Raw genomic sequence first — 288358 nt, 5'->3', positions numbered from 1 at the left:
TTTTGTAAGACTGATGCTCGCAACCTCTAAAATTAATTTTTAAAATCTGAAAAAAAATAGGGAAATATTATTTTACCCCCAAGGAACATAATGTCGAAAGAAGAACAAAAAAAATTTTTGTTTGGTACAGCCTAATGAACACAATTTTGTCCGTCGTTTTGTCTAACAACCACTTACCAGTTACCTGGACACACGTTTTGTACGTTTCTACTTTTCCAAACTAATCTCCGGATTAGTTAGAACGGTACCGGACACTAGTTTCGAGTACAGTGTAAACCGAAAAACCTTTTTCACACGGTTCGTCGAGCTTGATATGTATTTGGCGGTTAAACGTTTTAACAAAACTCGGCGATCGCATCGTGTGCACGTCGACGACGGTGTGTTTAATTATTCAATTATTAGATCCTTTCATATTGATAACGTGTGTGTGTGTGTGTGTGTGTAACAGCGGTGCCGTTGTGCTGCTTGCCCGTGGCCGTAATGTATTATTTTTTATTAAATAACGATTTTTATCGCTCGCCATAACGTGTGGCGAGAAGAGCTGGAGTGCCATACAGCTGCAGTGTTGGTATAATATTATTATGGTGGTTACGCGTTGTGGGTCCGACAGCGAAAAGAAAGTAACAAATCGTCTTGGCGATGATAATTTCGCCGCGGCCATCCGATTACGGCAGGTACGGTTTTTTTTTTTTCTTCTGTATTCGATTAATTCTTATGTAAAATGTTTACAATAACGTCGGGGCGACGACGGTGGTGTCGGTGTATAGCAATGATCGAACCCACCAGCTGTACGGCTGATGAATATGAATATCGTGCCGGCATTAAGAATTCAAGTCAAGTTCAGCCGGAATATCACAGAATAAAAACGATAATACTAGAAAATTATGGCGTAGGTACTTATAAATTTCCGTTGATAGTTTCTACTTAATAACAGCCTTGCGGGTACCGCCGAAATCGTTGTTGTTGTTGTTGTTCTTCTTCTTGTTCTTCCCACGCGATCAAGCCAAGTACATATTTTGGATCTCTGTCGTTTTCTGCGGTATATCTTGGTCTCCTAACCTAACCCGACCAATTATGGTAGCAAATTCACGAGTCTCAACTTTACCCGACAGAATTGCTTGTCGAACTTACCTGCTTGTATTACAGCATCAGGTATTAGAAACATTTGCGGTTATTGTGGTTTCCATATGAAATGGGCGTAACGCAACCTTTTTTGTCTGTTTTGAATTTCTTGTTAACGCCACCAAATCTAAGTCTTATTTGACCTAACCTCTCCCCAAAACAAACTTCATATGATCAGTACTTACATAATATCGATTGTTAGACAATATAGTATTTTGAAAAAAAAATGGAAAGACACCAGAAGTAGTGCAAGTGAGACACTGAGAGTGATTGACGGATGGAAGTCCAATACTGAGAAATTTGGAAAGCGACAATTATTCGCCAAAGACTTAAGTACGGTTTTTAAGAGTACCCAAAGAGAAACTGTAATTTTAAAGGAAAATATAGTTGGAAGGAAGGTAAGTGTAGGGAAACATATTTTAAGAGAGATTACTATAGAGGTGTTTAGGGGTGGATGTAACAAATAAAGATATACATATTAAATTGTGGTTAAAAAATAACAACCATAGAAATATATGGAGAGAGAGACAGAGAGAAATAGACTTATTATTTTATAGAATGTTTGCGTTTCTGGTAAGAAGAGAAAGAAAATAAGGGAAAAACCGAGTCAGGTATTTTAAGCTTGGATTTATTCTGTCGTTTTCTCTGTGCACAAACAATATCAGCAATTGATCCATTGATGAATTTAACTATTGTCCATAGTTTGTGATCAAACAATTTTTTCTATGGATGCTAAAGCCCATTTTTTTACGTTGTTATAAGAAAACTAATTATATGTTTTGAAGTGGAGGTAAGTATAAGGAATAAATGTATAAATGATAACTGAAATTACGTTTAGCTCAATTTAAGCTGGCCAACATCACACTTTGTATGACATAAGGTGAAGAGAAAAAGAAGAATTACAGCTAATTAGCAAACGGATTTTGGGTACACGTTTGTCTCTATTTTAGTTGTTGTTCAAAAGAGTGTTTATTTTAAACGATTCTCAACTAAACCTAATTAGCTGCAATTTTTTTGTGTCTATGTTGAACTGATTTTAAATTAAAATCCAGTAAGTAACTCAGGTCAAAAATGCAAGTACTAGTGGTTTAGGAGTTTAATTAAAAAAATTGTAATGTTTGTTAGTTTTTATGTGTTTTCAATTAAATCCGCCCAACTATGGCTGCTACAAAAGCATATTATAATATACTTATAAGGCGTTATCCGGACCTGAAATTTTAAGAACTATTTTGAGCTCCACTAGACTGAACAAGATTGTTATTGGCTTGTGGACAGACTGGTTCATGCCAATACAGCAGCAACGCTTGCTCGGCGACTGTATAAAATTGATTTTGCCTATTACAGTGACTATCTGCTGTCTCGGTGTCTGTATACTTACCGAATTAACCGTCTTTGGTCTGCAGTAGTGATTCTGCCGTTTACCTGTCTGTGTACATATTACTATTATTAATACTATTATCGTTGCCCTGCCATTAGTCCGGAACGCTTTGCCCAGCCGTTGGCCCGTGACTGTGCAACGAGAAATGGTTAACTAACCCCCACAGCACAGCATAATAAGTGCACGGGGACAAGGCAACTGCAGCCTTAGTAGAGTTAAGTGTAAGCGTAGTTACCCTGTTATTTAAATCGTCGCCGGCCAAAGAAATCGAAATAAATGTAGGAAAAACAACAATTTCGACATAGTTTTCCCACAGGTTTTTGAGAAAAAAAACCGAAATTACCAACTATCGTTATTAGTCGTTTCGTTAACTGTCGCTTTTTTTTTTTAAATGCTAGTTTTTTATATTTTATTTTGACAAACAATAAAAAAAAAAAAACAGATTTAAACGACTACGGAAACGGTTATCTTCGGACAATCGACAACCGTTCCGGTACATGACGTCTGTGTGTTTAAGCCTAGGTTATTAGGTATCTTCCGACTATAGGTATTTTTTTTTTTATTATTATTATTATAAAGCGTGAAGTATTAGAAAACGCGGGATGAAAATATTGATATTTCACGGCAATGAGCTCGCGGTTACTCGATTATTCCACTCCGTCTAACATTAACTGTCGTCTGTTTAATGGTTTCGAAACGTTTGTGTGTTACCGTTAACGAGTAAAGCCTAAATTGTTTGCATGTTTCCCCAAAATCCGGATTAAATTTGACTAGAATATTTGAATACGACCAGAATTTGCAGCAATATCACTCGAACAAAGAAATCACCAACTGACAGAACATTACCTCAAACGATATTTTTATTTTGTTTTTATTGATCTTAAAAATTAATTCAACTTTGGATGTAGAGGCCATTAGTTACTTTTTTTTTTATGAATCTACAAATTTTGTTTGCTTAACAATTAAAGTAAGTAATTATGTGTGCTTTTTTTGTGTCTATAACATCGTAAAAATTTCCGGTTTTAACATGGATAATATGTTTTTGGTTGAGAGGCCGTTCCATAATATGCGTCAGCCGTCATGTCACGAAATATATGCATAAATGATAAGAGATAAGAATTAGAAAGAGATACAATATAAGAGATTAGAGATGGTGATCAGGGTGGACAGAGATGGAGATGGGAATAGAAGGAGGAGAGGACGCAGGTGAGTAAAAGAGAGCGTGAAGGGAAAGTAAGGGAAGGAGAAGGCATCACAATCTATTGGAATGTATCATAATGATCGTGTTAAATAATGCTTAAGTGACGTAAGGCTAAAAACATATTAATGATTCTTTGTTTTTTCGTGAAGCTGAGAAATTATTTAGTTATTTTCATTTGTTATCAGTTAGAACTAGTTTGATTGCTTGATTTTTTGAGTTACTTGCTTGGTTGCAAGCAGTCAAGAAATTAAGTGACCAAATAACAAGCACTCGAGTAATCAGAAAATCAGTCAAGCAAACCTTCATGTGGTCAAATTGTTGGTTGATTACTTACTTGCTTTGTTGCAAGCAATCCAGTAAGAATCAATCGAGCAATTTGATTACTTCATTGCTAAATTCCTAGATTTAACTTGCTTAGTTGCTTACAAGCAGTCGAGAAATCAAGTAACTAAACAACCAAGTAACAAAGCATAAAAGCAGTCAATTAATCAAAAAAATCAATCAAGCAAACCATCAAGTAATCAAATTGATTGATTGACTACTTACTTGCTTTATTGTTAGCAATCCAGTAGCCGAAAAAATAAGTAGGTAACAATGCAACCAAGCAGTTAAGTAATTAAGAATCAATCAAGCAATTTGATTATTTGATTGCTGAATTCCTAGATTTGTTAAATTACTTGCTTAGTTGCTTGCGAACAATCAAGAAATCAAATAACAAAGCAACCAAGCAGTCAAGTAATCAAAAAATCCATGTCGAGTATTCGTTAGGAACAATGGACGAAACTGCGGGTAACATGTTGATTTAGGCGGTGTTAACCGAATCCTTGTCGAACACCAAATTGAGAATAGGAGCGATGATGACGTGGACCAATTCGTTGAACCTATGCCACGATTTCGAACCGAACAGACGGGGCAGTTCATTGCAAAGTTAAGCAATGGTTCGAAACTTCAATACGGTCCTTATGGCATCACGTGGTCACACGAAAGAGCGTAACTTTCATGGTTTTTCGGCTTGCCAACTAGACCGAAAATGCATTGAAAAGCTGTGGCGCCCATTGATCGACCATACGGGCCGTGACGATTAACTATTTTAATTGAATTTCCGTCCTCGGGACAGTCGATCCGCTTACCGTGTCAAAGTCACACAAGTTTTGCACGCATGTGATGAGCCATTGGACAAACCCACCGTGCTTCCGGGCAGCATTGGCGCATTGAGTTTGTATGCCGTCAAAATGTATTTGTGTGCAAATATTATGTCTACTTGTATAAAAATTGATCATATCGGCGGCGACTGTCGGTTTCGACACGGACCCGCGATAAGGGTATTGGGTTTTTTTTACAACAACACAATACAATCTATCTCGTAAAAAGAACCTTTCGGTTTCCGACAACTGATTTGTTATCTCTGCGCCGTCATCGGCTCCGTTTGGGTGTATCCAAAATCTAAACGTGCAACGAGAAAACGACCCGTGTCGGGTACAGGATGTCGGACGACAGACGATTCGTTATCGCCGCTGCAGTTGTGGTTTCCTTGTACACAGGATACACATCCGGAGACAGAACCCGCACAACTTAAACGTATCGCTTGCTAGAACAGGGCGCAGTGGGTAAAAATTGCCCAAGACATTTTAAACTGTAAAAAAATAATGTACATTTACACAAATCGCATACGTCAAAAACATAAAAATAGCAATTGAATACAAGCAAGTACATTCAAGAGACAGTTAATAACCTTTTTTTTTTTATTAGGTTTAGTCATAAAACTATCACAGTACGAATTACCATAAGGAGTAACGACAAAAATTAAAATATGGCTTTCCATATTCTTAGTAGGTAAAAATAACAAAATCCTCATATGCGATAAGGACATTTAGAGTATCATTTAACCGTCTATTTTTATCACAACAGCTAAGCACTATGACTAGAACAAAGATAAACCCTCGGCTGGCTTGTCAGAGAAGAAATGCCAAACGGAAGAGGAGGCTAACTAAAAAAGTTGAGGCCAATACGAGAAAAATTATTCTGGTGCTTGGAGTCAATTTCAAGATCTTTTAATATTGCCCATTTTCAATAACTTAACCATAAAATCACATAACATCCAATTTGTGATTTAGACAATTTTATGTTTGTTGACTATTATTATGGTGACCAAGCTTTAGATTACAAACGGCTATTGTATGTATGGACTTGAGTTCCTCGCTTTGTCCAACAGGTGTGCCGATTCCGGTGGTAAACAGAGAGGGGCATTAACGGTAAACTGTTCAACTGGCTGGACAGAAAGATTTTTTTTACAAACCATTACCCGGTTACTATACAAATTACAGGAATTACCGGACTAAAGAGAAAGACGGTTTATTATAAAATAAACGCGGTTCGAACGGGTCATTGCGTAAGTGGAATTCCATCGACATCAGACCATGTGGATTTACACAACGACAACAAAAAAAAAATTCTAGACTTATAACAGCTCTCTCATAGATTCTCGTCGGACAACTGAAGCAAATTGAAACTTCTTTACTTACCCAGAATTTACAACGTTACATAATCGGGATGTAAGTGTGTCAAGTGACTGTTTGGCCTCAACGGCGGGTTATGATCGCATTGCTCTGTGAATAGGCGTAGAAAATGCGTCACGTGGTGGGTTTTTTTTTTCACCACGTTTGCTTGAGTCACCAAAATATTATCTACATAACTGCAATCGAATTAGGTACGTTTATAGAAAACAGCACCGGTCGTACATAATTTGAATTTTTAGTTTAAGTCCTGGGTTCTGATTGTGCATGTCAAGATAATATATAAAAAAGTTACCAATTACTTATCTAGAATCTCTGATTTTGTGGTTACATTTGTGGTGAATCATTTCCTTTTTGGGCTATTTTAAAAACATATAATATTGTATTTTAACTTAAATATTAATTGTCATGTCAACTTAGTTCCACGTTAATGTGTGTTAGCCTTAGGGTGGAATTTTTTGTGTTGGCAATTTCTTGTTTGTATGAACTGTAGCCATTTTAGTGATGAACACTGTCTAAGGGAACAATATCTCTCATTTTTCGGTTTCAAAAAATTGTTTTTTTTTTTAATTATTATAGAGAGAGACTTCTTACAATTAGTCTGTAAAGACGTCGTGGATATCAAACTCTTAATACATTACCAAAAACAACGAACATTTGTTTGTTCAATAGAAAAAATTGTAAAGGAGATCTATGGGGGTAAAATTAGTTTTCTTTTTACAACTTAACTCGTACTTACTCATTAAATAAACACCAGACTGATCACTTTGGTTACTACTCGAACACTAATTGTCGCGTTCAGAAAATATATTGAGGAAATCTAATGACAGCGTTTTTCAAAATGACTGGTTCAATTCTAGTGTGAAGTTTTGTTTTTGCAACGTTTAAAATTTGTTTTATTCTTTTCGGATTACCAAACCAAATTTACAATTTTATGAATATTAATACACGCGGAGTATAATTAGAAAATAAAACATAGAAAATTCATAAAATAAAGTTTAATGACCATTGGAAAAAAAAAATAACGAAGTTGTTTATAAAAAAAAATTACACCTTATGGGAAAAAGTCTCACGTCTGGCAGAAGAGTACGTTTCGAAAACTAAGAATAAGACGGATTTTTCGAAATGGCTGATTCAAGTACACTTTTTCAGTCGCCCAAAATAGCTAACCAATGAAAGTATTTGTTCTATGACCAAGCATTGGCTCTTGGGGGTTTCACTATCCACGTGTTGGGATAGTAACGATTCTCAGCGCGTTGGCTATTATGTTACTGAACCGAACTGGACTGGAAATGTTGGAAATGTTGCCGGCTATTTTTTGCTTACCTGGTTCCCACACGGACGATGATCATTGTAATTGCACAGCAATGATAATAATTATTATCGGAGCCGGCATTCGGCGCCGGACCTATCGGCCGTAACGGCCGACAAATTTGCCGCACTCGGTCGCCCCGGAGAAAGGAAATCGAATGCAACTAATAATGTAAAATAATTCGAAGAAAAATGTAGGTGTACAACAAAAACAGCTAATTCTCGCTTACCTAAGCGACAAATTTATCATGTCCACGTGGTCAGCTTGGAAAACACTGTCAACCGAGCAAACAGCCCCCGGCCGAGGCGCTGAGAAAACCCCAAACCATGCGAACCCCGTCCAATGTCCATAGTGATGTTATTATAATATTATTATCATTACCGTATACTGTGTTCGCCGGACGTAGGTATAATACCACGGTTATATGGGATCCCATAAAACCGTTGTTTCACTGAACTTGTAACAATTATTACAATAGAAGCGCTTGGCTACCTACACAATGTACATCCTGTTCCCAAGGAGTTTCTCGCAAACTCCGTGAATTTCCAGTCGCCCGAAATGTATTGAAAATGTTTTTATTTGTTGCACCACACATGACTACTTAACCTCTCGGGACGTTGTATACATTTGAAAAATAAAAATGTTTTAAATTCAACAATTATATTTAATCATTTTTATTTTTACCAGGTACCTACCTAACTAACTGACTTATCCTATTCTGCCCAAACATATAGCTCCCGGTACTCCTGAGTGTCTATTGAAGAGATTTTTATCTTGGCTATTTTGTTTGTTCATTAGTGTTATCTATAGTTATTTGAAATCCTTCAAACAGATTACAACTAATAAAATATAATAGATAACGTTATCTTTTGTTTAATTGCATGACAATACTATCCTAAAAATAACAAACAACTGTGTTCAAAGAATAATTTTCACAATGAATACCAAATGAATGTGTAATGAATTGTTAAATTAAAGATATTTTTATTTACCACTTAGTTTAGTTAAAATAATTATTCGGATAATCCTTTACTCTGACCGTACAGCATTTGACTTTTGAAAATCGAATTTTCCCATTTTTCTTTTACACTTTGTATCCATCAAAAAAGGGTAGTACCCACTTAAAAAAAATCAAAATTTTGTTTAAAAATTTCACTTAATCATTAAGATATTAAAATCGAAATCGTGGTCTTATGTAAGAATGTATTGCATATTTTTGCAGGCAAAATATTTGTACCATTTTAACGTTTTTCAAGCTCTTATAAAGTTCTATCAAACCTTACCCAAAAAAACAAAAAAAAAACAATTAGTTGATTACAAAAAAAAATCCTTCTTATATATTTTTTTTCTATTTATTTATTAATTACAAACCAGTCATGTAATTAAACTAAGCAATTTAAATACCGTCCATTCCTGTCCACCGCCGTTCAGTTTTGAGGGTAATTCTGGGCATAGTTTTAAGACGAACGCCGCTTATGTTTTTCTAAAAAAAATAGTACACCGAGCCGATAAACTAAATAGGTTTTTTTAGTTGTCTGTCTATTTAACCTTGGATCGACATTCATGTCTTTACTGGCATAATATTATATAACCTGGCTTTTTCAAGACACCGTGATGGCTGCATAATAATGATATGCAATTGCTCAACGTCGCTCTCGCATACAACCGGATTCTGTAATTTGGAACCTAAAAAACAAAAACGATAAAATTTAAAACCAAAACGGGTCGCCGTGATTTTTTATGGCATTCTGGTTAAACCATAGTTATTGGTCATGTTTGAAATTTATTTGCTTTGTGGGCAATACTTTACAATATAACAGCACGGCCTAAGGCTTTAGCTACATTTTTTTTTAAATAAATTATACAATTTTGTATTTTTTTTACCAAACAAACGTTAAATTTCATAACAAAACACATATAAAAGGAAAGGGTCTACTTTCCCTGGGAGAAAGGGTTACTTATTTGCTTTTAGCTTTAAGATTTCCGGTCTATACATTTGTGGAGTATAATAAAAGAGTTGCATAACAAGTCAAACTCGACCTTATGTTTTATGTATTGGAAGTAATAACAGTTGAAAAAGAATCCATAGAGTTGCGATAGGGGAGTTGGGTTTAGGCTGGTTTTAATAAAATATGTCTCTCTTCCTCAATTTCTCTCCCTCGTGTTTCTTATATCTTAATTAAAACCCTTTGCAACCTCCCCTTTGGCTACCAGCGGCTCTTGACTATTCTACATTTGATATTTTTGTCTTCTCCTTAATTTCCATTTCTCACCTAGTCATCTAATTTATTCCGGACCACGTTTTCTTAAATTTAATGATATTTATAACATATTGTATTATGCATTTTGATTATATCATGAATTAAATTAATTTACTTGACATTCGCGGGTTTCTATTAGATTTCAAAGTTGTCTCGTCTTAAACATTAAGGAACCCGATTCTTGTGATTTGAATAAAATCGGCTATTCGGTGAACACAACGATTAAAACACTTCCCGGCACATTACAGCGTAAAATAAACAGTTATACTGTATTTAATCAATACAATTAATAACGGATAGAGATCAGCTGAAAACAAATTGAGAGAAATCAAACACAACACTCGGCGTTGATCTAATTTTATATCGTGAAATCGAAACGATTAGGTTATAATTGTTCACCGATCAACGAAGAAAACGGTTTCTGAAACATGCAAAACTTGTGGCAAAATACCTCACAACAAAGCAACCACTGTCAGATCTCAGAACCGAGCTGCAAATCTCAAACAACTCATTCGAAGCATTTAGGATACTATTACAAAACATTACATTAGGGCTGATCTTCTGTCTATTATAGTCAGACACGTGTGGACTCTTGAACCGATTCAATCATATTATACACCGACCTAGGAGTGTTAGGTCAAGGTGTAATTTCCTCCCTTTTTTCCCGGTTTTAACTGGTTGATACCTATAATGATTGTGATAGCACAGTGGCTTGGGAATGCGTGACTTGTTGAAAATTCAAAAAAACCGACAGCCGGTCAGGAAAAATGTAAACGTTTTCAGCTTTTCGTTGAACCTCGACTCTGACCGGACCGTGTCTATATATACCTACAGACCGGAACATACCTACACATCGTCGTTTCGGGGACGGAATGGATAGACATGAATATTATTATAATATTATATATTGTTTGTGTGTTGGCGTCGTACCGAGAGATTGCGTGGGCGCGTGCAAAACTTTCTACCGGTGGTCTACACAAGTCTGGGCAAAAGCAACAACAACGTCGGCGTAGCAGGAGAAAAACCAAATAACCAACTCAAGCCACAATAAATCGCCCAAGCCGAGTCGATCAGAGTAAGTAAACGGCTGATGCAAGTTTGGCAGCGTTAACCATAACGTCGTTTTGATTGAATCAAGACATTTTAAGGAATTGCCGGGCTTTTAATATCCCGGCATAGCCACCCGATGGGCGACGGTTAACAATGTTTCTCCATTTGAAATCGAGACTAGTTCTGGTGTTTCTCAAAGGGGTTCGTTCATTTTTGCCTCGACAATGACCTATTGTAAGATTACACTTACTAAATGCCGCCAGCCCGTTTATAATGTTATATTCAATACTTCAAAGCATAGGTTTCTTAAAAATTAGCAACAAGATTTTAATAATTTGCTCATATTATATTCTCAATAAAAAACCAAAGCTCAAAGTTATTGGGATTTCCAAGCCGGAATTGCACTGAATTCAGAAACCCTTTCTGCTTTAGCTCAAATTTTTAAGTACGACGGAGACTGTCCAGGAACTATTATCGATTAAATATAATATATTATTACGAATAACATGTTTTATGAGGACATTTTTTAGCATATTTTTCAATATCGACTTAAGAAAACTGAAAGTACTGTAAAAAATTAGGGAATAATGGTTTTTGTTTATTTTGTTTTGTTTATTACTTCAAAATTACTGTCCGATATTTATGACCATATAAAAGCAAGACGATTTTTTCTCAGTACTTAAAAAAAAATTAATTACAACTAAGAAAATGAGTGTGCGGTCAATCGGAACATACTTTGAACGGAACCAGCTAATTGCTTTTTAATAAACGCAGCCTGAAAAAAACACAGACATATTATAATCAGTTAAAGTGACATTAAACACTGTGATTCGTTAAGGCATTGAGGCTTATTTTATAATAAAATAATTGAAATTTTTGTAGTTTTTCTTTTTGATAAAAATTGTTGTCAATGTTATCTCACGATACTAAAAAAATGTCTCTAATATTTACCTATTTTAATACATTCAAGAGCGCTATCAACTTTTTAAACTTAAACGGCAAAGTATATGGTTTTTGATGACAATTTAAATTGTAAATAATTTGTTGCAACTTTTGTCTCGTCGTTGACCGGTTTTGAAGATGTTCATTTAAAATTTAGAATTTAGGATGGGAAAAAAAGTGGAGTGTAGACAATTGTTGTAATTATAAAAATGTATTTAAATAAAAACGTTAGCCTAAACAGGTTTTTTAAAAGTTGAAAGAGTATTGGCAAAAATTTGAATACTCACTAATATTGTAAAGTAACATAATCTCAAGTGTCTTCCAAAAAAAAGAAAAACTACAAAACTGCGATTATCTTAAGAGAAAGTGAGTGTCTTATCCTTAATGTATCGCCCCTGTATGCGCAATAAATAATTTTTATGTAAATACCATTTGACAACAGAAACAAGTTTATTTTGTATTTGTTGGAAATTTATCATGTCAAGTACAACTGTTTGACAATAGTTATCCAAAAAATAGTAAATTTCAAAATTAACTAAGGTTTTTTTCAAGTTCGAGTTTTCGGTTCTTGGAGAAAATATTAGGTCAAACAATGGGGAAAAATTAAAACATTTAAAAAAAAAAACAGTTGCAGTATGCATGCGTTTGGATAAACATTTAAATTTTAAATTAAACCGTTTCAAAAAAAACAAAACAAGTTTTTTAACCAAGTTACATGAAAGTTACTACACGTTTATCTGACTAATAACAGCTAGAGACCGTATTTTTATGTTTTTACCGACTTTATGCCGGCTAATATGAGTTGTTTTCTCAACATTTCATTGCTTCAATCAATATATTATACAAACTAAATTTTGCATTATAAAACACATGAATAAACGTTCTGATACGGCATTATTGAAATAGGTAAATTAATTTGTATTTAGAGTTTAAAATAAATGTTCTTTCATTTTATACTTATATTCATATTTACTTTATTTTCTTATTAAAAACCATTTTTGTTTGTCGTTAAATGTCGTCCAAATGAAAAGTAATCATGTTGTTACCGTAATAACATCTCTAAAAAAATAAACAAAATAGATAATAATTAGTTGATTATATTATTTTAGTCGTTCGAATATTTTTTTTATTGGTAATTTATTTAACCGAATTATTATTATTTTATTTCAATTGCTACGCGATACTACTTATTCGATTGGACTTGATTTGTTGTTCGTTATTTAATTTGTTTGATTTCGCCCAACTCTATAAATCAATACAACGGGTTAATTTAATTTTTAAACTCTCTTACAGTTTTCAACTACAATATATTTCAAATTCATACTGACGAAGGCGATATTGCATAAAAAAATCACAAGAATTTAATATGAGTAATAAAAAAATAGTTTTTAATTACCTACCTAAATATACAAGTTTTTTAAATAATTTTTTTTTATGGACTACTCGATTTGTAAATTAGATAACATACAATTGCAATTACATTGAAATAGTGTGATCTTTTTGTATTTTATTTATCATTATATTGTGAATTTCATTATTTATTAGTATACTTAAATTGTGTTATATTTATACTTATTATATTATTTAATTTAAATTAGTTACTAACTATTATATTTTAAACTGTAAATGCTAGTTAACAACGTTAACTAGCATTTACAACAATAACAACAATGTTATGTATTATTGTTATGACGTTATACGTATAAAACAATATATATATATATTTATTTTTAAATTTTTAATTAAGTTCAATACGTTACGTTTGCCAATTAAATATGTTTTTAATAACAACAATACGTTATAGCAAAAAGAAACAAAAATATCCAATACGTTATTACATGGATTTCACGTTGTACGTCGAGACGTACCCGTACATAAGTACGGATCAGTCGCGTTGGCGTGCGTGCACCAATGTGTAATTACATTAAGTACTCTGTACCATCTATATGTGTATAGGTACAACGTCGGTGTAGATAATAACGTTATATGTTATTACACGCGATTTATCTTTATCGTCGCGCGTTTATTCCACAGTGAAAGTGTTTGCGGAGAAAAAAAAAAAAAAAAAGGAAGGCGATCATCGCGTGTACAGAGTGTTTCGTAACCGCCCGGCGGCGGCGGCGGCGGCCGAAGAGTACCCGCGGAGGTAAGCGCCGCAGCCGCCGCGGCACTCAAGGCGGGCGGGGGCGGTGGGCGGCCGCGAGTACGGTTTTTCAATGCCGGTCCTTGTAGCCGGTGTGACCTTGCAAAAGAAAGCTGCGCGCCGTTCTTCGTTCTCTGTTCGTCGTAACAAACGAAAGTGGTTTTCACCTTTGTCGCTACGCGCGTGTGTGCGCGCCGCACGTTCTCTCTCTCTCTCTCTCTCTCTCTCTCCGCGCCCGGCTAAACCGACTCGGAAACGGACGCGCGGCCGGCCGCGCCGGGGACACCGGTCCCGCCGCCGGTAAACACCACCGTCATCATCGTCGACGGCCGGTAGTGGGAGATCCGCCGCAGCCGCAGCCGCGGCCCGTTGTTGTTATTCTTGCGGCGTTGTTGTTGTCGTGTTGTTGTTGTTCCGTCGACGGATTCCGTCCCCGAGAGAGTCCAGTCCGATCCGACCGCCCGCGCCGCGATGCTGGCCCGCAACAGTGCTTCGCCCGTCACCACCGCGACGCCGCCGTTGTCGCTTTGACGCCGCACACGATTATTGTAGTGTTTTAATTATTATTATTATTATCACTATTATTGTTCGACCCGGCCGAGGGTTGCTTGCTTACTTACCCGAAGGGTTTTACTTACTTACCGCGGCGAAGTTCAGGTGCGGACTCAGCGCTCGTCAAAACACACCCTCGTCCGACCATGCTGCCGACGTGCCGCCATCGACCCAGGTACATTAATATTGTAAAATAAAAATTGCCAAAAAAAACCTTAACTCCACCCTTACCCCCCCCCCCTCGAAAAAATGGAAAAAGTACCTACTAAAACAGTGAAAAACCACCCAAACCGTCCTCTCGAGACAACCCGTTTAAGAAAAACTAAGAATGTCGATGATTCGACAAACTGGAGGTACAACTACTTTTTTAGTATAAATTAATTGGCATTGATTTTCAACTAAAAAAAACAATTAAAACTACTTTAGCATGGTTTTTATTTAAATAGTTTTTTTTTTTAATTATTTTATTTGTGTGATTACACCAAATTACGAACAAGAGTTTAAAGTTAGGCGTTTTTAATATCAAAACTGTCTTTGTTGTGTTTTAATATATTTTTTTTACTATTGAGGATTAATAAGATAACGAAACATCACTTGATCAACCGATTGGAAATATATTACAGCTGCTTGTTTGACCGTCGGTAACCCAAGACTATTTTTAAGAATAAATAAAAAATTGGTAGAAAAGTTGTTTGACAAATAAAATGATGAATTTCAATAATTTGAATAGTTTTAATTTTAAAAGTCATATTTTGATACATTTTTTTAATATATATTTTATTTTAAGTACTGCGCGACAAAACGCGAATCCAAAAAATTTTGATTAGATTTTTTTGAAATTGATGGTTTCCCATCGGGTTAGGTTCTCGAGTATTTTGGCAACGGGTTTTTGCATCTCGTACACAACACTTAACCCGGCCAGCCGGTGTCGGTTCATATTGTTTTTCGCCCAGATATTCTATTCTATTATACATTATTATTCTATATTATTTCTGAGCATAATATAATATAATATAATAATAATATTACAGTTGTAAAAAAACGTTTCGACCGGACGTTTTTATGGCCCGTTCACGTTTTATTTCCTCGTTTCCTTATAAAAAGGCGCACGCGGCGGATTACTTTCTCTGGCCCGCCGAGGAAATAGAAAATCCGTCGCAGAACAACCCACACACACACACACACTGCAATCTCCAATTGTGAAAATTTAGAGTAAAAAAAAAAATTTACCACAGTTATAAAACAACCGAATCCTATCCGTTTTTCAGTGTCTTATTGGGTTAGGTCGGGATGGGCTGGAGATAAGGTAGCGTTCGGTTGTACTTGGCTTGCTCAATCGGTTGTGCCGTTCGACTTGATTGAAGGACTCTTACAAGTTCAAGTATTTCATCATCATTCCGTTGCTTACCGTTTTCTTGCGGGTCGTTTTTTATTGTGAATTTTTTTTTTTTACCGGTCTGATCACTGCGTGTGTGTGTTTTTTTTCCATAATCTTATTATGCGGATGGTAATTCCCCTGTTCGAAAGTAATTCGCCCGGAGAAAACCTACAATAGTACACACACACACACACACACACAATAGTAGTAGTAACAACAGCAGCGGCGGCGACAGGTAGCGGTTTCCTCTTTGGTTTTCATAATATAAAATCGTAACGGTTCGGATGGCAAAAAAAATTACTTACAGTTTTCCACCTGCTGCGTTGTCGTCGACAAAGTCTTAAAGAAACGCGCAGCGGCAACGTTAATTACTATGTATAATATATTATTTTTTTCAATAATACAAATCATATTACTATTATATTAAGTAGGTAACCGATTGGATCCAACAGCGCCTCGACGAGGAGTCTATTTTTTTTTTTCCTTTGAATAATACATCCGTTTTTCACTCAACCCTAATCTTGTTGGCAATATTCATTGAAACAACGACAAACGACATCGCAATCGGGTTGATTGTAACCGTTTAAAACAAGTTATTGCATAAACAAACCTTAATTTTTTAATGAGCGCGTTTCGACGGCAATATTCGGCTGTTATTTATTAGTGTCGAGAAAATGTCAATTAATAACATCACACGAGAGAAATCGCGCGCATCCGACCTCATCTTTCAGTGTCGAACACATAAAGGCGAAGAATTCACACCTGTGGACGACATGCGCTTGTGTTGTCTGTAGAAGAAATGCAGGAATAGGTTTTCGACAAATGAAAGCAATTAATCAATGTTTGCCGCTCTCCTCTAAGCGAGGCTAATGAGACTATATTATTATAACGTATTAGGTCGAATCCTGTTCCCCCCGGACGAACAGCATCGTCTTAATCTTGTTCGTTACCGCTAAAATTTTACTAACTTAAACTCAAAAAAAGAAATGAACTATGCAATATTATATTGGCCTCTGTTGGTTTTGCAGATGGTTGCCGGTGTTGGTGTTGATGTTGGCCATGTCGGTCCACGATTGTGCCGGGTCTGAGGAAGCGTCCAACGATACGACCACGACGACGACCACCACCACCACCACGGCGTCCACTACGACGACCGTCGCGTCCACCGCCATCGTGGCCATCACCGAAACCTCGTCGTCGGCCGCCGTGACGTTGTGGACGACGGACGCGGACTACGCGCTGTCGGCCGCCAACGAAACGTACGTCGGCAAACCGAGCAAGTTCGACGAGCACGTGGAAGACTGGCAGTACGTGGACAACCCGCTGTGGAACATGACGGCGGCCGAGTCGACGGCCGTCGCCGGCGGCAATTACACGTCCAGCGTGCTGTCGCCGCCACCGGTGCCCGCCACGTGCAAGAACTGCGGCGGCGCGTCCAAGACCCGGAACAAGCGCAACCACGACCGGCCGTCGTCCAAGTCCAAGTTCGCGGTACTCAAGGCGTACGCGGCCGGCGGTAAGTTGCACGCCTACCGGCTGAAGCGGTTCCGGCGGTCCACTTCCGTCGCGTTCCCGTCGCCGTCCGCCCGGGCGTACCACCAGGCCGACATGGCCGCCGCCGCCGCAGCTTACCGGCGCCGTCACCGGTACCGGTACTACGGGCAGCCCGACCCGTCGCAGTACCACATGGGTGTGACCGCGTGGGACCGGAACGCCGACTTCCGGCGCCGGTACTTGAGGTTTCCGCCCACGCACGACGCCCCGCCGCCCCCGCAACCGGCACCCTCGTACAACGGATGGGCGCCGTCCGGACCGCCGGTTATCGGGCCCGGCCCCCAGTCGCCGTACGCTTACCATCATCCCGTCGCTCCCGTGCCGGCCATGGGTCCTAGGAGTCCCAGGCTCGTGTTTCGGGATCCCGTGGACACCGGCACCCTGCAAGCGCCGTACGGCAACGGCGGCGGTGGACCCAACGGACTCCAAGACTTACTGGTATCGCCGGCCGACGACGGCATCAAAGGTAAGCGGACATTCTCATGGAAAAATAAGTAAAAACCCAATTTTCCCGCCTTTTTAATAAAAACCAAAAGAATACTAACATAGTGGAGTCAAATAAGAAGAGTTTACAAAAAAAAAGTCCAACGCGGTTTTTTTCTTTAAAAATATACGTTTTATTAAGTTTATGCATACTTCAAAAAAAGTCAATAGGGTAAGGTTTTTTATTAAAAAAAAAATTGGTTCTAAAGAAACACAAACCTCGGGTTATGATATGCATTTTCTGAAACTTTTTGCAATGCACTTTCGGTGTGGACGTTTAAATATTTACCCCAAAAAAATGTACGCTGCTTAAAACTCGAAAATATCCAACACATGTTTTGTTTTGAAATATTTATTGTATATTTTGCACAATAAATAGTCTTTCAGACCAAAATGTATCCGGTTAATTTTAAATGACGGCGGGAAAAAACTTGCAACGCGTTTCTTTGATAGTTAGATAATTTATTTTTTATTTCGGGTAATATCTTAGACCTGAGTGATTCTGCGACATGAAATGTATTGGTTCTTGACAAAAATTTCCATTGAACACAAATATTACATTAAAATCACAATGGGAATTCCTCGCAAAAAAAAAACAAAATTTAGAGTTTTTCTTCCAGCCGCCATTTTAAGTGTATTGTTGACAGTACACAATATTTAAAGACTACTTTTTGACTCCACTCAACGCGATTGCATTTGACTATTCGGTGAAACTCGTCCGAGTGCATTACCTAATAACATGATCAATTATATACATACTGGTACGTTTTACCGGTTTATCCCGTTGTTGGTCGGATTTCTTGGCGTTTATTTTTACAATTTTTTTTTTTTTATTACACAACAATTTAATAATAAAATGGTTGTTTACTTTTCAATTATTATTATTATTATTGTTGTTGTTTAATCGATAAACGAGTATTGTGAACCCAACACGTGGTGGATTGTACCATGATAATAATATATGTATTTTATACACAACAGTTGTATACAAGGTATGGGGAAAAAAAAATAAAAAAAGAATACCTAAATTGGCGCGCACGGTCGATTTCCCGTTTTCGCTTTCGCTTCTCCGTTTAGAAAAAAATATATATACATAAAAAACCGTTTATGCGCCACGATTGCCGGCGACGGTGCCCGACCAAAGCCGAGCATTCACGACCGCGGATATTGCTGTCCCGTTCGGACCGCGGTCGAGGATCTCTGCTGTTACACTTTAATAATAAAAAAAAATTAACACACAAAAACCATATAATATTCCTTATACATTAATATCGCAAGTAACACACGAGGCGCTCAGAAGCCAAATTGATTAACTCGATAAAATGAAAAAATGTCCTGGACGCATGCAGTTCAAGTTATTTGAAACAATGTATGTAAGTACAATTTTGCCAATGTACTTGGCGCACTCTAGCGGTGAAAAATTTAACAATGGAATTTTATTTATCATGGCCGCTGAAAATTGTACACTTTTGTAATCCAACCGTGTGCTATTATTGGCAATTTGAAAAAAAAATAATGGAGTTTATCGGTTTGGCATCTGAGCGCCTCACATCATAGTAGTAATCAACAAGGCGATCGACAGTGTGACCACAGTACAAAACAGATGAGTACATGCATTTTAAATTGCATAGGACAACATGATATGATAAACTGATATGGCAAAATAAGTTTTCCATCACACGGTACTGGAGAAATTTAATTTCTCCGTTGTGGTCACACTGCCGCTCGCCTTTTCGCTGGTGTCAGGTTCAGTCGTATGTTTGGTTTGTCATCAGCATAAACGCGGTTAAGTTCAAAAAAACCTAGTTGGTCTGGGATAAGTCTAATAAGTTATTACTGTTCTCATTTCGAGTCCGTCGATTTGAAGAGGCAAATTTTGTTTGTTTATGCGACCTCGAGTTTTAAAAAAAAAAAAAATGCGTTTTCGTTTATTGTACATCTGTCGTTGTTGTTAGTCATGTCCGGGCTTTGAGTTTAACCGTACCGGATAGCTTAGTTTAGATTAGGAAAACGGCTTAGAGGATCGAAGCGAAATGGTGTTTTGACTAAATCCAATAAAACGCAACAGACAATATCATGTTATTGTGCACTTTGGAGAGGTTTCGAATGAAAATAATATAGTTAAGTTAGGTTTAACAAAAGCTGATATTACTGTAGGTTAGTTTATGTTGGTTTCGGGGAGGTTAACTTACATCTGTTCAGGTGGTGTTAGGTTTGGTTAGGTTAGGTTTGGTCAGGTTTGGTTAGGTTTGGTTAAGTTTGGTTAGGTTTGGTTAGGTTAGGTTAGGTTTGGTTAGGTTTGGTTAGGTCTGGTTTGGTTTGGTTAGGTTAGGTTTGGTCAGGTTTGTTCAGGGTGGTAAGTGGTTTGACAAAACATCAAAGTCGGTCTTATCTCTGAGGTATATGGGCTCGTATTTTCAGTAGTTTTAATCCATTGACGTTTAAATATGAGATTACAAAACGGTCCAAAGACATAACAAAACTATCAGAATAATAGTTCAAATTTGTTCGCTGTATTAAAATAAAATATATATTTTTTTTTTTTCAAACAACAAAATGCTTTAAAATATGTCTTCGACATACTCCCTCGGGCCTCGTGTTATCCAATTCTGGTGAAAAGCAGTTTTAAAAGCTCAAAATTCTTCTTCTTGGCTTAGCTTATTGACATATATTTTTTCAGTTTCGATAACACCATCGACTTGACCGTCGACTTGACCACATCCGTTAACCGCCGACTGGTATTAACCGGACTCGGGGTAACTTTTCTTTAGAACTCACAACCTTAACTGTCAAACCGTTCGTCCGGCTCTTTTAAATTCAATTTCTTACACTCATATGGCGTTGTCTCCTCTTGTCACTGTATATTATGCACGTCTCTATGTATTGTGTTATTTCGTTGGAAATTCATGTAGACCGTTTGGCCGAGTTAAGTCATTGTGTCTGGCCGGTGCAACACGTATCGTTTAACGATCTCTCATTGTTGTCGTTATTATTGTTATTAGTGTTGTAGTCGGTGTAAATCTCTATTATCTCTCGGCCAGTGTTGATACACATCATCGCGGTGTAATTACACACGTGTGCGTTTGGGTACATCCACAAACGGGTTGGGGTGGTTTTCGAACCTCCCGTGTTGTGTTATAATATGTAAAAAAAAAAAAACCGGGCATTGGAAACAACGGCTGTGCTCCACTCGGGGTAACAGACCTTCGGGCGGCCAAAGGTTTTTTTTTTTTTTTTTGTTAAACAAAACAGAATAATAAAAAAAATAAACTCCCTCGTGTGTGATTAGGACGGCACGTAGACGGGATTTTTGACCCCAAACAGGTGAATGGGTAGTACAGTGACCTTGGAATTCCAAAAAACACTTAAAAAAATCCTTTTGTCAACGCGACGGTCGTCCCGCAGCGTGCACTCTATGATTACACACACACACACCTTTGGACCAAGAATAATAATAACAACAAGATTAGTAATATTGTTATGCTCCCCTCGTGTGTGTGTGTGTGTCGTGTACCACATGTGCACACAAAGGATAGGCCGGGAAGGGTCAGAAAGACCTGGACGACTTGGGAGACAAGGGAATCAGTGGTATTTGTCGTGTCACCGACCGTTGCTCGGCTGTCGTGCGAGACGCAGATAAATCACTCTGTCTTGGACTGTTTTCAAACCATTTCTCCAGACCGAAAAATGAGGCAATATTATATACTTAGGCCAGCAGAACGTCTAAGCGTTTTGTAATCGACTGACGTCACGGTTTTTCCACCAAAACAGAACTTTGACAAAAAAAAAAACAAAAATAAATACACACAACTCGAGTAGTCGACAAATTTGTAAATGTTTTATTTTTCATCATAAGATTTCCTGAAATATAATATGCAAGGCTGAGAACGTTTTGAGGGGCTAAGTCTTAAGTGGTTTCAATACTAAGCTGGGTTTTTTTTCTAGTTTAGAAGATACATATTTTTGATTAGATAATTTTTAACTTTAGGAGGTAATCATTTTACAATAATATTATTATTTTTTTATCACAAACGTAATGGCATCATAACCAATTTTACATATTTTTATTCGGAACCTTTTTTTTTTATATACGGAAAATAAACTTGACATTTTTTTGGTTTGTAAACTAATCAAAAAGTTTCAAAAAATAAATATGATAGCTAGAAACCGACTAATGAATATTTTTTTAATTAGTCATGTTAGCTAAATTTAGTAGTTATTTTGAAAAAAGTTAAAACTTGTCAGCACCTTTTTAAAACATCTATTTTATTTCAATTATGAGACCTCTTTAGTAATTGTATCCACTGTCCTTTTTTTTGTTGTGCCAAAAGGAATCCATCCTTATCTTGATTGGCAAAATAAGGTAAAGGTACAATTTTACTGTGAACGTTGCTTAGTTATTTAGACCATACAAAACGATGGTCATCTCCTACGCTGCCACTACTTCAGACTTATTAAGGTTTACAATAATGTGCACTTATTACCTACCCTCGCCGCCGTTGACTGACAAACACTAGTATAGTACACTAAATAAACTTACATTTAACAATAAAAAATTAAAAATTTTACACACGATAAAAAAAAAATTGTACACTGACATACGACTTGACCTCGAATTGGGAATGAGGGGATAGTAATAATAATAATTGTGGTTACCCTGCAAAGGTCCTGACCTAAAGACGGTCTTGGACGTCGTCTGTGGTTAGAAGTTAGGGGTAAAAAGCAAAATTAATAAATAATAAAAAAAATCAAGGGAGAATCTACCAGTGACAAACGAGCGTTTAATTATTATTAATGTTTACTACAAACAGTTGGGCAATTTTATTTTATTGTGTCCCTAATATAAACAGTTGGGTTACTTAATTCTTTTTGACTCATAACAGAAGTAAATCAATTTTTGTCCAAGCGAACCGCCCACCTGTTTGTGTAACCCGTCCAGTTGTTCTTGATCTCTTTTAAACGTCACACGAGACGTCAAGCCAGGTTAGGTGAAATTTGTTTGGGAAAACTCCAGTACGGTTTTGTTGTATTCTTTGTCCAAGATGGTCTTAATTAATACAAGATTGTCTTTATGACCCGATTACCCGATACTGAGCCCACCAGTCGATACACCGCGCAAAACAGTGTGGCCAACTTGATTTGATATCAGGTGTGGCATCTTAAGCGACGAAATGCGAATCGGTTTTAATCGGCCTAACACGGCTCTTTGAATGGTTTCCCTTGCCCCGGGGGGGGGGGGGGGTGTGAAACTTACTTAACTTAACCGAACTGAACTGATGATGATGATGATGATGATGCTGAACAGACGGTGTGTGAATGGTGTGTTCGCAGATGAATGGGCCGACTTGGACGGCACCGAAAGCAAACGCAACAAGTTGTGCCCTACAGGAAGCTGCGAGTTCTTGCTCAGTTGCTGGATGGCATCCGGGTACATAGAGACCACTTGCGGCGGCTTCCTGTACGTCTGTTGCGACCGGAATTCCGGCAAGACGAACGACAATTTCGCTATCAATGTTAACAGAGCGTCGCCGGTACCGGTCGACTACGGGCCAGTGACTAACGATCCCAGTAAGTCCCAAAAAAAAAAAACAAAAAAAAAAAAAATACCGTCCGTACGCACTCTGTCTAGCCGGAGAACGGGGCAGTGCGCAGAAACCAAAACGCGTTCCAGTCGTATGCGCCTGCGCAGACAGGAGCGACGCGTTTTGGCGTTGCACTGCGCAGCGTCGTTCTCTCGCCGGACGGAGCGCGTATAAACTATAATAAATATATTATATACATACACACACAAGTTTTACATTTAACCCACGCAATGTACCTCTCTCTACCGACGACTCGTCATTATAATAATATTTTCTCCTTGCAACAAAAATACTATATTATACTATTATCGTCCTATCGTCTAACGCTTTGTACACTCACCCCTCTGCGACAGTGTGGGTCATGCCGGTCGAATCCGTTAGATGATCCACACTGTATTAACAATAACACTATTATGTTAAAAATAATATAATCAATTTACATTACCTACATACTAACGGATGACTTCATAACACTATACGACTCTTGCATACCGTTTCGACCTTCTGTAATTTACTATACATATATACTCTTATACACTAAAAAAAAAAAAACTATATTAACCCACCAACGCTAATAATATATATATATATATATACATACTTACTAACCAAACTTCTCTTTGTTGTTATATTATTATCCGGTTGTTACCGACCGTCTAGTAACCGAGAGGTCTTCAATGCATGGAAGACTATATAATAATATAATATAATATCATTACTACAGTTGGACTAAATAAAAAAAGTACCGGTGTGACGGGTTTAAATTTTTATATGTTTTTGTCGCTTTCGAATGATGTAAAAGAAAAGAAATGTTTAAGTAAAAAAATAGCGCTTAAGGCGAAGGGGTAGGTTAGGTCAGGTCCGACTAGGTTAGGCCGGGTGAAATACATCAATAGTGGTAGACATAACCATATGTCAGGTTAGGTTTGGTTGGGTTAGGTTAGGGTTTCAACTAGTTTATAAAAAAATACCTCAACGTTTAGATTAAATTGTTATCGTTGATAATTATTGTTATTATTATTTAGTGTATTTTGTGCAAACAAAAAATAGAGCTCATAACATAAATGCCTTTCACTCTTAGAAATAAATAATAATAAAAAGCAATATACCCAAAGAACAAGAATATAATACTAACAGCCGGTGTTCGCTTCGTCGGTTTTATTACAACTATAATAAGATTATTATTATTATTTGTTTGCCAATTGCTCTTCCGTTTATGCCAATTATATAAATCATTGCCGGTTAACGAATCGTGGACAATTATTGTTTTCTTGAACACGCATTTGGCTCCAGTCTCTGGTACCGAGAAAACGGTTTTTCGAATAAGTTATGCCTTCATAATAATTTATTTATTCGTTTAGTTTTTATAGCGTTGTTTGTGTCTGGGTCCACCATCGATCCGGATCTCTGTCTCGGTCAGAGTTGAGAACAAATTTTCCATTGGATTTTAATACCGGCTGCGGTAATAAAACGTCTTAAAAGATTTCATACTTGTATATTTTATTAAATAATGCCCAACTCCGTTCACGGGACATTCTTGTCGGTAGACTTTTTCTCATTAAAAACGTTTTGATGTCTTTGAATATTACACACTGTCTCGGTGCAGCCCAAACTTTCTAACCCTGACCATACCATACCTTGCCGGTTTTTGGACGTTAATTTTTGCATGTTACAAAAATTGCTGTCAACAAATCAATGCATGAATATGATAATTCATAGCTGTTAGCCACAAATATCGGCTTCGAGGCGTTTTCGACGAAAGTGATTTGTCCGCTATTTCTTGTTCAGGCCGCCGCCAAACCTGTGGCGCCAGCTTTCAATATAATATATTTTTTTTACTTTTTATTAGTTGCACATTGTTCGACTACTCGGTTAAGACCGGTTGCCGATCAGATAATACCGATAATGATTTCCAACGTGTTTTTTTTTTTATTTAAACCAAACACATAAATATATACCGAATTCACCGGAAGTGTTGTAAATTAAGAGTTGAATTATTTTTTTACAAAATCTAACGCCTTGACAAATCGCACTTAACCTGACTGGTTACATTTTTGGATTAGTTTTCAACTCAACTGGTGTTTTCACATATTCCAAGTGGCTCCAAGTTATTATTTTCGGTGTCCGTCAGTGACAGGGAAAACACTCTGCGGTGATCGATTCCCGCTGACCGATGAGAGTGCAAAATTGAGAAGAAGTAACATAAATAAAATAATATAATACAATTTGACATCCATTGCGTAACGCGTTTCTGCACACTACTTTCGCCACATGTGTGTGTATCGATGCGAAAGAAAATGATCTTGACGGCATAAAAGAAGAGACGACCCGTATATGAATGGTTGCGGATCCGACGACGGTTACCGTTACGCGGTCCAGACGGTTAAAGGAAGGGGTTATAACCAATACAATACACACAGTGATCTATAAAATATCATTCGTTACAGCAGGAAACTGGAAACGTAGAAAAACGCGCTCTCCGGATAAATGTAATCTAAATCCCTATCGACTTAATCGAGAATTTAGCAAGACCAGCGATAATGTACGCGTGTGAAACGGGACTTACAACCCATAAAGATGAAAGAGAACCAAACATAATAGCTGACATTTGATACAAGAGACTATGTTGGCTTGGTCACATAAGAAGGGCCAAATAGGACCGATAGAAAGATGGATCGATAAAAGCAAGAAGGAACTAAGACAGTTAGAGATTGACCGTTTTAGTCAAGAAGCACAGGACATGTTCAAGGTGAAGAAATGGCAGTTTTCGAGAAAGATACTGTTATAGTATGACACACGTTTGGCCGGATGACTATGTTGCCAATCTCTGGACAAGTCTAATCAAACAGTTGTGGAAATTCCAGCCTCTCCGACATCTTTAAGGTGTGCATCACAGTCGCGTAGATGGCCAACAATTTTTGCTGCACAAGCCACAATAACAAAATATCGGTGTACATTTTCAAATTTCGTTACTTAAGTTTTGAATAACGTTTTCAAACGTTGGCCATTTAAGTGAAGTGACATACTCGATTTGGATATTATTTTTGTAACGAAACGCTATTTTTATATTATGTTTCTGAATTTCACAACGAACTGGATTAGTATTTAAGCTTTAAATGATTCATCAGGTTTACAAACAGCAAACTACTCGACAAGAGCCTAAACGGGTTTAGCGGTTGTAATAATTTTGCGTAAAAAGCTTGTTTTTTTTTAACGAGTCTAGGTGAAATTGTTTATTTGAGCGTTTTTATAGGATTTACATAGTTAGAGTTTGGTCGAGTTCATAATACGATGAAAGCAAAGGCTAAATTATAAGGACTTTTTGCTTAAATTAAATCATGTAATTAAATCATTTGCATTTGTGGCCTCGAGCAAATAAGCTAAATGAAAGAATAGTTTGCACCTTAAGCGCGGTCGACGATTCGAAAATGTTCATTGCTAATTTATTGTTGCCGGTTGATTTGCATACCTAACCCGACCTAAGCCGATTTCTAAATTATCTTAGATGGCGAGCTACTACACCATGATACGCCTATCACAATAGTATGTGTGTATAATATAATGTAGAACCAGAAGATAACGGGCACGGTTCGGGATGAGCCCTGCATAGTGTATTATCGTCGAAGATCTTTCGGAAACCGGTGTAGATGTATTTTTTTTTCGGCTGCGATGCGTTGGCTGAGAAGGTATTTTATTTATTTTTTCGGTTATTCTTGATGTACATAATATTATATCTGTTCACCGCCGGCGGTCTTCGACGAAGAATAGGATTCGCGTGCACGGTTTATTGCCGGACCGCGCGGGAGAGTCGTCTTCGAACCCGGAGAAAGTCGCCAATACGGTTTTGCCTACCTACCTGGTGTCGGTTAGTCATCGTCATCATCGTGTATAACAGTAATAATATATTACATTAATCTACACACGGCAGACATTGTGTTATCCAACGGTCTCATCTGGGACCGATCGATCGACCGCAGGATATCGGTTAGGAAGCATTCGGCCTTGTCTTTGTGTCCTTGGCAACCTTGAGTCCGCAACCAAATCTTATATTATCCGAGTCTCTCCCCAATTCTTGCCAATGACAATAATCGTTGTCTAAGAATTAATATAATAATAATAATATATTGAAATCGTCGAGCGTCTTACGTAACCCGTCGGTTCTTCAAAACCGATGATTCAACAATCGCCGCCTTCTATCCGGTTGCGTGTAATTTCTAGTGAAATTTCCCGAAAAAAAAAAATATATATAATTGTTATTATTATTTTTCGGCATCGGTGCCCGCCGTCGTTTTCGCCGAGTCAGTTGGTAATGCATTTCTTTAATGTGTTTCGTCCGGACATCTTATGTTGTCTCCTAACGTGTAAGAAAAAAACACAACCTACCCAAGCTAAAACACAGTAACCGACGTTTTGATAACGCGTTAAATCTGTTACAGTGCTACCAATAGTATGCTACAGTGGCACCTTATCCATAAAAGTAGCTGACTTTAGACTATCATTTTCCAAGTGTCGGTTACTGTGTGTTTTAGCTTTGCTCGGCTTCTAGGATCAATCAGAAACTATCTCCCGACTAACATGTATCTGAATATGTATTTAAAAAATGAAAATATCCTGTCAGACCGCCGCGCAACAAGTCTGGGCTCTGCTGTTAGTGCGGCGTTTAATCATGACATTGGTTTCGGTGCACTTGTATTTTTTTTTCTGAACAAATAGCTGTTATAAAACCCAAAATAGTTTTCTTATTTCGCCGTTTGTACATGTATATATATAAATAATACATCACACGTAGCTGTAATTTATGATTATCATCATAAAACCGTAGAGCACCTTAACAACCCATCATCGCGCACGTCTCAGAATTACGGATGCGATGCTGCAACGGATGTAGATTTAAACGATTCAAAGACTACCGTCGTAATCTTAAATATATATTTATTTATTCAATTCTAAATTATCACTGACGTCGCAATTGTAATTCTGAGACAAGTTATGTAAACACATTTTGTTGTGTTCCACGCTTTATATATTGCATTTCTTTTTTACCACGCTAATCGATCCTTGCAAACTTTGTCGACCATTTTTGGCCCGACAATTTTGCGTTTTTAACATTTGATAAATATATATATCAGATTTATTTGTGTACACATAGTATTGGAGTAGTTGAGTAATCGTTGTGTCCATGTTATTTAGGTTGTGGAGTGTCCGTGGTCAAGCAACAAGGAGCGCAAAGGAGAATTGTCGGTGGCGACGAAGCTGGATTCGGCAGTTTTCCTTGGCAGGTAAACGCCAAAGGTTTCTTTTATTCCTTATTTACTACACACATGTGTCTGGTCTGATTCATATCGAGCAAGTCTTAAGATCACAAATCGTACCTGTAAGGTACTTTTATTGGTGAAACAATTAAAAAAATTCTCCCCTTTTCAAATAAAAAAAAACCAACGTACAAATAACGTAGATATTTTCCAAATTTAAACTACGGAACGCTATTTTTGAAGAAAAAAAACCAACTTAATTTTTATTTTTTGTAGGATCAACACACGCTTTTAAACACAATAAAAATGTCTTTATAATTCCAAATTTTTACCTGTTGATATTTATTATTCTCAATTTAAAAAGCCAATGGAATACATATGCGTTACCATTGAAGTATTTAATTTGTGTAGGGCTCTAGAAAAATATCGAGATAGGCTAATATTTAGAAACTTTATATCGTTGTAAAATAATAGAAACAAAAATGTATTCAAAAATACAATAACTGTTTTAAATATTTTTTGAGTCGATAATCGCCCGATAGACTTTTTTCTTCTAGTTCTCTCTACATGACAAATAATTTCCAAAGCGTACTTCATTAGGTTTACATTTGAAAGAAATTCATTCTTTCCGCTTGAAAAATAGAGAAAACATAAATGTACACAATATACAACTTAAAATGAATTGAACGACTTGCAAATTTCAATAAGTTTTTCTCAGTTAAATTTAGCACTGTTTTTATAATATTGTACAATTGGTCGACCATTAAATTTCCTAAATACTTAAGACCTCGCCGACCCAATTTTGGTAGTCTTTTATTTGATTCCCTCGCGAAAATATCACTATTTGTATAACGACTCGTTAAAGACAGCGTGGGCCGTGCAAATCTGTCAACAATCAACTGTGGCACATGGCCGATGAAAAGAAATGCGAATTATATTTAGCAACGACTCCGCCTGCGGTTTACGGTTAAGCTTGTGACCTAATCCGGTCGTCTATAACCCGTTGACAACATAATAATGGCCGACGTTGGTTTTGAAATGGTATAATCGTCGGTGCGATTTGTATAATCTCCCAAAAAAATATTACAATATAAACAAAGTAGCTAACGGGATTATCCGTGGGTCACAGTCGGTGTTCCCAAAATTGGATAACTATAAACTATTATTGTTATTCCATTTCCGTCGCTGGGTTTTCCCCGTTTAGTTTCTCTACCGGCCACGACAAATCCAACAACGACATTGCTCGAATGCGATTTTCACTTGTCAATTTTCTTCTTATTTTTTTTTTTTTTTTTTGTCATCCTGGAGTACTAATTGATTTTATGCATTTACTAGGTATTTATTTGATATATATTTTTTTTTTTTTTTACAGGCTTACATTCGCATCGGTTCTAGTCGTTGCGGCGGTTCTTTGGTGAACAGATACCACGTGGTTACGGCCGGACATTGCGTGGCGAGGTAAACGTCGAAATTAAATCATATTTTTTATATAATATATTTTTAAACTTCAAAAAACAGAGTGGGGCGTTGTTCGGTTGATGCTGTATTTAAAATATGAATCTGTTTGAACACGATATTATTATATTGAGAAAAAACGCATTCCAACGAACCATCAATAATGTTAAATTAAAGTTGGCCCAGCTATGACTGACTGATTGTGAGATCTAACCCAGAAGAGAGGGTGTAATCGTCGAATACGAGTGATTTTCTTTCTTCAGATTCGATCCAATCCGCCTAATGAGATCTATAATTTTGGTGAAAATATATTCGAAAACAAATGCTCCAAAAATGCGAGAGGGGGATTTGTTCGGTATAGGTTTTTTTTAAGCTTACAAAGATGTAACACACATCTGTCAAGCAGTTTCGCCGAGAACTTTTAGGCTTAGGACAGTTTAGTTTGTTCCCTCCAGGGTCGTCAAACTGGCTCCAAGAATGTCCTTCGTCTTGTCTCTAATGCACTAAACCACTTCTGTCGTTTTCACTGTCTATTGAATCGTTACTGAACTGTCTAGTGAGTCAGTTGCTATGCGGTTTTCTTATGAAATTCATTGTTGACATTGACAGGGCGTCGGCACGACAAGTTCAAGTAACGCTGGGCGATTACGTTATCAACTCGGCCGTAGAACCACTGCCGGCTTACACGTTTGGCGTGAGGAAAATCAGCGTTCATCCGTTTTTCAAGTTCACACCGCAAGCCGACCGTTTCGACGTGGCCGTGCTCAAGTTGGACCGACCAGTGCAGTACATGCCCCACATAGCGCCCATATGCTTGCCGGACAAGGGAGAAGACTTCCTTGGCCAGTACGGATGGGCCGCCGGATGGGGCGCTCTACAAGCCGGTAAGTTTTCAATTGATTTCGATCATGATATAGACCAGTTTAAGAGTTGAATCAGAACGCAGGGACCTATTTGCACCGAGGCGTTTGGAGAGTACCGAGCAATGGAGGCAACCAGAGAACGGATTAAATGTGACGAGGATTTAAATAGACAATTTTCTGGCATCCAAATTCAATAGTTTTTAAAGTTCCACTACCGTTTTAGATCCAATTTTCGGGTGACCTCGCGCTACTACCGGTCAGCTACTGCCTCGATTGACTAAAAGGTCGTGGGTAAACAGCGCACCGCACCGTTATGATGTGTGGGATTTCGGTTATACATTTAGATTGTCACTTCCTCTTGGCCGTACACGGTGGTAAAAACCGTGTCGGCGATCGTCCCCGAAATCAATAAAAACCGCATTCAAAGCGCCATTGTCCGAACGATGACATGGAACTAACAGATATGATATTTTGTGAATGTGTGAATGCATGCAGTGAATGCCTCCCCGGTTATGACGTTTGAGTCGTTGAACTCGGTCTGCTGGGTTTTCGCGCACAGTCTAAGACTGGTCGTGTTCGGAGTTTGGCAAAGACGGAGTTGGTTTTCTCCGGTTTAAGTGCGGCCGTACACGTTTTGGGAAGAGAGAGAAAAACAAATGGCGAAAAAAACTACTCGGCAATAGGAAAGGTGCCGTGTAAACGTTTGGCCGAAGAGTCTATGGTAGACTCATTGCGGACGTCGCTAACCGTTAATTAAAATCACATGCTATCGAGAGCAATTGTGAAATCATCCGTTAAACTCCGGTACCGCATTATACATACATCTGTGACAGTTTCTACCCAGCAACATGGCTCAGCGTGTAAATACAATCACAGGCAGCGGTTTGTCTTGAATTGGCCAAATAGTAGTGAAATTTTGAGATTTTACTTGGAATTAACCTAATCCGCATAGACAGTTAGTGGTTAAAAGCTGAGCATGATGATATGAACTTAAATTAGAGTCTTTAAATTTCAGGAATTAGCGATTAGCAATATCGGATGAGACAAGTTAAAAGATATTATCTTAATTAAAATTACTACTAAAGGTAACTTGAGTCAATTAAAAAACTAAAAATGTATTTGGTCAGCTATTTAGTATGATTCAATTTGAATTCACACCATTCTTTTCATAGAATTATTAATAGAATATTAGGCAAGCGTTATACGAACTCTTAACTATTTCATTATTTTTCTCCCTTCTTTCATTAGACTCACACCAGCTCAATCTATTACCTCCCAAGCACCTAACCTAATAATTTTACTGTCTATGCCAATTATAGTCACTTCACACGCCAATCTCAGTATTCTCATTTAAATTAGTCCTTTCATTGCATCGATTACAGTTTTATTCAAATGACACTTTGTTATCTTTAAACGCCTGTTACATCGATCTACCTCAGCCGATCAAACTTTATTACACATCTCCTTCAAGGCATCTACTCTCTTGCGAATTCTCGATCAAATTGTAACAACAATAATTGCTAACACACCGTTTGTCCGTCCGGTCAGCTTTGTATCTGGAAACGGTCAAGAGTCGAGCCGTGTGATTTGTATAGAAATTATATACCATTACCGTCCTTCTTGTGGTTCTTGTTGTTTCGGACGATGCTTACAATAATGCCTCGACAAACGGACTTTCGAATTCAAACGATTCCCCGGCCAAGCACATCTGCACATTACAACAGTATTATCAAATTATAAGTAATGATAATATTCTATTCGAGGTCTGTAGTACACCTAATAACGTTGTTAAATTTAATGTTTATCATTATTAATACTCAACTGCGGCGGTAAAATTTTAAATTGTTTATAAAACGACGGCGTTTAATGGGCATTCGGTAGTAGACGAGCATCACGCGACCGCGGCAAGAAAGGAGGGAAGGAAAAAAAAAACAATAATAGTCGTACTTTCGATTTAATGTTTTTATTATATATATATATTTTTTATAATTTTCTAAAACGTTTAATCGTGATTCGGCGTGCCGCTAGTTTTCGCTTGCAACGGTACCGGCGATGACGTTGGAAGATTATAATAATAATATACATATATATGTATACATTCTAATATTATTATTATCTACTATAAAATTACACTAAATCTGCTGCCGTATACTTAATATTATAGTAATAAATTACCTGCGACCTACACGGTTTTCCCCGCGAATAACCGGTAGCACATGTGGAGAACCTGACTTCGAGCACCGTTATAATAGCTGTGCTGTTGCCCGAATGAGAAATATCAGGTTTTCAGAACAGATTTATCGTGTCGGTGTGTGTGTGTGTGTGTGTGTACTTAAGTCATACGTTGCTTAATCGAACGTTAATCAGCGATAATTTATGACATCATCCGCTCTTGGTTCGGATTAAGACGTGCCCCTAGAAGAGGAGCGAATGTGGGTTGTTGCGGCGGGATGTTGTCAATAATGTGTTACGCTAAATTTTTGTCGAGTACAGTTTTGTGTGTTTTCCCACATTTTTTGTTCGCAGGATCCAGGTTGAGGCCGAAGACCTTGCAAGCCGTCGACGTACCCATCATCGACAACAGACAGTGCGAACGGTGGCACAAGTCCAACGGCATAAACGTCATCATATACGACGAGATGATGTGCGCCGGTTACAGAGAAGGGTCCAAAGATTCGTGTCAAGTGAGTGCTACAATGTTGTTCACACCCTTACGGCGTTCAAATCCATGATTTCTTGGGAATTCCCGGGCATTCCCACTCCGTGTGACAGTTCTTACGGAGACATAAGGCTGTTAATGAGGCATCTCAATCCCGACTAGGACACCCGTTCCTGGGAAACGCACAGGAAATGCCTGTTCCGGGAATCTGCGTTCCAAACCGGATATCACTAAGAACTAATGATTTTCCAAAGAAACCAAAAAAAGTAAACACATCATTAGCCCTTTCATTTGGGATGGTGCGAAAAGTGACTAACTGTCATTTGTTTAGGCCCACTTTTGGATATTTCCTTTTTTTTCGAGGGAAAATTAAAAACCAACGGTGCTTTGTCTTTATTGTTCTTAATTTTTTAGGGGTTTTATGTTAGAAATAAAAGGAAAATTTCCAAAGTGTGTCACGTATTGTGTATGAAATATTCATTAACGTCGAAATATTATGTTTAAAACATCACAACGTACAAATCCGGTCTCTTGTTGTTAGCATAACGTTATATAGGTATTATAATATAGCATCGGCATAGGAAAACATAACATGAATACAAAATAGACCGACCAATAAAAACAATAGTAATATAAAAAAAGCATAAAAAAATAATAGGCTAAAAGACTATTTTTTTAAACAAATTTACGACACAGTACAAATTATTGTTTAGTATCTAAAAAGTAATTGAGTTAAAATTTAAATATTCTATTAACCCATTTCTATTATTTGAAAATAATTACACATTTTTTGCTCTACATAAAAATTACTTTTTCAAGATTGTTTTCAAATAAAGAAAACCTCGAATGTACAAGTTATAATAAACCATTTTTTGTTTACTTCGTGTAAAAAACTGGCAGTTATCTGATAATTTAGCTAAGTACAAACGTAGGGTGAATACAAATGTTATATTTTCTTAGACAATTGCACGTTAGGCGGCTTACAAAATTAATATTCGTTAAGTGCAACGGAAAAACACTTTTGGGAGGAGCTGAAAAAATTTAGGGCATTGTCATTTAAAACTTTTAGACTTTTATTGAGTTGGTTATTTTTTTTTGTAATTTTCATTAATTATTTACACCTATGTTTTTGGCAAAAAAATACTCTAACTAATATTTTTAATTTTCTGAAAATGATTAATAGTATTAATTTAGGAGAACGTTCCAATGGAATAATACCATTGTTGTGGGCACTGATAATAATATTTACTGGTGCGCTCCAGTCGAAACAGAATAGAACGTTTAAAGAACATTTATGTGTTATTTGAACGGAATGAGAAAGTTTACGGTTCGACAGCTATGACAAGTGCAGTGTGTAATAGATGTGAGATTAGGAAAGCACGAAAGGCCGTGCTTTAACCGGAGATGATCTTTTTTATTTTTTATTTTCGATTTAGAAATAAAAATATGTATGCCTAATACCATTATCGGATTTATTGTCTCCTATTCGCACGTTTCGTTTGCTGATAATTTGTTGCCGATCAAATTGCATATTATTATTATTATGTACCTACATCTCCTTGACCCTTTTTGCTGCGATAATAAATCCATAACACAAAACGACCAAAATTAAGTTTGTGCAACGCATTTAATCAGTTTCCGAACGGTGAAAGGAACCAGATAATAATAATAATAATAATACAGGATTTTCGTTAAAACCGAACTTGTATTGTTGAAAAAAATCGATTGTCGACATTTTTTTTTCAAAGAACTATGACGCGATTATCCAATTACCTGGATATGGACACTAACGAAATTACCTTTGTCTTGGTAGGTTTTTTTATTTTATTTATTAAAACACCATAGGTCACATTGCAAACTGTAGCTATTATTATTTTTTACTGTAATCAATTTTGGCACAGAAACTTATTATGATTTTTAAGGCTGTAATCATTCCAAATTGAACCTATATACCTGCACTTAAGGAACCGGACGGACATAAATCTAGCGTGCGCTTTCAAGAGGAACTACACTGTTATAACCCTTGTAAATTAGGAAAATTTCTGATTACTAGTAACCTAAAAATCTATATCTACATTGTATATGATTTCTGATTAAGTAACAATTGAAATTTCAACTTAACTTCAGCTTGTTCGTGTGCTTTAATAAACACTCAAGAGTCGAGTATAATTATTGTGTGTCACCAAAATGAGCATTTTTTCGTTTTATCGACATTCCAAAATAATTACTCCGTCAAGTACCTACTATTAAAATAACAGTGAAAATAAACAGTTTTAAATTATTTTCAACTTTGGAGAAACTATCACACTGGCGACGGCGTTATGCATTGGTGTGCACAATGGTCCTAACACTTAAGACACATTTTGTATTGTAATGTTGTAATTTGAATAGTTGTTCTTAGTTTTCACATTTAGTTCTCATGTCCGAAAACCGTCGATTTTATCATCGTAACAGTGCATTAGATAACAGATTGTTATATATGCATACACATATGCACCTATAAATAATAATATATAAAATATAAAAGTCATCATATTGTTATATAAAAAAACGTTATTGTAGTTTTTACTATTTTCCTATTTTTTTTTTTTTAAATTAGACTATGTATTATTTAAAACTGCATTGCCATTATTGCTGCCAAAAGATAAACATTTTCTCACTTTATGACATCTTTTTTTAGTCACACAAAGGCATTTTTTGCAGAATAATTATTATAACAAACAAATTATTCGTTTGTTTACATTTGTTCGTCATTAAAAGCTAACACAAAATCAAAATAAGATCTGTAGTTAAAATACGGGTGGATTTAGCCTAACCCAACATGGATGTATTTTAGTTCTATTCTAGTATCCATGACCAAAATTAAAAAACAATACCTTCTCTACGTTCCTCCTAAAGTCCATGTCAGAACCACTGCTTTAGTTTTTTCAGTTGGTCTAGGTAAGTGCTGTCCGGATTAGCTCCTCTCCACACCACTTGCCACGCCCGAGTCTAAGCGATTAACTGGGCTTTTTTTTCGACACAAGCCAATAACATATGTATTAACACGGTATGTGTGCAATTGTTGTGTACAGGGCGATTCTGGCGGACCTCTGATGTTGGAGAAGACCGGCCGTTGGTATCTGATCGGCATAGTGTCGGCAGGGTACTCTTGTGCGCAGCGCGGTCAACCCGGTATCTACCACAGGGTGGCCATGACCGTGGACTGGATATCCTACATCATCAACTCTCAATAGGGCACGACGACTGCTGCTGCAAGGAAATCGACAATTTACACACACACACAACATATTATACCATCTGAATAATATGCAAAATGCTAAAAGGTAGGCCTATAAAAAAAACGTCATCAAACGAGGTCGTAGGTAATATTATTATTATTATTATTTATTGTTAGTCACTCGGTCGCGTGTGTCGTAAACCATCGAGAAAACGACCAAGACGAACCGAAACGTTGAATTTGTTAAAAAAAATTTTTAAAAAACGTTTTATTAAATTATTATTATATATGTCGAGTATCGCCTCAAAAAAATGTTTCCTTCCCATTTCATCGTACCGTGCAATATAGTACTTTTAAAAAAATATGTACTTATATGTTCATAATATCCTGTATTGTATTGTACTTGCCTATGTGTGTATTTAAAAAAAAAAAATAAACAAATGTATGTGTATTTAATGGTGTGTATAAACGGCGGTTCGCGCGTAAATTCTACTTAAATTATTTTTTTATTTAATCTCAAAAAAATTACCGCGGCCGCCGCACCTCCCCGTGACGTTCCGTATATATATATATATATACTATAATATTATATTGTTACCGTGTAAAAACATGTATAGTACGAATATCTATTATTATTATTATACATAGTAATCATTATTATTATTATTATTATTTTTAATTGTATAAACTCACAATGTGGCTGTAATAAATAGCGTGTAATTACTATAAATAAATATAAATATATTTATATATTAGATCTATATTCATCGCAAAGAGTTTAATTATTTTGTGAGAAAACTATGTTCAGGGACGGCCACAGGCCAAGTTCTTCGACACTGACCTTTAAAAGTAAAAAAAAAAACAAAGTTAGTTGTCCTATTCGTTACAATCACAGGTTTTTTTAAAACTCTGCCAACGTTTCACGACTTGAGTTCATTTAAAAACTGACCTCATGTATATTTATAATAAACTAGATTGCTAAGTGTACATGTTGCCAGTAGATATAATGAAGTTACCATTTTCCGCCATCTTTATAACCTTATCACATGTTTATATCTGTTATCACTGTTTATAACAATTATTACAAGTTAAGTTGATAGCACAGAATCACTGATATATACATATACACACAAGAATCTCTCAAAAATGGCCGACGTCGACTCGAATTCATATCAATTTTTATCTTAATCATAAGTTATTACTAACAATAAGTATCAATTTAGTTTATTATATATATATATATATATATCTGTAAAACTGACTTATATTTTACGATAACGCAACCGAGATAAAATCGATTGAAAAGTACGATCCAATATTGCGTTGGTAACGATTTGTGATAACAAAATAATAACTACTGACCAGGTAAGTGATGTTGGTATCAGTGGTATATACCGGCATTTTGATGAGAACGGTCATCGATATTTATTTACAAATAATTTTTTTTTAATATCGTCACAATGCAGATTGTCAGTTTCTAATTATAAGTATGTAAAAGATTGATCTTCTCTTTCGTTTTGAGATTATTTCTACGGGCGACCTTGGTTTAAACAAATGTACCTACTCTCGCACGGACCACTAACCGTTTGAAATCGCCGTTCAGGCCGTTTGGAATATTATTGCCCGGGTAAGTGTACATCTAATTAAAACTAGCTGATATTGAAATAACGTTTTGTACGGCTATTATATATTTTGACGTGCGTTCGGTTTCACGGTGTGTCGTTTTCGTGAAATAATGAAAGGTCAAAAAATGAACAAAACCGCCGGAGAAGGTTCACGTTTCAGGAAAACGGACGAGATTTCTGATCATTAAAGAAAGTACGCCCACTTAATATTATTATACAGTCCGGTGGCGGCCGGCGTGAAAGGTGTTTTTACTATTATCATTACTATTAACTATTGCTTACTTACTTACTTACTTACGTCTTTATTGTTGCTGCTGCTGCTGCTGCTGTTATTACTATTATGTTTATTGTTTGTATATATATATATATATATGTATATATTATTGTTGTACGTGTTCAACGAACGCCGCCGGTTCGAATTACGTATAGGAAATGTGTATTTCAAGTGCGCCAACACAATTAAATCCGCCCGATTGTCTATCGACAGAGAACCATCGGTGAAAGTGAATCGTCGTTTTTCTTAGACGTTTCCCCCGCCCCGCCCCCTACAAAACGACGACGTGGTCGCATAATCCGTTTTGATTTTCTGCCAATTTAATTTTCACTATTTGATTTTCCCATCGTTTAGGAGCGGGTTGGTCGCGCCCACCCACCAATCTATATTGTGTATCTACTACAAAATTGCCAGCAAACATGTTTTCCTAATCTTAAAATTGAATTAAATTTATTTATATACGTTCCCGTATCAAGATATTTTACAAGCCCATAGCGCGCCCTGGAAAATACTAAAAAGATAAACAGCTATAAAGTTCATCTGCAACGGTAGTAGACCGTATGATAGATACACTATGGTTCAGCCCCGAGCTAAGCATTAACCGGTTAAAAAGTCAAGGGTGGATTTAGAAACGAAAAAAAGGCAAGGGGGGCTAGAAAAAATTCACTTCGAATACATACAAGCAACAGTCGTAGAGTTACAGTTACATAGTAAAAAGATAAAATATATATTTTTTTCTAATATCATTTATAGTGTAAATAATGTTGTATCCACTTTTTGGTAGCTTTATATTAAATACAGAGCTTTTTTCTGTTTCACCTTTTTAGTTATGACAAGGCATCAAGTATGACTCCAATAAGACATGCACAATAATCATTGTAAAGATAAACCTAATTGAAACATGCGAGTAAAGAGGAGAAAAGTAGCATAGAAAAAAACAATTAATTTTGATCCCTCAATAAAGGGTTGGTAATCTTTCCAGCTAAAGATTTTAACAAAGTATTTAAATTGCAATAATGATATAAAACAATTTGTTTTCTTCTTGTTTATCAAACTTGTCTCTGACTCTCTGCCTTTGACAAAATTACCTAATACTTCTACGACGCGACATTAGCCATTTTTTATTTTATTTAATCATTCTATTTCATCAAGTTAATCTAGAGCTATACATTCCGTTGAGAAATTCCACTCTGCGACATTAATCTCATGCACATTTCTCAAATCGAGTTCTATACTTCTATGTTGATAAATGTGTAAGCTCCTAATAAAATTTCCTACCATGCGTTGTATTTATGAATAATTATTATCCAGACATGTTTATTACTTATTAGGCATAAATTATTATTTAGACACGAACCGCGAGCGTAGGCAATACATATTAATAATTACCTTTTTTTTATTATTATTATTTCTCTATCTGTTAAATTTACTTCACGGATGCGCTTAATGCTTGCGTTACATCATCAATAAATTATTATTGTCTATAGACACACACACACACATATCATTCACGTTGGACACGTTATAAACACTTGCGCAATACAATAATATTATACCTACCTAATAATGATATGGAAGTTGATTTTTATATAAGCGTTACTGAACCCATGCCCAATTCGATACCAGCTTTCTTTACACTCGACCACAAATGCATTATCCGCTATGGAATAATATAATACTTGTTATTAGTAATACATCGTATGTTGTCCAAATCACGCTCGAACCGTATCGACCGATGTTTACTATAATTTATTATAATATTATTCATAATGCTCCAACGTGGTTATGAACGCGTTGAGCTCAACAAGTAAGTTCTCTGGTCAGTAGCTGACTAATAGATAAAATCGTTGATGGACCTATACAGTTAATATAATATAAAAAGAGACATGTGCTCCGTGGGTCTGTATTGATTCACAGCAATTTGCAGTGATATTTATGTGTTTCTTTTGTAGTAATAGAAGGTAAATTGCGATGATAATAATTGTCAAGATCGTTATTGTAAGTGAAAAATTGAAACTACGATGATCTTGAGAGAGCTCGAGAAAAATTCAATTTTATTTCCATTTCAAATAAAAACTAAATTATAGCGGCCATCGCATTATGGGCACGAGGAGAGAGTACGGAGAATCAGTAAAGGTGACAAAGGCAACAAACGTACTAAGAACGAAACAAGAAGATTGGTGGAGAAAGGCCTAAAAAGATATTATTAAAGATGAAGGCGGTATTGTGTGACTAGAGCGGTCGACTCAAAATCAATTTGTGCGTTGCTGAGTAAAAAGACAAAAGAAATCTATTTGAAGTATGACGTTGGCTAGTATTTTGTTTTCGTTATATGGGTTGTTTGAGTGTTTAAGCTTGATTTCAAGGTGGTTAATGTTTTGTGGTATTGACTTGTATTGAGCGTCGATAAGAGGGAAGATGTTGAAACGAGGGGAACCACGTTTTGGATTTTCTCGGTCAACGCAACAACTTGTACTTAATAACCTTAGAAAACTTTTAACAATAGCCAATAGGTATTAATAGCCGTATTGTTAAAGGAAGCCAATAGGTCGAGATGATGTGTATTGCGTTAACGGTTTACATAATAGTCGGAAAGTCGAAAAAAGCTGTTACTTTAGTCAGGTGGGCCTACAACGGTTATATAACGACACAATGTAATAATAATTATTTGGTAAAACGTTGCGCAAGTACACCATATTATTGTAAATACTTCCAAGCGCTTTTTTTCTTTCTTTAAAAAGCCCAACTTGTGTGTTAACACACATACGTTTTTTGCCCGGTTCACACGACCATAGAAGATATGTATTATATTCGCTACAACAATGTTATATTATATTATTACAGTGACCGCAATGCATAATAATGTTATGCTATTTCTGTGGATTCTGGACAATACAAATAAACACACATGCGGTATAGCATAACGCACAATATAGGTAATAACAACACAACAACGGCTACGGTATTGCTTTAAACGGTTCTCATCTAGATTTCAAAAATACAAAAATTCTCAAATTTATTTTCCCAGTCTAGTACATTATAGTATTAAAATGCTGAACAAATCAAATAAATATATATTATTAAAGTTAACGTTTTACAAGTTAATCGACCTGTTTTGTATTAAACTAGACGAGGGAAAAGAATTTCAATTAACCTTTTTCTAACGAAAGTGTTCAAGGATTTTTGACAAGTTTTTAAAAACATTTTCAATGTTTTTTAACATATTTTTTAAGTTACAAATTAAAGCTGAAATAAAATTGCAATTAACTGATGTTCATTTTTCTTTCGTTTAAAAACATCTCAATTTTCTATTGTTCTAAAAAAAATAAATAAATATTTATTAAATATTTTAACCAACAGCTGGCATGCGAATATTACCCATTTTTTTTTATTAGAAAAAATAGGCGATCTGTACATTACAATATTCGTACAATTAGCATATGTTATGGTTGATATATACAATTAGCAGAGTATCACTTGTTTGAAGAAACCACCCAGTGATGGAACTCCAAGGTTGGAACATTTTCTCCATGATCAACAAATTAACTTGCAATGTCCATTGTACACCAATGGCCGTTCTCACCAGCTAACATAGTATATAGCATGTTAATATTAACAATAATATTAACATCATAGGCTAAACTCTACTTATACCGGTATCAAATCAAACACATATGAGTAATTTTGTTGTTTAAATTTTATATAATAAATATTTCAGAAAATGTGACTGGACCATATGGTTTTTTATTTTGCTCCAAATTCACTAGATTTTTTTTAGCGATTTATAAGTTTTTTTCGGTTTTAATGGGCTGCAACTTCATAAAACCAATTTCTATCGCGAATTATGGAAATATTTTTGTCATTTGAACGGCCGATATCCAAGAGATAATGCGGCCTTGAAGTAATTTCGAATTTTGAAACGCGATTGTTGTTAATAATGTCTGTCAGCGTGATAAATCAATCACCTGGTGTTGTATTGTTATTGGCGGTTATAAAAAAATAATAATAAAAAACACTGAATATAGTATAAGACCGACCGATTGAACATAATTATATAATTAAATTTGTCGTTAGGACACACACATTGTTGTGTGGGGCTTAGTTGAAAAAAATTCTTTATGACACACGCGTTGGTCGTTACGGTACTTAGAACTGACTCATCTTTTACCATAATATATTTTACAATATTCAGCTGTGATTTATAAAGTCTGGTAGAAGCACCTAAAGCGTTCATTAAAAAAAAAATGTAAATCTTTCCATCGTAAACGATCACCGACGACCTTGTGGTGTTCTTGACTCGTTTGAGTCTTGCTCTTTGTCGCTCAGGTTTTCGAGGCTGGATAAGAAGACCGGTTAACGACCTAAATTGTTGATGAGCCGTTCAGATGTACCATTGGATGTGTCCATCCATTGCAGAGCTCTTTGTTCCTATATGTGCAATCTGTTTACAAGCATCTAAATTGCGATGCGAGCACTTCCCTGTTGGTCACCTGTGGTGAGATTTTCTCGACGGATAAGTATAGGTACTCGGCAAAAAAGAAAAATAATCACCGACTGCATCTAATTGGTCGGGTTGAATAGGACCTCGCTGGCTTCCTTGTATGATATCGAGTGGGCACGTTAGATAAGGTTACATATTATTATAGCAAATAAAATGAAATACTGGAATAGACTCGAGAGTGTAACTTTAATTACAGACATTCGTAATAACGCTGCCGCTTGTAAATGTCAAATAACTAATCGAATCAACAAAGCAGAACTTTATATGTTGTATGAAAATCAAACTACCATCTTTCCCTCGAAGAAATACGACCATGAATAATAATATGTCTTATGACCAGTTGATTTTCTGTCTCTTATCAAAATTTTTATTATCGTCCATCTCTTATCATATTATATTCTTATCAATAAGCTCTTATCAGTTATCCGAGAGTTGTCGATTTCTCCTTATCACTATTTTCACAATTATCCCCACCTCATTCACACTTATATCTTTTTTCTATATTTTCCTTCCTCTTTCTTTCTCCTCGTGTTAAAATTTCAAATCCAAACAAGATGGAAATTTGTTTTTAGATATTCAGATATAATAATTGGCTCTTCCCATTGCTAAGCGACCTAGACCAGACCCAGGGGCTCGGTAGCTTCTTCCACGGGTTTCAATAGCATCGGCAAGTACCTAAAACGATTTCGCTTGTGATACACACAAGGCTTGTGCTTTGGCACGGCTAAAATATTTATTTATGTACAATACAAGTTGCACCGTCATAGTCTCGACCAAGTACAGCGGCCAGACCATGAGATAAATGAAGGAATAACTTAACTCATCCGTTAATTGGTCGGTGTACAAAAGAAATCAGGCCATCGCCGACGTGGTGATAAGTAGTTTTGGAAAATAGTCTCATCGTAAAATCATCACTGCGCCTCGTTATTTTCATTGGACCAAAACTATACATTATGTAGGTACAACAGCTATATACAGTATAATATTATACTTCATATATTATATTTACACTACTACTGCTGTATTGCAGAACACGCATTTAAGCCCACGCAGGATAGAACCGAATAATATAACGCTTTCAGTTTTGTCACCTCTGTGGTAATATCCTCGGCTTAGCAAAGTCTAATCAAACGTTATGAAAAAATAATAAAAAATACAAGCTATATACATATATATATATATATATATATATAGGTGCCCTAATCATTGTTTTTTTTTTTGAAAACTTGCGATTCTAGTTATTGAGAAACGCGGTTACACGTCTTACATAAACGCAAAAGAAACTTGTGTGAAATTTATGTGTGTATTATAATATATTATTATTGCACCTTACTCGCGATAGCACTTATAAACAGCACTTATATAGTTTTATGTTGTCAGTTGTTCAATTATTCGTTTTTGGTGAACCGGTTTTTTTTGTTTTGTTAATAGTATTCAAACGGATAAATTTCCTAAGGTTATCCTAACAATATCTTAGTACACACGTGCTTATATAACTGATAATTAATTACAATTAATGTTTTTTTTTCTTATCTGTTAATCACAATCTGTGCTTTACTGTTCCGGCTGCGGTTGTTCTTCTTTGTTACAACAAAACAATGTATTATTCACACAACAATAATAATTGTAGTATGGCCTAATGACATTAATTGATTACCTACTTTTAAGTTTTTGTTATTATTATAACATTTTAAAGGCGAGTTGGCATTCAGAGTTTACTCTATACTGTAATTATTATTAGGGAAATTAAAATAAGTATAAGTACTTAAGTTACTTACCGACTTGGGCAAGTGAATCAGTTTAAATAACGATGCCAAGTTACTACTTACCGACTGGGAAAAAATTACTTATAATTTATAAATTTATTAATTATTTTAATAAATTTGTGACAAGCAATAAACAAACATAACCTTTTAAATAAATAAATTTATAACAACAAATTTAATTGTATTTAAAACAGTATTTCAACCACTGATTTTAGTTAATGAAGTATTATCAAAAAAAAATCTGAAAAACTTATTTATACATTTAAAGTGTGTCTAAAATGTATTTGTAAAAGCTTAAGTGGAAAAGTGGAATCATTGACAAGAAAAGGGAGAATATATTATTATTATTATCTGTAGTTCTTTTTCCATTATTTTAGATTATAATATATTTTACATTGCAAACAATAGGCGTTAAATACACTGAAAGCGCGCAGTTGCCATAGTAGTTGCCTATGTATAGCGCCTAGAGTTTCGAAGTGGTCGTTAATAATTTTTACTATATCATATGATAATATTATCATACATTTTAACAAATAATCGTTTCGAGTTATGAGCTCTTGAAACAAGTAATTTTTGTTACTCAAAACACTCAACACAAACACAGTTTGTAGATATTCAGCCGATTTCACCAACATTTGTTAAGGCGAAATCAGCTTGTGAAAAAGTTAATTGACATGTTAAAATGCCATAGTTCGAATTATACATTACTAATTGAGTTTTGATTTTAAAATTATATTATTATCACTTATCGGCTATCACATTTCGTGATAACCAATGATAACGTTAGAACCAAGGTAATCGCTTTGGTAACCCAACTAACATTTCGTTAATCAAACAAATATAATTTAAAAATAATAATGTTACAGTGAAACTTACTTGAATTAACCAGATGTTAAATTTATATGAATTGTCAACTAACATTATGTTAAGAGTGTATTTAATAACAATTGGCAAACCCGGATTATTATCCATTAAAAATACAAATGTCACGTTAAAATGTTTAAAAAATCTAAATAATGGGAATTTGTACGATTAATTTATTCATTCATCCTTCTAAACTATTTTATTTTCCTTTTTTTTTTTTGCTTGAGAACATTTTTGTTAACTTTACAATGTAATCAAGACAATCTATTCCTTTTGATACCAGTAAGTGGGATCTAATGTTTCCAAAGTCCCATCACTCTTGGCTATGTTAATTGTTATACAACATCAAACTACTAGTTGTTGCAGTTCTGGTCTTCTTTTTTCTCTAACACATTAAAAAAAGATACATATTTAATCTGCTTCCAAGTCAAGAGACACGTATGTTTACATTAAACTGTAAGTATATTTACTTAAAGTGCAATCATATATAGACAAACATTGAACAATTCTAGTTAAATTTTAACTAATAATACATCATAATATCTTAACAAAAAATAAAACACATTTCGATTTATACGAAACGTCAAAAAAGAAATTTATACTTAAAGCCACACGCCGTAACAATATACAATAAATTATATAATTTTACTTTGGAAAATATTCGCCTAACGACATTGCATGTACCACACAATAATAATTATTGTATACTAGAGCGTTATTTTCAGTCCGTGAGCCATCTAATATCGCCTGAAATTAAATTTCTTTTTTTCTCTTTGTACATCGACTGGCGTTATAAATAATCAGACATTTTTTTTTTTTTTTTTAATAATAATTTTTAGAGAAAAAAGACAATTCCTCTTCAAAATGTAAACGCTAATGTTTGATTCTCGAATTCATAGATAATATTATACTGTAAACGGGCCAACAGGATTATATAATGATATATATTCGGTATTAATCGGTTTGGGAAAGCGAAAATTGCAAATTTGAAACCGAACGATTTAATTTATAATAATTGGAATTTTTGAATGTATCTAGAAGATGGATCACTGTTGATGAATAGCGCGCTGCATGTATAATAATAATATACATAATACCGGCTGGTTCTTTTAACGCCCTACACTAGTTTGGTCTTAAAATAATTACAATTTTGTAGTGTTTCTTTTGATTGTACCTTGTTTGTTATTTGCTAGAGCTCTGATCAACTTTTGAAACTTAAACGGTAACATATATAATATAATGAATTGGATTTTTAAATTAAGAATAATTTACTGACAAAAATTGACTGGTCGATAACCAGTTTTGAATATTTATTTTTCAAAATGCTTTCAAAAAGAATAACTAAAAAATTGTAATTATTTTAAGAGTGTAAACTAGCGTAGGGCGTTAAAAGACCTAACCCGGTATTATATGCTATTATATCATATTGAATTAGTGTATATACATTATGAAACTATTTCCCAATGCACGTTCTAGGCACAATGCTGCAATGGCGTGATAACGATACTATTACATTAAAAATATATCAATACGAATAATAATTATTGAAGACTTATCAACGAGATCGGCGTATGTTAAAAAAAATTTTCAAAAACCGTTTTATTCGATTAATTGATAACACTCAATGTTGCCAACACGAAGACGTAATTTTTTTAGATAACATAAACCGATATCAAGTAATCCTGTTCAGTTATTTGCGTCTCCTGAACAATTTTTTTTTTTTATAACATACACCGAACTCGTTGACGAGTCTTCAACTATCCTATACAGTTGGTACACACTATCGTTATCACCATCGTGTTTAATAATAATAATAATAATAATAGTGTGTAATAGTCGGGGATAGGCGCGCCTTTTACTGGAACGACGACAGCCATTCAGTACACCCAGCTGACCCAGGTGTTGTTGAAACGAGCCGGGTTGGCTGCCACGTCGTACGGCACGTTGGTTTGCGGCACCAACTGTCTTCGGTATTCCTTAAGCTTTTCGTACAGGTCAATGCCGACCGTCAGGTATTTCCTGACCACGTTCCTCGTCTCGCAAGGGTCGTTTAGCAGGTCGAACAGACAGGCCTCGCCCTGCGGACACGGCGACGGGGCTCTGGGTCCGGCCGAGGGACCGCACCTGACCGTGGCTTCGTACCTGAGAGCCAACATGTCGGTGGGTTCGGGTTTGGGCAAAAACAGAGCGTCCGACACCCTAGACAGTGCTCTGGCCGTCACGCTTTCCACCACCCCCATCACGTCGTACTGTTTCTGCGACCTGACGGCGGCGAAGAAACCGTCCAGCGTACCGTTTAACGTCGAACCTAAGGGCACAAACCGAGGCAATAGTTTAGCAAAAAAAAAAAAAAAAAATGGAGAAGAAGAAGGACCTAACCTAGTAATTATATTCTCCGATCCATGGAAAAACATTGTTATCTCTTATCTCTTATCGCTTATCTATTATCAGTTACCAGTTATCCCTTATCATTTTCACATGGATATGTCTTATGGCTGGGGGTCATTTTGAAAATTTCTCCGTCACTTTTTGTGTCACAGTGCTGTCGTCATTATGGATTATGGAAGAGTATTAAGGATTATGGAGGTGAATTAATAGTGATAGTGGATAAGAGATAATAGATTAGGGATAAGATATTAGAGGTACTAGATTGCAAGACATATTGTCTGTGTAAAAAACCACCAAACTTCTGGTTATGATGACATTTTACGTCGAATTAAAATAGATTCATTAAAACTTAGAAGAAAAATTTATATTTTTATATAATCGTATTAATATTAATTTAGACCGTCCAGATCTTCTTACTAAAATTCATTTTAAAGTACACTCAGGTAATACTTGAATGAACGATACATTCTACGCAGAAAACCCTTGTAAAACGGTTATCAATTATTTTCCCGCCAATATTGCCCATGGGAAAACAGCTTGAATATTGATCTTTTTAATCTTAAAAATCGGAAGCAATTTAAATTAATCTTAAAAACAATTGAATTCTGAAAACTCATATCTTATGTTATTATTAATATTGATATTGTTATTAATTATTATCCTTATTATAATGTAGTTATATGTTTGTCAAAATACTATAATCTATCTTAAATCTGTTATTTATTATTTATATCATGTAAAATGAAGTTTTATCGCCGTAAATAAAGAATTATTATTTATCTCTTATCATTTGTGTCTTATACTTGTCACTTGTATCTAATCTTGTAATTTCTTATCAGCTGATTTTCTTATCAATAACCTATCATTTCCCCCTCCCCTCTCTGGATGGTTATTGGGGTGGGAGGCTATTTATTCTTAAAACAAGGTAAGTAAAAACTAGGATTATTAAAATGATGGAACAAATGTCTACCTAAATTGAAAAATTGTATAAATTTTTAACAGAACTAACTTCAATATTTGTAGTAACCAAGTCCCTTTTAAGTTTTAGCCCAATGCGCACAAGATCAACATTTAGAATGTCAGAAAGGTATCCTTATTTGTAGCCGCTTTAAACGGTCAGGAATCTTAATAGTTGTTGGATTTGCCACAAAATGATTTGCTTACCGATAACGAGCTTCCAGTTATCTTTTACTATGCCAGCGTACCGTAGCTTCTCGTCTATGTTTAACAAAACGTCCCTGCGTTGGGACGGTGTATTTAACGTTAGCGGCATCCATTGATCGACTCCGTCCAAGTCTTTTGGTAGAATTTCGGTATTGCCACCTTGGGAGTGAACAAAATGCATCTAATTATTTAAGTGTGTACCTAATAGTATGCATAATATGATTATGAAAAAATATGTCAAACCCGCTGCCGTGTACAATGTTGGCAGCCAATCGGTGATGTGCATGAGCTGTTGAGATACTCTAGGACTCCGTTGGAACTGTGGAGCCCAAACAATGGCGGCACTTTTGACGGCGCCTTGCCACAATGTGTTTTTGGTCTGAAAATACAAATGTCAACGTTGAAAATCTTTGCGAGCACTGGATGACTGTTCATAGACTGATTTCGGTTGAACTCACCCCTCTGTATGGGAAATTAGAACCCCAGTTTGGCGTTATGCCGGCATTTGCCGGGAAATTCCGGCCCGAATCGTCGAAAGAAGGCGCACCGTTGTCGGACATGAACACTATGATTGTGTTCTCCAACATCTTCTTATCATACAACGCTTGCACTACCCGTCCGACCGACTCATCCAACTTGGAAACCATCGCTAGACAACATAAACATTATTATTTCAGCACGGCAAATTAATCTAAAGGAAAAACGAATAACCCGATTGAAGTACGTGTAAACTTTTCGGGAACTCAACTGGAGAGATCATACGAAAAGAATTTAATATTTGGCTCGAGCATTCGAAAGGTAGTCGAGGAAAAGACAAGTACTAGAGATGAAACCGTAGCGCTTAAGAATTTCAAAATTAAGACTATTTAACAGAGATGGTAAAAGGAGACTTTTTAGCCGCCTAAGTCTTATGCATGAAGCCAAGAGATTTCAGAGGTTTGCAGGAAGTAGTCTGCAGATGCTTCCAAGGGCAACGTTTTGAAGTGAAACGGAAAAACCGATAGATTTACAAACGGATTGTGCATGGCAAGACCAAACATAGTTTCAAAGTAAATATTATGTGACAGTGACTTGTAAGTTCACAAGCAAGGTCGAAAAGACATGGTACCCGCATATGTCCTCCGGTTGGGGTCTGCAATGTGTTTGAACTTGTTGATTTCTGACTGTGGCGCTTCCAAGGGCTTGCCGTAGTTGCCCGTGTGCACGGCCACGTGCGCTAAGTACAAGAACAACGGCTTACTGGCCGGTTGTTCCTTGATCAATCGCACCGCCTCGTCCGTGAATACATCGGTAGCGTACTTGCCGACCAAGTCCCATGCCAAAGTGTCGTTTCTCCGCAAGTCGAACCCGCTGAATTCTCCATAGTCTTTGTACTGTTAAAAAAAAATATATAAGGAAAGGCATTACAATTTACTAAGAATGCACAATCGTTTTTCGTCTCGGTAGATCCGCGACGAAACAAGATAGTAGTCTACCTAACGCAATCATCTTCCTCCAAGCTATACTTAGTATGTCCCCCGTTTCTTGGTCCACTTGAAATTTTTCCCTTTTCTAATGAAAATAAAATTCACCCATTTCTTATTCGATATATCTTTATGGAGCTTTGCTCACACATGTTTCGCGGCATGTGAAGTCGTGAAGAAATATTTGAATTTAACATTAATGTAATATCGGTTGAAGTTAGCCTGTGACATAAACTTGGCCGTCAATTCAGTTAAGTTAGGTTTAAAGGCGTCGTCTGTTTGATTATTATTGAACTTCGACAGATGACAGCTGTTGAATTAAATTTAAATTAACCAGACGACTCGACTAAACTAAAAACAGAATCACTAGCCAAATATAAGCCACAGACCAACATCAAGTATGTTTAATAAACAATTTTGTTAATTAAATTTAACTCAAAAACATTGTCAAGGTTTAAGTATAACGAATTTTAAATTTAAAACAAGTAGGTAAATATATTATTTTTAAATACAAAGACGTTCTTTAAAAGTTATACTAACTATTTTTTTTTTTAATTTGTAATAATTTAGTGCCTTGATAAAGTTATTAGGAATAGTAATTAGTGTCTAATTTTAAAATATTTTCTATTGAGCATATATTATTTACATGTTACGATGACGGCTAATGAGGGGAAGTCATGCGGAAAACAGTTCCCCCTCATTGGTTCTGTATTTAAAAAAAAATAAAAAAATTTGTATATACATATTGTAAATTTTCCTTTTTTTCAAGCACAACAACTTGCTTACATAATATTCTAACTCATTCTGATCGACATACTCTAAAGTGTAATGCTCTGATTTCTCTCGTCTTCTCTACTAGGTATTGCGTTACTTCTAACTTACTAACCTAACGCCAATACCTTTCGGTACCATTATTGGTAATGTTTCGAGATAAAAGAAAGAAAACCAATATTGTATTACTCACTACATCTTGAAGTATGTAATCGTAGTAGCTAACGTATCCGGTGTAGTATCCCATGTGCGATTCGAATCCTCTGCGGGTCGGGGTGTAGGCCTTCCTGTAGTATCCCAAATGCCATTTCCCTACCGCCTTTGTCGAGTACCCCAAGCCTTTCAAGTAAGCCGGCAACAGTTTCTCCGTCAACGGCAGCCCGTTCGGTTCGGCTCCGTAGGTCGGCGGTCCTTGCATGCCTGTAATGCGACATCCGTCAAACATAATTATTATGCGTACAGCGTATAGTTTGACATTTATATGGAAATTATCGCTATAGAAAAAGGAAAAGAAAAAAAAAATGATACATTATGTCACGCGCTAGTTGGCGCTGACCACTCGGAGGAAAACGTACGGTCAATGTTACATGAATACTTTCCATCCGTACCTACATATCATATATTATACCTAATAATATTATAATGTATTGTAACATGACATTGTACGCAGACTCCTAATTTCATAACCGTTATGGATAATAACGCCAATACTTCTTGTTTGTGTTGGTACTGTGGTACAAACCAAGAAATTCTGTATACCGTTTTTCTGGCCTTTATCGACTCTAATCTTGTTGCTCGAACATTTTTAGAAAATCAAAGCTTTAGCGTTATGGAAAAATGTATTCCAGAATAATCGAAAGCAATTGTTTTCTTAACAATAGCCCCAAAATAGCAAAAACAATGGCCGTTATCAAAACAGACAACATTGGTCAGCGCGATAACTATGGAAACAATGCTAACAAAAACACATAATAATTTTTTTGTCGTTTTCTTACTAATTAGTTTGGTTTTGAACAATTTGTTTCCTATTCAATAGTTTGAATACGTTTATTACCGAGCTATAAGTAAGTGAGTTTAATATTGTATAAACACCACATTTTGTAGTGTGTTAACAGGCATTCGGACACATCCATTTTTCTTAGAACTTAAAGGGGGTTTAATATGAATAGTTATTTAACATTTACACCTCAATTTACAGTGTATCGGTGCTAGTAGTAGATTATTTTCTTTTTATCATTTCACATTATTTTTTTTTTATTAAAAATAACTGCGACCAGATATTGTATGAACAATGCCGCCAAAAAAGAAAAAAGCGCAAAAGCCTCCAAAAGCGCCAAGTACTATTGTTGAGATCAGTAAAGAGTCAGTAGATTCCTCCGCAACTGATAAAACCGAAAGTCGATTAATTAGCGGTAAGACTGTAACCAACGTACTATTTGTAAAATGCGACTAAAATTTTTTTAAAAAATTGTATAGAAGAATCGACGATTAAACCAAAAGAACATGGTTTAAAACTTATGACCATACCGACGAACGAGCAAGAGAAGTTTCAGTGTGTTGTGGGTAAACATGTATTTGTAGACACACCGTGGGCACAAATTTCCTATACAAAAATCATGGAAGACATAGAAACTCGACATCATAAATCATGTTTTTGGCCGTTTCGCAAAAGTCTTGAGGTAAGTCCGTTGTTAATAGGTCTGTAACACGTCACCAAAAACTGTTATTGCAAATACTTAAAATCAACGAAGTCAAATTTTTTAGATTCAAGTATTGAAACATAATATATTTTGCATTTTTAACGCTCTTCCAATGAAGCAAGCGGTCGCAATAGGTTGCTGACTAGTTTTGCTTATGCTTTTGCTTATGCCACATGTTTAGTTATTATTATTGTTAGACAGGGTGTTCAAATTTTAAAGTTGTTATTGATTTTTTTCAAAATTTGACTGTTGGATGTTAATAGATGTTATTTTATGCACATTTAAATTACATTATCAGATGTGTAACTTAATATCTGAACTATGAATTTAAAAAAAAAAAATCTCCAATTAAATTGAATTAAAAGCTTTAATTACCATTTGGAAATTGGTTTAAAAAAATAATATTTTTTGGAAACGCTAATGCCGCATTTCAATGCTTTAGTTACACAACGAAAGAACATCGGTTCGAATCTTTTCCCTGTGGCCTAATAGGATATGAACTCATAATAATTGCCATATATTAACCTGTCAGCCCAGTCAAGTGGAAGCTTGGCACTCTCAAAAAGCATGAAATTGTCAAATCTTGTCATTTTTGAGCGATAATATTACAAAAACTACTTGGCAGAAATTAAAAATTTTACCAACATATTTTTAAAAAATTAATAATCTAACAGAATATCTAAAAAAATATGGGGGTTCAAATATGCCGTTTAAATTTCAAAAGTTTATAATACGCGTTCGCAAAATACTTAAGGTAAGATTTTGGATTTAAGCCTTAAATGTGCATAAAAAATAACACCTATCAACATCCAATAGTCAAAATTTGAAGAAAAAATAATCAATAACGGCTCTAAAAATTGACCGTTTTCGATTTTTTTAAACACCCTGCATATAGCATATTCAAAACGACTACGTGCTGGTCGCTTACAAACCGTTTACCAATACCGACGAAGAATTTTTCATATGCACTACGGACAGTGCTAGAATAAACATAGAGGAGAACCAAGCGCTTATGAAACGCGAGATGACCGAGAAGGTAGAACGGTCCATGAATCGCACTCCGGGTACTTGGGTGTCACGCGGTAGCGAGCAGGAGATATCGGCCACCAAAATAATGCCAGATCGGCAAAAGGTATTTATAATAAAATAATTGAAAACGTTGGTGTAGGCGTGACTTTACAAACGTCGTATAGATTGTTAGTGGTGCGCTTAAATTGTTTGAAAATATAATCGGACAGAAGTTTTACAGATGAAATACTTGTGGAGGATTCCCGCTGACAGGCTTCAGTCAAAAGCCGAGTTCGAGGAATCAATTCCGAAGAAAATGTTCAACGAATACGTAAAAATAGAACCGAGGTCGAAAGACGAATTCAAAAGTGAAAAAATGTTAATGTCGCAAACTGGGATCCAAGTAATAACAGCTATTGTAATTCGCTTTACGACCGAGTTAATTATAATTTTAACATAGGCCGTGAACGCGACAGTCAGCAGAGAAATGCAAACGATACCTAGGATACAAGTTAGCAAGGGCTTTCAATCGGTGGCGGTGGAAGAGCCAATGTTTCAACCGAAGTGGCTGACCAAAAGCAATAAATACATCGAAGCGTTTTTCGCCAAATACGTTCCCTAGTACTTACTTACTCACCTAGTCAGAATGAAATGTTTATTAACCTAACACAGTTTTCCCTATGGTTCACCAGCCTCACGTCGGAGTTACACTACAACGAAGTGTACGATTTGTACCGGGACGACTACACAATGTTGCAAAACCAATCGAAAAAGTCCATCAAACAAAGGTCGGTCGTCCTGAACGCCCAGTTGGGATTCCGCAACACCACGCCGTTACGGTACGTGTCTTGTTTCTCGTGGCACCCCACCATACCAGGTACGGAACAACAGACGGTGTGTGCGATGGAAACCGCGGTAGATAGGGTGGCATAATAAAAAAAGGGCTTGTCGGTGTTTGCAGGTATTTACGCCATATGTTACACGAACAACAGTTACGTGTTGCAAAAGACCGTCAAGCTGAACGAACCCGACGAGAACGTGACCAATGTGCATGCGGACAAAGAAGAAAAGTACGGAGTGGTGTACAGCGATGACGAAAACGAGCAGTTCGCCAAGGAAGTCCAACCGGAGTCCATACTGACGGCGGACAATTACGACGGCAAGATAAAGATGTTGTTGAACAAAGAGTACATACAGGTAAGTACGGATGCGGAAAAATGTTCACCGTGTGCTGACGACCGTGTGTTTTCATCAATTGCTCACTCTAGCGCATGCGAACCATCCAGATAGTCGACTACGAGCGTCACGGCCATCAACCCGTCCACGACTCGTTGGCCGAAGTGCGGAAAATGTTCGTTTACGTTCCCTACAAGGATATACAGCCCGCTGTAGCCGAAGTACAAAAGCCGACTAGATACCACAGACGTACGACGTCCCGCGTGGACACGGTAAGTAGTCTGGATTTGTCGGAAAATCTCCATGACGAGATCGAAGAGAACGGAATGCTAGACGAAAACGCCAGTGACCTACCACCACGGACCGAAAGCAGCGGAAAATATCAGTTACTGGGCGAATCCATTAGAGGGCACGAGGGCGAATTCGAAATGGACGAATACGGGTTTCCGACCGACGACCGCCATCATCTTGAATTGTCACACAAACACATAGACACCGAAAAACATTCCACCACCACTGCCGAAGGCGTTACGCAAACTGTTGAAGACGAGCCGGAAGACAAAGACGAACCGGACGCACACGATTCGGACACGGATAGTTTTTTCCACATTTGGGGTGAAGACCAGGATTGGGTGTACGGAAACAATCTGAGGAATACGGTTAGGAAAATACATAGGTACCATAATAGCCTATACTGTGTGTATATTTTATTTCCTATTTAACTAGACGTGTAAGAGGACTTGCGTGTAATGCGTACATTTATAACTATATAGATAAACGTCGTTTCATAGGGATTTCAGTAAGAAATATGATCGCCGAGCCAAGGAAGACAAACTGTTTCAGATGCTGATGTCCGAACCAATGTATACGAAGAGGAAAGTCAAGTATGTAATATATGATTAACACGGCCGAATTGGGTAATTGCATTTTAATTATAATTACCGTTGATCAGAGCAGAAACATTGGAAGATGAAAGAAAACAATTGGCTAAAGACATGGCGCATGCAGGAGAAAATGTCGGTCGAATCAACCGAAAGCAGCCGGAATCGAAGAACAAAAAGAAGAAAAAGAAACCGTCGGCCAGACAAAAGCCAGTGTACAAAGCGATTATGAACGAAGAAGAATCGAGAACCATCCGAGAAGAAAGGCCGTTAGTGGAAGAACAAAACAATCCTGTGGTCATCTGGTCGATTGACAACAATGTCTTCCCCATGGTAATTTTCAACGATGCATTATTTTTCACCGCTAACCACCTCGTTTCTTAATTATAATATTTGATGATAATATATTATTATACAAGTTACGATTGGACTCTCCCGAAGAAGTGGCGTGTATCCAGTTCAACCCGAGAAACGGCAACACGGTAGTAGGTGGTCTGGTCAACGGACAGATATGCCTGTGGGACATAACTGGAAAATTAGAAGACAGGAATATGTACGATGCGGCCATGTCCGAAAAAGTCAAGATGCATCGCAAACATCTGGTAAGATTAAATTTTTATTCGATGCAAATTGTACAAATGTAATCGACATTCATTAGGAAGCTTACATGCATTGGTGTTTGGACGTGGAGTACAAATCTCGAGTCAGACCCACGGCGTTGAGTTCCATACTGGAATCGCACACATCAATAGTAACCACAATTCAATGGCTAAATCCCATGACCGAGGTTCGTTCTAGTCAATAGTTTTGTCCTAGTCCAATCTAAGTCTACACTTTTGTTCTAACTATTGTTTAAACGATCGTATTCGATACACGCAGATGACTGGATTGGGCAAACTCGGGATAACTCGCGATGGGTTGTCAGAGCAATTTTTAACGTCTTCCATGGACGGGACGTTAAAACTATGGGACTTGCATTCGAAACCAGTGTCGAAATCCAAACAGAAACCAATGAATATGCCTAAACCACGTTTCGGGTACCCCGAAAACTTAAATATACATAAATCACCATTGGCCATTTACAACAATCGTTTGGAACCAACGTACACGGTTTGAACTGAATCAATTTCCATAGACCTATTAGCTAATTTAATGAAGTTGTTTATAATGATAAGTTTTGTACCGATAAAGGTATAGCGTCTATAAATGTGTACACAACTTAAAAAACAGTTTTTTTGCCTGCAAAACGACTCAAGCTGTAAAATTTCAAATTTAGATTAGTAGTCAACAGAACATTTTTCAATCAGCACGTATCATAGAAGCCTATATTTGCAGTTACTTAAAAAACCTTTTTTTTAAACAAATTTGTATGAATGATATCGACCATCGATATGTGTTTTTAGATAAAGGTTATGGAGCCAGGGAAAAGTATTTACACGCCAATAACAACGTTTTCTTTTGAAATCCCATTGATGAAATACAATTACATAGCGGGCGATCAGCCACTTACAGTTGGAAAACGACAATATGAATTCGGTAACCGAAGAAAACAAAAAAGCTCAAGTTCAGTATATTCATCTAATTTAATAGATGTTTCGATTTGCTTGTAGAAGTTTCGCCATTATCAGAAGAACCAAATCAGCGTATAGTGGTCGGTAGTATGATGGGTCAAATAGGATTGATTACATGGAACGGTTATGACAATTACCACCGCGATCACAATCAAGAGGGTAAAGTATCAAAGTCGAAGACTCGACGCATTGCCGAGTTGGCGCTAAAATCTCTTCTTACTTATCTTAGTTGCAAAAACTATTTGGTGGCGGTATGTACACGACGGACCGATAAACTGCATAAAGCGGAATCCGTTTTTACCGAATATCCATCTGGTCTGTGGCGGCCATATTGTGTCCGTTTGGAGCTTGGACTATCATGTAAAATTTAAGCGTTAATATTTGTAATTTTCTCGTCGGGCAGTTAACGACGAAGGTGTTGTGTTTGAATTAGGAAGGTCCGTTGTGGTGGAATCGATTTCGAGAGTACACTACCGGCGGCATTTGGTCTAGCATTCAGGCGGGAGAATTTCGAATATGTTTCGAAACGGGAGTGGTAGAGTTTTGGGATTTTATGCTGCACGCCCACAAGGCGTTTTTCATATCGGAAGTCCTCAGCGACGGAGCCATCACCAGTAAGGCCGAATGGTGTTTTTTTATTTTAAATGGCATAACACATTTCCGGTTTAATTTTCATCAGCGCTGTCCGGCCCGTTCCCGAAAGTGCATTTCCTCGGTACCGAAAAGTTTAAAAGTTCCAAGGGAATAAGCGAACTCGTCGACTGGGAAAAATACGAGGTGATCTGCTTCTCCGATACCACGGGTGCGGTGCGGTTGTTCAGCATGGAAGCGTCCAAGTCGGACCCGGCCGATGTCGTAGAGGTCGGCCGTTTGTTTGACAAAGAAGCGGAAAGGAGAAGAGATCTGAACTCGTGGAACGAAAAGTACAAAGAAGAGTTCGGTTCGTTGGGAGAAAACAACGTCGAAGACTACGAATCCGTGGAAATTCCAATAGTCGATACCGTCGAAGTCAAACCCGAACCACTTACGCCGGAACAAATTAGGCGAAAGATCTGCGACGAAGCATTCAAGTATATAAATGAACGGGTTTATTATGGTTCGCGTTGATAGTTAATAATTTCGTGTATACTATACTAATAGTTGGTATATGGATCGGAGAGGTCCGCAAACCCGTTTGGGAAAAATGAAAGAACTTTTTATGGAACGCGAACGGCGTCACATGCTGGAGGCCATGATGATCAAGAAGCGCAGGAATAAGAAACAGCTGGAAGAGTTTATCGATCCGATTCTTAAGGAGGCGGAGAGAAAAAAAAACATAAAACACGAAATGGAACTGATGAGATTGGCGGCGGACAGGGCGTTCAGGGACATAGTAAACAAACTGTTGCCAACCGAAGAACCGCCCGTCGACTTTGTGAGTAAACCGCTTTCAAAATCCATCAGACAATTTCGCTTAGCTTTATACGAGGCTATTGTAATCACAGAGTTTCGACCACGATCTTAAAATAAACGAAAACTTGGAAAGAATCACTAAGACATTTGACGAATTTCGCGAACTCATAACGACGGAATACCAAAACGAAGAGAAAGCATTAGACGAGTACATCGAGTCCCATCCGTTCAGAATCGTACAAGAAGACTGGGCTCAGGTAATCGATAACGCCGAGGGGGAAATCAGAGACAACATAAACGACCCTTCACGCGCAAGGAACACAACCATTCGGTATGCAATAATTATTAACGAACAGTCGCCTGTTAAGCTTGCATGATGATGACTGACAGCGTGTAGAGATCCACAATTCGTGAGTCGTACGAATATTTAAAACGTTGTGATTTTGTGCTTTACCGACAGTGCGATGCGAAAACAATTTGCTGAGAAACACGTCGAAGAAGGTCAAGTCGTCAAAAGCAAACCGGACCGGAAAAGTCGGAGAGACAAACAAAAAGACGACCGGCGGTATAAGCAACGAGAGGCCAAAATCAAACAACTTAAAGCGATATACGCTAAGAACTTCCAATATTTGGAGTCGGTCAAATCTTTGGAATCGTCGCGCTTCTACGATGAGTACATAGAAGAAGGAGAAGCCGGTGAGTCATTTATTTTCCTCATTGTAACCCAAAGGTCTTATGACTAGTGTTACCAGCTGAAGTCGGTTGGCAATGTCAACATAGCTCGTCTTTGCGGGCTGACTTCAGCATCCATCTAGCTGTTTTATGTACATGTGGTAGGCATGCTTGAAAATGCAAAAGGGTAGTCGCAAGAGGAACACAGCAGGTTAACTTCTCGTTGCCTTGCAATTTATTTTAAGGGTTTCCTAGAGACAACGTGATGACTCCTGATTTAAAAAAAAAAAACCTAAACAGAATATCCTAGTAGGTCTTAGTAAGGAAATCTATTAGGTTGACGTGCTAGACTATTTGCTAATGAACTATGAGCCGAACGGGTTATGTGACTGTATTGTATAAATATACAATAACGAGGTAAATAAACGACTACCGGTGCGTATTCCAGGTGAAGGAGAAGGCGAAGGAGACGCTAATTACGCTGAATACACTTCGTTTATGAGCTCGGGCAGTTCTGTTTCAAGTCAAGATGATCTTGCGGTCATGGCAGATATACTAAGCGCAAACACCGAGTTGTCGTTTATGCACGAATTAGGCGAAGGCGTGTACGGCGAAATAGATGAGCACGGTGCCATTGAACAAGGAAGCGTAGAAGCAATGGACGAACAACACCAACGACCAGAAGCTCTGTCAGAGACCGTGTCCACGTTGAACTATGAAAACTTTAACGCTGAGGTCCTCGAAGAAGCAGAAGAATATAATAACAACCAATGACCGTGACCCAACGCCCAAGTCTCTGAATGTACCATGTTTGTATTTGGAACTTTACAGTATTAATAAGATAATATGTTTAGTTTGACGATAATTTTGAAAATCAGACCAATAGATCTTGATGGTTTATTGGATGATATTGATGGTTGTAATATAACTTTCCTTTTCATGGTTTTCAACAGTAATTTATGTGGAATTTTATATTATACCGAATTATTCAAACTAAATTTATTATTCTTTACTTTATCTGGACCTTGCATTTAACATTGTACAACACATAAAGGTTAAACTTTCCTATCTGAATTATTAATATTAAATTATACACTGTAAAAAATCATAAATTTTTGAAAAATGATCGCGTGATTATAATCAGAGTAGACTAAAATTGCATAAAAAAAATACTAAATCAAATCGAATAACGTACCAATTGAAGTAAAAAGACAACAACCTATTAGAATAATTTTAAGTAGAATTGAAAGTTAATAGCGATATTGTCAATTGAACAATAAATAAACGTATCAAAAATGTTTATGGTTAAAAAAAAATTATCATACTTAAATAAACTAATAACACAATTATTCGAAAAAACCTAGTGTTCTAACTAGTTTTCTATTTGAATAGCCATCATTTATTTTTCAATTGAATAATATTCTGTTTGATTGATTAAAATTATTCGAACAGTGGCCAATCGTACTTACTTAAAATTCTAAAAAAAAGAAGAAAATTGGCTTCGTAAAAATACTTATGGCGAGAAACATCCAAAGCTAAAATTGCCCAACCGAGTAGATTATTTAAACATATCAATTAATATCTAATTAAAATAGAAAAAATTATTAGTTTATGATTTCCCTTATTGTCTGTCGATTTGTGCCCGTTGGCCGTTATTTGATAGTATAAAACAAATTACTGATTGTTTCGGACTTCTTTTCTTTCGACCTATTTGGGATTGGGCGTTTTTTAGACTAGAAGAAGTCTGATACAACACGGTGTATCTGCCATCTGAGATGTCACCTATTCAGACCCGAAAATATTCGAGGAAAAATAAATTTGCATTACCTAATTTGATTGGATACTTTCCGGTCATCAGGGCAACCCGGGAAGGCGTACATACCGGCTGCGTGTACATGTTGTTCAGCGTGATACCGTGGTAGGCCAGTGCGTCAAGGTTGGGCGTTGGAATTTGGTCTGAACCGTGGAAGCTAAGATCGTTCCATCCCTGAAAAAGAAACAACACATTTCAGCAAGTGGAACACCTATTATATTTTTTCCCCCGCCTGTTCACAATTATTTACCAATAACACAATGATGGAACCCAACAAGCACAAGTGTCACAAGTTGCGTTTAACCCGTTTCAACTTTCTATTCGGAAGTGTGCAAGTGCCGCGTGACCGTGAAACTAACCGCTTGTTGTCCAACCGTCTTAATCGATTATTACAAGCAAAACGACGGTTATTATTATTTTTTTTTTTTTTAATATTAAATTACAATTATCGCCGTTGTAAAAAATTACAATAATTAACACTGTTGTTAATATTGCTGATATTGTTCGGTTCGGCTCGGTCGACTTTGCCGTAACCGAATCGACCGCAGTCCAAAATACAAACGCACTTGACCCAATGATGTACATCTCGTACAACCCGATTACCTGATTGCCATTTTGGTTTTTTTTTTAAGAGACTTAAACGGTCGTCGATTTGCCGTATGACAACTATATTGACTTGCACACCAGACTGGTGTATAATAAATATGATGACTACTACGGTCTGAACATGCCTAATGTATTGGTTAGGTGCCGTGCACAAAGAACGTTCAATTTAATATGTCGTCTACGTTATTTAACTAAGGAATATATTATTATTTGCGACAGACTGCGAAATCGTTATTAGCTAATACATCGAACGATAGACACTTTTTTGCGGTGAACAATGTCGTTAATAAGGTCGTTTGTAGCTATGTGAAACACTTGAGTATATTGTCGAACCCGCAACGGTGATCTTAAGTAATATCCGGAAGTCTAGTGTCGCAGGAATATAATGTCATAGTTCCTCAAAATGTTGACTTACCAAGAATAATTCATCGGCAGGTATACAGATTTACACAAACGATCTGAAACGATCTTGACATGATATTCCTACGGCTGTTCGTCGATCATTATGATTTTTAACAGTGGGATTTACGACATCGGTTCGTTTACTTTTTAAGAATTAAACACTAAATTGCTATTGCGGTCGGTGCGGTCGATGCGGTTCCAATTGCCAGCACTTGTCAACCATCCACGCCGTAAAGCCCAACAAAAACCAAGACGGCTGTATTCATTATAGCATACTGATTGGGTACTATTAAAAATGCAACGACTTAATCGAATTTCCTACGTTACTAATTATTATTATTACCGACAGGCAATAGTTCAATTCGGCACGTATTGATTTGTAATTCAAATTATATTGAAATTCTGTATTCCCTTTGCTTCTAACTTGATACAACTTTCAGTGCTACCATAAATTTCTACAGTGTGCCTAGATGGAGTACTTCTCACACTACTTCTCTCAATCTCTATTACAATAGCTATGCGACACAAATTCGTTGAGCTTTAAATCCAAGCATCCCATTCGCATAATAATAATTGGAACCAGGAATTGAAAATGTTTTTAAGCCAAAATGTACACTATACTTTGTTATAACTACAACAAAAATTCAAAATCAGTTAAGCTATTTGACTATTGTGCTGTCGATAGTAGTTTTTTGTTCAACGTAGTTGAATGTAAGTTTGTTCTTGTAGTTTGACTTGAAGACTTTTTCAAACCCTGATTCAGGTTAACTCAATTGGATTTCCATAGCAGACACAGGAAATCGTTGTCTATACAAATATGTTATGGTCCTCAATTGGCGGCTGCGTTGGAGATTGATTGATCGAAACGTATCTGCATTCTGTAACTGTATATTAATGTGATCTATTCGGTCCACTATGCCGGCAACCCCCAAAATCATTGTTAGGTATAAACAATAATATAATACTATGTATTGTATACACGGCGCGTTGATGTGTGAATGCAATTCGTTAAGTCAAATTAAATGTGTTGCGACACCCGAACGGGCGAACGGAGGAGAGGTATGAAAAAATTGGGTGTGTATATATACGTTATAAGTGCGTTAATATACTATATCAATTTTGTATTGTATAGATTTCATGCAATTTTTTTTTTTTATAACACACTCGACCCATAACGTTGCACGGAATTTACATGAAAATTTTACCGAATGACTTGTAAGATATTTTTGTCTGTTAAATCGTTAATATACGCAACAACAGTGATAACTTATTTACCATCGTCTGTTTAACGTGTAATAATATTATTATTGTCCGTCTGAATAATATCAATAATAGGTTATAATTCATCTGTACCTAATCAACAGCAAGAACCCAGCTGCTGTCTTGACGACCTTGACGGCTTGTACAATATCGTTAGCGTCAGATTATATTTTTGTTTGGTTTTCTTATTTTGTTTGCTCATTATATCATACATTTAAACTGTTTAACGACAGCCTTCACATTTAACGGCGGGGTTAGTTGGCAGAGTAAAATATGTGGACAAAAAAAAACCAATAGTATTGTTGTTGTATTTTCGGTCAATGGGCACAACTGACTCAAAAGTTGCTGCGCTTGTCAGTCTGTAACTTCACAATACCTGTCAAATGTATATATATATACTACCTCGTCCCAAGGGTACATCCGCAAAACTTACTGTAAGGTCGACACACCGCCAAGGAAACCTAACCAGCAACCAAGTCTGGTCGGATTCAAAAGGGTAGGTCTAGTTCTGGTATTGTGCTTTGTTCTAATATTGTCCGGCAACTGTTGTACGGTAACGGGCGTTTAATCAATCATCGCCATTGAACAGTCCAAGGACCACAAAATGTAATAAATTTTGTTGTATATATATTATTATTACATGTGTGGCCGTTGTTGTGTAATAGGTTCACGCGGAAAACGATAATTTTGAATAGGTAACTTTAAATTTGTAAATTTTACCTTCGATGCGGATCTAAATCAGAAGATAGGCATCGGAAAACGTACCTGAAAGGTGCTTTGTTTGGCTGAACAATTTTGAAATAACACTATTTCCCCTTTAAAATTAAAAAAAATAAACGCCTAAAATTATTCAACTTAAAATTACCCGCGCACTCTTTTCAAACTAGTCGAATTAGTTGCAATTTTTCATGGAACGTTATTTAGAGATAGTAAAAAACATAAAGTATTTATTAACTAAATATTATGTTATGTGTATATTACACATAATATGTAAAAATTATTACATAAAACTACAAAAAAAAAAAAAAGAATGTGATATAACACAATTTTAAATTTCTCGTAAATACAAATGTTTAAATACAATGCTTTATTACTATTGATATAGCCATTATTATTTTAAACTTAAATTTATTTTAAGTATAATTTCATTAAAAGGCTTTCATAATAAAGTGTTTTCATTTTTATACTTTCATTCGAAACTATAAAAAATTAACATTTTTTGTATAAGGGATGGAAAGTTTTCCTAAATTACACTTTCCTATGCCTAATTTTTGAATTTTAGTTCCGAAAATTAGACTGTGTGTAATTCTAGTGTGTCCCTCCTATAACATATTTAATTTTTTTTTTAAACCTATAATCAAATTTTTATACTATTTTAGAGTTTTATTAACTTTTTAAACGTAAATAGTAATGTATAAGGATACATCTAATGAGATACTGTAAAATAATATCAACTAAAATGTTTCTAAAATGAAAAACTACAAAATTGCAGTATTGTTTTAAGAGAAAATGTGTATGTTGAGTTAAATAAATATGTAGCTATATATATATATATCTAATATATATCTGTGGACATCATAATAATATATCTATGAAGCCATTTGTTAAACTAATATTCAACAAAAAATTCATTACCGCACTCAAATGGATATAATCATTTTTAATTATATGAATTCAAACAAACTATTTACTTAAACAAACGCCAAACATTACAGCTTTTATTACAATAAACAACAAGTGCTATTCGGCGTCATTCTAATAAAATTTATGTAAACTAAGTATGTGTATTTTAATTATTATTGACATTTTTGACGGATTTTGTTTATTTATTGCGTGGCCTAATAACTATTGTTGTAGCTTTGATGATGCGAACCAGAGATTTTACAATGATGTTATTTTTTTATACTCTTGTAGGTAAGATACTTTTAGAATCGATGAAATCATTTTAACAAACTTAAGATAATATCTAGATAACATAACTATTATAATATAATATAACTCTATACGAAGGTACTTTTCATCAAACTAATGAAATAGAATTTAGAGATAAATTTTTTTTTTGTTTACAGCTGGCCTGTTACCAAAAGTTGGCGAGGATGTGTAATTAAATAAATATACTAAATATTATGTTTTATAATATTCTGTTTGTGATAAAAATATATCATCGGCATATTATAACGTTGACATGTGACATTGAACAACACATACATTTTAAATTAGAACAAAACATTATTTTATTTATAAAGCAAATTATTTTTTAATAGCCCATTTTGTAGTATATTACATAAGACACAGTGTTAATTTTCTTTTACCAAGCTCATTATGGTTTTTTTTAATTTTGATTCTGTCATTAAGACATTAATGCCTTCTACGTTAATATTTTATCATAATTATATTTTAGAAATAAATAAAGAAATTAATTTTTCGTCCAATTCATAACTTGAAAAGTACAAATAATTTGGGTCAACTTTTTCTACACCAAAAACAATTTCACTATTATTCAATTCCAAAGTTTTTAGTGTAGAAAAAAGTTTACCCTAAATTCTATAATAGTGACTCGAGTCATTTAGCTTATGGTTTACATGTGGACCGTATTTGTTTGTTTGCAGTTGCAAGTAGGAAGCACGTATAATATGTTGTTCGCTTTTAAACAGACAGGTGTGTGTCTTACATGACGCGTTTGTTCATATGGTAAACGTTTGACTGTGTAAAATTTAACAAAAACAATTACAATAACAATTGAAAATGTTATTATTCGAACGAGTATAAATTGTATTAATGTCTGGGAAATCCGGGAATTCATTCGACGATGCAAATGACCGACCGAACAAAGTGGTATTGTGTTAATTAAATATAAAATAATAATATTGTAAAACGGTTTAACAGGACCCCCAAGGTCTTTTCGACAATCCACCTAAGGAAGTCATCAGGCAAGTTGGCGCAAGTCGTGACTAATGTTATATCATATCCGAAAACCCTTCATAGCTGTAAAAACAGATAGTTAAAAACGATTGTGTTTTATTTTTTACTACCTGTTTGATTTTAATTATAAACTAATTATCGCGGACAGCTAAATGAAACATTTAAATCTCGATAATATTACAAAACCAAAAAAAAAAATAAAACAATATCAGCGTGGTCAATCTCCTCGGGTGACCTTTATGAATAATAATGTATTAATTTCCAGCTGCCACGCTAGGGTTTTTAATAATCATACTTAATTTTAACACATATTGTTGCAGCTGCAATTTAATTGTATAATTAAAATATATATATATATATATATATGTATAAGCTGAGCTGATAAAATCGCGTTACGTCAACGGGAAATACAACGGAAATCGACTTAAGTAGGAAAACAAAATGCTTACATATTATACTTGACTAAACAATAAGTTTTTCAATTATTTATTACACCCGCGGACAGCTCGTCTTCTCGGCTGATGTACTTAACGTTAAATACTTAACAACAAACGGTATACTTAAATGTTTTTGATTTGCAACCGTTTCTACCATATCGAGATCAAGATAACGATCATTCGTCGTTGTGTTAATCATACAATAGCTCATTTCCTTATTGTACTTTGATTGTTAAGTAGCCAATGTCAGAATTGGGTTACTTAATAAAAATAAAAATAATTTAGACTTCACATTATTTACCTGGAAGTATTTAAAACGAACGTAGAAAAATGTTCTCAATAAAATGAAAACATTAAAATTGAAAAAGTATAATTACTGTAAAAATCATTTTCACAAGATTGCCTAAACGCCTGAGCCACTACCCTGTTGTTTAATCAAGTCCACCAACGGTTGTTTACCAAATTACTTTGAACAATAATAATTAGAAAATAACTTGAACATTAATTGTCTTGAGGCTGAATTCTAGGACATTCCCAAAAAAGTTAGGTAAATTGAAAAAGAATGTGTTTTGCATTGTTCAAAACTATTTTAAACAGGGCTGTTCTTACTTAATGAATAAATTACATATAAGACGAAATTTTCGTTTAAAACTTTTAAATTATACAACTAATACATTATGGGCGGGTGGGTGGGGTCAACTAAGTATAAACATTAAAGTGTCTTGCTAAAATTATGGGAAATTATTTTGCTACAAAAGAAATAAAATTCCAACTACTTAAATTATAAGCCGTATTTACCTATATAATATAAGAAATATGTGTTGTATTTATTTCAAAGCACATATTAAAAAAACTTATTTAGCCTTCACATTTTTTTTTTTACAAAGAAAAAACATTACTTCCAGTCGATAGACCATTAAGAATTATATACAGTATACACATGTAAGTAAAATAATAAAAAACCAGAAATATTATTTAATTCAGAATGACGTTGTAGCGATCAAGAAATGAATGATGAGACTAGTTTGACAAGATTTTTATGTTACAATAAAAACTTGATTATATTGGATATTTAAATGCGTGCAAATGCAGAATGCTAATTCGAAAAGAAATACAAGGAATGGTACATTGAAATTAAATATAACACAGTGTGATGAGCATAAGTACTAAAAAAAAAAAATCCCAAAAATTATGCACGGTTATTGGGTGAGCTTTTTTTTATATAGTTTACTCAATTTTTTTAAACCGTATTTTCGGGGAAAAAACGAAAAATCTATTTAAAATTCCATTTGATCGACTTCATATAGCTGTTTATATATCAATATTTAAATTAGATGCCAAATTGCAGAAAACGGCCGTTTATCTTTTAACCTTAATTTTTTTACGGTATACCCAATATATTAACCTATACTTTTTGGCTTGTTCGATCCATTTATTTTTTAAGCTAAATTTAATATATGATTTACTCGACAATTGTTTAAAAATAAAGATAATCACAATGAAGAGTTTAAAAAGGTACACACTTACTTTATTAGAACGTACATCCCATAATAGTATCAACTATACTATATATTTATGCAACTTATTAATATTACCTACCTAATTTGTTTAAATTCGTTCAAAATACATTTGTTATCCTTTTAATTGTTCACTAAACCCATTTTCATTAAAAACCGCTTTGAGTGTGATTATGTTGTGCCAATAATACTGAATACAATAAATGATTATCTATAATTTTATACCTATTATATTTTAATACACCCATTAGACAAGTCATGGTTTTAAATCACCGAAGAGTGTGATATTCTGTTTCGGCTATTGGCAACCTTGAGGTGACCGGGCTGCCTATTTTAAAACATCCATATATACTAAAAATAGTTGTTTTTAGGTTACCAAAGAGAAAAAAGATATTTATAACATTTATTTGAGGTAAAAAAAAAAGTCATTTCACGGTATTTCGATTCCTTGTAAAAATATAATATGAAAAAATGTTGACGATTTGGTAAATGTTGTTAAAATATTTAAAAAACAAATTATTTCTACGTGAAAAAATATGTTAGCTTCTTTTTTTCTTTCACTGATCAACGGGATCTCGCAAAAGCCTGTTATATATATATATACAAGTATACATAATGATAATACGCTTATTTTTTTTTTTTTTGAAAACATTTTTTTACACAAACTGAAGTGTCTCCAATTACCAAAACTACAAGAATTACAGGGTTTAGTAGCAAAGGCTGAAGAAGGTACTTGTATATTATTGTAAGGTGTATGTTTTACAACGGTATATTATTTTGTTTTCATTATCGATGAGCGAAAAGTAGTCAAAGTAAACGAGTGTAGCCAAATAACGGCTGAAAAAGTTTAATACTTTTTCTGGGGGTCTAAAAAAGGTGGACTTTTTAAACTTAAATGCAAACTTATACGCTCGATTTTCTTTTTAAATAAAGAATATTTTGCCGAAAATACAGAGCAATCTTTAGCAATAGATACAAACGGTGGCCTTAGTCGACAGTTGTTAAAGTATACTTATGATATGAGTTTTTTTTTTTTTTTTTTCGCGCTTCGGCTGACGATCACAAATATAAATTATGCGTCTTGGGACAAAATATATACTACAGGCAAATAGTGAAATGTAGTACGTAAATTTTTTTTTATTTAACTTACTAAAAGTTGTAACAGTAAATCATTGAAAAGCTCTCTTTATTGTAATTTAATACATAAAAAAAAAGGTAAAGGAAATATGTAAAAAAATTCAAAATTATGGAAAAACGCGATAAAATTAAATATCGTCATTAGCGGTTACAATTTATTAAATTTTTTAAATATAATTTGATTATCTCCAGAAAATATTTATGTCAACTGATTGTATAACGATATGAACACAGAACATTGTTGTGTCGCTTTAACAAGAATTAAATATATCTAGTACGGATACCTATTGACTTGGAATAATAGTTTCTGAAAAACCCTTAGAGATTAAACTATCCTTATCATCGTCATACTGGTTAAATTTGATTTGCCAATTTTCCATAACATTCTCACTCGCTACATTAATATAATATTAAGTTATAATTTAAATTTTATGATAACTAGTGCCGTCATTTGGGTAAAGGTGAAGTGGGCATAAATAGCCATTACCTAAGATGCTGGTGTCTGGCTGAGATTTAACTAAGTAGCTTAAAATTAAAACAACAAGCATCTGGTAGCAAAAATAATTGCAAAGTATTAAAATTAATCATTTGGGAGCAGGTTTAATCTTTAAATTGAATTTCCTCAAAAACATTATTCGTACTAATTGTATGCAATAATTATAGGCTAATTTTAAGTACATTATTGCGAGATTGATTATAGCTATAGTAAAGTTTTTAAACTATAAGACCTATTAGTTGAAAACATTTTTCATAATATTATGTGTCCATATCATATTGGACGAATAAAAAAATTCGGGATTACGTTTTTTTTTAATTGCCGGAAAACTGTTTTTCGCAGATGTTAAATGTTTAAAAAAAAATTATCAAATCATGCCAATATTTTAACTGATACTATTTAGAGTGGTCCCGGTAAGTTTTGAGTGCCCAAACATAAGTTTTAGTTTTTAATGACATTTTTTAAAAGTGATTTTATCACATTTAGTCAGTTTGGTCCAACTTAAGTCCCGACCCCAATTTTAACGGCTTTTCCCTTCTGAATATCCGTCGATAGCCATACTTAAGGTTAGGTTACTATTTGTTTTACAGACTATTACAGGCAGTAGTCGTACAATAACACAATATCTATGTGCGCGAATGGTATGTTAATAGTGTATCCGATTCGATAACATTTTCAAGTTTTGACGATTTGCTATAACTTTTGGATTTTCAAAGTGTAAAAAGTAACACTAATGTGCAAAAGAAAACAAAAAAAAAAAATTGGAAATTCAAACACTGACAATTTTATACATTGTTTTTGTCGTTAGATCGACGTTTTTTTCTGCCTAAAATGTATGAATATTTATCGATGGAAAAAAAATGTACTCAGACATTCTCATGTGTGCGCAAGTGCCGAAATTTTATGTTTTTTGAAAATATTTTCGATTTATTATAGCCTTAGCATTTTCAATATAAAATGTGCTATCAACCAAATCGCACATGGAAAAACCGAAATGTTGACAACCCCCACCCCCCTGCGAGAAAGGTTGACATATTTTTGTCGCATTTTTAATATTTAAGAACCGATAATTAGTCTGAAGATAGGTCTAACAAACAACATAAAACACCAGTGTAGTGTATGAATAGGACGTTTACCTTTTTTGTTTTTTAATTCTGTAATTCGATTTAAAGTTTTTTTTTTTTTTTGTAGATCAAAGTAGGGCAACGAATGATACAAACTTTGGTTATATATTTTATTAAATCACATAGTCATCTTAAGTACGGGGAGTCCAATCATAGTCATCGCGTTGACGATAAGGAATATTGTCAGTGGTATAGTGTCAAAATAATATTTATCGAAAAATATAAGAAAAACAGTAAACTCAACTCACACTTTGGTCATACAATTGCAAATACAGCTATACGTTTACAAAAACTTTTCTAACAATAAATTGAAATAATTTATAAATCGCATTGGCCTAAAAATGAAACCACCGATTTGTTGGAAATTTACCACGAACTTTTGGTGTCACCGCATTAATAAATATTTTAATATTGAGTAGAATACAAAGTAATGAGCGTTTTTAAAGTTGTTAGATCAATTTTATAACTTTGATGTGGAGCAGCAATGCTATTGGTTTTTGCAATGATGTGAGCTTTTTTTTTTTGTGTCTGTATACATTGTAACTTTTTAACACTGGACCAATTCTTTTGTGTGGCAACTCTATAAATCACAAAACGTATCTACTTGGTATTGAGTCGGATCGATTTGAAATTAAAGTTTCAACATTTGCTGGCTCTAATTTGTATTTATTAAATAAAACATCAGGGTATGGTATATTATTCTTGAAAACTAATTTGTCCAAAACATTATTGCATTTTTTTATATATTCTACGGCTGTTTTTTTTTTTTTTGGTTACATCGAGATGCAAAAGTCAAACTACGGAAGCATATGACATGTGTTTTGCGTATATTTGATTAAGCCAAGGTTAGACGATAAAAGGTGTAAACACCAACGGTAAAAAAAAACCATAGTAAACCTATGTAAAAAAATACTTCAAGTATTATAATATTTGCAAAACACCCATGATGCTCAACATATTTCATCTTAATTCTATTTAAAGTATTAATCACGTTTTCTCGAAAAATAAAATGCACATTAACCATTATAACAATATATTAAAACTCGTTTTCTTCATAGCAATAGTATATAAGTGATTCATGAATTAAATAAGCCGTTGTCCAATTATTAGAATAACGGTGCCCGTGGGGTAGGTAAAAGGTGTTAGGTGAAAAAAAATGTGCGCGATAACGGGGTTGAATATAATAATAAGGAGAGAATTGATTGTAAAACACGTTTTGTGTTTACTGTAAAAGTTATTCATATACTACACCACATTTTTACTTCAACTTTAAATTGCCAATCTTGAAATTTCATTGTTTCTAACAGAATTATTCGAATAACTTTTCGAAAATGTACACAACAGTAAACTATACCTATTATGAAAATATTATATTACCAAGTCATCGGCCAGTATGATGACAATGTTTGGCTTGGACAACTGCGGACGGCCGAACGGTAGCTGAGACGCCAACAGCACCACCAACGAGACCAACGCGTTCGCGGTCCGCACACTGTTCGGCGACGGACGTTCCATGGTGTTCGACACTGTGCACGACAACACTGTGCAATTGCAATGTTCGGTCTGGTCCGCGGTCGACGTTTGCCAGCGACGAACTGTGTACTGCCCGAAAAATCACGTGTAACCGTCGCCGCCGCCGCCGCCACACCGCTATATTGGCAAGTGTGGAAAACGGTTTTTATTATATTTTTTTTGTGCCCAACAGAGCTTCGGTCTTGTTCGGTTAGTACAGGTGTACTCGGGTAAGTACCGTTTTGCATATGAAAAAAAACAAACCGTAAATTTGGTAAACATGTTTTTTATTTGAACACCCTTCGATTTTACTGTTAACCGATATAATATAATATTATATACATACTCATCAAACGGAAAACTTCCCACACACACACACACACCAATACGTACATGTATTATAATACCACCGACACAATGCGCAATGATATTATTGTATTATCGTTGAAATCGTGATGGCTTCTCTCTATTTTTTTTTTTTATTGCTACCTAAAACAGCGCAAAAATATTTGTGTCGGTCACAAGTAAACGCGCGTTAAAAAAAGAACCAAAAAAAATAACCTAGTCATTTTTTCCGGCCCGCGGAAAAACATTGAATCGTGGATATTACGTTATCTCTTATCTCTTATCACTTATCATTTATATCGTACCTCTTATCTCTAATCTCAAAGTGTAACGCGACAATGGCGACACGAAATTTCTTCTATCCAGCCCACTAACATATTATTATCCATGTTAAAAAAGTCTAAGAGGTAGGCTGATGGAAAATTGTTATACTAAAAATGTTTATTGGTTAATTAGGTACCAGTTTGCACAAGTATTTTTAAAGTCACAATTGTTTAAAAGTTAGAATTGTGAAAAATTGAGATCACATTGAATAAGAACACTAGGGAAAAAAACTAAATTTCTTATTGAATTCTATGTGATATTGTGCGGTTCGCGATAAAATTATCACCCTGTATACATCAGTTGTGGTTAATGTATTAATACGTTTTTTTTTTTGTTAACTCTCTGTGTACTAATTTAGCCGGCCTTTCACTTGTTACCATATTATCCACGTAGCTTTTCTTTTAAAAATAAATCCTCATGATATTTTGTCTTTTTAAAATACCTGATCTGATAGAGTTTCGTGATTATGATCTGACATACATTTTTTGCAATGCCCACAGATAACAACTACGCCGACACCCGTCAAACGAGGTTAATTTGTCATATTATTTTGTTGGATTGAAAAGTATTACAGCATAAAATACTATTATTATAAAACAATGGTTAATAAACATTTTCAAAAAATCAGATATTCTTGGAAGACAATCCGGAAAAAACTCATTTATTTCCTAACGCGTGAGGCAACTAGAACTTTTTAACCGAAATTTACTGATAAGAAATAAAGGTTACGGGAAGCAATTCGGATATCCTTGGGAGGCAACTAGTAGTTTATGACTCTAAAAGTTTTAGATAACTATTTTTGAAGTTATTTAAGTTTCAAGTTTAAGGCAAGAGGAAAGTATTATTTTTATATGGACACACTTTCCCTCCTGTCCTAATTTTTAAACTCTTATAATTTTAAAAATAGTGGTTGAAAATTGGTTATCAACCAGTCAACATTTCTGGTAAAATATTTTTAATTTAAAAAGTTAATAAAATATATATACGTTACTATTTAAGTTTCAAAAGTTACTATTAAAAAAATTAATTTGGGAGGGGAATATAAAAATTAGAGGAAAATTGTAATAACATTACATAAAAATACTATGAAAAAAATTAAATTATTTATTAAGCCCAGTGATCAAAAAATCAACCTGTATATAATATATCCATACTGTTGCACTGAAACCCCCGTTATAGATGTCGCATAAAATATATACTCCTTTGGTAGGTAATCAAAAAATGAAAAAGATACACTTTAGTATTGGGTAACATTATTGGGAAAAAATTATGTAATTGGAAAACAAATTTAATAACATAATGTTATGACACAAAGACATACATAAAGGACATCGATATAAAACTAAAATATAATATTTTGGATTTGTATTTCAAAATAATTGTATAATGTTAACAATGGAAAAAAACAAAATAAAATACACTTGTAATGGATTTATAAATATTTTGAATATTTTTTATAAAAACTAAAAAAAGTGTAACAATACAACTTTCGAGCACAAAGCTTATTTTCTGTCAATTTCATTTGAATTAAAGTAAATTCGGTAATTAAAAAAAAAATAATCCTGTTTAATGGTTTGAGATAATTACTGCGATTAATCTATTTTTAGTAATATTATATCTTTATTTTTAAATTCTAAATGTAAATGTAGCTATTTGCATAAATAATCAATATATACTACAAAATGTTGACACTGATTACCAATAAGATTATACTTAAGAGTGTATTCGTGATTTTTTTTTTTAATATTGGACATAGGGAAAAGGGTAAGTTTTAAAGAAAAATTAAACTAAAATAATCAAATAACGATTGAATGTACATTGAAAAGTACAGAATCGCAGTTAAAAAAACGTACTTAGAGAGGCAGAACGGTGCAAATAGACTTACTTTAGTGTTTATAATAAGCATCCAAAGTTTTAGTAAAAATCGACATTTGAGTGATTGTTTTCTATACATTTTTGTAGTAATCAAAATATTTTATTTTGATAAAAATAAAATATTTTGAGGGGTTCCTCCCCCCTCCCCAAATAAAGTTGTGATAGTGAAAGATGGTTAAGTCGAGTTGAGTTGTGTTTGATTAGAATAGGTTAGGTTTTGGTTGCATTTATGTCATTATCGAAAATTCTTTAAGGAGTCTTAACCAAACCTAAATTTACCCAGTGAAGTTCTAACACTTAAAAACTGGTGGTATAACATTCATGTTAAATTCACCATTGTTTGCATAGTTTTAAACGCGTTTATAGACAGTAAAATAGACAGGGAGCAACTTATACTTAAATTTGATTTTTCGTCCATAGTTGAGCTACAATTATTATTTATTTAATTATACTTTTTAGTCTATAAATTAGCATGGTAACTAAAATTAACAATAGAAATAAAACTATGGAATTATATATTTTCTTCCAAACACAATCTTATTTCCATGTAAATGAATTAGTTTTAATAGTATTAATTAATTTTTGATTATTTTTTAGCCTTTTTGGAAACTAAAAGTATATTTTGAAACAACATTTTTTAGGAAGGACAATATTTTATATATTTTTTTTTTACTGTAGTAGTTGATGGGGCAAGCTGGTTTGATAGGTATTACAGATAATTGCCATAGAAAAGGGGCCATGTCGAATTTTTTAGACACGACCATGTTGACCAAGACATTACACTGAACGAGACATCATTCGATTTACTGTAACTGTGACTTCTAGGTATCTGTTGGTCGAACGAAAAACACAACATTGTTTATGTTTATGAAATAAATTACAATGCATTGTAATTTATTTCATATATATATATATATATATATATTACCTTAATTACCTTAGTTATTTTGCATAACAAACAGTAGCTTATTTATGTACAATAATTGACCGAGAAAGTAAATTATTATAAATTATAATAACCGAATGAAAAACAAATAAACTAATGTTTTACAAAAAAAAAAATTTGTAATAAACTGTAATGATTTTTTCTGATGTGTTTCTTCTTTATTGTTCACGGTTTATTTTCTTTTTAAAAAAGAGAAAATCATTTTCGATCCGAAGACGTTCGTTGCTGTGTTATTATTATACATAATAAAATATTGACAACCGTCATAACTCATAACCGTGTAAAAGAAAATGGTCGACATACTCCACAAGTACCTACTGCGAGTCGTGAAGACCAATAATAATTATTATACTACCTATGTAAAAAAAAATTTTCCATAACATATAATGACTATTATATTTTTGTTACGTTTTTTTTTTTTATGTAATTTATTTGTTTTCAGGTCATTTTTTCCACGTTGGCTCTCAAAAAATTATACCTATGGCTAGACCAAAGTTATACACGATTATATAAACCGTTTATGTTGGGGATTTATTTTTTTTTATTAATATCCGTTAAATATACTGTAAAAAACGTCACACGCTGTTCTACTGAAAAATAATGTAGGTAAATCAAAGTAGGTTTGTTCAAAACATTCATCTACCGAAGCCCTGTAGTATAAGACAAATGCAAATTGGGCACTTTAATATTTGTTGAGTAAGACAAAAACATTTTCATTGATTTCAAATTTTAATCATATGCATAGGTTAGGTTTAGGTTAGGTATTATACTCGTTAGTCAATAATCTATGTATAATGATTAGTTGAATTTGTTTGAATAGTTTGAACAGTATCCTAACCTAACCGTACATTTTAAATTTAGATAAACAAACCTGTATATTTATATATAAAGCTTATAGGTCTAAAATAAATAAACAAAATAATATGGCAGTCCTGTAAAATATGTGTCTATTGACTTTGACTCAACGGGAACTGTCAATAAACCAAAAACCCCGAGTCAAAACTATAGAAAATACATATTATTAAAATAATAATAATGTCAATGTATACACATGGTGTAATACTCGGTATTTTATTATATTAATAAAATACTGACATGACCTAATAATTTTGTTCTATGCTATAGCGTTTTTATGTTAAAATAAACAACATTGGCAAAAAAATTCAATTTTTTTTTTGTTTCAATGTATTGCTAATTTAAAAAAAATTAGAAAAAACTATACTAGATTACAACAATTAATTTAAACATTGATCTATGACGTGGTAGTTATACTTAAGGAATCGATACACTAGGATTTATTAAGGTGCATTGTGTAGGCAATTTTTTCACTAAAACTAGACATTAAGCTACCATTTTTAAACATATAAATGCACACAAATGAGGTATCCGTTTTGATATTAAATTTTTTTCTCAACCTTTATAGCACATACTATATAGGCCCTATCGACGGAATATTCATCAAAAGCTATGTTGACATCTTGAACATCCATTTGGAAAACTTAAGCGATACTAATTAAGTACGAATGTGTTTTCTCTTAATTATAAATTGTATTATTTACAACAGTATCGAGACAGATTATACTTTTAAAAATTGTTTATTTATTTTTATAATTTCAAAAGAATAAAATAACATAAACAACCAACATACCGCGATTGGTTAGATTTGTATTTATTTTGACAAAGTTTTGTTATACATATTTTTAGAAAACAATACAGCTAAATTTTTCTGTTAAATGTATATATTACAAATGAGTTAAAAGTTGTGCATTATTAGTCTTTTTTATTTAACTCAATGCAATTGTGTGTGTTTTGTTGAATCTGCAATGCACAACACTATTATTGTAATAATATTATATTACAGCTTACCCTAATTTTTATACATCAATTTAATTAAATTTATAAACAAATAAATTGGTTTTGACCGATTAAAAAGGGTCAAAAATAATTTAAAATAATATTTATCTCAAAATTAAAAAAAAAAAAATGAACACCTACACAATACAATTTTAACACGAATGATTTTTATTTAATGAAATAAATAAATAGATAGCTTGTTTCGGTCGTTAATTTGTTAAAAGAGTTGAAATTATTAGAGCCAGCAACAATTTAAATAAACAATCGCTGGCAACACATTATTTAACAAAGTTGCCAATTATTAAACGATTGTCTACCACACATATATTTTTAAGTATTATAATTTTTGTAGAAAAATTCAATTAAATATTGTTGTGGTTATTTGACCTATATTATAGTGAATTCAACATTTTAACACTCATATGATTGACGCCTTTGGCTTTTGCAATCTATTCTAAGTCATCATATTGTAACTTAAGCAAATAAAAAATATGCATAGGTGTATAATTTGTGAGTACTTTGTTGCAATTGTATTTCTTAAACCGAGCGAAGCCGGTTACACGGGCAGCTAGTATTTGTATATTATTAAGTACACACATTTTAGCATAACGTCAAGTGTTGGTGAAAAATTGCCTATACAATGCGCCTTAATAAATATTAGTTGTGGTAGTTAAGTATAACAGCTACCGCATGGATCAATATTTAAAAGAATTGTTGAAAATTAGTTTAGTTTTTTCTAGGTTCTTTTAAATCATCAATACATTGATAAATCAATGGAGTTTTTGGCTTTGATATAAACTTTACCATACAGTTATCTACTATATTTACGTTGAGCTTATTTTTATCTAATTAAAATATAGTGTAAAATATTATTTATTTCGAACTATCAGTCAAAATAAATAATTTTAATAATGGTTTTTTTTTTTTATATAACACATTTCCTTAATTTGATTGTATGTACCTACCTAGTAAATGAACATGTAGTTTGTACTTTATGCGTTTATGCCAGATTATTCTATGAAATTTTATTTTAGTTTAGTTTTTCATTCATACAAAACTGTGTCTTGTCATAGATATATAAAATAACAATGTTCTACTTATATAATAAATAGATATTACCTATGGGCAATATAGAGTTTTTATAGAGGGAAACAGCTGGAACCAAGAGGTTTTTTAAATGGTGTCTAGTTGTAGTGTAGTAATAACCAACGTAGAAAACCTAGCTGTACTGAATCCTAATTTCTACATATTATATTTGTATATTAACATAATATTTTATAAACTTATAAAACCCAAAAAATCAGATGGCTAAAATTAAATTGTTCTCTAAAAAATGCAAATAACAACCAACAATTTTAAAGATATGATAAACTTGTCGTGGCGTTAACACGAAATTCACAAAATATTTGAAAGTCGCATTTTAGTAAATCGAAAAAAACCGTTGCAATTCGCCTATTTTTTACGGTACTTATTTAAATTTTACAAGACTGTATATTTTATATTGTATTTTAGTCGTTTAATTATGAATTATTTAAGCGAATAAAAAATGTTTAATTATTATTTTACTCGAAATTGGTTAAGGAATAATAATAATTGGATGTTAATACATACCTTCTGTGTGCACTTGTCACTGGTTACGGCCTGTGGATATTACATAATATAGCCGGTGTATTATACATTTAAAGAAAAAAATTATATATATATATATATACAACTATTTTGTCTATACAATGGACAGCGTTATGATTTATGGCCGTGACATTTAGATTGAGCCCGTGTAGCTGTGTGTGTCAGTGTGTCGAGGAGCCGCGGTCGTGGTGGTATAGTGAAAACGACCGCGTTTTTGTTTCTCTTCCATGAGCACGTCTCGGCGTTATCACTTCGGTGCGGTGTTATCAATGTTTTGGTCTTGACAACGAGTTATTCCAGTTATTCCGATTGGCACACGACAGAACATTTATTTTGAATGACGACGGGAAATGAAATCGGTTTTTGCATTTAATTAACAATTACTGTACTCTTATAATTAGCCTTATCGAGATTTCCTCGCCGTTTTCCCGTTGCTCTCTGTACGTTTCAATTGCTTTTGTGCGCACGGTTGTTCTTTGATGTTGTTTGATGCGGACGAGTCGGATGACGCCGCAATAGCTGTTTCTTAGAGTTATTTTAAAATTATTGCACCTATGAGTTTTAACTTGATACCCGTCAATCGCGCATTTGTGTATTTTATATTGACCAGTATATTTTTCAGGTAAGTCGCAGTTTTTTGTCGCCTCCTATTATATAGTCTTATATATTTGTTGTACGTATCGACAATATTATCGTGATGGTTACGAGCAGAGTGTAAAAAAAATACAATCATATTAATATTTTGTCACAATCAAATAAAACCATATTATTCTATTCCATCATGATACAGTCGAAGCTAACATTTCAAGTACTCGCTTTCTGGTCTGTCAGACGATTCTTATTTTTGACATCAGTTCTTCACACTATCGCAATCAAGTTCATTAGGAAAAACATTCTTTAATAATTGTATAAATTATGTTTTGTTGGACTCGTACAAATTCATATGGATTTATTATCAATAAATGATTAGAGCATAATTTACTTACATTTAGTAAATGTGAAATGTATAGCTAATGTTGCATCATCCAAGTTAATTTGTTGTTGGTTAGCTAAGTGAAATTTTGAATAAACGCCTAATATGATTATGTTCTATTTAAATCTTATCTTTACTAATTAAAAAAACAAACAATTACACATTTTTTACTTGTCATATCTAATATAATTACTTAACAAGTATTTTGCTTCCTGTAATATTAGCTTCTTAATCGTTTCGTACATTTTTTTTGTGTAATAAATTAATATAAATAAAAATACTAATAATTTGTATTCTATTTGCTTATATAATTATATATTTATAATTTTATTTGTTTTAGACCATTAATATTAACAGAAAATGGAAGTCACGTAATTGAAGATTTCGATTTAGTAAACGAGAACAATGAGCCATCCATATTCCTACAAAAAGTAAATATTTTCATTTAAAAATAAATATTTCAAAAGTCAGCGGTAGAATGCGACTGTCCATTTGCGCTCAACAATTATATGGTGTTCGGATAAAAAGTTTTTAATCCAAATGAATTTTATTTTACCCCTAAACAAGGATTATTTTTATTTATTAAGTTAAAGGTGTTAAGTCCATAAATTGGGTAAATTGAATTAAGTACAGAGTACTTAATTTATAAAAAAAATTTTCTTTAGGGGTGAAGTGAAATAGTTGTATAATTTTGGACTTGAGATAGAGTTGTCAATTGTTCAAATGTATAGACCGGGAAATAAAAATTATATTCATTTTATCCTCCACTCGAATGTTTTTTTAACAGTAAATAATACTATAATCAGTATATATACTGAAATATAACAAAGTAAATTATGTAATAAAGTTTTTTTTTATTGTATTGTTTTACATTGAAATACTTTGGTGGTGTGTATAACAGCAATTTTTACACTGTATCGGAGTAAATGCAATAGGATAGCTCTATTATATAGATTTACTCCAATAAGAATAAGAATGTCAAATGTGCTCAGCCACCCATATAACAACATTGACAACACTATTGTATGCAGCATGTGCTAATAAATCCTTATATTTACATCATATAGTGAGCATAGTTATTATTTTCGACATTTATATGAAACGGTATTGTATACATTGAGTACATATTCTGTTTGGTTATACATGTATATTACAGTAGACTTCGATAACAATATTTTGTTACGTACAATAATTATTGAACATACTCAACACAACTCGGAACTCACTTTTAGAAACCGATACTTGTCCTTTCACCCGACCACTACAGAATTGATTCACTTAGAAGGGGGAGGTAACGTTACAAATTAGAATATCAAACAATATTTGTGTACGCAACATTTTTATACGTACGTGTAACTGATGTATCTACGTAAAACAATTTTTTTTTTTTAAAGAAAATATATATAAATATTAATAACTGTTAATGAGATGTGGTGCAGATAAAATTTTTTTTTTTTTTTCAGACTGCTGATTTCAGTAATGCGGGAAAAACGTACAACTACAAACGTAGATGGAAAAGTGTCCTACTCGTAGCAAACACTTGTACCAAAAATGTTTTCATGCCCGAATTCTTAACAAACGACAGCTTAAATGAAAGGTATATACTTTTATTTCACGTTGTGTTCGATGTATTATTTCGAGAATAATTTTTACTAAAACTTATTACAGATTATTATCAAATATAAGTGATAGTTTGACACATGATGTACCATTAAGTACGATATTTATGACCAAAGATAATATTAGTGCACATTATGACGAAAGTGACTTTGTTAAAACCGATGTGTTAGAACACCATGGCGGGGGAAATCAGTCGGAGAATGCGACCGGATCTGTTCGTAATGTTACCGTTAACGAAGATATACCGTCCTTTAGAGAATGGACGAAAAAACAGTTGGAAGAGGCCGAAAAGCAACCTGGTAAAATATCGATAAATGTTGAATGTGTAAGTGTAAATTATGATGGTATAATGCGTGTTTTAGCTGTTAACGAGACAAAATTTAAACGTGAGAATAAAATTTTGAAAAAAAACTATGCGTCTCCGGAGTGTGGCGCTAAAGTTGTTTCGACCAACCCAGAAGCCATGTACCCATATCTGTTGCTGACGTTGCCGACCGACGAGTACATGCTGAATTTGTGCAAAAGTACGACTTGGTTTGTAGTCGAACTTTGTGAAGCTATACAAGTGAAAAAAGTAAATAAATAATTTATTTTTGTTAAAAAAGAAAAAACTAATTCTAATTCATCGCTGATAAAACTGACTTATTAAGTTTTTCTGTTTTCATGTTTTACTCTTAGATTGAATTGGCAAATTTCGAGCTGTTTTCATCGACTCCAAAGGATTTTTCCGTTTATGTCGCAACTCGGCTGAACGCTCGCAACTGGACACCAATAGCACGGCTCGTTGCAGAAGACGTTCGTACGTTACAGGGTTTTCATTTAAACACGACCGACGACAATGCATTCACCAAGTATATTAAAGTCGAGATACATTCCCACTACGGGAAAGAACATTACTGTCCAATATCTGTGTTCAATGCTTACGGTTTATCAGAATTCGAGGTAAATTGTAATTACTTTTTTTCTTTAGTTCCATCTGTTATAAATTCTGTTTAAAATTATTGACTTTTTGTTTCGATTCCAGGCCTTAGAAAGAGCAGACGATCCAGGACTGGAAAGTCAAAATGCTGAAAGCGAAGATGTCGACGATCTAGACATAGAAGATGAAAACGTCGATTCCGATCAGCCGAATAAAAATACTACAAACAGCAAAAACACCTTGCTCGATAGCGCTAGAGTCGCCGTTATGTCGATCGTCAAAATAGCTACCAACGTGCTGGACATGAGGCAAAAACCTACGTGTGACGTTCCACCGTGCAGTTTCAACAAATCCACCGAAAACCCTACGGAGGAAATGCTACCGTCAAATTGTATAACTCCGGGTTATATCATGGTGTGCCACGGATGCGACGACGCTTTCTATAAAAAGTAACGTATTTTAATGTTATTAAATAAAATCAGAGTTGTGCAAACGTTTTTAATGGAGAATAACTGTGTAGTGAATAATGATAATGCCCTCTCTAATCTCTGATTGAAATTGTCTTAAGTATGTTCTTTGTTTTTTTTTTACAGAATGTTTGACACTATCAGCTGTGAAGCGGACCATTTGACCGAACTGTATCGTAATAAATATATACATGACACAATTATGAACAGCGGAGTTTGTACAGAATACGGACTCGACCTCTTGACGTTGAAAAACAAAGTGCGACAAAAAAATAAATCGTTTATAGGCAAACGAAGCGAAACGTTTTTACTGTCGATATTTCCACGGGTCAAAATTGCAGCGCTGTGCAACACGCTTGCAATTGTGCACAAAAAAATTGTATTGAACAAAGCCAAACGCGTTTACATTAGCGACAATCTAATTATCAACTTGCAAACCGCTGTGCCGGAATTGAATTCGCAAAACAACAGTAATAACAACTCGAATCAACAACAAACTGACGATTCGTCCGAAGTCACTACGCCTCTTGAAAGCAAGTCGTCAACACTGGATTTATCCAGTTTCATTGAACCTTTGGTGTCACAAATATTGCCCACTAAAACCTTGGCCAACACCGAAGAACCTGTGATATCATTAAGTCATCAAATGAAGGAAACGGCTAACGTTCATGTTGAAAATCTCACAGTCGATACGCCTTCTGATCCGGAACCCAACGCAACTAACGAATCGCCGATGCCGAGTTCGACGCAATGTAATACTCCTGCTAAAAAATTACGTAGAAACGACATGACGAAATAACATAATCATTTATTGTTTTTTTTTTTTTTTTTTTTTGTACATAGATCTGGCCAATTCCATCATCGACAAACCCATTATAGCCGAAGTACAAAATTCTCTCGAAGAAAACGCAACCAGTGAAGCAAAAGCCGCCAGCGAACAACCAGCCGACAACTTTGACAGTTTTTTCAAGGATTTCGAAGCTGAAGAAAGTGAAAGCGATAAGTGTAACCCGACAACGTCGGAGTCCTCCGTCCACTATACCACTGTACAACAGTCTTCGGTTCAGTCGCAAAACACCAAACAGTCGTTGTTCATTCGTTTGGCCAATCGCATTAAGGTGGTGTTCTAAAACTAACTAATCTCGATCGCATTGACGGTTTCTATTAAACAATTACTAATTTTGTTGCCCGAATAGGATTTGGAACGTAACATGTCGCTGAGCGGCGAGTACTTACAAGAGTTAAGCACGCGTTACAAAAAACAAGTTGACGACATGCAACGAACAATTTTAGAGTTGGCCGAGGAGAACCGACTGAAGAGGGAACAAGACTTTAAAATTTTTGGGGAAATGAAAATCCTCAGCGAACAAGTGGCCACTCTCCAGAGTACCTTGCATTGTTTGAAAGCGGAAACTGAAAATTTAAATATTGTAAATTTGTTTTCCATCTTTCCAGTTAACAAATAATTTATCCGTTACGGTTGCGATAACGCTTTGCGATCTCGTCATTTCAGGTGTCATTGTTTCTGTCGGAAAACCACCCATTCACGGTCATGGTGCTTTGCCTGATAGTCATCGTTTATACGACACTCAGAATGTTGGGTTACCTGGGAAAGCGAGGTAAAGAGCTTGAATGGGACAACTCGATAAAGGCTTCGAACACACGCAGGCAATCCACCAACGATATTCTGTCGAACATTAAAGAGAAACATAGACGGCCTAGTGAAGAAGCGTTGTTCTCTTCAGGTACATCTTTAATATACGTTTCAACAGTAGTACAGACAGTTTTTGCAATTTTTTTTTTTTTTTGTTCGCAGGGACAACTCATCAGGATTTATTAATTAGAAATAGTAACGGCGATAACGTGAAAACCGAACGTAAACGAAGGAGAAAACGTAAGGAACTAATTCTGAAATCAAAGTCAAACGCTATAAATTTGGAAGCCGGTGGCATGGACAACGGCGGTAACATTAAATTACAATCGACGGCAAGCCACAACAAATTGCCTAGAAGTGCCTCTTCTTCGGATCTCACTGTGTGCAATAGTAGCAGTCATGATTTCATGAAAACGGCATTGTCGGTACGGACGATCAGGATGTCGTCGAGCTCAATGCAAAGCGACAAAAGTTTTGCGGCGAACACCAATAAGAACACAACGGAAATAAAATCTAAGAGTATTAAACATTTTCTGAAAAGAATGTTTTAACTTAATATTAAAGTAAGTGGTGACTGAAGTGTTGGTTTAACTATTGTTAACTATTTTTAAATATTGTTATAATTATTGTTTTTTTTTTTTCGGTATTGTGGAACTAGTGTAAAAAGTATAATAAATAAAAATATAATAATATTGTCGTAATAAAAGTATTTTAACGCAAAAAACGTGGTTGGCCTAACCTACTGCTAACTGATTTGTTTTTTTTTTTTTTTTACTTTTTGCGTTGGTTAATTTGAATGTATTGTACAATGTTGTTCCAGAAGACTGTATCGGATTTCTAATTGTTTTACCAAGTTTAGACCTACTATGTTGTTCCTACTGACGGTTGTGTAAATGTATAATGGAAACGATAACAAGTGAAAATGTTTATAATTATTACTTGACGATAGCCGTATAAAATGATTAAAGTCAATTGAAATTATTTAAACTGGTAATATTATATACTGTATAATATAAAATATGTATCAATTGGCTATTGAGGATATTTCTATACGAATATTGTTCTTTTGTAATGATTTATTTTATTATAATCTCCTCTAATGATTGTTTGTTATAAAAAATACTAACGTTAACAATACTTTGATTAATTAATTAAACTATTTCTTTTCACCAAAGGCCATGTCACCTTCTCACTATGGTTGTAGCTAACTCGAGTGTTTGGTTATTTGTACGGTTGGTGTGTAGCATAACAACGCTTTGCCGGATAGACAACCTTAGATTTTTTACTTAAAACTTTACTTTCTAAAATGACAATTAAAAATGTGTGAATTAAACTCTATTAAGTGATGTAATATTGCCCGGGTTAAGTGAAACCAAAGTTGAAGGAAACGACACATAAATTAATTGGAAAATGAGGATTTTATACAGATTACACAGTTGTAGCTTTGATTTGAACATACATATTTTTAATTTATTTTAAAATCACTAATATTTTAATTTTTAATTTTTTTACAATTTCTTCTACAAACATTTACTCTTAATACTCTTACACTAAAACCATACAAACGATTTTTTGTAATAATAATAATCTAAAAACTAACACAATCTTACGACGGTTATAACAATAATAATGTTAATATTATGTCGGTATATGTTTTGTGAAATAATGTTATATATTTATACTTGTGATTGTATATGATTTGTTAAACCGCTAAAAATCTAATGTTTAAAAGAACAAAATATCTTCACTGATGGAGTAATGTGCATTTATTAATATAATAATATAAACTATAAGTACAGGTGATGATATTATGAGCATTAACCTACCGGTGAAAGAAAAAAAATAAAAGTCTAGAAGATTACAATATATTAACAAGACCGGCCAAGGCGGGGTACCTTGACGATACACAAGCGGATTATGGCACAGCGGCCTTTAGCCAGGTCCGTTTGAGAAATGAAATAAAAAAAGAATAGTAAGACTTAAAAATTACAAAAAAAAAAAAAAAATTACCTATCGTCTAAACGTGTAGTCGAAGATGAAAATGATTGAATGTGAATAACCAACAAATACAATGTTAACGCGGATTGTTTTGTTTTTTTTAGCCAATATGGTCAATAATGCGATTTGTGAATGATGAAATGGTATAGTTACTTTTTAACAAGATGGTGGTAAGTTCATAAAAGTTTTAATAAAAAGGAATAAAATAATAATAATTTTTTTTTTAAAGGCGCGTTATTTAAAATTACCTACCTACATGTACAATATTGTATTTTATTTAATGTAAGACCTACACAATAGCGTCGAATGTTTTGTAACAACAATAATAATGATATGATAATAATTATTATCGTTGTCACATTGAGCAACAAGTTGTAATTCGTTTACGACTAATTAGTCCTGCATTATCTAATATATAATAATTTTGTGTTTATTACATAACATAATGGAGCGAATTAGCGAAAGAATATAAAATAAAAAGGCCTAATTATCAATAAAACATTGGTAATATTATGATTAACGTGGCTCTACCTACCTACAAGTTCGACCGATCTAATAAATTAAACTAATAAAATAATAATTATATTTTTACAAAACGATATTATTATGCATGCCAGTAGTTTTAGACGATGATGATAATAATTATTTTGATTTTTTTTTTATCAACTTTTTTCCCGTTCGACCAGCCAAGTGAAATCATACATAATTGGTATGTGTGTACGTTAATATTATTATATACATTTTTATTTTCAATCTGTTGACATGCATTCGAATAAGCTCATCTTGGCGGTCGGTTACCGTTTTTTTTTTTTTTTTTGGCACATAGTCTAACAAAACATATTTTATTATTATTGTGTTTACATATTCTAATACATACATCAACATCATAATAATATCGTACATGAAAATACTGTCAAAAAAATATTTATATATATTATAATATATATAAATTATATATTATAATATTTATAGTAATACTAATATGTACATATGATTATTCTTAGGCGTATAAAATATATAATATTGGCTATTTAATATTTTGATTTCGTTAAAAAAAAAAAAAAAAATGAAAGAAGAAAAATGAAATGAAATTTACATTCGCATAAATTTTAAAGTTTACACGATGGCCATAAATATACAGTCCGCCTAATATAATAATATTATGTTATATTGTTGCGATAATATATTACATTAATTATTAAATGTCGGCTATCGTTTTTGACTTTGTCTTTTTTTCTTTCCTTTTTTTTTTTTTTGTTTTGTGTGTAATGCACGTATACAACATATAATATGTTTCGTTAAGGTTTAATATAATTGTCATGACTAAAATTGGGTCGCACGTAGGTAATAAATTATTACACTGGAGTCGTCGGGGCTGTCCGCGCTCAGATCAGAGATGTAATCAATCTAGCCTTGAAGTTCACTATCCGTTCGGTGGTCTGGGCCAATCGCTGAAAAATCACAAACAAAATTGCGATTAAATTATCGCGTTGGGAGATAAAGAAGGCGTTGGCACAGGCGGTAGACAGAGCAGGATGATTTCAGTAAAATCAGTCGTGCCACAGAATGCAGGAAGATTGAAGAAGATGTGACTAGAAGTGTGGTTTGATGGAGAAAATTTAAGGGGGAAATGTCTGTAGTCAGGCCAGCGCTGGTACATGCTGCAATTTGGTATTGGGGAGGGGTATTTAGCTAGATATGTGTGGAGTGACTAGGTTGAACAGAATAAGGAATATGTATAAGAGAGCAAGTTGAGCATTATGATTAGAGGTAGACCGAAGAAGTGGGTAGATGGGATAGAGAAAGAAAAGATTGTACGTGGACCGAGGAGTGAATACAAATAGTGACCATTGAAAGAGATTGGTGGGGAGAACGGATTCAGAGACGGTTACAGATGGAGACGATTTGAGGTAGGTGGTCGACTTGCTCGGGATAAGAGCAAGTAGAAATTGTCTTCTGAGGGATTCTACTCACCAGTATCAGGTCTTGGATCAGGTTGGCCACACCTCTGTTGGCAATGACGAATATTCTGGTCAACGGCCCGGGCACTCCGACGCTGTATCCGTCCTCTTTGGTAGTGGAGTCCGTGTGCAAGTCCTGACCGTCTTCCACCAAGGCGGCGTTGCTCGACTCGTCCCTGTCTTGAGTGGCTCCGCTACCGGCCACCAACTGTTTGTCAACACAGACACACACACACAAACCGATCATGGCGGGCACGAAATACACACAGTGATATTAAGTAGACAATAGATTAACGGTAATATGTATATTGTACGGTTGGCGAGTACCCAAAAAAACAGCCCTCGGTTTTAGGGTGGGGCCCCCCACACCCTGTTAAGAGACACAGAGCCAAGGCGATGAGTCCCCCCAGACAGTATAGAATATTCCAGATGCGAATCCGATGGGAAAAAACGGTCGTTGTTTTCTTTTATACAAATAGGGGGGAAATAAAAAAAGATAGTTTGATTTGAGATTACTCTTTAACTCGACTACTAAAAAGTTCCCCTGCTGTAAAGCTAAATGGAATATTGATAGCGTTAAAATAATACAGTAAACATGTTATTCGAATAATTTAAACTGATCCTGGTCAAAAAGATATTTTTAAAAAAAAATCATCATAATATTTTTCAATTTGGTATTAATTATATTCTTGGTAGTCTGGGTTTTAACTTAATCGTGGATTTTAATCTTTGGACTGACTTTATAATTACTGAATTGAACTTTTTTTTTTTATAAACTATATATTTATATATCTGTATTTGTTTAGATCCGCATCTAACCCTACACCATCTAAGTACTTGCATTTATTAGTTGAGAGCTGTTTTTGTGGTACACGTTGTGCATATCTAGTATATTTTATGAAATTGTCCTGTATGGTCAAATTTTTATGTCGTATAAGTTTCGATTGATGTTTACATTTTTTTGTTAACCAGAACAACAAAGTCATATTATATGTATATTCGGTATGATATAAAGCAAGTAATTAATGATATTAAAATAAAATTAAAAAAAATTGCCGTTAGAAGTTAAACATATTATACCAAAGGATAGAAGATCATAAAATATTATTTATTTTAATATTATTTTATAATGATAAAGTAAAAAAAAAAAATTGTGTTTCTGTTAGTTAAGTTGATGATAAATTATTATTGGTCTTACATAATAATATGTTGTTAATGTTTGTGTAAAATCACTATTTTTTTTCACGTTAAGCTAAATAGTTATTTTAGTGCATGTATCAGTTGCTGTGGGCATAGAACGTTTATTAATTTTTTTTTTATGGAACGTTATGGATTATATTTAAAAAATATTATGTTTCAAAAAAAAAAACCTTTAAGGTCGCAAAGGTTTGTGTGTTTTTTTTTTTTTACTTTTGTCAAAACTGTTTATGGTCGTTCGTCGAGTGCCGGTTTTTCAATAGGATAAGGGGGGGGGGTGGGTTATTTTTAAAAAATTATTTTTATACTGATTTTTTTTTCGAGGGACGTAAGAGATTAACTTAAGAAAAAAAAATTAATTAGATAAACAAAAAAAAACACCTTCGAACGATGACAATTTATGTCGAGAATTGCATCGAGCGTTGCATAACAAGAGTGGTTAGTGAAAGTGGAAGTATCACTTGACTTCCATCACACACACACACATATACTTATATATGTAATATTATATTTAATATGCTACAACTAGTTGATATATATTTTTCTTTCGAGAAATAATGGACGATTAATATTATTTAAAACAACATATTATTATTAGTAATAGTATAAGTACTACAAATATTATTATCATTATTATTTACTGAGCAAACAAAATGCTTATGCGGTTTTTTTTTTCATTTCAAAATATAATAATTATTATAATATTTTATACAATATCGCGTGTACGCCATTTATGTAATTAGCCAAGTGATTTAGAATCGGCCGACCGACTGTCGATGTATTATTATTATTATTATTATTATTTTTAACAATATCTAACGCATAACATTTTGTTTTGTCGTTCTCGGAGAGCGTACCATTTAACATTTATTGTTATAATTACAATTAAAAAACAAAAAAAAAAAACAAAACATTAAACAAAAAAAATGTTTGACTATATTGGAATGAATTTATTTACCAATGGATACTGAATCGGCTGTTTGAGTGTTAATGTGTTTGGGTCGGTGCCTGCGACCACTCTGTAGAAACCACCGGCAGCCCTAGCTGCTCTGTCCGCTCCCCTCTATTGAAAACCAAAAAATCTTTTTTGCCTCAAACCTTTCAATTGGTTTTTTTTTTGTGTTTTGTAAATTATTATTATTATTTTTTTTTTTATAAAATATTATTATCTTTATACGAGCAAAATACTTTGGTTTTAGTTTATACAATCCTCTGCTATACACCCGCACGATGCACAAACCACCAAACAATATAATATAGCTAACTATTCAGCAAAGGCACGCAGCCACACAGTTGACTTTATACAAAATATATAAAAAAAAAATATGTTCATCATAACTATTTATTTAGATACCAATTATTGGCCACCTAAGTGTAAGTGTAATGGGAAAGCGATTCGAAAAAGGCAACGCAGAGACATGTGTGTGTGTGTGTGTGTGTGTGTGTGATATGGGTTTTAATTAAATACATTGATTGGTAGAGAAATAGGTATTACTTTCCATATTGTCTCTGAATCATCAGCAGTTATCATCAGGTTTCCCATACCCACCTTAAACGTTTCTTTTATCTGCGATTTGGACTTTGATATAGACTACGGTAGTCAAATATGCGATAAACGAATTTCCAAAGCGATCATATGTAAGCGTTTTAAATCAATTATTTAGGTACAAGTGTATTTTTAAATATTTATCGTTACCCGTCAAATTGCATCACCCTCGGCGTTGCCCTTTCTGATCGCTTCATTCTGATACAATTATTGTGTCTACAACTAATATTAGGTACATCTGTTTTTCCCACTTGACAACATGACCGGCAAAATGAGCAATATTATAATGATGTGTGATTTCTACCAAGGTTTTGATGACGTTTTAATGATTGCAGTTTTAACAAAAAAAAAAATGATATGTATATAATATTACTACTATAAAAAAATTGTTATTTGGTCTACATGCAAACCTATAATAATAATAATATGTCCTATTGTTGGCGGTCCATAACCGTTTTGACCCGCCGACCGTGTAAATGGGTCAGCGATGCATTTTTTCCCCTTCGTCGTCTAATTATTGATATTGTACATATTATTATTATTATTATCATTATTAAATGCATTTTAAACGGACACTGCAATAGCTATTACAGCCCGCGCCTTTCACCATATTCCACCTGTACCACACGCCAAGTAGAAATATAATCTAATAAATGTACATAATATAGTAATAATAGTAATAACACCGGCAAGTACAACGTTAGCTGCACGGTTAACGAATATTAATATAAATGGTAAATGGTAGATATTATTTTATATTGGATTACGATTATTAGAACATTTCAAACGTATCCTTATTATTACCAAGACGTTTCGACATGACCCTCACGTCATCATGCTTAATGTGGAAAGTGCGGCAATTATGATATCATTATTATTATCATCGTGTACCCAATTTGGTGGGCACATAAAATAGCCAATATAATATTATAACATCGGCTAAGTATGGTATGATTGGTTTCACTAGGACAACACTGTATTGGGGTTTTTTCGATTTTCAAAAATAACTGGGAAAATCTTTCTGATAAGAGATAGACTAGTGATAAGAGCGATTATTGATGATAAGGTAAAAATTCCAAAAAATAGATTTAGAGCTACAAAAATTAAAATGAATCTGTACTCAACCGCTAAAACGGTGATAAATTCAATAAAATAACACATTTTTAACGGAAACTGTTTAAAAAAACATGACCCTAAATTACATTTTCCGACATTTATTAATCTAAACAAAAATTAAGGTTAAATAAAAAAGTTAAATCAAAATACAAAGATGGGCATCGACGGTGTAAAAATTAGTATTTTATACAAAAAAAAAAATGCTTGTGTTTATTTGTGATAAAGACATTTTTATAGTGTCACGATTATTAATTTTAGTTGTATTACATTGTTATGTTATTGTTGGTAAAAAAATTACAAATTCAAAAATATAAATTAGTACTTTGTAAACAATACAAATTTAGGGAATAAACGTTTAAGTGTTAATTTTTTTTTTCCAAATCAACTTAACTTAAACCGGTTAAAAGAAAGTAACTTTGTCCGGATTTGGCCGTATAATTGTTAGGTATTTGCTAATATTTTAATAATTTTTTTTCCCATTTCTAAATCAACGGTTCACGTTTTGGTTCACGACCGTAGATTAATCTTTTTTATACATTTTATATAATAATAATTATTATTATGATAATGTTATTTCGCTATTTTAAAGAGTTATGCACACGGTCTATCGATTAATGTTACTTATTTTTGAGCTGTTATTATTTTTATGGCGCGTCATCGTGAGTACTGCTTAAATACCGGCCGGTAATTTATAATATTATATTATTAACATGATGTATAGATACATACATACACATGCTGAACCATCCAGTGGATTTTATACCCGACCTGTGTGTTATTAGGTAGGTACCCATTATTTAATATTATGCAACGACAGAGAAAATAGCGTTACGCCGTAAGACGCATGTATGGTACATAATATGATCATAATGCTATTATTGTAACCAGACATCTAACACTGTTGCCTATTATCATCATTACCCAGGTGTATACCTATATTCGTCCCAATTATTATTAGGCGTTGTTGTGTTTGTTTTAAGTTTTTTTTTCAATTATTGGATGGTACCCACCTACCTACTTACCTAACTATCCTACTTCTGTACAATGGTGTGCGCGTTAAACGGTTCAGGAACCCCCAAAAAATTGATTTACAATAAATATCATTCTGTTCAAGTTAATTATTAGCATTGAACCAACAGCTAAAAAGGGACAGAGAATTAAAAAAAAAAATTATTTTATGATTAAGCCAGTTGTGATCGAAAATTAGCTTGAAATCGTTAAATTTTATCCATTTCTAACTTATTAACTTGTCCAGCCTTGAGAATACACACCTACTTATGTAATATAATGTGCACAGTAGCATTTATAACAACGTCCTATCTGATTATATTGTGTCAAAGTCCTTATTGTCTAGTGAAAGATGTGTCAGATAACAGGTGAGATGCCACCTCAGTAAGTGGTCGGCTGTGTGCTTTACAGCAGCAGTGTTTATACATTATGTACTACACCAGCTGTTGTTCTTAGTTTCATTCAAACCCAAAGAGCTGTTGGTCTATTGACAAAATCAAAATATCTTTCACGTTTTATAGCTGTTCTCTATGAACTCGTGTTGATAGAGCAAACGTTTGACGAAAGCAGTGCTGAGTCTACGCTTTTAAATGATAAAAATAATTTTGTACCTATTTATAAGCATAAAGGGATTTTCCATTGTATTTATTTTTGGTATATAAATGTAAAAATAACGAAATCGAAGATGGGAAAAATCAATTATCTGTATTAACGTTTATGGTGGCATTTTCTAGGTCTAGCTATAAACAGGTAAATTTGAAATTGTGTGAAAATTTGGCTTAAATAGTCAATATTTTTAGAATTTGTTTCCTTACTATTTCTGCCGGATTTAATGTACGGTAAAAATGTAATAACGATTGTTTCGGTATCAAAATAAAGTGAAAAACCCTGTTTAACTTTTTTTTTAATTTACTTAAAATTTTTAATTATGCCATTATGTCCAGCGTTGAATACAACTTCATGTTATGTGGTTTCACTGATGTGTCCTGGAACCCACCGTACTAGTTCCTGAATAATTAAAGTCTATTGGCACGTCTATACAAGACGTTATTTGAGAAACCAAAGGGAAATTCGACTCAAGAAACCCGTCTAGATTTATCGCTGTGTGTATATGACTTTGAACTAAATTAGTCGAATGTTTACCGGATTTTATTATCGGCTCTGAAGAACGCCCAGTGTGTTTTTTACACCATTCGTTTTTAATTGACTGTGCAACAAAATATGTGTTGACAAATCTGTCGCCACTCTCGACCGGCCTCGAGTGGAGTAAGTAGGTAATAAATAATAATAATAATTACTATTACTATAATTGAGTGATAGGTTTTTATTGCCGGGGTACTTAATACACAAGCGAAAGCCGTGTGCAAACAAAACATAATACGTTTACGAGGGTTTTATGTGCGAAATAAAAATTAAAAAAAAAAAAAATCACCTGACCGACTAATAGTGAATTCTAGTTTGGACGGGCTAAACCGAAAATAAAAATAATAGAACGTTATGCAACCGGACAGCTGAGTACACACGTATCGGGTAGGTAGATAGGTAGGTACCACTATTATAAGACAAGTATAATATGATATTATTATTAAAGTGGGACGGGCGAACCGAGAGCAAGTGCAAAAACCCCTTTTACCTTGTTGCCCGGCCACGTGCCACACTCATTGTATTTGTCGGAATCAACTGGTTGTCGAGTAAAAGTTGCCCCGACGTTACAATTATTATTGTGTTTTTTTTCTCTACAAATGCCAATTTTTTTTATATAATATATATATCGGCCGATATGTTCCCATTATTAATACCTATTGCCCGAGCACAGTATAGAGATAATCGAGGTGGGCGTAAGCCGTCGATTATGTCGGCCTCGTGCCGACTGCGGTGAATGTAGAGGTGTCTTGCAATTAGGTATACAATATACGGTATTATAAATGCCACGAGTTGCTTGCGACGGTTCAAAAAAGAAACCCCCGTGGAATAAGTTCACAATTTGTTTTATTTAGACATAGCCAAAATACGGTCAGAAAACTGACATCGACCAATCACTTGTGTAATGGAGTTGCCACGGTTTGTGGCAGCGAGAAATTTTAATATTTGGCTCCCCGCACAATGCGTGCAAATAATAATCGGCCAAGTTATAGTTGAAATATTATTTTTCTTTTAATTTCCCGTCCTGTATGTGCAACACTGAAAATATGAGTTTTGATTGTGTTTGCTGTATTTTTTGTCGGTTAAAGTTTAAAGCACATAACGGTAAAATCGAAACGAATGCCTATTTTTTAATTATAATTAAATTCTAAACAGTGCGCCGTGCCATGTCGATATTGTTGTTTGGATACATCTGACCTGTCGATCAGCGCATAATACCATATTGTACTTCATTCAATAGAGAATGTGTAACGCAATAATAATTATCTTTGATATGTACAAAACTTATCGGTGCGACGGGAGATAAAATAAAAAAGTGCGAGGGAGAGTGAAAGACAGAGACATAGATTATATGTAGGGCAAAACTCAATTGCACGTTTCGGTTTACATAAACAAATATAAAATAACTGGTGTAGGTAGGTAGGTAATATGTATGTGGACAAAACTTGTTTGGCAAAGTCAATACACGATAATTATCATCATTATTAGTATTACTCTGTTCTCTCTCTGATACGATTTCGTTTACGGTTGTGTGTTTTGTCGGTATGGTAGTTTTAATTTATACATATGTACAAATTATCGAGTGTTTCATAATAACATTGCAAACCGCGAGAAGGCCAAAATCAAAAGTCCGTGATCCAAAAAATTAAAAAATTGTAAAATAACAAAATGAGTTGGCAACACTGCCGGTTAAAGATTTGTTTTATAGCCCGGAAAGTGACACTTTTGGATCGACATGTTAGTTTCGATTTCAGCCCACTCGTATATTATTACATGTATATATATATATAGAGAGATAAAGTGTGTAGTAAGTATTGTGAGTTTATGGATTGCGAGCGACGAGTAGAGATAGGAGGTATATAGAGAAGGTGTAAGGTATTAATATAAACATTTTAACATTTTGGATTGTTTGTGGTTTTCAATTTTTGCATGATTTTAAACACTCACTCGGATTAAATCGAACAAGAAATTTCCGGATCCGCCGCCTCCCCCTCCTTTCAAGTTGAACAAGAACCGTTTGTTTCTTGGGTCTTCCTCGGTTTCCTTATCGTCCAGCGCCGAACCGTCGTCCGAGGAAACGTCTAAAACACACAACATCATCAATCCCGTATTATTCCCACAGGACCAACACAAGTCCCCGCGGACACACATCATAATATATATTTTTATATATATGTATCATAATATTATATTTATAATATAATAATACATCGTCAGAGTTCTTGGCGGTTTTTTGTAACCGTTTTTTTTTTTACAAAAAAAAAAAAGCGTTTTACAGCGTACAACATAGTAGTTGTGTACACAAGGTGAGCTTGGTTCACCCCACAAGCTCCATCGGGGATTTACACTGCAATCGGCTGAAAAATAATGGTTGCACGTGTTATGGAAAGTCGCAGACCTTCGATCCGAGTAGAAAGGTGAATTAATAGCGTGTAGTTAATTGAAGAGACAGATAAACGGGATAACGGGTAAGATACTTGATTCGTGAGGAACAAGGCACAGAAAAAGAAGAATGTAACAAAAACTGTCCACGACGGTAAAGCGTTTCTCCGAAGCATAAAAAAAGCGTGCGTTACTCACTATGATGGTAATATTATTACTTTTTTTTTTAATAATAATAATATTACAGATGTTAAGTGTCGCCACCTCGATAACGAATAAGCGCACAACGGCTGCGAATACGCTGACAAGATGAGTGATTTCTCATTTTAATATTACAACGGTAATTGGTTATTTTAATTTAAATCATATTAGGTTATTGAACAAACAGTTAATGGGAGAAAAAAATGACCGCCGGTACGTCTTGTCGATTAAGCACAGTAGATTAAAGAAAACCAGATAGTGCGCTCCACAGTAAAACAATAGAAATATTGAACACGCTATTTACAATAATAAACAATAAACTGATAAGAATTACTGGTAACAAGTAGTCGACGGTGGTAACATTTCAGACGCTCGATAAAACTACATTGATCACACTGTAGAACGGAAGGAATATTTTTTTCATATTTTGGTCACACTGACCCGCTGAGATTAATAATTAAGTTTGTTTACATATCTTTTAAAGTGCACTATCTGGTTTCATTCGATCCGCGGTTTAAGTATGGGACTATCCGTCCGACGTCTTATCATCAGCTGTTGGTTTGTAGCAAAAAAATGTTTTTTTTAAAAATGACTAATTTCGTCACGATCGCACTTAAGCGCACACAACACGTATTATTATTATATTATTCAATATAGGTACACGTCATATTGGTGTTTTCGGAACGAGGCTGTCGGCGCAAAAACGTAGACCTCCTATTAAGAAACGGACTGTCCTCGGATACAGTGAACCTGCACAGTTGCAATTATTCAACATATAAAATAGGTTCATGGAACTAAATAAAAAATAAAAAATACTTATAAAATTCGATCGTCGCTTGGACGTCTTGTTTATGCGAAGTACATACAGATTGCGCGCAGACAACCGACGGAATGGGTTTCGCCATCGGTCCAGGGAAAACCGGACTAAAGTAAGAAATATTAATATTTTTTTTCCATGAAAATAGTATTTTTAATAACACGCCATCATCATAATATATGGTGATCGTCGTTGTCCTTCGAAAGGAACCTAATAAACGTCTACTTTTTTCATTTTCTAAAAATATACAACAGCTAAGTTACACGTCTTATGTCATTAAAACTGTCTAAATTAAACGGTAATAATATTATGATTTTGTTTTACTGTTTCGATTGGCCACGACCACTCTTTTGCTAATAACCACCATAGTACCTAACCAACCGGCGGCTAATACTGATCATGTATTAGATCATCTATACCTACACATTATAGTACGGCCAGGGCATTTATTCCGCATAAATATTTTTCTGTATTATTTTTTTTGTATAACAGCGGCAGTGTAGAGGATAGACAAAGTGAAATCTGAGATAAGACAAACCGTTACCAAGCCGGCAGAGTGCATATTGTGGCACGTGTCTACTGTTTTATGGGCGTAACCCTTATTAGTGCTTTAGAGATTTGTGGTTTTTTTATAGTAAAAAAGAATGTGTTATATCTAAAAAGAAGAAGATGATATGTCGTGTACAATAATTTAACTTTATTTCATAGTATTATCGTTCACACACTCACACACACATACACACACACACATTTGACAATTAATAAATATTTAAAAAAAAAAATAAAGTAATAATAATAATAAAAAATTAAAATAAATTATTAAGATAACCGTTCACCTATATTATATTATAGTAGAGTTGTATAGATAAATAAATCGTATTACTATATTATGGTATAATATTATACATTTAAATGGTAAAAATGAAATAAATTAAAAAAATAGAACCTCATAAAATTTAGGTAATGAATGTGCAAGTGAGAAAATGACGTTATCGACGCTTAAAATAGTATATTATGACGTATACTAAGTTATATATTATTATTTGTTATCATGATTATTGTTATTTAATATTTTATACTTTGCCGTCATATTTTACCGGTATCCGATAGCGAAGCCGACCGCTGTTTTTTTGTCGCCTCTTCGGTGGAAGACACTTCCCTTGCCGTTCTCTTCTTCACCGCCGCCGAGTCGGTCGACAGTTGGTTATCCGTGTCCAATGGCTAAAAAATAATCGGCCGTAAATAAAAAAATAAAAATACAAAATACAAATATCAATAAAACACCGCATCAGTTATTATGAGATATTATTAATCAAGTCAAATACTACTGCAGCTTTCACAATTATTATTATTATTATTAATGTTATAGTCCTCCGAAGAGAACTACGGCCATGCTATCAATACAACATACATACAACACATTATTATATAATACAACATCTATAATAATCAACTGCATAAAATATAACGACAACCATGCGTTGTTAAACGGGATTAAACAAACAAAAAAATAAAGCGCCCTACGTATGTATTAGACAAAGACCCGTTAAAGACATTTCCAAAGACATTACAAAGCCAGATTGTTTGTACAGCGAACACTTGGAATCTCCTTGGTAATGGAAATATTATCGGGGTCTTTGATCAATACAGTGTAGGCACGTGCAATATCACAATAACATGGACCAATACACTCCCAACACACAGTCGCTTCTCGACTGACCGTTGAATTAAAAAAAAAAAAATACAACTATAATAACATATCGTTAACATTACGCTACATAATAATGATTATTGTTATCGTACATATTGTTATTATTATCATCACATCACATGCCATGGCATCTACAATGCCAAAAACAAAATTATAAACACAAGCGTTAGAAAAAAAAATAATAACAAAACAAACGGCCAACGAGGACGTTATTTTTTTTTACACCGGATTACCGACCTATATAGCACACACAAACATTCGCGTACATAATAATAATAATATTATATTATTATAAACGGTTTATTATTGCCAACAAAACGAACCGATTAGATTCAACAATGGAATCGATTATACACCTTGGAAGCGTGCCCGTTACAACGACACACAGTTATCACCACCATAGACACTGTACACTGTTAGGTTGGTATCTATGCGTCGTCATTTCGCGAGCGGCAAAATGGTAAAGTAAGCTACTACAAAACAATATTAGGTATATTATTATTATATCCGTGTATATATTTTCTATTACAAATAATTATTAACTATATACATAATGTCATAGCGCAGTTACAAAAACAGTTATTACACCTATGCCGGTTTCATAACCTCACAAACGATGCAACAAAAAATATATTATTATTATTATTATTGCGCGTAGGTACTTATTAATGTTTAAAATATTAGCATTATTATTAATATTTATGACAATAGTATTTTTTTTTTTGTACACGTTAAACGCTATAATAATAATATGCTCTCGCGTTATTAATAACCACTACAACAACGATATTAATCATACTGTAATCATCAACTGTACATACTAAGGCTACGAAAAAAAAAAATAATCATAGATTAAACCTTAACACTAAAAGCGTCTTAACACAAGCTCTATAGTTATTATATTTTCTATTATTACGGTATATGTTCAAACGACAAGCGGTTATACAATAACACTATAATATGATACCCAGTACAATTACACCAAACGACAGAGTTAAGGGGGAGGGGAGGGAGGGCAGATATACCAAATATGAGCACACAGAACGAAATATCATGGCGACAACTGTGTTAAACTAACGAAATAGATTCAATGAACGGTTGGTGTTCCACTAAAGTTTAAGAAAAGTAGTATTTATACTTCCAAGTCGATAGGTTAATTGATTTTGCGCCCATCCGAGATAAGATATCTCAGAAAAGTAGAAGAAACACTGCTAGGAAGAAAACTTGCAGTCTCTGCGTTGATCCTAAGATCGTTAAAAAAAAACACATTTTAAATGTTCAGAATGTTTGTTTGGACTTGGTAAAAACTGACGGTTTTGGTTGTGGAAGTCGGATAACCGTAGGAAAACAAAACCGTACTTTGAAATATAGCAGAAGAAGCACAACCTAAAGGATTGAGGACCATTGAGACCTTTTGACCGTTCGTGCATTTAATGAATTCTTAAAATTGCTTCGGGATATGAAATTTAACTTGCTCAAAGACATTTCGTTCTGTGCAATGCTGGTAACCAAACGATGCAACGACGGAGTTGACAAAAACGGACGCTTTGGTTGTGGACAAAGCGTAGTGCATCGTTTCGGTCGATTTGTAATAGTTATTTTCAAACAAACTAAACCACTTAACGAGTACCGCGAACACCGGTCATGCACAAACAAATCGGCAGGAAACCGATGTGAGGGTTAGGGAAACCGACGAGAGTGGTTCGGTAGCAATGGCATTCCCATGCATATTTTTGCGAGGCTTTTTAGCCGGTCGTTGGAGCTCATGCCGGACGATGTGGTCATGGATTTACCGTGCTTTGCTGCGTGGTGATGGGTGGCGAGAACGTGCTGGTCGCGACCTCGGAGGCTGCGGTGGTGGTGGCGATGACGGTTGCAGCTGAGGCGCTGCTGACTGCCGCCTCTGCGCCGACCGTGGACGATGATGGCGACGGCTGCTGTGGTAAGACGGTGGTGCTACCGCCAGCGTTGTCGGTTTCGGTCGCTTCTTCCTCTTCGTCGTCGGTCGACGGAGGGTACGTTGGCAAGGTAATGGATATTCTCCGACCACCGCTGTTGCCGCCAGAAGAGTCGCCACCGGTGCCCGTGGCTCCGCCGCCCGCCGCACCCGCTCCGCCTCCTCCGCCACCGCGGAGCACCAGCCGGCCGATCACCCGGAATAGGAGTCGCGTGATCTGTTGGATCTTTCTGTCGACTATCTAGAAAAACAGGTGACACCCCAAACACACGTACACTAAAGTTGTTTGTCTTCTACAAATCGCATGCACGTCGTACTTAAACTATGGCACGGATCAGTACTTAACGTATACAGCGTGCGCGCGCAGCTAGCACCAATATTGTGGGTCGCCAACACTCCACCGGAAGCCTAGCAACTTTTCGTGTACTCCTATGCATTACAGCGATTTCGTAAGACTAACTTCGCAAATCCTTTGGCTAAACAATTCGAGTCTGTCGAAAATTTGTGACATCAATTTCGCGACAGTGATAAGGGATTAGTCATAGGGGAATAGTGTTAAGAGACAACTGATAAGGGACAGTGACAAATGGAACGGAGGGTAAGCGATTGTAGATAGTGGAAGCGAAGGGATTGAGATGATGAGATTGTTGATAGAGCAAGGAGAAGGGAAGGAATGATACTGTAGATATACGTGAACCATCTTGTAGGTACCAAAAGACACCCAATGTTTTTCTCTCGAGAAAAAAGGTAAGAACTTTTGATCGCATATAAACCATTAGGTACGTCTCAACCGTCTCCAGATCTAGTCTTTTCTGACTGCTATTAGTAGAACATACAACGTGAACGGTACAATATCTTTCAAAAGGATCTAGGCAACAATTTATGGATTCTAAATGTCCATGGACACATTGATCAAAATGAAATACAAACGAAGTAAAACTATCCAAAACTAAAAGCGTCCAAATAAGAAATGTCCAAATATCTGCATAACTAATATCCAAGTAAACTGTATATATGTCAATAAAAAAGTTTTCCAATTGGCTTATACATATTACTACTAATGAAACTATTATAAAAATCAAGGTGCTATTGCAGCTGGATAACAGAACGTCAACACAAATTTGTCTTTTTTACCGGAAATCGAATCAGAACATATTTCAAGATAACTGTTGTATAAGAAATCAAATTGATATTCTAGATTCAAAACTTTCTCATCACGTCTGTCGTTTAAAAGAAAGAGAAATATGATAAGAAATGTATATTATATTCCTCAACTTATCGTGGCGCGCATACCAATTATTAAAATTACATTTCACAAAAAATCTTTTAGAAAGTACATTTTTGTTTTTTTAAACTTGGGTTTAATTTTGGACAAAGTCGAACAGATGTCGAGTAAGCCGAGTGAGATGGAGTGAAGAATGAAGTGAAATAAATTATTCTCGTCCCATTCAATTTGTCAAAGCTATGCAGTGTAGACTATAAACAGGTAAATTAGAGACCATCCATTATAAAATGTCATTAAAACTTATGTAAATTTAAGTTTATAAATATATTTAATCATTTATTCCAAACCGTATGAATCGCATTCGTCATAACCGCCTACTAAGATCAGTCTTGTCCAAGCAAACATATCAGTGACCCGCTTAGTACTTCCTGGCCGTGTCAGAGTTATTCAATCATTTTAAAATATCATTGCACGACCTATAAGCTACCTAATAAAAATACATTACCAAATATTTATGTACAAACAAAAGCATCTAATGATTGTACTTATGCGAATAAACGTGCAAGTGATTATAACGACAATAAGCACAATCGATTAAACTCGTGTCAACAAAAATGTTCATCTTGACGACCGAATATGCAATTACTGACTGAAACGCGCAATACTTGTTTGTCATTATTAGTGTAACTTTTTATTACCAAACGACAAAATGGAATGGGAAAAAAAACACCAAATGTATTGCCGTTTATTTTAAATTGATGTATAATTTCTCATAGAACAACCGTCATGTCCTTACTGTCTTTTAGGAATTTCTGTAAATCCTCTATTGTAATTTTGGTCGATAATCGTTTACCTTAACCAAAGTGCACGATAAGCTGACTTGCACTTGTTTGAAATGGCAACGAAATTATGGCTTATTTGACCAAAACGGCTGTTGGACGAACACATAACATAGCAATCGGTGGTTTATTATCAAACTAAACAATGCACTAAAGTAATATTAAATATATGACTTGTGAACTCCTACGCACGCAAAACTGGCATTTAGTCTATATTTTAAACTAGAATGATTATCGCTCTCTCCTTTCCTTTCCTTAAGTTTTACACTCATTATCTAATAGATACCATCAATCAAAACTGCAAAGTCAGCGTTTCCCATTAAATTTCTCCCGTACGCGATTCTACCCACATTTCGAGTGATGACGATTTCCAAACGCGTTCCGCATTTGTCACCGTTATCCGACCACATGCGCCGATTAGGCGTTTTGTCTAAGACAATACGTCTCGAAACAAAAAAGGTAAAACTTAAGTCGCCTACCGAAAAAACAAAAATACCCAAAGAACTTTTTTAATCGTAATTGGACGTTTCAAACGGCTCAAAGTGTAATAGTTAGCTGTAGGATAGCATTTTGCGTGTCACGTTATGCACTGCACACGCTTTCGCGCCATAAAAACTAATGGCGGACCACGTAACAGCCGTTGAGAGATATTTCCGATTGCCCAAGGAGTGCCAACCTGATGTACAAACTGGTCACACTGGGCTTTGTCGATTACGATCAATGACTACTGAGCAGCAGGGCTGGTCTATGAAGCGCAATGGCCGGCCGTCGTACAATGGTTTGTATTGTCGAGGCTCTAGTTTGTAAAGGCGTCTGCGTGGAAAAACGTTTGGAAACCGTTCGCGGTTGCACAACCTGCTGCTGGACATAACCTTTCAAAAATGATGTCCTTGCCGTTATATCGTTATTAATGGTTTTACAATGAGTGTCGGCTTTGCCCGGTCGTACAAGACCAATTATTGAACGTGTTAATGTCCCGGTGCCTGTCCGTGGTCATGACGCTTCAATTATTTATCTGCACTAATTGCTCAACTCGTTCGTGCCTTCCGCCGCCATTGTACCAGACGAAACCGAAAGTATATAATAACATCATTATTATTATGCACTCGACATAATATTATATTTTGCACATAACCTGACCGCCCGCGGCCCCCTTCTGACCTTGTCGGCCAATTACACCGGTTTGCTAGCTTCGCGGTAATCGCACGGAAGATAGGTAATTTACAATGCACGACAAATGCCATAAACGTGCAAATGTCGTTAAAATCATGCAAAACATTAATAACGACACACTGACCCGCTCGACGTTATGTAAAATATATTACAATTGTTGGGAGTTTTTTTTTACATTCGAACGCAGCTCACGAATACGACTTATCGCTATCGTGGACACTCTGCACTTTGGAGAACACAACTGTTGATAACCAACACAATGCGGATGAGTGGATAGTTTGATGAATACAACGGGGTAAGAGGTCTGATATCGGATAGGCTTGATACTGGCGGCCAAATTTGATTTACTCGGTTGAGTGAAACAAGGTCGAACGTATTTCAATGATGGATCGTTTCGAGATTGTGAGTAAACATCAATTTAGAAAAAAATAATATATCAACGACACGCGTGACCGATTAAAGCCCAAGTCTACGGATTAATATGTTCACATACGGAAATTGTAACGATGCGTCTGTAGACTACCCGACCGAACTAATGTGTTATTTTCGGTGTTATCACCAAAGCGATTGGTAAATATATTTGAAAAAATAGTGAATTTACATAATCGTTAACGCGTTCATTTCGTAACAGTTCCAAAAACTTTGTCGTACACACTATACTGGTTTTGGGATTTTAACGATACACTATTATATGATTCGAACACTATGTCCTCCAATGACGTTGGTTTACCCGAACTCTTGAATAACGATTTCAACGCGTGACGCACTCTTTAAGTGCGAATCCCGTTCAAGCTCGTCCGGGTCCGTCGTGGCGCCAGACTAATAAAATTAAGAAAAAGGAATCTGCGAAAAAAAAAACCTAACCGGGTCACGCGTTACTTCATTTCAAAAATGTGTGAAAACCGCCGACGATGATGGTGCGGTACACTAAGGTAATTATTACTAAAATAGGTAACCCGTGATTAACACAACATCCTCTTTGCAGAACGCAATTGCATCATCGCGTGCCGTATGAGCAACGGCTGATATTATATTACCCATACACGTATAGTAGTAGTAATAATGATATTATAACATCACAATATGTAACAGCGAAGAATTGCCCGCGTTTTGCAACAGTCACGGTCTGCCACTTTATTGTATCATCCGACCCAAAAATCGACGGCCGTTAAAGTCTCCAGACAATATTAATTATTCATTTGCACGTTATCGCGGCGTTTCGTGTAAGTATGATGTATTAAATAATATTATTATTATTGTTGTTGTTAAAAAAACCGACTCTTGACTAACTGGAAAATCACCAGTGTTTATATATTTCGTTTCTCTCCACGCGGTGAATTGGATTTGGCTATTAACTTGGTTGGTTAATTTAGGTATACAAAAAAAAAACGAGTGATCAAAGTGTTATACAACAGAACGGTGCGGGGCCCAACAGACTTTGGTCAAGTTTTGGCAATATCAACATGCAAATGAATACAAGATTATATTATGTAAGATAGTTTGACGACAAACATTGAAAAGCTATGAAGAGTTTTTTTTTATTGAAAACAAATATTTTTAAGTCATTTGCAAAAAACTATTGAAATTATGACACCGTTCAGTGTCCACCAATTTGTTTTAGTTTTATAATATACAATTTTCTATATAGATTAAATAGTCAGGCATTTTAAAAATAAGTAAAAAAGTATACAATATCTAAAAAAAATTACTGAATTAAATAAATGTATTTTTTCTAAAAAAAGAAAATGACGTAATTGTTGCATTTCAGTTACAATTTGCATAAAATATATTTTCTAAGCTTATCAAAAGCTTAAAATTAATAATACTAATGAATAGAAAATATCATCAATTGAAGTTTGTATTATAGTATAGTTTATAAGTTCTGAATTTCTGAAGTCTGCTGAAACGCTCAATATAAACCTACTACTTCTTTAATACGGTTATTCCAAGTGGACAATTTTTTAAATTTTTTGGGTAAATCATTCACACATTTTTTAGCTTTTTCTGCTAAAAAAGTATGAATGTACAAACCCCACCTGACCATATTGTACCAACTGTATGTGTAGTAAAAGCGAGCAAGTAAAAAAGACAGTTTACCAGATAAGTGAACGGTACCTATATAATTTATGCTTGTATTTTATACATTTTGTCGAATCTCGTTTTTCCTCAAAACGCATTGGCCGCATTAACACAATAAACAAACGTTAAACGCGTTATGGGCAATGTTTAATCGAATACTTCCAAAGAACTGTTACTTTCTAATTACGTCCTTCGCTCTCAAACCCGTGTATTTCGTTACAAACGCGTGGGCAGGTACAATAACATAATAACAACAATATTACTATTACTAATAATAGTAATAATGATGATAATGGTAGTGTTATTCGGACTATAAGAATATAATCCGAAATGTCCAACACAAATCGCGTTGGATTAATCTCCAACGTCTAAAGTCACATCAACTCGGGCAAAACCGTAACAAGAAACGCTTTTCGGTTGATCAGACACTTCCCACGCACACACTTGACACGACTGAACTAGGTATAATTAATGTTTTTTTTTTCTTTCTTTCTGCTTCTACTGCTGCTGCTGTTACTGCTGTTGCCGCCGCTGCTGTTGCTGCTGCAACGCGTGCCAGTTAAAAGCTTATAATATTGATATTACCTGAGACAGACCCGGGAATAGCTGCCTGAGGAACCCGATCGTTCTCTTGTCCCTGACGGTCTTGTGACTAGAATCATCTGCTTCAGCAGACAGGAAGGCGTTGGACTCCTGTTTTTGAAAATAAAAACAAATAAACAAACATATCGATAAATGAAAATTGAGTAATGCAATTTAGTGTTAGTACAACAATAGCCACAACTAACCGTGAGCATTTACCGACAAGTTCAGAACAGCTGGATTCTACCCAGAGACCAAAATTGTCGGTTAGGTTACTCATGACTAGTTTTTATAATTATTATACACATTATATTATAAAAAAAATTATTTTTACAAGGGAACACCGAGGGAAAGTAATTTAAGTAGCAGAACGATTGGGTATACATCAATATTGGCATGAACAACATCTAGATAAAATAAGATTTAGGGACGAAGAGGAAGGATAAAAAGTATAATAGTGAGATAAGCCGGACTAATACCAATACGGTACATTCAACGGGGTTGCAATGGATTGGTTATACTCTGAAGAAGATAAGGAACCTTATGATGGACGTTGGCAGTACTAGAATACGGACGCCACACTTTTTATCAATCTCAGTCACAGATGTATGTATAATAAACTAGATTGTTAACTAGTGATAAGAACTGAAATCGACGTCGGCCATTTTTGTGGGATTTATGTGTGTACAAAATAATATATATATATAAACATGTGATAAGGTTCTAATTCCCCCCGAAAAATGGTGACTTCAATTACCTCTATTGGCTGCATGTACACTTAGCAATCTAGTTTATTATATATATATATATATATATCTGTGATCACGGTTGTATAAAAAAAAAAGCTAAATTTTAACATTTTTTTTTCCATGAAAATGAACGTTTTCTTTCATGAAAATCGCTATCAACTCGATGATAATATGACCTAACCTCCTCGGGCCTGGTATGTGTAACGCCGCCTAGTCCATTTCTTAACGCGCTTACAAGACGGAGAAATAACATTTGGGGTGGTCGAGTCATAATGAACAATCGAATTCTCGGACAAGTGAAATCGATTCTCGCAACTCATGCGCGATTTTATGAAGTACAAATGCGATTAGCAATCTTGTTAAGTAAAAAATAACCGAACAAACCGCACGCTAATGAACACATAGAAAACGATATGTCATGTAAATGTTATAGCGCAGTCGGTGTAATCAATCACGCGGTCAACACAATCGCCTTCGGGGTACAAATATAATAGGTCCTGCGTTATTTTTGTATACAAAACACGGTGTTAAACTGACATTGGACGGTTGTAAGAAAAAATTAAAAAAAAAAAAACCTATTATGTTTGCCCTTAATGATTGATGTTACGACGGCAATAAAAACGTGCAAAAATCATAATTCGTAGTTCGTTAAAATTAGCACCGACAACGGTCGACGACTAAAATCATTAATCTTTGGTCGTTGCCATAAAAGATAATGTATTATTTGCCGTAAATTACTTTTATTAGTGTTCTCGAAAACGTTCTCATTGGACATCTTAATTAACCGGTCACTTAAGTGCTACTATATAACAAGAGGAGAGCCACCGCCAAAATCGATCCACGTTTGTCGACGCTAATTTAATAGTTCAACCGCCATTTTGATTTGTTGCCAACTTCCAAAGACGTTGTAAAACTGTGTTTTGTTTTTCTAATACTGTATTTAAAAGGCGGCAGGTTTTTGCTTGAAAAATGAGCGGTTAATCGTTTAACCGCCATTTTGATTGATTACAAAATTCCAAAGACGTTATAAAACAGTGTTTCATAAATTTTTGACAGAGGTATTGAAAAACAACTAACGAATTAAAACCCCCGAAAACACTAGTAGGAAATATAATTTTCATTTTGGTATGAAACACTGTAAATAATATTCGAATAATCACTTTTATCCTTTAGATTCCTGCTTCCTAGTTTTTAAAGACAAATGTCGTACACAAAAAGTAAGTACTGAGTAAATTAGATCAGAGAATAGATGAACATAGTATAGTAACATTTAAGGTATGACAACTTCTAATAACACCGCCAAAAGCGTTACGATTGTCACTTTTTCAAGTTTTCTAAACTTTAAGAAGGGTATTTAATATAGAATTTGTCCTTAACAACTTAACAACTCTAGCGTGAAATAGAGGCTGTAAGGTAAGTTAATGTTTTTTTTTTCACGTCCTCTAAACATTAAAATAGTTTTTTATTATTATTATATAAGCAAAGTGTACTGTCACTGAAATTCGGAAGTACTATGTGACATTTAAACATATGGTGTAATGTGTCAAGTCACACATAGTCAACTAACAGATAATCATTAGTGGTAATGAACGCCTTGATCAGTGTCGAACATGTCTTTAAAGGGTAATTAGCTAATTATACTTGTATAATATCGTTATACGTAATATTTAGATTGTAGATGTGTTTTATTTCTCGTTAAATTTATTTTTACCGTTAATTCGAACTAAACGATTTTTATATACAAAATATGCCTAGAAGAAAATCATAATTGAAATACCTACAAACTGTTGCCTTGATAATGATATAATATAACATGTATTACCTTTTCCATGTTTCATTTTTAATGTCTACTCATCGCTATAAATAAAATTTAGATACAACTTGACACTTTCAGGGACTAATAATTTACCTATTATAGAGTTAGATGGATTAGATGGACCTACGACGAACGAATATTAACTTTTAGAATAATAATAATTCTTAACCGTCAAAAAACAATAATTATACCGAAAAACTGCGGTCGTGCTAAAAAGGATTAGATTTTTTAATTTTACTTTCCTTGAACGGTGGATAAGGATATCCACTTATCAAATTTAGGCGAACGTCAAGGGCGTTTGCAATGTTAGCAATGGATTTCGCATTTAGCTAAATACTACGATGTAGTTGAAACATTGTATTTGCGCATATTTTTACTTAATAGCTAAATTAAAAAAATAACTAATTACGATATTTTCTATTGTTTAAAAGTTATGCGTACATTGGTATATGAATAAATAACATTTAGCATGTATTTTTAGAAGAACAGACAACGTTATTTTTTTTTCGATTTTAGCTAGCATTATTTTAATTGAAGAATACTATGTCTTGAGAAAATGCTGTAATCGTTTTTTGACGTGGATATGTCTAATGGCTGAATGGTCATTCTGAAAATTTGCCTATATAACTATATATTTTAGCTTCGACGAAATGCAGCGTTTTATAGTTACAGTGATTTAAGCTATTTGTCAACAATACTTGATGAACAATTATTTAAAAACACCAACTTCCAAAGTTTTTAAAAAACCACTAGTCATTCTCAATTATCACAACGATTTTCGGACAATAGTGTGATTTTTTGGTTTAGAGTATCAAAAAGCAATATTAGTCTTAACCTGGTTTTGAAAATGGTTGGATAGGTTCTGCGGCGTTTAATATATTTTGATGTAGAACGAAAAAACAAACACAACCAACAACCTTATTCGCAGTTAGCGTTACAATATTATGTTAGTCGAATATAATGATATTATTATAACTAATTGGTGTCGAAATATTATCTTCCATAATTTATACGACACGCCAAGGTTAAACGCAAATAAAAAATTGAATTGTTTTTTTATTCTTAACGGACGCTATTATCTTGGAATTTTCGCCGTGTAAATCGACAAAAGTTTTTTAGACAAAAAAATAACTTAATCGAAACTAATAGTTAGCACAATGTACACGAATTCGTCATAATATTATATCACATCAAGGATGTTGTGGAGAATATAAAAAGCCTATTGTATATTTGTATTGTTTTGAACGTACAACCGGATACATTAGATGGCCAACGTTAATTTTTTTTTATTAAACCGATTTCTTTGTATAGCAAGCCTATACTGAATATTAAAAAAATATTTCCCCTATAAAATCGTGGAAAACATTCTGAATGTCCATAAGTTTTTCAACTAGAATATGCGGCACACTTTAACATTGCCAAACTTCTCTAAACATAAGCGTAAGGACAGTAAAAAATAACTCAAGAAAATACTATTCAGCGTTCCCTTAGAACAGGGCAGCAAAAAAAACTATTTGTTGTTTTCCCTTTTCGAGCGCAGTGTTTGGAATTTAAGATTGATTTATGAACCTAATCAAAGTCAGTGTTTTTTTTACAAGAAATATTTTAAACAATTTAAAAACCAAAAATTAATTGTAAAAACGTCTCAAGATTTGGCACGAGAAGGGTAGAATACAATTAATAGAAAACTTCAAAGGTGTTTTTTTACGGGAAAACCTAAAAATCGATTTATAGGGTGTATAATCCAGGCTGCCATCAGGGCCGCCAACGACGCACGTTTTTCGTCGGTGAATATATTTATGTTTGTATTGTTGGAAATGTACACGGTTTAATATATTATTATAGTAATAATTAGTGAACTGTTATTTCGGTCTCGACGGTAAATGCGAGTCGCCGAGAAGAAAACAAAAATAAAATAATACGTTTCGAAAGTCAATTTAAAATTCGACACAGGACACCGCACGGTCCTTGGGTGCATCGATTATGATATTTTATTATTTGTTATTTCAAATTCAATAACAATTATTATTACCCGCGGTCGATTATCATTAAATTTACTATGAGTGTATGTAATATACTTGTCAATGTTGTAAAACTTCATAACTGGCGGATGTGATCCAATCCGGGGGCCCCTAGAGGGGGGGAGGCGAGAGATATTTTGGATATTAGTGTGTTTAAGGTGGTCACAGTACAACACACAGTGTGCATATATATTATATTTATTATAATATACAAACTTGACCTTTGATTGTTATCTCGACGATAGCGTGCAACTGATACACGTCTCATAACCGTGAAAATCTTTACATCCATTGTTCTATACTGTACTAAAATTCAATACACTGGATGTACTCGATTCTCACGGAAATTCGCACACACAATACTGTTGTTATGTGATGTATTTTTTGCCAACGATAATGACACTTAAAACGCAATTATATTATTAGGTATGTGTGTGTGTGCAATTTTCAGAAAACCTACCACGGTATGCATCTGTCGTTGCTTTGGAAACAATAATAATTATTGTTCCCTAACATAACAACTCTAGGGACAACTCGTCTAGTAAACGGTCGCCGCCCATATCAAACGACTAATAAATATTTTTCATACCTGATTGTACAAGCGCTTAATAATTGCCGGTTACACCACGTTCACGCCATAGTATGACCTGATTGCCGTTTGTAATATTTTATTATTGAGTTAACGAGGGTTTTCGGAATGGCAATAGCATACCGCCGATCGTGCTAAATCCAAACGTTTTAGCTCATTTTTAAACCGTTCAATCCAACAGCCAAGTCTAAAGTATAACAAGTAATTGTTATACTTATAATAATAAGTAATTGGAAATAGACTTACAAGTGCGAACCATTAGGAATGTGTTTAATAAGAAAGAAAAATATTAAACGATTCTGTTATCTTTATGTAAATCTTGTGATAAGAAAATCGAATACACCGGGGTTTCGACAGTTACCACTGTGGTAACCTACGCGAATTTCAATTAACTTTTTTAATAGAAATAAACATGTCATATGCAAAAAAAAAAACATAAAATGTGCTTATGGGCAATTGTTTATCTAGATTAAATAGTCATGCATTTTATAGGTTTATAATAAAATGTATTATTATGTAATTAACCAGAGTGGTAACCCAGATAACTGGGTAACAAGCGAGACGCGTTGTATCGTTTTTAGTTGATGAATATTTCAAAAAAAAATCCGCTGACTTCTAAAGGAAATCACCAAAATCAGATCCAAGTCGGTCAAAGTAAGTAATGTTTATTATAAAATATTGTTAATATTATTATTATGTTATTGTCGTCCGGGTACACCGATGCGTCATATCGAAACTTTGACAAAACAATTTCAGGGGCGTTCGCCGGAGGTCGTTGCGGACGGAATAGAAAGCATTCGGGTTTTTTGTACGAGTAACGTTGCAAATAATTAATTCGAAGAACGCTAAAATCGCAAATAACCGTTTTAAATTAAACAGATAGAATGGTTGAAAAAAATAAAATAATAAATTAATCACATGCAAGTCTGCTGCCGCCGAGGTGGTCTTAACGCGACCGTGACATAACCGCGTTCAGACGTTTGCCAGTGTATAAGAAATGATGGTTTCAAGTCTATGCTCGGGTTTTTTTTTTCACTTTCTACACAACGGCGTTATTCCCGTATAGTCAAACGCAAAACTAACACACAACTTTATTATGTGTATTTATATAATTAATAATTTGCATTATTATTGTTACGGTGGTCGAGCGACGCGTGTCGAGTGCCTAATGCCGTAACTCGTGATGATAATAATAATATCATACGGATGTATCGACAACTATATTTAAATAATAATAATTGCCGTGTGCTAAACCTGACCCCGTTTGAGGTGGACCCGACCAATAAAATAGAAGCACCACAGATGTATAATAATGAATTAGATTGCCAAGTGTACATGCCGCCAATAGAGTTGATAATCGATGTTACCATTTTCCGCCGTATTTGTGGGACCTTATCACATATTTATAACTGTTATCACTGTTGATAGCATAGAATCACAGATATATATATATATATATATATATATATATATATATCACACATAAATCCCACAAAAATGGCCAACGTCGAGTTCAATTCTTATCACAGGCTATATTATGAAAACAGCTCATTCGCGATGATATCAGTGTAGCCGCATGAAATAGTATGCGACTATTGTGTAGATATTTTTTGAAATATTATTGTACAAACTCCTTACCTAAATATAAGACTTAAACGATAACGGCTGACTATATTATCACGGATTAGATCATTTCTTTTTATCTGATTTGCGATGTAATCATGAAAATCGTACTATGCTCGAACCTGCGGTCACACTGATTTCATTTTTAGTCATGGTTTTTGTTTACACACCGAGTTACCTATCTGTTTTCATATAGTCTGTGATAGGTAGCTAGCTATGAAAATATAACCAAAATTAATTTTTAATTTGTATGTAATCTCCAACTATTATGGACTATTACCCTTTTGACTATTTCTAATCCCCAGTAACGTTATAAGGAGAGTTCTCGTCTATGTAATACGAGTAGTTGTTTTGGATTTTCCCATAACATCCCAAATGAGTAAAGGAAAATAAGATGTGGTACCTCATTGTATTCTTCAGGGTCATCTAACTAGGATTATCAGTGCTATTAGGGAAGAGATTTGGATCGAATGCGAAATAACTTGTAATGTGACTTGTTGAACAAATAAAGAAATGTATATACAGATAGATATTTACTAATCGCCCTTTGGCATTTGCCGAGTGTTACTTCATGACCGTTTCACAAATCCGGTTTGTTGTGAACGGCAAACGTTCAGTAGTCGCTGTGCCAGTGCACAAACCCAGAGAAAACTCAACGGTGTTTGTTTGCATATAGTTTGTATTCAATAGAACGTTATAATAATTATTATACTACGGTATATTGTTTTGTCAAAGCACCATGACCGAGTGTGTATGCAAAGACAATGCGCCAACATGTTTCAACTGTGTTGAAACGGCTCGACAACCGGTTTTGTGTAAGACGGTATGGGCAGTAATAATATCACTACAATAATAATAATATGGACCAAATAACAAACAAAACACATAATAACGACGATAATTAAAAACGCATCGTGGCCGGTACACCTAATAACGATGGTACGTATCTATTATATCATTATAAAGCTGGTATGAATGAGATAACAGTGCGTGTACCTATATGCGAAAGTAACTGGTCGAGTGGGTAATAATATCATCTACTAAACAGCTCCTGGATTGCCTTGGACAGTGCGGTAATAATATCCAATAACCACGAGGCCAATATATTAGAAAATATGAACATTTTTCATGTTGAATGAAATACCAATAAAGCCAGTTGCTAATATCGTTATACCAGATTGTTATTATTACTATATTGTCACGCTGATGGATTGAACGTGGCCGGCAAAGCGCTGTGCGGTATGTTATTAAATATTATTTTGTTAAAATACAAAAAAAAAAATTGTTTTCTTATTAAATTTACTTAAGTACAGACTTAAATACCGCTCACCTGTTCTATCATGGTATCCATTGACTGGACGTCGGTGCCGGCCGGATGACAGTCGGCCAGCTGATACCAAGCGACGAACAGGATCAAACACATGTACTTGAACATCATTTTCAATACCGGTCTGCTGTGAACACAATAACAAAAATAATAATATATTAGATTAGATTTACTTGAGCTACATATTTGTTATATTTGAGGCGCTCAGAAGCCAGACTGATTAACTCCAGAAAATGGCATTTTTCAGGACAGGCAGTTTAAGTTATTTGAAACAATGTATGTAAGTACAATTGCCAATTTTCTTAGCGCGCTCTAATGGTGAAAAATTCAACTACGGAGTTGTTTATTTGAAAATTATACACTTTTTTAATCCAACCATGCTATTATTCGCGATTTGAAAAAAAGTGCAGTTAATCGGTTTGGCATCTGAGCGCCTCATTTATCGCACGGTTAACATATTATTATAATAGCTGTAACTATTTTTTTTTTAAGTGGGTTACTAATCGGGACTTAACTATAAACGGCGTGCCTACCTATTAAAAACTGCCGTGTCACGTGAAAGTAAAGTAAAAAAATTGTCAATCCTGTTAAAATAGAGAAGCTCAATTTTTTTTTTTTTTTTTTTACCATAAAGCGAAATCGCTCGCCAAACAATTATTACGCAAGACGTCGTACCTAATGTCTCCGGACGAGATTAAAATAATTTAATTTATATATATATTCGTATATTTTAATACCTAATTCAAACGGGTATCGCAACCGTTGGGGTTTCGGTTGCCTAATCCGTAATATCGTTATACCAGATACAGCTAGTAAATATAATAATACAGCTAAAACGTATAATCATGCAGCTAATAAATATAATCATCGTCTTAAACCCCTTCCTTAAAACCCTCCCCTAAAAATGTAAAATTTCTGACCGCAAACAGCAGCAAAACCAAAGCGAGTTGAAGAGTCACAGAGAGTTAAAGGATTTGTGTTTTCCAACCGCAGCCAGATGTGGAATTATAAAAAAATTAAATTTTTTCTCAAAATATTTAAAATGAGCGAAATTTTTGTACATTTAAAAGAGTTTTACGCGAGGTAAGATTTAATTATTTAATAATAAAAAAAGAAAACACATAGAGCTGTCAAGCCGTCTAAAAAAACTGATGTTAAATGACTAGCCGTATGATTACTTTAATTTGTTTTTATTAATTGTTGGTAGGTATATTTATAACAAAACTTATTAAAAATGCAAAACAATTAACTAGTTTTTTTTAATTTCAAGTCGAATTTAATCAATAAGAATATACGACACTAAGACTTAGAGGAAGTCGTTTGTTTTATAATTTGTAAAACAATAAAAATAAAATTAACAAACGTGTGTCATTTTTTTCAAGTTTTCAGTCAGAATTGAATTCACAGGACAACACTGTTTTGGACATAATGTTTTTCAGACAATTAAAGTACGCTAACAAAAGACTGTTAACTTAAGACTGCAATAATTATAATCATTTTCTTAATAACCAGAAAAGTTTTCGCTTGAACTTTTTTTGCTAGTGACTTGTGAAATATTTCCAGATAGAACATTTGTTGACTTTGAGCTCATAACTATGAAATTTTTTTATTTATCCTTTTTTTTCTGCAATTTGTTTGTTGTTGTATTTACGGTTGCATAATATCGTCTTGGATCGAGTTTGGAAATGAAGTGAAGCGACCAAAAGAGAACGGTTTCGAAGGGTATGGCGCGATCATCGTGTCCGTGCGATAAGATACAATTACTATTATTATTAATTCCGTTGGAAACCCATTCGGTCGATAAAAGCCGACGAATAACATAATAATGATCCGATTATTATTAGTATCACATACCGCACTTAATGAACCGTACCTAGTTTGGTGTAAGGTCTACTGCCGCCCCGAGCCAACACTGTGGCGCAACATCTGAACTTAAAAACAAGTGGTTGTCGTTTTTATCTAAAATCGTCGACCGCCAATGCGCTTGGACCCGCACCGGAGTGGTGATTTCATTAAGAGTGTAGTTTTTTATCCCCCACAGCAATTGTCAACCTTCGGCAAAGACAATAATTAACATATAATTACATTCGGATGGAGATAAACGTTATAACGGTTCAAGGCATTAGCTGCATTATACAGCGGGATCTAACATGCAAGGGCCCTTTGTTTTCTCAGACGAGAGAAGCGGTGAGTTCTGATCAACGTCCAACACTCCAACGGCTACTACCTAAATACCTGTGGGCATACCTGGCATAAGTAGCATTTTGGAGTATCTACAGGGTGATGAATATGACACAAAGGCCAAAGACGAGTAGTGCCGTGTAAAGATTCGGCTCAACAACTGCAGTAACAAAACGTCATAGGTTGCAGGCCCCGGGTATGATATTATCGGGCGGTGATGAAAACACTTGAGTAGTGGAACGTATAAAAACTGGTAGAAATACTAGTGTTTTCAAACTTGTCGGGCTGCTGTGGTTTTTACGAAACTCGTGTGTATAATATGTTATGAGCCTTACATATTGCTCCATCGGCGGCGGCGGCGGCGGCTTAAAGGTAACGAGGTCGCACTTCATCTACAAACGCTCTCTCGTGCCCGGTATGGTACGCGCTCTCTGTCTAATAGTAGTTATACTATACCTAATAATAATGCTAATGATGATAGGCATAAATTTGTAAGATTCATATATGCACTTTTTGAGGTTTTACACCGTTTTCGCCAGCCGAGATGACAAGATATACGCGCAGTAGTACATCACATTGTCTTGAAACGGGCAATAAGACCGCCGATGAGCTGGTCGTGACTGCTTAACCGAAAACAGCTGTACAACGCTCGCTGTTTACAATGTAACCTGTAAGACTCGTGAGTGTGTATGCGTTTTTTTTTTGGGAAGATATTCATTTTTTAACAGCTCAATTCCGCCGCCGGCACGGTTGCGCAATACCGCTTTGGCGGAGCTATCATGCGGTCAAAAGCAACGCTATATATAGTGTGTAACATAGCTGTTTTTTTTATAAAATAATAATAAAAAATAACTGAAAAACATTAAATCGTAGATATGTTATCTCTTATCATTTATCGTTTATCTCTTATCACTTATATCTTATCTCTTATCTCTGAAAGTGAAAGTGTAACACGAAAACGACGACATGAACCGTTAAAATAAAAGACTAAAGGTTCACAATGGCTTGTTCCACGATGGTCCAGGGCCCGTCAAAGCGGCTAAACTAAAATAAATGCGACTGTGGTCAGAGGATGTGAAAATGTTGTTTAATTTTATGATTGCGACGCGACCGGGCTGATATTTTTCGCTCTGATAACGTCATCAGCCAATGCCGAGGACTGTAATCCGACGGAACATGCTAACGATCTGGTTGTTTTGCTTTAAACGCTCGAAAATCATGCCCAGTGTCGCAACGGTTTCCCAACCGCAGACGTCATCGTGTTGTTCTGTTGTCATATTGTATATAGGTTTTCCCTGTAACGAGAACTATGAGAAAACAAACAAACAACACCGGTTGCTCAACGATCTAAGATGCATAACTAGATCCGATCTGGATCACAAGAGCGATTTGAACAGAACAATTAGGCGCAACGTCTATTAAGGAACGCGTAGGCCACGGTAGACTCCGATCCTTCAAACACCCTTCCTTTTCTTTAAGGGTTCTCTAAGAGACTTTAAATTCTAAACATTTACACTCGTCTTGTTTTTCTATAGTTGGTAATGTAATAAGTAATAACAGCCACGAACGACCAGTACAAGCAATGCAAACAATAATGAGCTCGCATCAATCGGTATGATTGATTGCCATTATATGTCTTTGTTTCCAACTAACCGAGTCCGGTAAAAGCAACCGGCCCTCAACCTAAGACTTCGACTGTCTCGACTACTCACCTACCTAATCGGCTGTTTTGCAATAATTATTATTCGTTAATCATTATTTTTAATCCCCGACGTGCCGTGACCTTCCTTGCTTTTGTCGGAATATCTGTAGACCACATTGGCCGGTTTAGACCACAATGACTTGTTGGTCTCAACGCCATTGTTCTTTGCAAAGTCTTGAGGGTTCTCTGGCACGGGTTCTTCCTGACTAACCTGGTTTCCAGCAGCTTTTTATCTAAGACTTCCTCGTGCAAAATTCACAGGATTTTCAATCTTTTGGCGTTTGCCAGAGGAAATGTACTAGACATTGATGATATTGTTTGAACCGCGGTTTAGTTGTCTGAATTCACTAATCGCTCTCTCGAGTATCTGTACCTTGTAAATATGTACAAACCTTAAAAAAAAAACAAACACTATTGCCAAATACCGACCTCTTTGCTTTTATTACACACACATGCGGGACTAGATTCTCACGTGTGCCATCATCATTCCTGGGCACGCGTTTTGGTAATATATGTGCCTATTATGGGTATTATTGTCCGTCATATTGTTATTAAATCGTTGTTACCGTATAACAGCGTAATCGTGTGTGTGTGTGTATAAAAACGGTGTACGGGTTAAAACGTGAAGGTCGTCGATCAAACGGAGATTGAGGCGAACCACGTTTTCCATTCAGGAGTAAACGAACACAGAAAGTATTGTGTAAACTACGTACAAACGCGATTAGAACCATAATTGACCGACAACTAAAAGGTTTGGACCCAAATGTCTACTTTGCATGTTAGAATCACATTGTTTGATCTTACACGCATCTTACACTCATGGCCGAACCTTTAAGGTTATCAGTGAGGCTCGGAATTCCATATATCGTGGATTTCCGGATTCGATGGGGGGAGATTTTTATTCGTTTATTTTTTTTTTTTTTTGCTGGATTTTCGAGTGCCAGTAGCCCGGCGGGTAGCCAATGAAAAATAGTATACTTGGTTAAAGAATTACCGTTTTTGAACAGAACAAGATAAATAATTATTATTACAAACGGCGTGGCAGACGGCAGAGTGGGCACGATCGAATGCGGAGACGTCGGGTCGACGAATAATCAATAGAAAGTAAAATGCAACACACACATAAGAGAAGGTTCAGACTGGCCACCGACCTAAACAGTGTGTTGTGTTTATGATATAACAGTAATTTCAGTTTCAATCCACTTTCCTTTTTACACATTTTAAAACGTGTACCACCTTGAGTAACTCGTCCTCCTTACCAGCCGGCCATCCATACCTATAAACGCTACGCCGGTCGCCGGTCATCCCGCCACGCCAATAACACACCACTGATTAATACTCTCAGCCATTCAGTCCTAAGACCGTGGATAAAAAAATGTCAACCCCCCTGTTGGGGCGAGGGGGGAGGGAGAATTGAGTCCTGAAACTATTGTCAGATAAACAACTATGGCAATGTATAATTTCGGTTTATTATTTTACTACTAAGTATACAACAACAGCAACTGTATTGAGTAAATAATTTTTAGTACTTCAACGTGAACATTTCCAAATACGTGTATACTTAAATCCTACTTGTAAAAATCATTTTTTTCCCCCACAACACTGTCCGTATTATTGTTCAATCAGATAAAACCAAACAAAGTTTTAAGGTATCCCGAGCCCCCCCCCCCCCAAATCGGATCTCCGCCGATTGGTTTTGGTTTGTTTACATTTGCTATTAAGTGCTTCGCCTGATCCGTACCTATATTAGGGGGGGGGGGCGAGTCGGAAGTACTTAAACCGGGTAAGACACAGTCTTCTTGATGGTGAAAATCCGCGAGGTCCCATCGAAAGTAGAACGTAACGCCGGTGGACGTAAAGGCGCCAATAGCGGATAACGGTAAAAACTACACGCGTTATAGGAGTCAAACGAGTTTTATGCGATAATAAAAAATAAAAAACTACACACATATATTGGCGTTATGTAACAGTTAACATTATTATTGCCAAGTCCGTCGGCGCGCCGATACTAACAGCTAATCCGCCGGATTATTCGAGAAAAATTTGAAGAAAAAATGTCTTGTGTGAATCTTATCGTTCGACCCTAAGTCGTGCCGTTGCGATGCGCTCAAGGTCTTCGGTGTCCTCCTCAGGTTCAACGGTCGTGCGGAAGAAGCCAACACCGGAACAGCTGTCAGGTCTTGTTAAAGCAAGCAAATTTCCTTGTTATCCTAAATCGTCGAGGAGATTTTTTTCTAGCTGATCGCCGAATCGAGTAAATTCTAAGATATTGTTATTGATGTCCACTTTAAATGCGAGTAACTCAAAAAGTATACGTCGTTCAAACCGGTCACTCCGTTCAGTCGATGCGCATCGTTTCGCTTAGACGGGTGGATTAGTAAAATGTGTTTCACTTAAATATTGAATACAATATTTATTTTTATTTTTCATAACCGAGGGAATTACCCGGACCAGACGTCGGGGACTGCCGCCCTTGAACGCCACGCCGACAGTCGAACCGATTACCTAGTATGTGGTTACCCAATAACTTATCTATATATATATATATATACGTTACCTACTTACGAAAAAAACGTCTAGACTATAGGTAGAGGAGAACGGGCAAGGCTGTGCAAACATGAAATGTTTAAGAAACTAGTTTGTATTAAGTTAATTGAAAAAAAATCCAACTTAACTGTAATATAATTTTTTTTAAGAGCCCCAAATTTGTTTTTGAACATTACATCTATTAAATAACACTTTAAGTTCGAAATTGTAGGAAAAATGTAACTTTAACCTCACTGAGCCTTGACTGAGTCTAGACAACGTGGAAAGCTTTTAAAAATAACAAATACTTTAGCCCGTTTTCTAATTATCATTCTATTTCCGTGGACGCGCGCGACTCGTTCAATTATTATCGAATTAATCACAGTCTAATGATGTGTGCTTATAATAGCTGCTACCTGCACATTGCAATATAGTGTCAATTACATAATTAACAATATTATTTACTGACAAAGTGTGCGTACAGATAATAATTAATACCTCAAAACTAATTACGCCGATGCAATGGACGGAAACGCATTTATGTAACAAACTATTACACAAAAATAATACGCCGCCATTTGGTAATTTCATAAATAACAACGAAAAACACAGAAACCCGTTTCGGTTGAAAATTATATTTCTTAGATATGTTAAAAATTTTTAATTCAACGAATGTGCTTTGATTTTTTAGGTCATTCGTTTGGTAATTAATTGGTACGTTTAAATTTCATTAAAATTTTGCTAACGAATATATCCTTGAATATATTTTTTTTCTTCAGAATTTACACAATCGGAGTTAAGGTTAAATTTGTTAAGAGTTCAATGCTTTAGCGTGCATTAATGTTCAGCAAATACTCTCCTCCGGTCGTTCGCTGGCAAACAATTTAATAACACTTATAATGTCTTCGAGGAAAACGCGCTATTCAATTAGCAGACGGGTAAATATTAGTACTCGGACGATACATTAGTTTTTATAGCTTTAAAAAAAGATTAATAAATAAAAATCACTTTGCGTTTTGAAAAAAAAAAACAAGTATTGACAATTTATTATTACTCTTTCTTTGACATGCTAAAGAGCAAGTGTGTTATTCCGTATCATAAAGATATTATGTATGGCCTATGCGACGATTATTTGACTGTTTTGTCTATTTAATTAGAGACAATAAGACTTGTGAAGACGTGAATTAACCACATTGAGCTCAGTCAATTGATTCGAGTTGAGTTATAAATAACCGAATTTACTTAGACATCAAAAACGATCTAAAAGGATTGAAAGCGGTCGATTTTTGGAGGTCTTAGACCTGACGAAATTATGTCTACTTAAGATGGTCCGATTTCAATTTAGTAAACATATTTTATGCCTCTTTTCAAGATTATTGTGGGAATTGATTTTTGATATTTTAATTAGAATTGCGTTTAAATCCTGTTTCTGTTCTCAAATTTTGAATTTTCCCATTACTTTTTTTTTTTTTTTAATTAAATAAAACGGTTTTCAAAAAACGATTTTAATAATAACTTGGAAAAAAATTCGATGAGCTTAAATATTATACATAGAACTAAAACCAAACTGTTTTAAGTACGGGTAACGGTTGTCAGGCTCTTAGGTCTAAATTGGTTTCTTATATATTGCCCGTAAAAAACCCCTTAAAAACCGCCCGCTTTCAATCACATTAAACTTTAATGTTAAAAAAAAAAAAAAACAATCGCACGTTGTTAAAGTCATGTCAAGTTTTTCCAACTGGGACTTATCAACGCATTAATGGCCAGCCTTGTAAAAATAAAAATTGTAATGGCCAGAGAGGCTTTAACGCGGTGACTTTAACGCAGTGACTTCAACGCCCGTTAAGGGGTTTTGATTTTGTTGTTTTTTCTTCCAAACGCATCAACGTTGGCGGTGATGTTTAATACGATTTAAAAAAAAAATAATTAAAAACTAAAGGCGATTTTCGTGTAATTATCATCGTTGTTAAACAAACTCACTTGGTTTTTTTTTTTTTGTCGGGGTTCGGACGACGTCGGTTACACGCGGCTGTCAGCTGAGCGTCGACGAACTGATGTCGGTCTAGTATTCACAACGTCTACACGGGCGCGCACTGGCACATTTCAAGAGTATCAGCACCGACTACGACGATGACCTAACGCGCGTTGTTACCTTGTTATTAATGCGGTCGGATTTATAAAAACCGTATAAGAGTGAATCTCCTGTTGCGGTCACCGCCGCGTAGAAGGGTTCCCGTGGCCCGTGTGTCGCGCGCGTGCCGTAGGAGGGGCGCTGACCAACACAGCACGGTCGCGCGCAGTGAAAGTAATAGAGGAAAAAACCATATATTATTAATGATAATAAATCAACCCACAACGACCAAAAGGTAACAGCTCGCCGTCGTCCGGGTCGGATCCGTTACACCGAACGTTTTATGATTTTTTTTTTCTTTCCCCGGTCCAAGGTCCCCGACAAACGCGCGAGGGTGTTAAAAAAACCATAGTCGCGTGAACCGCGCTTTTAAATCTAATAGTGTTACAGAGAGATATTATTACACGTGGGAGAAAGACAGAGCCAAGTCGGGCACACGGTGTATATATATATATATACCTTATAAACCGGATTGCTTAATGTACACGTCGCCAATTGAGATAATAATCAAGTCATAATTTTACGCTATTTTGTGGGAATCAGAACCTTATAAAATGTTTACAACAATTGTAAGTCAAGTTGATAGCACAGAATCACAGATATGTATATATTATTTTATACATAGACATATAGCCCAAAAAAATGGCCAACGTCGACTTCAATTCTTATCACCGGCCAGCAGTCTAGTTTGTTATTTATATTTGTTGTTGGGCATAAGTTTCAGTCTGCTATTTTTGCCTAAACTGGCTTTATCTCTCTCTCCAATATCATAACGTGTACTCTTTGATTTATCGTTATAGTACATTGTCTGCCTGTCTATGATTAAGTCGAGTTTTCGTGGGAAAGTCCACTCGAGCGCTGAACGTTGAACCTATTAAGTATAATGTCCTTGGAGCCTTGTTGTCAAGGGAGACTTCAACGCAGGGTATTCCCAGTGTCCGATTTTTTGGTTTGAAAGTAAATTGGATTCGTCGAAAGGACAACTGAAGTAAACCTTAAATCGCTCTAAAATGGTTTTTTTCATGACTCAAGTACACTCCAGAACTTTCAATTGATCCTTTGTACCGTTTTAGTTAAAATGATTTAACCGCTGGTTGATGTTACTCTTCAGTCGAATTACACATTTGATTTTACGATTTCTTGGTTAACATTTAATTGTATTTTAATCACAGTTTAAGCTTAAGACATATTATACGGTCAGTTAAGGACTTTAAACTGATATTAGTATCAATTAGCTTAAGTTAGCTCACACAGTTTAAACTGCAGGCAAATTGTGGTCGGTTAAAGACTTTAAACTGAGATTAGTATAAATTTATCAAGTAATATTACATTTTACTAGAAGAAAACATCTACTAGTATTTTATAATACTAAATATTCCTATTAACAAGTAGTTGTTTTAATTTGATTTAATCTTGTTTAAACTTTTAATCGAATTATAATGATGAGGTATAATTTATATTATTTGCAGTTAGTTGTTTCAATGCAAGTACCAATTTTATTTCAAAACAAATACCTCACATAACTATTTTATGTTCTAGATGATTGGTAATTATGTTAAATGATGTACCTATGCTGCTTGTACTGTATCAAAAAAAAAAACAAAATAAAAATGAAACTAGTATGTGAGCACTATTAATATAACATAAGGAACTCAAACGAGTGGTTTATTAGTATATTGAATTAATTTTTAAATAACATAAATTATTATTAGGTATCAAAATATGTAAAAAATAATTACAAATTGTTTGCTGGTGGTATTTTTTTTAGAGTTTGGAAATCATTTTAACGTTTGTTTAATTTTAAACCGTTCATATTAGCTGTTGAACAGCTGATAAAATTGCCCTATAACTGTGTACGTTATATAAACCTACTTACACCACTATTGTTTTAACCTTCGCTGTGTATTTCTCTTGGCAAATCTTGACTGTCTCTCCTTTCCCTCCCACCCCTCGTCCACCGCGCCCTCTCACTGCGCTTATGATAATGACCATAAGCCATAGCCGTTGGCGTTGCATCAACCCAGCCAGGTTTACCGGTCACTCTCGGTCTCACAACTTCTGTCGTTTTGATCTAATTATTCTCCACAAAACACACACATACATACGAATGCACAATATATGAATAATATATGCATTATAATGCATACGATTATTATATAGTTGTTATTACATCACACACACACACAGTTGACCACACAACAGAAGAACTGGTGTTACAGTCAGTCTGTGCCTACCCTAAATGTTGTCTTAAGTCTGTATTAGCGATTGACTCTGATTGTCTAAACCAACGGTGTGCCACTCAAAAAATTATGTAGCAAAGTCCCAAATTGTCCCAAATGAAAACTCCCATAAGAGAAGTATATTTTAAAGATAAGTATACCGTTTGTATGGTGTTTTAGACTTAAGGCCTAAAATATATAAAATTAATAATACATTTTAACGTTAAGGCTTAATTATTGTTACCCACAAAGAAACTGTATATTTAAATAATATGTCGTTAAAATATTTTTTAGTAATATTGTAAATATATTTTTTTTTTTACATCGTGTCTTGGCTAAAAATGAAATTTAAAATAACACAATTATTCCAATTATAACTCCTAAACATTTAATTTGTTCATAGTAATATAAGGAATTGTTTTCAAAACATGTTTGATATTATCCTTATAGAACGAATTATGATGTGCATATATTTTTTAAAATATCAAAACTTAAGTACTTTAAAATATAATATTGTTAAAATATATTTCATTTGTACAGGTTAATAATATTTCCTTGATATATTATACATTGATTAGTGTTATGCATAATTTTATTTTCATAGGTACTATTTTCTACCAAATCTTTAGAAAATGTTATAAATCGATGTGTGGAACTGTATGTGCTCTTAGGACACAGCTAAAAAGTAGTTTGGCAGTATTTACAAATATTATCATTTTCTTAGTAAAAAAGCTTCTCCTATACCAGATTTGAAAGACAATATTGGGCCAAGACAGAAATAATTGGTTTGTATAATAATAATATGTATATTGTAAACTTGCACTATTTTTACGGGCGGAATTTTTGTCTGGTTTTTTCTAAACAATACCCTATTCCTATATGCATATATTTTATGATAATTATATATATTACACTGGTTTTTTTTTCATGTTTAAGCAACACCAGATCGGTAGTCGGTCCGGTATGATATTTGTTTTCTTCTAATCGGTGAGATGTTGCGTTAACCGTGTCGACGAAACGATCGGACGATGACTTTAAGAAAAAAAGAAAAAATGCAGAAATACTTGTCCGTTAAAGCGTTAATATAGGGATTCACACGGTATACCCAAACACGCCTACAACAGTGTCATCGCGACAAGCTTAATAATATCGTAACTATTATTTAATACCCAATACGGACACAATATAGTAATGGGCTAAGATAATGTTCGGATGATAACCGCGCACTTTCGTTTTTGATGGTTCGCAAAATAACGCAATGTCATAATAATATTATTATTGCACCGAAACCACAAGACATTTCCAACTAAGTGTTTCCGCCTCGACGACGCTTATTAGTAGTACTTACCTTAGCTGAGCTGTACAATAGCATAATGTAGCTATAACTTTATTACCCGGTTAAATTTACAGTAAAATATCGGCGGCAGTTAAGGAAATAGCAAATTTAACGATTCGTGGCAAACACCACAAATCCAAGGAACTTTCCACATTACATTTGAGAGGACCGCCCCGTTGCAATGGTATAGTGGATCTTATTGTGGGGTCTTAGGCAGATTTTTAGTTCAGGTTCATCCGGCCCGGTGATACTGCGATGATATTGTTAAGGTCTAAATGCAAATCAGTTCTGTTGGAAAGTTTGTTATTTCATATTATACGTAGTTAACTTGTGTGGGTTTTTCTGAACACTAAAAATTTGGCATTCGAATGACCGCATAATATTGGTTTCGATAGCGGATGCAGTGTATAATTATTATTCTATATTTGTTGGAAGAGTAGTAGGCGGCCATGTCGTCAACAATAGATAGAGCATATACTTTTTAAACACCACAAAAAGTAGGCACCTAAAATACATCAATGTACAAATCATAATGTACAAAGTAAAAGTTGCAAAAGAGCACGTTTTAAGATGGAAAAGTTTTTAATACAAAACAGTTGTGTTCATTTCACATGGAACGACCGCGTAATGGAAAACTAACAAAACTAGTTTGTTCATATCAAATCGATAACGAATATTTAAGGCTAAACGAATTACAAAATTGCAATCTTTATCAATATTTTAACGATCCGTCGTCGAATCGACGGGCCGATAGATCACAGGGCGATCCGTACTTTGATTGCCCAACTAAATTCCGTATTAAATCTAACTGAACCTTACCGTGTAGAAAAACTCTTAACCCTGTACCACCGAACAAGGCTAGTTATTTTTAACGCTTGAATTTCTAGTCCACTCGGTTGTGTAACACACTCATAATGTGATTAATCGAATTACACGCCGGAATGGCCTATGAAACGTGTATTTGTATAATTTATACATCAAAATAGGCTAATAATTATTAAACGTATTAAATTAAAATTTTGTTTAGATTTAAAATGAAAAAAATACTGTGTAAAATAACGGATTAAATAATAATATAAATACAAACTTGTTTTAATATTTCTATTTTTTTTTTTTTTTTTACTAACCGTGAATCAAAATGTATAGTGTCTAATATGTTATTAATGTATTAGATAAATAATAATAATATTGTGCAGATTTTGGGTGTTTTCACTACCCGTAGGTACGTTTTGTGTGCAAAACTTATGCAACAACAGCGTTGAATGCGGGTTATTATAATTATATATTATATTGTAATCTATTACATGGACTTGTGTATATAATATATACCTACACACAATCATTTATTTGTTTGAGGTAAAAGTAATTTAATGTTTTTATGGGTTACATTAAAGTATAACATACAGTCATACAACTCTGCCGTTGGCTATTCCACTACTTAGGTTTGTGTTGTTGTTGTATGCAAGTATGACTACCAAACCCCTATGGTTGTAAAAGAAGAAAATAAAACTAAAGCAACTGCGGAAAGGTGGAAGCTCACATGGAGGATGTGTGCAATGATTTGGTATTGGAAAAGATTGTTTGGGAGTTGCGCCAAGAAAACGGAAATAGTAAAAGGAGTAAGAAACGCTAGAGAGTGGTTATATTAAATCAACTTTTAGAGGAGTTCTGAGTAGCCAGAGAAATTGTGACAAACAGAGATATAATATGCCATTAGATAGGATTTAACAGCGGTTGACTCCATTTATAGCCAAGACAAAAAATAAATAAAATATGCAGGAGTGTGGCAAAAATAAAGTGATAAATAGAGTAGCCACTTAAGTATATAACAGTAAAAAGAATGAAGGAATTAAATTAAGTCAAACCGTGAACAATGAAATGTTGTGCAGTTTAAGGAAAATTATATCAACACTTAAGCGAGGCCCAATTAAGAAAACGAGTGTTGGTCGTTGGAGAAGACAATAAACCGGAAGTAGCGGAAATTAGAACGTTAATAAAGTAGACGTGTAAAGATTTGGGATTTGTTCCGAAAATAAAAGTGATAGACAATAAGTCTTTATTATGACAAGCAAGAAAGATTAGAGTAAAGGGATTATGAGGTGGACTGTAGACCGAAATGCATGGACAATACAACTTGGTAGTGTGTGAAAGTTAAGTCAAGTTTGTTTTTTCTATTTTCGTATCCAGAGTTCACGGTTCACCACTCTAATCCGTACAGAAATAATTTCGGTAATGTGTATTATATTATGTGGCAATAAATACTTGTAAGGATTCAATATATTAACGGCTGCATAACATAATAAACCGTATAATACCTACCAAATGAGATTTGTTTTTTTTTTTTTTTATTGCAGAAAGCCTCCACCAAACTAGTTTCTTAATGTCGTATCAAAACTATAAATTTGAAAATATTTAATTTGTTTTTCCCTTTCATTCGGTTCCAGCTCACCAAACGTGTGAACGCCTGCCTTGGACCAGCTGTAATCATTATAATTTACTAATTAAGAAAAACACATAAAAATGCCAAAAACATGGCAGTTAATAGGTTTTTTTGCACACTATATAAAATTTTCAAAAAACACCTAACATCGTTATTTTATTCATAAGTGTGTAGTATATAGAAGACATAAAACTAAAAAAAAAAAAAAATGGCCAGCGAAAGGTTAGTTTTGATATTGCACCTTACCGCGATTTTTGAAATAACTAAAAAAATTGTGTAATTATAATATTAACGACCGTCAAAAATATTGTTTGTGTTCTCTTTGCCATATAAAATTAACGTCCCACCTTGCACGGACGAGTGGCTTGTAATATTTTGAAATAGATTGTTCATTCATACAATTTGCATTGTTTCAAATCGTATTACCTAAAGTCAAATGTATTCCAAGTTCAAATATGAGCCTATTTCTCGAAAACAAGTATTTTTAATGAAAAACAATTTATCGTAACTGTTAAAATATATATATTACAAAAAAATTTGTTTTGCCTTAATTTCCTATCGTTGTGTCCTGTTTTATAGCCTTATAATGAACACCTAATTGATTATTAAATCAATAAAAGTAAATAGAATGATTATTGTCAAGTCTGTTTCTTAAATGCTTTTAATGTTATTGTTAGTGAGCAATTTATAAGTTTGTAATTGATAGACTTAAAAAAGAGAAACCTGACCTTAAAAATGTTATGCAAATTAATAAAATAATATATCAGTTTACATTGCGAAAAGCCAAACGCAATAATGTGATCCAAATAAAATTGTACACAATATCATACTGCTAGGTTGCAATTTTTGAAATTAAATATAAAAAACACATCGTTTACATTTAATGACTAATTTTAATGTTTATAATATTTTAAAGCGCAGTGCAAACCAGAGGTCCTCGTCTTAATCTCAATGCTAATACTATCGAGACAGTGCCTTCAAAACCGTCCTCGTCTCAGGTAAGAGCTATTTTGTATGTACAATTGTACTTGTCGACGGTGTAAGACTTAAATAAAACACATACCTAATCACCAGTGAGCACAATCGTTGCAGTGGTCAACGGAAATTGTGCAAGGTCGAAGAAAGCCAATTTTACAATCGATTCGATGACTGATCTGCTCGAGTGTTGCTAAACATATTTTGATATATTATTCCATGCGTTTGTCCATGGATGATGATTCATAACCATGAGTGCAATTATTATTTTGTCGAGTGATTTGCCAAACGGCCGGCCAGCAGCCTAGATGTTATTAATTCACTGTACACACATTTCTTAAAGTTTTCTTAAACCCAACTTGGAGAAGAACCGGAGCACTATGCTGGTGTCTCGGTCGAGTAGATTCTGCGGCAAAGGAATTGACATGTTTATGTGTTGTTATTGCACTTCACGCCGGGTTAGGTGTAATCCCCATGGGGTATCCTCAGAGTATCCGCAGTTGTTTTTAAAATATTATTTAAGATGATTACCGACTTAATAGCAATCGTACTGCGCTTGGATTATGACTGCAAGCAAGAAAATCCGACAGTTATCTATTGCAGTCAAGGATGGCGATTAGCTACGAATATGCCTTTGGCTTGTACGTTTTGCGTTTGGATATGATATTTGCCATATCACAGCGTAACATCTTATTCATCTGTTATACTGTGACCTATATAATAATATACCGGTAATTAATTTGGCCTCAACGCGCGGTTCTTGTGAACACTTGTACTCTCAGATTCTAATCGATTACCCGAACAATAGTCGGACAGCTTGCGGTCATCAACACAATAATAACGCACTGAACGCGTTTGGACAACACTGTTAAACTGCCACATCATAGGCGTACGGTTGGCCGAGTTTGGTCTTTTGTAAAATCATCATTCGATCATCAATACATGTTATACCAGTTCTTAAGAGTATCCTCTGGAAAGGATCACATATATTTTCTTGTCAGTCTTCAACCTTGTGCAATTTTTCAGGTTTCTACCGATAAATACTATCCAAAGTGTTTGAATTTTGTGAACGTTTCTCCATTTGTACCATCTTTCCATCTGAAATCCAACAACAGGTATCTTCCCTTCCGGTTTTTTATCTATAACTGCTCTGACGGTTTCTTCCCAAACACTATATTCTTTGTCCTTTTATGTAACTAGTGGCTGGTGCTGAAAATTCATAAATTACCATTATAATCCAGAAAATAATATCTGTTGGACAGTATGATCAGTTTGACTATGGTATTGCAAAGTAAAACGTAGTCGATACTTGCCGTTTAAATGCAATATATACGATTTGTATTTATTTATAACTCTTTATTTATTAAAACCGAGATTAACACCTAATGACTATATTGTATTACGCCCTTGGCCACAGTGCTCTTTGTTAAATACATTTTTTTTATATCTAAAACATCTCATCCTGACCCGAGCGATATTCATATAGTGTTTATTAAGCAGCTCGTTAGACTTGATAATATCTATGATACATCTTCGAAAAATACTTTCAAGACATGTATGGTAAATAAATAAAAAACTAAAAAAAAAAAAATCACTTCGTCGTTCATTAATTATATTTTTTGTTAAAATTAAATTAGCCAATAAATCAAATTTGTAGGTAATTACAAATAAAACCGTTAAGTCAAAACTGTTGATATTAAAATTATTATTTACTATGAAAATAGTTGAATTCAATTATATTTTTGAGCTAAAAACGAAAACACTTATTGCACAACGCTGTGATCCCAGTCTAAATTCGATAGATTCCAGCATAATTATTACTTGCATTTAATATTAGTTTAGTGCTTATAATGGTTTTTCACAAATTAAAAACCAACAGCAGAGTCCACTGGCCTATCCCGTTGGGCTAGAGTTTTTTTTTTTTTTTTTTATAGATATTGAAGGATAAGTAAATAAAAATTAAAAACCCAAAACTAATTACAATTGTGTTGCCTTAGGGCCAGCAGGTAAATAATTGCAATTGTGCTCGTGCGGTAGACTGACAATAATTAAAAATCATTTTCTCGACCCGTTGTCAATTGCTAATGCGAATGAAATGGGTATAAAATACATAATACACGTACACAACATATGTACAGAAATAATTATTGTTATAGCATCCTTTTAATATGGTTAATTAACTCAATGCGACCAGCCAGGGTCGGGCGATCAGCGTTTTTGTATTCTTATTAGACCTCGAGAAACACATTAGTTTCCGATAGGTAATATACCTAATACTCGCAGTCTATGACTGTTGTTGTGTTTGAAATATAATATATTATATTTGACTGGATGCGGCCCATTAATGTGGACTTTAACGATTACGTGTACCCGACGTACTGACATAGGTTACCTGGGCCATTAATATTATCTTACCAAAAACGGGTTGACTATTTTTTAAAAATCGTATAGGCTAAGTTAGATCTCTACCATAAGAAGAATTTTCAACACTTTAAAAAGTTGACAAGTTTTTGTGTATTTCTGATCTATAGAAAAATGGAACAACAATCAATCTGGTGTACAATTAAACGCAAGACATATATATTTCTTCGGTACTTGTTTTTTTTTTAACCTTTTTGTTTATTATTGGTTAATTCGTTATTATTTTATTACATATTTAACAATTCAAATTGAGAATAATATCTACTGAACATTTTGAGTGTTGGATTTACAGATTGTGCTGTAATTCATAGTAAAATAATCTATTATACAACTAAAATATATTTAATATATTTAATATTAAAAAAAGAATTAAAAAAATTACTATTATTATTCCAAATAATAACACGGAACAGGTACGCTGAATCGATCAACAAAACTGACAATTAATACTTACCAATTTCAACAGGTAACAACATGTAACGGCATTACATTATAAGAATTATTCTATTTGCAAAATTATTGTTTTGTTTTTCTCTGATTTCTTTGTATTAAAAGATTATTAAATTAGATTAGATTATAGAATTAGTTAGATTGTAAAATTGACTGATGTAAATCTAATGTGGCCCCCAATCTAATTATCAGACCACAAGTCCTAAAAAAAAAAAAACTTTTCAGCCCTTTTTGGGGAAAACAGGGTTACATGGTATATACTTTTTTTTTTCTAGATTTTGATAATATGAAATGTTTCAACTATTTTCGTTAGAAATGAAAATAGTTGTACCTATTAAGTATCTTTCAGACAGGATTAATTGTGATCCATAGACTTGAGCTACATATGAAGAAAGCGGTCCATGTTATGTAAACGTGAACGCGACCTGGTATTGTTTTTTTTTTCCCGTGTAATTTGTTGCAAATAACCATATCGTGTTAATCTTAATCTTGTCCGGCGCCGAAAGATCTTTATTATTTTTTTTTTTTCTTCACTTGCAGCGATTTTTCGATCGTAATCGCCCGATAAGGTTGATAATTTTTTTTTATTATTAATGGGCCGCTGATGTTTTGACCGAAAGACCGGCTCCCGCCTACGCACTCGTTTTTAACCGTTGCTCTAGATTAACGTTTTATACAATAATAATACAAAATAATAATGAGTTACCGCCCAACGCGCCTATTCTGGTCTGCCCTCGACACTGTCAATGGAAGGTACATACATAAGAAAATGTGTTTATAAAAAAAAAAAAACCGGGGTTGTAAAAAAAGTAATCTCGCCCACTAAGTTGAGAAATACTGTGCAAAACCCAAAACGTCAGCTCGGTTAGTCACCGGGCTTTGCGCAATCCTATAAAATATTCTTAGCATTAAAACACTTTTACTAGACTCGATAAAAACATTTTTTCTTCGTGTAGTCTAAACGCTAAAGTTACGTGAACAACTTTTTAATTTTTTGTCATTAACCTTTATATTAAAATAATAATAGCCTAAATGTAGACATTGAGTCGTTATCAATGGCTATTATATTTAGGCATATATATTTCACCAAACCGAACATTGAAAAGCTAAACCTGATCAGTGTTTGGCTGTTTGGTGTTGTTTCCTAATGGAGTATGATAAAAATGATTAAAAACAAACGGCAATAATAATGTGTAATTAGGCTTATAATTATATTATTTTACAAGTATTGTAACAGCACAAGTTTAATATTATATAATTGCCATCGTTGTTATATTAAAAAGACACCACAAAACAAAAATGTATTAGCTTATGTATTTCAATACATGTTTCAGTTGTTTAAATTTGTTCTTATTTACTTATTAAACAATTTATTCGAGTATTTTAAATATTTTTTATACAAATGTACACATTTTTGTATCTCTATTCAAGTACAATTATTTTTTTTCACAACATTGTTCATCGATAATTATGCACACACATAATATAAATTGTATACAAACATAAATTCAATTTAAATATCAGTTCACTCATATTCGAGCTTTTTAAACCCGGTTACTTTTAAAAAGGATGAATGAATATTAATGTATGCGCTTTACGTTGTAATTGTGTATGAACAAGTTAATTACCCAGCCTTGCACAATATCGTTAACGATTTACTCATCACTTTGTGTATTGCCACAATGGGATTTGAACACTAGTGATTTGAATATTACTTTTGAAGGTAAAAAATACAGCGGCCGTGACGCCCTTTTTTTTTTAGTGCTTTGTATTTTTTGAACTGTAACGCGCTATAAGCGCTCTGATACCGAGTTGCATAAAAACTAGATATCAAGAAATTGAATCATCTAAAATAACAATTTATATGTTCCATTCACTAATAATTGTTGGTTAATTTAAATCTAGTTCGTCGATGCATATTATTATACTTATACTCATTTTCAGTGCATAAAATATATTACTTTAATAATTATTCTCCCAGTTAAAAACTGTGTACCTAAGTTTACCTATATGTTGCTGCCATGCTCGTTTTGCAGTAGAATGGAAAAAAAAAGTTATTATTGCACACAGTATACACCCAAGTCACATTTTGTTTCAAGACATTGTTTTAACTTAAAGCAAAGAAGAAAAACGTTGCCCATTTGCTCAGCCCGATAATAATTCTAACCATCGATCAAAATGACAAAGTTCTATCTACTTAAAATACTTAAATAGGGTATTTAAAGGTGTTTGAAAACAGTTACTCTCAAACAATAGCTACTAAAATACTTTACTACTAATTTATTACTAACCCAAGAGGCAACTTACCGTTAACGTACCGCCTATACCGTTAAGTAATTCCTTAACTTCCCTATTTGAACCTAACACAATTTTTTATTATCAAGTCTGTCAAGTGTTTTCACAAACTGTACAGATTCGCATGATTTTACCCACCTTGGAGTTATACAATAATCGAATTACATTACTCTATATTATAATCATAGAAAAAAAAACACATGTCCGTTGCTCAACATAAAAAAAAGGGCGTTCATCTATTACCAGACTAGGATAGGTAACATTATTAAAACAACACGATACTAACAAAATGTTTAATTATCATAATAACGTCGTCTCTTGGCGAACGACGTTTTAATTTATTTATCTTGAAATTTAGCCGTTTAGACGATTACATAATTTATCTCAATCGGTTAGTTTATCTATGATAAATTTATCAGAAAAAATTAAATCAAAGCCTTAAACTGTTCTTAAACGGACACTACTCATTATTGGAAACCTACCCGTCTCTCCTATTATCTGCTACTTTGCACCTGCAAGAATGCAAAAACTGTTTAGTCAATATCTTGTAATACATAATAAGTACAATGGTTTTTGTTTAACAAAAGTATTCTTCACATAGTGACTGGTCGTTAAAAGTACTGTAATGTCAACGTTTTCTCAAAGCAAATATAATTTATAATAATTTCAAAGAAGAAAACTGGCCAACATAAAATGGGGAAATGTAAAGTTCACATTTTGTTACACATTTCTAAGAAACTTTTATGTACCTACTAATGATTAAACGTTTTTTATAATATCTGTAATTAACATACATTAACTGCATTCCATTAAGATGGGACTATAAAATGAATTGTTCGTTTAGGAGGGGGTGGATTTTTCCAATAACAAGTACATAATATTATTTGTCTAGTACTGTGTAACTTAAGTTGCATTTTTTTTCTAGTCTATTCTAACCATTTATTTCTACTTCTGATTGCCATATTTTTCTACTTTTATTAAATATCCATGCAAATACGGGTTACAGGCTCGTTGTTTATATTTCTAATGGTTTTTAAAATTATAATTGATCTTTTTTCATTAGGTATTATAACACAGAGATTTAGTGTTATAGATACAATGCTTTTATCAATATTAATATTTTTACCTGTGAACACTGTACATCCCTTACTTACCAATACTTTCTTACCGTGCTGGCTTATACAAATTCGCATCGATTAGTTTATTTAAAAGTGATTTTATTATCACTTTCAGTTTTAACAATTTCTGTGACCTCCCCATCTGCCCCACTGTACTGGCAGATTTTGTATGCATTACATTGTTTTGTCGCACTCGAGCAGTCCTTAAGGGTATTTAATAAATAAATAAACACATAATATTTAAAATCGACAAAATATACATACTATAATATTTTTTTTTAACCTGACAAACCCGGAGATAATAACGGACGGACAAGCCTGATGATTATTATTTATATTGTTATTCTCGTCGTTTGGCGTCTTACCCGGCTCTACAGGTTCTGGAAAATAAAGCCCACAACCCCAAAAACAAAAATCACCATCAGTACCGACACCGGAAACGTTTTGTGTACGTTCATTTTGGTTTACAAAAAACCAGAACGGTAAACGGTAAATACTTTTGAGCGAGGTGCAATTTTCTTGATACAATGTAATATATTATGACCATACGATTCTAAATGGTAAAACCGAGCATATAGTTTGGCACTGGTGTGTGTGTTCTACGAAAAATCTTTTTGTGACGTTATTTGATTCGATGCAAACACCATCTGTGCACATAAGTCAGTAGTGGTCGTTGTACTTTCTATGCACTATGCAAAATTTGTTCTTGAAAACGTACGACGTTTCTCTTTGAACGAGAGGTAGGTACAGCCGTGTAAAAAAGTGATGCAAGTGTAAACTATAGCAGCTATGCTTACCAGGGCAAAAAGTATAGCAAAAATTCCTTAAAAAACACTCTATAAACCGTTGTATTTTTAGATTTCCCAGCACAGCCCACTGTTAATTGCTGAAAAAATAGGTTCAACTATTATTCAATGTTTCAAACTTGCAGACGGTCATAAATTACTACTAGCAAACCGAAAATGGTCAGACCAGATAATACTCATAGCCTAAGGTCATAATACTCAGTAAAACCGAACAGGGTCAGGCTTTTAAAAAAAATCTCTTTCATTCTTTATGTTTTTCTTCTATCTAATTTTTTTATTGTTAACTATGGTCAAGATTAAAGTTTATGTGATTTATGATTTAAGCAAATTATATGCTTATAATCCTTATATTCCTTGTGTTATTAAAATTGTATTATTTATTATTAATAACTATTGTATTGACTTATATAATAATGACTTAATTAATATATATATAAATTGTTACTTGGACGTAAAATTACCAATTTTGGGAAAATTTCACAAATTATTTTTGCTCGTTTCATGAATTGGACACAATATGGTAAAAAAATAATTTAAACACTTTAAGATTATCAGGTGTATAGTTTGGAAATAAAAATAAAACCATGTTGCTTAAACTTTTTACAATCTTTTTTGTGTTAAAAATATTTTAACACTTATTAAATGTAATTATCACATTTGCAGTATAAAATGTGGGCACAGTGTTGCCACTTATTTGAATATAAATATTCAAAAGAATAGCCAATTCCGAAGATGTCATATCTGTAAAATTAAATTTAACAAGAAACGAAAAAAATGATAAAATACTTTTTTAAATACAACTTACAGCGTGTGTCATAAATACATTTTACTTAGAATTTTTGATAAATTCGGCTACAAGTAACCGAAATAAAACGTTTTTTTTTTTTTTGTAAAAAATAATTGCATAATATTAAATTTTTTTTGCTTCGTTACGGCACTGAAAATGTAGCGGTTTTACAATAATCAGGTTTTTTGGTTCGCGTGCCATTTAAATTTCCCCAAATGAGGACAGCTGTTAATTTTTAGATATCGAATCTAACTATTTGTTTTTTAAGTATCAGTAAAATTCACATTCAATTATAGGCAACCGTAGCTTAAGAACGAAAGCACATATCATATTATATTGTCACTTTGTTCAATACCTATACCCAAACTAAGGGTTAAGTCATGTGAAAATCAGTTCCCCCTCATTGGTTCTGTATTAAAAAAAAAAAAAAATACCCAAACTAATATCTTCTGCTGTCCTACCGCAGAAATAGTATACATAATATAAAGTTTATACGGTAGGTGGGTGTTTGCACCGATTCGGTTAGTATGACGTGTGTAAAATGATGTGTTTTAAAAAATCACAAACGTTCCGAATATTGCGCGGTTGGGTAATTAAATGTTTTATATATATATTTTTTTTTAAGCACTGCCATTAGAAATTCTCGCGACGTTTCGTTGCATGTGTTTTATTATTGACGACACGTTTTATGAGGATGAAAAGATAGCTGTAGCTGTTGCACAACCCCGTATACGTGTTCGCCCAAAATTTAATTAAATAAATACATTTATTTATTGTCGACCACACAATATCGGTATCGGCATGAGTTTGCTTGATTTCTCAACGACAATCATTATTATTGTATGTTATACTTCTGCCGGTCGCGTTGCCCCTTGTCCCGGTCACAACGGCAATACAACATGTATCACAACACCTGCATTGCCATAGTCGTGGATATGTAGGCATAGGCCAGGCATCAATGATAAATTAATTGGTAATCAGTTTGGAAGGTGGTTAAAAACAAAAATTCTGAGACATTGAGATAACATATGTTGTTTAAAAAAAATCACCCTGTATAAGAGTTGTCCCTAAAAAGTAACAGTCCAAACAAATTATGTCACATTTAAAGGTATTCCGTGTAATGATTTATTGAGTTAAAAATGTATGGCTATACATAAAAGGGCTGGACTGCAATTGAACTTAGAAGTTTAGAATTCGTTAAAACAGCTTATTGTCGTTTTACTTAGTTGTGTCCTATAAAAAAGTTTTGTTGTTCATTTAAGTATTCAAACAAATAAATACAATGTTAACTCTAACATTTCGTCTAAACGTTTTGAAACTTTGAATTTGTAAAAAAGAAATTAGGTTTACTTATTTCCTAGCGATAGTCGTTGGCTGTTATATAATGATAGAGTTAAATTGAATTAGAAATAGTTATATTGGACTCCTTATACTTTACTTGTATTATAGTCTAGAAAAAAATTAAGCACATTTTGTGGTTATATAATATAACAAAGAAATGAAATAATGAAATATTTAAATAAACTATTAACCACAAAAAACAATTTGTGATTTTTCAAAAATAAAATAATTGTAACAAAAAAAAAAAAAGGAAATATATACAACTCACTATACTATACTTTAAGATTAGTTACAATATAATGTTCAAGTTTCACCAAATATTTACACTTAGTTGAACATTATAACAGCAGAAATATTTTTATAAGACAAGCCTTACTCATCATAACATTATAATTGGTTTAACACAAACGATACTTAATTGTGTACAAGTCGATTGATGATAATAACAAATAAAAAATATACTCTCTTTCAAATGCAAAAAATTCAGTGAAAATTTTCTTATTCGGATTTAATGTCCACAAACGGATCAGCTAATCATTTTTAAAGAAATATCAATGTTCGTGTAGACTAAGAGATGGAAACTTTATCATGTTACAAATATTTTTTTGTTTGAAAATATTTTCTTTAGAAAAATAATACCGAAAACGGTTCCGAAATTGTAAACATTGTATTTGTTTGTGTGTAGTTTTTTTTTTTTATTATTTACAAACCAAGTACGCAATGTTGTGTTTGTTGGTCACATCAATATTAGTAAATATTTAATTTTATAGAATAACCACGTTATAAAATATGTGAGAATACTTAAAGATCTTGTATGTACCGTTCAAGTACACAGCAACAATTATTATTTTCAACATATTCTACTAATAATATAGTGTGCGACGTTGCTTTAGGCTCTTGTCCGTTATTCTCTATTAAAACAAATTTATGCAACATGGCAAATTCTAATGTAGGATTTAGCTAATCAGCTAAGTAGTAGGTACTGAAAGTATTTGAAATTTTATTACTTTACGGCCTACCTATGAGTGTACTTAGCCACTTGCCTATATTATGCTCGTTTCAGGTCACAGAATTGCGGGCTACTCGTTAATGGCATGCATAATAAATTTAAACAAATATTCTTAGGTAAAATAAAAATATATATATTTATAGATGTTCGCTGATTTTATAATGTGCTAACAACATACATACACCTACAGGGTGTTAATTGGTCGGTCATGTTATAAAATATATTATTATTGTATACCTACATGTGTTTAATAATTATAGTAGGTCACAAATCATAGCCGTTAAGAGCAATGTGTGTGTGCGACAGCCTATGTGTAAGTTCATACATAAACATAATATATAAAATCAGTACATTGTTATGGGTACTATATTAAATAGGCTAAACGATAAAAAGTCTTCGTGTAGTCATATTACTACACAAGATTTAATGATAAAACTTCTCTTCAAATTTTAAAAATTAGGACAATTATTAATGTCTTAAGATGTTTATTTTAATGGCGCAATACTCGTAAAAAAAAAAATGTAAAAAGTAATACTTTTTGTGGTTTTTATAATCCTAAACGTTTAGCAAGAGAATACTTAAAAATTGTTTACACAAAAAAGCGATTAAATTATTACATAATGAACCAAAACTGTATTTTTGATTCATATTGATTATACCACAGTAGTGGATATTAATATGTAACAACAATAGGTCTGTACTAAATTTGCACACAGTTTTAGGTTGCCTTTATTTTACCTTTGTTATGGTAAGCACCCCCCTAAATGATAAATAATCAATCGATTATTGATGGGAGTCTATTATATCTAACCTAATCGCTTATCACCGGTCCCTTATCACTAATCCTTATCAGCTCTCCCACATCAGTGATAAGAGAGTTATGAGCCACCTAACTTGTCAGAACTTAAACAAACAGCATTTTTTTGTGGTTCAAATCGAACTTAAGGGAGGTACTACACCCTGTAAGAATTTAATTATGTGCTACCTATTAATAGATTGCATTAACACTTAAAACAAAAAAATGATAGTAGCGGCTGTAGGTAGGTATGGTTTTCGTTGAAGCCAATAGATATATAGCGTGATTAGATAACTATGACCCAGACAATCTTAAATTACATAATATTAGACCTTTTTTAATTATTATTTTTCGTACTTCAATGTCAGCCCAAATTTAATATATTTTTCAACAATATAGTAGTAACACATGTTAGACATTACCTGTTATAATAGCTGTTTATCATACATAATAGATAAGTCTTAGAAACTACCTCTATCATATTATCTAGATGCAATTAGTTATCATTGACAACAAGGCATTTCTTATATTTTGTAGGTACAAAGGCAGACACTTAAACGTAAAAGTCTTGAAAATGACAATGAAAATAACTGCAATTGTACCTAACAGCTAATGTTTAACATAAATATGCTTTATTATTAATTAAATCAATATGTAATTCGCAACATCATCAAACTTCTTTTATATTATCTTATTATTTTTTTTAAATTCACATTTACACATTGTAAAGATCATGATGATCATGATGTCTGTGGATCATCACATTTTCAGACATCATCGTACAACGACTTGACGTTGATCTAAATTTTGCTTTGTAATGACCAACGTGTTACATATTTTATTTTATTATTTTATATTCAAAATAAATACATTTATCACAAGTTACAATGTCATACCGCAATTTGAAAATTTAAAAAAAAACCACCGTTAATTAACACTTGTGAATTAAGCTTAACTTAACTTCGGACAACTAGTAAATTAGATATATGTATATAATATATTATAAATCATTTCAATTCACTTTGAACGAAATTTGAAGGTTTTTATAAAATTACATACCTACACTACTTGTATACATAATCATTTTATATTTTGTAAGATAAATTAGTTTTATATGCAATTTCTAGTATGTAATAATTGTGTGCTCTTCAGATAATTAGTCCTTGTTTAAACAAAATTTAAAAAATTTAAATATTCAAAAAAAATGTGACTAGTTGAAAATAATATTAAAACTTTAGACTCTTTTAAATGTTAGTCTTCTAATTGCACGAGATACTGTTCTTAATTAAAACATAATATAACAATAATAATAAGAAATTATTGTTAGGTAGTATAGCAAAACGATACAACGCTATTTTTCTGATACCGTACAAGTATTCAGTTTGTACTATAAGATGTAAATTTCTTCCATGACTGTTTCTTTTACTTGTAAGTAAGTTTTTTTTAATTAAAAAAGGTTTTTGCGTGCATTTGTATTTATTAAAACTTTTTTTTTTTGTTGTTATATTTTATGGCCTCTTCAATAGTTTGGTTCCACCATTGAAGTTGGCTATTTTGTAAGGGAGTTGGGTAAAGCGGTGCTCTGTTCAGGCACTTCCGGCGTGATTTCTTTAATTACTTCTGGTAAAAGACCGTTTCCGGTGTCCGGTTCGCCGTGGGGTTGTTCGGCTGTTAAGGAACGATAGTAAGCCACGGTCCACCCTGATATGAAATCAATCAATCTCCATAATAAAACATCACATAGAGATTGCAAAATCATCATATTCTGGATAGTTTGACAGTACAAAGGCAGACAATTTTCATTTCCCGAAATGATAAGTTTGATTGCAAAATCGTTACTATAGCGCAGAGTTGTTGTTTTACCAGCAAAAAAAAAAAAATATAATTGCAAAACGCTAAAAAAATCGCTTTATTTTCTTCTGCTAGGTATTGCAATTTTAAATTACAAACACAATGTTCAAAAAATCAATTTTTTCGGTGTAATAAAAAGAAAAAGAAAATATCGAAAACAATTGAAATTTGTATGATCAAGTGTTGTCGAATGAAATCGAAAACAATAATATTATTTACTTATGCTTTTTTTACAGTCCAACACAATGCAAAATTTAGCTATACCGTACATGGTCTTGCGAGCATAACAAGATAGTACCTATTAAATACAACACATTGTACAAAATACTTATATATTTTGTTTCAAAATAGTATAAAAACAAATAATGATTACCAACATTTGTGCATTTATGTTGTGTTGTTTTGCTATAGCGTCAAATATAGAACTAATCGAGTCGGTAGGTAACCGCAAGGTAAGAATTCATTTTTAACTATAATTTTAAAACTATAACATTATTGTTTATATTATACTTCTCAGCTGCGCCATACTAAAATACACTAAGTTTTATCTTGAAGAAAATTAATTAAGTGGACGTCGCGGGTAAAGTGTCGCGTGTACAACATATGGGTTATGTAGCAATGAACAGAATAGGAAATACAATACCCATCATTGTGATCTAACTTTATTACTTTTTTTGTCATGGCGTACGAATAATTTTCTCATAAATCAGAACAAACGTATATTCGGTATCTCGTATAGCATACTTACTTATTAACATGTATATTAGAGCATACTTATCTTGCACGTGTGTTACAATAAAATAAGTGAAATTCGCTTAACCTATTTTGACCATGGTCGTATTGGATATTTTAGTTTTTTTTCTTTTTTGCTGTTTTTTTTTTTGTAGTATTATATTTCATCGAACAAAATAATGAATTAATTGCACTAGTATGCTGGTCAAGTTACTTTTTTTTTTTTTTGAAACAGTTGAATTATACTTGTTGAGTAATTTTATTCAGCGAAAACCCCAACTTGATTCCGTTTTATAGCTATTTTTTGTAATATATTTTTGTTTTAGGTTACTTTTGTACAACATATTTTTCCGCCGTGTACCTGGTGGTATGCGAGCAGTATAAACCGCTTGAAAACATTCAAAGAAGATCCAATCGTTATTGAAACCGAAGAACAGGACATTCTGGTAGGACCGAGATACGAAGACTTAAAATCAAAAATCCAAGCTGTTGATAAATTTGAGAAAAAAATCCAAGACATCCAATGTAGTTTTTGCGCAATTACTAAATCCAACATGGCGTACTCGAAGGACTTGGTTGAAAAATTACAGCGCGGACAGCCGTTGATGGCGAACGAGACAACAGCTGTAAAACGTCTCGAAGCGGAAGCCGCAAATATACTGGAAGCATTACTGTCGTCCGCCCCCATCGTTCTAGACTCTATTAGTTGTTATTTTTAATCGTTCTTTTACATTAGAAAATATATAGCTAAATATATAGCTTGTTTAGTACTTAAAATATTGTTTGTTGGCACTGGTTTTGTGTTACCTGACAAAATCACGTCTTCGTGTTGGCAACACTGAGTGTTATCAATTAATGTAACAAAACGGTTTTTGAACATTTTTGTAACATACACTGATCTCGTTGATAAGTCTTCGATTAGTGTAAGTAGGTTATATTGCTAAAATAACATGCTAAAATTATTTTTTGAAAATCACGTTTATAAAATAATGAACTCGGGGTATAAAAACTTATTTCAAGAAAAATGACAATGCATGTTTTATTGCAAATAAAAAATAAATATTATGAAATAAATAGTTTTATATTAATGAATTTAGAACACTTACCGAACGATTGGGAAATAACGTTTGGTATTAATCAAAAGAAAATTATTCATTTTTATTCCAAATTGTATACCTAACATAACTGATTTAAAGTAATATTGTAAGTAGTAATTTATGATATCTGTTATACCTATCAATAGTGAATATTATTGGCGTTCAAGTTAGGTAAATATGTTCTACTGTGTACCGTCCCCATGGAAATTTACAACCATATAATATATGATAACCAATGCATACTGAAAACAATAAACAACAGTTTACTAAATAAAAATCAGACGAGCAATAGCCAATAAGTTTCAACGGTAATTAAAAAAACATATTTTCAATCTTAGACAAGTGTTCACATTAGTATTTTATAACATATTCTAGATCAAAACGTCTTGTACAATCCGAATTATTAATCACTGTAGTAATATTATAAATCAAAAAGCGGAATTCATTCTCTTTGTTTCCGTGCAAGTAGAAAAAGAATCGATTGTTCATATAACATGACAAAAAAAATTGGAGCGAATGTTATATTTATGTCTGATTATCGGTGACAGTATTATCGATAGGGATCAATACTATTATTTAATGGCAAATAGAAGTGCTACTGTTTCAAAGAACCCAACAAATATTGATTTTTAAATTCAAATCTTTACACTGTCACAGCAAACTCACAGATAGTTGAAAACTACAAATTCAAACGCTAATTTTTTTTTGAAAATTTACAAGTTAAAAATATTCTAGATATGGAAAATTTTATAAAAATATACAACTACTGGTTAAGGAAAAAAAATTATCAAAATAATAATACTTTCTGAGAAAATTAGTGTCTTACACCAGTTGGATATCGTGACTAAAGATGCGGTTCTCTGCATGGGTGAACATGGGAAATTAAATTTAATCCTTGAATATTTACCTACACTGCATTCTACCTTCAGCCGACCAACTCGGCCGCCGCTGTTATCACCTGTTGCACAACATAATATTATCAAATGGCTCATAGCTGTAGCGTTCCTTTGTTTGCAATAGAAATTATGTCTGGCTCGAGATGAACCTGTTTATTTGACAATTTAAATAATAATTAGTTGTGCATTTACAATATAGTAAAATAAATATTAGGCTAATCGTGTGTTATTGTAGCTGTAAGTTGTTCAAGTGTCTTGCTAGCCGATCCCTAACCAGCCAGGTGTCTTTATAGCTGTGTAAGTACCAAATAATATCATCATTGATTTTATTGTTTTTCTCTATGCAGTTAAATTCTTAAGTAATCTGCAGTTGATGGAATTATCCGAACATTTAAAATCATTAATACACATATATTAATATAGGCTTGTAGCGAGACAACTACTGTCGCGGCCATAGGGACAAATTACTTTTTAGTGAAACACGGTATGGGACCAACTAGTCATAATTTTGTTAATTTCGAGCTTTAACTTAGATATGTCTTTATACGTTTTTACCAATAGAGTCAATTTCTTTTGCTTAATTTTATATTTTTTATACCAGGATTCCGTCACGGTCCGGACATTAACAGCTAAAATGAAACTGTGTAGTTCACTTGCTTTTAATGAACAGAATGTAATCTATAAAATATTTCTGTCACATTCAAATAATGGGCCAAGATTGCTAATCAAATGACATATATTATTATTATTTGTGTAAATTCTAAATATTCGTTGTACCTTGTTATTTTTGGTTTCATTTGACATTAAATTGTATTTATTTGTTTATTGTAGACGGGTATAAAAACCTTTCAGAAAAAATACAGTTTAAGCTTAACATTAATGATTATATACAGTGGGAAAATAATAATAATAATATGTAAACAGCTAATAGTGCCGTGAACAATAATAATAATAACAACAACAACAAGTAATGAGACTATAGTACACAATTCAAGGCATATTAAAAATGTAAACGAAAATCAAATAGCTAATTGACTTAATGCTAAATATTAACATTGTCTAAAGGAATCTTGTGACAAAAAAAAATAATTCTAATTTTTCGGTAATAATGTTAGCTAATAAATGAGTTCTATATCAATAATTAGTTATTGTTCTACATCGGCATTATAATATTTATTTACAATTCTTGTATTCAACGCCTTATTGCTTTTTTGTAGTTTTAAATATTGTACATGTTACAGCATTTAAAATCTGTTTAATTATAAATTAATTTGTTGTTCTTAAACTGGCAAATTATAGCTTTATTAGGTGAGAAGCGGGACCAGAATTAATATCGGAACAGACAATTGAACTGCAATAAAACAATCATCTGAGTAGAGGAAGTATATGAACAGAATAAAATGAACCGTACCAAAGCCGATGAAGAAAAAACAAAATCGACTTTCAATGATAAGGCAGAAATTAGTGTAAATACCCAGACTGGTCCTCAAACGATAGTTAACAGCAACACATACAAGTAATGTGTAATTATTAATTTAAGAAATACGTTGTATTTCTAAAAATTAAGAAATAATAATGTGTTTAAGCTTGTTTATGGTATTCCATGGCTTCTTTTGTAAAGCAGTTGGTTTTTTCACTTTTTTCCTGTAGAGCTATACCTAATTAATACCCTACCTATCAAACTATATACCTATTATATATTTTGATGTGAAATACATTTTATATTATTAGGTATTCTATAGCTGATTTAGTAATGCGATTTATGTACAACGTAAATATTAAGGAAATACACATTATATTTATACAAAAATGTTTTAACGTTAAATACAACAATTTTTAAAGTTAAGTCATTATTTTATAGTATTTAATACTATTAAACTACTTTTGAAAACTAAAACATTTGAGTACAGACAAAAGTGCAAATTTCAAATTTCAATGTAAACACGTCTAGTGAATTGACTATCACACTTTTATGTTTATTTTAAGCAGAAAACCTATAAATTAAATTCACACAGTTTTAGTAACTGTCGTATTAGTAATACGTGTTAAACTATCTAACTCTCATATATTTTAATATGAAAATACATTTTGTTCAAGTTTGATAAAGTTGAGAACTAACAATAAAAAATGATAGGGCAATCCCAAATATTATTAGGTATTCTATAGCATCTTTAGTTATGCGGTTGTTTTTTTAATGTACAATGCTCATTATATTTCTACAAAAATTATCTAATACTATCAAACTATTTTTGAAAACTTAAACATTGAGTACAGATAAAAAATAAAAATGTCAACATATAAACGTTTAGTGAATTGACTATCACACTTTTTATAAATTAAATTCACACAGTGTCTGATTTAGTAAATAGTATTCATTTTTTTAAATATTTTTTGTTTTTCAGTGTTAACAAAGCGAAAAATAAAATTGAAATACACAAACCAGTTAATTATTACCACGAGGCCAGGGAATCGTATAATATTTTCTCAACAAAAGCGAATGGACTTCAAGAGACATTTGACGGCAATACTTACAAGTAATATCATTCTTTAAATAGTATATTACTTACTAAAACCATGATCAAAATGTTCATTTTTTTTAAGTATCTCATAAGTATAATTATTTTTTAAATTTGAGTGAACTCTATAAATTTTGGTTTTTATTTTATTTTACAAGTAACAATGTCACACATTAGGATAAAAAAGAAAGTATTTGACTAATAATAAGTAATAATTCTCCATTCGTGTTTTATCTACAATTTTATATATTATCATAATAACTGCATAACATTTATTTTTATCTGTAACATTGAAATACTCTCATTAAAACTATGAATACATGTTTTCTTACAGTTGTGTCAGGCTACCATTTAATCGATCAGTCACAACTAGTACTAGTAAATACAATTTAATGTATTGTATTTTTATGTATAGAGATAGTAAACTTTATATAATGATTACCTTCATATCTGCCAAGGACTTTATTTTTTTAATTAAAGTTTTGCCATTGTCATTTGCAAAATAACTGTAAGACCAAAATTTGTCCAAGTCCTCTTGGTTATTACCACAGTTAAATAAATGTATGGGTGCAATAACTGGGTAGTATCAGAGAACGGACACTCAAAATTTTACAAGGTTTTTATGCCTATATCTAAAAAACATGATGACCATAATCTCGTTAATTAATCAATATAGTGGACAGTATTTCTTCTATATATTAATTTTGTTTTTGTATAATTTTACGATAAATAAGATGGCGGCCTCCATGCAAAAATATTGTATTAACTAAAGTGTTCTCTCTGATTCAATTTACACTTTAATAGTACCGAATCAATGTATCATCATCATCTTTAAAATAATATTTTTGTTTTTTAGTATTAGAGAAACAATTGTGAAAACGGAAGCAGATTTAGTGGAAGGCAATTATTTTGAGTCTGTGATCGAATTTGAAAAACAAGGCCTTTTTGATGTTCATATGTCGAACTACGGTTTGGATAAAATTCAGACATTTATTTGCGACCTTTGCAAAGAATCGTTTACTTCTAAAAGGAATGTGGCCCAACATATTAATGAATCGCACAGAATCCAGAAATGTACTAAAAAACATGTCAGAAATACACTTGGGTAATGTAAATTTGCTTTACAAGCGCCGACTAGGGTAAAATGAAACATGCACTTGACTTTAAACAATATATTTTTTTAATAATTTAATTTTGGTAAATGTTTAAATTTATTTTACACATTATAAAATATGTTACCTTGACAATGTTCTATTTTACCTGGGTTGACGAAATTATACTTAAACATGCTGTATTTTATAACAATTTTTAATTTTTAGAATTAAATCAGTTCCGAAGAAAAACAGTAAAAAATCGAAAAACCCGCAATCGTTCCATTGTGACTTGTGTCAAACGTCGTACTTTACTAAAATTCAAATAATATTACATAAAATACAAGTCCACCAAAGTTCAACAAATAAAACCTCTCTCCGAAAGTGTAAATCTAAATTTCGCAATCAAACACTACGTAAACGCGTGGACATTGGTGAGAAGCCTTACAAATGTTGTTTGTGCCAAAAGACTTTTTCTCAAAACTCTGACCTTACAAAACATGCACGCGTACACACTGGTAAAAAGTCCTATAAATGTGTGGTTTGCAATAAGACATTTTCTCGAAACGCTCACCTTACACAACACGAACGCGTGCACACCGAAGATAAGCCCTACAAATGTAACTTGTGCAATAAGACTTTTTCTTTTAAAACTACCCTTACACTACATGTACGCGTACACACTGGTGAAAACCCCTACAAATGTGATGTTTGCAATAAGACTTTTTCTCAAAAAGCAAACCTTACAAAACATACACGCATACACACCGGTGAAAAACCCTACAAATGTGATGTTTGTAATAAGACTTTTTCTCAAAACTCTTACCTTACAGTACATAAACGTGTACACACTGGTAAAAGGCCCTATAAATGTGATGTTTGTAAAAAGACTTTTTCTCGAAACGCTCATCTTAAATACCACGAACGCGTACACACCGGTGAAAAACCCTATAAATGTGAAGTGTGCAAAAAGACGTTTTCTCAAAAATGTACCCTTACACAGCACGAACGCGTACACACCGGCGAAAAGCCCTACAAATGTAACTTGTGCAATAAGACTTTTTCTATTAAAACTACTCTTACACTACATATACGCGTACACACTGGTGAAAACCCCTACAAATGTGATGTTTGCAATAAGACTTTTTCTCAAAAATGTAACCTTACACAGCACGAACGCGTACACACCGGCGAAAAACCCTACAAATGTGAAGTGTGTCAAAAGAGTTATTCTGAAAAAGGAAAGCTTACCATACACGAACGCGTACACACCGGCGAAAAACCCTACAAATGTGATGTTTGCAAAAAGACTTTTTCTAGAAAAGCAAACCTTACAAAACATACACGCATACACACCGGTGAAAAACCCTACAAATGTGATGTTTGCAAAAAAACATTTTCTGAAAAAGGAAGCCTTACAATACATAAACGCGTACACACCGGTGAAAAGCCCTATACATGTGATGTTTGCAATAAGACTTTTTCTCAAAACACTCACCTTACCAAACATAAACGCGTACACAACGGTGAGAAGCCTTACAAATGTTGTTTGTGCCAAAAGACTTTTTCTCAAAACGCTCATCTTAAATACCACGAACGCGTACACACCGGTGAAAAACCCTATAAATGTGAAGTGTGTCCAAAGACTTTTTCTGTAAAAGCAAGGATTACCAAACATGCACGCGTACACACTGGTGAAAAGCCCTATACATGTGATGTTTGCAATAAGACTTTTTCTCAAAACGCTCATCTTAAATACCACGAACGCGTACACACCGGTGAAAAACCCTATAAATGTGAAGTGTGTCCAAAGACTTTTTCTGTAAAAGGAAGCCTTACAAACCATGCACGCGTACACACTGGTGAAAAGCCGTATAAATGTGATGTTTGCAATAAGACTTTTTCTCAAAACGCTACTCTTACAAATCATAAACGCGTACACACTGGTGAAAAGCCCTATAAATGTGATGTTTGCAATAAGACTTTTTCTCAAAAAGCAAACCTTACAAATCATAAACGCGTACACACTGGTGAAAAGCCCTATAAATGTGATGTTTGCAATAAGACTTTTTCTGAAAAAGGAAGCCTTACAAACCATGCACGCGTACACACTGGTGAAAAGCCGTATAAATGTGATGTTTGCAAAACAAATTTTTCCGACAAAGGAACCCTTACAATACATAAACGCGTACACACCGGTGAAAAGCCCTATACATGTGATGTTTGCAATAAGACTTTTTCTCAAAACACTCACCTTACCAAACATAAACGCGTACACAACGGTGAGAAGCCTTACAAATGTTGTTTGTGCCAAAAGACTTTTTCTCGAAACTCTAACCTTACAATACATAAACGCGTACACACCGGCGAAAAACCCTACAAATGTGAAGTGTGTCAAAAGACTTTTTCTGTAAAAGGAAAGCTTACCAAACATGAACGCGTACACACCGGCGAAAAACCCTACAAATGTGAAGTGTGTCAAAAGACTTTTTCTGAAAAAGGAAACCTTACGAGACATGAACGCTTGCATGGTTATAAAAGACTTTAGACATTGTGCCTAAAATTTTTTTTAAAATTCAAAATATTTTTTGACTTGAATGTTTTTATATAATATTTGCTTTTTTTTGGTATACTCATTCAAGGTCATATACTTAATTTATAGTTAAATTTCTTACTAAAATGTGGCACTTAGTATTGTGATAGTCTGTATGAACTGTACGAATTTTTTTCTTATTATATCAAATATTTATTTTTATTTTAGTATTATTATATAAGAATACAATGTTAATTGTTGATATATAGTATTATTGTTTTTATTATATTTATTGATAGGGTTAAAACTTTTGTATGGTAACAGATGTGTTTTGTTGTCTTATTTAGTACTTTAAGTTATTATTATTATTTTTTTTTTATATAAATTAAACGGACAAACGTCCTTTAACAATAGATATGAATGATAAAACGTATATAAAAGACTATTGAAAAATTACAAGATTACTTAAATAAAATAAATTAACATAACATTAATAAAAAATAAAAAACAAGAATATATAATGATAATAATAGAGATAAGATGATTATAATTTAAAGCGTTAAATATAAATTATTAATTTAAGTTAATTTTGTAAGACTGACGTGATATATTAAAAAGTCAAGTGTTGTAGAAATAGTATTGTATAAAAGAAGAGCTCTAGGGAGAAATGAGTTTGTACCCGTGTTTGTTTTATAAAACGGGGTAATAAATAAATCTGTATTACGAGTATATTTACAAGGGATACGGGAATTAATTAGAGCTAAGATCTCAGGGCAGATAACGAAACCATTTAAAATATCAAAAATTAACATTATATCAGCTAATTTACGCATAATATTACGATTAAAAAGTCCTAAAGATTCTTGACAGGGTTTTAAGGAATGTTTTGATAAAGCAAGACCTGAGACATGAGCTATTCTTTTTAAAAACTTATATTGGATATTGTCTAAATCACTATTGTAAGTTGAAAAATCATTTGACCAGATAAAATATCCATATTCAAGGTTTGATCTTCCTAAAGAGTTATAGAGAGTTTTTAAACAGGTAATATTTTTGAAATCAATTGTATTTATATTAATAAAGCCAAGCATCTTGTATAAGGCTTATTAACAACTGTTTTATGATTAATTTTAAAGCTAAGATTTTTTCGAAATATATTCCTAAATCTATAATAGAGATAAATTTTAATAGTGAAAAATCATTGATATGATATTGAAAAACAGAGGAATTAATTTTACGTGTAATAGTTATTACTTAGCATTTATTAATATTAGAGGAGGAAAATGGTTTTCACTCCAAAGAACCAATTTGTTTAAGTTAGCTTGTAAGGTATGCCGATCATCAAACGATTTGATCTTACAAAATATTTTCGCATCATCACCAAATAACAATATATTAACTAATAGATCAAGAACTAGAGGTAGATCATTTATAAATATAAAAAATAATAAAGGTCCCAAGTGAGAACCAAATGAATGAAATTATATTTTAACAGCTTGAGTTTGATTAATAAGGAAAGACAATAACCATTCAAGGAATTTCCCACCTATTCCAAAAGATTTTAATTTATGGTATATAACAAAATATGATCAACTTTATCAAAAGCTTTTTCGAATTCAGTGTAAATTGAATCAACCTGATAGCCTTCATCTAAGGCGCTTATTAAGAAATTATAATATGTTAATATGTTTATAAATATGTTGTAATTAGTAAAAATTGAATGTTTACCTAAAACAATCATGTTGCATGAGACTTATATAATTAGTTAGTAAAGTAAATAATTATTTTGAAATAATAGCCTCAAACATTTTAATAATAATTGTGAATTTAGCAATTGGTCGGTAATTTCTAACATTATTTCTATCGCCGGATTTATGAATAGGAGTGATAAAAGATTTTTCCAAACATTCGGAAATACACCAGTGGAAAGTGATAAATTAAATAAGTGCTTTAGAGATTTAACAAGGACATGACAACAGTTTTTTAAAAAAAATTGGAGGCAAACCATCAGGACCAGTACTTGATTTTTCATTCAGTGAAGTAAGATAATCAATTATATTACCATCAGGTACAGATATAAAATTTAAATTAAGATCGTGATCAATAGAGTTGTACATTTCATTCAAATTGTAGGTAACATTTTTTTTAGTATAAACAGAAGAGAAATAATTAGAAAATATTTGAGTAATATCATTCAAATGATCAGCAAATAAATCATCTAGGAAAAATGAGAGAGGTATATATAGATTTATTTTTTCTTAGAGATTGAATATAATTTCAAAAGGATTAAAATAATATTAATATGATTTTAATTCGTATAGTGTAAAAAATAAAAAATTAGTAAAAAAAAAAAACATTTTGATTTTTAAATAACATATAATTAAATTTTGCCCCTAGGCTGTCATAATATATTAGTCGTACATTTCAATGGATTAATTAAAATTTATTTTAAATACAAACTGACAAAATTGTTTGGAAAACAGTTTAATGTTCTACCTTCAACATTCATGTACAGCTGTACTAAACGAATGAAATGAAATGAAACCGTTGAATTTTAATAATAAAAGTAAAATACTAACTTGTCGACTTGCTGTGCTTAAATAACATAATAGTTATAATATACAGCCTAATATTTAATTAGACACCGCTCTTAGATTTCATATAAACAAAAATATCCAAAATTATTATTTGTTTTAATATAGTTTATACATTTTGTAAACAGACCAGCTAGGTCGACTGTGGACGAGTTAAAGTAAAACATCTTATGTAACATCAGATGAATGTTGTCTTCAATTGTTGTCCTAGTTTCGATAACATTTGGAAATTTGAATTCAAAACAAATATTATTTCTAAAAAACTTTGTTGGCAGTCAAGTATGTACCGAAGAAAAAAAATGTACTTAAAACCCAATATTTATTTCTATGTCTTTTGTTTAAAAAAGAAGTATCGCCGCTTTATTGAACAGTATACTTTCAGTGCTTGAATATAATATTTCACTACCTATGTTATTGTACAAGAGTCTGGTGTTAGTAATTGCTCAGTTTTTCATTTGTTAGAATAGAAAACACGAAGCGCTGGCTATTATTCCAGGTACATGCTTTTTTTTTTCAAGCTACGCGAAATGTATTTTGAACGGCATTTCGAAAATTTGGAAGACGATTCGTCGACTCTAGATTTGCAGATGATCCGGCAAGTCACTATGGCGAGGAAAATGCAAGACGACACGTATCCAGACGTGGAGATATTTTATAAGATTATACCCAAGCCTACACCCAGACCTAAGTCAGTTTTGATTTAATTCTTTAATATTGTATTTTAGACTGTTAGTTTTCTGTTTCCACTTTGATACGGGTCTAGTTTTTATATAACCGTTGCTCGCATCAAACCCCTTGCAAAATAAAACAATACAATATTTCAAAAATGTATGAAAGCGAAGAAACTTTAAAATGCATATATGCTATTTTAAATAAAAATACAAAAATTATAAGAATTTATTACATCTAACAAAAATACTAAATGCAGTAGATATTTTTTTCGAAACAAAATAAGGTTTTCTGCTTGGGTTAACACGGCAAATTAAATTTAATCCTTGAATATTTACCTACACTGCATTCTACCTTCAGCCGACCAACTCGGCCGCCGCTGTTATCACCTGTTGCACATCATAATATTATCAAATGGCTCATAGCCGTAGCGTCCCTTTGTTTGTAATAGAAATTATGTCTGGCTGGAGATGAACCTGTTTATTTAAAAATTTAAATAATAAATAGTTGTGTATTTATAATATAATATAAAAACACTAAAGCTAAGCGTGTGTTTTCGTAGCTGTAAGTTGTTCAAGTGTCTTGTTAGCTGATCCCTAACCAGCCAGGTGTCTTTATAGCTGTGTAAGTACCGAGTAATGTCATCATTAATGTTATAGTTTTTTTGATGTAATTAAATTCTTAAGTAATCTGCAGTTATGGAAATATCTGAACCGTTTTTTTGTAGTGAAACACGGTATGGGACCAATTTGTCATAATTTTGTTGTTTTGAGCTTAAACTTGGATATGTCTTTGACTTTTATGTTTTTACCAATGAAGTCAATTTTTTTTTGCTTAATTTTATATTTTTTATACCAGGATTCTGTTACCTTCTGAACATTAACAGCTAAATGGAAACGTGTAGTTCACTTACTATTAATAACCAGTATGTAATCTATAAAGTATTTCTGTGTCATTCAAGTAGTGGCCAAGATTGCTAATCAATTTACATATATTATTCTTCGTATAATTCTAAATATTCGTTGTACCTCGTTATGATTGGTTTCATTTAACATTATATCAATATTTATCCACAACAGCCTTATAATAATTTAATTGCAATCTCTCATATTCAACGGCTTTTTACTTACTATAGTTATTAATACTGTATGTTTAATTATAAATTTATTTGTTGTTTTAAAATTGGCAAATTATAGTTTTATTAAGTGAGAAGCGGGTCCAAAATATTAATATCGGAACAGATGATTGTACTGCAACAAAACTATAATCAAAGTAGAAGAGCAATATAAACGGCTTAACATGAACTGTATCAAAGCCAATAAAGAAAAAACAAACTCGAATTTCAATGAAATGACAGATATTGGAGTAAATACCCGGACTGATTCTCAAATGATAATCGACATCAATAACTACAAGTAATGTGTTAATTTTAATTATAAAAAATACATTTTCTTGCTATAAATTAAGAAATAACAATGTGACTAGACCTGTATATGGAATTTCGTAGCTTCTTTTGTAAAGTGGTATGTTTTTTTTTTACTTTTTTCCTGTAGTTCTATACCTAATTAATACTACCTGCTAAACTATTTACCATTCTTATGTATTTAAACTAGTGATAGAAATAATTAAAGTTAAGATTTTTTTTTTACATTTTTATCCAAACATTTTTCTTAGGTGCACAGCTTTATTAATAATATTTAATATTTAGATGATTTTCAAGGGGCTTAAATGGCGTTGTTTTGACAAACACGGATTTTCGTAATCCCATCACTAATTTTAATATGAAAAAACATTTTGTTATTATTTGGTATTCTATAGCTGATTTAATAATGTGGTTGCTTTTTTTTTATGTACAATGTAAATATCAAACAAATACACATTATATTTCTACAAAATTTTTCTAAATTTAAATACAACACTTTTTAAACATTTGAGTACAGACAAAAATGCAAATTTCAAAATAACAACGTCCCGAGAATTGGCTATTACACTTTTATGTTTGTTTTAAACAGAAAAACCTATAAATTAAATTCACACAGTTTTAGTAACTGTATTAATTTAGTAATTTTCATTTTTTAAATCTGTTTGGTTTTTCAGCGTTAACAAAGCTGGAATTAAAAGTGAAATACACAAACCCGATGATTATTACCACGAGGCCAGGGAATCGTATAATATTTTCTGAACAACAGAGAATGGACTTCAAGAAACATTCGACGGCAATACTTACAAGTAATATCATTCTTTAAATAGTATATTACTTATTAAAACGACGCATAAAACGTTCTTTTATTTCAATATCTTTTTATAAACTGGAGTGAACTAGATAAATTTTGGTTTTTATTTTATTTTACAAATAACAACACGCATTAGTACAAAAAAGTATTGAAAAAAATAACTATTGTATAGATCAAATTAAACTAATAATAATTAATAATTCTTCATTTGTGTCTTATCTACATTTTTATACTTAATTGTAAAAATTGCATAATAACCTCTAGTTCTCATTAAAACTTTGAATACATGTTTTTTACACTGGGTCTGACTGCACACTCAATCGATCCGTCACGACTAATACTTGTAAATAAGAATTTAACATATTATATTTTTATGAATAGAGATAGTAAACTTTATATATTGATAAAAACACTCGTTTATGATACTAAGATTTTTGTGCATTACATATGCAATGAGACGCAAACAAAAATTATACATAGTTTTTAGCTAATGATTTTCACTAGAAAATATAACATTGGTAATATAGTAAAACCGAATGAATTTTTTATGGTATCTTAAAATAAACATCGTCAAGTTCACTTTTTTTAAATTTCATACACGCTAAGGACTTAAACAAAAAAGTGATGACTATTATCTCATCAATTTATCAATATACAGAACAGTAGTTATTACTTCTATACATTAGTTTTGTATTGAGATAATTTTGCGATAAATGAGATGGCGGTAACTATGGGAAAATGTTTTATTAAGCGTCCTGTCTGATTTTATATACAGTTTAATAGTACCGTGTCAATTTGTCATTATCATCTTTAAAATAATATTTTTGTTTTTTAGTATAAGACAAACAATTGTGAAAAAGGAAGCAGATTTAGTGGAACGAAATTATTTTGAGTCTGATCGAATTTGAAAAACAAGGCCTTTTTGATAATCAAATGTCGAACTATGATTTGGATAAACTCAGGCATTTATTTGCGACCTTTGCCAAGAATCGCTTACTTCTAAGAAGAATGTGGCCCAACATATTAATGAATCACACAGAATCCAGAAATGTACTAAAAAACCTGTCAGAAATACACTTAGGTAATGTAAATTTGCTTTACAAGCGCCAAGCCGGGTAAAATAGAACATGCACTTGACTTTATACTATGTAGTTTGTTATACTATATTAATTTTGTTTAGGTAACAGTGCAAATTTATTTTGCACATGATAAAATATGTTAGGTACACCTACAATGTTCTATTTTACCTGGGTTAACGAAATCCTACTTAAACATACTGTATTTTATAACAGTTTTTAATTTTTAGCAATAAATCAGTTCCGAAGAAAAACAGTATAAAATCAAAAAAGCTGGGGTCGTTCAATTGTGACTTGTGTCAAACGTCGTATTTTACCAAAAGACAAATAACAACACATATATTACGAGTCCACCAACGTTCAACAAACAAAACCTCTACCCAAAAGTGTAAATCTAAATTTCGCAATCAAACACTACATAAACGCGTGGACATTGATGAGAAGCCATTCAAATGTGATTTCTGCAAAAAGATATTTTCTTGTAAAAGTAAGCTTACAACACATCAACGCGTACACACTGGTGAAAAACCCTACAAATGTGATGTTTGCGAAAAGATTTTTTTCTCAAAAAGCTCACCTTACAAATCATGAACGCGTACACACCGGTGAAAGACCTTTCAAATGTGATGTATGTCAAAAGACTTTTTCGGAAAAAGGGAAACTTACAAAACATGAACGTTTGCATGCTAATAAAATTCGTTAGACATTGTGCTTAAAGATTTTTCCAAATTAAAATTATGTAATCACATTCATGTACCTAATTTATTGTCAAATTGCCTACTAAATGTGGCAATTAGTATTGTGGTTGTCTATATAAAATTACTATTTTTATTCTTATTAAGTCAAATAATTAATTTAATTTTTTGTATTATTATATATGAATTGTTGATATATAATATTATTGTGTTAATTATATTTATTGATAGTGTTTAAACTTTGGTATGTTAATAGATGTTTTTTGTAGGCTTATTTAATACTTTAAGTTATGCCAATAATTAAAGAAATAATGACAGTTGTATTATATGAGATACACTGTATTATATTATTATAACAACTTACTATTTATACGTGGTGTCTATACTAATTTATTATTTTTATTGTGAAAATCGATTATTGTTGCTATAAGGTGATCACCATTATTTAATTTTAACCTTTTCAATGGATTTTTTTGAAACTAAAGTAATGAAAAAAGCTAAGTGAAAGTATTGTTAGCTGTTCAATCAACAAAATAACTTTGTGTTAGCCCTCAATTTTTTTGTGGTATTTCTCCACAATGTTGAGTTAATAACGATGTTAAAAATTGGTAACAACCATATTGATAAAATTGAAAACGAAGAATAATTAACCTTAATTAATAATTAGTACTTTATTAAATGTTTACAACAATTTCAGTATTTTATGTAACAATCCTATCACACATTTGATATACTTTTACCAATTTGATTTCTGGAATAAAGCAGAAATTTATGGTTGTATAATTTAATCATACAATAACAAATAAAATATGAATACATATTTTAACTAATTTTAACCCAACTTATTTTATTGAGAGCAACTTTTGAAACTTAAATGTCAACGCATACATTTCATTAACTTTTTAAATTGAGAACAAATTTGCTTTGGAATAAAAACAATTAATAAAAATATGTTTAGCCTCTTCATGCATGTAGGTATCATATGATACCATTACATAATACATGTATTGATAAACTACATAATATGTTTTTTTGGTCCGTAATTGCATAAAAGTATCACTTGTGTACATTTGATAAGAATCATATCACTTTATTTGTTACTAGGTTTATATATAAGAAATAAAACAAATCCAAATGTGATAAAGTACACATTTTACCGGTGGAACTAATGATTTTTCATTATTATACATTAAAATTACAATTTAGAAAAATTATGTACAACACATGATATGTTATAGGGAATTGTTTTTTATTAAGTTTCGGTTCTTTAGTAGTTTAGGAGTTGTATAATTTACGTAAATATATGTAATTTGTTAATAATTGGAACTTAAAGAGTTCTGGTTAATGATATTAACCACTAGATTTGAAGTTAAACAAAGTGACCAAAAAATATATACATTTTTGTAATATTAAGCTGGTTTGCCCCACTTTGGGTTAGTATTTATTTGACTAGTTTTTTATTTGTTTTTATCAAAAAATTTGTTATTAAATCTCTCATATAATATATATTTATGCAATATGTAGACTTTACTGTTCCTTTGTTTTTTGCTGAATTTAAATTTAATAATAAAAAAACTCGTCTTTGCTTAATTAATTAAATTAAACTTATTGTGTAAATATTAGTATATTTATAATTATTGTGAACACACCAACGAAAAATGTATGTTTATGTAATTCGTTTTATTAGCGATAAATCATTTTAAATTTATATTGTATTGTACTGTGTGAATATTTTTATTTTATTTGTTATATAATTTGTGTGATAGTTAATTTTATTTTGACGATTGTGAAGTCAGGAAAAAGGTTCCTGTTAATTATTTTTATATTTTTATAAACATTTATTCTAAGTCATTATAAAATATATTGGTAAATGAGTTTTGGTTTACATCACTGTATTGCACACAATCCCGTTTATGATTTAGTAATTTAATTTTAAGAAAACGGTTAAGGAACTTATATTTTATGAAAATAGTAAATATTGGTTAATCGAAACGTTGATTAAAAAATAAAGTTGAATAATTAGTATTCAAAAATGTAAATAAATATAGTGCGTATTAATTAATAATATAATTTTTTTAAGTAAAATTGTATGTGAAAAACAGTAATTTTTAATGAACACTTTTTGGACTAAACCTCTTATAAATTATAATCGATTCATGATTATAGTGAGCATTCTCTTTATTATTAAAAGTCGAAACACACAATATTATAATATATTATGTGCGGGTAAAAAGCATAATGATAAAGCGTTAAATTACACTGTATTTGTCTTTTGACAATATTCTTTGGTAAACACAACACTTATTAGCTATGCTACGATTATGGATACGGAAGCGATTCCTTAGAAGAAGAGTGACAAATTTGTGTAATAATTACAAATACTTGTATAAAACCAGACATATAAATGTGAGCCCCTCTCCCCCCCCCGCAGGGGTAAAGGGGATTTTACAAAAAAAGTATTTTTATATGTGTACATATGTAAATAAACGATGGATAATGAGGGGGAGTCATGTTCTCCCTCATTGTTCTATATTTAACAAAAAAAAAAAAACACTTGATCCAATATTAAGAAGGCCCAATTAAGAAAGGCTTAATCACTGTATAATAAATTTGACTTTAGTTTAAACATAATAATAATGATTGGTAAACAAAATAAGAAAATATATACAAAGCTTGTGATTTGTTAATAAATTAATTTTGGTCGGTACAACTTTTTTTTAAACGTTCTTAAATTATATGTAATTCAATGTTTATGCAAATATTTTTTTCATGTTTGGCTTTAGCATAATATAAACAGTTTTGGCAGTACCTATTTTACATACTATATTACTGTTGTATGTTTATAAAATTAAAGTTAAGAGTTTGTATATTTATATAAAAAAAAAATTGCATTACAATTCTTTCGGCATTTATAAAATTATTATTTTTAATTATCTAGGCATCTTTAAACTATAAATTACGTTATAAAAATTGATAGATGTGTATAAAAAAACCAATTAAATGGTATAGCCTTGGCATTGGCTTTAACTCCTGGAGGTTGCTTGGGCATCAGACCCATTGGCGGAGTACTTGGACCCATGCCCGGTGTTACCGGTCTTCCGGAAGCGGGTACCATCATACTACCGGGAGAAACTTGTTGCACAGTTGGTTTTAAATTTTTATCTATGCTCCCACCAGATATATGAGTATGCAAATCGGCCATTGATGAAGTTTGATTGATACCAATCTGCGCGCCGGTTTCTACTTTCCACTCTTCCCTGGACTTGGATACCAAATCCAGCACATAGTTCACGACTTTATTGAATGCCGTCAACTGCTTTAACGCCGTCTCGTTTTGTAGACTACCAGCTTTATGTTCGACCTGTGCAAAATGTTATTAAAAATCCGCATAAGCTACCTGCATAAGTTTATGTTCGACTTCGGGTTAGGTTTTGGTACAAAGAAAATCCGTCATAACGTCATGCGATAACGCTGGTACACGGTTTTCGGTAATGCGTACCAAATCTTCGTCCCGTTCAGTGTTTAACATGAGCGGCAAAATCGTATGGTTACGAAGCTGCGGTATTTTCTCGTGTGATAGATACTTCATGTTGGCGGTGTACTTAGTAGAAAATACAGCACATGTATCGAGCACGGTCGTCCAACTAATACTGTCTCGTTCCAATTCCAATTTCAACACAAGCGAAAATATCTGAGCTTTGAATTGATTTAACTTATTGTGGACATTTTCAATCGCCAACTCCAATTTGTTTGTCTTCGCGTTGTATTTTCTTCAATTGTTCGTTTGTCTTGAAGTAATTTTCACTTTAAAACTATTAAGTTTTTTTGTTACAATTAATTTTAAACCAGCCTTTTTATTTCAACATCAAAATATTACAAAACACAGTACCTCCACTTTATCACTCAGCAACGTTTAATACTGTTATCACCTTATCAATTGATTGTTATCAACTCATAGATACCCAAGGTAGACCGCAGAAGCCAGAACTAAATATTAAAATAATAATATACTTACTGAAGTCTGAATGCTCTAAACTTTAAGTCTAAAGTCTACTATGACCATAAAATATCAAATAGTTTATTATTATTACATCTATAGAGTAATAGAGTAAAAACTACTCTATAATATTATGGAATATACTATAAAATATCATTTGAAAAAAACTAAAATATAATAATATAAAATGTTACTAGTCAAAAATATTAACATCTCTATAGGATGTTTATTGAACTAACTAAAGATATATTTTACCCTTTTATTTTTTTTTAAATTTGGAAAAGCTTTTTGGCTCTATAAGCAAGAAAAGACCATTGCTAGCCGTGTAACAAACAACAAATTTCCTGCTTGTCTGTCAATATTGCAAAATTATTTTTTAGGCTGGTAAAAACAACTGAAACGTATGACAAAAATTCTTATTCTATACCACCACCTTTTACCCGTCAACTATTTATTCATTCTAAATAATATAATATTGATTCCCAAATTCACAAACTTTCTGTAAGACACTATTTTAATAAATTCTATAACAAAAGAATTCTTTGTGGAGAAGGCATATTAGATAGAGAAACAGGATTATAATAAGACCCTCTTTTTCTTTGACAAGCACTATAGTTCACCAGGATACATTGCAAAAATTATATTGGCAGTTGAATTAATGATGTTAAGGTTTTAATGAAAAAAATATTTTATTGTTTAACTATTACCATTAGCGATGATATAACCATAAATTAACTCAATTAAGTTATTGTTATCAAGCTGAAATAATTAATAATAATTACTATTAACTTAGCATTTTAAACTGTCTTTTAATTTCAATCGTCCGTCAGCGTCCAGCGATGACATTTCTTAAAGATACTTTTATTATTACAAGACTCGACTTTTCTCTTTCATTGTCAATTTATTATTTTTTTTCGTATTTTAATTTAAATTATCTTTAATTGCACATTGTTATCGTTGTACCTTGCACATACTACATTATACTTGGGGGCTCAACCCGTAACAAATAATAATAAAAGCACTAGAGAAATTTATATCTAATTTTGTAAAATAAATGTTAAACTTGTCAGTGTCATTCAAAACAAAAAAAGTAACTAATATAATTAATTATTATTATTATAACATTTGGTGTAAAATTGTAAACAATTTTTTTTAATTTGGCACGAGTTCATGACATTTTAATATCACATTGATCGTAGCATTAAATTTTCCTTATTTATATAGTTCAAGAGAATAACACATTTATGATAAAAAAAAAATATATTTTAAGCAATATTAAATTGTTTAAAATTATGTCTTTTTAAACTGCAAAAATATTTAAACATTTTTCAGCACAATTTTTAGATGATTTATAAAGAACTATTTTAATCATCTTCTTCTGGCCGTGTCCAAGTCGATAAGATTCTAATGTTGATTTTTTCTCATATATTAAGTTCTTTTTGGAATCTTGCTAATCACCCGTTATTAATCTTATCATATTTTTCTTTAAGCACACACTATTTTTATCTATGCGTATGGCGTTAGTAGTTCTAATGGTCATATAGTTTTGAGTTGAACCGTCATTTCATCACTCCTTTTCTATGATCGTCGTCAGGTCCTTCATAGTTTTGTTAGTAACACTTGTACTAAGACCTTGTCAAAATAGGATACACTATTCTATATTTTTGATTTGTTCGAAGCTTTTCAGAATTCTTCTTCTCTGACAAATAATGGAAATGGCGATGTAAGATTTGTAAATAGATCGGAAGCTGAGGATTTTGACGCGTTACTTTTATCCAAATTTGTATTTATGTTATAATCTTTTTCAAGAACTTTCTGGCCTGATGACTGTGAGAACAAATCGTTAAGAAATTTATTAGACTCCGAGTTTTCCACATGGTTATGCACCGTAACATTATCGTAGAGCACGTTGTCCGAGTTTGTACGCTCCTCGGTTTTCACTGTAGTATTTTCCGATTGATTACAGGACTTGGTGCAATATTGGTCTGTAGATAAATTCTTATTATTGAAATGACTGGTCGAATGACGTTTAAGTTTTTCTTTTGTTACAAATTTTTTGCTACAGTTGTCGCATTCGTAAATCTTATTCGCGACATGCCCATGATTACTGAGCATGTGACTGTATAAGGATAATTTAAAACGAAATGATTGTGCACACCAATTGCACACATACTTTTTGAGATTCATATGACTAGCTGTGTGAGTCTTCAAAGTCGACCGCTGATTAAAACATTTGCCACATGTTTCGCAGAGAAAAGGTTTCGATTCACTGTGTATCAATTTGTGACGATTTTTGTGGCCGTTAGATCGGAACCTTTTCGAGCATATTTCACAAACGTACGACTTTTTGGTGTTGTCGTTCTCCGATTTTGTGTCGTTGCTTGTCGGTGAAATAACCTTGGCCGCCTGATCGGAAATAAACAAGCAGCGAGGACATAATACTCTCGATTCGTCTTTGTTTGGTAAGAACAAACCGATATCATCAGTGTGGCCACATTCCTTGCATCGACATTGTACGGTTGCGAGTCCACACGTAACTATGTACAGTGTAAGTAAATCGTGAGGTTTTAATATTGAATTACATTCATCGCATTGTATTTGTCCATTGCATTCAACAGATATGACCACATGACTGTTGTCTTTAGTAACACCAGTTGTATGACATAGTAATCGTTCAAACTCATTAGCGTTCTGAACCTAAAACATACAAATCAAATCTAAGTATTACAAAAATGGTTCACATATTTATTCATTTAAAAATAATGCAAGTATGAAAATCGCCTTATCTTTATGCAAGTACTAGAAAGCAAACATATTGCAAGAGCGAATAATTATGTAACGGACATTAACAAAAACTTATATTCCACATACTGTAACGTTAAGACTCCGTTGGAATAAAGCAAAAAAAAAAAATAGTTATAAACAGTTATTATTTGATTTTTCCATATTAAATCATTATTTAGGCGTAAAATGTATTTACGTAGATATTATGACTGTTGAAATACACTAAATAATAATAGTACTAAGCTTATCTCATTTAAAATGTTAAATCATTTAACTAGTAAGTAATATCCAGAACAAAAAAAATACTTTTTTCCTTAATAATATTCACTTTACTAATTATGTTAAAATATAACGTTACCATATTGATTTAGTTCAAAATATTTTACAAAAGTTATTACTTGAGTGATTCTCGATTTGCTGTTAGTCTGATTTCGTTTGATTAAATCTGTTTGCGTCCTTTTAGTAAGTTCCATAAAGTCCATAAAATAATTGATAATCAATTCACATTCCGAGCATATAAACTGAGATAAACTATCGTCGGATGAAATATTTATCACCTAAAAATTATCATTTATAGGATAGTGAAAAATAAATTAAATTACGAATAAACAACAATTGATATCACTTACGGTTTTTGGAAACAAACAAGAAATTTTATCCAAGATGCCACAGGAAATGGCTTCTGTGCTAAATAAACTTTTACCGACGGTTTTGTCGAGACCGCAAAATCGACAAGGTTCTTTGTTATAATCCGAAAACTGAAATTGATCCATGGCAAAGTGTTGACAGACAGCTACAGGAATAATTTTAATGGCAGGGTAGAATAATAATAATTGCTACTTAATAGTTAATATATTGTTATTGTAATAATAAATAATGAATAAATAACATGTCAAACGGTTAATAATTTTATGATAACATTACAAAACATTTCAGTACAAAATCAGTACGAATAACGCACTGAGTGACAAACATCATTACAATGTAAGAATTTAAACTTTACTATAAAAAGTAAAATCTAAAAATCTTAAAATTATTTTTCTTATAACAATAAATGATTTTCGCTGTTATCTGTAAATAGAAGTAAACAAAAAAAACGACTGATAACATAATCAGCAAAGAGTAGGTTATCATTTAGCCAATTTTTTTTATTTACTATACCGAACCATTAACAATTGAATTCTGACTAACTTTTGCCTAATTAAATGAATAAAATTATAAAATCAAGGTAAAAATATTATTTTATAGGGTAGCTTAAAGGGTAATCTTTCAAAGTGAAGTTTATCCACCAGTTAGTTTTATTTTTATTTGGTAAATTATTACATTTTTTGTATTGGTAATTAAATGCATAGGTTGATATTTGACTTTTGAAGCTCGTTCCTTAATGTTATAATTTTAATATTAATTTTTGCTATAGTTATTAACCATTTTATTTGTATCAAATATTGATTAGGATTAGGATTCGATCATAACCTACCAAAATATTATATTTTTTAAGTTAACGATCATTTACACCGAGTTAACAAAGTGTTTTAGTTGGACTAGAATATACATAAGTAGTTTCACCTTGTTCCTAAGAGGAAAAGAAAACACCATTTTAATAATTTGTAATGCATATAATATATATAACAGCCTCTATATTTAACTTGATAACTTTTTATAAAATTAAAAAAGAAAAATGTAGATGAAATTTCGAATAGAGGAAGTGAATCGTATAAAGAAGCTGGCAGTGGATGTTGTAAATGAGAATCAAGGTTTATAAAGCAGGATAAGAAAACGGTGGTTGGATAATTTTACACAGGTAATAGTATTAAAGAATATATCAGGTATAGGTTTACATGTCATACAGGTTAAACCTCGAAGAAGTATAATATTTTTTAGTTTTTAATATATTAATCATCTCCGTATAGAAGCATAATATAATTATTTTTTTTTGTATATATTTTTCTAGTATTATTAAAAATTAACCTGCGTCACTTATAGTTATCTTATCTATTTAATCAACAAAAAAACGAGTTATTTAACATTTTTATAAAGTTTTAATGTTTGAATATAACATTTACAAATCACACAAATAGTACAGTAATCGATTAAAACAAAAATAACCCACACACCCTTTAGAATTTTATGAATACATATAATTAAAATTAAATAAGCTAACAGCATACTTTTTTTAGTGATTAATTAAATACTTTAAATAGTTTGGAATAAAAGAATATTAGAATATAGTGAACGACGGTAAGACGTTGTAGTAATTTTGTAGCCCTGAAATATTGATAAAAAAAAAATTAATTTACAATGTGATTATAATACAGTATATGTAAATTATGTAAAACGTCGTAATATCCGTCGGTGGGGGATGTCACCGTCTTCAGGAATTGTTGTTCTTATAATCAAATGTGATAAATTTACAAAAAAAATACTTTATAAAACGGTAATGTGCATACAACTGTATTACTTTTAGTGTTCATAGTTTGTCTACAATTATTTTCTATCGTGACCAGTATATTGTCGTAACTAACATCATATTAAAACTATTTCTCAGATACCTGTTGACCGTAGATCTACATTCTACTCTAACAATAATCACTATATTTTCTTTGGATTTGCAGGCTAAAGCCCAACTCAAGATTCAGTCAAGTTTCTAGACCTCGGTCAAAAATGTAGTAAAATTAAATTAAACAAAAGTATGTATAATCTTTCTGAGCTTATTGGTTTTTGATATTTTATATCCCGACAATATTTTGTATGCGATTTTCGTAGCCAAAGATAGTAGGTAAAATTTGTATAATGATCGTTGAAATTTTGTTTTTAAAAAAAATTTAGTATTTACTAAATACACACCAGCTGTACATACAGCTTTTCCTCAACATATTGTAGCTGAGAAGGTAAATTGTTTTGTGCATGGACGTAGCATAGACAAAAAGTTCATTCTTTCCCCTTTAAAATCGATATAAACATACGAATATTGTACACATCTTACTAACTTGAAATTTGGACGCTCCACGACTTTTATAATATTATGTTTTTATGTATTTTTTATGGTATCAAATTTTTGGATAATGTACTATCGATAAACGTTGACAAACCAACCACATATAAGACAAAGATAGGTACAAATTATCATTATTTCTCATTCTGAAGGTAAAACTTCCCTTCCCCCTTCAATGTGCTCTGTTACCATTATGCCTGATCCCACAGTACTGGGGTATTAATAAATAAGCAAAAACCAAAACCATACTTTATTAATAAAAAATGTACTGTTAAAAAGGTGGAATAATTACTTGCCTAGAGGCGGCAAAGTTTTAAACTCTCCACCGGCTGATGTTGTAGCGTCCACATGTTTCAATTGTTGTCTGTAGATCTCATTAAACTTTTAAATTCCTTTCTTGTCATATGTTTCTCTAGAAATCATTATAGAAGTATTCATGTTATAAATTACCAAACTACATTAACCTGTAACGAATGGACTGGTTATAATATTATTATTATTGCGTTTTTATGTACAATACTTGGCCATAACAACATCGTTGTACAACATCAAAGTGATTTTTAGTTTTTCCAATTTCACATATTATTATATAGGTATTTTACAACATCTTTTACTGAATTCTTATTATTTAACTTGCCCTTCAAGGATCCAATTATCCCTTCGACTTCCCATTCATTTAGTCCATAATTGTGGCGTTCCTTTTTGAAGTAATTTCTCACTCCATCCTTGGTAACATTTTTAGTTGCTCTCGAGCCAAACCTCGTTTTTTCCACAGTTGATTCCCTTTTTTCAACCACATTATAAATTGTGTTGAGTTCCTTAAATCATAACATTTTTATTGTTAAAATATAATATGAATACTCCTATTATAGAAAGAATGTGACTATTATTCACTAAGTTAATAGAGTATTTTTTTCTAATGAATCATATTATATTTAGATAGAAAAAATTGAAATTACCCCATCGGTAAATTTCTGATTCATTGCCGATTGAAATGCGTTTAATGGCATATGATGAGCTAGAAATTATTGGTAAGTTATTTGCATTAAAATTTACCAAACTATATTATGTTGTAACGAGTTGATTGATTGCAATTAATATTATAGCGTTTTTATGTACATTATGTGACCATAGAGGGTATTGCCAAAAGCAATCTAAAAACGACAATTTTATTCGTTCGCTTGTTTAATTTTTAAATAATAAATAAAAAATTACAAGAGAAATGTCGTAAAATTAATATTTCAATATTAATTACAAATATTAGACTAGTCATTTAATATTATATTTACAAAACTTCAGCGTAATAGTATAAGTACCCCTCAGAAATGTTGTAAAAAAACATACTATCGATAATAACATCAATGTGTTATTGGTTATTTACATTTCACATATTATATATTTTACAATACCCATTACTGAATTATTATTATTCAACTTACGCCCCATACGCAGTATTATCTTTTCGACATCATTTTCATCTAGGTTAGGCTTGTCTTCATCAAGGTATTTTCGTACTGAAGCTAAGGTAAATGATCCATGTGCACATGGTATACAAAAAGGATCAGCTACTTTTTTCGCGCGTACCTCATCTTTGTCTACTACCTTTTTATAAAAGTCGGCGATTTCCTAAAATCATTACATTTTTATTTTGAATACACTATGTGAATATTACTATTATAGAAATAATGTGTCTCGAATTATTAATAGTATAATATTCACTAGATTTTAGAGTATTTTTTTAAATTAATTCACATTACCAGATAGAAAAAAATCAAATTACCTCTTTACTAAGTGTTGCGTTAGCTTCTAGACTATAAAAAAACATTAAAAAAATAATAGTAATATATTTAAAATACATGATTTTATATTTTCTTGAACGCGTAAGACACTTGATGTTTTACAGGGATTTAAAACTTTAATGATTCTTATTCTTTCGAATGGCTGTTGTTATTGCGTTTTTAGTGTAAAACTTAATAAATACATGTATACACTTTGTTTGTTCAATTTAAACCACGTACAGCAATCGGGGCCGCTCATCATAAATAAACGGTAGTTGTTTTGCTGTTTTGACAAATTAAAAAAATGTTTCTATTACCCGTTTACACAATCGCCTTACAACGAAATGAAATTTTTAAGCTTTTTGTACAACTAAAGTTTTATAGAAAAACGACTTTCTTTCAAATCACTTCCATATTAATACTTGGTATTTTTTTGGACGTATATTATACTACTAACCGTTGTTTAGTGGTCGTTACTAATTAGTTTTAAGAATTATGTACTATCGACAAACCAATAACATATCGAAAGCCCTTCCCATCAGAAGGGGTTGATATTTTTTATCATGATGAATATAAAAAAACATTAAAAAAATAATAGTAATATATTTAAAATACATGATTTTATATTTTCTTGAACGCGTAAGACACTTGATGTTTTGCAGGGATTTAAAACTTTGATGATTCTTACTCTTTTTAATGGCTACTGTTATAGCGATTTCAGCGTAAAACTTAACAAATACATGTATGCATGTATATATATATATATATATATATATATATATATACATACATACATACATACATATTATGTTTGTTCAATAATAATCGAGGCCGTGTATCATAAATAGTACTTGTTTTGACGAACACAACAAATTTTTCTGTCACCTGTTTTCACAACCGTCTTATAACAAAATTATAGTTTTTAGCTTTTTGTACACCAAACGTTTTATAGAAAAGCGTAAGAATATTGTGACCGTCTGCATGAACAATTACTATTTTTTTTTTTATTATATTAAATTATTAAAAAAAATTACCAACAATAGTTGATCTCTAATTAGAGATCAACAAATTACAAAAGTCCATACGAAAAATGTTAATATTGAGGTATAAAATATTATAAATGCCTTACTAGGATTTTATAATTGCTTAAATAAAAATAAATAACCACCAAATATAATAATAATTAAAAGCGTTTTAACTTTGGAGACTTTAAATAATATAACTAGGTCAATTTTAAAGATGTTGTTTTCTTTTTTGGATATATTTCTTATTCAGTGCATTTGTGTACGCCTAACAGATAACTGTTTGAACAAGCATACAATATAATAAAACAAAATATATGTTTTCTTCTTATTTAAATAAATACCACAACTTAAAACGTGTGTTTTAGAACTTTTACGGATACGAATGTAAATGTACAATAACTTAGAAAATAATAACAACGATAAAACCATATAATATTTTCGAAAGGTTTTAAATTAATAGAAAAACCCAATTGAAAAATTGTTCATGACCGGATGTAGAGATTTTTAGGTGTCCTAAGAATAATTATTGCAGCAATAAGGATAAAAATAAGATACATTTTTATGAAAATGAAAATTGTAGTTTTTGTATTATTATTTATTTAGTTTACATATTTTATCATAAAAATAAGCATATAAATTACAATTTTATTTTTAAATATTTGGTACACACAATATTTATCCACAAGAGTAGTTATCGACCAGTATTATTTATTAATTATATTATTATTTGTTGTTTAACGGTTATGTACTTACTGCAATTACTGGATTGTTCCAATAACAAATTCCACATAACACATTTTGTTATCAAGTACATAATATTTTATGTCTTGCACTGTGTCATGTTTACAAATAAAAAAAATAATTACCGAAATACTAAAGTAGTAGTTTTTACCTAGTCTATTCTAACTATTTATTTCTACTTCTGATACCTCCCCTTTTTTTCTAACTTTATTAAATTTCTATGCAAATGCTAGTGACAGGTTCATTGTTATTTATAATTATTTTACAGATATTAAGTGTTGAGGTAACATAACCATTTTGGAGTTAAGAACATCCATTTTAACATTATTAAAGCAATTCCCTAGCTGGCCGATCACATTGGTATTGGATACGATTTATATCAGGACAGTTCAGGGCACAAAAATTAATCCTACATATTTTAAATTGAAAATCACGTTAATTCCAATTTATTACTCAACACATTATTGTGTGCTATATCCCAAATTTTTAAAATTGTTTAAATGGTTGTGTATTAATTCAGAGAGCGTTTTGTGTGGCCTATTGCATATAATATGTTATTTACAAAAAAACTAAAAAAAAAAATTAGACACTAAAATCAATGAAAAAAATTTGGTGTTTTTACACACAATATTTTAAAGTCTACTATGTACTAACGCATTTGATAGAACGAAAAATCTGAGTACATAGACCATTTTTGAGTATTTTTGTGTGTATTATTATTACTCACGTGTTGTTCCATATCGACTCGAATTTAAGGTAAATAAGACGCAAACAAAATATTACCAACTTGGTGCAGTTTACACACTTTATCGTTTGTTATAATATTATACTGCGCAACGAAAAATTGGAACCCAAATTTGGGCCTCTAGTGGATGAGTTCTGTACTCCTCAGAAAATAATCGGTGTAAAGAATATAACAATGTTAAAATATTATAATATTATCTTCCGGTTTTGAGAATTAAAGAGTTGAATTTTTCTAGACTTTTTTCGACCCAACAAAGTATCATCCGCATACGAATTCGGATCTATAGATGTGTTACCCGAGAAATTCGGTCCATAGGAAAAAAATTATATTAGGAATTGTTCCTACAATATGGAAAACTATTTTTATAAACCCTGTTTAAAAATCAAGCGATAAAAATCATGTTCAAAACAATAGACCTATTTCTAAACTGTCGTCGCTTCCTAAAATCCTAGAAAAACTTTTAAATATGCTATCCCTCTATAGTGTTTTTAAAGAATATCATAAATTCTAGCCCACGTGGTTTTATTAAATAAAATATTTTCCCTAAAAGTGACCGAAAAATTGTCTTAGAATATTTTTTTTAACCGTATACAAAGTATACTGTATAGTGTAATTCAAATACATGTAAAATTGGTTTTGTATTTTTCAAACGAAAAAATCTTTTCTAGGGACATAATATACTGCCAAAACCAAAAATAAATTGTTTTTCTGTGAAATGTTTTCGTATTTGAAACATTTGTACAAATAAGAACACTTACAACGAAAACAACAACAGTTAGGAACAACTCATAAGTGTAATTTATGAGTTAAGCCGATAAATATATTTTTTCACAAAACTTTGCTTAATCAAAATTATTTTGGAACTTTTTAACTTAGGCAAGTACCTACTAATATTTGCCACAGCTCCTTTTTATTGGTAATTTGTTTTATATAGTACCCAATGAAGCATGATAATTAATATTTGCTCTAAATTGAACGGTGTACAATTGCGCCCCACATAAACATATTTATTGGTGTCTATTGTTGAAAAAAAAAACTAAGAATTTATAATCAATTCTAAATTAAAAAAAAAAACCAATCAGTTTTTTAAGGGCGGCAAATTTCTTATGCCCAGAGCGGGCAATATAGCCATAGAGGATCCATGGGACATATTATATTCATATGGCATGTGCATATATCGAGTGTTTTTTTTATATTGCTTGTACGTTTTTTAAAAGCCATACCTGATACCACATTATTTGATTTGAATATACGAGTACCAATAAAAATGCATAACATTGTAAAGCCAAAATTTACAAAAAAATCAATAGCGACTCGATAGCTACGTGTGTAGCTAGATGATTTTTTATAACTTGACGCTGTCAGGTACAACATCATTTTGCCGTTTATTGTACTCACTTAAGATTTATTTTATTAGAAATACTCATTGTTAATTATTTATTTAAAACCCATCCTGTTTTCTCTTACCCCTTTTAGTTGGGGAAGGTAAACGTTACCGTCTAATAAAGCGAATCGTTACAACTCCGTAGGTACAATGTTTAGTACATTTTATAGTAGGCTAAAATTTAAATGTTTTGACCAACGTGTGGTTTATTTATTATTATTTTTTTCTTGACGTTTTAGACTCAAGAGCCTGACGTAATTAAGCCAACTTAAGATAGTTCGATTTCGATTAGAATCCGATTATTCTAATTGTAAGTAGGCGTAATTTAGTCAGGCTTCTTTTAGGGCTAAATTTGTTACTTGTAGGATCACAATGGCTTTTACACGTAGAAAATATTGTATAATAGTTAAAAATGATATCTGAAGAAATAATACAAATTAAACAGAAAACAAATTTACACGGTCAAAATTTATTAAAACCATTTCCCCTTAAATGTCGCCTATATAAAACCGCCTGCATTGAAATTCTTTACAGTTTAAGGATATCATTGAGCAATTGATATTACCTTACTTGTACAAATTGCGCTTTATTTAGCTTTCTCTATACCAATAATTATTATGCATCGGACGAGAGATTTCTAGTAAAACAAAATTAAAATTCGATATTTAAATAAAACTAATTAAAAATGTTTAATATAAACATTTTGTTATCTGGTATAGACCAATAGCGTAGGAGAGAGAGAGAGGTCCGAGGGTCGATATCGTTAAAAAGAGATAGAGAGATTTGTTAGGTATCCCATGGAAAAATACCTCTTTTTAACGATATCGACCCACGGGCCTCGCTCTCTCTACTATCAGTCCATTTGTTTATAAGTCTTTCTTTATCAGCCCCCAGCTGTTATCAGTTATTGCACACGTCACAATATAATATCATTATCAAATTGTAGCATAACATTTTCTACTTTCTTTGTTTGCAATTTGTATATTGTAATATAATTTTAAAATTCAAATTTCTGTCCAGCCCGTAATGAGCCTGATTTATTTTATGAGTTAACGCAATTAATAACGATTGTTTACAATATATTACAATAAAAAAATATTAAATTGAGTGCGTGATTTTATAATATTAGTGTCTAGATAATTGTGCCCTGGCCATCAGCATCTTCCTAGCTGTACCTATACAAATTGTAAGTACCTTGAAAATTCATAAGTACCATTAAAGTCCGTAATGCCGTTTTCACACGCGCACACCGGTAGGTCTGGTGTCGGCTGTAATGTAATCGAACGACCGCTTTTTCACATTGTGTAAATTAAATGTTTTTTAAATAAATTATGAAAAAATAATTCCAATAACGTTTTATTCAATTAAATTTTTTTTCTTAAAAGAATTTGCACAACCCTCCTTACTAGTAATTGTAATGTTAATATTGGGCCTCATTTGGTGATTATAACCTTTATTTTGATATTAATTTACATTCTTTAAATTATCTCTATACTATGATATCCTTTTACCAATCTAGTAAATATCTTTAACATTTCAAACATGATCGGTAAAAATGAATAAACATGTTTGTACATAGTTATTGTTAGTTTTGTCCTTTTCAATATTTATGTAATAATTAATAAAGTTTACTATCTGCGTATTATTCTGCTACAATTCTCTTGTCTAGAAAAAACCTAAAGCAACTTACGGTTATATATAATGGGAATATAATATAATTCAAAATCTAAAAGTATGGTTTGGGAATAGCGCATTAGAGTTGTTCCATGTTGCAACCGACTAAGTAGGAATTACAATTTGTTAGAAAATAGACTAATATGTTAGTTTGCCAACTGTCGGAGTGTTTGAATTGGTAGATAACAACTGCTTGTTTATTCTTAATTTAACTAAACGATTAGTACACAAATTATTTGTTCCGACAAGTAAAAAATAAAAATAAAAATTGTACCTTCATCTTAGATTATTATTAGTCGTATCTCGATAAATTTCTAGCATTAAAAAACGGTGAACAATTTTTTTTCTTATTTGTTTTAAGAACAAAAAAAAAACAAAACATAATTTCTAATTAGTATTTAGCATGTTCTCTGTGTATCATTTTTGTATGCACTGTGAAAAATTAACTTTTTAAAAAGACTGAAAAACTAGTAGACTTAAACAATTAATTCTATGAAATTATTAATAATGCTGACAAAAATAACAAGCTTGTTACTTAATGCTGTCTAAATTGTATCCAATTCCTACGTTTAGCTATTTTAAATGTTTTTAATAGTTTATCACACGTGCGATAGTCGCAATTATGCACAAGTTTCTATAACACATAGTGGGTAATTAAAAGAAAAATGTTACATTACAATAGACAGGTCTAATGACATACAATTACTAAAACCTTCGGTTTATAGTTTGTGATGTTAGTTTCTTAACTCCAATTAATTAGTTAACTTACTCTAGCAGATATGCATAAAGTTTAGTTATTTAATTGTTTTTTTTTTTTTATAATGTACACATTGTGAAAATAAAATAATATTTATAGGTAAAAGTCTTATAAATATCAACCAAATATTTATAAACTAGTATATGCTATATACAAAAACAATATTAATAAAAACATAATAACTCATAAGGCATGATTTCATTAAACTAAATCAAGAGTACAGTCATTTAACAGACTAATTTTTGTTCGAGATTTCCTTGTCGAACATTAAACACATATTTACTCAAATTAGGTTTTATTTTTTAAAACAATTTAAACACTGTCTTAAACTGTTTAAGAGACAATATCTAACTTATTTAAAAATGCATGACCAAATATGCCATTAATGATAAAATCATAATATCGGTTAAGATCAATTCATGTTAAACTAAATTAAATATTTCCTCATAAAACAATCAAGAAAATGCTAAAAATTGTCAAAATTTAAGTAGATATAAGAAATATATTTGAACTAATTAACAAATTATTATAATTATCTTTAGAAACTGTTTAACATGGATAACCTCAAACCGATACATTAAATTATGAACTAAGTTAGTAATTATTACACATACATTTGTTGGAAGATTATTTTGGTAAATAACATAAATAATAAATAATTTAATAGATAATTGAAGAAAAAGAAAAATTTGAAGTGTTAAGTACAAAATATGTTCAACACAATACTTAAAAAACCTATGCAACGCCAATAAAAGTAGTGGTTGTCTAGGTTAGGTACTGATAATTATTTTATTTTAATAAATTGATTTTAAAGTAGGTTGCTATATTATTTTTTGGTTATATTTTCAATCTTAGTCATATTAAAGTAAAAACGTGTAACGGTAATCATGCCGTAAGAGTAAAATAAATTAAATGATTTACTATTGTGTATATGGGTTCTCTTTAGATATCTTTCAAATAATAGAACATAAATACATTATACAGAATTAGTACAATGCACAGCTCATTGTCATAAGTTGACTGTAAATATATTTTTTTAAATTCCATATTGTGCAGTTTGATTTGAACTGAACTTGGTAAGCAAATAAAATATTTCAAAATTACAAGTAGTTATCTAAAACAATACATAGCAAACAAATTGCTTGAGTACCCATTTTATAATTTAACACCCAACTTGTTTAAATCTTACCTGAAATCGGTCAACGACTAATAGAGTAAATAAAGACAGTAGTCACTGTGTTAAAAGTTGAAAAAATTTCAAACAAAAGTTATCATGAAATCGATTTCAGTAGTGTCGAATAACATTATTTTAATCTAAAATTTAATTAAATAGACTTGCAAATGAAAACAAGTTGTAAGTACTTGTTAATCCTAATTGTTTAAAGTTAAAACTATTACTAAATAGGTATAGACTACAGTATACGGTATACACCAGCCGCTAAAGTAAGCAGATATTAATGAGTATTTTAACTTTTAAGGTAAACCGTTTACGACAATGCATGTGTAATCATTTATTGATTTCTCATAATATTGTGTACAGTGAATAAAATAGTAGAATATTCTCTAATCATTGTATGTGAAATGAGGAGAGGTACAGCAATAGAATGTACCATTCACCTAATGGCCTACTTTCAGACGTTTAGATGTATTCCGAGTACCGACTACCTGTACAAAATATACAATAACTAAAAAAGTGCGAACGGTCGTCGTTGGTAATGAGAATTAATGTATTGAAGCGCTCCAATTTGTAATCTTTAAATATTAATAACTCGCCAATGCATTATGCTAACTAATATTTTTTTGCTAAATTTTTTTTTTTTTTAGTTTTGAACCATAATTAAAAAAAAACCACATCCCATTTGTAAATCAAAAGTTGCTATCAAAAAAACTAATTTGAGAGGGGTATAGGAACATAAAAATTTGTGGAAAATTGAGATCACATTATATAAAAACATTATAAAAAATAAAATGTATTTATTAATTAAACCCAGTTAGATATTGAATGGTTCACGATAAGTTGATTACCTTGTATATATTAATATTTTATCTGTATTATTTGTAACTTTTTTTTGTTTAAATATTGGAAAATTATAGTTTATTGCATCAAAACTGAAAACCATGATCAAAGTAGAAGAAGAATATGAACAATCCCAAGAACATATCACCAAAGTCGATGAAGAAAAATCAAAATCCACTTTTATTCCTGAAAATGAAAAGTCAAATAATGGTGTAGTGCCCCAGACCTTAAATGAAGTCAATACTTACAAGTAATATAATATTTTAAATACAAGAAATACATTTTGTTTTAAACATTAAGGAAAAATAGTGTGATGAAGTGGTTATTAGTTTTTCATAGCAATTGTTCATCAAAAAATGATCATATAACATCCTATAGCAGCTTAGATAAAGGGTTGTTCTCATTTACAATAATGATTATAATTACTAATATGTTACTATATTTTTTACGTATTTTTGAAGTATAAACTCCGTAATTATGCAGATAAAGTGATCTAATGCAGTGAAGCACGCAAAACTTAAAAGCTTTGAGTTGCTCTTATTAGTTATTTTGTACATGCTAGTTTGACAAGGTTCTTATTCAAAACTTGGTTAATAACTGATAGCAGTTTACATACAATTTTGGATTTACAGAGTACATTGTTTGTAACTAATTCTCTTTCTTTTTTAAGCTTAAAAAAAATTATTTTTGTTTTTAGTGTTATAAATAAGTACAACGGTACGATTGTGAAAGTTGAAAAAGATATATTGAACGGATATTGTTTCGAGTCTGTGGTGGAAATTGAAGAAAACCGGTTTTTGGATATAAAACTGACAAATTACGAATTGGACCAAGTACGGAAATTTGTCTGTGACATTTGCCAAGAAGCGTTTACTACCAAAAGAAAAGTAGCCGGGCACATAAGAGAAACACATAGTGTAAACAGGACACTCCAGAAAAGTTGTGGAAAAAATGTTGTTGGAAACACACTTAGGTAAAGTGAATCTGTATTTTATACTTATAGTTATCAACTTTGTCATCGTTAAAATAAAGGCGTTTGATCGTCTTTTTTGTAAACTCTATAAACAGGTACTGACTAATCTATAAACTTTATCTTTTTAGTAATCGAATTGCACCGAAGATAGACTGTAAAAATTCTGCAAAAAAACTGGGATTGTTCCATTGTAATTTGTGTCAAAAATCGTACATCACTAAAAAGCAAATAACATTACACATAATACAAGCCCACCAAACATTAACAATCAAACCCTTGTCACGAAAACCTTACTCTAAACATTACAATAAGAATTCTAAAGCATTAAACAAAAGTGACAGCCAAAACTATAAATGTAATGTTTCTTCAAGGTCATTTCCAAGGTCATCCGGCCTCACAAATCACCAAAAAGTGCACACAGGGAAAAAGCCCTACAAATGTAATGTGTGTTTAAAAGCATTTTCACAAAAATCTGTCCTCGCAATACATCAACCCGTTCATACTGGTGAAAAGCCATACAGTTGCGATATGTGCCCAAAGTCATTTTCTGTTAAATGTAGACTCACAAGACACAAACTAATACACTCTGATATTAAGCCATTCAAATGTGACGTATGTTTAAAGTATTTTACTGAAAGATCAGAACTCCAAATACACGAACGACGCGTGCATACTGGTGTAAAGCCCTACGAATGCAATGTGTGCTCGAAGAGATTTTTTGATACATCTGAACTCAATAGGCACACGCGCACACACACTGGCGAAAAGGCATTCAAATGCAATGTGTGTCATATTTCATTTTATGAAAAATCCCACCTTACAAATCACGAAAAAGTGCACACAGGAGAAAAGCCCTATAAATGTGATGTGTGCCTCAAGTCTTTCTCCCGCAAGGACACTCTCGCTACACACGAACGCGTGCATACTGGTGAAAAGCCCTATAAATGTGATGTGTGCAAAAAGACTTTTTCACAAAAGGTTCACCTTGCTCAACATGAACGCGTGCACACTGGTGAAAAGCCTTATAAATGTGATTGGTGCTCTAAGTCATTTTCTGTATCAAGCAGCCTCAAAACCCACAAACGCGTGCACACCGGTGCAGGCGTTAAAAAGCCTTATAAGTGTGACATATGCTTAAAAACGTTTTCTGATAAAAGTAAACTTACAATACATCAACGCGTGCACACTGGTGAAAAACCCTACAGTTGTGATGTTTGCCTAAAGTTATTTTCTAGGAAATCCCACCTTACAATTCACTCAAGCGTGCACACTGGTGAAAAGAATTACAAATGTGACGTGTGCATGAAATCATTTTCTCATAAATCCACCCTAACACTACACAAGCGCGTACACTCTGGGGAAAAACCCTACAAATGTGATATATGCCTAAAGCCATTTTCCGGCAGATCTCAAATTAGAAAACACATGCGAGTACACACTAGAGAAAAGCCCTACAAATGTGAGTTTTGCGAAAAAGCATATTATGAAAAATGTATGCTTCAAGTACATGTACGCGTGCACACTGGTGAGAAGCCCTTCAAATGCCGCGTGTGCTTGAAGTCATTTACTAATATGAACGACCTTAATAGACACAAACGCGTGCACACTGGGGAAAAACCCTATAAATGCATCATATGTTTAAAGTCGTTTGCTCATGTGTCTTACCTCACAACACATAAACGCATTCACACCGGAGAAAGACCCTACAAATGCGACGTGTGCCATAAGTGTTTTTCTCAAAAAGCCAGTCTCACAAACCACAAGCGCATACACTCTGGGGAAAAACCCTACGAATGTGATGTGTGTGTAAAGTCTTTTTTTTCTAATAGCGGCCTCACAAAACACCAACGCGTGCACACCGGCGAAAAGTATTACAAATGTGATACGTGCCTAAAGACATTTTCTGACAAATCTAGAATTAAAATACACATGCGAGTGCACACTGGTGAGAAGCCCTTCAAATGCCGCGTGTGCTTGAAGTCATATACTAATGCGAACTCCCTCCGAAGACACAACCGCGTGCACACTGGCGAAAAGCTCTATAAATGCTTCATATGAGTTAGAAATTATCATTAAATCGACCTTTTTTAACCTTGTTTTTTATGTAATTATAATTTTACTAATAACTAGTTTATACCTAGTATAAGGTAACACTTAGTGTCTAAATAATCGATTACTATTTATATTCTTAATTTAAAATGTACTTTTAATTGTAATAATTTAATGTAGAACTGTTAATGTACTTGATGTTATATATACAAATAAAACACATTCGCGTGCACACTGATACAAATGCTTAGACAATATGATGCGGGCTTAAAGAATTATTTTCTGTAATAAACTTCGGACTATCTGTAAGTGTGCATACTGGTGAAGAGAATAAATGTCTAAATTATTTTTTAATTAGAAATAATCATTAAATGGACCCTCTTTTTTTACTGTGCTTTTTATGTAATAATTATATATATATTTTTTTTTTTTAGGAACAATAATTAATTTATACCTAAATAAATATGTAAAAAAGTCCAAATAAACAATGACTATTTATGTTCTTAATTTAAAATGAACTTTTAATTATTATAATTTGATCATAATGTTTTTATGTATTTAATTTTAATCATGTACATTATTATTGTACTTAATGTTTCTATTTGTGTTATTATGATTCATTTATTATACCTAAATACTACATTATTTTTTTCTGTACTGTCTTATTCATTTTTTAAGTTATCGTTCTTTTCAATTGTATTTACTAAACAATATGTAGTATCTAGTAGTAAACATTTTACAGTTAAATAAGAGGTAAATTTGGGCAATACGCTATATTGTTTTATTTTTTAATTTACTTCTTTTGTTTTTAACCCTAATGTTGGTTTTGCAGTCTCCATACTCTATCCATTATTCTCGTTACCAGACAGCTTTTTCACTTCAGTGGATCTATGTAATAAAGTTATTTTTATAATTACTAATTTCAATAATTGTTTTACACATAGTGAGATCAATAGCTGATTTTACAAGAAATAATGTTGTATACTTATTTGTAAAAAAAAATCGTTTAGTTAAAATACTATGTAAGAACAATAAATTGTACTGTTTGTCACTTTCCTATTTAAGAAGGAAAATAATGTTTTTAGTTGTATTCTCTTGGATTAATTGTAAGGCCTACGGTTTTTGGCAAAACAGCTTCTGTATGTAGCTGTTTCTTTTTGTAGTTTGTATTATTGTTATTATTTGTATTATTATTATGTCCAGACTCTAGCCCAAGACGAATGTGGTTTAATTAAAAAGTTAAACCACTTTGTGTATGCGATATAATAATAATAAAAATAATAATATAAAATGAGCGTGATTTTATAGCAGTAAGTACTAAGTTGTTTTAGCGACTACGTCACATAGTCCTGGCCTGATCGGTCTCTTTGTAGCTGTCTAATTGTAAGTACCTACCGAGTAATATATCCAATTACTCGAAATTATAGTTCAAAATTTCAAAAATTGATTGACTTAGTATTGTTTGTTATATCTATAGAGCACTACCTACCGACGTACAGAATGAAAGCAAACAACCTCCTTACCTAAGACACCATAAAATATTGTTATTTTTATTTCGATTTTAAAATTTAAGGTTGTTGTACCGTTTTTAATTACTTTCAATGGATAAAACAGACGAATATTTTTTTTTTGAAATTATTACACTTTTCTGTATTTTGTATGAAATTATAAAAATATAATATGTAACTACTTGGGTAATTAATTGCGTGATCGTAAAAAAACCGACGAATAGTTGAAAAGAAAATACATTTTTATTTTTTGTAAGCCAATTTGTAATAGACACTATTATTTGTGTAGCTGTACCGTAATAATTATTATCTTATTCAAAACGCCTTCACTTGCCATCACTGCGTTTTACCTCTAGCTGATTACAGCAACCTCCACTGTTATCACCTGTTGCTCACGTCATAATAATATTATCAAATTGTAGATTGAAATGTCCGTAAAAAAATTTTGTATGTCTAGCTCAATGTGAACCTGATTTAATTGAAAATTGGGTCAATGTGTCTTTGCAATAAAATGTAAAAATTAATTAATTAGCTGTGTTAATTCATAGCAGTAAGTTGTTTTACGGTTTTTAGGTAGGATACGAAGCCATGGACAGCGGTCTCTTCGTAGCTGTGAAGTTGTAAGTACATAATATAACACATTAGGCTTGTAGAGTGAAAAACGCTGTAAACGGTCGAAGGGACAAATAAATTAGTGAATAATTCATTTTATCTATGTGTAGTTGTCACAATTATTTTTACATATTCATCTTAGAAGAAAGCAACGCTATCAGCAGAGTTGATACGTACTGAAAGACCGTATGAACCCGTATGACCGTATCGATTTACTGTTCAAAGTGTTCTATAGTTCTACATTAAACTGTTTCTATAGTGTAATTTTTTTGTTAGTATCAAGTAAATTATACTTGAGCAATATTATATATGTGTTACATATAGTTTAAATCACCATGTAAGTCTGTGATATCAGTATTAAGAAAAGAGGGCAAATGTTATTTAAAATAATTCTTTAAAACTTCCTGGTTATTTAGTTAATTTGGTTTCAATTTGCTTTTTATCAATGTTTAGTTATTAAAGTGTGCTAATTAAAAAACTATTAAAGCACAAAGATGAGTACTTCAGTTTACAAATTTTTGTATTTTATTAGTTTTTCATCTGTATTATCATTATAATTTTTTTTTTTTTTATAACAAAATAGGTGATTTTTTTTTATTAAGCCAGAATTAAAATTGATAAAAACGCTTTTACTGCAATAACATCATGATCAAGGTTAAAGAAGAATACAATCAGTTCAAAGAGCAACCTACCAAAGCATTTGAGGAAAAAACAAAACCTACTCATAATAAAAAGTTAAATAATATTGCGACTACTCAAAACAATTATGGCAATACATACAAGTAATGTGATATTTTAAATATAAGGAATACATAGTGTTACTAAATATTAAAAAATGAAAATGTTATTGAGGCATTCTGGTGCTTATTAGTTAGAGGTTATTCTTTATTGATTTACTTTACAGCGGTAGTGCTGTATCTAATAAATACTATCAATTAATTATTAAAGATTAGAAATTTAAAGAGTGCCGTAATAAATTAAAAAAATGTTATCAAAATAATTAGTTCTATTTTGAAAATTTCACCTTACACTATAGTTGTGTTATAAATTGCTTTGATTTAGTTTCGTTAGCTGACCTTAAACGGATGTTACGTATATCTTTCTTAAGTGGCCAACTATCAAACCCTATAGACTCTCCTATTTCTTATAAACCGTAAACGTAACCGTAAACATTAAAGATCAACAATATTGTTCTTGCTCATCAATCAATTACATTACCTCTGTTTTTCTATGTCCTTTTATTTATAAATATAATTTTTTTTTAATATGTTTGGATTTTCAGAGTTGACGAACAGAGAGTTAAAATTAAAATAGGTGAAACGGATGATTATTATTATGCGTCCACGATCCAAGTAGTAAAAGGAAATGAGCAGTTCAGTGGGGAACTTACCGAAAAACTTGGGGAAAAAATAAAAACATCTTTTGTTGAAAAAACATGTAATAGCTGTGCAACAACTCAAAATGATCTTCAAAGAACATTCGATGGGAATACATATAAGTAATGTGATTTTTTAAGTACAAAATTAAAAAAAAAAAAATCCATTTTGCTAACTATTTCATATTATCGCAACTCATAGACTTATATAAATGTATCATCAAATTTGCCAACAATAACAATCATAGAACCATGTTCAATATATTATGGGCATGCCCACTGTTTTAATTTGCCATTAAGTTAATAATACATTTTTTTAAAACAGTTTTTGGTTTTTTTTTTTAGAGTTAATCAAGTCATAACTAAAAATTACAATACGGATGATTATAACCACGAAAACATGATCAAAGTAGAAGAGGACCTTGAAGAAAAAACAAAACCTAATTACAGTGAAAAATCTGATAATGATGTGACGACACAGAACTATTCACAAACAATAATTGATGGCAACTTATACAAATTGTATGTTAACCTAATATATTCTCGTAGGAGCTTTTTATTTTTTTATTTTTTGAACTTAAAAAATTAAATCATTTTTTGTTTTTAGTGCTAGAGAAACGTACAACGGGACAATTGTGAAAGTCGAGGCAGATCTGGTGAATGGAAACTATTTCGAGTCTGTGGTAGAGGTAGAAAAAAATTGGCTTTTGGATCAAACGATGAACTACGATTTGGACAAAATACGGACATATGGTTGCGATCTATGCCAAGAGTCGTTTAGTACTAAAAGAAAAGTGGCTCGTCACATAACAAAATCACATAGTGTAATCCCAAAATCTCAGGAAAGCACTAGAAAACAAGTCGTCAAGCTATACAAATGTGATGTGTGCCTCAAGTGCTTCTCCTGCAAGGGCACTCTCACTGCACACGAACGCGTGCACACTGGTGAAAAGCCCTATAAATGTGACGTGTGCAAAAAGACTTTTTCTCAAAAGGCCCACCTTGCACTACATCAACGCGTGCACACTGGTGAAAAGCCCTATAAATGTGACGTGTGCAAAAAGACTTTCACTTATAAGGGCAACCTTGCACTGCATGAACGTGTGCACACTGGTGAAAAGCCTTACACGTGTGGCGTGTGCTGGAAGTCCTTTTTAGATAAATCCACCCTCACAAAACACAAACGCATTCACACTGGAGAAAGACCCTACAAATGCGACGTGTGCCATAAGTGTTTTTCTCAAAAAGCCAGTCTCACAAACCACAAACGCCTGCACACTGGTGAAAAGCATTACAAATGTGACGTGTGCTCAACGCCTTTTGCTGATTTATCCACCCTCACAAAACACAAACGCGTGCACACCGGAGAAAAACCTTACGAGTGTGATTTATGCTTAAAGCTTTTTACTGATAAATACCATCTTACACGACACAAACTCGTGCACATTGTTGTAAAAAAAAAGAAATATAAATCTAACTAGAATTGGAAATCATCATTAAACACTTCTTTATCACTCGGTCATTTTTTATGTATTTTTTTTTTGTGTTGTAACTATATATACCATGTCTATAACACATTTGTGAATACTTGCAAGAGATGGCTATTTCTTGTATTGTACTAAGTATATCATTGTAATAAGAATATTATTTTATAGTACTCACGTTAAGTATCCAGCACAAAACCAAAAAAATTTGTAAATAACTATTGTTATAGTTTAGTTATGTATGAGAAAGTAGCGAATGAGCGCACTCTGTTAAAATGATCACTCCTAAACAAAAATAAATATTGAATTTCAATTAAATCAATTCCATATTTCTAAATTTTCTACTATTTTTAAAGTAAAAATATTTAACTATAAAATAAAACAAAAAATAAAAATACTTTTACTATGTAAAATATACTGTTTTCATGTTGAAAAAATAATTACACTTTTTTTTGGTAAAATATTTAACTTTTATTACTTAAAATACTTTACTTCCCCAAAAGTAATATTATTAGTCCACACCAACATAATATCCCAGCTCGTTCTACCTCCGACGCCTCTGTTGTCAATCGTTGCATATACAATATTATGTCATAATAATATCAAAATTGTCTGTATTAAAAAAATATTATATCTTGCCTCTAAGTAAGGTGAAGTGTGATATTTTATTTTTTAAGCTTCTTGTGTGTATACCTAATATAAAATGTATTAAAATTAGTACGTGATATTTATAGCTGTACGTTCTTTTAACGTCTTAGAATCTTAGCTAGCAGTCTCTTTGTAGCTGCATAATAGTACCCGTAAGTACAGAATAATATCAACATTGACTTTACTATCATTGAGCCATCATATTTATGATGTTTATTTGAATCTTCCAAAAATGTAAACAGTGCATTTTAAACTTGTAGAAACAAGTGTCATTGACAGCTGTAGAAATGAGTTTATAAATAAATCAAAACCCTGCGGATCCAACTGGTCATTATTTTGTTAAAGTTGCAGATTGTCTAGTGATTATAATATAATATTGATTTAGTGTTCAGTATTCTCTATAGTTTCTCTTTAATCTAGTTCTATACTGTGACATATTTTTTTTCATCGACTTAGCCAATTTCTTTAGATTCAATAATTTTAATGTTTTATATTGTCGACACATTAAACTACAGTTTATTATGCTGAGATATTTATATTGAATGTGCCAAGATGGCAAATTGTATTACACATATTAATGTTTAATTTACATGTTTTGTTTTATCTAATTAGCTGTTTTTGATTTTGTTTTACATTTTATCAATATTGAGTTGATAAAATGTACCAAATATGTAATATAATAACCGTTATATTTTTCGTATATGTTGACAGTTTTTAATATTTTATTTGTATTATTTATTATTTCTTTGTTATCTCAAAATAGGTGTTTTATAATTTATTAAGCGAGAAACAAGTGTAGAATTAAAATCTAAACAGACGATTATATTGCAAAGACACCATGATCGAGGTGAATGAAGACCATGAACAGTCCAAAGTGCAACCTACCAGAGGGTTTGAGGATAAAACAAAACCGATTAACAATAAAGATTCAAATAACTGTGCGATGACCCAGAATGACCCAAAAACCTCAATGGACAAGTAATGCGATATCTTTAATTGAGAAACTTATTTTTTTACTCATATTTAAGAAATAATATTATCGTACATCTATTGTTAAACATTCCATTCTTTTTAGGTAAAGTGACTGTTCTTTGTTTATTTTGCTATACAGCGGTAGCTGTATAATTTATTGAGCTTTCGTTAGAAATTAGATCCAGTGGTCAAAAAGCAAATTTCATGTATTTATAAAAAATCGCTAATCACACTACTACGAAAACACGTGTAAAGATGTAAATGTGTAAATTTAATTGTACCTACATTTCTAATTTTCTGATTTTTCAAAATGTTTATGTTGGCCAAAAGTTTTTTTAGTAGTTTTTCAATATTTGGCCTTAATCGATTTATTGGCAACATTCACTTGGTTAGTTATTTTGAATCAATTTAACCATTCATTCAAGTTAATTGGTCGGAACCAGGAACACCGTAGCAGACATGTACGACAAAGAAATGAAATTACAATAGTTTGGTCGACTTAAGCGGACCAAACGGGGCAGAATTAACTCCAACTCCAACCCCAACCCCATCCCAACAACATATAAATTAATTTGTTATGTAGGCACTTACTTACTGGCGAACCACGGAAATTAATTTATGAGAAATGTTAAATACTGATAAATGCAGCCAGTAAATTGATTAACAAACTATTGAAACATATATCATTGACCATTCCCAATAAAACTTAAAAATATTGGAAGTAACTTTTTTTATTCATTTTACATTAAATATGACTCATGTATTTATATTGACATTTTGTCCCTTTCGATAAATAATAAAGCCATACTTAGGGAGACTATTATTGATATTTTTCTTAAATTGCGAGAAGGAACTTGTAAATTAAAATATACGAATAAAGAAATTATAAATTATTACCTCTAACAATACATATTAATGGGGGGAAAATATGGATGTTCTTCGGTTTATAATATTAAATTCTGTATAAAAAAATGTTGTGATAGTCTGATAAAAAAAAACTACTAATAAATCATTCATCCAGTATATTATTGCCAAGAATATGATATCGCATTGTTTACGGAGTTGCAAAAAAAACAGTTTTAAAAAAAAAAAAAATGTTTATATTTTTTTTTAAATATAGCATTATGAAAAAAACGCACATATTCAAGTTAATTGTTATCTACATTACACGAGAGCGTATACAAAATATTTCGGAATTTTTCTGCATCATATATATATAGGCCATTTATACATATGCGACCATGTATTGATTTTCCACACTCCGACATCTGTTCCATATCATATAACATTATTGTTTTTTAATAAAATAATACGGGTTTGAATACAATTTTGTAAAGTGTTTTTCGCATACTTCTATGTTTTGTAGTAGAGATAATATTATATTATCTATTTAGTATTTACTGGCCATAAGATCTTATGGACGCATTTTTATTATTATTTTTAAAATTACTTTAATAACATACATTACCCGTTTAAATTCAATACTTTTATACAATAATTATTATCATGTTGTTATCAATATACGAAGCGCACGTCGTGTGTATAGTATCTCATAGAATAATATCTATTCTCCTTGACACTTTATTACACATGGAAGCGTGCATCTTAAAACAACAATAGACTCATTAAGAGGGGATAGTGTTTTCATGAACTGCTGATCAAATCTGATCACGATTTTAAACGATCTTAATGACCCAAAAGATAGGCATATAACCAGCTTCCGGGCCAGCGGAACGTCAGTAGTAGTCAGTTTTCCTTCCTTAGCCTAAACTTTCCTCTCAACACATCTACACCCGTCCGGGTAGCTACTTTGTATTTCGGCGTGGGATGTATACTTTTTCCTACTCATATGTTGACGCCTAAAGGGTAGCTATTTATAGTCCTTTGCGCTTCATATGAACGGTTACACCGCAAAACGTCGCCCGACAAAACGCCACCGGACAAAAACTCGACAAAACGTCGCCGGACAAAAAATCGACAAAACGCCGCCCCTAAAAAAACCGCCTCCCAGTAATGCCAACTCTAACAATTTGTGTTTACAATATACGATTATTAATGGTGCTAGTTGTGCTTCAAAAAATAAAAGTGTTGAACAAAAGTTACTTTGAATGATGAAAGTGATAATCAATTATCCGAAACAGTAGGTTTGAATAAATGTAACAATTGATTTGTTCTCTAAAAATCTCTCGCTGTAATAGTAATTCTTGTGTCATTCATTGTAAAAGTGAATTATCTCTTTGTAATTGAATTTTGAAACAACGAGCTTTTTGAAAATTAATGTATAGCAAAAAAATAGAAAACACTGAACTAATACTTGTACCTACTTTTAATGTTTATTACAAACCAAAGGTTCTACAAATTTATAGTGACTTGGAAAATGAAACCAAAACTAATGCAATAAATTAACTTAAACTTTTTTTTTCTTTTTTGGAGCTACACCACTTTTACAACGAACGAACCAATTTGTAATACAGTAGAGTAAAATAATAGTACGCAGATTTCGTGTAAATGAACACTCTTTATCAAATTTAATCAATAGCCTGACAACTACTCGCACTAAGTGTGCCAAATGAGTTAAAGATAAATGTTATCAACCTCATCATCGTCACCGTCGTCTACTTAGTTGTGACAAGTAAAAGAACGCAAAATGTATACATGTAAATAATGAAACAAAACAAAAAAACTTGTCAACATTAATATTAAAAAAATTATTGAAGCTTGAGTGAGGTACATTATATTTACACTATTTACATGGCTTGAGGTTACTCCCACTTGGATGTCTTGACTAGTTCGCCAACGTTTCATAATATTATAGCACACTAAATAATATTGTATCACACTGTGGATCACAGATACAATGGGTTGATAATTTACCTTTTATATAAATATATAATATTATTATGTACCTCACATAAGGTATTGAATGTTAACTACACATTATTATTAACAATATTATTACCCATAGATTGTCATCTACACAAACCGAAAACCGTTTTGGTCGTTAAACGGCGAAAATCATTGAGTATGGATAGTTTCTATACTCAATGATATTATATTAACAAGTTGTGTACAATTTAAATGAGTTTTCACGCTCAGTGTTGAGAGTGAACTTGACAAACGATCTAAGCGCAAAAACTGTAAAAATTAGTTTTATACTTTAGGTATACCAATATAAAAACAATCTGATGTATTTTTTTATAGACGATTTTTAATTCAAATAAACTGAAGAACTAAATTAACCCGTGCTCGCAACTTCCACCAGACTTTTTGTTTATTAAGAAAAAAAAATACTTAAGAGTATACAAAAACGGCGAGTCTTATGTGAATAATAACAACTATTAAAGCATAGCGTGCGGGCTGGGCACAAATTCGAATTTCCAGTATGTCTCATCTGTTGTCTTCGCAGAACCACAAAGACTGTGGACCGAAAAGTTAATAACAATTAAACGACGGCTATTATATTTCAATTCTCTATTAAAAAAAGAATACACGTTGAAATGCAGTGGCGCTGAAATCGTTTTAAGACGAAAACATCAAATTTAAAGAGTCATGTGTGTTGTCCGAAACTTTAAAGGATGATCGAATTAACCCCTTAGATAATTCCCTTTTTTATTTTTAAACAAAATATATATAAAGTTGAAAATTTATAATAACAGCTAAAACAAATTATGATTATATTTCCAAATGTTTACTTATTAATACTTATTTTGACTTAATCTATCACAAACCAGACATATTTTACTACACTTGATAAGAAAATGCAATCATTTAAAAACAAATCGCGTTTGATTTAATACAATCATCATTTGGTATCATTTGGTCATATATATTTTTTCATTACTATCAAGAATTTTTAATAAACTGACACATTATTTATACACTTGATAAAACATTTAACATGTTAATTAATATTACATACCTACACTTTATAGTAATATACCTACTACTAATTTGTTTAGATTGCAATATGAATAGCTTAGACGATAAAATTATACGTACAAATAATACGTGTGTATTTATTATGTTAAGCAAACCGACAGTACAAAATTAATTGTGTTGCTAAAATGCGTAAATTGAAAAATAAAAATTTGATAAATATTTTACTCGACATAACACAAATAATTGGGCATATGAATAAAATGTTTATTAATTAAAACATATTATAGTGGGTTGAAAAAACTGATAAATCATTTTATACTGGGTATGTTTTATTATAGTATAATATAAGCTATGTTGGCTCTTAAGCCTATGGCCTATACAACACGTGATGACTGTTTTTTAATATCAGATTACATACATTAATTGACCGATTACTACGGCTAGTAACATCGACTATCACATGATATTATTATAAGAATATGTAATTATAAACTTGTATTATGAATTGTGCTGTTCTAGTAAGATAACTTGTTCTGATGCTTTCCTATTAGTTTTTATTATAAAATATAAATGAATATAAGTATTTATACTTTTTAAAAAACTGTACGATTAACGAATTCTAAATTTATTAAGAAAATAGACTTTAATTTTAATAATCTGAAATAATAGTTCAAAAATAATGTATAAAAATATTTATTACTAAAATAATTTAATAAAACAAGTCTAATGGTGTACGATTTGGTATTAAATCCTAATACACGCAGGTATAAAATTCGCATCGGTTACCGACGAACTTTGGGGGATTTATTATTGTTCTAGTCAAAACAATTTGCGAACACCCGTAGCCACTCCTCGCCCTTCCGTCTGTCCGTATGCTCTGGTGCCGGTGGTGGCTTTTATTTTTTGTTTTGGTTATGAAGATGGTATAATATACAGAGTGTACCAAACACCTATTGACAACCGAATATTTAAAACTCGATTACTAAAAAAAATATTTTCGGGGGCTCAATTTCAAACCAAAAATTAACCTATAGAAATTAAAAAAAAAAAATTACGCGCTAACTAACAATAATATATAACTTTTATTCAAATAAACACCAAACATTTTTGGGTCTTTTTGTGCACGTTCTGTATACTATTATTAGATATTTCGTATCTTGTACGTACGTTATATTTTTAATCTTCTGTCCCTCACTATAAACATATATTGACTAAAACTATAACTAATTCCTGGTATTTCAGTGGTATAAATAACGCTTCTAGTATAAATTTAAGCCATTTTACATTACATTAAAAAAAGTAAATCAATTTTATAGAGTTTAAGTTGAATGAGCTTTTTACACTAATAAAATACTTATTTGTATAATAGGATAATCTTGAAATATTTTACAAAATAAATAAAATATATTATATTATTTCTATATCCACTGTAATACTGTATATTTACTATCGGAATTTAATTCTATCAGCTTTAACGATTACGCTGCAAAGCAAAGGCAATGTAATGGTGTGTATAGTAGCTCAAAAGGGATGAATGGGGTTGCCTAGTAATACCAAAGAGTTACTGTGGTGTCGAATGTGTACAGTGTGTATAATGTTGATAATTTGAAAACTTTAATAATTTAAAAAAGTTTCTTTTTCGGTTTTCATTAGTACTTAAACTAGAATTGCCTCACCGGTGCAACAAACAGTTAACTAAACAAAATACAATTGTGAATAAAATTCACACACAACAAATTAACTTAATTTCTGGCCAGGGGTGTAGCGAGGTCATTGTTCCCAAGTCCATTCGGCCGACTGGCTTTACAAAAACAAAATGTACACGCACATGAACTAATTAGTAATTTTTTTTTCCATACTTTTTAATTTTCTCAATGTTTTTATGTTTAAATTTTTAAAACTATTATTATATATACGAAAAAATAAGAATACTTTTAAATGGATATATTTATAAAAAATAAAAACCAGTACAGTGGGGTCGGGGCATAGTGGGGACGGGGAGGTCACAGGTTTACGGGAATTTTTAAGTCTGAAAGTGATAAAATCACTTTCGAAAAAACGCTTCGATGCAAATCGGTAGTTAGTATTTTCAAGCCAGTACAGTCCAAACCAAGCACAGTATAACCAGCAAAGTAAGAAAGTTTTAAATTAAGGTTCTGTATATACAAATGAGCATCAAAGCGTTAATTTGAAAGCGATTTTATTCAATTTTATCACTTTTATTTATAATAATTCTTGTCTTAATAAAATATCGTTTTTTTTTTGTGGTGAAAAATATACATTCGGACTTCTTATCCGACTTTCAAAATGCCATCTGGAAATATTTTTTAAAAACAGCCTCGTTTGAGTCGTTAGCTCATTAATGAATAAAAACGAATAAAATGTGAAATAATTACTCCTTAATAATATGTCATGCTGGCAGCACAACTAACACCATTAATAATCGTATATTGTATACAAGTATTGTTAGTGTTGGCATTACTGAGAGGCGATTTTTTGTCCGGCGGCGTTTTGTCGGGCGACCTTTTGTCGTGTTTCCATATGAACATTCCTAAATATTCATCACATATCCCCTATACATATTTCCATTACACGAGATCTATGTCGCACACGTGTCGCATTCCCGTAAATTATAAAGGTACCGTTGTTCATTTATTTCTTATATCACCTTTACTACCATTTAATGATTATCCTAATGAACCGATCGCCAAAGTACATAAATCAATTCTAACGGTTTAACTAGCCCGACCATATTGTATGAGGTTAATTTAACCAACGAGCAATATAGTCTGTTATAATAATTCTTTGGTGTTGCTACTATGAGCATCCATTAAATCATTATTATAAATGCTACAGAACTGTATATAGAATTGTACTCTGTCGAGATAGGTTCATAATAAGGGTAGCGTTATGACGCGAGCACTTAAAACACGCTATTAGTGTCTGTGGTCATAGCCACCGGTCTTGGTTGCGTTTACATATATATATATATATTTATATTTAATAAACGTCGAAAACATCTTGACACTATCGCATCAGCGTCAAATACACACACCAAAGGATTAAATATTATCTGCACACAAAGGTAAGACATCATAGTAATAATTACGTAATAATAGAACTAGGTATAGCGGAAGGATAATATAATAGTATATATACATACCCCGCTCACTCATATACACACATAAACATTTCTCTCCATCTAATTACACTAATTACCTTTACCCCACCATCCGTCCACCTCTTTTTATTCATTAAATGACCACACAGCTGTCAATAGTCCGCATAGATTTGCTATTTTTATTTTTATTAAATTACCCACCCTAGGGGCCTAGCTCGAAAAATGAACTGCTTTTTTCTAAAACGTAGGTAAGATTTCAATTACAGATTTAGTATTATATATAGCTACCGTTAAAATTCAAGTATGGTTACCGCAAACGGTCATTAAACCAAACCAAACTTATTTATTTACGATTACTGTATATGAGCCAGATATAAAACCTCGCGCTTTGATTACATTTGTATGTACGTGCAATTGCTTTTGTGTAATTGTAATTGTTGTTTTATGTTTTATTCATCTTAAACAAAGTTCGATGTCTAAGGCCACTACGTCTTACAATTTATTATTATCATACTTACGTGCTAATAAGTACATAAACTGTAAACTATAAATTGTATTGTATTTAGCTTACGCGTTGGATTAAAATCACCATGTTTGTGACTTTAGGCGCTTATTTTACTATGATATTATCTAGTTTCAAAAAAAAAAAAAAAAAAATATGTATTTGTTTTACCAAACAAATGTGTAAATCATGCGAGATCTGTATTGTTTTTTTTTTGTAATACATACATGTTTTTTGTCTAGTCTAGTTTATTTTATACACACATATTTTGTACATAACAATTAGGTAAAGCGTTTTAAATGTAGGTGTATAAGACATATCGATTTATTGATTGAAAACAAACAGACGAACAATAATTATTACCTACCTTAGTCAAGTGAACATAATAACAGTTGGATATTGTAATTGTAAGTCATAGGTACCTAAAGGCCAAGTCCAAAAACAAAATATCGCTTACCTATACGAACCGTTCGGCAAACATAACTCGGCGAGGCGAAATGAAGAACCGAATACTTGTGGCTTTGTTGGTAAGAAAAATACAGTTGCATTTTTGTTTGGCCAAAGCCGCGCGTACACACTAGGCCAGTAATTTAATCGAGAAATTCTCATAGAATTTTGGTAAATTCTGCGACATCATCGTTTTTAAGTTCATTTAAAAGTAAATTACCAACACCATTTGTAGCTGCCCAATAATTAATCTGTTCTCAGGGCTCATAATCGTTTTTTAATATTAAGTATGTCTTCTAAAATCTCTTCTACCTCTTCTAAAATAGCATTTGCAATAAGTTATTTTTTTTTATTGTATTTTGGTTTTTTCACAGCTACGTGGTCCGACGTGTCGCATTCTGATTAGCCGTTGAAATCACGGTATCATTATGTTACCATGACCTACCGGGATTTTGGTAGCCGAGCCGAGCTCAACATTTGTATCGTGTGGTATAGGTGGTTAACGTATGGTAACCGCGGTCAATTGATATTTATCAATTTATTATCTCAATTTAATCATACTTATTACTATCACTATCTGCATTAAATGTCGGTTTGACATAAATGGGCCATATACGGCCCATATTAATTATGAGTAATATTTTATCAAATTTAAATTTATTTCGTGTTTACTCTATGGCGTTCACTGATTAGGTAACTACGATCGATAATTACCAAATTGAAATTGAACAGTACCATTAGTAACCTTTAGTGGGCACGCCCACTTCTTAAATCGCACGACACGACAGACGACGTAGCTGTGAATAATTGTAATACCGCCTTTCAATACACGAATGCAGCATAGCACAACTACTACTAAAATCTGTCGGAACTCTTTTTAGCTAGGTATTAAAACGTTTAGTGGTAATTAGTTAATCACTTGCCACTCGCCAAAATTAGTGGCCTAGTGTGTGAAACTTACGATAATTAATTAAACTACAGTGATAATTCTTTGTTTTTTTTTCAGGCGTTCACGATCAACGTGGTCGTAGGTCCAGTACCTCATGATTTTTTAAAACCACTTCATCCGAAAGCAGTTATACAGTACATGGAGTTACACCGCGGACAAGAAGTTCAACTTAACGAAATGATCACACTACTCAACTTGTACTGGAAGTATATCAAAGGAGGAATCATTCAGGATCATCAGACGTCGTATATTAATTTATTAAGCGAAGCGTTTAACATTATATTTGACGAACACTACAAAGATCCAAGAAAGTTCGAAGCGGTCAAACCGTTTTTAATCCAATCTCAAAACAGGATGTACCCAACCGAACCGATCGGAAATCTGGACCCAGCCTCGGAGCCGATGTTCAAAGTCCACGTACAAAGCAATCCGGATGTAGGTGTTTTTCCATTATAATCCTGTATCGTGAAATACTTAGCATGACGATTTTATTTTATCCATAGACAATGGCGGTAAAACTTTTACTATACTTTTGTTTTGATTTTTAGAAAACTCGATTACTCTTTACGTAAAATAGTTCCGGAACAACGTTTTTAACAAAATTAAGATACTTAAACTATCTCCTTATAATTAGAAAAAAATTCAAAAATATTGAATTTTCATTCCCTCACCATGTCCCACACCCCGGTTTCGCATGTTTTAAACATGTCCTAGATGTTTGACTTCAATTCTCAAAAATCAAAACCTGACATTATTCATTTAAGCAAGCACTCTAGTTTTCAGAATCAACTATGATTTTTTGAATACTTCAATAATTTCCTCATTATACCCTATAAACTATGTATCCCTTACTTTTAAGTTCAGGACCACATATTTTTCTTAAAGTGGCACCAATTCAAAGCTTTTACTTAGAATTGCTTGTTTGAGAGATAGCCACATTGTTTTAATGACAACATAAAAGTAACATTGACCGCATTTGGCTTATCTCAGTTCTTGATGATTATTTAACAATGTGATAGTGAGAAAACGTAGTCCGGCAAATTCATCATTCAGACCTTCACAAAGCTGAGATTTTTAACTGGAAGTGTCTTTTCTTTTATTGATTTTTTCACAGTAAGTGAACTTTTATAGTCTGTAAGTGTTCCAAAAAATATGGCTTTTCTCCAACCTTATTTCAACCAGTAGTTAATGTTTTTGGGTGCGATTTTCAGTCCCTCATTTTTTCAAAAAAATATTATTATGAGAAACTGAAATTTTACATTTAGTTGTATAAAAGTTCAATGTGACAACCTACTATATTATATCAATAATAGTATTATACTGTTATGTATTATGTTGTTAATTAAAAAAAAATTTTTCTTCCATCTGAATATTTGTTTAGTTCTTCGCACTGTAGTTCAGTCTCTCACCACTGCCATTCAGTCCCTTATAATGGCAATTTCTTTAATTCAAACTTTCTACTAAACTAAGAATTTCTATTGAGGACACTTAATGGTCTTTAATGCAACCCTATGCTCAATCAGAAATTAAATTCGTAAAAAATTAGCTTTTTTTAAGTGAAAAAATGGTTGTAAAAATTCCTTAGTTTTAGAGAATCGCCCGTATCCATTTACATAGTTAAATATATGCCCTTTTTTATGCCATATTACACATCAAATTTAAGATTTTGCATAAAATTGCATGTACCCTAGTCCTTAGTATAAATACCGGGTATCGCGTTGCCCCTTAAGGGACATGAATTTAAAACACTTGCAACGTCCAATACCGTTTGACGAGCCAATTGACATTTTGTCTAACCGTCTGGTGGCTTAAATAACATTTGGCAATTGAAGATTATTAATGGTTTTCAGATTGTTTGCCCGGCCGCAGTCGAAGGAACTAAACCGCACACATATTTAAAGGAGATTGACACCGAGATATTGATTGAATACATGGAATCGCACGCAAACATGGAGGAAATGCTGGTGTTATACAATCTGTACTGGAAACGGGTAAAAACCAACGAATGTAAAGGCAACTTTAAAAAGTATTGTGATCTGTTGTCGGACGCCTTCAATATTGTATGCGATAAGCATTTTGGAAATGTGGAAAATTTCGCACGAGCAATACCATCGAATGGCACAACCCGAGCAGAGAGAATTAACAGTTTTTTACCTTATGCGTACTGATTTTTCACACTTCGACATTTGTTCGGTCTATATTGTATAATATTATTGTTTTTTTGTTTTCAATAAAATAATACGGGTTTGAATACAATTTTGTACGGTGTTTTGGATTTCCAACAATTTAGCTGCTCGCATACTTTAAAAAATATTCAAAACACATACCTCTAAAATATGTATTATTTATTGTATGTTAAATTTTTATCGAACATTTTAGTCATAGTACAAAAAAAAAGATAAATGATTGTTTTTATATTGGGCAAATTTTATGAAATCAAACAAATTGCGGTAACGTTTTTTAAATTTTAGTACATATTTTGTACATAACAGATAGGTAAACCGTTTAATATGTATATAGGACGTATCGATTTATCGACTGAAAACAAACAAATGAACAACAACAATTACCTACCTTAGACAAGTGAACATAATAACGGTTAGGTATTGTAGTTGTACGTCATAGGTACACATAAAGGCACAATAAGTTCCAAAACAAAAATAGTATTTACCTATACGAATCATTAGGCATACGCAACTTGGCAAGGCGAAATATTGATACTACTTTTGATTTTTTGAGTAGAAGATTCGAAATGAAGAACCGAATACTTGTGGTTTTGTTGGTAAGAAAAATACAATTGCCTTTTGTTTGACCAAAGTAGTGTCAAACACACTAGGTCAGTAATTTAGTCGAGACAATTTAATACAATTGGCAAATTCTGCGACATCATCGTTTATAAGTTTATCTAGTTGATCATCTAGTTCATCTAGCACCACTAGTGTACTTCTCTTTTCTGGCCGTTTTCTCATCCAAATCGGTTTTATCCTTCCTAGTTGCTCTTTTTTTTCAAATTCAATAATTCTTCACTAATGATTGATATTAACTGTTTTTGCTTTATCCATAATTTGTAAGTGTATTATGTTTTAATTCTGTTAGGTGTTATATTATTAGATATTAACTGTGAACACTAATTATAACCTATAGAATACATTTTTAAAATTAAAATAACTTTCGGTCATTCTCAGCGTTGCGAATTAATATTATTTGTGGTCTTAGCAAGTTCCAGTTCTCTAAACTAAGCCGATTTGTAGGTCCCAATAAATCCGTTCCCAGGATCCATTTCCAGATCAATATCCGCTTTGCCTTTCATCAAGTATGTCTTCTACCTCTTCTGAAATAGCATTTGCCATAAGTTGTATTTCTTTATTGTGTTTGTTTTTTCGTTGGACACTTTTTTTATTACAATACATGAATCCAGCACAGCACAACTACTACTGATGTACTACTTTGTTTTTCAGGCGTTAACGATCAATGTGGTCGTAGGTCAAGAACCTCATGTTTTTTTAAAACCACTACATCCCAATGTATATATAAAGTATATGGAGTTACACCGCGGAGAAGTAGTTGAATTTGTTGAAATGCTCACACTGTTCAACTTGTACTGGAAGTATGTGAAAGGAGGAATCATTCTGGATCATCAAATGTTGTATTGTGGTTTATTGAACGAAGCGTTTGACGTTTTATTTGACGAATACTACAAAGATCCAGAAATGTTTGATGCGGTCAAACTGATTTTAATCGAATCTCAAAACCGGATGTACCCAGACGAACCAATCAAAGATCTGGACCCAGCCTCGGAGCCGATGTTCAAAGTCAGCATACAAACCAATCCGGATGTATGTGTTTTTCCGTTATAATCCTGTATCGTAAAATCCTTAGCATACCGATTTTATTTTATTCATACACAATGACGGTAATTTATAAATTAAATTGTCCAAGTTTATATAAATTGACACGGCCGAAACTTACTAAAACAATTTGTTTTTTTTATAAATATTGCCTATACAGGATGATTTATTTAGGTTAAGATACTCATAACAATAGCATTTTTGTAGTTTTTCTTTTTCGATAAATTCAAGTTTATGTCATTTTACAATTTTAGACTATTTTCAAATCCTAGTTCAATACCCGAGTCCTTAATAAATGCCGGGTATCGCGTCCCCTTAAGGTGTATGAATTAAAACGTATACATAAGTTCTGTTTCCTGTTGAACAAATTGCCATTTTGTCTAACCGTCCGACTGCTTAGATAACAATGAGTAATTGATGATTATTAATGAGTTTCAGATTGTTTGCCCGGCCGCAGTCGAAGGAACTAAACCGCACACATATTTAAAGGAGATTGACACCGAGAAGTTGATTGAATACATGAAATCGCATGCGGGTACGGAGGACATGCTGGTGTTATACAATCTGTACTGGAAACGGGAAAAATCCAACGACTGTAACGGTAACTTCAAAAAGTACTGTGATCTGTTGTTGGACGCCTTTGATATTGTATGCGATAGGCATTTTGGAAATGTGGAAAACTTCGCAAAAGCCATACCACCGAATGGCATAACCCAAGTAGAAAAAATCAACAGTTTTTTACCTTATGCGTACTGATTTTTCACACTTCGACATTTGTTCGGTCATATTGTATAATATTATTGTTTTTTTGTTTTCAATAAAATAATACGGGTTTGAATACAATTTTGTACGGCGTTTTGGATTTACAACAACTTACCCGCTCGCATACTTAAAAAATATTCAAAACACATACCTCTAAAAATAATGTGCGATTTGTTGCGCTGTACTTGTTTAGCGACGATATAGGAATGTCTATTATATTATAACTATGTTTTGCAGTAGAGATAATTTTATTGTGTCCGTTTACTGGCCGTGAGTAGGTAATTGTACACCGAAAGATTATTGATTTTTTTCTTTTATGGACGCATTTATATTATTATTTTTGAATGACCACAGCCGTCTACAGTCCATAGCATAGATTTGCTATTTTTTTAAATTAAATTACCCTCTTATATATCCATACCTATTGTACCCTCCCTAAGGTCCTAGCTCGAAAAATAAACTGTTTTTTTCCTAAAACGTAAGTATGATTCAACTTATAGATTTAGTATTGTTTAGCTACTGTTAAACGTTAAGTATGGTTGCCGCAAACGGTCATTGAACCGAGACTAACTTATTTATTTATGCTTACTACGTATCTGGGCGAGTCATTAAACTTTGCGCTTTGGTTTGTTTTAAATATTCTCTGAATGTTGTACATACATACATTCGCATGTACTATGTAATTATTGTTGTTGTCTTTTTTTATTGAACAAACTTCGACGTCTATGGCCACTACGTCTTACAGTTATTATATTACTTACACGCTAATGATGAGTAACACTTAGAACAGCTAAATTGTATTGCATATTTAGTTAACGCGTTGGATTAAAATTACCATGTTTGTGGCTTTAGGTGCTTATTTATCTATGGTATTATTTAAAGTTTCAAAAAATAAAAAACAAGCAGGGTTATACCGTTATAGTTTTCGAAGCAATGAAAAGTATGTATTTGTTTTACCCAAACAAACACAGCTCGTGCGTATTCGATAAGCTTAGATTGATTTGCACAAGGTGGGTTTTTTGTGTTAACCAGTCTCAATGTTGGAACGACTTCAGAAGACGTGTCACAGTGCAAATATTACAATGAAGAACACATGTGTGACTTTGCTTGTTTTGTCGGTAATAATTATAATTTTGTTTCGTATATATTATTGTAATGTAAACGCACGCGTTTAAGTAGAACTCAAATAATCTGTTACGGTCCCCAGTCGTTTTCAATAAACTCCGTCCAAAAAAGAGCCATGACGTTTAGCGCAAAGAAAACAAATAATGAAATTCAAGGTCTCGTTTAGCTGAACAAAATGTTTAAGTATATATACTTTAACATTGTAACTTGAGATTATAAAAAATATACTCAACAGACAATATTTGACCGTCCACACACTATATGCGCGGCTTAAGTTTATTTAGATTTTTAAATCAAACATGCGCTGTTGAAAAGTCTCGCTTTTGTGTGCGTTGATTTTTAATGTAATATTTATTGATTATCGTTGACTTTTTCCAGGCGCTCTTTGTGAACACTACTACGGCCGACGACGACGACGACTATAAGCCCCATGAAATTTTCAACAACGTCCATCCGGTTGTATTCAAAATGTACATGGAATCGCTGGCCGACAGTGTGCCCGAGATGGAAGACATGCTCGAGCTGTTCAACATGTATTGGGATCATGTCAAAGCAGGAATATGCGAATACAACCGCGTGATGTACTGCTATTGTTTGAACGAGGCGCACAATGTGTTGATGGACTTGTACTTTGGCGATCAGCAAAAAATCAAAATGGCCGAACCGTTCCTTATCGAGAAACAAAACGAAATGTTCCCCTTGGAAACGATCGACGAACTACGATGGGCCGAAGAAACGATTTTCCAGGTCCATTGGAAAGTACCGCCCGAGGTAGGTTTCAACATAAGTCCTCCTCAACTATATATGTATGTATTACTTGGCTGCAATATGCTTTGTAAAGAAATTACAAAAAAAAAAAAAAACAAGATGGTAGTGTTATGGAAATAACTGTAGCGAATATATACGTTTCAATTATGTGCGATAGCGTGGCAAAAGTTAAAAATACACTGAAATGTTTTTTAAATAGGTACTACACGAATTGGCAAAATATATCAGATAGTTTGGACGCTTTCTCATTAACGAGCTATAGCTGAGAATATAGAAGCTATAATGAAAAACATAATTCCAGTTTGATGATATGTCAAAATAAAAAGTTTGTCTAAAATGTCTAAAATTACAACAGGTATAGGTATGTTCTTCTAGTCCTCCTCTCCACACAAACATTGAGTTCTTACACACGGACAGAAGAGATATATCTATAAAGATATATAATATTTCTAGAAATAACAAAACGATTTTAGAATTTTTGGTATCGATTAAAAGCTCCAACTGTATTTTTCTGGAAATTTGAAAAAATTACATACCTATTTACAAGTGCCGTTCCACCATAGTGGTTATTATAGACATTTAGCTGACATTTTTCAAGTCTTAAGAAAATTTGAAAGCTTTTCTGTTAGAAACCACCTCGAGCTAGTTATAAAAGTTATATAATTTACAAGATCCAACCAGGCTAAAAGCTTTGGACGTGTTAGCTTTGTTTTATTCCTATATGTATAACAGGAGGCTTCTTAAAAGCTTGAATTAAATTATTTAAGTATGGAAAAAGATTAAATTAACTGATTAGTAAATTCGACAAAATTATGTCGAAAAATGTTTTTCAACCCGTTGGAAGTTTATATTAATACAATGTATAGGAAAAATGTTATTTTGTTTGTTAGCAAAAATTAAGGGCTGATGTGAAAAACATGAGCTATAAAAAGGAACATAAAGCATATGACGCAGAAAATCAACTTTTGAGATAAACCACTCGGTGAAATTTTTTATAGATTATCTAGGTGCCAAGCATTCCAGCTCTACGCCTATTACTATTTAAAAAAATGTTACTCCCCAACACTGGCAATCTCGAAATGAATTCCCAAAAACAATCGGTTGTGTACTGGTTGTTTAAGTCATTGGATTGATACAGTAAATTTGATTAAAACTCATACAGATATAACAGCGCTGTCTCATCGACTAACCATTTTATGTAGTATTTTATGATTTAAGTAGAGTAGGCATTATTCTTCCAACTATGCATAATAGTATCTATGTTTATTTGTATTAATTAAGTAAATAAGTTAAAAATGCACCTGCATTTAAAAAATATGTATATTATTTACCGTAATGAAATAATAAATACCTATTAGAATAAAAAAAATTAAAATACAATATCTAGTTATTAATTATTTTTATACGATTTTAAGTAGGTATTTTACTATTAGGGCATTGTATCTTTTTGTATACAATCAATAATTTTGGTGGTATACGAAGTATAGTATCTTTTACATGAGATTTTACACTTAAAAAACTAAAATAACTAAACAAGTGATTGGCTTTATACTTACACGATCTAAATTCAAACAGTTGAATTAAATATATTTATTTAGATTTTAAACGGTAAATGTGTTGAAAACAAGTGCAAAAAAATGATATGATAGCTGATAACACGGTTTTTGAAACGATATAACATGGCGCGAATTGATAACATTATCAATAACCTTAAGGTTATTTAAAGTTGTTTGATTAATCAAACCTGTTAAAAGAACATAAAAACAGTCCATATTATATATCTTTTATATTTTCGATTTTGTATATCAATTAAGATTCATCGTCGAGTTCGGGGATATCATGTTATTTTGATTTTCGACTAATTGATTATATTGTGGCGTTTTTTTTTTTTGAAGGATTTCACAGAAAATTGGACGGAGCCTTATGACATGGTAAAAGATAATATCGTTCCCGTTGCACTACTGGAGTACATGGAATCGCGACCGGACATGGAAGAGCTGCTGACTTTGTACAAATTTTATTGGAAATACCGAAGAAGCGGTCGGTGTGTCGACGAACTTGCGAGATTTTGCGGTTTTCTACTGGAAGCCTTTACCATTGTGTTCAACTTGTATTTCACTGGTCCCGGCATTAACATAGAAGCCGTCATGCCGTCGCTGTTGGAAATACAAGACCGACTAAATTCTGACTTAAGTTGGCCCGACAACGATGTGTTCTCGACTATGTAGTATTTACAGTTTTTAAATTTTCAACTACAAGACATTTTAAAACACACTTCCGTGTACGACGATTTCAAGCACTCGTCACTAATACTCGTGAGATTTTCAATGTTATGAAAAAATTACCCGCCGCTTTCCACCTAACCTGTTTGTTGCAACCTTTTTCATAACCACTAATCTTCGTTTGCCTATTTTAATTTGATTTTCATAGAATATAGGTACCGGTTTTTGTAAAAAATATATTATATTAAGTTCTTAAGTTACTCGTCGTACGTCTTCAAAACTGTCTAGGAATGTATTCAATAAGCATGTTGTCATATTTAAAAAAAAAAAAATTGTCAATAAACTATCTTTGGACTGGTACAATTATGAAGCCAGATTATACAGGGTGATTTATGAAGAATAGACACTCAATATGTCTTAAAATAATTGCAATTGTGTAGTGTCACTTCTTGAAAACTTTTTTTGTTCACGTTTTTCTACACTGTTTTATGAAATTACTAAAATTTTCATTTTTTTAAAAATATTTTCCAGAGCTTTATCCACTTTTGAAACTTAAGCAGTAACGTATACCATATATTTGATAAACTTTCTAATTTAAGAATAATTTGCTGACAATTTTGACTGGTCCATGACCAGTTTTGGATAATTACTTTTCAAGTTATTAAAGTTTAAAATTATGACTTTAGTCAAGCCATGTAATGTTTTTTTTAATTATAAATAACCCGTTTTCTCATAATACTAAATATATTGTACATACTATACTCCACCCTTTTTCCCGTCATAAATTTTAAACTTTAGTAGTAACTATCCTAAATTGGTTATCGACCAGTCACAGTACTTGTCAGCAAATTAGTCTTAATTTACAAAGTTAATTAAATATATACAATATCATAAAAATTTTGAAAATTGATCGAGCTTTGGGGAAAAAATTTAAAAAAAAGTTACAAACTTGAATATTGTCTAATATCAAAAACAACTTGAACTAAATGGTCTCCAAAAAGAAAAACTACAAAATTGCAATTGTTTTAAAATAAAACGAGTGTCTTATCCTTATTGAATCATTACTCTGTACTTGTTCTATTGTGTTTTATTAAAATTGCAACGAACATATTTTTCTAAAATAAAAAATACATCATAACGGTAACTATAACTGTTATGTTATTTACCTTGTGCGATTGTGAGTAGAAAATAAAACTGCAGTGACATGATAAAAATACGGATCAATCGGTTCTGTAATAATTAGAATTTTATCAGTCTGTTATATTTTATAATTTATGAGTGATTTTAATTATCTCTACAAAGCTCTTCGGTGAATGCAATTGATGAAGAGCAACACTTAGATAGTTGTTTGGAAATGTTGTGTAATATTCACAAGTATATTATGTTACATCAAACAGAACTAGACTTTCTTGTCACTACCAAACATATTTTCCCGTATTTGTATTTGCCCAAATGGCATTACCGTAATACGTTTTATTTTTTATATTATTTTTTAAAGTGGAGTTGCTAGTTTTTCTAAGGCAAATATTATTGCGAAATAATCCAGGCCAAAATGGTTTAGTCCTAGTAATTTTTTGTAGGTAACCTATTCATTCTTCTGTCGGCACTTGGGTTATAAAATAGTTAAGTGTGAAAAAAACCTATTATTACAATAAAGTGTAAATTTATCTGTATTGTTTTTTAGCAACGCTGGAATAATACTATATAAATCAACGTTTTTTTTTTTAAATTTATTATAATATTTAAATCGAGTGTGGTCGGATAGCTCACAAGTGTTTATCAAGTATGTTAAAATTATATTATTTCATCAGCAAAATTTATTTTCAAATGGCATACCGTAATATTTTTACTTTGATCTAAACTTAACCGACGCATTAGATGCGTTTTTTTAACATTTGTAAGTGTACTATTTTTTACTTAGGTTTTGGAAATAATTTGCCTAGAAATATAACCATTACATATTTTATAATATCGTGGAAATTTTTATTGAAACATTATTTGCGTTGTTCTTATTTGATTTTTATCATCAGATAATGGTGTGACAATATTAAAAAAACTATAAGACAGCGTTTATAATATATCACTTTTTTCGACGGAATATTACCAAAAGTATACATTATTATTAATTTGTGGACATTTTAATGAATATAACGGTGCTAAAACTATGCCCTAGAACCGGTGTACGTTTAATTTTTATAGAAAATATTACCATGCCAAACGAACACCAACGTTTTAGCTAAAAAACGGTTGACCTACTTTTAGACAAAAGTAAGTACACAGTTTTCGCATAGTCAAATTTGATTTACTGAATTCGAAAATGTAACCGCACACCTGAGTAAACGTTCAACCGTTTTTTTTCTTTAACTACACTTACAATTGAGGTGACTTAACAAGGGAACGGATAATCGTTATTGTATTTCTTTTAAATAACTAGAATATTCTACTTGTCTGTTTACAGATGGTCAAATCGTTGTGTTGTCTGCGTTTGATCGCGCTAATGCTTTGGTGGTTTTCCTGTCCGCAAATTATAACTGCCGTTTCAATGCAAAGTAAGTTAGACTAGTAAGAAACTAATAATTCCAATATATTGGTTTGACGGTTTTCTCTGTGAACGATTAGTAACAGCACAATTGTTTCAGCGTGTACTATCCGGATGAGAATGACAAGTGAGTCTGTCTGAGTGGCAATGTTTAATAATTACTGTTCTTATCGTTTTATCTTAATTGTCAAGCCAAAAAGTTATTGTATTTTATAATTAAGTTTTTTTTTTTTTTTTTACTTTAATTTAGATAACATGATTTCCAGTATTAACGAAGGTAAACAGCCACAACTATTAAAGTGTGCACATTAAATGTTAATCAAAAAGTTATTTGAAATTATTTAAGAAATTCCAACTATTTTTGACGTCTTCTTAATATAGAAGAAGGACTACGGATTAATAAAAAGACACTTTTTAATTAAACTGATTAAACTTTAGATGAACAGTGTGCTTGGTTTCAAAAAGTATTCGAACAATTGAACCAGCATAGATTTTTACACGGTAAGTAATTGGTTTTTTTTACTACATTGAGTTTTTTTATAGCTTAAATTATTCAAGCTTGCTTAAGAGCACAGTTAAGACCACAATCAAATTAAGACAAAATATTAATAAATACTTTCAACAACGTACGTTTTTTTTTGTTGTTCTAGACCAATTTGAAAGACTCCTGTTTCCAAGAAGTAATATCATTTTGTTATAATATATAATAACGTTTGCACCTACTGCTTTCATAATTAACTCTATTGTTATAACCTTACAGAATTCGTAGAACACAATTACCTCGAAAACAGTAATTATTATATTTATTTATTACTATTCTTAGTCATGTTTAAGGGGTTCAATATAGGCAATTTACTTTTTCATAGTTTTTTTGTGTTTTTGCTTATGTCAGACGCCAAAAATTATGTTTTTCTTATTAACAACAGTAGGCAATTGTTTAAACCCATAATAATATTTATCTTTAGCATTATAATTACTAAGAGCCAACACATTTTTAAGTTTATTAAAAGCACTATCACAAATTTTATCCCAAGTCCACACAATATCTTTGCTCAGTAGACCTCTTAATGGCTCAACTAATTCAGACATATTAGGTATAAAAATTCTTAGATAGTTAACCATTCCTGAAAACGATTGGAGTTGCTTAAAATTTAGTGGTGTTTTCTTAATTCAACAATAGATTCATTCTTGATCAGGTTCTATTCCTTTCACACTACTTGCACTATTTGAGGCTTTTGCGTTGTTTCTGTGGCTTCGAAGAATAACAGGACCTGTTCCTTGAATAATTTGTAATTTTCAGCCACATTGCCACAGTTAATTTCAAACATTCTGGTTTATTAAATTCCATAATTAACACTTTATTTCACACGTGCATTTTTTTTTATCTTATTTAATCGTGTAAAAATTAATTAGTTCGCGACTGCGCCATGTTTTAATACATTGTTAACACATAAAACAATATATATATTACATCTAAACGACTTTACTATTATTTAATTCAAGATTTTAATTAAAAAAATCACACACAAGTTATAACATAATTTTATATTAAACAAAACACAAGACAGTGCCTTTTTTGTGATAATGATAATAATAACGATTAAATTGACAACACATTGATATGATAAGAAATAACACAACAATTAATTATTCTATTGTTATAACCTTACAGCATTCGTAGTATGCAATTTCAACGAAAACAGTAATTATTATGTTAATTTATTACTATTCTTAGTCATGTTTAAGGGGTTCAATATAGGCAATTTACTTTTTTATAGTTTTTTGTGTTTTTGCTTATGTCAGACGCCAAAACTACGTTTTTCTTATTAATAGCAGTTGGCAATTGTTTGAGCCCATAATACATTTGTTTTATCGAAACTACTGAATCGTATTGAAATGTTATTATTTTGTAGCTGCACGCGACTATCTAAGCGATAGATCCAAATATTTTTGTAAAGAAAATATCGACAGGTCACTTTTTGAAGTAGAAATTTCCAAATTGATTTGTACTAATACAGGTACGAGACAATTATTAAAGAGGTGACATGACAGAGTACATGTCTGTGTTTTTATTAATCTGCATGTTATAACATTAGATGTGCGGCTGATAGACCACCTGGACGTAAGTCCGCCAAACGGTAAGTTAGTCCAGTAGTGACGGGTAACCTTATGGCGTGGAATAAAAACAAGAAAGTTCATCCTATGCAAAATTTATACACAATATCAGAATGTTTTTTTTTTTCAAATTATTATTAATGATTTCCAAAACGATTGCGGGAACCGTGTACGACTGATATATACTATTTTTTCATAGTGCTATACGATTACGAATTCGAAAGACAGAGAAGAAGACAATTGCTGATACCGATTTTTCGTCGGCTGTTGTATCTGTCCAAAGGTGATTTTGTTTGAATTTTTTTTATTTTTAAGCAACAAATTAGGAACGATTAGTATATTATAATACGAATTTATGATATATGCAAATGGCATATATCATACATTTTATGTGTATACAGCAATCTATTGATAAAAATCGACAGTACACATATTTTTCAGACAGATAGCGGGGTAACAAAATAAATATCAACCGTAATCAATAACTGATATATCAATATAAATGTACCTATTGCATATATTATGCACGTACATGCAACGAAGGGTTAAATTCTAAATTTAGTGGGTTTTTCCGAATTTATTCGATTAACGCCATTTGGAAGCAAACGAACTAAGCATTCGAATTTAATTTCAGCTCATGCCAACGTGGTGTACCTATTCGATTGCCTGTTTTAGGTGTTATTGTTTTTTCCCCCTATAAAATATTTGGCCAACTCTATTAAAATTGCAACCATTTGCTTAGCCACCGTATACATGTGCACCGATCAATTCGACATCAAGTGCAGATTATTGGCTTTTATACATCGGATTAACGACGACGATATTAGCTATCAAACTGTGCATTGCCGAGGTGAGAACAACTACTGTATGATCGAATCGTCGTACCATAGTCATCCGGGGTTGAAGAAGACACACACGTTTTGCGATAATCTTATCAGCGACCCGACCGCAGCCAGTTTGCCAATACTTAAATTGAACGCCGACGGTCGGTTCGAACTGTGGGAAGACTATGAACGGTGGATTTTTGGACAATGATAAACCGACAAGGTTATTTTTTTATTCCAACAGTCGTTGACGTTATAAACAATAAAATGAAACGTTAAAAAATAAACAAATCAATGAAAATTAAATACATTATTATTCGTTTGTACAAACCAATCAGAGTTCATTCGCTGCGCATACATGCTAAAGTTAGAAATATTATGAATTGGCAAAATATGTTATCCTTGTCCCACGAAGATTTAACAAATGAATATAAACTAGGTATTGTTCTCTAGTGAATATTGTAAAGATTTGCTTTTTTTAAAAATAATTTATATAAATTTGGACCATAAACACCACGTTTTTTATTGCAAATATTCGCTAGAACAAAAGTTTTATTCATTTGTCAAGTCTTTGTGGGCCACCTGTATAAGTACTATAATAGCTTTAGTATGGTTTTCTTGATAGTGTTGATAGTCGGTCCAAGGGTTTTTTTTTTTTGACATCAAGTACCGTACTTGTACAGTCGCAAAAAGCACTTTAGAATAGCAACCATATATATTCTAAAACACATTTACCGAAAGCATTAAGAACAAAATAGCCAACTAATAGATTTGGACTTCTTTTTGCTTCTATCAAACCGACCGCAGTCATGTAAATTATAATAAAACAACAATTGCCATTATACTTGAAAACATACAGAACGACACTCGTTCTGCCAGCAAAATTGGCAACACACAGATTAGATCTCTAAGATGAGTACTTTATCTTTTTGAGTGTAAGATAACCACTATGGCGCTACACGAGTAGGAGGTATGCATAATTGTATCAGTATTAAAGTATAATTCACTACAACCGGCACAGAACAACAGTTTAAGTAGTTAAATAGTTACATTGTTCCAAAAGTTCAACAAATACTTGAAGCAACGCACTTGGATTCCAACACAGTGAGAGCTATTGAAACGTTGTATTTATATACTGTTGAGGTAAGTCGATTCAATTTCAATAACCGAGTAGTACTAAAACACCTCTGTGAACTCTTTGCATATATATTTTTCAATATAACTCTATTAGATTGCTTCCTTAATAGAGTTTATACTGATACAGAGAAAAAAAATGTTTTATTTCTTAAAAAATACACAATTGTGAGCTAGACTTTTTTCATTTCAAACATTTTATAATGCAAACCAGTCTTCTTTGACAGACAAACAAACTAATTAGAATGCAAAACCGTTAAAACAAAGTATTGTATTTCCAACGTTTAATACATATTTTTTCATGCATTAAATGATTATTCTACGATTTTATCATAAATCCAAAATACATTTTCAGATGTATTAAACACAGTGACGATCGTTCAAGTTGTAATACTTTGTGTTTGCTTTATTTAGTGAGTTAACAACAACTATTTTTGCTTTGACGTAAAGCTTAAAAAGTGTTTTATAAGCTAATGCAATTACCAAAAATAGGTAATTTAAAAACAAATTTAAATAGTTTGATAAATATAAGGTAACAGTACAATAGGTACTATTTTTTTCCATTATTAGTACTATATTATAATCAAAAATATTTTCTTTTATTAAATTAAAACGTTACAATAATACATTTTGTGTAGGTAAACTTAATTGAGTTTTTATGTTGTCTTTACAGTTTATAATTACTTTTTCAAATAGTACTTTGGATAAAATATTATCTTTAACTGTGTATACTTGCAAAATTATACACATTTTATGTTACATAAAATGTACCAATAAAAAACTGATTTTTGAATTTTTAACTTTAAAACTAAAGTTGCTATCCTAAACATTTTGTAAAAAAATGATATAAAACTCTTTCATTCTTTAAACTGTCTTGTAGAAAATATTGGATTTTTGATGACCATAGTGCTACACATTAATTAATTGATTATTCGATAGGTACACCTAGTGTTAATAATTTCCTTGTCCTTATCCTCTAATACAATAACTATTTTATTGAATTTCCTTATTGACGACTTATTTAATACATAGCCGAAAAATCCTCCATACTCTAGGTACTTAATTCTTTTACTTTACTTGGTATAAAAAAGTAATATTTCATTGTGTAAAGTTAATATTCAGAATAAATAATTTCTATATTTCAGTTGATTATTATTATTTAATATTCGGCATTAAACTCAGTTCTTGACATGAAGACAAAAACAATTAAATATTGCTTGGCTTCATGTGCTGTTACAAATAAATTGCATTTTTCCGTAAGTACTACAAAAAATTATTATTTTTATTATTTTTCGTTTTTTTTTTTTTGAAACTTTACTAGATGTAACTTTACCCGATTGAATATTTTTTGGAAACCCGTTTCTGAACAATCTAAACAGCTTATTTTATAATGAGCTATTTTTAGGGGATAATTCCTAATTTAAACAAAATAACATAGATCCTCAAACTGAACTAACTGGTTTCTTTTAGAAAATATAGTTATAAACCTATAATTGTTTTTTTTAACGATAGATCCGTGTTCTATCACAAATGCGCTGTTTGTCCAAAACCGTCTCTGTCGTTAAATGTTCTACAGGCTGTTCAGTTCGAAATTATGTCACTGAAAATGACGGTTCTTATTTCTTCAATAAAATGGCTGCCAACCGCAAACCATCGGAATTGCGCGAAATCGGTTGGTAACATGACAGTATTATTTCGTATTAATGACTTCATAATATTGTTTATTTGATAAAATATTGTCTTAGGTACCTATTTCGTGTGTAACTATTATTATGTCATTTTGTTCTAGCCACTCTGGTAGCGAAATTGCCCGCAAGTGCCATCAATTTGGGAGTTGGCTATCCTGATGTAAACACTTTTCCGTTCAATGGCATCAGTTTTGAACTAGTCACCGGTGAGTGTATTAAACTCAGTGATAAAGAATTAGCTGTTGCTTTGCAGTATTTACCTTCTTTGGGGTAAGTATCGTGCATTCTCTTAATGTACTCTATTAGGAAGTGTAATTGAGTGAGGTCGATTATAAGTTGGATTATGTAAATAGGAACAAAATAAAAAAATGTATACTTACTATTATTATTGGATATATTGTTGCAAGATCTAAAGGTCATTTTCAATTAAGCCAGGATTAACAAAAATGCACTTAATTCAAAATATTGACTTGATATCATATTATTTTACATCACTTACGCGTATAGGTATAATCTACTGTTAAATAAGTTGAAAGAAATACAAGATTATTTCCATGGACCTCAAGACTGGAACACTAGAGGCATCTTGATAACGTGCGGAGCACAAGAAGGTTTATCAAAATCAGTTGATATGTTTATGCAGCACGGCGATCCTGTCATTGTACCACAACCCGCTTACGCGCAAGCCCTAGACTTGGTGATGCCTTTTTTATAGACTTAATAGAATTATCTAAAATTTGGATGATTAATTGGTATATACCACTCTCCTTGCGTTTATATTGTTGTTGTCAAAAGTCTACATCTAATTGTATTCATTTGTATCTATTTATAGTTCAGAGCATACGAGCCGGACTTTATTCGTATCAGCCAAGACGCCAATGGGGTCGTAGTGGACGAAATGCAAAATGCTCTGAAGACGAGAAAACTGAATAATCAACCAATGCCAAAAGTAAAAAGCCCCAAACAAACCGTTTATCGTTTCTATTAACATCGTTTGACTTATATTTTTGGTAGGTCATGTACTTGAATCCAACCGGATCGAATCCCGCCGGCAATGTGATTGCCGATAGCAGAAAACGTGAAATTTACCAGTTAGCTTGCCAGTACAACATAGTCATACTCGAAGACGATCCATATTATTTTTTAAATTTTCTCGAAGTAAGATGAAAACATGTTTTTTCGGGCCATCCCCACAATTAGTTGACGTTTATGTACATGTCCATGTTCGGTTTCCTCTCCTCTCTTTCGTATCTACAATTCCTCCTATCCTCCCCTCTATTTGGCACTAATATCTTATCACAGAATAACCAGAAGACACTTGACTGTCTCTTCATATTCTTTATGTTCTTATTGACTTAAAATGACTCGAAATCGGTAAAATTGTTGTGTAAATCAGTGTAGCCAAATATTAACCATTATTACAAATTATTGAGTGCTACCGAAACTGATTTCACATATTTTCCGGTTAGCCAATGGACAGTGTCGCCTGAAATAAAAGAGAAAAATGGTAATTATCTTCACACTGGCTACCCCGATTCTCTGACAACAATGTTTAGCATATCTATACCTCCAAAAAACCCTAGTGTAATACTTGAAAAGTGTCTCTTCTGGTTATTCTGTGAGCTTATCGTCCGTCTCTTATCACCAATCCATTATCAGATAATTCTTATCACTAATACTTGATCAGCTATTTCTTATCACTGCGAAATTGATGACATGAGTTCCAGATGGAACCCCAGCCTTGAAACACATGACTATGTTAGTGTTAATTAGCCAATCGAATCAATATAATATTAGTGGTAATTTCCAAAATCGTTTCGTGCACAGAAAAATCCAGCTAGTTTTCTGTCGATGGACACCGAGGGTCGTGTGATCCGGCTAGATTCGTTTTCCAAAGTGATGAGCTCCGGCCTACGCCTCGGATTTGCCACCGGATCGGCCAGTTTCATACGGAAAATGGAGTTGGCCATGCAAAATTCGTCGTTGCACCCATCGTCCTTGTCGCAGATTATGGCGTACAAATTACTCGTGCAATGGGGAATCGAAGGACTCAAATTGCATTTTGAACGTGTCAAAAAGTATTACAGACAAAAGAGAGATCACATGCTCCGGGCAGTAGAACAAAATCTCAGTGGTGAGACACTCAAAAATCAAACATTCCAGTCACTGTCCTCCTCCGTTACTGCATGCGAATACTCATCAAATTCTCCTTAGGCTACCCACTCCCACTGTGTTTTCCTTTGTATTTCTATCACAGTCCACAAGATCTAAGACTATCGCTGTCTATTGCGGCGATATTGATAATTTAACTATTCCCGCAGGACTAGCGGAATGGTATGAACCCACCGGCGGAATGTTCCTATGGTTGAAAATCAAAGGTCTGGAAGATACCAGACATCTGGTGACATCGACATGTCTGGCAAAAATGGTGATATTCGCTCCTGGATTTGCTTTTGCGACCGACACGAAAAAACCATCGCCTTATATTCGGATTTCTTACTCGGTCGCGTCTACCGAAGAAATCGACAAAGTATGTGTTAATATAAAAGTCAATTTTCACGAACAAAGACGGTTGTTTCACATAATATTTTAATACATCACATCAATCTAAGCTGTCCAGTAAATCTCTCTCGATATAGGTTTATTGTTCTATCTTCGACATTTAAATAACGCTTTCTACTATTATAGGGAATAGCTTTGTTGGCTGAAGCTATTCGCGAAGAACTCAAAAGTATAAAGACACAGTGAAGAACTTTGCAAATGATGACTGGTTTATCAGTTTCCTTTTATTATTTTAGTAGTTTCAATGTACTATTATAGTTTACTTCTTTGAAATAAAAAAAAAAAAATTGGTTTTTTTAAAAAAAAAATAATATTTTAGTCTCGTTAGTTAGTAAAGAAATAAATAGTATTGCAATTTGAAGGGAATTATCAATTGATGGACAACTGAACTTTGATATTTTATACCATCTGAGTTTGCATTTGTAGTCTGTACCTACCGTTCGACGTGCATTGTACGTATTGCGCTGCCCGTCGAGTGGAAGTCTGATAAAAATAAACGAAAAACATACTAATCGTTAAGTATTTTGTAATCGAATTTTTTACAAATAATAATCAATAACCTTGATAAAATATGTTATTAAGTTATCTCTTAGAGTGCAAATGTTAGTGCTGTATGGCTCGAATGTTGCGCCAGGAAAGTAGTAACATAATTATCACGGTAACATATTGGTTTGTCTTTGTTTAATAATAATAATTACCTTCAAGCTTACAAGTTACAAGTTCAACATAAGCCAAATTGTTATTACTGAATAATTATTTTAATCACCATCAGAAATGGACAGTGATTATTTTTTTAACAAAGCCACCAAGCAACGCAAGCCGTCTGTGCTGCGAGAAATCGGTTAGTTTATAAGAAAATTTTATTTATTATTTAATAACACTTAACAAATTATTATATCAATAGCATTTTTATTGCAGCCAACAAGATTTTCAAAATGTCAAAGGGCAGCATAAACCTTGCCGGCGGTTTTCCGGACGTGCAAACTTTTCCATTTCAAGAATTCAGTTTCAAATTAAGAACCGGTGAACACGTTCGGCTTGCCGACAAAGAACTCGCTGTGGCGTTACAATACTTGCCAACATTAGGGTAAGTGTATCACGAGTTATTGATCTAAAAGACCCTTAAAAAATGCGTTAAGAAACAATGAGTATCTATAAAACCTAAATACTGTCTGACAATGAAAAAAAAAATGATTTTAAATGTGGAAAAATAAAAAAAATATTAAATTAGCTAATATTTGAATAAAATATATTTTGATACCTAAAATCAGTTAGAATAGGCGACAAAGACATAAATATCATGTTTTAAACTATAAAATAATTACATAAATAGTGCAATTTTCAAACTTTAATTTATTTTAATGATAATTATGTTAAACCATATGAAATAGAACAATTTGCAAATAGAAATATACAATTTTATTTACTTACAGGTATGGAAATCTTTTAACTAAGCTGAAAGAAATCCAAAACCGATTCCACGGACCACAAGACTGGAATGCCAAAACCATTTTGATCACCTGTGGAGCACAACAAGGTTTGGCCTATGCTTTTGAAATGATTTTGGAACGTGGCGATCCTGTGATTATAGCTGAACCTGCATTTGAACTAGTTTTAAATTCTGTAAGTAATATTATACGGCACTTAAGTAGTAATTATTATTATTATTATTAAACCCTAATAAGCATATCCGTTTGTATATTAAACAAATCTGGCAATTTTCCCTGATTCTTAAGTTGCACCTTTTTGATTTACTCCCATTGAGGCTTTAAACTTCATCTAGTCCAGATATTAGTTCCCTTTCATTGAAAACAGCCTAATCTGAGATACTTGAAACGTTTTACACTCCTAAACACCTAATAACATTTCTCTACTTTACCATAAAAAAAAACAATTATACAATTAGTACAATACATTACAAAACATTCATAGTGGTAATATTATGATTGACAGTTAAAACCGTTTGAACCAGAGTACATATCGATTGCACAAGATTCGATGGGTGTCATAATAGAAGACATTGAAAATATTTTATCTACAAGAAGAAAACACGGTTGGTCGATGCCTAAGGTAAAAATAGACGAAGCCCAATTACCTAATGTGATACTACAGGATTAAACAAAAAATGTAATCTGATCATAAACAAATTGTATTCCGATCAGGTGATCTATATAAATCCGACTGGGTCGAATCCAACCGGAATCGTTATGCCCAACGACAGGAGACGTGAACTATATAGACTGGCTTGCGAATACAACATAATCATACTCGAGGACGATCCGTATTTTTTTTTGAACTTCCAAAAAGTAAGATTAGCTCTTTTGTAATTATTAGTCGGACGTACTCGATCAATCTTAAGCAACAGTCATTGTAGCTTGAGATTCAGATTGACGTTTTCCATACACGGTCAATCAATCATTTTCATCATTTTAAGTAAAAAAAAAATGCCAGTTGACTGGGGGTTGGGGCATAGTGGGGACAGAGCATACTGAGGGTAGTTTAGAAGCTATAAATGGTCAGTTTTGATTGTGATTCAAGACTGCATGGACACCTTATGAATGTACTATGTATGAGTTGAGCAATCGAGATGCTAGTATTTCAAATGTACATTCTACGATTCGCTGAGTCAAATAATCCATCAACCTATATTTAACAATCTATAGTTAAATATAAGCTTATCTATGCTTAAATTTCTGGATAAAGTTTTATCAACTACAAAACCACATAGTGATTGGATATTTCTTGTTCAGAGTATTAACTGTTCAAAAATGTCGTATGGTCTGTACTATGATAGTTTCTGAAATCAGAAGGGGATGATAGTCGCAATACATCTAGTATATTATGGCTGGAATATGTGTTTCTTTTGAACTATTCTTTCATTCAAAATCGTTTCTTTCTCTTGGTTTTCTTTAATTTAACACAAGCAAGTTCAATGGCAATACCAATTCTCAACTCATTGACTGAGAAAATGAATGAACGATTGAAGGTAGTCATTCTCGATTGACCGTTTGTGGAATGCACCAATCGTCAGCCAAATAGAGTAGTCAATCAAAATATTGTTGTCAATTTCAGGAGAACCCTATCAGTTTCTTGTCGATGGACACCGAAAGCCGGGTAATTCGAGTGGACTCGTTTTCAAAGATCATGTCGCCCGGCATGCGCCTCGGCTATGTCACGGGGTCCACCGAATTCGTTCTGAAAATGGAGATGTTCGTGCAAAACTCTATCCTACACGTGTCGTCGCTGTCGCAGATGGTCGCTTACAAGCTTCTTACTACCTGGAACGACCAAGGGTTCGACGCCCACGTGGCGCGCATCAAAGAGTTCTACAGACAAAAGAGAGATTGCATGATGCGGGCAGTAGCAAAACACCTCGGCGGTAATCCGTTAATAGTCAAACACTTACAATTGAAGGAAAGACACACTGGTTCATGAATATGTCTTATGACGAGCTGATTGTCCGTCTCTTATCTGCCGTTTGTCTCTTAACAGCTGATTCTCTTATCAATAATTTCTTATCAGTTTTCCAGGAATTATTGATATCACCTTATCATCTTATCACGCCTTCCATTCTATTTTGGGGCACGCAAACTTTCCACGCCATAAGACACACATTTATCTCAATATCATTATGACAAACGAACCTTGTGATTAACTATAATGTGACTTGTGTGTCAAAACAGAATTGGCCGAATGTTGCGAACCGGCCGGTGGAATGTTTTTGTGGTTGAAAATTGACGGTCTGCAAGACACCAAAAGACTGGTGACTGAAAACTGTTTGGAAAAGCACGTTATCTTTGCTCCTGGTTTTTCCTTTGGGTCCGATCACCAAAAGCCATCACAGTACGTTCGCGTGTCCTATTCAGTCGCCTCTCCCGAAGATATCGATCGGGTGAGCAAAAGCATTACTATCGATACAACCGTTAAATGATCAAATTTGTTTAGAAAGTGCATTGTAGAAATGCCCTTGAGTAGTAAAAACACATTTTATCGACATTTTCTCAAGAGGTCGCCACATAACCTATTTGTCAACAAGTAGGTAAAGTATGTTAAGCATCTTTAACCGACTGTAAAAAAAAATAATTGGTAAAATGACGAATAAAGACTATTGAAAAAAATCAACTATATTAATTTATAAAGTGTCGTTTCAAACAGGTTTTCTGTTTTTGATAATGTGTTTTCAATAAAACTGAATCAAACATATCAACATTTAAACGCTATATTGTTTATGTCTCTACGTTTATTATCGACTTTGTAATATCTTTAATATGAAAGAATTATTCTGTTCCGAAAATTGTTTAGCGTGGCGTCCCCTTGGAAAAAACAATTTAAAGCTAATGTTTTTAGAAACTTAGTACAACAAAGTACCAACTATCAAGTTTAATTTGAGTGATTTAATGAAAAATAATCATTTTACAGAAATTCATTGAGCACTTTTTTTTTCTAGGGTATTTCATTACTAGCCGTTGCTATACGAGAAGAACTGCTAATGAGATGATTTATATATTTATTTAGGTTGAATTCCCTGAACATTTTTTTAAATATTTGTAATATCGTTGAAGTTTAATATTTATATATACAGTGTAAATTTGATAAATTTGTCTTAAGTTCAAGAAATACTTTTTTAACATTTTATTTTAGAAAATACCAATGAGTGGGAACTGTTATTTACATGCTTTCCCCTGTATAAATGAATCCTAAGTAAACATTTAAACGGCTAAGAAATAAAATAATAAAATATTTAATATATATTTTGTGGTTGTGTTTTTAAAAATATTTTTATTATTTTATTTTTTTACTATTTATTATAACCTCGTGTGTTGCTTAAGATTTTTCTACAAAGTGTAAATGGTTTAAAGCGACCTAATAAAATTGAAAATTGTCTACAACGTAAATTAAGAGAAATATGATTGACAAAACAGCTGAAAATGGACATATCATAAATCGGACTGTAGGAAACGTGGGAAATCGCCTATATTATTATTTTTATTCCAATCCGGTACTCTCACCGGTGACCGATTAACTTTCTAATGTCCAAAACGTATTTGACCTAGAAATTGTACAAAAAAAAAAATAAATGTCATTTGTTTGGGGGATTTTTTTTATCAAAACAGATTATCGTTAAAAAACCATAAACAGAAAATCGTTAAAGTATAATACAGGGTGATTTAACAACTATGAATCAGTCGATATCTTAAAACATAAAAGACTTTTATTAAAATTATTCTTTTTCATACTCTTACAGTTATTAGTTAGCTCAGGTTTGATATATTTACCAACTATAAACTTCTTATGTGACCCCATCCTTTATACTTGAAAATCCTACTAACCTGTTTATCATATCAACTTTTTAAATTAACAATACTTTTTAAGTTCGAAATTCAGAACTAGAGGTGGAGTAATGCCGCCAGACAAAACTAATTCTGTACAACTCTGGTAAAGGGGGATAAGTCTTAGCTAGCTACTTTTGGAAAAATGTAAATAAAACATTTAACATTTACTGTTAGAATTGTTTTGGTCTAATTTATATGGGAACAAAATATAAAAATGATTTAACTTATTTTTTAACTACTATACTGCTAAATCGAAGAAAATTGGTTAACTTACACAAAATGTTTTCTTAGTTATCATTTTTATTAACTTAAAAGTCAGTATCACAAATGCCAATTGAGAAAAACCAATTATGTCAAGTGTGTTTTTTATTTGCATAAAAGGGCATGACTTTGCTTTTTTACACAAACTAGATCACTTCATTATCCCATTTTCACATATGAATATTAAGGTTTTTAAATTACACAATTATTTTGAAAAATATTTTTTACATATTATATAATCCCAAATTTGCATTTTTCGACTTAGTCCCCTTTAACCAAACGCCGCAGAATTATTATTAATTTAAACGGTTTACGGAATATATGCTTCGCCATTTAAAAAGCTTAATTTCTTATGGGTTTTTTACACACAAGACACGTGTTCTAATAATTGTTTCAGATTGTTTCAAAGAGTAGTTTGAGATATTTGAAGATGCATTTTAGTCATAATACGCAAGAAAATGTATTCTATTAATTCATGATAAATATTTATTAGAAGATAAAAAAAAAAGAAACAACTAGTTCTTTCTCATTTCTATTCAATACTGACTACTTGTGATAGTAGATAAAAAAATCCCGTGGGGAATCCCGTGACAACAGCCACATATATAATGTAATATTTTCCCTTGATAATTTTTAGGAATTTATATTATCACATTGAAATACCACAACATCAGTTTTTCATCAGGTAATTTTTGTCTTGGAATACATATTGAAAGGTAACACGCAAACTTTGGTTGAGGGCAAAATGAGGGCATTTTCTGTCACAAAATTGAACCTGACCGGACGATTTAAACCGTAAAAGTATAAGAATGAATATTTTTAAAAACGACCAACGTCGGTGAATGCGATTTATTGGTAGGTTCACCGAAATTACATAACTTTAATAATCTCTAACGAGCACAGCCAGCAGCACGGCGGTGTCAACTCGTCTTACCTTGGTTTTTCACTTCGGTCCCCACCGAACCAAAGAGCCTTTCTCCTAGTCCGCCTTGAAACGACGGCAGGCGCTCGCCCAACCAGTGGTCCGCCGGTGTGTCGTTTGTGCGGTTGTCGTTGTGCCGGCCGAGTCGTAAACAACGCAATATTTATAAAAAAAATATATATTTGCTTTTTTACCGAAAACAATACCGGGTTTCCTCCAAGAAAAATCCAAAAAGTTTGGCTCGGGTTGGCCCCGGATCGGCCTGGACGTGCGGTCATGGGTGGAATCGATGCAGTCTGAAAGTCTACACTGTGTTTTTGTGCTTGCTTGAGCGTGCTTAAAACCAAAATGCTGGACTGGCCGAAGGGGACCAGCTACCTGGAGGTGGTGGGCATCGTCGGCCTGTGCCTTTGGCTGCTCAAGCTGACGGTTGTCGCGTCCAAATCGGTTTACCAGAATTTACTAGCGCCGTTGATGGGACGCGGCGTGGACTTTAAGAAAACCGGACAGTGGGCAGGTAATAGCTATTGAAAAAAAATAATAACGTAAACCTCAATAGACATCCTTGAAGTCTTGCGACATAATACCGCAAAGCATCTTGTTCACTGTCTACTACGATATCCTCATTTGTGTGACGACAAGTTTTTCCTATTCGGCGAAAGCCATTACAATTTTTTCTGTAATTTCTAAACCAGTAACATTCGTTAAATTGTTATTACTGACCTGAAATTGGAGTGTCTAATTTTAGATCAACAACTAGTCTGGTTTAAAATTGCTTCTTAACCGAACTTAAATGATAGACCAAAAAAATATATACAAACGGAATGGATTCATACAGTTTACATCTAAACATTATTTTTAAATTAACTACATATTAAACTCAACTTACAATTCGTTTTGTAACGTTTAAAACAAATGTACTATAAAAACTAGTTTAATTAAACTACTTTGAAAAAACAAAACAACGTTGCTTACCTCTTTTTTCCAAATTGAATATTGTTTATTGCATTTTACAAGAACACCGTCTGCATATTATCAGTCTGAATAACTATACACAGTTATTAAGTGAATCCAAGAACTAAAATGTTAAGTTATTGACTGATTAAACATTTTTAATTTACTCGATTAGAAGTCCCATAATTTTTAATTTTTTAATTATGGTCAAAGCGTACAATGATTTTTAAATATTTCCATTTGACGATCGACTAGGCGAAGTATGAATTTAATCTTACAGACAACAATTTTTATGGAATTCATATTTCAAAAATATATTGAACATTTTTTTGAACCTTATTTTCGCTCACATTCGTTTTAAAAATACAAATTTTTTTTTTTTTTTTAGTTGTGTGCCAACTAACGAATTATCGTAAACCGACGTTTTAGAGTTAAATAAACATTTTTTTTTCGATTTCCCCAATAATAATAATACTAATAAATTGTGTTCTCATGACATGTTTAACAAGATAATAATGTTTACATTTTTGTACACCTAATATTACTAGTTGAGGGCTACACGCGGGTCATACACTCCAACCCGGAAGGTGTGTCTCTTTTGGCATTTATAATAATTATTTCATTTATTACCACGCACAAACGTGACTTGGCAATGATTTTTTAGGAAAAAAAATCTCTAGTTTTCGGTTAACACAATTAAACAACCTATGAGACAATACTATTCTTATTCTATTCGTAGGAAAGGAAACTAAAATTTACATTATAAAAGGCTGTCGTTGGGCGCAAGGGCTGTGATTCATGGCAAGTGCCCCATCACCGTTAAATTGTATTAAGATTGGATTGGTTAAGTTTCATTTATAATAAAATAATAAAAATACAAATGTTGATAATCCAAAACATCAATTTTTGTATTTATTTTCAAAATTAAGTACTAGAATAATTTATTTATTTAAACGACACACTATGCACAAACAGAGTCAATTATTTAGTAGGCCTAAAGCAAAACAAAAATAGTTGTAGGGCTAGTCATAGTTTTGGAGAAGCCTAAGCCAAGAACACATAAATATATATTTTAATATCCGTTAAATCGATTGAAAAGCGTCAGATCTACATCAATTAATGATTCTAACCACTTTCACTCGTTTGGTTGTATTTTTATTTTTCAGTAATAACCGGTGCCACCGATGGAATTGGAAGAGAATACGCCGAACAGGTATACTTTGTTCATTGAATCGACCTTATCGGTGTTATTAATAAGAGTTACCACTAAAATAATAATTACAAAATGCTTTCTTCACAGTTGGCTGCCAAAGGCATGGACGTGGTGCTGGTCAGTCGGACCAAATCGAAATTGGAGAACACGTCCAACGACATAAGTGAGTGAGCCGGTACAAAAAAAAATATCAAAATATGTAGACTATACATGTTAAACAAATTCTGCCAATTACTTTTGTCTAGATTATTATTAACGCAAATAATAATTGCCATAGAAAACGAATTTAATTACATTGTAATAATTACACAAATCAGGTCCTTTCAGACTAATTAAAAACCGTATAAAAACTCTTTAGATTTCTAATTTAAAATATCGACGTTTGTTGATTTTAATTGCTTAATATTAGACTAAATTTTATTTATTTTATTTTATTTGGATTCCAACATCCATCCAAATTGATAAATCGTTGTTGAAAAAAAAGTGTATATCCTTACCTTCCCTTATGGAATATTATATTTATTACTAACATATTATGACAATTTCCTCAAAATCACATCTGTAGTAATTTTGAGTGGCAAAATTTAGAGTTTTACGAATTCTACAAATATTAATAACAAAAAAAATCTTTAAAAACACATTTATGAATAGTTATAACAGAATTGAAGCGAATTTTCTTATCAGCATTCCCAGAATTATATTTCCCCTTATCACCATACCGCTTATCACTATCCCACCACGTATATTTATAGCAGACTTTATTTTTTTTTTTGGCGGCCATGTGCAATTGTGTCAATGTTTACATTATGTTATCAATATTTCATTGTGATATAATGATTGCAACATACCTTATACCTCATACCACAACGATACGTTGATAACATAATGTAAAAACGACGGGGATCCAATTAGTTAGCACCGTCTGACTTGTTTCAAGCTTAAGCCACGATCAAGTAATAATTATTGTATTTTATTCGTGTTACACAGAATCGAAATACGGCGTCGACACGAAAATCATTGAAACCGACTTCACCGACCACGACCCCGAACTGACCGACCGCCTGGCCAAAGAAATGGGCGATTTAGACATCGGCGTGCTGGTCAACAACGTGGGCGTCTACAACCCGTATCCGGATTATTTTTTGAACTTTGACAAAAATAATCCTCTGTACGATAACATGGTCAAGTGTAACATATCTCCGGTGGTGCACATGTGCCGGGCCGTCATGCCGGGCATGGTAAAACGCAACCGGGGTGTCGTCATTAACATTTCTTCAGCCGCGGCCGTCATACATTGTCCTCTCCTAACCGTTTATGGTGCCACAAAAGTACGGACCGTTGTTGTTGTGTAACAATTAATGTAATTTTGACTTGAACGTGTCTTTTGGCTGGACATCTGTCGAGTAACCAAGTGACGCTCAAAGGGTGGGAATGGGGTAGAATAGTGTAGATGTGATGGTGATAAGCGGGCGGTAATCGATAATTCCTGGATAACTGATAAGAGAATAAATTGATAAGAGATAACTGATAAGAGACTGTGGCGGATGCAGGCAAAAGGTTGCCCGGCCGGTGTCCGAAGACATTGGTCGGTAGTTGTCGTGTGCGTATTTATGTGTGCGCTCTGGGTGACTTTGATCACATGCGAGAAGTTCGCTACGGTTCGTCACAACTACCGAGATCTGGCGATCTGACCATGTGTTGAGGCGGTATCGATGCCGACAGCTAGGTTGCGCTAGCTGTGGCGCCTCGTGGCCATACATCCGCTACAGTGCTGTACGTGGGGCCGCCACAAGACGATTGATAAGAAACAGAAAATCAGTAGACATGTTAACATAAGACATGTTCATGATCCAATGAATTATTGTTTTTTTTTTTTTTAATTTTAATTGTGACGTTTTTATTTTGATTTTAAAGACGTTTGTCGAAAAATTCAGCGTTGAACTGGCCAAAGAGTATGAAAACGATGGGATTCTGGTGCAATGCGTTTTACCGTACTTTGTGGCCACCGAATCAAACAACATTCTCAACCGACCGTCATGGTTGGTGCCAACTGCCAAAACCTATGTCCGTTCTGCCATCAAGACGACCGGCATCCAGAGTATAACCACCGGATATTTCCCCCACACTATAGTGGTATGTTATCCGGTCATTTGCCAAAATAAATCATTTAAACGACCTAAAAGACTAGCAAATTATAATCAATCAAACGAATGATGTTCAATTGAGCACACAAATAATAGCGAAGGGAATAAATAAATAATAATAACAATTTTTATTTTTTTGAACGATGCTCAACTCTGGTTGAAAAATTATAACTTAAAAAGGGTAACGGTGTGGTTTGAATGAACTAATAAACTCTTACAGCAATGTCATCAGACATATGTGTTAATCGTATAAGACAGTATCGTGCATTAACGATTGGACTTTTGGGTTTAAAACGTTGGGAATTGCAAATTTTTTAAGTGATATGTTAATTGATAATGCTAATTGTTTGTTTAAGGTGTACACGGTCAAGTTATTGGATTCAATATGCCATCCACTGGTGTCGGCCATATCGATGAAGTTGTTGTTGAGATGTCGCAATCGGTACATGAGACGCTACAGTGAAATGTCACAAGTTTAGACTGCATATTAGTATTATGATAATAATACAAAAAAATATATACATTTTTTTTTCTACATTAAAAACAATCTGAAAAAATAATAATATTTTGTTAAACGTAGCAATTTAAGGTGTTTTGTAGACAAATCAAATAATCTCTACTTATTACTTATCTCTACAATGTCTACTTATTTAGTTTTAATGACTACCTATTGAAAGCAGTATTGTTTTAATTGGTTTCACATATTATTATTACAACTGCATTAATAAACAATGTAAAACCTGTATCTAAAACTCTCATACAACGTTAATAAAATAATTGTTTTGTTTTGTCTAGACTTACAGTTTAAACAAATACTAAAAAAAAATACAATTCTTCATAAAAAAAAAGAAATAGAAATCAAATTACTTTGTTTTATGTCAATAAAATAATTAAATTAAACGGAAAAAAATAGTAAAAACTAAACGATATTTTGATTTTTCCATAGACTCAACAGAATACTCTTAATTATGATTTTAAAGCCTTAATTACATATCCAAAAATTATAGCTTTAACAATGTTTTACTTGTGAACAATGTTTCAATAAAAAAAACATTTTCAAACCAAGTTATAATTTGGTATATTTTATGATGTTCAAAAAATTGTTTTGTTTTTCAAAGTAAGGCTTCGGTTGTGGATTTTTATGCTAACATTGTCTTATACGTTGATAAAATGCACATGAAATCACGTATAAAAATTAAAAATTCGTCTATAAATGCAACATAATTCTAAATTTGTGATTTACTTTTATCAGAATAAAGAAATGTCTTTTCTTATTTCATCTTTTAAGTTAGGCAATAGAAAAACAATACAACATTTTTGTATTTACAAATATAAGCTATTGTAGTTGTACAGGTAATATACTTAAGGTGAAAATAATTATACATTATTAATGGCTGGTCTTGTTCATTTTTTTAAATACCAGTTGTATTAATTGTTTTAATATTATTTAAAACATTTTAAAACTCCTATATTATTACAATTTATATTAAAATAAAATAATTTGTCTATATTTTATTTAGCAGGGCATATTTTTATGGAACAGTACATGTTAACATATTATTTTTATTAATAATTAATTATTTAGTTGAAAAATCTTTTTTCATTGAACGTGTAATTAAAATATATTTAATAATTACACATTGTAATTTATGAGTATTAATTAAAACAAATTGGCATTTTATTACTTAAAAGTTAAAACCTAGGAAGTCATTTAATTTTCACCAATAGTATTGTGTACTTGATAGTTACAAGTTAAAATCTAGCTATAGTTTCCTATTGTGTTAAAACAATAATTAATGATTGGAAAAATATTAATTTCAACTTTTTACATGTATAACACTTTTGGTGAAAAACTATAAATTAAAATGTAATAATAAATAAAATATTGTAAAAGTAGATGGCAGTTTATCAATTTCAATCTATAAAAATATTACTAAGAAATTATAATCACGTGGTCGAGTATCAATTTATACATTTTTTTTTTGTAGATATTTTGAAATTTATAAACAAGTATAGCAAGTGTAGCACACTTAACTAATCTAAGTTATATTATAATATATTTATTATTATTTTATTTTATTAAAATATTTGGTTAAGTTGATTCTAAACAAACATATTGTGCCTAATTCCGATTCGTTTATTTTGTTTTGAAAATTAAGGCAGAAAAAAAACTATTAATTGGTAAAACAAAAAGATAATTTGTTTCATATTTCAATACAATAACATTTAAATGAAACATAATAGTTTCTTACTGTTAAAAATGTATAAAAATATATTATATAAGACTCTTTTTAACAAACTGACATGAATAACAATAATATTATTGAATACATTTAAATAATTAATAATGCAATAACGAATAATTGTTATACTTGTGTTTAGAAAATTTAATTAAAAAAAAAAAAATAGTAAACATTTACAACTTTACTTATTATAAATTACAATCTCTTATTGTTTAATGTATGTAGAAAAAAAATAATTTTCAGTGAATACTGGAATACATTTTTTCTGTTTTTTATTTGTGTAAACTTAATCCATTTAATAAATGCTACGCTCTGTAAAATAAATTTAGAGTTTATAAATTTGTTTAATGTAAATCTATATGATATTATTAATATTAGTTATGTATTTTCATGTTCAATTTTTAAACAGTAAATCAAATGAAATTTAAATAACAATGGAAATATTCTGCGAATCAGTGAAGCTAAACTTGGTTTTGAAACTTGCTAGTTATTATTAACTCAAAACATTTTGAAAGTAGTTAATAAGCAATGATTTAGGATAATAACTAATGTAGCAGCTGGAGCCTTACCAAAAAGAAATAATAAACCAAACTTCATTTAGTCATGTGGTTTAAGGTTTGGCTGTAACTTTTTGCTGTTAAATATTAGACCAAGTTTTTCCACAGTTCATAAGTTAGCCAATACAATATATAAGCACAAAAAAGAACAACTCACATTTTTTATTGTCTACGACTTCACGAATTAGCTTTTTTAGTCAATGCATTTTCAAGTAATAGTAGTTACAGTAGCATAAAATAATATCATAATATTATGGAACATGTACAGTTAAATCCAAACTAAGGGTACATTTATAACTCAGTTAAACGGTCAAACAATAGAAAAACAAAACAAGGGATTAAAATTATACATACAATACAATGATATTATAACGCAATGTCTAACAAGAGTTTTGACATAAAGTTTGTTTGTTTTCTATGTGTCATTGAGATAGAAATAAATTATAACATTGTTATATTCATCTTAGTTTTAAAAATACACGGACGAACCGCGCTGTACACGAAAACGGCAACCGATTTTATGCGGGATTCCCGCCGCCAACGGGGGTACCCTGCCGTTGTTTACCATCCGCCCGTCCATTGACTATGGCGAGGGTACCCCCGTTGACGGCGGGAATCCCGCATAAAACCGGTCGCCGTTTTTGTGTACAGCACGGTTCGGCCGTGTAAAATCAATGTACATGCACAAAAAAAAAAAAAATAGGTAAGGTGTATTAAATTAAAAAAGTTTTATAAAAAACCTATTTCCAACAACCTCTGATGTCACAAGGATTAGACCTTTTCAACGAAAATGTTTATTCGTCTAAAGGGCATAATAATATTGTACGTCCGGAAGTGACCGGAAGGACTCCCCCCCCCCGTTAAGGACTTCTGGTTTTCACCAGGTTCGTCAGGGTGGCGTATTGCCGGGGTTGCAGGCCGGGTGACTTCTTCAGCGACAGGTAAGACGACGGCGACGACGACGACGGCGACGTTGTCATCATGACGGTGTTGGCACTTCTAGACCTTTTCGACTTGGACAGGTGGAACGGCGAGTTTTCCCTGGACACTAAGTGCTGCTTGGCGTATAGACCAATGCCGATCTCCCTGTGACCGGCTTCCATGGCGATGCTCAGAGCCGTGCTACCGTCCTGAAACAGAACCAGAGTTGAGAGCAGGTTGAAGAGACCCACTGATGAAAAGACGGGGTAAGTATTAAAAACATTTTCACAGCAATTATCAGAGAATAGACCTGATTGGAATCAGATAATAAGCATTAGATGATACGACAGTGGATGCACCGATGAAGGATGATTTATTGAAAAAAGGAATCACATGAAAAGGACGAACAGAGACAAAGGTGTGACGCGTTTATGACTAGTTTGTTTTTTAATCAAGAGTGGAGATCCAAGCACAAAAAACTTGGTTATTTTCTCAGCTCGGTGGTAAAACATTGAGCTATGGATATGCTATCTCTAATCTCTAACTAAAAGTGAAAATGTAAAGCGAAAATGGCGGCAAGACATTTCTTGTATCTAGCCTTACAATACATTCCACGTGGGAATGGTCGCCCAAAAAATTGGGTTTTTATTTAATTTAAACGAAAGAAAAAACATAATAATGTTTTTATTGACAATTTTTTTGAATAAATCACGAATAAAATTATTCAAATAACCTATTATCGTTGTCGTTGAAATAAGCCAGAGCTTGTTGCAAACGTTTTGAAAATCAGAATACGCTTAATAATTAATTTATTCCGTATTCTCGTTCACGGTGACATTAATAAAATAATGCTATTATGTTATACACGGCTTTTGTCTTGGAGTCAAAGATAAAAACCGGCAATTCCCGGTACAACGGCTCTAATGGAAATTTATAGCGACGAAATAAATTATTTTTCGTCCGTCCAAATGCGATTCAGTTTCGAGAACAACGTTTAATTTTTTGTTATGACCTAAATAAATCTATTTATTATACATTTACCGGTTCTTGATACCGTGAACTCATGTAGATTTTATAATACTTAGTATATTGCGAAAAAAATAGTAAATTTATGATGGAAAACGCATTAAACAAACTTAGAACTTGGAGTCCAAAGCATTATAAACTCTGGAACAATCTATGTGTACAAAATCTACAACCGGTTAATATTATGTGCTGTTCTTCAATTTTGTAAAGTCTTCCCATCACCCATCGCATGTAGGAGGTATAGCACGAAAATATGTTATAATGTAATATGTTTTCTATAAAATGCAAACAACGTGCGATCAATCTACTGTGAACACACTTGATGCAATAGACGTTTATATTAAAATATAGGAATGGGAAAACGGCGAAGGTGAGAATACCGATTTTTATTTGATATTGAAATTTCCACGGAAAGACAAAATATTATGTCAATAGCAATAAGAAAAAGTCGGCGGAGATTCTACTCGATTGGCTTTGCGAACCGTAAAACGACTGCATTCCGCGTGCGGTAAAAAGTTTAGGAATATCATATTATATATTTTATTTGGAAAGGCGAAAAAACGACACGTTCGATCCATCGTCTAAAAAGGTTTTTTCTGTGGTCTGAAACAGGTGGAAGAAAATATATAAAAAATTCAGCATATAACCGCTCTTGGGTATAGTAAATAACCAACGCCCAAACCTTGTTCGAAATACGGATTCGCACTAAAAGGAAAGCACTCGAGCGTATCACACATACATCAATGCGATACACGTGGCAATAAAGGAGGCAGAAGCTATTGGATTCGGAGAAAAAGACATTTCGAAAATACCCCAAGTATATAAGTCAGAACTTTGACAAACGTCATGGAAAACCGTAACAGCCCCACACCTACTACCTACATAATGCAAGTGCGGCGGAACCGAAATTTATTTTTTTTGTGGCTTATGCAAAACAACAATGCCAATAAATATGAATACATAGGTTGTATCGCGTGAGACGGTCGTTGACGGTTGTACGGTTTTCATAAAAAAAAGACGAGACACTATATAGATAAATCAATTTCCACAGTCTTCTTCGGCCAACCCACTCGAAACATGATACAATAGCAATGGAAGTGGGGTTTTCTTACGACCAAACACACTTGAATGGTCTCCAGCCAAAAGGAAAAAAATTCCAACCGAACACGTCTTAGGTTTTCCTTTTTCTTGCGGTTTCTCTGTTTTGCATGAGATGGTTCACTTACGTTGTCTGCGATGGAAACGTCGCATTCGGGACAAGCCAAAAGGATGTTGACCACTTCCTGGAGACCGTGCTCGGCGGCGCACATAAGGGCCGTGCTACCGTCTTCGTCTTGGACGTTGATGTCGGCGCCGCATTCCAACAGCAACTTGACCACTTCGGTTTTGCCGTGAGACACGGCCAACATCAGCGTGGTCTGTCCGTGCTGCGAACAAATTTTCATAATATGTTATCGAATAATTTACATTTTCACAATGGCGAGGAGCACGAGTTAACGACTGATCGTTTGCGATGGATCGAATTGAAATTACAATGAATTCCTGTCACGTGAATTCTGAATCCTGACAGGGCAAAGTATCGGAAAATGGAAAGTAAAAAAAAATTCAATAAAACAAGCAGTTGCAATTCAGATTTGTTTAGTACTATTAAATCTTTAATTTTAAATTTATAAAATTCCATCAGAAATCCATATTGTTGTTGGATAGGCAATTTAAAGTACAATTACCATGTAATTATAACATTATGAGTTACCTGTTCATTTTTTTTAAAAAAATTAAACATTTTTTGTTTAGTTTATTTTAAATTGTAGTTCATCAGTAGTATACAGGCAAAAACATTTCATCTCAAGATTTTAATAAAAATGACCCACTGAATCTTTACAACGTCCTTATTGATTTATCCCGTTTCGGGAAACGTCAACCATTTCAATTTTAGGCCATCCAATTTCTATCAGTTAACATTTCATGTATAGCTCGGAAATTTTGCCGAACCTATCCATAATTGTTTTTGTTAAACAAATCAAAATATGTATTATTGAATTAAATTTAATGATAATATCAAATAAATGTAACATTAGGGTGGTTTCTTGAATGAATTCGAAATAAAAAAAGCCCAGTTCTTAATCCGAGGTTAGGTTACACTTAACTGTATAATATTATACAATATCGTTTTGAATAAAATCTTAGTGTTTTTAACTCTTAAGCTGAAACAACAATAATTCAACGAAAATATTTGTTATCGAACTATAGACATCTGTCTGGAATTCGATTCGGCGTTTTGTGTTAAACATTTATGCCGGGTTGCATAAAGAGTTAATCAATTGAATGGTTCGTTAAAATTTAACGGACCAATCACGAGCCAGTAAATTATGTTTCGGGAACTTCTAGACCTCTGTTGGTTCATTAAACGTTTGATAGAACGTTTATGCAACCCGGTATTAGTCTTTTCGACTTAACCGATGTTAGATTCGGTCGGGTAATACCACGGTCAAGTATTTCGAACGGTTTACGGGATTCACTGGATCCCCATGCCATGAATAACCTTTTTCGCATAATTAACCTCGCGTGGAATTTTTCATTTAATTAAAAGCAACTATTCGGACGGGACTTACAACGCGTATCGGCCGCATTGCAAAGGGCGAACGGTATTTGGGATGGAATTTACACGCGGATATTCATTAGCTGTCTTAAGCACGTTTAAATTTACCGCCACCGTTTATTAGTTAACGACAAAGCGTTTGAAACGTTCTGCAGCAGCTTATAGACGAGTGATTTCGTTTTGGGGTCAACATATTTTAGTGCTTTAGGGTTCTCTAAATTCGTTAGCACGCCATTGCCTTTGTCCGTTTGGTATGTGAAATACTAGTCGACAGATTTTAATTGACAGCCTCGAGAGACACTGTTAATAAAATTCCCGAATAACAAATTCCGTGTAGCGAATTCTCCACATTATAATGTGGAATAATTCTCCACAAACCGATTAACTACATAAAATGAAATTTTTTTAGGACAGGCAGTTAAAGTTATTTGATATAATGTATGTAAGTACAATTGCCAGTTTTTTTAGTGCACTCTAGTGGTAAAAACTACAGAGTTATTTATCTTGGCCACTGAAAAGTTGGTTAAAGTTATACCGAAAACTAAAAACCCGGTTCTTCAAATATAAACTACTACCTAACCAAAGTATATTAATATTGTTGTCACATGTAAATTATAGTAATAATTGTATTATTATTATTATTATTTACTTTCTTCGCTTGTAAATTGACGTCGCCGCTCTTGAATAGTTTTCTGATAATTTTCATCTCGTCGCTGTTCTTGACTTCTGCCAACGAGACGAGCATGATGCTAGAGTATCCTGCATCGTTAGTCAGGTTAACGTTGCACATGCCTGTGTCCAAAACGGCAGAGACCACTTCAAAATTCCCATGGGAAATAGCGTAATGCAACACTGTATTGCCCTGTTTGGAAAAAAAAAACGGTTTCTGTGTATTTACTATTCAAATCGGTCGAGAAGGTTGTTGGATAGATGATTTGGAAAACACTTACTAATTAAAAATTGGCTTTAAAAATATAAACAAATATCTTGGGAAACATAAAACAAACCTCAGAGAAAAAATTATCATAATATTATAACTTTTAAATAATTAACATATATTTGTTGAAAAGTAATGTAGAGACTATTTTTAAGCAAATGTTATTTTATTAAGATTATTTTGTTTAAAGTAGATTAATACACATTTTTTAGTTGTGAGTATTGTTTAATAAAATTGATATAAAAGAGTAGATTTTTTTCTCAAAACATTTTTATTTTGTGGCATTCAAATCAAAAAATTCTCCTGGCAAAATTATTTGATTACAGCGTTTAAAGATTTTTAATTAAAAAATAATCCAAATATCGAACAAAGTTAAATACTAATATAGAATAGCATAAGACAATGATAATGGTAAAGGAAAAAAAATATTTAATTTCTTCAATTCCATTAATTTAATTATTAATGTGTTTATTATATTGATATAATTTATATATAATCATTAAATTGTTTTAATAAATTAAGTTATAATTTTTGGGGAATTTTCCTCGATAAAAATAACTGAAGATGATTTAATTTATTATATTTTTTAATTACCTACTAGTCCTAGATTCTTAGTCGAAAAACTACTTCTAAAAAACGTTTAGACAAACTGAAATATAAGTATGACATTTTTTAAGGGAATGTTTTAAAAGGGGTAGATGTGGGAACTTACAACTTTTGGTCTTATAAATAAGTATTTACGATTTGCAATTAAATGGGTTTATTGAGAAAGGGTATATCATTTTTTGAATACTTTCACCTATTTACATTTTTTTATTCATTATTTTAATTGTGTAAATGAAAAAGTCTAAATATAAATTATAAAAATAGTTTTTTTGGTAAAATTTTTACTTTTTAGCATAAATTATTAAGTTTTTTTTGTATCCTGAAAAAAATTTTATATTTTGACTTATACTCTTCCTTGCCAAAACCGTCCAATTTATTGACTGGATACACGATAGAAGCGACCAATAACTTAACAAATTACCGTGGGCCTGGCAGAAATATAATATTACTATTATTAATTGAAAACGTAACGCACTACTATTTGTCTATAGCAGGTAGATAAAATATTTGGTCTGATCTACATCAATTTGTGTGTATTCTCTCAAAACAATAATATTGTCGGCTATCCGGTTACTAGGAAATTCGAATAATATTCCAACTGAATAATTCCTACACCGTTGTTGTATTTACACACAACGGTTGTTGCTTCCCAGAATACACGTTCTTAAGGGAAATAGCAAAATCGCGTTTTTGAGTTTAATTAAACGCATCGAATAACACACAAACGAAATCTCCACGGTAAACGTTTAACGGTAAAATCCACCTTCAACCCTAATACCGAGAAACGTGATTTGTATAGAGAAAATACCAAATTTCGAAATTCCCCAAAAATGTGGAAGTTTTCTCTATTTAAAACGTTAGATCAGCAGGCTTTTAGAGATTTCAAAAAAATCACCTGTTTGTTTTAAGAGACTTTCCAGGGAAGCACATAATTACATTGTATGTCTATATGTGTATAATATGATACTATTTGGCATTGTTCGAGTAAGTTATTTCAACGGAAAAAAATGAAGACAAATGATGTTTTTTCGGGAGATATCGAATAAAATATCATCAAACTTTTTACTTTAGTTAATACGGTATTTTGTCTGTTATTTAATCAAGTTTTTCCCAACTCTGTGGGCAGGCACATCGAGAAGTTTTCAAAAGTAAACCGATTTGTCAGAGTCGTATCATAGGGAACGGATATGCTCTTGTTTTTGTTCTCCTCGTAGAAATTACTAATTTTGGAGGTTTGTTATTAGGTAAATAAATTACAGTCATTTGCATGTTGATATTACAAAGCGCCTAAGGACAGTTGAACAAATCCCACCTGGGGCCACACCGCCACCAGTCGTACATAATGATTAGGGTATAGTATAATTATTGTACCTTGTAACAAAAAAAAAAAAACCATCTGGTTGATTTTCCACCGACTGATGTTTATTTACCATTACATACTATAGATGTTGTTCTTGTTTGATGAACGAAATCAAATTATTATTATTATTATTATTATTACTATGGTGAGCACTTACCGCGGCGTCTGTCATGTTTATGATGAACTCCAACAGTACAGGCGAATACGATTTGAAAGAATCAACATAATTCTTGACCACTTGACCGCCGCAGATGTTCATACTCGAAGCCTGTGAACACGGGACGTTTTTATTTTAATAATTATAATATATTTTAATTATTAGTTTCACCTTGAACCATTCTTCCCGTACGATGTCAATGGCGTGCTTAAGCTGGGCCCTAGGCAAAAGAGTGGCCGAAGTCTTTTTCAACGAATCGTTCAGCACTTTCAACGCGGCTCTCATCTCTTTGCTCGGACCGTCCCTGCAAAATCAAATTTTTAAGGTGCAATAAAAAAAAAATCCATTTAAATGTAGTCGATTATTTTCAAGTTTCGTAGTTGATTATTGTTAAATGATAACAGCCGATATCGTTAACCGGATAATTTTGTGTAAGTATTACACGATAAATCCTTGCACGGCAGCGCAAAGGCTGAACTACAATGAACAAAGTTCGCAAAGCATTGTTTTAACACAGCATTGCTGGTGTTTCCGACGAATCTCTTGGTTAATTGGGTAAACGAGAAATATATGTATTAGGTACTTTGTGCGCCATAGGAATTGTGTAATTAAATTCAGCCGTCGGATCCACATTGAGAATGTAATTAATTGACTAATAAAAGGAGAACACATTAACACGGCGACCGTGCCGGTTTCGCTGGTTAATTATCGTCTCCTTTTAATTACAACAAAGACATTTCGAACCTAAAAAGTTTTCATAATAAACGCTATTTAGATATGTTCTAACCGCGATTAACGCATCTGTTGCCAAAACGGTATTTTCCACGTAAATAGGAACTAAAAATTAAAAAACCAACAGTGTCGTTTCCTTCGAGAGCTCAATTATATTTTGCACTAGAATTGCTTTTAAAACACATATTTGCCTTGAGCAATTGTAGAGTAGGAATTCATATTTTTCTTCAAGGCATTCAAAGTAATTGTTGTTAAATGTAATTTTTCGGATTCATTCAAATCGACCGAACGGTAATAGCTACTTTTAATTGGCACTTTTTTAGCTGTCGCATAATAATTAAAGTAATAATAAAAATGTAAGCGCCACTTCATAACAAAGCATTTATTCGGCCTTAATGAAGTGTATTTTTTTCCGAGTAAATAAATCATTTTATTGCGTTGTATTATATTTTATGTTTAAAATTATACGATTGAATTAAAAAATTAAGTGTGTAGCATTACTTGCACAAGTCGTCCCGTATGGGTTTGAAGGCCATGTCCGATTCTGGGCTACTTTCGTTTTGAACATCAGGCGGCGACGATGGTATAGGTTCCATGATAGGCCTGTAACAAAACAAAAATTATTCATAACGGTGTTTGTAATATTACAAATAAAACAATAAATTCAACTAAAAATCTTTCGGTTCGATAACGTTTTAATTCCGTTAGGCAAATTGGATTTGTAGATAATATTATTAACGCATAATTTTTTTTTTCCTTTATTCAAATCAGTCTTGTAAAGTTTTTTAGTTTTCTCACGAGTGTTAAAACGGTATACCAAAAACCGGTATAAACTTATTTTTTACAGTTTAAACACTGTAAATTTTAAGCAAGTGTGTTGACTATGATTTTTCTCGGCTGTGTGTGAGAAAAAATACTATGTAGTAGATTAGTAACGTTTGGTTGGGTACAGAGTCGACTGGGCAAAACCATATGGAGACGCAGGTATGTCTGTTGTTATGCCATATATGAAACGATCGGACTAACGAAGTGGTTACTAAAATCCAAAGAACACCGAGATGCGTCTCTTGATTGTATTGTATTGCATGCAGCATTGTACATACTTTTCAATTTATCACCGATTATTATTAGTTGGATTTCTATGAATTTTTAAGTAGGAAATTTTATAATAACGCAATCAAAAACTTGTGAAAATATTAGTATAAAAGATAATTGCAAAACATTTTAAACTGTTATTGTAAAAAATGCAAAAAAAAACATACATTATTGATTATTATTATTTAGCTTCAATGTGGAGTTAAGAAGGTATTGTTTTTACAATGATGTACTGGCCCGAAAATTTAAGAAGTTCACCTCTTACCTTTCAATAAAAAACCCAAAAAATATACATAATTTTTTAAAAACAGTCGAATTATCTCTAAATTTGTTTGGAATATTCTTTAGAAATGTAGTACTATCGTTAAACGTTGCCAAACCAAACAACTGTCATGAACCCTTTTCCTGGAAGGGATGGAAACTTTTTCTTTGTTTCGCTTTTCCCTGTAAACTTTAAGTACTTAGGATCTGAAAATTACACCGAGGGTACATCATTTAATTTCTGTGCACGAAACGGTCATGGTATTTCATCAGATTATAAGATAATGCGATAATGCTTTTAGCCAGATAACCGTATTAGTGATTTGTTAAAAAAAAAAAAACACTTAACAATCGTATGTGCTGGTAATGATAGAGTGTACACCATGTGTGAAACTGATTGTCGTCGTCTCTTTGACAAGTCCGTCTGTTGTGTGATTACATCATAATAACGTTTTGCTACAGCGATTGCGACCCAAACTTATTCGATGCTATATTTTAACAAGGAGGTTTCTATCCGAATGTATTACCTAACAATAATAATAATTATGTGGATTCGTTAGGTGCATTGTTAGTGTTTTGAATGACTGTAGATCAAACGTGAACTGCCACACTTGTGGACGGTCTGCCAGGCACTTTGTTGTTTGTTTGCATTGGGTCAGGTCTAAAGGCTACACAAAGGCTATATCATGTTGGCGATTTCGATGAAAAGTTTCCATTGGAGTTCGATCAAGCGGCACGTCAAACGAGGGCAAATGGCTAATCTGGCTAAAGGTCAAAGGAATGTTTCAGCGTAAGTCATAAGCCGTTGTCCTCGAGTCATTGCTTTTGGAGTTGGAACACATTGTTGAACTTTTTAACTGAGTAACCGAGAAGCTTTACCTAGAACACAATGCGCGCCCCCGCCGGTTTGTTGTTTGTTCGACCCGAAATTAAGTCAAACAAAACCCATGTTGGACTCTGGTCAAACAAAATGCAATATTCTCTGAAATTCCCTTTACGGCTTTGGACGTCACTCATTGGAAATTTGTGCTGAAATCGTTTGGTATGCTAACGAAAGACCCTGCGACCGTATCGATAGCACATTAGATTCAAAGGTTTACCCGTTATAAAGCAAGTATTATGACGGTTTATTAGGTTTACCCAATAACTTTCCCAGTCAAGTCATACTTGGCAACGGTTTTGATGAAAATCCACGAAAACCGATACAGGCATACACAATAAAAAAAAGGGTTAGGTTCAAATGTGGATAATATTGCGTCGACATAATATTATAATTTCAGTCGTGACAACACCTACATTACATACATACCGTGACACGTTTCTGTTTGAACATTTTTGTTTCAGGTATTCTTAAACCGATCACACGACTCCATCCGGTCGGACCATTCAAATCCAATATGCAAATATCACAATGCTCGCACATAACGTTCCTAATTACAACTGTTTGTAATGTATTTTTAATTTACAAGCCATTTTTGTAGCTTAATATCGGTTTGTTTGTTTGCCTGCGAGAGACACGAGCAGAGTGTACAGCTAAATTTTAAATTACTTTCCAACTTAGCAGTATGCCACTGCAAAAATAATACAAATGCCATGTATCATTTTTTCTTGGGGTGTGGACCCTTAAGCCGCTTTGTCTTGCCCTTAGATAAAATTCGAAGTGTCGTTTTGGGTCACTCGTAAATGCGGAGATATTTTTCAAATTTTATCATCGATCTCATCCCTTTCGGCGGCCAAATGCCAATCCACTACTACCACTATCAATATTGCCTCTTATTGCTAAGGGGGTTTTAACGTCCCTCGCTGTCATAAAAAATATTTTGGATTACTTTTGCACGTCACCAATTACACTAATGAAAACAACCCGGGTCGGGTAGTTTATGTTTTTTTTATTTCATTTTACACACCATCAACGTTTCTTAGCTATTTTTCCTGATCAAGCAGCAAAGAATGCCTTAAAAGCATAACCCAATTACATTGCTTTTTCGGTTTCAGGACAAATACAATACTATTTAACATATTATTTTATAATACCTACAAACGCCTTTTTTCATAGTAATAAAACGCAATTCAAAAATACAATTTTATTACCGACACGTGCGTTTGTGCTAAACTTGTTATTCGCGCCAGATTATTCGGATAAAAGCGAAAATAATATTTAAAAAAAAACCAGCCATAACTACATTAGGTCGAACTTTTACAGTAAATGAAAAATAAATGGAACTCGCCGTACGGTTAATGTAGCTGGGAATAAAAAATTGAAAATGATAAAGACCCAAGCTACATAATATAATATCAATTTTTTATGCCGAAGCGTTTCTTAAATGTATTACTAACAATAATATACCTCCGAGCTGCTGACCTCGTTGGAACCATTAACTTCAAGAACTCATCATACCGAGCGTTCCTTATTTAATGTTTTTTACTGCGTCTTATTTTTCACTCAAGTCGGTAATGAAAAAGTTTATGTCGGAACTTTTATTATGTTCTTATTAAATTAGCCTTTACTCGGAATTTCCATCCCATAATAACTCCGGAATAGCTAAAAATGCTTTTAGTGACGTTTACTGCGAATTTCTAAAATAATAATTGCCAGGCGTTCCAGTTTATAGCAAACTTCAACGACAATAATCACTTTTCAGCGGGGAAATAAATTTCGGTATAAATATTGCATTTTTTTATATTATTATTAGCCTCGAAACTAGGACAGCAGAACAAAACACTAAAAAAAAAGGTATCAATATAAAAAAAGGCCCAAATCTAATGCAAAAAACCAATCTAAAATGGCGAAATAGTAAAAGGTATTGTCTACTGACAAGACTGTGAAATTGACAGTAAGGAGTAGGCAAATGTTTAAGGTGGAAAATAAAGACAATACAGTAAAAATCAGTATGATCTTAATGTATTTCCTCACTGGCTTAAACTAATACTAACTTACTATCATTAAACTTAAACTACTACTAGTTAAAAACTACTATATTAAACTAAAATAATACCCCTAACCGGTAAGTCATTAAGCCTGGGGTTGTTTGAGTTCATTCTCGTGCCAGACAATGAGCACACATTTTCGCCGTCGCCGTTAAACAAATATAAAAGAATACATAATGTGAAAAAGCAGCAAGCGCCATTGTTGCCAACTTACCGTGAACTAATGTGCTAATAAAAAATGTATATTATAATCCACAAACAATTAAAAAAAACCAAACAACAACAAAGCGGATCGCAGCCTTGAACGGTCGCTCGTCCGCAATTAAAACAACGACTACCCTCGCGGGTATTATTTTCGTTTTACCATCCATAACTTAAACAAATATAATATTATAATTACTTCTGAGGCCTAAGGACAACAAGCTGATCTAACCGACTACAGGCTTAACACAATAATATATTATACAGCAATGCAGCGCTACACACAGCAAAGGTAGGTATGAGCATATTATACCTAAACTATACTTTAGTATGTTCACAAATAAACAGAACCGACTCAAAATAAGTTTATGTTCACAAAAGTTAAAAAAATTATTTGCTGAATAAAAAAAAAAGGAACCAATAACCAGAACTTTTTTTTTTTTAGATTTCCTCGAGTAGGGGCAGTTTTATTTGTACTTAGTACAATATTTTTCTCTCTGGAAAGTTCTGAAAAATGTATATAAAATACATTTGTTTGTGTAAAACCAGATCAAAATTCAAATATAATTTGCACCTGGTAACCTTTGTAAGCGAATTTTCATCGTAGGCCTATTTTAGCCAGTGCTATGCTGAGAGGTCCTTAAAAAGAACACTGGATTTGGTTTAGTTCAATTATAACAGCTTTGTTGTACATTTAAATAGTTTGCACGATGAACTTTTCTATACACAACACAAACTTCGGGTATAAGGTTAAATCCCTTCTTAAAAATTGTGTTTCGCATATTCTGGGGTAATTTTCTCATGTTAATTAATATTTGTATAGTAGGTATTATATTATGTTACAATTTTGAATAGAATTTGTTTGTGTTATTTAGATTTTGTGATTATAATATTAGTGTTATATTTAAAAAAAAAAGCCATTATAAAAGCATAAGCTCACCTGAACTGTCCCTATGGTAGTAAAATAGTAAAAAATATATAATAATATTTTCGTTTTTATGTTTTTTGGCAAAACAAAACTTAGTATACGATTTAATCCTTTACCGAAAAATTGTGCATATTTTGCACACGTGTATGACTCTGGACGACACGAATATAAACATTTCCTACTCACATTAAATTAAAAACCGATAAACATATACGAAAAAAGTTGTCGTTAACGGTCTGATGAACATTGTCAATTGGAGTATTGCTAAAAGCTTTGAACTAGCCGTGAGCTGTATCTAGTCATACTCATATTACTGACAAAACATGTTGCCACACAGTCAAATTAGGAATCGTCAAAATTTTTAATGGCATTTTTTTCGGGGAACCTTTTAGTGTTTTTCATATCTGCCTTTATACCTTACCGCGATCGTGACTTATATTTTATGCATCGGACCCGAGAAGTTAGAATTATTCCTTTTGACCGAATAATTAACGTTGATTTTCCTGCTTTCAAGATTCGCGCGGTTGTCTCTTTGAACTACATAATTTATAGTGTGTTTAAGGTTAAAATTAAAACGAAATCTATCAAGTGGATGACTTTAAGTTTAAATTTGGGTTTGTCCATGGCATCGAGAACATCGAAATATACATGATCACAGAGAACTTGTTTTCTTTTGCCTAGCACTTCACCTCTTATCCTATATTTCAATCTCTAATAACATAAAAAGTAATGATCCAAAACCACTGAACTTAATATAATATGAAACGCGCATGGCTTGTGGAAATATCCACTGCTGAGACGCTGCCATATTGTGAACAGTTATGGTTTCTTCTATGATATTCATTGTTTTTCCATGATTTATCGAATATATTGACAGCGGTATCTACATATATATATATAGAACAAACTTGATTGCAAATTAGTGATAAGAATGGACGTCGACGTTGGCCATTTTTGAGGGATTTATGTGTGTAGAAAATTATGCATATATATCTGTGATTCTGTGCTATCAGCTTAGCTTATCATTGTTATAAGTAGTGATAACTGTTATAAACATGTGATAAGGTTCTTATTCCCACAGAGATAGTGGAAAATGGTAACTTCAATTATTATCTCTATTGGCGGCATGTACACTTAGCAATCCAGTTAATTATATATAAATAATATATCTATCATCATGTCATCGCCACCTAACCTGACATTTTAATATTTGTCATGGAAAGGTAATATAGTAATTTTACTTTCCACGAAATTGTACACAACATGACAGCATCTAAGGTCGTAAATCTAGCTACTGTCTGAAAAAAATACAAAAATTTGAAACTTATTACTAAACTTGTCACATGAAATTCTGAATACTCCGTATGTATATTTTTTTCGAATGGCCATCGCCTTGTTTGTGAGATCAACCAAACGAAATAACTTAAAATCATAAAATCTAAGGTCCTCGGATTGTACCGTATTGGATCACTACTGTAACGGCGGTGACACACGAACTTGAGCGGCGGTACTTCTTCTGTGAAGAACATTAACATGTATATTTTTTACAGTTTACCTTCCGAGATGAAAGGAATACCTGAAACCGACCGACACGGCGAAAACGGCGTCGTAAAAATTAATTGTCAAGAATTTTTGCCCACCCTACGAGTATTGGAATTGGTTTTTCAGCTGCGTGACAGCTCTTTTTTTTTGTTGTAGATAGGTGCCAGGACAAAAAATACTATGGTATAACAGCTGCCCTGTTTTTTTTTTAGAAAATAAGTATACCGTTTCAAAAAAAAATGACTGATATAAATCACGTATGGAAAATGTCATTTTCAGGCAATAATATGCATAATATGCTTCCCGCCAAAACCTGTTCTAATTCAAAGAGCAATGTATACAGAATACATTTCAGCTGCTAATCAACAGCTGGTTTCAGCGGTTAAAGAGCAATTATAGTTTAACATACTGGTAAAAAGCGTTCAACCTAATCTATTAACGACAAAAACCTGGAATCTCCTTCCATTTGAAAGTAGTAATATTATTGGTAATGGATTTTGCATACAAGGTTGTTCATTAAATATGAACTAATCAATATCTCAGAAAATCTGTCAAAAAAATGTGTATAATATATTTGTCCTGTGTTTTTTTCTGGCCAAATAAAACTTTATTTTTATACTATTTAATTCAAAACGTCTGGACTTCCAATAAATTTATAATTTGATCAATCAAGAGCTACGCAGAAAAAGGCTATGTGCAAACGCAGAATGGCATAATATTCTGAATTGGACAGATAAAATAACGTGGTAATAGCCGATGAAATGACCTTAAAAAAAAATAACCTCCTTTATTACTATTAAATAAAAATAGTTATACGAATACCAGACAGTTGTCGAGACGGTCGTCTTTTGATTAATAGATAACAATATTAAACAGTGGACGGTTATTGGCTTTTTCACAAAATGCCAATTAGTAGGTATGTCATTTCCACGATACACTGTCTATACAATATGATATTGACATTGGATAGTTGCTTGCAAATGTATTAGTGTTAAAACGTTTCCTTAAAAACCGTCACTTAGAGCATGTCAATTATACACACATGGTTAGGTAGTAATATGCATTCCAAAATAAAAATTGGCATATTCACCATTCGCTCAAAGCTAATTTAATAACACATTCGCTATTCAAATAATATACATTTTTATAAAAAAAGAGTCCCCCATTTCTTTTGTGTTGTGTTTGTCCTTTTTTCTACAATATTGCCAATTAGTATTCATGTAAGTGTTATGTGTAGTGTTGTCGCGGTGTCCTTTTGATGTCGTGCAGAAAAAACCGGTTTTACTGTGCATATAACAGCTATGAGACAGTTGTTTGCATTTGTAATTTGCCAATTCTAATCAATATTCATAACTGTGACGGTAATACAAGAAAAATAGAACAAGAAAATAATGGCTTTGTTTGTTATGTAAGACCAAAACCTAAACCTAACATTGAACACACCCAATTGATATATCTTGAGTTCTATGAAGGTATTCTCAATATATGTACAAACAATGATAGAAAAATAACAATAACAATGGTACAAAAAGTAAATTTTAACAAAAACCATTTTTAAATATTATAAATTTAAATAATATCATAGTATTTTGAAGTATACGGAATGGGTCTTAAGCAGAGCCGAATGAAGCTTTTAATACTCAAAGCTAGTATTCCAAAACAATATCAGAAGAATGGTTAAAAGTTGAATCTTTTTTCGGTAAGATCTCCAAAGTAAGTTTCATTTTAGTTAAGTTAATCTAAAACAATATTTTTAAGTACTTTATGTGTTACTCTATTTTATTCATAAAACAAAGGTGTAAGCAAAAAAATACATAGTTCTTGAACACTTAGGTCACTAGACAGACAGGGATATTTTTTCCAATGACTAGATACTTAATGTAATTAACATTTAATTTTTATTTCAAAAAATCGTTAACACATTTTATCAGACAGAAACTTAATATTTGTGTTTTTATCATTATTTTATCGATAAATTCGACCAAACCCAAAGTTTGAGCATGTTACTACAAAGAGTGTGACAAACAATAACGTAAAATACAACGTGTATTTTATTTAAAAATTTCCAATAGATTAGGTTGAATGTCGGGCGCGAGTAGAGGAAGGATTTGCAGACCCTTTAATACCATTTTTTGAACAATTTTAGATACAAATAAGCCTTAAGGGTGGCGATTTTTTCATAGTCGCGCCCCGTCTGTTTGTTCAAATCGTGTAAAAAACATAAAAAATAAAGCCAATCAGGTGTTGACTTCAGCGCCTTTACTTTCTACTCCGGCAGCATTTATACCTATATATTATATTGTATAGATACGATAACGAGTCGACGGTAGACGGTTATTTCAGATAAAATATGACTGTCAGGAAGTGTAGGGCACAGCTGTTGGGCCGTTCCGCGGGTAGGACTTTTGTAATGATAATATATTATTATTATTATTATCTAGATGATGCTACACGGTAGCAGAGCATGGCAGAGTGTACAAAATACCACTACAATGTACCGTCGTCGCACGCATTATCATAACGTTTGCTAACGACCCGACAGAGGAGACTGTGCTCGCCCAGAGACCATTAAAATTGATTTCTGAACCGCCGAGGATGTGTAAAACGTGAAAATGCACACCTGATAATAAAATAATATGTACAAGTGAACTCGCAGAGAATAATATTATAAAAACCACCATCGGATAACTTGTCGGAGGAAAAAATGTTTTTTGGGAAGTCATCAGCACGACGATGATGATGTTACGGGAAAAGCGGTATTACATATTTTATATTTTACCGTGAGCAAACAGAGTTTCGGTTGATATCTTCCACGTCGACGGGCTCTTATGGCTTTTCTTGGAACTTCAGAAACCCATTTTACTTAAATCAAAAAAAATTACAATGATAAAACAGTTCGACACAACACGGGGATTCGTTAAGGATAACACCACAGTTTAAAATTAAACCAGATAGCTGCTCTTCAAAGAATAAAACGATAGATTTTCAAATAACGATTTTTGATTGGTTTCAACTTACCCAATGCTACAGTAGAGCCAAATAATAAAGACGAAAATATTAGACACACTGTTTACAATAATAAAGCAAACTGATAATAATTGTTACTGATAACAAGTAGTTGATCAACGATGGTTGATGGTGATAACGTTACATATTTTTGATAACATTTCTTTGTCCTTACTGTATTACAAAAGAATTACTATTTATTTTCTTTTTTTCGTCACACTGTTCTGAGATTATTAAAGTTTGTTTATATTTTCGAGTTGTTTACAATCATCGAGCTGTGCAATAGATAAATATTTGATAATTTTCACTATTTTTCATTATTTTTTCCACTTAAGCAAGACACGTTATTTGAATTCAAAACAAGTCAATGGTAAAATAGGAGAATGGAAGAGGCTGTGTTAAAATAGTCCTACTGTCTCTTTAACGTGGGGATTGAGAAGAAAATGTTAACGATCCTTTGTTTTGTATCAGACAAAAATATATAAGCTTTTATCTGAACTCGGTGTTTAAAATTTAAATGTTTTTAATGTTTTCGAAGGGCGAAATTAGGTCGTTTGTATACTGTTCACGTGTGAGACGTGGGCAACACAAAATGATAGCAAAATACACAATAACGCTATCGCTCCATTTCAAATAATTAAATCTAGTCAATTACACGTTGTTGTTATTGGCCATTAATAATAATAATTGTCTGCCCTAATATGTATATTGTGTTATTATGTCAGTCGTGACACGCATAATTATACACCATTCGGTTTAAGAATTTAATAACATTGATAAATTGCTGTTTTGGGTTTGCATGTACAATCATAATAATAACTATATTATATTGTTCCAAACACATCTCGGATTTCACGTTGTACAGTATTAATTTAAACGGATTAGTGTCGAATTACTTTATTTTTCGAATAGGTCAATGCGGATTTTGTCGGCTGTCGTTAAATGCAAATAAATCATCTTCGATCGACCGACTAACAGAAACCGGTTCGTCTCGATATCGATATAAGACAAACACCTTAACAATATGTTATGAATATGCATTTCGGTTTGAAATCCAATACTCGGTTTGATATGCCTCAAGGAAATATATAAATTTTAAGTAAAAATCCATAATAATTTAAAACATTTGTTGAACATGCATACTTTTTAGTTTATTTTTATATTTAAATATAACATAATTGCAATGACCATTGCACAGTGGTCGGGAACTCCATATAAAAAGTGACCAAAAGCAGTATGTTTTTATAAGCTGAATAAGTCTTGAGTATTTTTTTTTTAAAAATTACAATTTTTCGCTGCCTACTTTAGCAACAAAACAAAACTACTGCTAAAAAAGTAAATACATTCTAAAAATATATAGAATAGGTTTGATTGTAATTTAGTCATTGCATAAATTAATGTATTGATCGTGGAATTTTCGTTTGGGATATTATGTTTTAGGGTACTTGTATATTATTATAATGGTTTTAAAATTGGAAAATCAGAATAGTGTTTATTTGATAGTAAATTCCTTATCAGGAGCCGTTATCAGACATCTCTTACTATCTTTGTTGTTATCATATTGTGATAATTAATATTTCACAATCTAAAGATGCAATCAAACTGTTCCTTTGAATCTATCTAACTTAAGCCTAACCTAATTATATGCTAACACAGTGTCGGAATATTGAAGATGAAATTCCAAATAGACCTAGTTCTAAAACATATCCATGTATCACTTAAAATATAAATTCGTAGGTGTTATCTAATATCTGATAAATACTTAATTAACTTTACTTTTACTTAATTTTAATTTTGTATTTTTAAACCATAGTATGCAAGTACCCTTAAATATTATCCTAAAAGAAAAATTCCAAGATTAATTCGTATACATTGATTTTTGCACTGATTTTACATAAATTTCAACATCATACCTATTCCATAATTAATATTTTTGGGTTTTTCAAAACAATTTTTTTCGATATTTTGGATTTTTTTTTTCTTTCAAACATATTGGAAAGTTGTTGGCCATAAAATATGAAAACCCAGCTGTAACAGCTCATCAGAATGACAGTTGTTTTATAGCCGGTCACATGCACGACAATAAACGCAGGACAATGTTTTAACGATTACGGCGGCCATTTTGTCGGTTGATTTGGAAATACATGTCGTATACGACGAATACTGTATGTGGTGACCTGAGTGCAAAATAATGGCCGTCACACGTTGTACAGTGTCATTTGATATTATTACCCTCGGCAATAACCGTAAAATTATTATGCCAGATGGTTTAACTATAAGGTTTAAGGATTCAAGGGTGACCCGAGCAGAGAAAAGAGGGGTGGGCAAGAGAGCAACGTGTGTTTCTCCTTGATTATGGTTTCTAAATCTTGTTATATTTAATATTATAAAAAATAAATAAAAACGACAATAAACCCAGTTTTTTTGCCAATTACACAACACCTGAAAACATTGGGTATTCATTTAATGAGAGCAAGATCGATGCGGTTTTTATTAGGAAACCGACCGAGAAAAAATAATTTAAATTTGACTATTTGACTTTCAAAACATATTTATCCGGAGGGACTTGGATCACTGGGAAAAAAGCGTCTGCTCGTTGCACAATGATAGAACACACGTGGTAAAACACTTGAAAGTGTGAACGTGCTCTGGCACACAATAACTTTATGCTAATAACAGCTGTGCCTTCAATTTTGCTTGAAATTCGACACAAACGGCGATGGTTATTGATGGAAGAGTTTCGATGAGGTTGCCTAATAAATTCGACACGGTCATAACGTTTTTTATTTTATCCTAGGGCGAATTATTTGACGGCTATGCAATTCACAGTGTGGTGAGATGCTGTCAACGTTATTTGCAAACGACTGTAGTATTATATTGAAATATTCCGTGCACGCATTAACCGCATACTGGCTGTGTGCTGACAAACGGTGCCGGTCGAGCAAGAACAACGGCAGGCAATGCTCTTCATCTCTGTCTATGGCAATCTCATCATCTATTTTATCCATACGTACATAAAAGAAACGACGTTTTTGTAGTATTCAGACAACGTCAACCGTCAGTTAAGAAATAAAAAGCATTGACAAGATACGTTCGGCCTAAAGTAGAATTACATATTATTTTGACAAGTGTGAAATTCCAAGAGAACGCACATCACAATTGACTAAAGCCAATTCTCCCAAAAACAATAAATGTACAAAATCCTTGCCCGCTAAAATTGGTTGGTACCTTCGACTAAATCAGAAGGGTCACTCCTGGAACGATTGAGTCAAGAAACAAGTCAGTGTATTCCTTTTGGTTAAACCTGAGCAAACGGATAAAGGAGCGAATACCATAATAGAGAATTTTACTGCTCGTACATCCGTTTGCTCTGCGACGGTTTGTTTTTTGCAACAGTATTGTTACTATCCGGTTAAAAATGCTGCCAATACCTACTTGGCCGGAAAAAAACAAGCCGTTTCTTCAGCGAAGGTACCGGTGTTTTCTCCACGGACTGTCAACGACCTCAACCTTCCTTCCACCACCATCGCCATATGCGACCTCATCTTCAACGTCGACCCGTCCAATACAAATACGGCAAATGTTCCACTACTGGTTTTAATGCGACGGCGTGGAGAAGAGGAGAAAAAGGCGGTAGAGAGTATATTTTACAAATTATATTATCAAATAAATTATCTTTACAAAATTTTGAGTTAATACATAAGCATGTTTTTATTTGTCTGATGAATATTTCTGAGGTCAATTAGCGGAAATACCAGGGACGGGACAATAATAATAGAAAATCGACAAACCCTGAACAACTGATAACTGAGTATTGATAAAAGAATCAGCTGATAAGATATAAGTGGTATAAGATAATCGATTAATAGTGAATAATTGATAAGAGATTATAGAGAAAAAATAACTGCTAATGATGTATTCATGCTTTAATGTTTTAAGCATGCTCAATGTTGCATGGAATGTGCATAGAATTTTGTTACTTAATTATATTTGGATAACGTTGGTTATGCCTAACTCATTGCCATGACACATTGATATATATATTATGAAATATTAACATTATACATTTATATTATATTTTAATTAACAATTATTAAACAGATAACAGATTTTCAAAATAACTTGCAAATAATTTGATAATTGCTTGCGCAATACACGATGGAGCTCGATGAATTTGTCAAGCTTAAGATTTTATTTTTAGAGTTGCTTACAAAGTCATCTGAATGTTTTATTCTAATAATTATAATTATAATTATACATTATAAACGTAAATTATATTTACTACTTTTATAAATTATGTTTTTGGAAATGTGCCGTATTAAAGTAGAAAAATATGTCAATCATTATAGATTTTGAAGGAGAAATAGGGGAGCAATTTTTTTCAACAACTATGCTTGAAGTTCAGTTTGTAAAAAGTTTACAGATTCGTAAATAATAATTTGTAATCCCTTATCACTAATTTGCTATCACTTCGTTATCACTAAACATCTAATCAGCGATCTCTTATCAATAATATATTTTTGTTTCGTTAAATGATTAGTGATAACTGAGCCTAACGGTTTCGTGTGATGCAAATGTTTGTTTTACCATAAGCTAAAAAAAGCATACCTATTCAAGTTGTTGAAAACACTTGCTTACCTGACTACGGTGACTGTGTCCGGTTGTTGGACTACTTCGGGAGCGGACTTGGTATACGTGTCCTGTCTGCTGTAAACCTTTCGGTTAGGTTCGGGCGTGGTCGCCGCTGAAGTGGACTTAAGCCTGGGTATCTTCGAGGCCGATATGGTCACGGTGCCTTCGCTCCTGGCCATAGGATGGTCCGAAGTGTTCCTGACGGGCGTGTAATGATGGAAAGAGTTGCTCCTTCTGCCGATAGAGGGCGCCACGCGCTGTGCGTTAGGTTGGTCCGTCTGAGTGGTCGCCATTTTGGTCACCCTGCGAACCGCCGGGTCCGTCTGGGTTGCTCGGCCGATGGGCACCCGTTGGGGGCCCGGGTCCGTCTGCGTTGTGCTGGTGACGGGCGACCGCTGGGGGCCTGGGTCAGTCTGCGTGGTCCGCGAACAGGGCACCCTTGTGGGTCGCGAATCCGTCTGGGTTGTACGGCCCACGGTGTACACTTTCGGAGGACTGGCGTCCGTTTGGGTGGTACGGGCCACGGGCCTGACGACGACGGCCGTCGGGTGTGGCGGTTTGGCGTCGTCCACCTGAAGAGCGCCGCCGCAGTCGTCCACCGCGGTTTTGATGGCGGCCGTGCACCCAAAGTGCTTGACCACCGGCCTGACGCTCACGCCGGCGTCGTACGTCCTCGGTTTGGCCGTCACGCCGACGCTCACAGTCCTGGCGGCCGTCCTGGCCGACTGCGTGCTCGCGTCCACCGTGGTCGGCTTTTTGACTTCCACCGTCTGCACATAAGCGGACGCCGTGATGGCAGTGGCCGCCGGCGGCGGTGACAGCGGCTCGATGGACGGCGTCGTTTCTACCGGATCGGTCATGGTGGACGAGCTATGGGTGTCCACAGCCGTTGGTCGGGGAGTAGTTACACCCACGTCCCGGCATATCGGCACGCAGCTAACGGCGACGTCTTTGGTGGCACGCCGCTTGTCCGTCTGGCATTCCGTCGACTCACGTTCTGGAAAACAAATAAAAATAAAAATGAATACATGCTTAGTTTCAAAAATAATTTTTTAAAAAAAAGTCGAATTAGATTCAAATCTGAATAGAATAATTTTTAGTATCATACAAACTATACCGGATGATTAGTTAACTATGGTTCCACTTAGAAGATTTTTGGTTTTTTTTTTATACTTATACAGTAGTCTTATATAGACAAAGTTATATAAACAATTAAAAACTTATAATCTTTGGAGTTATTGACTGAGCTATAGTTAACCAATCACACGGTACTATGTATATATATATAGAACTATATAGTACTATTGATTTACTTTGACCAAAATTCTAGTGATCTGTAATAATATTTTATAAATTCTTATAATAAAATATATATGGAAAAATAAGAGCGAATAATATAGACGATACCCTTAAGCGAAGACGAGAAACACTTATTATTCATTTTATCATAACCCAAGTTTGTTTAGCACACTTTTAATAATATAAATCAATTATATTTTCGCAATCTACTAAGTTATATATATTATAATAATAATACTTTGAGTCCAATATTTCGGGCTTGGTTGAGTCATGACTTTTATAATAACTTTATCGAGTTATATTATTATTATTTATTAGTGTTAAATTAATAATTCAAAATAAATGCGAGGTACTTGGGAATAAAGGACAATACTCGTTTTAAAATTCAATTATTTCTTGGCTACTAAAAAATGTAGTACCTAGTAAAGTATGAGCCAGAAAATGTATAATAAATAATAATAAAAATGAAATATTGTATTTTAATTTATTGAATAATACAATTATTGTTATTAAAAGTGTAGTCATTCTTATAGTCATTAAACAAGATGTATTTGGGTCACGAGAAGTGATATATTAAAATTAAATCGCATTTAGACTGTCGGGCGACGTTTTTTCTTTTAAGATATTATTATTTTTGTGAAAAAAACTAACGGACTTCGAATCCGCTTTTTTCTGAACTTCCATTAAAGCAGTTGTACCGGGAATTACAGGCTTTTAACTTGGCAGCATTGCAGCAAAGACAAAGGTTGCAAAAATAATGCCATTATTATTATTGAGCATATTTTGATTGTGTTGAAAATGGAAATTCATTTTTTTCACACCGTCTTCGTCCTGCTGAATGTTTTCAAACACAGTTGGGCATTATTTAAATGAAAAAAAAAACCAAATAATATTAGGTCATTCGAACGACCATTTTCTAGTATAGTTTTTTTAATAAAAATGTCTAATGAAAAGTATACCGAGACAGTTGATTCAGTGTTTAATGGAACAATATGGCATAGGTAAATCTGAATACAGCTGTCTAATATGCGTCTCCCAAATGAAAAAAAAAACTACAAAATTGCAATTATTTAAAAATTACTTGTCTTATGAATTACTGAATGTGTACTTTTATTTCAATATTAGATTTTATTTGGGGTTGCTCGTTATTAGCTGTTGTTGAATTAAATTCCGCCCAGTTGATCGGGCCAGTGATATTATTATTATTTTTTTTTTTTTGGGACGTTTGGCCGAGTATATATACAATATTTCGCTCGGTGAACGTTATTGCAGAGTTTTTTTTCGCCTTAAATTTTTTTTTATTATTTTACACACTACCGTCATACGATATTATTGCCATCTAAGTGCTTTCCTCCGGCCTTGGGGATTACAATATGATTGTCACGCACACGCTACGACAGTCTCCACAGTGACCGCACACGGTGTGTGTTGTTATCCGAATCATCTTAAAAAAAAAAAAAAAAATTTAAATCCGTTTGTCGGTCCATTCGTCGTGGGAACACGACGGTATCGTCGTCAACGAGCATCCGGGGTTGTGTTTTTTAAATTTTTATAATAATAACATCATTGTCATTCGACATTGTCTATTTTAGTTGATGAGTTTTTATCCAATACCTCTATTGGGTGTAATAGTGTCCAAAAGTAATTTGGCGACAAAGTCTGAATGCCGGTGAAAATACAATTATTAGACTAGGTCATATGATTGCTATAATCTACAAATATCGACAAACATTACATTATTTACTTTTTTTTTTTAATAATAATAGAAACACCCGATGAATTTTAAATCCTGTATAGGTTGCATTCGATCACGATCCGGGGATTACACGGTGTAGTGTGAAAATATAATATGTTCACTGTTGAGAGATGAGTAGAGGTTTTGAACACGTACCTATTGAATTTGAATTTGAATTCCTGTTTTGTTTAATTTTCAGTTATGTTTAATTTTCACCGTGGCCCAATATGGGACGGTCAAGTCTAAAACCCTTCTCAACTCAGAGTGTCCACTTGTAGAATAATAATTATTGTTGTTTCAGAACTGAGCAACACTGCGATTTCATTGATTGTTATCGCCGGTGTATAATTATTATAAAAAAGAAGGGTTTCAGCTGTCAGTTATCTCTTTTTTGGTGTATATACTTGTACCTCTAAATTCGTCTAAATGTCTGACAGCATGTTGTTCAAATCACCCAACAGGTTGTCAACCTCGTTGTAGATCTTTATGTTGCCAGATTTATTGTCTAAGCACTGTGTTTTGGATCCATCGTTTTTCTCAAATACATTTCTTTTCTATTGTTTACATTCAACTTCCACAACACTTTGGCTAATATCACTTGGCCGTACACAATGCTCGCCATTGGCGTCGGGTCTGCCACGTTCTTATTGTAAAATACATTATCGTTAGGTACATTCAATGCGCCTTGACAACCGTGGCTTTTTCTAGTGTTGGCCTCGAGCAACGATGATTACTACACCAAGAACTTAATGCTAACAACGATACAATACACGTTATGAAGACAACATAATATTATTGTGATACATATTGTGATCATCAGAGATCGGTGCATATTGGATTTCCAGTCAACGCAATCGGATGATTTTCCTGTATCCGTTTTTGCAATATAGTCTTTAATAAAATTATCGATCAATAATAATAAATATTATGTAATGCAACAACAACTTGCTGCTCACCTTGTCGGGGTCGTGATCAAGACATTTTCAAAAGTAAAAATTTAGTTCTGCAATAAGTATCAATATTATCCTTCACTCGAATCTAACACAACAACGTTCACCCCAAAAGGTGTGCACTGCCGTGGATTACAGCGTTGTCCCAAACAGATCTGGAACATTTTCTAATTAATCGTCTTGATCTAAACTCAATTGATTTAGTTTAAATTAGATATTATCAACTAAATTTGGTAGTCTTTTCTTTGTGTGTGGGCATCACGTCTGGCACCGGAATTTCATCTCGTCCTTCGGATACCGTTGACGCCTCTCGAAGAGAACGCCATTTAAACGTCTCGTGTGAGTGGTCCTCAACACAATCATATAATATAGTAATAATAATAATATCCTACTATTACAATACTATAATAATATGTAGGTACCTAATGGCTCGGGAGACGGCCAAACCCATTTGCCATAAGACAACGGTCGTTCGCGTGCAAGTATTTTACTAACAGCGCTTTTTTTTTTTTGGACAAACGAGTATTATAAAAAAAAGTTACGATAATAATATCATTTTCTTATTATAATAATAATAACTTACCGGCCGATTTGTTTTTTCTCTTTTCTTCATCTGCATACCATTTGTGTCTGTCCAATTCGTCCGACAGTCGCTGTTTGTCCGTACTCAACGTGGCCACCTGTGCCTGCAACAACAACAGCAACAAACCATCAAGTTACATAAAAGGATATAATAATAATAATATCAAGTTAATCTCAGCACGTGCACTATGAACACCAACTATCGCCATCTGAATTGGAGCTGGCCATTTAATTACACAGCCAGTTGGTGGTGTATTGTTCGAATACATTTCTAGCTAAATTATTATATGAATGAAAACAAACCGAAACATATTTATAACCGTATGGCTTAACAACTATGGTGGCTTATACCACAGATAGTTTTCCATTGATACACCACCATTATAAACGTTGTTCTTGTTTAGTTTGAATGTGATCGCCGCTCTCGACGGTTGTAATTATTTTATTTTAATTGAGTAACAGTCTCTAAGCGGCTCACGGTATTCCTATTATACTATTAACGAGTATTTTTTTTTTTATGTTGTCCGATCAAACGCCACGTGGGAGTATGTGATCACGAACATTCCAATAACAACACAGACTGTAGGCGGTATTGTCCTAAATCGTGGAAATCATGTTGTGTGGATTAGATCGGTGAGTACGTTTTGTTCGGGGCCGATCGAATTTGAAAACGGAAATTGGTAATTTTTTTTTTATGTAAATTGAGCGCCCACGCCCAATCCGTCTGAGCAACGTGAATGCACCTACCTTTAACATGGGTACCAGTTTGACTTGTTCTTCCAGGTCTCTGATGATCTCCAGGCTTTCCATCATCTGTTCTCTGACGAGCTGTGCAAACAAAAACAAAAAAAACGGTTTGTGTAACACGTGAAAACGGCCAAGTCATGACGTGGGCAAACACACGCATATGCTTACCTGGAGTTCGTTGTATGTGTTGAAGGACCTCGGTGTGGAAGCCACCGTGGAAGTGGGTTGGTCCGGCTTGGTGGAGTAGCCGCTACTGCTGCCGGTCGTGTAGCTGCTCTCGATGCTGCTGTCCAGCCTGTTGCCGGTGCTGCATTCGTCGAGACCTTCGGCTAGAATTCAAATTTCAAATAGTACCAATACTGCGGTCGTCACACGTGGAAATTCGATAGCACTTACCTAGGTTATGGTTGGAAAACCCCTTGGGAGGCGGCACGATCGTGTTGGACTGGAACGCCAGCGCCAACGTCTCTTCGAAGTCCATCAGAGCTCGGTCCAACGAGTCTTGCACGTCCGGCGAAGCTCTGGTAACGACTTCGGAGCCCTTAAAAGAAATACACGAGGAGCTTGAGCCTCAGAGACGTTTTAGATATAAGGATGACACGAGATAGATTCCAAAGAAGAACAGATAACGGCCTACAGCAACTGAAGGGTGATCAATACGAACTCCTGAGCTTTTCCAGAGCTCTATCAAAGATAGTATCATACCGTGGAAAAGTGGATCTGAAGAAAGCCAATTCGTCAAAATTATAGAAAAGACAATAGTGGAACAGCTTTGATCAATGATCCGTTTTAAGACTAAAACTGATTCAACGACATCCAGACAATGGACGCCGGACAGTTTTATTTTCTGTACGCTGTTTTCATCTGGTTAAATTTGAATACCACATGTGTGCCCCTTTCGCATTATAATTTAATTTAATATCCGCACATCAGTCATTGGGTTTCAACGAGGTCGAATGCATATTAATTCGGTCAAAAGTTGTTGATATTTACATTTCGCCGGTACGCAGAGTATAATTTCATTGATAATAATCATAACTGCTGTCCAACTGTGTTGGTAATTATTGTTCTATATTATATCATATAAACTTTGCATATTATTATCATAATTTACACCGTTACAGTAATTTAGTGTGCCCGTCGAGTTTTCTACACTAATTATCACTACTGTAACAGATACATTGTTGAATAATTTCAATGATTTCAAGTCGGTTCGAGTAGAAAAAAAGAGTGCTCGAAAAAAAATCATACCGAAAACTGTGTCAAGTCATTTGAATATAATAAAAACAAAAAGCTGGCCATTAATCGAGGGTTCGGTTTCCGGTAACCGCATTAAAGCATTGACCCATTTGGTGGGAACCATCAAGATTATCCAATTGTAAAATATGACGTTTATTCTTATGGTTAAGTCAATATTATAATATATAGTGTCTCGGCTAACCGCGTTGACCTAGTCAAACACTTAATACGAAAAAGGCGTTGCTATTTTTTTTTTTTTTTACAAGAGAACCAAATTAAAATAACATTTGTAATGTGTTTATATATTTATTTTTTCAATCTACCCGTTTTAAACAATCAACGGGTATCTGTAAAATAGATCCATTACATGGACAACGAGGGCAACATGTTCCTGTAGACCTGTAATCTCTTCCCTCCAACATGCTCCATTCCCACTATGCCATGTCCTCTCACTGTACTGGCTTTTTTGTTAATTTGTGTCCTAAAGAAGAAGCCAGTCGTCCGGTGGAATATGATGCGCACGACAAATCATTGTCTTCACCAAATCGTTACAACTCTGGTACACATTCTAACGTCTAGACGTCTGGTGGTCAGTTGGGGGTACTTAGTGAGAGGATTTAGGATTAGGATCTTTCACGTGTCAGCAAGTTACCAAGGCTTACCTGGTTGTCGAGGTTCTCGTCGCTGAGACCCAATAGGGACTCCATGGACTTGAGCTGTCGTCGACGGTCGGGACCACCGCCTCCTCCTCCGACGCCGGCGCCACTGCCGGTCACGTTGATGCCGAAAATCCTCTGATGGTATCTCTTGACCGGCGATACGGGTCGGACCCGGTGGTACAGGTGATGATCGAAATCAGCTGGTCCTGCTCCTCCTCCGCCACCGCAGACCCTCGGGTCTGACCGCAGCCAGTCGTGTATTTGAAACGTGTCTTCTGCGGGCACATTAAGGGTGAAACGGCGATTAGGAACCGGTCGGTCAAGCCCCGGGGGGGGGGGGGGCGACAGGAAGTGAGCGAGAGAAGAAAACCAACCAAATGTGTAGCAACAAGAATATTTTGGTTCGGTCACGGGTCGTTAAGTACAACGAGGCCAACACAAAGAACACAAGGAACGCAACGACGACACCATTGTTGTCTTTTAGTACTAAAACGCCAAAAACGGCAGGTTTAGCCGTGAATCACAGAAAGATTAAAAAAAAAAAAAAGAAGAAATATCTCAGTTCTCAGTATCACCGCGAGTGCTAAATCTCAATATGTCTGATCGTCTTTCGATAGAGATTCCCTTCTGTTTATTCAGTGATGCTCAGTTCTGGGAAATTTTTTCGTTTACCAGTGGTTACACCGAGTTGAGGAGGATTTTTGATTTTTTTACATTTTCAGAAATTAGGTACATAGTTTTCATGGGGAGTGTACCATCTGGTTTTGTCCAAGCGAGCGAGGGCGTTTAAGTTAATAAATAGGTAATCCGTAATTTAGATTCATGTGCAACAGCTGGAGTTAGCTTGTAAGCTAGATTATGTTATAAAATATTTGGCAAATTATTCCATTTTATTAACATTAAAATACAATTACGTACTCATTAATATTATAACCAAATTTAATAAAATTATAAAACAACATTTTGCTTCAAAATTGATTGTGCTATTTAGAAATTTTTACAAATTATTTTTAAAGGAATTTTTTTAACTTTCTCTATTCCCTATTATCTTTACGTCGTCTACTATTTTCTTTTTATAATGAACCTGACCGCATTATAATACACTTGAACGATTATTTTCCATTGCATACGCCTGTTAACTATAGCCAGTTTGCATCAATTAAGATTTTCGTATAAAAGAAATATAGGTTTAAAATTCAAACACAAAAATTTTGATTTTAATGCTATCAGCCTAACCCAATCTAACCTAACCCAATCGCCAGTATTTTGGCGATTGGTTGGCATAAGTTAGTAAAACAACAAGCAATATTGCCTGAATGAAAAACTCACCTTACAGAATAAAATACTATGTAAGTGTATTATAATTATTTTAAGACCTTATATCTTATTTTATGTTTATTGTCTTATTTGTTTACGATTCAAACTACATACATACCAACTATAACGTGTACCTATACATATATGTAACACATGCTTTTTCACAGGGGAAAATAATATATTTTTATGACGTGCACGGTTCTAAATAACAATTTGTTTTTTCCTCTTTTATATATATATATATATACACATTATACATGTAAAATAAAACAAATAAATCTCCAGACAGACATGAACAGCTCTGCTATTGTGTTATTGTAAACACAATAAACAACAACACAATTTTAACGGCACATCCTAAATCGACTCTTGAGAACAATAATAATTAAAAATTTGTGTTTAAAAAATTAAAATTTAAGTCAGTCTCGAGTGTGCGTTTACTGTGCATCACTTAAGAAAATAATAATAATAAAAAACAGTAGGTACACGGGTACACGTTGGGCAAACATACAGTTGGCTTTCTTATACATAATATTATGCGCATAAGGTCAGGGACTGTAATAAATCTTAATACCTATATTATTATATTGTTTTGGCCCATTGCATTGGAGCAAATATGGCAGTGTACGTTTTGCAGTGACACGAAGGAGTATCATAATCTGTGTAATATATGTAAGAGCCGATAATAACATAGTATGATTATTATATCACCACCGTCCAAGCGGTTGGCAACCCGAGGATAATTTAAAGTCATAAAACTTGAATAATAATTGTTTTTCACTACTCGTTCGGTTGATGGAAAAAAAAGAATACAATATGGCCAGGGCGATAAATCAAAAGTTTTACTCGAGCAAACAACGTTTCGTTTATTATTATTGTACAATAAATCATCATGGAAAGTGTACAGATCAATATTTATATGTACCGACGATCGATAGAATTTACATTCTGAAGCCAATTTAGTTTTTTTAGATTATGTGCTTGGTAGTACTAAAAACCTAACCTAACCCTCCATGATCTGCGCCAAATACGAATTTCAATGTCTGTTGCTAGTGAAAAATGTTTTCTACACAGGTCATGATTAATAAATTAGTATTTTCTCAATGTAAACGACCCGCAAACATTGAATCAATTCGAAGACAATAGAAAAACGACTGATACTAAGCCAATTTGATGAAAATTAAATAATTATAGTTACAAAAAAAGTATAATTGGATAATTATTATTTGTCTGCGTATACTTAAGATATGTAACACCCAACTCGTTTAGCGCCGTTAACGGTCGGGTCAAAGACAACAGCTGTCTTGAACAATTATCACAGTTTTTATTTAATTTATTTTAACGCAAGTACAATGATTTTAACAATCTGGTTTTTGCTATAGTAGTCCTTCGAAACCATTAAACCTTCAATGCGATACTTCATTTTTGAATAGGTACTTTATCTATTAGCCGGAAAACTTATACCTCTTACGGTCGTATACTTCTGCAAGTAAAGCTTGGCCGTATACTTCTGTAAGTAAAGCTTGGCCTATAATTTTAGTACTTTTGAAATGAACATAACATTTTCAACTAAACCGATGTGACGGCCTTAACCGTAAGTTTTACAAGCTATTTGTTCTCAAGACTGTATTTAAAACTGTCTGTGAAATAGAAAGTAAAAGAAGGAGCGTCCGTTCGTCGTGGTCGCCGACTCGCGTTTAAAATAAATTAATAAATATTTTTTTTATGACTTTGTTGAATTTTTTATCAGTTTTATAATAAAAAAAAACTGATCTATCAATTATTATATTTTTTTATCTGCCTGACCTCCTTCCACCCAGAATTTACTCCAAGATCCAAGTCACACCACTGTTTGTCTAGATAAAGTCCGCAACAGCTGTTGTTACGTTAGCTCGATTTCAACACACATTAATTATTATTATCGTAACACACACACACATGACGATATACCTAAGTGATCCATTTGCGTTGGCAACGGGTGAACTGTTTGGTTAGTTTCTATAGATGGTATGTAGAACGCTTTGATCTATGCGACAGTCACAACACGGTGTTTGTCACTATAGTCAGTGTTTTTTTTTTTTTTATTATTATTTCCTATTACGCATACAAAATAACGTTGCTGCGCCCATTTCCAGCGGCACACAATAATATGCAATCGCACTAGAACGTCTTAAAGATTTTTACCTAAGGACGAGTAGTATTGAAATAATGTTTTTTCAATTATATTTACATTTATACTCGCCCAAAATTTGTTATAAAAATATGTTCACTAATATTATTATATTATGTTAAAAAAAAGAAAAACTATAGTATTAACTAACCTAATATAAAAAAATAATAGCCCATGATAAATAAACTTACAATCTAGTAAAATGATATACTTTAAAAAAGTCGTTCAATACAACGTTCGCCTTAAGTAAACGTCAAGCGAATAAAATAAATTTGAATAACTTGTACGTTTTACAATTAATTTTTTTGAACAACTACAGTCCATTTATTGTCAAGATTATATTTTATTTATCAATTGTATTACTGTGTTATTGTTTGTATGCAATTTTTGCCAACTTTTACTTTTTTTTGTACACTAAAATAGGTTTTTGCCAGTTCATGAATTCCATTTGTAGAAAATAATTTGTTGTTAGAAATAAATGTACATATTAACGTCTCGAATTGAGTTTAGTCAACCGTTGGGTGGAAGCCAAGCAATGGTATTATCATACTTTGATAGACCCTTCGGAGACGAACCTCTCTGTTAATAATCCTTTTTGTATGCGTGTCGTACAAACGGATTACAAGCGTATCAGACCGGATTTTCGTTTATCTAATAACATTCTCAATGACTTGTGCACAGTGCACGTGTAGGTACCGTCGCATTTACATTAATTGAACACTGTGTTGTCATTACTTATCGTTCAAACGACACACGATCCAATGAAAGCATAACAACAACTGTGTGAGCGACCGAGGAATATATAATTATGTTTGCTTGCACCGAAAAAAAAACCTAAACAATTTAACTAAACCGGATTGCTAACTTAATATGACGTGTCGTTCATTGTAAAGGTGAATTATCTACTTGTAGTTGAATTTTGAAATAATGATAGATACGACTCCATCAAGCAAAAATATGTATATTTTAAAAATTTGGAGTTACACCACTTTTTGCTGGCCTAAAGGATAAATCTATTCTAAAAGTTAAATCACAAATAATAATTTGTCAATAAAGAAGTAATTTATGTATAATATTGTACATTCGTTCATAAATTATTTCAAATCATAACTTTGTTTATTTATTTAATTTTTTTTATAATACTCACAAGTATATTTTTTCTATTTGATTTAGAATTTTGATTATAACGACAAAAAAAAAACAACTTAAATGATATATTTCATATTGTAATAGTTAGGTAAAAAAATATTTAATTAGTTTTAGGTATTGTTTGAGTTTTTATTTATATATTTTATTTCGATTTGTATTTAAATAAAAATATATTTGAGTAAGTAAACGAGAATGTGTTTGTTATTTAAGGCCCATCTTTGCAGATCACATTTCACACACAAAAAACACAATAGTTAAAAAAATGATATTATTGAAAACATTAGGAAAATTTAGGTATAAAGAGTATTTGTAAAATGTCTTTATCAATTCCTACGGAAAAAAAAAATATATTTTCATACTATTTAGTATGACAGTAATTAGATTTATTATCTAAATCTGTATTAATTAAGTCATAATAATATAAATTACTTGCACAATATTCAACGGGTTGTAAAAAAAACCAGCCAGCTAAAAAAAACGAATTAACCTTATAACGTAACGCATTAAAACTGCTCTTAAGAAATTATATATATCTATATAATATTATGTTTATAAAAATTGGTCTTGTTCGATATGACACTTGGCGGCCTTCAGAAAAAAAAAATATATATTACCATTTATTTGGCCGAGTTAAATTTATCGTTGTGACTAAACAACAAAACCATCTTATTTGTGTAAGCCATAAATTAAGATAAGACCAGCCATAATTTGCCATGTTAAATTTATCATCTTGACTGTTTGGGTACTTTTCTGTGATTATTATCTTAATAACAAACTCAAAAACAAAACGTCTCCGGGTTCGTTTATGGACAGTTTAATTTATTGAACGCAATAATAATAATTATTAAAACGGTTCAGCCGAAACCAAATAGAAAACTTTGGCGATAAGATAAAAACCAAAACAAACACAACTCGAGTCGGTAGTATTTTAGCTGAATAAGAATAATATTGCTAGTCTCTTAACACTCGAATGACAATGAAATAATATCTCGTTTAACATGATCATTAACAATTCAGCTAAGGTTTTTTTGTTTGATTTATTTTTGAAATATACATTGGTTTTTTAAACCTCAATTGTTTTTTGTTTCACGGTTGTGAATTGTTGCAATGAATATATTATTCATTTATTTTATTTTATTTTTTATTAATCGTGGGCGCCACGTGAGAGGAACAGTTAGCAATTTATTACTGACTCAACTGGTATATTGTTCGGTAGTCTATATGAACTATAAAGTGAGTCGATATAAAAAATAGTATGTTTGCAACCGCAACAGTGGCACATCCGTCCCGGTTAATTTTTTCCCGTGCATTTATTATTACTGCTAGATATTACAACAATAATAATTACCGAATGTTATGGTCGCCGTTAAAACTTATCTTTTACGTTTACTATCGCCAATAATATCATCGCACATTTTTATTTGCTCGAGTTCACCTTGAAATGGATACAGCAATAATATTGTCAACACTGCGTTTCGGGCTATTTGCAATACAATTAGGCATCTAAATAAGCCGTGTAATATCCGTTCAAGGTAGTAACGCACGTCCCGCCAACACCGTGCAATATACCTATTTTTTTACCATAAAATATGCTTTTGCGATGACCGATTTCCCAAAAAACTAAACTCAAATATTAGGTCAGCGCTAAGTTTGTTTTGGGTTCGTTCAGGTTAGGTTAGGTTAGGTTAGGTTGAGGTTAGTTTTAAACAAGATTAGGTCAGGTTAGGTTAGGGTTGGATTAGGATTGGTTAGGTTAGGTTAGGTTGAGGTTAAATGTTGTGAATAAAATAATATTATAATGTCCATTATAATATTATTATATTATAATTAATGTAATAATGTTTAAAACAAATAATGTGAGCCCTCCTCGCATTAGAGCAAAACTGGATGATTTGTTAATGATAATTAGATGTATTGTACCTGGTTTGGTGATTGGAAAAAAAAGGTTTGGCGGAGGTTAGTCTTGAATAAGATAGGCAACGGTTAGCGTTAAGTTAGGTTAGATTAGGTTAGATTTGGATTGGTTAGGTTAGGTTCAAACCGCAAAACCGTGAATGAATTAAAGCCGTCAGAAAATCTAGTATCTTAGACTACGCCGGTGTAATGTTTTGGAGTAAATCTCGTTTTCCTTTTTTGGACATCTCGGCCGGTCGCACAGGGAAGCCGCCACGGTATTGCACCACGTGCCCTCCGGCCAGACGGGCCTATATTATAACCTATCCCAACGGCTGCGGTCGCCATTAAAGCCCAGACCGGTCGGTCGTTTAGCCAGATAATAAGCCCGAAGGGGCTGCGGTGTTTCCCGAATGGAAACAAAAGCAACAGGAGAGACCGATGGATTTACATAAAATACAAAACGGTGTTATAATAACACACACCGAATCCCCGAGTCCGGTCTACGGTAAACGGATAGAAGTACTTATTAATGTATATTAATGAACCGATGCTTTGGTCCCGGAATGCGTGATCGTTTCTCGGGCCCCAAGAAAGTGTGTTTAAACGTTATGGTTATTATTATAGGTATTATACACACTATATTAGTAGGCACGGATAATCCCACACGCCGTGAACACCTACTGCGGGCCATAACCACCGGTTTAGCCTACACCATCCGGTCGGGGCACCTGTTCGAAAACGCCGGCAATTTCCAGACGGGAAAAGGCGACAAAATGGTGCAGAAAAAAAAAATGTTTAAAACTAAAAACCGGCCGCTATAAGCTATGACCTGACCGACCAAAGGAAACTAACGCAGAGTCAGCAGGTGTTAGTGGATTTTTGTCCTAATCATCTAATCCATTTCTAAGCGCATGTGTCTTTCCGGGACGTAGTGATATTGTAATATTAGACAGTGCTGCTGGTACCACCCCGGCTAATGTATAAAAAAAAAAAAAAGATTAGTTTAGATTGGAGAGAATTGTGTACAAACACTATGGATGACATGGTTTGTGCAAATCGTGATCTAACAGGCCAAATGTCGGTAAGTGCAGTGTTTTATGGGCCTAGAAAAATTTTTCTTTGGAGTGTTACGCTTTTGCGATGACCAATTTGAGAAGCGATAGAGGTTCGTTTGGGGAAACACCCCCCCCCCCCGGCGAGGCCCCAGAGGGTTTTTAGCCCAATTACCTGCGAAAACGGCGTTCCTGTTCCTGGCCGAATACATGATGGCTATTGTTTCGAAGACGTTTGTATCCTTTTTTTTTTTCCCTGTAAAAAACTATAATATTCACCGGCCGACGGACGCGTACGCCGTTTTCGGGCGGTCGAACATTTTTTAAAATATTTTTTGGGGGATTTTTTGTACGATTTAAAAAAAAAAAAACAACACTAGAGGAACGACGGGGCAACCGCGCTGGCGCACAAACGGAATACCGACCGCTGCGGTCCGGCCGACTGTTGTGCGGCAAACCGTTTACCGCGGATCTCGGTACAACAACATCAAATAATATCATATTATATGTAGGTAATACGGCGCAGCACGATGGAGGGGAACAACACGATGAGTGTATAATAATATGTGTATGTATAAAAAACCTACATAGTAGTAGTACCTGCCTATGCTGCGCTATAAGAACACCGTCTAACCGGCCGGCCGGCCCCGGCTTTACCTGCGGATGGCGGCCGCCGCCGCCGCCGCCGTACCTTTATAGTCCTACCAGCTATTATTATTAAAGGCATAACAGCTACAATAATGATAGGTAATAATAACGTGTAATAACGCGATATTCTGTCTCGGTGGTAACGGACAATTTCGATCGCGGGCCATGGAAACGACGTGCCTTTTGTTGGGGCAAAACAAAAATCGCATTTCCACATCCGATCCAATGTCTTGGCCTTGGTCACACCGGCCACAGACCAAAAAGGAGTACGGGGAAATCGATCAAAATTAAGACACTTCCGATTCGGCTTTTTTTTTTTTTTGTAAAATACGTTTTTTCTTATTTTATTTGTTATATTGGTGTAAAATATTGGCCCAGTTTGCATAGCCAGAACATACTGTAAACATCTGCAATCAGTTGGGACTTTGTTAGTACAACCGTGATTAAAAAAGTCTTACAAAGTTAATTTGTTGTTTTCTATACGACACTTTTATGTTTGTTTAATTTTTTACAAGCATATTAATATAATATTTTGCAAGATATTGAATAAAAATTTTATATTTCTCACCGAAAATAATGTTTTTTTTTTGTATTAAATAAATATAAAATTTCAATTTTAAAAGTTTTGATTAGTACAAAAGCCCAATTTTACAACTTTAAAAAAAATTCCTTTATTAAAATTTAACAAATAAATCAACCCATTAAATGGTAATAAATTAGGTTAAGTTATAAAGTATTTGTTAAAAAAAATCATTATTTGAAATTGGGCTCTTTTTCTACTAAGCGCCTCAAATGTTAAGGAAGGTTGACCTAACATAACCTAACCAGCGGAAATTATGCAAGGCCAGTGTGCAGCAAAACAAGTAAACCATGGTAATTTTCCGTCTCAATTGTATTATAAATAAAATTAGTCGAAAAATTGCTCAACATAATATAAACTGGACTATTAATCAAATTTCATGTTACAGTGATTTTGTTTTGGCTTAACGAGGTTAACGTTAGGTCGCCATTAAATTATAAAAAATAAAATTTAATATTTAAGTAAAAACTATTTTTGTTTTTAAAGGGCATCTATTAAAAATCAACCTATATATTTTAATTAGGAATTACATTAATTACCGGTCGTTAACCAGTTTTGATTGAACACATTGCAATTGGTGTGAATTTAAAGTTTGGATAAGTAAATATTTAGTAAAAACTAATTATCGACCAGTCTTTAATTTAACTGCAGTATTCTAGTTTTAATAAAATATGCGTGTGGCCTTTTAGTTTATAGAGCTACCATTTTAAATAATATTTTAAAACATCAACACGAAAAACAATTTTTAATCGTTTAATAAAATTATGATATTTTTGTGTGATAATTCTTTTGCTATCGAAATTTGTTCGTAGTTTAAGTTTTTGAAACATGAAACTAGGCTAAAACTGTTTAATAACATTATCTTATATTTTTAACGTTGAAAAAATTATGCAAAGATATTGGTTTTTATAATAATGGGCTATGTCGATTTGCACCGAGCTAAGTTTTTATTATTTGGTTAACTATATGTTTAATTTATAAAACAATATTTTGTATAAATGTACATTTAAACCGAACTTGCATAATTTTATTAAGAGGTTTATAAAAATAAACCTCTTATTAAAAAATAAACACACTTGTTTAAGTACATTACATCTAACAACAGTTGACATTTTTTACAATTTTACTGTAAATATACACTTTACTATGTTGAATGATAAAAAAAAAACACAACTTGTCTTTAAAAAAAAAACAAAATCCGAAACCGTCTAGTGCTATTCAGCCAATTTTGTAGAATTTCTAAAATGGTAAACCGCGTGGAATCATATTTTGTGTGTCCGGTCTACTTTTTTGTTTTTTTTCTGAAGAATGTTGATTGTTTACAATTTTTCTGGTGTACTTACAATAATCTGTTATAAGTAATTTTTGTTTTTTTGTTTATGATATATCGAGTTATGACTAATTATTATTATTGTACAATGTAGGTCAAAATAATATTATGCACCATAACATAACGTGGCATACATCACGTCATACACAATGATGTTGTGTTGTAATATATATTTAAGTATATAATATAATAATATGTTGGATGTTTCCAAAAAAACAAAATCTTATATAATTCCTAGGTAAAAATGTATTGCAAGTAAACGAACCGCCGAAATAAAGTCTTACTATTTTTCATTTCTCGACTTATAAACTATTATAACTCAACAGGCAAAATTACAACTTGACGTTACAATACACGTTGCATACACAAAGTCAACAATAACAGCTCTGCTCGTGACTTTTCAGATCCTACATAATTCTTATGAACCGTTTGACGGTTAAGATTAAAAATAATTTAACAGCCATTCACTGTGACACGTTCGAAGCCAAACGACGCCAAGTTTGAATGTTTTATAAAGAGTGTGCTATATTTTTTTCGTTTGTGCAAAACATGCTTAAGGATGTGCATCTTTCTAAAGACCTTAATTGGAAAAAAAAACCATTGTACAAAAATTAAATATCAAGTCACTATCCAGATGTTTTTATGATTGGATCCCTGACCAAACCAAATCCGCTCAGTTCCTTTTAAACCTAAAAAAATAGCCTATTGATGATTTCACTTTTCCCCATTTTGCCTAGGCACAATATTTAAATAATTAAAACTTCCACTCCAACACCCCAAGAATGATAAGATTTCATCTCGGTTTTATTTATGAATGGATTTAATAACTGTCCATGTTTACTTGCAAAATTTAATATGCATGTTCCTAGTCACAATATTAGTTACAATTTAATGCTTTTTGCGTACCATTCCAGTCTACAAGCTACGGTTTAATAGCTCCCATAATTAAATATAATATGATCTTGGTAAATAAATATAATATTGATCTTTCTGCATGACGTATTAAGTTGCCGCTTTCAATGTATATTTAAACCGTTTTTTTTATGTATAAGTATTGTAAAATCATTGTTAGAACTTATAACCAAAATATAAATAAGTTATACAACCTGTAATAACAACAATGCACACCTTGTAGACGGTTTTTAACATTTTTATTGGTTTTTCCTACGTCTTACCTTTTTTTATCGATAATTTAAATTCCTATTCTCTTGCTTGACCCTAAGTACTTCTTCATGCATTTGATTGTAAATTTAAATTTTGCATTAAATTCTCCAACTTTAAATAGAATCAACATTTTTTGTAATTTGAAAAAAAAATATTCTTCAAGCTAAAGTATATGACACTCGAAATTATTTTTATTTTTATATTTCTTGACAACATTTTTTTTTAGCAAGCCATCAGTGTAATCAGTTCCAATGGTTTTTGACTTGATAAAAAAACAATTTGATCAAGAAAGTAATTTTGAAGTGTCATATTTCAGCGACAACCCGCTGTGGATTTCCCGGGGAAATTGGGGTTTCCAATAACCTCCGGTAGGGTCGTAAAAGTTGTGCAGGTACTCGTTTCGGGCACAACGAGGCTAAGTGAAACTCGAAGCGTGTACCGGGTTTTGTCCCCCGGGATAGGCGCACATTGTAACTCTTAACGATTTCGGAAGTAAGTACTACGCCGAGACAAAAGAATTGCAACCAAAAACCAAAAAAAACGGTATTGATTTTACCGGGCTCGGCGGTGAAGTTATTTGAATTTTTTTTTATTACGTGCCCGGACCTGGATTAAAAAAGTCACCGTACACACCTGAGACTTTGGCCGGGAAGTGGCTTTGGGGGGGGGGGGGGGGGGGCGGAATCATATAATATTAATGCCGCCGAGACGGTCCGTTTAATATGCAATTTCCACGTGAGTCGGTAGTGTAAAGTCGTTTGGGTTTTACGACGGCACTGGGCGATAAATTGAAAAGTTTTTTTACAAAAAAAAAAAAACAAGCACCACCAAACAAGTCTGGGCCATTGTTATTTCAATGGGCACTTAAAACTTGTGCGTGCAAAATTCAATCGAAACACATTTTCCACTACACACAACAAGGTGGTCCACATTGGTTGACTTCAATTCGATAGCCGAGAAGGTATTATCATTTTTTTTTTAATTTATAAAATAAATTGACGCCAAAGAGACTCGAGTAAAGTGATAATATGTGAATGGCTACCAACAATACTATTATAAGTGGTAATATCAATAGACGTGATTACAGGTGTTATAAAAAAAAATTATCAGAATGTAAAAAACTAGATAAACTATAAGGAATCAGTCCCATTTATAGATACAGTACACATCTATGTCCTGGTGAATTGATCATAAATAAATAACCCACTGGACAACGAAAAATTGTATTACAAAATCAATCATGATATCCTTTTTGGTTAGATTTAAAAGTAGAAAAGTTCACTCCTTCCTTTTCGGAGAAACACCCAACCAACTTTAAACTTAAAATTAACATTTTTAACAAAGTTCTAATTAGTTCCAAATTTGTATGGAATATTCTTCAGTTAAACTACAGTCGATAACGTTGACAAACTAAAATATATAATTTCCTTAGAAGGGTTAAACATTTTTTTTTTTTAATTCTGCTGTAGTCAATTTTTGTTTGTTTTATGAAGGAAAAGCCAAAAACAAAAGGGAAAATTCCAACAAATTTCAACTAATCCAAACAAACATTTAAAGGAACATTTTATGACAATTTGAATTCTGTTTTTTTTTTTGGGAATAAAAAAATATATAACAACCTCGCCGGTACACAACTGTGCGCCATGCACACACTGATACACACCGGTATAATAACGTGCGTTTCGCGCGGTCGGGCGATGGCTGTTGCTGAAAGGCGCCGCCGAACATACTTAGCGAAATTACTTTGCCGTAAACCGCTTGGGTCGAAGTAATAGCAATAATAATAATAATTAGGTATCAGAACCCTTTTGGCGGCGCCTCTCGTTCATCAGAACTCATTTTCGCCGCGAAAACCTCTTGTCACGCACACGTGTGTGTCACACGCCGTTCTCGGATTTAATACTAATAACATAATACCGCAAAACAGTGTCGAAATCGGTTTATGCCCGTGTGTGCGAGTCAAAGTGGAATTCCGGGACGCGGGTATTTCCCCCCCCCCCCGGGAAACTTGGAATAATGAAAAACCACCACCTCCTCGGTCTTGAGGATTTTCCCGGTAAAACCGTGTGTGTGTGTGTGTGTGATTTTCACAGTAATTTCGACGACGGCTCACCAGCAGCTTTAGCGCATCGGTTGAACCGGTAAATTAATTTTCCGGTTCAAAAAGCGCGCGGGGCACGTAAGCATAGGTAGGTGTGTGTACAGCCATCGCCTAAGTACAGAGCGTTACCAAGAATAATAATGTCGTCCCGGTCGGCGATAAATAGTGATTTAACTCGTGTAATCCCCGCCGCGACCGAAAGGAGCTTATTCGTTTCGTTCCAATCATGAGAAACCTCAACCGAGGACAACGTAGGCCGGGTTAGGTTGTACGGTACATACGACCGCCACGTGGTAGGATATTGCCGAAAAAAACAAAATCCCAGTATTCAATGTTTACCTTGTTGTAGCAAAGACGTGGAAACCGGAACGTGATCCCAATTTCCAAGTCTTTCCAATGGCCAATACGGAAACCACAGCATTTTCGTGCCAACAAACGTTATGCCAAAGTGACCATAATGCGCTAAGTGCGTTATTGATCTAAGCCGCTACGTTTTAGTAAAAACTACTAAACCTACCTGCTTGGCAAATGAAGATAAAACGAACCCAGTACAGTTGGGTCGGGCCATAGTGGAGACCGAGCATATTAGTGTGGGGGAAGTCATAGGTCTACAAGAATTATTGTAATTCCCTTCCACCTCTTTTTTTGTTATATCTTAATAAAAAAAAAAACACGTTTGGCTATAGATTTTTGTTAAAATTGTACCTATAACATGTCGTCAGTCTAATTTTCAGACTTTAAGCCAGAAAACTACATACAACAAAGTGAATAAAAAAGTATTTACCGCCCTTTTCTAGGGGAAAGGGCTTATGATATTTGTTTGGTATGTCAATGTTTATCTAAAAAATATTCCATACAAATTTGGAACTAATTAGACTATTTTTTAAATGATTACTGAGCTCCTCAATGTTCAATTGACAAAATATGCACATGGGTATGGCTGTTTTCCTCGATTTTGATCATTGATGGGCAAGGGGTAAATTTTTTTATTTCCAGTCCAATAAAGTACCTTTCAGGCATGATTAATAATCTATAGGATGGCTACATGAAGAAATCGGTTTAGAGATTTTAAAGAAATCGCGGGGCCAGATAAAAAACAAAAAAATAATAAACAATTAAAACACAATATTTTAAAAACAATACCTGCTGAGCTCCGCATTGTAGCTGTACATTGTAGTTGTACAATAATTATTGGGTAACATCCAAAGGATATTATGCTTAAGTATGGTAAGTTATTGTGATTAAGAGTGAAGACTAACCTTAGGTTGAATTGCTTTCAATGTCTGTATTCATAAACTTATAAAATGAGTTCAAAGCTAAAATACATATACATTTAAAAAAAAAAGTCATAATTATATAAGCATTAATTTTTGTGGCCCTACATTTTTGGCTAAACGTTTTTTTTAAAATATTATTAACTTTTTTTCATAATTTACTCTTATGTTTGTGCAATGAAAAATAAACGGTATACCTAAGCTAGCTTATAAATTCATACTTCCTTAGCCGTTGACCAATTTTCTAGCTTCAATAAAATGGATATATCAAATAATGGGTGTATACAAATCAATTTACTGGAAATTAATTCCCATAAAAAACGAAAAAAAGAAATGTTTTAAGTAAATAAGTATTATTTTTCAGTTAAAGCCGTTTGCGAGTGTTTATTAAATGTACTCAGCCGTTTCTGGTTTTAATTGTTATCAAAATATAAAACAATAAAGCAAGTATAACCGTTTGAAGTTTGAAAGTTACTCGACAAAGCTATCCGCTAAAACGATATTACCAACTCGAACATAATTATTTTGTTCTAATAAAAAAGTTTTGTACCGAAAGTTTGCGCTTCAAATTAAATTTTGCGGCCTCGCACAACAAGCATACGAACTAACGTCTCGGTTTTCAGCTTAAACTTATAACGAAACTTTTACCATTAAATTACACTATTGACAGACGATGTCGCTACACGACTACTTTAAAGATAACAGTACGGTTTTATTATGATTGAACAAACAAAGGCGTGAAGCGTTATTTAATTTTCGAGTTTAAACGAACCAAACTGTTTGTATAATTATTATGACAATTGTATCCGAGTGTAAAAGAATTCTAACTTCTAACCGTTGCCAAATTACTTGGTTTTTTTTTTAAGAAGCAGCAATTACATAATATATATTCGCGGTAACGTCCAATATCAAAATGGGCTCTGCGACGAGAACCGTTTTGGCAAAATCCAAGTATGTATTAAAAATAAATTATAGGTACGGTTAGCGGTGTATTGTTATAGCTGTTTTAGACTTACCCGGCCGTTTCCAAAAAGCGACAAGACTGCGATTCGAGACGAATAACGATTTACTATTTTAATAAAAAAAATATGGTCGACCACGACTTTGGCCAAGACCAACACGGTAATAATAAGAGGCCTAACACATGTTTGGTCGTAGATCCGCCAAAGTCTATGACGGTTGTGAACTGTACAAACACATACACACACACACAAATTATAGTGATTTTGAAAAAAACAACAATACCCGATTTGGCGTTAAAAAATGTGTAGAAAAACGCTAAACAAAACATATCATATTTTGTTTCATCACGACCGATTCGATAACGTCGACGTCGATGGCAAACAATAATAATAATAATATTTACACAATTTTCAACGAAGGCGTTCGCATGTCGGTTCACGTCATTCCAAATGGGGATGGCTCATACCAAATAAAATATATGGTGTCCCATTAGCACCGTTTATCAATTCTTATATTATATTGTCTTTTTGAAAAAAAAAAAAAATACTAAAATCGGTTCAGTTTTTTTTTAGGTTGCTTTAGTTTCGAGGCATGTATACATTATCTTGTGCACATAAATATTTTAATAACTCTTAAGAAAACCGTCCAAGTCAAAGAAAGAAATGTTTTAAAAGTAATACAAATCAAATATTTTAATAGTTTTTTTTTAAGGGGTTCTATAATTAATGTGTTTTTCGTTAACAATTCAAAAAAACATTCTTAAAATGTTTATCTGGTAAGAAGTGAGATTATAGATTTACATTTTTTTCCCTAAACAATACATTAGTTTAAAGACTTAATTATTATATTATGATATATTTTATCAAAAGGAAAAAAGTAATGATTTTTAATTTTTTTAAGAAATTATCAATTTCCAAGGTTATGATTTTCTAATGATTTTAACAGGTCGATAGCTAATTTTAAATGGGTATCACTTAGAATGATATCATACTTATCATACTATTTGATTTTACCCTTACAGATTTTATACATTAATAGGTGTGCAAATTAATAATAATACTAAACTTGTAAAATAATAATGACCATGTATTGGATCAATGTACATTTTTCAAACAATTTATTCTTGGCACAAGTATAGTTTGATGTATTTTATTATATAGGAAATTAGTTTTAAGTGTTTAGATGTCATGAAATTGAAAAAATTTGCATGTAGTTTATATTTTTCCTACAAATCACTCATATGTAGGTGTAAGTTTATTATTTGTCCGTAGACAAGATATTAAATCATAATGTTAAATCTGTCATAAAAAAAATACAATCAATCTTAAGAAAACGATCTTGATAATGTTGCCACCACTGTCTGGCAGCCATTGCCATATTGCGGTAAATCCGTTTGAGGCGTTCTCTTTTTTTACTTTATTATTAGTTTTGTTTTTCAAGAAAAACGTTTAGTACAATAGCGACATAATTTCAGCTCATTACCAGTATTCGTCACGATCGAATGGCCGTAATATTATCTAAAGGCAAAACGGACAGAAGAAACCGATATATGGTCAAGGATATTCAAACGCGCCTACTAAAGAGATTTTTATACGGTAACATCTGTTGCAGTTGTAAAACACAGTGTCGATGGTGTTGTGTAAGATTTTATTATTAAAACAAAAAAAACTTCTTCCCAGTAGGTATTTACCTGTTTCATTCCATAAGACGAACAAAATTGGCTTTCTTTTGTTTTTTTAGATTCAAATTATTAATTAAATTAAATATATAATATACGTTATCGTTAAAGTTTTAAACGTTGATAGGAAATTTGAAGAAAAAAAACAGTTATTATCTTCACTCCACGGAAAAACATTTAATCATGGATATTTGATGGTAAATTTGTTATCTATTATCACTTATCTCTTATCACGAAATCAAATTGATAACATTGTGTTTACGTGGAAAAAAAACTACACATTTTTATAACGTTTTTATTAACTAATAAATTTCCTCTGCCGAATCTAGAATCGGTCTCAGAGAAATCAGTATATTCTGTGATTGTGTATTTTTGGCAAGATTCGTTCGGAAAATCTTGCAATCAGAGTAAGTACACGCTATTATTATATTGTTATGAGTCGAGTTAAGTTATTAACGGTGTTGAAGTTTCCGTTTAACCGTATATGCGCCTTGGCGAAATAAATCCATTTGCGTCGCTCGAATCACATTTTAACGCCGACTCGACTCGCTTCCCTTGGGTTTTATTAATAATAATAATAATAATTATAACAGTAATATGATTAACGTTAAACGGCGCCATAGTAGGCACGGTGTAATAATTTACATTTTGCGGTGAACACAGCGCCAAGTATGCCCGTAGAGTGGGCTCGGTTCTAAATCATAGGGAATTTACTGGAAATGACAACCCCCGTTTTTTGTTAGGTACATATTTTATATTATTTATGTACAATAATGATGAACGATACAATATTTTCCCGTCACAAGCCGAGGGATGAAGTGTAATAATTATTATTGTTGAACGAAAACCGACGGACGAACCCAGTTGGAAGTCGGTGGCGATAAATTCTGAACTGAATTGTGTGGGATAATATTTTATAAATTGACAATAATAGTCGTCCGAATCAATTATTAAAGTGTGACACAGTGCGGGTTTTATCGTTTAAAACAAAACGGACTCGATTGGCCGAATGAATTATTGTTGTAACACATTTTCATTTTGTACCGTAATAATTGAGTTAAATAGTGTTTCTGTACACTTCGTGGAAAAACATTGATTCATCACCGAGCAGTCCCGTTTGTCACAACAGCCACATATTTTGTTACATTAGTCAAATTAATATCTCCCATTTGTCCATTTGTTGTGCAAATTTATCTGTATTTTTTGTATCCAGCCCAAAAAAGTATTCGTGTTGAAAAGTTACTAAAGAGAGCATTTCTGGAATGAGTAATTGTACCAAAAACGCTGGTCGAAATTGTATCTCTATAAAAAATTGTAATAATATATTTTATTGCTTATACTTAAATTTTTTTTGGAATTTCCATTTACACATTTTTATTGACATAACTTTACCGTTCTTTTAAACGCAAAAAATTAACAAGAATTAGTTGATGTTATAAAAACTGTTGAATTTGTTGAAATGTCTTTTATAGAATTTTTTTATAAGCTCTATAATTAGATTCGAGGATAAAATTCAAAAATAATGTTTATAACTGTAAACAATCTTATGTTAAGGGGAAGTATAATTTTTACCTGACTATATAACTGAAAAAAAAAACCACTCAAAAGTTTCTTGCCAAGTATTAAATACCTCATATGAAAATAAGTTTCGGATTAATCCATGTTCTTTTTAACGTTTGATGTTTGTGTTGTATTCCTAATAATTCAATTCATTTTTTTAGTTTTTCTATAGCCTAAAAACATGTATAAACATTTGTCCATATTTTATAGTACAAGTCTGTTCGCCAAAATAAATAGTTTTTATCGTGTTAACTCTAGAAAATGTGACGTGTTCGGTTTTATCGACTTAAATTTTTTGTAGGTGCTTATAAAACTACTAGTGAATATTATAAAATAGTGTGTATTGTTTGTTTCATGGGTGTGTGCTTTAAATATTATATTTTTTACAAAGATATTCAAAAACAATGTACTACATTTTTAGTTATGCTTTATCGTGATCGTTAATTTTATTTTGTTGACATGGACTTGAAGTTGTTTCTCGTTCTAATTTTTTTTATTCTAAATTTAAATGCAGCCAAAATTTCCGACGATAGGAAATTAAAATTTATTCGAATATTGAATGAGTTTCTTTCAAACGACGGTTGGATACACATGCAAGATGTAAGAATCATTGAAAATCATGGAACACAGCGGGACGCCAACAGTGTAATATTTGAAGAAGTTAACGAAGACAATTTTTCCGATAAAGTAAAACAGTTGCTTCTGCTGTTAACATGCAAATACAAAGACAGGCTGACAACTTTCAGGTCCGTCGCAAATGGCTTCGCGATACAATGCAGTGTTGAACATGCTCTTAACCGTAAGTTGATTTTCGATTCTTGCATTAGAGAGCTCAACATTTTGATTAAATCGTCATGGCCAATGTTAAACAAAATGGAGAAAGCCTTAAAGTTCATGCTGAAAATTCCGAAACATTTCAATGTACCTCGTTTTATTAGACAACTTGTCAAAAAAATTAATTGTTTGATCAAGGTAGTTGGCCGTTTCCAGAGCCACAGCCAATGTTCGAATTCCGACGTCTTTACTGCAGTAGAGAAAATATATCAATTTTTAAAAATGAATCATGAGAATTCAATATGTGTTAAAACGAAATGTACGACCTTTAAAGATTTAGAATCTACATTTAAGAGTCTGGACAATACAGAGTTTGGAGAAGATGCGTTTTATTTATTCCTAAATACCGAAATGGAATTTTTTTATTTGAATGTTATTTTAATGGAGTACGAAAATCTAGGGTTTGAAAAATATTCATCCATTTTAAATTTGTAGTAATATTGTATATTCTTTAGTTACTATCATGTTAATAAACCATTTATTCATGTAAAACACATATTTTTTAAATACATATTCAAGATGTATCATTATTAAAGTGAATTTTGTGATCTGAATTGATCTTTAAAAAAACATTTAACCGAAAAATATAACAAGCTTACTTTTTTTTTAATTAGTTTTTTAATATTATATTCTGGTTTTTTTTAGAATCTAATTCAAAGTATACTCTACCGATAAAAACATGTATAAACATTTGTCCATATTTAATAATACAAGTGACGTATTACGGTTTTTCGACTTTTGCAAGGTATCGTTATCATAGATAGCCAGAAAATTCCTTGGGACATCGATAGTATATTAATCGAAGAAGTTAAGACAATTTTGTGTCTTAAATATTATAACTGGGTTGATCTTTAAAAAAACAAATTCATAGTTTGTAGGTGAGAAAAGTAATTGTAAGCATTTGCCCATATTTTAAACATATGTTAACAATAATAGATTTTTTTTGTCGTAATAAAGCTAGAATAGGTTTTTTTTCGATTTCATGTTTTATAGGTAATAATAAAACAAACTAATAATGCAAAACTTGTACCTAGTTTTTATTTTATGAGTGTGTGTTTTTATATATTTTTTCAAAAATATAAAAAAAAAATAATTTTACATTTTATATCTACGCTTTAGCGTTAACGTTAAGTTTAGTTTGTTGTCAAAGCTAGAATATAAGTTTTTTCGACTTATTTGTAGTAGGTGTGTACAAAACAAACTACTAGTGAAGAATATAAAAATAATGCTCTACCGTGATCGTTAAGTGAAGTTTGTTAACATGGACGTCAAGTCGTTCCTCGTTTCAGTTTTATTTATTCTAAATTTAAATGCAGTTTGTTAACATGGACGTCAAGTCGTTCCTCGTTTCAGTTTTATTTATTCTAAATTTAAATGCATCTAAAATTTCCGACGATACAAAATTAAAACTAGTTCGAATTTTAAATGAGTTTCGTTCAAACGACGGTTGGAAAAGATTGCAAGATGTAAGAATCATTGACAATCACGGAGCACAGTGGGACGCCAAAAGTGTAATAAACCAGGAGGTTAACCCAGAGAATTTTTCCGACAAAATAGAACAGTTGCTTCTGCTGTTAACATGCCGATATAAACAAAGGCTGATGACTTTCAGGACCGTCGTAGACGGCTTTGCTGCACAATGCAGAGCTGAACACCGTTCTCTAAGCCGTAAGTCGATTTTCGATTCTTGCATTAAGGAGCTCAACGTTTTGATTAAATCGTCATGGCCAATGTTAAACAAAATGGAGAAAGGCTTAAAGTTCATGACGAAGATTCCGAAATATTTCAGAACACCTCTTATTAGTAGTAATCTTATTAAAAAAATCAATTGTTTAATAACGATAGTGGGCAGGTTCCAGAGCCACAGCCAATGTTCGAATTCAGACCTCTTTACTGCAGTAGAGAAAATATATCGATTATTAAAAATGAGACATCAGCATACAAGATGTGTTAAGACAACAAATACAACTTTTGATGATTTAGAATCTACATTCAAGAGTCTGGACAACACAATGTTTGGGGATGATGGGTTTTATTTATTTCTTAATACCGAAATGGAATTTTTTTATTTGAAAGTTATTTTAACGGAATACGAAAATCTAGGGCTCGAAAAATATTCATCCATTTTAAATGCGTAGTAATATTGTATATTCTTTAGCTACTATCGAAATAATGTTTTATATTAAGTATATTCAGATGTTAGTAAAACATATTTGCATGTACAACACAAGTTGTTCTAATACACAATTTGATCTTTAAGTTGTTTAATTTTGTTCTAATAATTTTTTTTACTCTTCAATGACGTCCTCAATATTATTACTCATATTATTAATCATATTATTGACTGGTTAATGTCATCTTTGTTAATGTCTTCAAGTAGATCTGCTTTATAGTAGTTTTAAGTTTGCCTTGTACTCACGTTGGTGAGTTTGAAAAATGCTTATCACTGCCTAAATGTTTTCAGCCTTTGTTTGTATTTGCATGTTAATAGCAGAAGTAATTATTCTAGTTTATCAAATAAATTCTCTAGGTTAACTTCTTCGTTTGGTATACTGTTGACGTATCACTGTATTCTATGTCTATCCATGATAACGACACCTTGTAGATGTTTCCAATCATTATTTGAACGTAACTCATTTATAAATCGAATGTATTTTAACTTCGTATAATTTATGAAAATCATATTCAGATTAATCCATATTTTCAGTTTAATATATTTCAGAGATATAATCAATGTTACAAAAATGTTTACATAAGTTCCTTCGAAATGGTTTTCTCAATGTTCGATAATTGGATTGTATTTCTAATAATTCAATTTATTTTTTCACGAATTGCCCTATTTTGTATTCTTTATAAAAATTTGTTTTTGAATAATATCTGTAGCTTAAAAAACGTGTTTAAACATCTGTCCTTATTATCAAGTCGTTCGAAATTTTACATTGTTTTTATCGTGTTAAACCTAGAATATAGACGTTTTAAGTTTTTTCGACTTATTTGTTGTTCAAAACAAACTACTAGGTAGTGAATAATAAAACAAATGTATGCTCTACCGTGGTCGTTAAGTTTAATTTGTTAACATGGACGTCAAGTTGTTTCTCGTTCTAGTTTTTTTTATACTAAATTTAAATGCAGCGAAAATTTCAGACAATACGAAATTAAAAATAGTTCGAGTTTTAAATGAGATTCGTTCAAACGACGGTTGGAAAAGCATGCAAGATGTGATGATCGTTGATAATCACGGAACACAGTGGGACGCCATTAGTGTAATAAACGAAGAGGTTAACCTAGAGAATTTTTCCGACAAAATAGAACAGTTGCTTCTGCTGTTAACATGCAGATACAAAGACAGGCTGACAACTTTCAGGACCGTCGTAAACGGATTTGCGACACAATGCAGAGTCGAACTTTCTCTTAACCGTAAGTTGGTTTTCGATTCTTGCATAAGAGAGCTGAACATTTTGATTAAATCGTCATTGCCAATGTTAACCAAAATGGAGAAAGGCTTAAAGTACATGTCGAAGATACCGAAACATTTCAGAATACATCTTGTTTGTAGAGAGGTTATCAAAAAAATTAATTGTTTAATAACGATAGTTGACAGTCTCCAAAGCCACAGCGAACGTACGAATTCCGCCGACCTATTTACTGCGGTGAACAAAATATATCGCCTATTACACATGCATCGTAAGAGTTCAAAATGTGTTTTAACAAAATATACAACTTTTGATGATTTAGAATCCTCTTATCAGAATCTGGACAACACGAATTTTGGGGAAGATGGGTTTTATTTATTTCTTAATACCGAAATGGAATTTTTTTATATGAACGTTATTTTAATGGAATACGAAAGTCTAGGGTTAGATAAATATTGATAACTGTACATCAAATAATATAATTTATATTTTATTTTTTAGTATAATAATTTCCATGCAAATTTTAAGTATGTTTTATCACCCGTTTTAGTGTGTAGTAATATTTTGTTTTTTTTTACCTAATTTCAAAAAAAGTTATATTTGTCATTGTTATGGCTTATGAAATACGAGTATATGATATAGGGTTTCCTTTTTTATATTTAATATGAAAATAGTCATATTAACCTAAATAACATTATGTAATACCTTATTTATAAACCACATGGTTAAAACATATTTGACATAAGTTTAATAATATTTCTGAAAAATTAAAATAAAATTTGAACCAACTATACGTTTTACTATTCTTTTTAATTTATTTGAAGTCTATATTTTAATATTTTAGTATTCCGAAGTATCTGAAGTTTGTAGAACTTCGGTTATTTCAAAAACAACTCTTAAGATTGTGGTACAACATATCAAAATTTTGCAATTTTAGTGGTTTTCTAACATTTTTTACTCTACTAACTGATAATATTCTTAGCGCATTTACGATTAACCTAACCTAATTTTTTCAAGTTATAATTTTGTGATTGAATATTATAACTGGGTTTACTTTTTAAAATCTAACTCATAGTTTTATGTGTGAGAAAAATAATTATAATAATTTGTCCATACCTTAAAAGTATGTTAACAAATAACAATAATAGATTTTTTTAGGAATTGATAAAAACTATAGTTCACTACTATATGTGGGTAAGTTACATAATTGTATTATAAAGTAGATTGCGCTTTATAATAACACCGTTTAATCGGGACACTTTTTTAATTACCAAGTCAAACTATTTTTTGTAATATAAATGTTCACATCTTGTCTATCTCCTAATTTGTCCGGACCCTGTGTTGCTTGAGATTTAGTCTGCCAGGGCTGAGTAAAATAATTTCCATATTTTATAAAAAAAAATTTTACATTTTATAGTTGCTATAGCGTTTTTGGTAAGTTTAGTTTGTTGTCAAAGATAGAATATAAGTTTTTTCCACTTATTTGTTGTAGATGTGTACAAAACAATGATAAGTACTATGCCAGTTAGGTTGGCGGGAGTGTACTCAACAACTTCCCAAATTTTCATGGCGATCGGATGAATGGTGTACTAATGCATAAAGGACAAACAGAAATTCGTTTTTATATACCTATATAGATATATATATGTATAGTATAAATACTTAGTCAAGACTCAAGATGTCACATTAAATCATATAATAGCTATTCCTGTTTATTCAGTACAACGGGGTTTCTTACAAAAACAAACTCAAAGTTTTACTCTACCGTGAAAAACATGTAAAAACATTTGTCCAGATTTAAGTCTGTACATAACAAGAATTTGTGTTTATCGAGTTAGTAGATGGAATGTATTATGACGTATTACGTTTTTTCCACTTCAGCTGTTTATAAAAACAAACCAGTAGTGAATATTAT

General features: G+C 32.9%; 16 protein-coding genes across 36 annotated transcripts; 11 read left to right on the top strand and 5 right to left on the bottom strand.

The window, feature by feature from the left end:
* The first annotated feature begins 14285 nt into the window (after window positions 1-14285).
* Window positions 14286-37632, top strand: LOC126839495 (transmembrane protease serine 9-like). 2 transcript variants are annotated; one of them, XM_050574833.1, is made up of 8 exons: window positions 14286-14649; window positions 16881-17872; window positions 23221-23457; window positions 28662-28750; window positions 30096-30181; window positions 30788-31062; window positions 33568-33725; window positions 36775-37632. In XM_050574833.1, exons 1-8 carry the CDS (start codon window positions 14621-14623, stop codon window positions 36934-36936), a joined length of 2028 nt encoding a protein of 675 aa, XP_050430790.1. In that variant the 5' UTR covers window positions 14286-14620; the 3' UTR covers window positions 36937-37632. The 2 variants fall into 2 exon arrangements, with proteins under 2 accessions (XP_050430790.1, XP_050430791.1); XM_050574834.1 differs by lacking the exon at window positions 23221-23457 and having other exon boundaries at window positions 14288-14649.
* An 8799-nt stretch (window positions 37633-46431) lies between these two features.
* On the bottom strand, window positions 46432-73440 carry LOC126839494 (arylsulfatase B-like). The gene is made up of 8 exons (XM_050574832.1): window positions 73228-73440; window positions 61964-62123; window positions 51930-52156; window positions 50611-50875; window positions 49961-50151; window positions 49746-49881; window positions 49503-49661; window positions 46432-48258 (listed from the first exon to the last, which is right to left on the bottom strand). Exons 1-8 carry the CDS (start codon window positions 73363-73365, stop codon window positions 47828-47830), a joined length of 1707 nt encoding a protein of 568 aa, XP_050430789.1. The 5' UTR covers window positions 73366-73440; the 3' UTR covers window positions 46432-47827.
* Window positions 73441-80628: 7188 nt separating this feature from the next.
* Window positions 80629-86981, top strand: LOC126839571 (SUN domain-containing ossification factor). Of its 2 annotated transcripts, XM_050574935.1 has the most exons (13): window positions 80629-80957; window positions 81649-81739; window positions 82772-82905; window positions 82977-83227; window positions 83291-83502; window positions 83607-83870; window positions 83953-84296; window positions 84441-85066; window positions 85158-85432; window positions 85511-85744; window positions 85828-86059; window positions 86131-86531; window positions 86789-86981. In XM_050574935.1, the coding sequence occupies exons 1-12, from the start codon at window positions 80890-80892 to the stop codon at window positions 86517-86519; spliced, it is 3120 nt and encodes a 1039-aa protein (XP_050430892.1). In that variant the 5' UTR covers window positions 80629-80889; the 3' UTR covers window positions 86520-86531; window positions 86789-86981. The 2 variants fall into 2 exon arrangements, with proteins under 2 accessions (XP_050430892.1, XP_050430891.1); XM_050574934.1 differs by lacking the exon at window positions 86789-86981 and having other exon boundaries at window positions 86131-86653.
* Window positions 86982-89039: 2058 nt separating this feature from the next.
* On the bottom strand, window positions 89040-278852 carry LOC126839578 (uncharacterized). Of its 6 annotated transcripts, none has more exons than XM_050574954.1 (9): window positions 278845-278852; window positions 117032-117155; window positions 108907-109014; window positions 102842-103246; window positions 100435-100558; window positions 97885-98018; window positions 92083-92187; window positions 89941-90135; window positions 89040-89417 (listed from the first exon to the last, which is right to left on the bottom strand). In XM_050574954.1, exons 2-9 carry the CDS (start codon window positions 117137-117139, stop codon window positions 89352-89354), a joined length of 1245 nt encoding a protein of 414 aa, XP_050430911.1. In that variant the 5' UTR covers window positions 117140-117155; window positions 278845-278852; the 3' UTR covers window positions 89040-89351. The 6 variants fall into 6 exon arrangements, with proteins under 6 accessions (XP_050430911.1, XP_050430912.1, XP_050430910.1 ...); XM_050574955.1 differs by having other exon boundaries at window positions 117032-117152; XM_050574953.1 differs by lacking the exon at window positions 278845-278852 and adding an exon at window positions 125418-125615 and having other exon boundaries at window positions 117032-117152.
* On the top strand, window positions 148217-161710 carry LOC126839574 (zinc finger protein 883-like). 5 transcript variants are annotated; one of them, XM_050574940.1, is made up of 6 exons: window positions 148217-148434; window positions 149437-149653; window positions 150540-150671; window positions 151510-151758; window positions 151973-153158; window positions 161428-161710. In XM_050574940.1, the coding sequence occupies exons 2-6, from the start codon at window positions 149538-149540 to the stop codon at window positions 161551-161553; spliced, it is 1809 nt and encodes a 602-aa protein (XP_050430897.1). In that variant the 5' UTR covers window positions 148217-148434; window positions 149437-149537; the 3' UTR covers window positions 161554-161710. The 5 variants fall into 5 exon arrangements, 3 of the variants coding, with proteins under 3 accessions (XP_050430897.1, XP_050430898.1, XP_050430899.1); XM_050574941.1 differs by lacking the exon at window positions 161428-161710 and adding an exon at window positions 154083-154458 and having other exon boundaries at window positions 148218-148434; window positions 151973-152570; XM_050574942.1 differs by lacking the exon at window positions 161428-161710 and adding an exon at window positions 154083-154458 and having other exon boundaries at window positions 148219-148434; window positions 151973-152234.
* Window positions 163865-165134, bottom strand: LOC126839542 (mediator of RNA polymerase II transcription subunit 8-like). Its single transcript, XM_050574905.1, has 3 exons — window positions 165045-165134; window positions 164556-164906; window positions 163865-163885 (listed from the first exon to the last, which is right to left on the bottom strand). The coding sequence occupies exons 1-3, from the start codon at window positions 165132-165134 to the stop codon at window positions 163865-163867; spliced, it is 462 nt and encodes a 153-aa protein (XP_050430862.1).
* LOC126839577 (zinc finger protein 681-like) lies at window positions 166692-169357 on the bottom strand. The gene is made up of 3 exons (XM_050574950.1): window positions 168956-169357; window positions 168725-168883; window positions 166692-168239 (listed from the first exon to the last, which is right to left on the bottom strand). Exons 1-3 carry the CDS (start codon window positions 169097-169099, stop codon window positions 167226-167228), a joined length of 1317 nt encoding a protein of 438 aa, XP_050430907.1. The 5' UTR covers window positions 169100-169357; the 3' UTR covers window positions 166692-167225.
* Window positions 177949-185369, top strand: LOC126839573 (zinc finger protein 271-like). 2 transcript variants are annotated; one of them, XM_050574939.1, is made up of 5 exons: window positions 177949-178177; window positions 181517-181689; window positions 182137-182412; window positions 182541-184212; window positions 184297-185366. In XM_050574939.1, exons 2-5 carry the CDS (start codon window positions 181541-181543, stop codon window positions 184468-184470), a joined length of 2271 nt encoding a protein of 756 aa, XP_050430896.1. In that variant the 5' UTR covers window positions 177949-178177; window positions 181517-181540; the 3' UTR covers window positions 184471-185366. The 2 variants fall into 2 exon arrangements, with proteins under 2 accessions (XP_050430896.1, XP_050430895.1); XM_050574938.1 differs by having other exon boundaries at window positions 182541-185369.
* LOC126839576 (zinc finger protein 664-like) lies at window positions 186397-189470 on the top strand. 4 transcript variants are annotated; one of them, XM_050574949.1, is made up of 7 exons: window positions 186397-186589; window positions 186692-186852; window positions 187165-187363; window positions 187864-188079; window positions 188302-188478; window positions 188564-188846; window positions 189099-189470. In XM_050574949.1, the coding sequence occupies exons 3-7, from the start codon at window positions 187227-187229 to the stop codon at window positions 189435-189437; spliced, it is 1152 nt and encodes a 383-aa protein (XP_050430906.1). In that variant the 5' UTR covers window positions 186397-186589; window positions 186692-186852; window positions 187165-187226; the 3' UTR covers window positions 189438-189470. The 4 variants fall into 4 exon arrangements, with proteins under 4 accessions (XP_050430906.1, XP_050430902.1, XP_050430904.1 ...); XM_050574945.1 differs by lacking the exon at window positions 186692-186852 and having other exon boundaries at window positions 188564-189470; XM_050574947.1 differs by lacking the exon at window positions 186692-186852 and having other exon boundaries at window positions 186397-186593; window positions 187170-187363; window positions 188564-189470.
* On the top strand, window positions 198884-204632 carry LOC126839583 (uncharacterized). 4 transcript variants are annotated; one of them, XM_050574965.1, is made up of 3 exons: window positions 198884-199089; window positions 200016-200393; window positions 204245-204578. In XM_050574965.1, exons 1-3 carry the CDS (start codon window positions 199060-199062, stop codon window positions 204560-204562), a joined length of 726 nt encoding a protein of 241 aa, XP_050430922.1. In that variant the 5' UTR covers window positions 198884-199059; the 3' UTR covers window positions 204563-204578. The 4 variants fall into 4 exon arrangements, with proteins under 4 accessions (XP_050430922.1, XP_050430920.1, XP_050430924.1 ...); XM_050574963.1 differs by lacking the exon at window positions 204245-204578 and adding an exon at window positions 201809-202204 and having other exon boundaries at window positions 198895-199089; XM_050574967.1 differs by lacking the exons at window positions 198884-199089; window positions 204245-204578 and adding exons at window positions 199692-199894; window positions 201809-202204.
* Window positions 205564-209897, top strand: LOC126839582 (uncharacterized). Of its 2 annotated transcripts, none has more exons than XM_050574961.1 (3): window positions 205564-205686; window positions 206072-206464; window positions 208357-209897. In XM_050574961.1, exons 1-3 carry the CDS (start codon window positions 205606-205608, stop codon window positions 208687-208689), a joined length of 807 nt encoding a protein of 268 aa, XP_050430918.1. In that variant the 5' UTR covers window positions 205564-205605; the 3' UTR covers window positions 208690-209897. The 2 variants fall into 2 exon arrangements, with proteins under 2 accessions (XP_050430918.1, XP_050430919.1); XM_050574962.1 differs by lacking the exon at window positions 205564-205686 and adding an exon at window positions 205758-205848.
* LOC126839581 (uncharacterized) lies at window positions 211044-214839 on the top strand. Its single transcript, XM_050574960.1, has 12 exons — window positions 211044-211064; window positions 211142-211232; window positions 211323-211349; window positions 211473-211499; window positions 211661-211723; window positions 211873-211902; window positions 211983-212012; window positions 212895-212924; window positions 213136-213240; window positions 213319-213360; window positions 213537-213620; window positions 214080-214839. The coding sequence occupies exons 2-12, from the start codon at window positions 211142-211144 to the stop codon at window positions 214370-214372; spliced, it is 822 nt and encodes a 273-aa protein (XP_050430917.1). The 5' UTR covers window positions 211044-211064; the 3' UTR covers window positions 214373-214839.
* On the top strand, window positions 215131-219826 carry LOC126839575 (kynurenine/alpha-aminoadipate aminotransferase, mitochondrial-like). Of its 2 annotated transcripts, none has more exons than XM_050574943.1 (10): window positions 215131-215304; window positions 216441-216551; window positions 216808-216967; window positions 217085-217253; window positions 217491-217680; window positions 217816-217932; window positions 217998-218141; window positions 218811-219117; window positions 219305-219513; window positions 219672-219826. In XM_050574943.1, the coding sequence occupies exons 2-10, from the start codon at window positions 216486-216488 to the stop codon at window positions 219729-219731; spliced, it is 1422 nt and encodes a 473-aa protein (XP_050430900.1). In that variant the 5' UTR covers window positions 215131-215304; window positions 216441-216485; the 3' UTR covers window positions 219732-219826. The 2 variants fall into 2 exon arrangements, with proteins under 2 accessions (XP_050430900.1, XP_050430901.1); XM_050574944.1 differs by lacking the exon at window positions 215131-215304 and adding an exon at window positions 216315-216350.
* On the top strand, window positions 220180-224282 carry LOC126839579 (kynurenine/alpha-aminoadipate aminotransferase, mitochondrial-like). The gene is made up of 8 exons (XM_050574958.1): window positions 220180-220386; window positions 220464-220632; window positions 220979-221168; window positions 221499-221615; window positions 221708-221851; window positions 222618-222924; window positions 223229-223437; window positions 223993-224282. The coding sequence occupies exons 1-8, from the start codon at window positions 220320-220322 to the stop codon at window positions 224041-224043; spliced, it is 1254 nt and encodes a 417-aa protein (XP_050430915.1). The 5' UTR covers window positions 220180-220319; the 3' UTR covers window positions 224044-224282.
* Window positions 225707-231147, top strand: LOC126839580 (very-long-chain 3-oxoacyl-CoA reductase-like). The gene is made up of 6 exons (XM_050574959.1): window positions 225707-226578; window positions 228182-228228; window positions 228316-228391; window positions 229216-229556; window positions 230143-230361; window positions 230729-231147. Exons 1-6 carry the CDS (start codon window positions 226410-226412, stop codon window positions 230849-230851), a joined length of 975 nt encoding a protein of 324 aa, XP_050430916.1. The 5' UTR covers window positions 225707-226409; the 3' UTR covers window positions 230852-231147.
* On the bottom strand, window positions 232831-271344 carry LOC126839572 (KN motif and ankyrin repeat domain-containing protein 2). Its single transcript, XM_050574936.1, has 13 exons — window positions 271074-271344; window positions 263318-263589; window positions 261813-261957; window positions 261585-261745; window positions 261417-261497; window positions 260671-260773; window positions 256110-257100; window positions 242012-242113; window positions 240950-241082; window positions 240779-240889; window positions 238368-238580; window positions 236346-236546; window positions 232831-234302 (listed from the first exon to the last, which is right to left on the bottom strand). Exons 1-13 carry the CDS (start codon window positions 271108-271110, stop codon window positions 234033-234035), a joined length of 2820 nt encoding a protein of 939 aa, XP_050430893.1. The 5' UTR covers window positions 271111-271344; the 3' UTR covers window positions 232831-234032.
* Window positions 278853-288358: the final 9506 nt, after the last annotated feature.

The sequence above is a fragment of the Adelges cooleyi genome, unplaced genomic scaffold (genome assembly GCF_023614345.1).
Source record: "Adelges cooleyi isolate 19-005CV unplaced genomic scaffold, UGA_ACOO_1.1 ACOO_flye_CR_arks_rails_tigmint_CR_PRNA_306, whole genome shotgun sequence".
Taxonomy (NCBI): Eukaryota; Metazoa; Arthropoda; class Insecta; order Hemiptera; family Adelgidae; genus Adelges; species Adelges cooleyi.
The sequence above is the reverse complement of the archived record's forward strand: the minus strand, read 5'-3'. Positions and strand labels throughout refer to the sequence as shown.

Bases quoted from the DNA above. Each gene is read 5' to 3' on its own strand.
- LOC126839572 (XM_050574936.1), bottom strand. From the start codon at position 271,110: ATGTATTCGGCCAGGAACAGGAACGCCGTTTTCGCAG. The intron at 263,590-271,073 runs GTAATTGGGCTA...ATGTGCCCGCAG, and splicing joins CAGGAACGCCGTTTTCGCAG to AAGACACGTTTCAAATACAC. The intron at 257,101-260,670 runs GTAAGTTATTAT...TTTGTTTTCCAG, and splicing joins GAGAAAAAACAAATCGGCCG to AACGTGAGTCGACGGAATGC.
- LOC126839573 (XM_050574938.1), top strand. From the start codon at position 181,541: ATGATCAAAGTAGAAGAAGAATATGAACAATCCCAAGAACATATCACC. The intron at 181,690-182,136 runs GTAATATAATAT...TTTTGTTTTTAG, and splicing joins AATGAAGTCAATACTTACAA to TGTTATAAATAAGTACAACG. The intron at 182,413-182,540 runs GTAAAGTGAATC...TTATCTTTTTAG, and splicing joins GTTGTTGGAAACACACTTAG to TAATCGAATTGCACCGAAGA.
- LOC126839571 (XM_050574935.1), top strand. From the start codon at position 80,890: ATGAGTTTTAACTTGATACCCGTCAATCGCGCATTTGTGTATTTTATA. The intron at 83,503-83,606 runs GTAAATAAATAA...TTTTACTCTTAG, and splicing joins AAGCTATACAAGTGAAAAAA to ATTGAATTGGCAAATTTCGA. The intron at 85,067-85,157 runs GTAATACTCCTG...TTTTGTACATAG, and splicing joins GATGCCGAGTTCGACGCAAT to ATCTGGCCAATTCCATCATC.
- LOC126839582 (XM_050574961.1), top strand. From the start codon at position 205,606: ATGTTGGAACGACTTCAGAAGACGTGTCACAGTGCAAATATTACAATG. The intron at 205,687-206,071 runs GTAATAATTATA...GACTTTTTCCAG, and splicing joins TGACTTTGCTTGTTTTGTCG to GCGCTCTTTGTGAACACTAC. The intron at 206,465-208,356 runs GTAGGTTTCAAC...TTTTTTTTGAAG, and splicing joins ATTGGAAAGTACCGCCCGAG to GATTTCACAGAAAATTGGAC.
- LOC126839575 (XM_050574943.1), top strand. From the start codon at position 216,486: ATGAAGACAAAAACAATTAAATATTGCTTGGCTTCATGTGCTGTTACA. The intron at 217,681-217,815 runs GTGATGCCTTTT...ATCTATTTATAG, and splicing joins ACGCGCAAGCCCTAGACTTG to TTCAGAGCATACGAGCCGGA. The intron at 218,142-218,810 runs GTAAGATGAAAA...TTTCGTGCACAG, and splicing joins ATTTTTTAAATTTTCTCGAA to AAAAATCCAGCTAGTTTTCT.
- LOC126839495 (XM_050574833.1), top strand. From the start codon at position 14,621: ATGCTGCCGACGTGCCGCCATCGACCCAG. The intron at 14,650-16,880 runs GTACATTAATAT...TTGGTTTTGCAG, and splicing joins ACGTGCCGCCATCGACCCAG to ATGGTTGCCGGTGTTGGTGT. The intron at 28,751-30,095 runs GTAAACGCCAAA...TTTTTTTTACAG, and splicing joins TCGGCAGTTTTCCTTGGCAG to GCTTACATTCGCATCGGTTC.
- LOC126839580 (XM_050574959.1), top strand. From the start codon at position 226,410: ATGCTGGACTGGCCGAAGGGGACCAGCTACCTGGAGGTGGTGGGCATC. The intron at 228,229-228,315 runs GTATACTTTGTT...CTTTCTTCACAG, and splicing joins GAAGAGAATACGCCGAACAG to TTGGCTGCCAAAGGCATGGA. The intron at 229,557-230,142 runs GTACGGACCGTT...TTGATTTTAAAG, and splicing joins CCGTTTATGGTGCCACAAAA to ACGTTTGTCGAAAAATTCAG.
- LOC126839583 (XM_050574966.1), top strand. From the start codon at position 202,711: ATGAAGAACCGAATACTTGTGGTTTTGTTG. The intron at 202,741-203,416 runs GTAAGAAAAATA...TTTGTTTTTCAG, and splicing joins GAATACTTGTGGTTTTGTTG to GCGTTAACGATCAATGTGGT. The intron at 203,795-204,244 runs GTATGTGTTTTT...AATGAGTTTCAG, and splicing joins GCATACAAACCAATCCGGAT to ATTGTTTGCCCGGCCGCAGT.
- LOC126839576 (XM_050574945.1), top strand. From the start codon at position 187,227: ATGATCAAGGTTAAAGAAGAATACAATCAGTTCAAAGAGCAACCTACC. The intron at 187,364-187,863 runs GTAATGTGATAT...TTGGATTTTCAG, and splicing joins AATTATGGCAATACATACAA to AGTTGACGAACAGAGAGTTA. The intron at 188,479-188,563 runs GTATGTTAACCT...TTTTGTTTTTAG, and splicing joins GATGGCAACTTATACAAATT to TGCTAGAGAAACGTACAACG.
- LOC126839577 (XM_050574950.1), bottom strand. From the start codon at position 169,099: ATGGATCAATTTCAGTTTTCGGATTATAACAAAGAACCTTGTCGATTT. The intron at 168,884-168,955 runs GTAAGTGATATC...GATAATTTTTAG, and splicing joins CTTGTTTGTTTCCAAAAACC to GTGATAAATATTTCATCCGA. The intron at 168,240-168,724 runs GTAATAACTTTT...TGTATGTTTTAG, and splicing joins GCAAATCGAGAATCACTCAA to GTTCAGAACGCTAATGAGTT.
- LOC126839579 (XM_050574958.1), top strand. From the start codon at position 220,320: ATGGACAGTGATTATTTTTTTAACAAAGCCACCAAGCAACGCAAGCCG. The intron at 220,633-220,978 runs GTAAGTGTATCA...ATTTACTTACAG, and splicing joins CAATACTTGCCAACATTAGG to GTATGGAAATCTTTTAACTA. The intron at 222,925-223,228 runs GTAATCCGTTAA...GTGTCAAAACAG, and splicing joins AGTAGCAAAACACCTCGGCG to AATTGGCCGAATGTTGCGAA.
- LOC126839578 (XM_050574951.1), bottom strand. From the start codon at position 119,694: ATGCCTATCATCATTAGCATTATTATTAG. The intron at 103,247-108,906 runs GTAATATCAATA...CTGTTTTTCTAG, and splicing joins TATTCCCGGGTCTGTCTCAG to ATAGTCGACAGAAAGATCCA. The intron at 90,136-92,082 runs GTAAATAAATTC...GTTGACAAACAG, and splicing joins AGCCGATTCAGTATCCATTG to TTGGTGGCCGGTAGCGGAGC.
- LOC126839574 (XM_050574940.1), top strand. From the start codon at position 149,538: ATGAACCGTACCAAAGCCGATGAAGAAAAAACAAAATCGACTTTCAAT. The intron at 150,672-151,509 runs GTAATATCATTC...TTTGTTTTTTAG, and splicing joins TTTGACGGCAATACTTACAA to TATTAGAGAAACAATTGTGA. The intron at 153,159-161,427 runs CTTACAATACAT...CAAAAAGCTCAC, and splicing joins CATTTTCTGAAAAAGGAAGC to CTTACAAATCATGAACGCGT.
- LOC126839494 (XM_050574832.1), bottom strand. From the start codon at position 73,365: ATGGAACGTCCGTCGCCGAACAGTGTGCGGACCGCGAACGCGTTGGTC. The intron at 62,124-73,227 runs GTAATATAATAT...TTTCTTTTTCAG, and splicing joins TCATACTGGCCGATGACTTG to GGATGGAACGATCTTAGCTT. The intron at 48,259-49,502 runs GTAAGCAAATCA...TTGTGCCCTTAG, and splicing joins TAACTGGAAGCTCGTTATCG to GTTCGACGTTAAACGGTACG.
- LOC126839581 (XM_050574960.1), top strand. From the start codon at position 211,142: ATGGTCAAATCGTTGTGTTGTCTGCGTTTGATCGCGCTAATGCTTTGG. The intron at 211,350-211,472 runs GTGAGTCTGTCT...ACTTTAATTTAG, and splicing joins TATCCGGATGAGAATGACAA to ATAACATGATTTCCAGTATT. The intron at 213,241-213,318 runs GTACGAGACAAT...TTATAACATTAG, and splicing joins ATTGATTTGTACTAATACAG to ATGTGCGGCTGATAGACCAC.
- LOC126839542 (XM_050574905.1), bottom strand. From the start codon at position 165,134: ATGAAGTATCTATCACACGAGAAAATACCGCAGCTTCGTAACCATACG. The intron at 164,907-165,044 runs GTACGCATTACC...CATTTTGCACAG, and splicing joins CTGAACGGGACGAAGATTTG to GTCGAACATAAAGCTGGTAG. The intron at 163,886-164,555 runs GCTATACCATTT...TCTTCTTCTAAG, and splicing joins GAGTTAAAGCCAATGCCAAG to GAATCGCTTCCGTATCCATA.